This window comes from Pezoporus wallicus, unplaced genomic scaffold (genome assembly GCF_028554395.1).
Source record: "Pezoporus wallicus isolate ANWC-B61680 ecotype Strahan unplaced genomic scaffold, APGP_CSIRO_Pwel_v1 contig_8797, whole genome shotgun sequence".
Classification (NCBI taxonomy): domain Eukaryota; kingdom Metazoa; phylum Chordata; class Aves; order Psittaciformes; family Psittacidae; genus Pezoporus; species Pezoporus wallicus.
Genome location: NW_026641918.1, coordinates 984602 through 1198894, shown reverse-complemented (window position 1 = coordinate 1198894; position 214293 = coordinate 984602). Strand labels below are relative to the sequence as shown.

The following is a 214293-nucleotide window of genomic DNA, read 5'->3' as shown; positions in this document are numbered from 1 at the left end:
ACTGGGGCACTGGGAAGCACTGGGGCACTGGGTCCTTTAGCTAGATTTTCTCACATCTTATCTCAAAAGCCACAGGGATGGATATCTCCAGTTCATCCCAGCCACAGTTCAATTTCTCCTGATTTTCCATCCCCTTCCCTGATGAAAACTGCCATCAGCAGTGGGATTTGTAAGAAAAGCAGAATTTCTGGCCATTTCCTAAGGAATATCATATGGGAGAAGGAATCACTCAAAATATCCCTGGAATTCTTTTGGGATGGTAAAAATCAGCTCCAAAGAGTTACAGCAGGATGTATGAATGATACCTAAGGGATGGCTGTAAGGTCAGGGATGTGATGGGAGAGGTGGAAAAACAAGCTTAAATTTAAGGCCAGGAACTCAAACCAACTTAATTTTCCCCCTTGAGGTTCCCACATTTCTAAATCCCTCCTTCCAGCTCATCCTGCTCAAAACAAATCCCATCCAGAAAACATTTCCAGGTAACAGCAACATTTGTGCCTCTTACTTGAAAGCAACCTCTGAAAGACGTTGACCTCCTCTGGGTTGGTCATTGGAATCGTGTTGCTGGGACAACCAGAGGAACTCTGAGCATTCCCCTGATCCTTTGGAGATGCCGGAGCAATGATTTATGGGAATTTCTTACCTTGTAAATCAGTTGACGGGATGGATCTCCTCGCTCTCTTCCTCATTCCTATTCCACGGAAGCGAGCAAAGACAAGGAGCCATAAAGCTGTCGCTGCTTGTTTCAGCCAGCTGGGAACGCCAGGAAAAAATAGTTCAGGATTTATAGGAGCTGGAGAACTTGAATCTGAAAGCTAAGGGAAAGGATGGGAACCCATCATCTTGGTGTCAAAGGACCACGGGATCATCCCCACTCAGCATCTCACCTTGGAAAACAGAGATGGAAAGAGGGCAAGGCTGTTTTCTCCAGTGCCAGCAGTATCTAGCATCCCAAATTCACTCCTTGAGCATCCCACGTCCACTCCTTGAGCACCTTTCTGCTGTAACAAGTCACCCCTGGATGAGTCTGTTTTGGTCTGATCTCATCCTGCCATCCCTCAGTCCCCACATCTGCAGGGCCACGGATGCTCAGCAGCATCCCTGCTGGGATGCAGAGCCAGCTCCAACGAGGTGTCTGGTGGACAGCAACCCACTCTCCCTGCCCTTAGACCACCCTCCAGTGACCACAGCCCAGGGCTGCAGGTGGTACGCAGCTGGAAGAGATGCACAAACCCCCACAGCCACAGGATCTTTCGTCAAACACCTAACTCCACATCCCTATTCCAAACCAGAGTGTGGACTGCTGGAAAACCTTCCCTGAAATTTCACCCCCTTCACCTGTTGAGTCTCCCACATTTGGGGGTTGTGCCTTTTACCTGCCACAGAGCTGGGGTGAGGACATCTCAGAGGGATGGTTTCTTGGTGCACTCAAAGCCCATGTTGTGAATAGATCCTCACTGTGAACAAATCCATGATTATTCCTGAGTCCATGGACGCTCCTTCTCCAAAGTGACAAGTTCCTGGAGCAAGCTGGCTCAAATATTAAACATTTGGCAAGAGCAGGAACATCCAGAATAGGGAAAAGTCACATTTTTACATAACAGGCTTCGGGAGAAGACAAATGACATCAACTACAGTGGTTTAGTTGCTGTCACTGGGCTGCTCCTCCATAAATAATTCAGTTCCCTTTCCAAAACTGCCTTATTGCTCACATTGAATTCCTCTAAGAAAACTGTGATGGGATACTCTGGAAAAATACATGAGTGAAGCCAAATAAATTATTCAACAATAGATGTTGAAAACAAGAAGGTTTTAGGACACAGCCAAGGCTGAGCTTTGCGCTGAGCCTGACTTAAACAGAGCTCAAGGATGGAAGGGGAGGATATCCCGTCCAAAGCAAGTCGCTCAGTGGAAGGATGTCTGACCCCCTTGGGAGTTAAAGGATGCTAAAACGGGAAAAAATAGGACGTATTTTGGATCAGATGCTGCTCCAAATAGCTCAGAGGGTGGTGGTACCCACCAACCCTTCATCCCTCCAGCTCAGGTACCGAGCTGTGATCAGCGGAGGATGCATAATCCAATGAATCCAAAAATCATGCTGGATTTTTACAAGACATTGAGGATACAGATGTTTCCCCACACATTTCAAACCCCTCTCCAGTTACAAGTTTCAAGAAGGGAGGAATCAAATCAGCCTTAAAACCAGCCTCAAAACCAACATAATTAACCTGGTATTGGACACACCAACAGCTGTGTCCAAACCCAACAATGTTTGTACCAAACCCAGGCTGAAATTAAGGGATCTCCCAGTTTTTAACTATTCAGCTCCTGGAGGATTCCTATTCAGGCCGATTTCCCTCTGCTTGTGGTTACTTTCCATACACACAGGCCAATTCCTCTTCTTCAATATGTTTGGTTTTACCTCTGCACATGATTTTCCTGGGAATAATAAGAGAGTAAATCCAAGATTTATGTCACTGAAGAGACGGCATCATGCATATTAAATAGTCATAGGCACACCGTGATGCTACACTGACTTTACAACTACTAACAGATAAATAAACAGGAGAATATCATGAAAAGCTCTATCGATAATCCATAGGGACAAGGAGGATGTATTAAGAACAAGTGGTCGATGCCAGGATAGCTCGATATTCCCAGAGGTTTTTCCATGTGAGATTAAATAAGATTAAATCTTATTTCTTCGGTGGGATTGATGGATCGATAATAAAGCTAAAGCCAAAAGAAAGGATTTTTCCCTGTTACCCCCACCAAGCAGCCAGGATTGACTGGGAAGAAATGGGATTTCTCTCACGCTGGCTGAGCAGGGGTTAATGATGGCTTGTTGAGCCGGGAAAGCACTTTGGGGTCCTTCCAGAAGGAAAAATGCTAGATAAATGGCAGGTTATATAGATTTTGATTAGAAAAGCCCTGCTGCCAACTTCCTCCTTTTAAACGTTTCATTTCAGGGCATAATAAGTCCACGGCTGGTTCCTGCTGCTCCTTTAGGCTCTGCCATGCAGTTACTTCGAGCATCCGGCTGACTGATCCTTTCCCAAGCATTTCCAGGGATAAAGGGGGGAAAAAAGGAGGATCTGGATGTTTAAAGTGACTTACCTCCAGCACTTGAGCAACCTTTGGAGTCTGCTTTCTGAAGGCAATATCAGCCACTTGAGATAGGGATGGGCTGGAGGGATACACACCAGGATGAATAAAACATCTAAATAATCATAAAACTACACCTTGTCCAAATACTGTAGGAAAAAAAATGGGATTAACTAACGGGATAAGCCAGGGAAAGCAATAACACTCCCCTCCCAACTTATTTCACTCGGATATCTGCAGTACTTGGGTACCAGGCAGCCAACAAAAGCGATGTGGTGATGCTGAATCCTGCCCTTTTAAATTTTGGCTCCACCTGAGATGTTTCTTCACCTGAGATGTTTCTCTACCTTGGCTGGGCTTCAGCATCCCTTCCCCATCCCCGTTCCAGATCAGCCCATGCTGGGAGCTCAACCTCCACCCTCAGCATCTCCTTACCAAGCAACACAAGCCAGCACCAGCGCAGCTTTGGAGGAGCCGACGAAGGGAGAAGCAGGGAGATGGTCACAACTCCTTAAAGATGCAAATTGAGAAGCAACCATCATAACAAGGAGCTCTGTTAATTCTCTTTCAAGATGCAGATTTTAATGCTGACTTTTCCTAGGCTTATTTGTTTTATTTAGCAATAAATTTAATACTGGCTCCCTGAAGCAAGGAGACAGATGGACTATAAACTTTGAATTTTGAGAAGCTTTACTTCCTTAGGTTAGTGTCATCTTTGATCTCTCCTGAAATTACATCTAGGGAAGTTTGCAGGGATTGAATTCTGCTTTTTTACAGCCCTCAAAGCCATTTGATTAGCTGCCTTTGAATGTATTTTTTGCACAGGTTACCCAAAAGGATCTTAAATCCTGTCTAAATGATTCATAGCCTTGGCTGTTGGAGGTATCTCAGAGACTTGCTAATGGACCTGAAAAAACCAAAGCACTACATAACATCTCCTCTGCAGGCAAGGGGAAGTAAAGTAAGTGCTATGCATCTTTTGGGATGCAAAGCTCTCTAGATCCAAAACCAAAACTCCACGGCTGAGCTAAAACGGTGCCCTTGTAGAACTCCAGGCAGCCGGTGAATGGTTTTGGAAGGACCATGAAATCACAACACAGCAGGAGGGACTCATCTGGATACACAAGAACATCCTTTTTACCACTGACTCTGAGGTGTGTGAAAAATCCAGACTTTAACTGTGGGGTATGTGCTCCAGAATCTGGGAGAGGAGATCTTAAGGGCACCACCATGACATTGGAGTGAAGCTCCCAGGAGCCATGCGGCGCTTTGTCCTTGCGTACCCAGGTTCAACCAGTTCCCAGCTAATTTCCCCGCTGCCACACACAAATAAGGAAGGAAATTAAATCTAAAAGAACAAAACCCAACAAGAGCAGAATCATTTCCAAGCTGCTGCCTGGGGAACAGGAGGGAAAAATCGATCCACGGTAAATGAAAAAGGGTGGGAGCAAAGAGCCAAGGAGAAAAGGATGATTCAAACACCAAACAGGCTTGGCTTCCAGAACGAAACCCTGCCTGAATGTTCTGGGGACCATTTCAGTAGATGCTGGTAGCTCACGGTCACCCAGCATCCCACCATGGATGGATGCTGCCAATGCCCAACCCCTTCCAATAAGGAGACGTTACTGACCGCTCGATTACGATTGAATTACTACGGATGAACTTATTACGGGCACATTAAAGTCTAATGAGTGGCTGGTGATTAATGTCATTATGAGGAATACCAGAAGAACTAATGATGATGAGCCACTTAAAGTGAAGTGTCAAGGGTTTATTATCGATGACTCTTTGGTTTCTTGCCTAAAAACTCTTTAGTTGGAAGGAGGAAGAATATGACAAAGGTAAAGCAAAAGGTCTCCAAAAGCAACAACACAAGAAGGTCCCATAATAAAACTCATTTAAGGGTAAGATTTATGGGAAATAGCATTTAATGGAGAAATATGTTGGTAACCAAGAGTTTCTTGTAAAAACATCTCACCATGTGCTTTAACACCTTTGGGAATGCCATTCTGAAAGCAAATTCTAATTCTCAGCATCTCCCCAGACCTGTTCTTGCCTTTATTTCTCCCCTCAACCTTCTCATATTCGTTTTCCATCAGTTCTTTGCCTTCTCCTTTTAGCTTTGCCTCTGCTCCATCACTTGCAGAGAGGGCTTTACAACCCAGTTTAAGCCTCTCTGGTGGTTTCTCACCTCCTTTCCCTCCTTGGTTGGATCAGATTTTGCTGCAATATCACTCAGGGGTGTTGACCCCCTGGGAAAATGTCACCCCATGTGGGCATGATGACATTTAAGCATCACCAGAAAATGACTATATGACTTTCATTTGGAAGGAAATCCCTGTGCTTTAATTTTGGAGAGCCAAGTATCAAAAAGCCTTTACTTGGACCGAGGTACAAATGTACAGGACTGAATTAAAATTGCTTTTAATGTAAAAAGCCACCAAAACCCTCAAAAAACAACCAACTTCCTCCCAGTTGGCAGCATTTTGAACGTAACAGGTGATGACAGAGACACGCCGTCCTCCTCTATCCACCTTTTCCAAGTGCTTCTTGGTTGGGGTCAGACTCATGCCACCATGGGAAACGCTTTTGCTCCTGCACATCCCACCAACCAAAACCTTTCAGGGCTTTTAGAGGCATCTCCTCTTGGTGGGATGGGTTTTTCCCCTTTTAAAAGTGACTTCATATCCCATTTTATTACTTTCTGAACGTTGCAGGGTTTGTTCTCTTTGAAGTCTTACATCCTCATTTCCCGTCAGGACGATTAAAATTGATTTCCGCCATCAGCAAGAGAAAGATAATCTGAAGTAGGCTCCTGAGGGAGAGAGCTGAATCCCCACGGAGCCATTACAAACCCTCTCCTATTATTTTAACTTTCTTTTCTTCAGGATTTCTCTTTGGAAAAGGGCAACTTAGCACTTCTCTGCCATATGTGTACTCCAAGAAGAAGGGGGAAACTCTTTTAACCTCCTCTATTTCCACTGCAGAAAGCGGACATGGGGATTTAAATAGCTCTTGTTTACCACCACCACTCACCCAGAGGTATTTTTAGAGGGGTAATCGAATCCTCCTGACGCCTTTGCTTGGCTTTCTTCAGCTCCGCATCCTCCGGCCCCAGCCCTGCACCTGTCCCGGTTTGTATCCAAGGAAGACAAAACGGGATGGGGTGTTCTTTCCCAAGTGCATTAAGCCGGGTGATTCCTGGTGCTTCCTTGCAGGAGGAAGAGGGTGGGATTCAGGCTAGAAAATCATCTCCAAGGTGTAAAACCTCCAGCTGAAAAGAAAGACATGGAAAGAATGGGCATGGAGGGCGAGCAGTGCTTAGGGATCCAGCTGTGAATGCCTTCATCTACTTCCTAAATCAACTAAATCTGTAATATCCTAAATTAAAAAAAAAAATCAATTAAAACCAATTAAATCATTTTTAATAATTTTTAAATCTATTAAACAAATATAAACATTAATTAAATCAACTAAACCCTGAGCAGACAAAATAATCTCCAAAAGACACCAAAACCACCTCTAAAATAGAAATATCATCTTTCCAGGCTGGAGGATCTCAGGGTCTTGCCCCTGTCCCACTCCTGCGCTGCTTTACAACAAATCCATAAGCAAATTTATGCAAATGAGGGGGGGTGTTGGTGGTTCCTATTGCAATTAAGGGGGAAATAATGAGCTTGTATCAATGCTTCAAGACCTCAGCTTATCCCAGCCACCATCCCAGCCCACAAGAAGCCACCCCAAGAAGGAGGTCCCCAGCCAGGTCCCCACCATCCGACCGAAGGCACCTCCATCATCAGGCTGAAATATCTTTACAAGGGAGTAATTTAACGCCATCCCCAGCTTAAGCTCCATATCTACCGGGCGTGAAATTAGTTCCAGCAAGCTGCAAATTTGCTGCTAATAAAAATATTTAGCAATTCGCTGGTCTTTAAATCAGGAGCAGAATATTTTCGTGCTTGCATCAACGCTTGTTTCTTTCTCATTCTAATATCCGAGTATCAGGGAGCTCCAGCCATAAACCTGCAAGTTTTACGACTGCGCAAAGAGTTCTAAATCAATTCCCTCACTGCTCCCAACCTTGCCACTGAGGGGCTGATCATTTCATATCACTTGATATTAGACATTACTGGCCATTGTGGTCACCAGGATGAGCTGGGCATGGGGGATTTGCAGGGTTTTAACTCAAAAAATGCCATCTCGAACCTAGGGCCTGCTCCTTGAGTGACATCTTACAAAGGAGCTTTGATCCATGTGATCCTGCCTTGCAGCCCTTGAAGGAAGGTGACTTCTCCATCCTCCTGGGCCAAGCATTTAATTAGCCTCAGCACTAATTGCATCTCTCTGCCAAGTTCATTTTGTCCACTTCCAACATCAGGATGTTTTTCCATGCCTTTGCCAAGAAACGCTGCAATTCCCTGATCTTATCCTTAGGAAAAACCACCCTGTGGTGATGAAGCATCCTTCAAATCATTCCTCATCTGATGCCAGGGGAGGCTGAGATAAAGAAGAGGGTGTTTAGGATGATGTGTTTGGTTGCAGCTGGGTTGAAGAAATTTCTCAGGAAGCTCATGCTTGGGAAATATCACATCGATGAGGTTGGTTTTCCTGGCTACCATCTCCAGTTCCTTAGCTGTGGATTTATGGCTTGAGCTCGGAGAAACCCATGGCCCTGCTGAAATACCATATGTGGCATATAAATAAATATTATAGGGATATGTTGGGCTGCTGGGAATCATTTCAACTCCAAAGCTTAGTGCTTGAGCTACCATCAGACCAACTGTGCTGGACACAATTGATAGGATTAAAACCAACAAGCAACATGGCTCAAATCTGATCACTGGATGTGATTGCTGGGGCATAGATCAGATTTATTCCTTGACTTCTGGTCAAATATCTGGGATGTGGTGTGGGTCAGCAGCAGGTTCAATAGCTGAATGATTCCAGCTCTGTGCTACAACCACTTGAACTTGCTTGACATTGTCATTGTGGCATCAAGAAACTACCAGGTAACACCAAGAGGAGATGAAGGAGATAATAAAAAGTGAAAAGAGCCAACTGATATGGGAACAGGTTAAAGACGCCCTTGTAAATTCTGTGGATAAAAGGTAGAAGGGAAAATTCAGTAAAGGAAAAGCCTCGCTGGCTGATGCACAAAGATTATCACTTTTAGATGGAAAGCTAAAGGATGGAGGAGTCCCTTTGAAAACAGGGCTATGTAAAAGAAATTTGGGGGTTTACAAACTACTGGGGTCCAAAAATGCAAAATAAAGGGGAAAACGGGGAAAAGCAAAGGGAGATTCTCAAACAACAGAAGCAAATCTGATGAGGGCCTTAGTGATGTGGGTTAGTGGTGGCCTTGGAAGTGCTGGTGTAAAAGTTGGACTTGATTGTCTTAAAGGTCTTTTCCAACCTGGTTGATTTTAGGATTCATTTGATTTCTGATTGCCAACAGGAGCAGGGAGCATGGGAATAACAGAGAAGGGTTAAGAAGGTGAAGATGGACATTGCCAACATGGGTTTTTGCAGAGAAAAAGACTCCCCTGTGGTGGGATTAATGACACAAGACAGCGCAGGAGAGCTTGCTATCAAACATAACACTTTTAATGTGTTGGCATCAGGTTCCTACTCGATGCCAAGTGAAGGCAGGTGTTGGAGACAGTCTGTGCTCTGCTTGCTCAACTGGGGGGATGTCACGCTGGTGATTTTGATTTCATCGCAGGAAAAGGCAGGTCGATGCCACGCAGCATAATTAACCACCAGTTTATTCCTCCCATTGAAAGGAATGGCAGAAAGAAAACAGCAGGTTTTTACCTCATTTTATGCAGTCAAGGTGTCATCAGGCTTCAAGGAGTTGAGAGGAAAAACTGAATATATCATTTTATGCTGTTTTTTTTTCAGGTTAACAGGTAGATGAGTCCTGAGAACTAGCATAAAGTCACCATCAAACCACACTGGCCAGAAAGCAATGGTCAAGATGCAATAAGGGAGAAAAAGGGTTTAAAAACAGGCAGAAAAAATGGGTTTTAAATGGAAATCCGTCACGTCTGGGTGTTAGAGGCTACTCAGTGCGTTGACAAACCTCCTTCACTTGGCTTAGTGGCCCTTGACCCCCGGTATGGCTGCCCCACAGCCACACAAACCCTGCTGTCATCAGTTTGTATTAACCAAACCTGCCTGCTTTTAGCCCTAAATAACCTGAGGGTGCAGGCAGCTGAATCTGTAGGACTTGGGGAACTGAAACCTTGTTCAGACAGTGGTGCTCCCTGCAGCACGGTGGGCAGGAGCCTGTGCAATGAGCAACGCTGGGTTAATTAAGCACCGATCCATATACAACAGGATAAGGCGTGGGGGAATCACGGAATCAACCAGGTTGGAAAAGACCTTTAAGATCACCAACTCTATACCTTTGCCTACCAAGGCCACCACTAACCCACGGCACTGAGGGCCTCGTCTACACGGGGTGTGAACTCTTCCATGGACGCTGACTCCTAGGCAGGCTGTTCCAACGCCCGGGCATCCTTTCAGTGAAGAGTCTTTTGTAGTCAGGGCAGCCGGAACGGGAATGCCACCGAGAACGGGAATGCCAACGGGAACGGCGACAGCGAGAACGGACCCCAGTGGCGCGCCCCCGCGTGTGGCAGCGTGGGAAAAATCACGTCCCCGCGCTCCCCCAGCCAATAGGAAGCGGCGGGCGAGCGGCGGGCGGCGCTGAGTGGCTCTCGCGGGCGCTGAGCGCCGCGGTTGCTAGGGGGAAGCGGCGGGGCAGCATGGCGGGCGCGGCGCTGGGGCTGGGGCTGGGCCCCGGCGTGCTGGCGCTGCAGCTGCTGTGGGCGCTGGCGCTGGTGCTGTGCCTGGTGCTGTCCCGAGCCGCCGGGCGAGCACGGTGAGCACGGGCGGGGCGGGGAGAGGCCGGGCCGGGGGCTGAGGCTGAGGCTGCTTCCCGCTCCCCTCCAGGTTCACCGTGGTGCTGGTGGCGCTGGGAGCCGCCGTCCTCAGCGCCGCGCTGCTGCTGTTCCCGCGGGAGGAGGAGCGGCCGAGCACCGCCGCCGTCTATGAGGTGGGACCGCGGCCCAGAGGGGCGGGTGTGCGGGGCGGCACCTCGGGGCGGGGGCCGCAAGGGGGGACCCGAGGCCCCGGGGATGGGCTTTCACCTCGGGATGGCCCGTGGGAGTGAGCCTTTACCTTGGGATGGTCCCTGGGGATGAGCCTTTACATCAGGATGGTTCCTCTGCGCAGGAATTGCCCCCATGCTCTTGTCCTTCCCGGCTCAGCCCTGAGCTCCAGCAGCTCCTGCTCCCCCTCTGCCATCCCTTTTCCAGCTTGGGCCATGTGTTTTCCAGGCTCCCTCCTGCCTCCATCACCCAGTGCACTCTGGATATTTCCCCCTCTAATTCTGCGGCCGTTCACTGTCCCCAGCTCTGGGTTTGCATTCTAAAGCCTGATAACCGCTCTTCAGCTCTCTTATAGGTTATTCCCGCGCTCAAGCATGGAGCCATCTGTGTGTGTGCAGAGCCCCTGGTCTGTGCTGTCAGGCACAGGGATCTCCCCTCAGCTGTGGGTCACATCAGCCTGCCTGAGCTTCCCCAGGGCTCCTCGGGCTGCGAATACACAAAGTTTAGTGGTGTTTTAGGTGCCATTTCCTCTGTTCGGTTATTAATGCACATTAATTACCGCTCTTCTAGATGCTGGGTCTGTGTCAATCCCAACTAAAGACACTGGGAAGTATTTTGTCTTTTCTCTACCTTGCTCTTGTAAAGGTTGGAAGCGAGATGAAAGGCATCTGAGTGTGTGTGTGTGCCCGGGAGAGCAACAGAATTGGAAAGCTTATACCTTCAATTGGACTGGCCCTGCCCTGCCTATCAATAATGCATGACCTGGGCTTTCTGCACCGAAACCCTGCTAACTGCCTCATTAAAAAGAGAAACGTGCAGGAAGAGCCAACGCTTTCACTCACAGGAGACTCTTCCCGCAGCAGCACCAGGGCTGAGCGTGTGCTGGTGGGATTTGTAAGGCTGAGCTGGGCCGAGCGAAGCTCTGCTGTGGGCTCAGGAGCTGGGAGGATGATTCTGTAACCTGGCTCCTCGTTGTGTCTTGCATTGCTGCTGGGCCCTCGTTTTCAGTCTTCTCTTTTCCCCACTGCTCCCCTTCTAAAAGGATGCTTTTGGCCAGGGGGAGCTGCTGCGGGTTTTGTCTTGTGTTTCTTCCCTGTGCTGCTCCTTTCCTCCACATTTCCTTTGTTCAGAGGAAAGGGATTCTTCTTCCAGTCATTCCCGCTTCCCGCAGAGAGCACCGGTGTCAGGAATGAAAAGTGAGGGGAGAAATCTGGGGGAACCCCACTGGTTTTCCTCCTGGAGCGATCTTCTCTGACAGCACTCTTCTGCAGGACGTGGCGTGCTCCCTCCAGGCTCCTGTAATGGGTGTTGTGGTCTTTCCTTTTCCTCCCTTCCCACTGCAGATCGTGGACACCTTCTTAATCGGCCGCTTTGTCCTTCTGGCTGTCATGTCCCTGGTCTTACTTGGGTGCCTGTTCCTGTTCCTGATCTACCACCTCATGGAGCCAGTCTACGCCAAACCGCTCCCCCGCAGCTAGCAGCAGCTGGAGGCAGCAATCCCTGCCAAAAGGAGATCCCAGGATCGTGGCAGTAAACCAGGAAAGGGAGACCAGGAAGCTGTTCTGGAGGTGAACCCATCGTTTTACCAGGCTCAGAAGGAGCCAACGAAGCAACTGAAGTGTTTTGCTGCACGCAGAACTGTGTCTTTCATCTCTAAAAGCAAAGTTTGGCCAGGCTGGATGTGATTCTGGGCAACCTGGTCTAGCTGAAGATGTCCCTGCTCATTGCAGGGGGTTGTTATTGGATGAGCTTTGAAGTCTTTTCCAACCTAAACCATTCCATGATTCTATGATTGGGCATGAGCACCTTCCTCTCCAGATGGGTTTAAGCCTCTTACAGGTCCCAGAGGTGCTTTAACTTCTCTCTTCTCTTTTCCAGGAGAGTTGAAATCCGTGCACTTTGTGCCACACTTGATCCAGTGCACTGAACCGAGATGGTTTGTTAGTGTGGTCCACAAGAGCTGGTTTGTTACTGTTCCTTTTTCACCCGTAATAAAGCTCTCTGAGAAATCCCTGACTCGGTGTTTCTCCTCCAGGAACATCACCTTTTGCCACCCTATGTCTCTGAAACCACCTTTTCCCATCCAGATGTGGGGATTTTGGAAGGTCTGCGTGTGGCTCTGGATTGCTGGGGACCGTCCCTTTGACCAGAAACCTGAGGCTTTGGCGGGGGGGGGGAACAAGACCTCAAATGATGCTAAAAAAAACAAACTAAAGTTTCCCCTGGTCAAGGATGCGCAGGAGAGACAGATCTGGCTTGAATAACCCTGCCTGCCCAGGAAGGGACCCTCTTGCTGCAGCCCTGTGCTGTGCTCAGGGGTGATGTAGCCCCTCATGTAGCAAGACTCAGCTCTCACACTGCTTTTTAGTTATTTCCCCATTTATAGAGAGCTTTTTTTGGTCTTTATGTCCCTTTGAACTGAAGATGGTGAGCAGTGAATTGAAGCTTCTCCCAGCCCTGTCCTGACTGCTCTCAGTCACAAACTCCCACTGTCAGGGCATGAAAGAGGAATCGGGCAGAGCCAATGAGCTTGAGGGTGATGTTTCCCCTGCAGATAATATATACTTATATATATAATATATATATACTTACATATATATATACTTATATATATAAGTGCCCCAGCACTCACACAGCCAGCAAAAAACATGGAATTACCTGTCAGAAAAAGGCAGAGGAGAGTCATCTCTGGTTCCTGAGCAGAGTAAATGCTCAATCCCAGTCTATCCCAAAGCCTGTATCCAAGGGAGTGGAACTATCATGTTAAGGAACATGCTGAGCATTTATGCAATGCAGCGTGTCAGGTCTCTTGGTGATTTGGATATTATGCCTGAAACCAAATTCATATTTAATTCATCATCTTAATAACATCTATGAACATGAAGCCTGGCTCTGGCTCCAAGCCTGCCGTGTCCTTACTCCCTGTGCTTGTGAGGATGATTTGGAGAGGCTTTGGGTCGGATGAACGGCAAAACTGTGGCAAAAGGAGCTGGGTCACGAAAAATCCCAGCCCTAGAAGCAGCAATGGGAAGCTACTCGTGGTTTGGTGCCACAAACAAAGCCAAGATTTGCTTTTCCCCCTCCCCTAAATCCATTTGTAACTGAAGTCAAAAGGGTCATGCTGCGGGGGGGATTTTGGGAAGAGCGAATGCTGCACTGCAGGAGGAACGTGGTGGCTCCTGCATGAGGAGACCATCCCAGAAATCCCATTCATTAGGGAAAGAGCCCCATGCGCTCTCCCCTTTACCTCCCCAAAGACATTCCCAGCTCTGTCCTCATCCCTTGCTACCCCTGGCAGTGGGAACCAGCTGGATGCACTCAGCCTGGGCTCTCTCCCTGTATTTATTTATTCTGGGCACTTCTGCTTCTCTCGGTGCAGGGGCTTTCCAGACAGTTCCTGTTTATTTTTGGGAAAGGAAAGACCGCGTCAAGGAATTGGTATGAGCTGTTTTCCAGGCAGCCCCAAATGGTGATGTTTTGCTGCCATCCCCTCACCCCAACCCTCAGCTCCCGGGGGATAACCTCCTGCCTCTGTCTAGCATCCTGATCCTTACTTTTTCCAGTTAATGTGCAGCAGGAGGGTGGGTTTGGCTTGCATCCCAACCTCCTCCTCATTGGGAGCTCAGGAGGTGTTATAGCCAAGGAGCCCTGCTTTCGCCCCACACACCCCACACCCCCCCCCAGCTTTATACCAAAACTATGAGCAAATGAACCCAGCTTTCCTTTTGCTCCAAATATCCCATTGTGCCAGCCCCATACAAGTGAAAAACCATGCTAAATCCCAGTGGGAAAAAAGGATACCAAAAGACACTGCACTGGGATGAGGGTGGCCGAGCCAGCTCAGGTGGGAAAAACAGCCCTTTTCCCCCCTAAATTCCCTGCCTGGCTCCTTAGATACAAGCGGGGATGCTCCCACACCAGGATGCTGGTACCTGGGGACCCAAGGGCAGCTCCTGGCTGGTGCCAGGGTGGGATGGAGGGAGCACAAGCGTCTGCAGGGGAAACTCCTTGATTTAAGGAGCTGAATCCTTGAATGACGGCAATTCCTCACGCTGCGCTCTGCCGGCACTTAATTACCCTCTCTGGTAAAAGCTGGCCTCTTATTTCCACCTTGACTTTGCTGACTTCAGCTTCCCGCTGCTGAATCCCGCTTTGCCTTTGGCTGCTAATTAAAAAGCCCTTCAGCGTTAGCCGGCTGCTCCTTGCGTAGGTCATTATGTGCTCCAGCCACCTCCTCACCTTCACAGCATCCCGGCGGATCAACGGCATTCCTTCAGGATGTGTGCAGCCCCCTTGCCAGGGCTGGGGGGCCGTGGTGTCGCCCAGGCTCTGTTTTTACCAGACAGGCTCATAATGAGCCCATTTTAGGTGTGATTCTTGTTGCCATCCATGGGGCAGCAGCGTGATGGTGCTCTCCCGGTTCACACACAGGATGCTGTGTCAAGAGGCTTCGGTGGGGGGGAAGCAGCGGCCCCTTCTCCAGCAAAGGAAGGAGACGAGGTGAGCCTTGCAGACACCTCCCAAAGGAGCTTGGCAGGGTTTAAACAGCCCTTTGGCTGGAGCAAACCCGGGGGATCCCCCCTCTGCCTTCCTGCCCACCCCTCGGTCTCTCGAATCTCAGCGAGAGCTGGGGTTTTCTTTGGCATTTGGTCCAGGTTGGAAGCTGAAAGCCGCTGTGGGCTGTCTGCCCTCTCTCCTCGCTCCCAGCCAAGCGCTGCTCACACTTTCCAAGCACGAGCGGGATGCGGCCCAGGCCTAAATTTATCCCAAAAAAATGAACAGAGAGGAGGTGGGGGGGGGGGAAGGAATAAAGGGAAAACAACCCCCAAGCAAGTTGTGTTTTGCTGTGTATGTCAGGGCTGGTGGGATTTGTTGCTTCAAAATAGATTCCAAGCCCCCCCAACATCCTCCTCCATGAGGTGAAGGTAACTGAGAGCTCAGCCCAGCATCCCTCCTGGTCCTTGGTCCTTGTGCCATCAGAGGCCACGTGGCCTCAGGATGCTGTGTGGCTCCACGGGATCATCTGCTGAGGACAGACCCTGTCGTGACACCTCTCCCTATGGCTCCACTAGGGTTTGCCTTGGGAGGGGTGTTATTTTCCTGGGAAAAAAGGGTCATTGGGGATTTTGGTTTTCTCTGGCTGCCCTGACCATTTTTCCTGCTTTCACCATAGGGACCTGCAGGCAACCAGCCTCATTGAGCATCTTTGGTCAGCATGGCGGGGACCAAAGGCCTGGTATCACCATCCAGCCACCTCGAACGTGTGGCTGCCACTCTCCAAGCTGCCTGTCCCCTTTGCCGATGAAATCAGCACTTAATAAAAATCACATCAGGCCCAGATGTTTTAAGATCCAAGGAGGTGAAGTCAATTAGAGCTCAGATTTATACCAGGCAGCTCCCCTCTTGGTGGGGAGCTGGAGCCTGGCACATTCCCTTAATGGTGACCAGGCTGAGAAACTCACCTCATGGCTTGTGAATACCCCAACTCCTCACACACCAAAGCTGCCCCCAACCCATGAGCACACATCTGGCTCTGTCCCTTATTGAGTGATGATGGGGTCTCTTGCCCCCATCTTGCCCTCTTGGTCCAAGTGGTGGGTTGAGACAAGGAGTAAAAGCAGCTGAATTTGGGCTCAATGAAAACCTTGGGGATGTTCTCCATGTAGAATAAGCAGCACTTTGAGTCAAGACAGTGCCTTAAGTGCTTTGGAGCCATCCTCCTGGTCCAATAACCTGAAATACCAAGCACAGGGATGAGGCAGGCTTCCAAAGGAGAGGAGAAAAGCATGAAGAGGGGCACAACCACCACTCCCAAGTTGACACAGACCTGGCCGAGCCCTGCCGAGACACGGCAACACAGGCTTTGCACATTTTTATTAATAAAATGGCCAAAAGTGAAGATTCAGCCCAAAAAGCTGCTGTGCCGAGGCCCAGGGACTGCTCCTCTCTCCGAAGCCAGCCCAGGGCGGCAGCAGGAGCCCATGGGGCAATGCCTCGGCTCTGCCGAGAGAAACACGCTCCTGGCGTGCTCCAGCCTCTCTGCTCCCTCCAGGCGGCTCACAGGGATTCATCAGAACTCCTTAAACCTGCATGGAGAGAATCGAGGGGCTGAGCATGGTGGGAGCCCCCCCGGCAGGCGCTGGGACCGTGCTGCTGGAGGGATGCAAAGTGAACCCCGGCCCGTCTGCAAGCCCGGAGGAGAAACAGGATCCAGGAGAAGATGCAGCCACCGCTCCACCTCTGACCAAAGCTCCGCACAAAACACCCCCAGCACCTGCGCCTCCTCTCCACAAGCTGCTCCCAAAGCCCTAGAGCGTGCTGAAGTATTCCACAACCAAGCCAGCTGCTTCCCACAGCTCACAACAACACCCCGGTTTTGGCACAGCCAGGACAGTCCTCACCCCAGCCAGCCCTGGCACAAGGAAATGGAGCCAACAGCCCTGAGAAGGAGATTTGGGCTGCACTTACCACAGCGCAAGACCCACACTAATGGTCTTTTCACCTGCAAACACAAGATATAAGGGCCAAAGGTTCATGGGGAGTACGGGGTCTGGGGCCCCACTGCCAGGACTGGAAGTGCTTGATGCTCCAGTGGCAATCAGAGGCAGGGCAGTGCTGATTTGGAGGTATTTATACCCTTGCTGCAGTGATTTGGCCATGGCTTTGATTAGCGAGCCCAGGCTGTGTGTAATCAAGCTCATTAGCTTGGGTGGGCAGGGCAGCCTATAGATTTGGCTGTTTCAAGTGTGTTTAATCAATGCCAATCAATCAGGCACCATGGCTAACATCTTATCAGCCGGAGACAAGGACACGCTGCCCACCCACCCATCCACACTCTCTTCCCTGGCCATCACCATTTGATTCCCAAATCCTGATCTCAACCCTTTGATTATCAGCAGAGCCGCTGTTGGAGGCTGAGCCTGCCAAGCAGAACTCGAAAGCGGGGCGAATCAGGCTTGAGTTTGCATTTAATCCTCAGGGCTTGAGCAGAAATACTCACACCGAGCTACTTCCCATCCAGCACTGACTCTGTCAGCTGCACACTAGAGCTACAAAGACACAAGGACCGCGTGTTTAGCACCAGGAGAGGGCTGAAACCCCCCCGGGGGCTGCCCTGGATCAAGGTGAAAATGTCTCTCTGTGCCTAACGTGGGCAGGCAACCTGGCAATGCCCACGTGAAGGTGCAGCAGGGACAGCAAGGGATGGCAAATGTCTTTTCGGAGCGGTACCGGTGCCCTGCTTTGGGATTGCAGGAGCAGAGGCTGCCCCGGGGTGGCACGTACGTACCCTCTCTTCCTCGCCATGTAGCCACACCACCCGCGGACCTCTTTGACCACCACGCGAGTGAGGAGCTGCAGGAGGAAAGGCGCAGGGTCAGGTCACCATGGGGGGGTGAGGGTTCCCAACCAGGAGAGAAATTTTAAGGCTCTTCCTAGGGAAGATCCCATGAACTGACACCCTGTGCGGAGCAGGTTGTTGGGGAAAGCCAAGCAAACAGAGGCAAAGGTTTGGAGTCATAGAATCCCAGACTGGTTTGTGTTGGAAGGGACCTTAAAGCTCATCCAGTTCCAACCCCCTGCATAGGCAGGGACACCTTCCACTAGAACAGCTTGCTCCAAGCCCCTGTGTCCAACCTGGCCTTGAACACTGCCAGGGATGGGGCAGCCACAGCTTCTCTGGGCACCCTGCGCCAGCGCCTCAGCACCCTCACAGGGAAGAGCTTCTGCCTAAGAGCTCATCTCAGTCTCCCCTCTGGCAGGTTAAAGCCATTCCCCTTGGCCTGTCCCTACAGGCCCTTGTCCAAGGCCCCTCTCCAGGTTTCCTGCAGCCCCTTCAGGCACTGGAGCTGCTCTAAGGTCTCCCCTTCAGGAGCCTTCTCTTCTCCAGGCTGCCCCAGCCCAGCTCTCTCAGCCTGGCTCCAGAGCAGAGGTGCTCCAGCCCTCGCAGCATCTCCATGGCCTCCTCTGGCCTCGCTCCAACAGCTCCACGTCCCTCTTGTGCTGCTGCCCCAGAGCTGGATCAGGACTGCAGGGGGGGTCTCCCCGGAGCACAGCAGAGGGGCAGGATCCCCTCCCTGACCTGTTGCTCACGCTCTAGGGGTGCAGCCCAGCAGATGGGGGGGTTCTGGGCTCAAGCACACACTGAAGCTGGGTCATGGGGAGCTGCTCCTCACCCAACACCCCCAGGTCCTTCTCCCCAGGACTGCTCCAAATCACTCTCTGATGCAGGTTGCCCTGTGCCTGGCGGTCTCAAGGACCATCCCTGCCCTCCACCAGCAAGCATGGTGGCTAAAACGGAGGCCTCAAACACCCAGGGTAGCAAAGTAGCTCCTGCTGAGGAGGGACCTACCAGGCAAGCCAAGACATCCGCTGCTATCAACATGTAGAACACGTTATTCCAGCCCGTGGGGGAGATGAGCCCTGCAAGCAGTGGCCCTAGTGCAGCACCTGTGAGGGCACACAAGCATGTTAGATGTCCTGTGCATGGGAGAGGGGACCACAGCGCTCACCAGCCATACACACCTATGGATCCTGTGCCATCAATGATGGCTGTGACAGTAGAAAGGGCTTTGGCATTGCCTTTGAGAGACTCATGGGTTCCCTGTTGGGATGGAGAAGTAAAACATCAGGAGAAAAAGCAGCTTCAGGGTCTGCAGCCAGCGTCCTAGTGTGAGGCTGTTCACATCCCAGGCAGCAATCTCCATGTGGCAGACCCAGCCATGGATGGGAGACCGAACTCAGGCGCTGCCTGCAGCCAAACCATGGCAAAACCTGGATTCTCAGCAGCAGGCAGCAATCCCAGGTGGTTTCACAGTGCATTTGCCCACTGACAGTGGGAGATGCAGAGGAAGATGCCGCAGGGCTGAAGCAGAGTCACACAGCCAAGGTGAAAGAGCATAGGAAAACAGCCGTGTTTCAGGGAAGGTAGGGACCAGAGTGCAAGGTGTGCCAGCCCTGCCTTCCTCCACTGCGCTTAGGTTTGCACAGCAAAGCTGGAACGCAGAAATCCCAGCCACCATCCCTCTGGGAAAGAGGGAGCAGCTTTTGGGGGGTCTGAGATGTGCCTCTCACCAAGTCTGCTGACACGGCCGTGGTGATGAGCGCGTAGGGCCCGTTAACCAGAGCGCCGCAGACAATCAGCATCGCTGCGCGGAACAGGAAGAGATCAGACCTGGCAGTGCAGGGAGCAGCAGGACGCTGGGCCCCATGCATCCATCCTGCATTTCTCTGTGCTCCCACCCAGCACCATCCTCCACAGATCCCAGACCAGGAGCCCAGGTCAAGAAGAGAAATGAAGGGAGGTGATTCCACAGCATCTCCCATCCCTTTGTGGGATGTGCCAAGGAGCTCCTTACCTATGGATGTGCCAATGCCGTTCTGGCCAACATGGTTATACAGGAACAGCTGGAAAAGAGCCATAAGATGAACAAGTTATAGCTATTCCAGCTGTCTTCTATGCAGCAGCAGCACCCAGGGACAGGACAGAGAAGGTAGGGACCTGAATTATCACTGGTGATAAGCCTTACAGACCCCAGCCAGGATTAGGGAGCTGAGTGCGCCCTTGGCTCCATATCCCACTGTCTGCCTGCCAGACGGAATTCCTGGCCGCTGGCAAACAGAGCTGCTGCCACGGTTTATGGCCCAAGGAGGCTCGTGCACGTCCGTGCTGGCTGAAGCCAGGCAGTGAGTTAGTGGGGATGCGGATGGGATGCAGCCTCTCGGCTTTTCAGCAGGGAGAGGGTCAGAACCCAGAGTCAGACAGGCTTGGATTACAGCTCATTAGCCTCGCGTTTGTGGCAGCAAAGCCAAATGAACTCCATGCAGGTGCTTGGGAAGGACATCCAAGCATGAGGCTGGCAGCATGGGGGCTTTTGGGATGCAAAGCAAAGAGGCAAAAGCTGGACAGACTGAGTGGGAGCCCCTAAAGTCTTTAAACCAGAGCAGGGTTACGGCGGGGTGGAGGAAAAGAAGAACCCCAGAGGGGTTGTTTAAGCTGGTGGGCTCTGCAATCCCCTCCCAGCCCTCAGTTGTGGAACATCTGGGCATGTGGATCTATCCCAGCTCTTAACTCAGCCGAGCGCGTGACCAGCTTATCCCGGGCTTGGGAAGAGGATCACAAGAGGAACAGGCTGTGACTCAAAGGAGCCGGAGCAGAGGAGACCCTCGTGACTGGGTTTTAACCCCGCGTGACAACGCACCACGGGAGCGGCGAGGATCAGCATCACGCAGCACGTGGTGGCTCTGCCCCCCGTGTAGTCGGAGATGAGGCCGGCAAAGATACCCCCTGCAAGGAGGAGTCATGGGTCAGTCACAGCACCCCAGCAGCAAATCCATCGGGATGCTGCAACAGGATGCTCCTTCATCCCCCAGCTTCTTCATGTCCCCAAGGTTACAGTGAATAATATCAGAGTGAAGAGCTTTGATTCATCCCTGTGGCTTTCTCCCTGCAGATGGTTTCCCTACACCCACACCCAGCTCTGGTTTCCTCCACACTTGCTAAACGTGTTATCTAAGAAGAATTTGAGTCTGAGCAAGCAAGACCCAAGGAAAGATGTTGTGATGGGCATCTGGATGGCAAAATAAAAGCACCGGGTGTTTGGTGCCTGCTGGGTGCTATGAATGCTGAATAAACCTTACTGCAGTGCTCCAGGGATGGTGTTACCTCTGGAGGGGGCTTCCAGTCAAGACCATGGTTGTCCCCAAATCATCCCTGATCCACCCCCTCCACCCAGGTACGTGACAAACCTAAAATGCCCCCGACATCAAAGAGGGTTGACAGGTCCCCGGCTTCCTTGGCACCGAAATGAGCTGCAAGGAATAGGAGAGGGATGAGGAGATGCTCCATTTGCCAGGCTCAGTCCCAAGTCACCACCCCCAAAACTCACCGACGTTCACAATATAGAGGGGCAGCCAGTAGAGGAAGGTGTAGCTCACCAGCTTGGCAAAGAGCAGGCAAAGGGAGAACTCCACCACACCCTGGGAGGAGAGCAGAAGACATCAGAAGAGCCTCCTTCTCCCAGCATCCTCCAGATGGAACCAGGTTTCCCCCTGATTTCCTGCGCTGGCTTTGCCTCCATCCCCATCAGGATCTAAGGGGTATCCCACAACTCACAGGTATCCGGAGTGCCCCAAGGAAGCTGATGGCTTCGGGCTCCTCAGCTGCCTCCTTGGGGCTGTCAGGGCGATCTGTGCTGCTCTGGCCTGAGGTGCTCAGTGACCCCTCATTGGAGGTGGCCGCTTCAGGATCCTTCCCATTGGTGGTCACTCCTCCAGCATCCTCCTCATCAGAGGTCATCTAGAAGCAGGCCATTAGTAGGAAATGTGGCTCTCATTGCTGGAAGGGGCTGAAACATCAGATTTGTTGCCAGGATGTGACCCAGAGGATGCTCACACTGGAATAGCAACGAGCATCCTCTGTGATAACCAAACACTTCTCTAATTTCTGGAGTTATGACCTGATTCCTGGCTAGGATTCACCATAAACTGAGCAACCACCCAGCCCAGAACAAGCCCCTTGGGAATCAGTTCAACTCACGTGATGCAGAGGTGGACTGCAGCCGACGTCTTCGGGATCTGCAGGGAGAAAGGAGATCCCATGTGAGCCTGGACCAGCCCCCAAGCTGCAGGGAGAAACACGGAGCTCCAGGGCTGAGCTGCATCTCCCAGCAGCAAATCCCTGGTGAAATCCAAAGTGCTTCCCAAATGTTTTATAGAAAGGCTGAGAGGAGTGACCAGCACAGGGGCTGAGCCTGTCTGGATTATCCCAAAGGATGCTGAGCATCCCCATGGTGGTCAGGTCCCTATCCCTGCTTGCCACAGGCCGGAAATAAGGATTTGGGGTTGCCAAGAAACACTTGGAGATGGGCAAGGTGGTGGTGAGGTAGTGGTTAAGGGTGATGAGGCACTGGAACACGTTACCCAAAGAAGTGATAAATGCCCCATCCCTGGCAGTGTTCAAGGCCAGGTTGGATGGGGCTTGGAGCAAGCTGCTCTAGTGGAAGGTGTCCCTGCCTATGGCAGGGGTTGGAACCGGATGAGCTTTAAGGTCCCTTCCAACACAGACCATGCTACAATATGATTCTATGTAGGTGAACCACTGTGGTCCTGCTGGTTTTGGTGTTACACTGGTCCTCTGCTGCGCCCTGAATCAGGCCACTCACACTCCACAAGGAAGAAGAAGCAGATGATGCCCACAGCAGCGATGATGATGCCGGGCACAATGAAGGATAAGCCCCAGGCGGAGGAAACCCAGACACCAGCGATGAGCGACCCCAAGATGTTCCCGACGGAGGTGTGCGAGTTCCAGATGCCCATGATCAAACCTCTCCTGTGGGGACAGAGCTGGGTTGGGATCACCGGGACGGCTGCTGTGGCCAACAGGGACCAGGACTGGGGTGGGACACACTGGATAAACACTTACTTTCCCTTCCCAAACCAATTCCCAACACATGCCACAACAGAAGGCCAGCCTGTCGTCTGCACCAGCCCATTGCAGACCTGGGAAAAGAAGAGGCAGCATCACACAGCACCGTCGGACACCCGACTTGATCCATGGATCCCAATTTGGGCTCAAAAATAGCCACCCCCAACCCAAAACTGTCGAGGAAAAGCTTGGTTTAGGGGTTCTCTTCCCACTGGAGTAATCCCGGAGCCATGTGCATTGCTCCTGTGGCTCCGTTGGGAGCGGCTGGTGTTGCCAAATTGGGTGCCCGCCCTGCTCAGCGGGACTTGCACACCCGGTGGTTTCGGCTCCCACGCCATGTGTGACCAGGTTTGATGGGAGTGGAAATGCCCGGCATTCCCTATTGGAAATTGGGGCACCCTGATGCCCAAAAGCCACAGAAAAGGCGGGATGAGGCCGTGGTGGTAAAATCCAGGTCCTCCAGTGCGGATGTACCTGCATGACAATGAAGTACCAGAGGACGTGGATGTCCCAGAAGTACCCGAGGCCGAAGAGTGCAGTGAAGAGCCCGCTCAGCACCATCCCCCCTGACAGGTAGTAGCGCAGGGGGAGGCGCTCCCCGAAAATCCCACTGTGGAGACAGGGAAGAGCATGGACAGGAGCTGTCACAGGTGATGTGTTATCACACCGAGCCAGTGCCTGAATCCCAAGCCAACCCCAGCAGCCTGCTGGGTGCTGCTTTCCCCATCCCGATGGAAACCAGTTTCCTGGCAGACTGGTATGTGGAAGGAAAAGGGTGCAAAGGACCTGGGTACCTGATAAACATCCCGATGGCATAGGCCACCAGGAAGGCATTGTCCAGTGCTCCAAAAAGCTCCTTGTAGTTGTCCCCATCTGGAATAGAAACATTAGGGACACATCAATGTGGTCCCAGAGGTTTTCCCTTCCCATGGCTACTGGCTCATCCGCATCCCCATTCCCAAGACCCTCCTCCCAGGGGTTTCTTGGAGCATGACCAGGTCCCTTCCCAGCCCTGATTTTGCCACTGGCTGCTTCATTCCCTCGTGGTGCCTAAGGAGGAGCCTGAGCCTCCAGCCACCACCCAGCTTAGGGCATGGGGGACCCCATTCTGGCTGCCACGGGGTAGATTTGGGGGTGACTGGTGAGGGCTCAGCCTTACCAAAGGGTGCCCAACTGCACCACGTGCTGCTGTTGGAGTTGTTGTGGGGGTTTGGGTCCAAAGCAGAGCAATTGGGGTGCAGCTGGCTCTGTGGGGAGAGAAAAAGTGGGACTTGGGATGCCTGGGGACATCCACACCCCTTCTCCCTACATCTGGGGTGAGGTTGGAGCCAACCTTGACGATGCTGATGGGCTTTCGGGAGAGGTGATAGCTGGTGTAGCAGAGGAAGGTCAGCACCAGCGTCAGGCCACGGTACCTACAGGATAGAGCGAGCAGAGGTCAGGGATGGGGACACAAGGATGGGGACAGGGATGTTTGAATTAAGTGCAGGAAAATGAGGGAAATTAGAGGGAAAGTGGGGCTTGAGGATTGGGCTGCTGCTCCCAGCAAAGCTGGTGGATAAAGCCCGGAAAATCCCAAATAGGATCCAACACACTTTGGAGTGTGGTGAGCATTGCCAAGGGCTTCATCCTGCACTCAGGGTAGAGCAGAGGAGGCAGGAGGTCAGGGGCAGCTGCGGCACCCAGAAGTCACGGGATTGCTCCAAGTTGAGAACAAAATCAACCAAAAGCCTTTTCTTTGTGGTTTTAACCCATCCTGCTCCTCTGTGCAGTTTCACTTCACAAATGAGCCTAGGGCCGGTCCCTGTCCTGGTTCCAATCCCTATCCCAGGGCCAGTTTCCCGATCCAGGATCAGTCCTGGTCCCCAAGAGAGTGGTCCAGAGACCAGGGCTGGTTCCACTTCTGCTTAGTCACTATCCCGGTGCCGGTCCCCGGTCCAGGGTCGCTCCCTGTCCTGGTGTCTGTGCCCACCCTGGAGCCGGTCCCCGGAAGAGTGACCTGGGGTCCAGGGCTGGCTCCCGTCCCGGTTCCGGTCCCAGTCCCGGTGCCTCTCCGCAGGAGAGTGATCCCCTGTGCAGGACCGGTCCCTGTCCCCAAGAAACTAACTGGGGATCCAGGGCTCGTTGCTATCCCAGTGCCGGTCCCTCTCCCAGTGACCCCAGGTCCTGGTCTTGGTGCCTGTCCCCGGAAGAGTGACACTGGGTCCAAGGCTGGTGCCCATCCCGGTACCAATGCCCCGGTTTCAGGGCCGGTCCCTATCCCGGTTCCAGTCCTCATTCCGGTGCCGGTCCAGAGCCGGTGTCAGTCTCCAGGAGCGTGATCCCCTGTCCGGGGCTGGTCCCCACCCCGGTCCCTGTCCCCAGGGCAGTAACCGGGATGCGGGGCTGGTCCCCATCCCGCTCCCGTCCCGCTCCCGTCCCCGCGCGGCTCTCACCGGCTGTCCCGGGGCAGGGCGCGCAGCAGACGGATGCCGGGGGCCAGCGCTGCCCTCATGGCGGCAGCGGAGCGCCCGGTGCCCCCGCGGCTGCTTTTCACCGCCCGGTGGGGCCGGCGCTCCCCGCCCCGGCCCCGGGCCCGCCCCGGCCTCGCCTCCAGCCCCGGCCTCCCCGCAGCTTCCCTCTTCGGCCGCCGGCTCCGGCAGAGGCGAAAACCCGGCTCCAAGATGATAACAGCGAAACCCGGGAGTGGGGCAGGAGGATGCCGGTCCCCACCCCAGGGCACCGGGATTCCCTCTGGATGCTGTTTCTGCCAGTGGAAAAGGCCGGGTTTAACCTTTCCTCTCACTGCCCCATCACCTTCCGTGCCCCGGTTTCAGCTAAGCCTGCCCAGCCTTGCTTTGGGATTTAACTGCAGGGATTTAGGGGTCCTGCTCTCCCTTCCCTTGGGTTTCACACCAGGAGAAATCCCCCCCTCCACCAAGGGATCCACGAGAATGGAGCCGAGCAATGGGCTGATTGTGAGGCTGAGGAGCAGCAAGGGCTTTACACAGCCATCAGTCCTCTGAGCTAAGCACTAACCCTAAACCAGCCAAAAGCCCTTTGAGAGCCCCTCTGGAGTGGTGGGAACAGGGGTGACCAGGGTGTGAGCAAACGCCTGGGGCCCTGCCAAGGCAACACTTGTCCTTGGCTGCCCGGGAACAAGGCCCTGCCCTGAAATCAGTTAAAACCCACGGCTGCAACTTCAGCCTTTCACTTCCCTGATCCTAGCACACATGGAAACCTCCCGGGCCAGATCCTGCCCAGGTCCCTCAGCACCCTCCATTAGCTCCATAGGGTCTTCTCCTGACGCAAAAGGCAGTTAATAAACAGCATCAGCCACTGTGGAAGAGTCGTGAATGATTGTCCAGGGGGGAAGAGGAGCATCCGCTGGCCTGGTGCCTCCTGATCCCTCAGGAGTGGGATCCCAGAGGGATGAATGGGGAGAAGGAAGCCTGCGACACGCTCGGCTGCCTGCCCTTCCTGCCGTGGTTAATATTGGAGAGGTGGCAGCAAGCAGAAGGTATTAATGATGGGTTATGGTGCAACCAAGAACATGTTACCCAACATGGTGACATCTCTGGTCCAAAAGAATCTTGGTCCTGGCAAAGAGTGCTCACCTGGAAGTTACAGACTGTTCCTAGGAAAAAGGTACTTTCTAGAGTAAAATAGAAGCTAGTGGATGAGGTCCTCATGTGGAAAAAAGGAAAGGAACAGTAAATAGCTAGCTCTGGAGCATGAGGCCACAGGGGGATGGAACAGGAATGAACAACCCCAACAGATACTGATCCCAGGTGTCTACTTTCTCCTTATTTCACACTCCAAAGGAGACAAACCCTTAAAACCAGTTTATTCCCAAGCTACAAATCCAGTGCCAGCCCCGAAACTGGGCTCCTTCACTCCAGCCACTGTCCCCACATGCATGGAGCCAAAAACCTCACCCCAAGTGAGAAGGCACAGGCCAGAAGGACAGGCAGGAGCAGGCAGGAGAGGGCACAGCCCTCCCTGCTCCGTGCTTCTAACAGTCACTGAGATACATGGATGAGGACACACACAGGGCTGTATCCATGGAGGGGACACACACATGGAGCTCTCCCATCACAGACGCCTCCCTGAGCGAGTGCAGAGCGTGGCCAGGCCTCGGAGCGGGAGTGTGGTCGAGGAGCTCCCATCCAGGGGGTCACAAGATGAGATGAGGGACCGCAGAGCACGGCTGTAGGCTGAGAGGGAAGAGGCACAGAACCAGCGTTAGGAGATAGAAGCACCTCTTGTGGCCCAAAACTGGGCTCAGCTTCAGCCCTTTACTGCAAACTTCAGGGAGAAGAACTGGTGTTAAGGTAATTCCATGTGCCTGCAGTTTTACACAGGCTTGCTTGGATGTTCTGAAGTGGGAAGCACTATGAAAGTGTGAGCAGCAGGTCAAGGGAGGGAACTCTGCCCCTCTACTCTGCTCTGATGAAATCCCACTTGGAGCAACCTGCTCTAGTGGAAGGTGTCCCTACCCACGGCAGGGGGTTGGAACTGGATGAGCTTTAAGGTCCCATCCAACCCAAACCATTCCATGATTCTATGAAAGCCAAAGAATTTATACAAAGTCCCAGTTTCTCCATTACCCCCACTATAAAACAACTCCCAGTTGCTCTGCAGGTGTTTCTCCAAGCTGTGCTCCAGATCCAAGCACTATTGCTGAACAAAGTATAATAAGGGATCCAGATCTAAGCACCTTCCCTCCAGAGGCAAGAGCTCCTACCTTGGTGGTTTCTGTAGAAGACACAGTTGTTGGCACAGGTATCCGGGTGGGAATCCCAGAAATCAGACCCACAGGAGCACAGTGGGGGCAAATCAATGTTGGAGAGTTTGATCTTCTCCCTCATCTGGGCTCTGAGAGCTTCCATGTACCTGCAAGGGGTGAAACATTCACATTTGGAAGTAACACCCAGCTCACTGCAGGGATAGGGGACCTGGCCATACCTCATGGACTCCTTATCTCGCTGCTGTTTCTCCTTCACCTTCCTCACTCTCCTCTCCTCCAGCTCAAGCTGGGCCAGGCTCTCAGAGGCTGCTGCACCTGAGGAGGGTTCCTGCTGCTCAGGCACCTCCTGCATCATCTGCTCTGCTGCCCGCCGCTGGTTCTCCTTCTTGCTCTTAATCCTGCAGGATTAAGCACACACATGCTTAGAGAAGGAGCTTCCCCATCCAGCTTCCATTTTCTGCCAGTTGTTCTCTGGGCAGCTCCACATCCCTCTTGTGTTGTTGCCCCAGAGCTGGACACAGGGCTGCAGGGGGGCCTCCTTTCGTCCCCACCATAGAAACACCAGCCTGGGAATGCCCTCCTGCCCTTGACCTCCTCCTGCCTGCTGGTTTTCTCCCCACCACAGACTTCTCCTTCCAGCTCCCTCCTGCATCCTGTTCCCATGTGCTCCTGTTGGAAGTGCCACCTGCAGTTCCCCAAAAGAGCTGCTCTTCTGTCCTCTTGAAACCAAGAGCAGTGCCTGGGCTCTAACAGCCACCAGAAAGGACCAACAGCTCCACTTCCCCACTTTCGACTTTGATCATGGACAGCTTAGGTCTTATCACAACCTGTCCTTGCACCTTCCAGGGCTGCAGAAGAGCACTGGGTACATCAGAGACACTTCAAGGATCCCACATCTATTCCAAAACAGGCATTTTTAACCAAATCTCCCTCTGTTTCTGTCTCCTTGCACCTACACAGCCCTTCCAGTGGAGTTTGGGTTGTGGAAGTCACACACCAAGCACAAAGCACGTTCCCTTGATAAAGCGCCAATTATGAAGCACAAAGACTTTAAACTGAAGCATCTGCCATTTCATTCCTGCAAATGCAATAACATGTCACGGGCTGATCCCTGCCAAAAGGACTTAAAAATAAAAGATCCAGGCTGGGTAGGAGCCAAAAATGTGATCAAATGAGACACTTTGGATGTTGCTGCAATGGGGAGGTCAAATCCTTCCATCCAGAAGGAAAACACCAAAGCCAAACTGCTCCAGACAAGTTCTAAACTCAAAAATGTATTTTATATTAAGAGCCTGAGCCACAGCACCGTAAATCTGCTCCTACAGAAATACAGGCCAAGGCCAACTTAAGGCTTTACACTAAGTACAAAGCCACCTCTGCAGCCTGCAGCTCCCCTGCAACTGGGGAAGAGATAGAATATAAAAGGCTATCATCATGACTAGGAAGTCCCTGGTGTCTCACCAGCACTCCCAGGGCAGGAAAAGGCCTCTGAATCTCCAAGTTACATGTCAGGAATGTGGCTGGAGGAGCTGTATCCTTCAGCCTGGCAATTCCTCTGTGCAAAGTGACCATGGGAATCCTGCCCTCAGTGCTCCCACAAAACCTGCCCACTGCAGAGCTGGGGATAGACACAGTCAGACCTACATCAGTTTGTTTTAGAGCAAACAGAGGGAAAACATTCCAAGTCTCATTCCTGTTTTGAGTTTGCAGAGCTCCTCCTTAACAAACCCCTGGTAAGGGAGAAGATGATTAAACTACCAAACCAAGTGCCGAGACTTTCACACCAACGTTTCAACTCTGGAACAAGTGCTAGTAAATCCTTTTATTACACTATACACATTTATAGCTGTGAGGGTGAAGGGTCTGATATTAAAACTCACATAGATAAGATCAGTTTAACAACGTGACCTCACCCCAAAGTACTAAATCTGGACTGCAGCACAGGCTTTTGGAATCTGTTCCAAGGAGCCACGGTTTGCTGAGATGCAACACTCCCAGCCTGATGTTTCGGCTCCCTACTCCAGCACTGGGACTCAGCGGGTGGAGAAGTGCTGAAGATCTCTGAAGGACTGACACACAGCACAAGAGAGGCCCACAAGCTCACAGCACAAACTCAGCACAAGACAAGCCCAAAGGTATCTTTTGGAGGGGTTGGTCAAGTGAATCCTACCCCAGGGTTAACAGACTGGGCACAATACACCCAGGGATAAGCCAGACAAGTACAGGAGACCTTTCCAGCCTTAGGAAGGGCCCTGGGATGAAGTAAGGAATACCAAAGGGCTGGAGCTCATCTGCATGTACTCACCTGGTAATTCTCTTCTGCCTCTCTTTCTGCCTCTGCTGTTCCTTCACTTGCTCACGCTCAATGCTCATGAAGAGGCGCCTGTACCGCAGGTACTCGTCCTGCCGCTGCAGGGAAGAACAGGCACCTTTGAGGAGGACATCTGGGGTTGATACTGAGTGATACCAGCTCTCAGTTTGGTCCTGGAGCAGACAGAAACCTTGCTCCTTCCCCAAGAAAGCCTCAAACACTTCCTGGTGGACAGGCCCCAGGACTTAGAAGCTGGAAAGATGGTGGGAGAGGAGGACCAAGACATCTTGGAGCATCAGAGAGCTTTGTACCAGCTGAAAATGCCTTCGGATGGAAGCTCTGCCACCTGACAACATCCTGAACTCTCATATTCCTGCAGGTAAAACACCTGGTTCCCATTTCAACCCACTTCACCAGAGCACTACAAGCTATAGTCCAAGAGTTTTGGTTCACTGGGGACCACTGGTTCTCTGTGGTTCACTGGAAGCTTTATCTCCAAATAAACAGGGACACACAGCACCAAGCTGGACCCATTGCCTGCAGGAGAATCACAGAGGTGGCAAAGTCACTGCTGAGACAAATCCAATGCCCTGCAGGAAACAACTCCCATACTGAGCACAAGAAGAGGTTCAATGTCTGGGCTTTGGCTTAACTCCTGCCTAAAGCTCACACCAAAGCCTCCCACCTTCAGTCAGTATACAGCTAGTCTGAGCTCCATGACGCCACAAAGTCTAAGATTGCCTCATCAACACCAAAAGTTTGGGGCTGGGTTTGTCCATCTCAGCAGTGAGAGCCCCATACAGCTAGAGATAAAGGAGCAGGAGAGATCACCAGGCTGCAAGTGAAGAAAGCTGGATGGGAATAAAACACACAAGAGGGAGTCCTGCAAAACCAGTTATCTCTGGGTGGATCAGAGCCAGAGAGATAAAAAGCAAAGGGCAGAGGGAACTGCCAGGGGGGAAGGAGCAGCTTGAGGAGCCCCAGCTGCCACCACCATCTAGAAGGCAGATCTGGGGGCAGCTTGTGGGAGAATGCACATAAAGAACAAAAACAAAACGCAATTTGTCCAAAGTCCTTTTGAGTTTTGTGCTGTAAAGCTGCAAGAAAGCCCACAGAAGAAGAGGGCAGTGTTCCTCCTCATGTCAAGAGGGAAGCAGGAAAAGACAATCATTTCCTTTAGGCATCCAAGATACACATCGTCTCTCTGCATCGCCTGGATAAGCATGAGCTCATGGCCACATGCACGCACCCAGCATCAGGCCTGTTAGGTGCTGAGATGGGAGAAAGCTTCATACTCCCAGCAGTATTCCCAACCAAGATAAAGTGGGGTTTGCTCCTTTCTCTTTTTCTGGGCATTTTTGGCAGCTTCTCTCCACTCCTGCAGCCACAGAAAAGAACACCTTTGTTTTGCTAGGCAAAAAGTTTCTCCTCCAGCCCTTCAGTGTCATTCAGACCCCAGATCTTGCAGGAGGAGGATGTAATAGTTGCACTTGTGGTCATGATGGACCTTAAAAAAGAACCTGGTAGGTTTGCCCAAGACCTGAGGCACCATCAGCACAGACAAACTTAAACCCAGGAAATGCTCCAGACATTGAGGCTGCTCTTGAGCTGACAACATCCCCTGGGGCTCAACACCTCTGAGTCCTGAAATGAAATAATGAGGACTTGGCTCCAGTGGACAAACCTGCTTCTTGGTTTCCTCTTGGTCTACCCCAGGCCAGAGGACGAGGGGAACACGGTGATCAGTGTGCAACCCCTGGGACGGCTCAGGCAAGCTCGACTCCTTCACTGGTCCATCACAGAACTGGAAGATGATGTAAGAGAGCAGCGTCAGCATTTTTACAGTCAAGTTTCTTCACTCAGCAGTACACTTCTCACTGGAAGTGAGTCATCTACACATGGTTCCTACAGTTCTCAGTGGAGTAACCCACCCGGGAGCTGTGCCTTTTTTGGGTGGCTACAGACAGAATGCACGTGACATCTTCATGCAGGAGCCTGAGCACCAAAGTTTTGTCTAAACACTTCTGAAGATATCCCTGGAGGACGTTTCTGGTGCAGCTCAAACATGGATTCACACCTCCTCATCCCAAGCTTCATTATGAACTATGTGAAGTGCACGAAAAACAATAACATAAAGAGTGATAATATAAATACCAAAAGTGCCAGGGGAATTCAACAGCCAAAACCTCAGCATGAACCTCCACCTCTACTCAAGATTTGTCAAGCCAGTATTTCTGCTCCTAGTTGAACTAATCACCACCTAGTGTTTGTTAACTACTCCAGGTAATCAGAGTCAAACACTCCCACGCTCAGATACTTAAGGGAAGTTGGCCTGAAAACAAAAGATCATCTAGAGAAGGACAACAGAGCTGGTGCAGGGCCTGGAGCACAAGTGTGATGGGGAATGGCCAAGGGACCTGACAGGGGCTTAGTCTGAAAAACAGAAAGCTCAGGGGGACCTTATTGCTCTCTGTAACCGCCTGACAGGAGGATGGAGCCAGGAGGGGGTTGGGTTCTGCTGCCAAGGAACAAGGGATGGGACAAGAGGAAACAGACTCAAGCTGCACCAGGGGAGGTTTAGACTGGAGATGAGGAACAATTCCTTCCCCAGAGGGTGCTCAGGCATTGGAACAGGCTGCCCAGGGCAGTGCTGGAGTCACCATCCCTGGAAGTGTTCACATACGGTGTAGATGCAGCACTCAGGGACATGGCTTAGTGATGGCCTTGGCAGTGCTGGGGAATGGTTGGACTCGATGATCTTAAAGGTCTTTTTCCACCCTGGTTGACTCTATGATTACCTCAGTCCTCCCAAGCAGACAGATTCACACCACCTCTAAGGGAGGTGTCCCACCAGCTCCAGGCACAGGAATTGTCCCTGCCAGCTCCTTCCCTTCCAGTCCTTCAGACCAACTGGCCCAGCCTCGTGTGAGTCTCACCTTGTTGAACTCAATTTTGATGTAGAAGTTGTCATCTTGCTCAGCCTGAGGAGGGACTGTCTCCTGGCCTTGCAGTTCAGCTGGAAGATCGTGTTGTCCTGCCAGCAGCAGCTCCTCACTCTCATCTTCTCCAGGCACCTTGCAAGAGTCTGGTTTCTGGAGAAGAAGGGTGTAAACATGGAATTAAAATGTGGCTGCTGTGGTGCTGAGGGCTAATTCAACACCCTTGGATAAGAAGCAGCTCTAACCTGAGGGTGCTTGTTCTGTAGAGTCAGTTCAGATCTGGCTCAACATGCTCCAGCATCCCCACAGGGCACGAGAGGCAGAAGATCTGAATTTGGCAAGTGCCAACATTCCTACCAACTGCGGAACCAGAGGAACAGACGTGTGGGGTGAAGGAGAGACAAGGAAAAGACCTCTCCAGGCACTGTTCCGCAACCACAAGGCACTGGTGGATGGTGGGATCTCTGGAGTGACACTCAGCACACTCCTTCAGATGGTAAGTGGGCTGGCTCCCTGGCGACAATTAGCAATATTTTGAGAGGCAGCAGATTGTTTCCTACAAACTAAGAAATCCAAATGCCAGAAGCAAGCCTGGAGCCAGGAATGCGGTTTTTCTTCCCCTGCTGTGCTGTCCCTTCAGCAGCTGTGACAGAAACATAACACAGAAGAGCTGCTTTGGTGAGGACAAGGGAATGGAGAGGAATATTATCGTTTTCTAAGGATGCTCTGAAGCCCCAAAGGTAGAAGGAAAGGAAACTGTGGCAAAACCACCAACTTTAGGGAATGATAAGTGGTGAAAAAGAATTTGGGTGCTATCACACTGGGGACCTTCAACCATCTACCAAAACCTGAAAGCAAAGGCTTGGTGAACAGGATCATCTGAAACCCTTCCTGGACAGGTCATTTCCCTGTGATTACCATCTAGGTATCTGCTTGGGAAAGCAGGGAAGAAACCCTTTGGATGTTTTTGACCTAAGAAAAACACCTCTGGGAGACAGGAAGAGTAATGATTTTGTGAATGTGGATCACTCATCATGGGGAATGCAATTCTTCAGAGGGAAGGGAAAAAGAAGGAAAATGCAGAAAACAGGAGTGAAGGAGAAGTAACATTCCCTTTAAAGTGAGCAAATGCAACGTACCTGGGAACGCAAACAACACAGTGTGGACAACCCTGGCAAAGCCTCAAGTTCTTTCTGTGCCCATGATCCATGTGAGCAGGGAGGAAGCGGAGCACGGGTCAGAGAAGGGATCACACAGGAGACAACACAAGCACGTGGGGACAGAAAATCAAAAGAAGTGCCAGAAAGGCCAGAGCTCCAAGTGAAACAGGAGGGATGAAGGTAACAAGTCAGGCTTCAGGAAGAGAGACTAAAGGACAGGCTGCTCGAGAAGGGCAGTTATCAGAGGACACCACCAACAACAGTAGTTTATGCTTCTGGGCACCAGTGCTCAGCCCAGGGCTTGCTCTGGGATACAGGCAGCAGTAACAAAAAGCTTGGACTATTACTGTGAAGAAAGTCAGATTCTTCCTTGCCGAGGTTTGAAGCAGGCAGAAGCTGCCCTAGGCTACTGCCAGGAAAGGCAGACAAGCTGCCAACAGCTTCCACCACCCCAAAATCTGTGGAGGTCCAGGTTATCAGAAAAGGGTGCAGTAAGAGTCTACCTTTAAATAAAGGAGGGGGAAAGGAGGCGTTAAAGAGAAGATTTTAGCCTGTCTAATGGAAAAAGAAGAGGAAATCACTTTGCAAACAGCCTGTAAGTTGCTAGAAAACAAGATAGGCAGCAACCAGCATAAATCTGTCAAGAGCAAGTCATGTCTAGCTGGTTTGACTTTCTCCTGCAACAGAAGAGAGAGGCCCCAGGCAAGGTGCAGCAGGAGGCAGCCTAGTTTTAACCCAGCTTTTGGCATGGCCTAATTTAAACTTCTGTGAGGAGATACCCATTAGATAACACTCTTCTATGGAAGAAGCAATACTGATTAAAAACACTCCCCTGATTCAGGCTCAGGAGTTCACTGCACAAAAACAGAGTAAGAACAAGGTGGGCTCCACTGGCCTGGCATCTTGACTCCATTTACTGACCCCACCAAGCCATGCTAAACATGCTTGGGCTCAAATGAAGGAAATCAGCTGGAACATATAGCACCAGGAAATCCAAGGAGGACAAAAGCAAAGGGCAAGGCAGTGCACTCCAGCAGCAGTTACAGGGTGGTTAAGTTCAGGGCAGCTTTTTGCACGTGAAGAGAAGGGAACAAGCTGCTGTCCCTCCTCGAGAACCTTCAAAGGACTCAGGTTAGTAGCAGAGCTTTTTATTCTCTACTCTCTTGCTTCTGTAACCCTCTGGCCTGCATGGGCAGCTGCATTATTTATGTGAGGCTTTAGTGCTCCTAACAGTGTAGTAATGAATCACTCCACCTTGCTGAATGCACTCAGGACTCAAAGAGAAGGTACCTGTAGTGTCAGAAAGAGCTAACAAAGGTGTCGAGCCCATAACTAGGCTGTTTCTGTAACTCCTGATGGCAAAGCTAACTTCCTTAAACACAAATCCAACAGTACACAGAGGAGGAAAAGCCAGACCAGCCCTTATATAAAAGGTATTTTCAAGATAACAGCCAGCCAAGATGTACTTCACCTTTGATGAACCCGAGAAAGAGATGGGAATGAAGAATTGCAAGACAGGCAGGAAACTGGCTCGGGAGGAGGCAGCGAGACAAAATACCAGGTTGGGTCACTGCTGGTGTTCTGCAGGATGGACAAAGTACATCAGTTTAAGAAAGGTCTTGACACAGAAAGCAGGACAATAGCTGCCACATAAAGCTGCTCCTGAGAGCTGAAGTGACAAAAGCAGGATGAAATTCAATGGAATAAAAGGTGAGGCCCTCGGGACTGACCTTATGTGGCTTCTCTGCACTGCTTCGAGGAAAGGAGATGCTTGCCAACAATCCTCTACCAGAAGCCAGTCCTGGGTGAGGAAAACCTCCCGATCTTTGCCACCCACATGAAACAAGGGACTGATGCAAGGGAAAGAGTTGTTGAGGTTTGCTGAAGGAATAAATGCACCTCAGGGGAGGGCTGATCAGCACATTCCTCCCAGACACCCAGATCACAATCTCAGCCTTTAAAAAGTCTTCTTTGAATTCTTTTTTTTAGCTTCTCTTCTTAAATCTCTGCAAACAGAGACGTTCTCACCCACATCATCCTGCTGCCTTCTCTGCAAGAATAGTGGGGACACAGCCCTCGGGCCACCAAAATCCACGGGCTAAACATCAGGTGGGTCACAAAAGCTCAGTTTGTTTCATTTCTGCTGAAGAAACTCACTGAACTATGCTTTGGATTTGATAATTAAAGCCAAGGCTTCGCAAGCTCCTTCCTCTTACCCACCCCAGGCAGCCCTCACTCACCTCCTGCCTCCAGACACCACCAGGGAGTTCAGGGGGACCTGCTCCTTGAGGCACAGTCCTGCAGGACGCCAGCCTGTGCCGAACGTGCTTCATGGTTTTGCTCAGCTGTGTTAGGAGGGAAGGTGAAGAAAAGAGACATGAAGTTATCGCCAACTGCTTTCTGTGCGGGCAGCACCAAGAAGTTCAGCTGCAATGAAGAGATCTCCCAGTGTGCCCTGCCCTGACCAAAGTGCTTTACAAAGGGATAAAAGCTTAACACACAATGAGCTTTATAAACAGGCATCAGGGAACCTACAACCCAAAGGGATTTCCAGAGCTGTCCCAGTGCACTGAAATCCCAGTCCAGGCAAGGTAAAGGGCTTGGTTACAGATCACCTGCTCCCAGACCACTTTGCTGTGATGCCAGAAGCCCCAGATTCCCAATTGTCCCACCCAGTATCCAGCCAGAAGTGATTCTCCACCCCAGGTGGTGCTTCAACTGGAACCCCAGCTCCTCGGTGAACAAACTTTATGAAATGCCAGATGCAGCATAAGCATGACTATTAGGAAGCTTTAAACAGTCCCAAAAGCAGGTTTTCCAAGATCCCACATTCCTGGTGCGCAGGAGATCAGATACAATGAGGTGGCACCACCTAGTGCCACCTATGCGACACAACACAGCAACAAGTCTGCACGGGGAGGGAAAATTCACTGTATTCATAGAATTATGGAAAGGTTTGGGATGGAAAGGTTTGGGTTGGAAAGGACTTTCAAAGGTCATCTAGTCCAACCCCCTGCAATGAGAAGGGAAATCTTCAACTAGGCCAGGCTGCCCAGAAACACATCCACAGCCTCGGATGTCTCCAGGGATGGTGCTTCCACCACCTCTCTGGGCAACCTGCAGCAACAGAGTGAATTAGGAATGTGCTGGAAAAGGAAACATTGCCTGTCCTCCTTTCAAACCACTAGCATCCAGCCTGAGGAAGCACGTCTGGAAAACCCAGGAGAGGAACTACTCACCTCAGCAGCATGCTGCTGGAATGGCTCATCCTGCTCCCCTTGCCATGGCACCGAGATGGCATGAGGAGCACTAGGAATGCCGATGGTGGATGTGGGATGGCTCCGAAACAGGCACGTGTTCATCCTGGTCCGGCGCAGCGCGGAGCCTGAGTACTGCACAGCCACACAGCTCTCCCGCTCTGCCTGCAGGACACAGCTATGGATAATGGGACATAACCTCCACCATGAGGGTGGTGAGGTCCTGGCTCCAGGGAGACCTTGGAGCAGCTTCCTGAACAGCTACAAGAAAGCTAAAAAGGGGCTTTGGACAAGGGCCTGTGGAGCAACCTGCTCTAATGGAAGGTGTCCCTGCCTGTGGCAGTGGTTGGAACTGGGTGAGCTTTAAGGTTCCTTCCAACCCAAATGATTCCATGATTAACACATGCTGCATGGGAGCTGCTGGCTCCGTTTGATGGCATTTCTTGGGATGAGCACAGAGTCATCATGCTGTGGAGGGTTTTAGTTTGGAGGAGTGCAAGAAGAGTGACGTGAGCACATCCTCTCTCAACCACGCTCCCAAGACATGGAAAAAGCCCAAACACCCCAGGGACGGCCCAAACCACTAATATTCCAGGGCATTCCCTTCTTGCTCCACAGTCAGTTTCTGGCAAGTCTCCCTGGCAGTTAAGAATAGAAAGGATTAAATATATTCACAAGCATCATCTAAAACAAGCCCATGGGGGTAAATTGGAATGTGGAGACAGCATGGAAGTGCTGCTTGTGAACTATGTCTGCCTTGAAAAAGGGAATAGCAGGAATAAACTGCTTTAAGTGCAACAAGGAGACATCCACATCCTTCACAGTTCTGGCTATACTTTAACTCCATGCCCAGGACACCAGGACTCTGCTGCTTCCAGGAGAAGCAGTGACCTTTCTGCAGGGAGGCAAAGGGCTTAAAGCTCCCCGAGTACCAGAGCCTGACAGTGTCAGACTGACCTTGCTCAAGGGGACACTACTTGTGGCCACGGGGTCTGCTATGACCACCAGTTTCTCATTTCTCCTTACAAACACACTGACCTGAGGTCTGATTGGGTTTTTTTCCCCCCGATTTCAGTTTTTCCTGAAGGCCTCTGGCAAGGCAGGGATGGAGATCTACTTACTGCTTCATAGGACCTCTGAAGCTGCAGCTTCCTTCTCATCCTGACCTGCTGGTTCACCCTCTGCTTCACCTCGCCCTGGAATCGCCTCAGCCTGGCCGCCTTCTGCTGCTGCTGCTTCTTCAGCTCCTCCTCCACCTGAAAGGCTGAAGCCTGCAAGAGGTGAAAGCAGATTTCCCATGATTTTTGCTCCTATTCCATCTTCCCTTCCTGCACCTGCAGCCACAAGCAGCACTCGGAGAAAACTCCAATGTTTTGCTTCAAAATCTGTGCAACAGCTTGGAGAACATCTATTGGATTATGATGAGCTTGGACTGAACCTAGCTGGGCAGAGTGTGCACACCTCCTGCTTCAGCTGTAACACACAGAGAAAGAAAGCGACGGCCTCATCCATCAACTCACAGCTCCAGTGAAAAGATGCTCAGATACCCAAAGCCCAGATCCAAAAGGAGCAGGCCAGCCTCGGATCTCATTAATGCTGGAACCATGTCAAAGAAGGAGCTTGCAGAGCAAAGGCTCTGAAGTAAAAGATTAAAAGCAATGACCTAAATGAAATAAATCAATCAGTTGTGTTATTTTCCCAGGTTCTTACTTGAAGCCATGCCAAGGAATTCTGCTGATACCACCATGGCTTAAGGAAAATTGGCATCACTCTTCTGGTTGTCACTGCAGGAAAACCAGAGTCTGAAGGGATGGAGAAAAAAGGGGGATCTGAAATCAGCTTGGGGTTGGATGGTCCCCACATCCCACTGCCTGCCAGGAACGTGACCAGCACCACAGCAAGGTCAGAACAATTAAAGAGAGCACCGAGACAGGAGAAACCTGTGCTGTTTTTGAGGAAACCACTATATAAACCCCATCCCCATCTCGCTCTGCTTCCTTTTGACAACCTCAGCAGCAATTCTGATGCAGGAGGCATGAACAGGTATGCTTTTAATACGATCTGCTGGCTTATAGAAGTATCTTCAATAAGCTCCACTGAGCCTGTGCACCTCACAGAAAGCCCAACACCAAGGGAGGACCTGGAGTTCCAAAGGCCCCCAAGCAGGCAGGAAGAGTTGGGCTCCCGTGTGAGATAGAAGTTGTGTGGAATATGGAGATGATTCATCTCCATTTATTATCTCAACCTTTCAGGATTTAAATGACAATGTAGAAATAAATCATCTCCGAAGGGCAGTAGCTTGTGGAACATTTAGACATTAATTACAGGGGACTGAACTCATCAGCCTGGATTTAATGCGCTTTAAGTCCTCTTATGATAACCCTCAAAGCAGGAATCCCTGAGATCAGCATCACTAAAGACATTCTGGAGTGTTTCTAACAGTGCACAGCAGAGGCTGGCTCCAGTCTCAACTTAGTTTTACTTTTAAACCAGCAACATGGGATAAAATCTCATTCACCAACATCCTTTATGGATGAACAGGAAAGCAAAGAGAATTGATACAGGGAGGGGTCAGGAGTGGCACAGGCACCTCAAATGCAAAGCTATAAGCATGGAATTCCAAACCTGGCGCTGATGAAATCATTGAGCAGCCAGGAATAGTGAGGAAAATTCATGGAAGAGGTGGAAGGGGGGCACAAACCTGCTGAGTTTTAGCTGTGCTGCCAGTGCTGAAGGCAGCTTCTAGTAACAGGCTGCAAACCCACAGGCCCAGCTAAAATGAACAGTGCAGAAAGCATAGTATGGATAATCAGGGCATCAACAGCAGCTGATGAGAGCACTGCCCAGATCTCAACCTCACTGATGGCTAAACCCAAAGTGTTACTAAAGAAAAACCCAGTTCATTCGAGGGGAATCAGCTCAGGGAGATGCTGAGGGCTTGTGTGAACGGGATGCCGGGCCACATGGACACCGTGGTGGCTTCTGACCCTCCTAGAAGTCGTTAAAACCTATTAATTCTTCCTAGGAGCAGCGCTCTGGCTGCCTTCAGAGGGAAGAAAAGCTCACTGGCAGCTCCAATGCCCCCCCCCCCCCGGGTTTAGTGGCACAAGCAGGGGGGTGAGCACCCACAGGACCCCCAGCAGCACTCACAAAGGCCAAGCTCTGCTCCGGGCCCACCGGGGCACTTTCCACCCAGGCACCCACAGGGGCAACGCGGGGATTCCTCTGGGCCAGAACCCGGCAGCTCCGATCCTTCCAGGGGGATGGTGGCATCCTGCGATCCTGTCTGGAGACTGGGAAAGGGGCTATGGGGTCAGTGTGTGTCCCCCACAGCCTCCCATTCCCTGCACCCCCATTCCTACCACTCAACCCATAGCACCCCATAGCCCAAGCCGTGCACCCCCATTCGCCACCCCTACCACCCCCCCCACAGCACCCCATAACCCCCCTCCATACCGCTCCCCTCACCCCAAATTCCCCCCACACCTCCCCGTTACCAACCGCCACTTCCGCCCCAGCCACTACTTCGAATGCCGGTGCCACTTCCGCCCCCAGGCCCCGCCCACAGCTCGCTCCCCAACAAGATTCTGGGGTCCCGGGTTCGCGTCCCGCCGCGGACAAACAAGGGGTGGGGGGGGGACACGGGACCGGTGTCCCCATCACAGCACCCCGAAAACAACCCCGTGAGCATTCCTGACCCTCCCTAGAATTCCCCTCACCCTCCCAAAATATCCCTATAGTTTTCCCCGAGCATCCCTGAACCTCTCGCAGAGCATCCCTGAACCCCACCAGAGCATCCCTGAACCCCACCAGAGCATCCCCAGGACCCCCTCCAAAATATCCCTTTATCCTCCTCGGGGGGATGGAGGCTGATCCCTCGTCACTGGGGTGATGAGCTTGGCAGGTCTCGGAGGGGGGGTGGGAAGCAGCTCTGGGCATCTTGCCCTGTATCCCGGCTGCCTTATTCAGTGATGCCCGGGGAACGGCACTAATTGGCACCGGAGCTGGAATGAAGCCTGGATGCAACCACAGCTTCACTTTAAAGCCTGAGAAGAGGAAAATAGGGAAAGGGAAACCCCACTGGGAGAGGGGTGCTCATCCAGCTTTGTGGAATGACCCCCCAAATATAATCCCCAATGCTCAGAGACTTAAAACCCACTGGATTATCCACAGCAGAGACGGCAAAACTTAACCATGCTCAACGGGGTGATGCCCCCGACATTGAGAATCTTCCTGGGAGTGGGAAAACATGGAATTGGGGGGGGGGGGGGGAACTGCGAATCTGAGTGTTTTTCCCCCAAATAAATGTCAGCTCGAGGCCGCCGGGGAGGCGAAATCCACCAGGACACAGGGCTCTATTGAGAAGGGCAAGAACAACAACAAAAAAAGAAGGGAAAAAAAAAGAATTTATCCGGGCGGAACGCCAAGCCGGGAGCTCCGCGGGACGTGCCCGGAGTTGGGAAGCGGAGGGATTCGGGGGGCGAAATGTGGGGAGCGCCGGCCGCCCCGAGGGGCCACCCCGGTCCCCCCTGCTTGCTGCTCCTGGCTCTGCACACAGGTAGGGGCTTTTCGTGTTTTCCCATGGGTTTTCCCCATGGTTTTTTACCCGTTTTAACACGGTTTTCCCCATTTTTCCTTGGGTTTGGGGTGTATCTGGACAGAGGATGCTACCGGGGGGGGGGTGTGTGATGAGGGTGGTGGTACCCGATGAAGGGAGGGTTGGGAAGGACTGATGAGCTGTTGGGCACCCCCTCTGCTTGGGAAAAAGGGAAAAGAAGGGGGAAATTTTGAGGAATAAAAACTGGGAAAAACACTTTTCCAGGGCCAAACAGGTCCTGCTGGGGGCTGGATCCACCACCCCCACCCTCCCCAAGCTTCTTCCCAGTTTTTCGTCTCCCCCAAGCCCCCTTTTGCTCTTCTTTTTTTCAGCATTCCCAATTCTATTTTCTTACCTATCCCTCAGATTTCCCAAAAAGCCCATTTCTCATCCCATTTCCAGCTCTGCTCCCCATCCTGCTGAAACCTCCATCTTTTATTCCCTAAAACCCCACCTTTGGGGTTTAAGGAGTCCCAAACTGCCCCATCTCGCATCTGGAAATGCAGAATATCACGCACAACAATTCTGCACCATTTTACTGCAGTTTGGACCCAAAATCAGCCGTGGGGAAGCCCCATTTCCCTGCGGATGAGCCAAGGGAGTTTTCCAAAGCCACTTTTGCATTTTGCCAGCTTGGATTGACACCCAAAAAAAAACATCAGGACCCTCCACAATTGGCTTTTTCTGCAACAAATGGGGATTAATTTGGGAAAATAGTGGAAAAATTAGGAGTTTTAGTGGGTTTTTCAGCCAGAAAAGGTGAGAGATCTCCATCCCTAAGCCAGGAATGCTATAGGAAATGGGAATATTGCCTGATTTATTAATTAGCTCCCAAATTCATTACCAGGAGCAGGGCAAAAATAGCAATTCGCTTTAAAAAGGGGGAGAAATGGTTAAAAAGCAGCAATTTGGGGGTGCAAGGATTCATTAAAAGCTACATCCCATCCCAGGCCTGGGTTTGCCTTATAGATGCTCCCTATTTTTTCGGGTTGGGGCATGTTTTCGGGGCCGAGCTGGGAATAATGGACGGACGAACGTTGCATACCAATAGATCCCATGACTTTCCAGGCTTGTTTAAAGCCTTTCTTGCTCCGGCTTCACTCTTCCCAGCTGGTTTCCCCATTCTTTTTCCTCCTTCTCTCTTCAATATGAAGTTTGTTCACCCTCGCATAACAGCATGTGGATGACAGTCACAGATGGCACCCCTGGGCTGGGAACTGGGGAGATGGATTTTTAGGGAAAAAGCTGTTTTGGGGACTTATCCTCCAAATTATCAGCTTTCCCCACTTTTTCCCTACCTTTTTGCCCTTAAAATCAACTCCATGATGCAGTTTGGCATCTTTGGGTTGATTTGGCTGCATCAGAGCATCCAGTGGAGCAGGGATGGGATAAAAATTACACACACACACACACACACACACACACACCCCTTCAGTTTTTGGCATGATTTCCAAATCATTCAATTAACCTGAGCACAGGAGGTCTCCTACCACCCACCCCGCATCTTCTCAAGGTGTTGGTTGAACATCCCACCCGTGCTGATGCACCTTGAGGGCACTCAGCACATCTTTGGGATGGGATTCCCTATTTCCCTATGGGCTCGGAGGACCCAGACTGGGGACCCCATTGTCTCTCCCCCCCCCCCACCCAAGGTCTGCTGGCAGGGGTGAACATCACCAGCCCCGCGGCACTGGTGCGCGGCACAGCAGGCAAAGCGGCGCTGCTGTCGGTGCGCTACGCCAGCGCCAGCGCCGACAAGCCCGTGGTCAAGTGGCAGCTGAAGCGAGACAAACCCGTCACCGTCGTCCAGTCCATTGGCACCGAGATCATCGGCAACCTACGGCCCGACTACCGGGATCGCATCCGGGTGCTGGAGAACGGCTCCCTCCTCATCAGCCCCTTGCAGCTGTCCGATGAAGGGGCTTACGAGGTGGAGGTGTCCATCACCGACGACACCTTCACCGGCGAGAAGACCATCAACCTCACTGTGGACAGTAAGAGCAAGAAGGATGTTCAGTGGAGGTTGGGTTCTCTATGGGATGTCTTCCCTGACCACCTCTGGGGAGGGCTTTCTCCAACTGGGAGGCTCAATCACCCCATCTGAAACTGGGAGGTGGTTTTTGGGGTTCAACCACACTGTGTAGCCAAGCTACATCCACGGTGGTGTTTTGATGCCCTCCTCCCCATCCCATGGGCCCATGTGTCTCCTGAGGCATGGTGTCACCATGGCTTCCCTGCTCACCCGCACCCCAAGCACTTTTGAGGAGGGCTTTACCCAACTAGGAGGTTCAATCACCCCATCTCCAACTGGGGGGTGGTTTTTGGGGTTCAACCACACTGTGTAGCCAAGCTATATCCTCGGTGGCATTTTGATGTCCCCCTTCCCATCCCCTGTGCCCATACATCACCTGAGACATGATGAGATTGGACCCATCACCATGGTTCCCCTGCTCACCCGCAGTCCCCATCTCGAAGCCTCAAGTGCTGGTGGCCTCCTCAACGGTGTTGGAGCTCAGTGAGTTCTTCACCCTCAACTGTTCCCACGAGAATGGCACGAAGCCCACCTACACCTGGCTGAAAGATGGGCGGCCGCTGAGCAACGACTCCCGCCTGCTCCTCTCCCCTGACCAGAAGATCCTCACCATCACCCGTGTCCTCATGGCCGATGATGACGTCTACAGCTGCCTGGTGGAGAACCCCATCAGCCATGGCCGCAGCATCCCCGTGAAGATCACTGTCTACCGTAAGCCACCTGCACCCCCTGGGGACAGACATCTCTTGGAGATGCTCCCAGCTAAAATCCAGGGGGGTTGTCCCCCCATTGCTCTCCCCAGGCCGGAGCTCTCTCTACATCATCCTCTCCACGGGTGGCATCTTCCTCCTCGTCACCCTGGTGACTGTTTGTGCCTGCTGGAAACCCTCCAAGAAGTATGGCTGGGGGAACATGGGAGCCAAAGGGGGTCCCCTTCTCCTGCCCCATCCTGTCTTATTCCATCCCACCCTGTCTCATCTCTTCCCATCCCATCTTGTCCTATCCCACCATATGACCTCATATCTCATCCCATCACATCCCATCCCATCCTGTCCCATCCTGACTTGACCTACCTCATCTCATTTTGTCCCATCTTGCTACATCCTATTTAGTCTCATCTCATCCCATCCCAACCTGCACTGACCCATTTGTCCTGTTCTGTCCCATTCCATCCCATCTCATTATGCCAGGTCTTGTCTCATCCCATTAGTCCCGTCCCATTCAATCCTACTTCATCCCATCTCATCCCATCCCCATCCAATTCCAACTTGTCCCATCCCACCACTGGGGACCACTGGCCCCTTCCCCAGCAGCCCCACCTCTGCCCCATCATGGTGCCGGCGCTGCCCGTTCCTTCCCCTTCCCTAGGGAGAAGCGACAAGCAGAGACACAACCAGCTTCTGAATACACAGAGCAGGACGAGGAGCGCCTGAAGCATGAGGGTGAGTGCTGGTGGTGCCTAACACTGGGTAACCAACACAACACCGTGATAACCGACACCGTGCCTCCAACAGCTGAGACCATCCCACGGAGCGCTGAGCACGAGCGCAAGAATCCGGTGGCCTTGTACATCCTCAAGGACAAGGTGAGCGGCTGGTGGCGTGCCGGTAGCACCATGTGCCTGGCGCGCTTCACACGCTTGCCTACCGCTGTCTCTTGTCAGGACTCTCCAGAGGCAGAGGAGGACGCGGCGCCGGAGCCCCGTGGCACGGTGGAAGCGAGTTACCCCAGCTCTCCGGTGCCAGCAGCCGGCCGCTCGCCGGGCCCGGTGGGTCGCTCGACACGGCGCTACCATCGCTCCCCGGCACGCTCGCCCGCCTCGACGCGCCCGCACCGCTCCCCGCCGGGGTCACCCGCACGGTCCCGCGGCGCCCCGCGGCTCCTGCGCACCGCCGGCGTCCACGTCATCCGTGAGCAGGAGGAGGCCAACGCCGTGGAGATCAGTGCCTGAGCAGGGGGGACACGTGTGTGCCTGCGGTGGCACCGGGCGAGCGGGGACAGCGGGCACCGGCCGGCTCGGCGTAAAGTCACTAATTTGCTATTGATCCCACCCGGAGCTCCCCTCTTCCGTCCCCTCTCTTCCTGGGGCGCCGCTTTCGTGGCTTTCCCGCCGGGATGAGCGCGTGGGGAGCGTGCGGGAGGGAGCGTGTGTGCTGTGCACGGAGAGAACACGCGAGAGGGCATGTGTGGAGCACGCACGGAGCACAGTGTGCACACACTGCACTGAAAGGGGGAGCGTGGGGCATGCAGAGAGAACATGCATGGAGCATGACCAAGGGCATACACAGAGTGTGCAGAGAGAACATGTACGGAGCATGTACAAGGGCACGTATGGAGCGTGCCCAAGAGTGTGTGGAGAGAGCATGCATGGAACATGCAGGAGGGCACATATGGAGCGTGCACAAGAGCATACATGGAGCATGCAGAGATGCCATGCACACAGGGCACGAGAGCATTTGCACAACAGGATGAGTGTGCACAGTGTGTGCAGCGATGCCGTGCACCAAGCGTGCAAGAGGTGTGTGGAGTGTGCAGACAAAACATGCAATAAGCATGTAAGAACATGCACAGGGCATGGGAACGTACCTTGCCCAGAGTATGCAGAGAGAGCACAAAGGGTGCCAGAGGTGTGCAGAGAGAGCATGTATTCAATAAGCGTGCACAAAGCATGTAAGAGAGAGGATGAGCTCACAGAGAGAACATGCACAGAGCTTGCAGCCAAGACTGCATGGACCGTGTGGAGAGCATGCGCATAGGGAACATGCAGAAAGCGTGCACGTAGCATGCACAGAGCATGAGTGCGCACAGAGCACATGGAGAGCACGTGGGGACAGCATGCATGCCATGCTCACAGAGAGCACACACAGTGTGCAGGGAGCGTGACAAGACAACATACATGAAGGGGACACACATGGAGTACATGAGGAGAGCACGCATGCAGCACCGCATGGGGGGCACATAGAGCATGCAGCAAACGTGCAGAAGGCATGCACAGAGCGTGTGACAGAGCTTGCACAAAGCATGTACTGAACACACACACACACACACACAAGGAGCATGCACACAGCGCGCCGCATGAGCACACGTGTACCCGGCGTGTGCAGGAGCACACGTGCACACCCAAAGCACACAGCCCGTGCACGCAGCAGGGGCACAGTGACCCAAAGCTCGCCCGAGCACGCATACGCAGGCGGCCTAAATGGGGGGGGTTCCTCCTCTCCCATCACATCTCCCCCTCCCAGGCGCTCCCGGGATATAGGTTTAGGATGGAAATCACACAGCAGCCGGCCCCGGGGCGCCCGGGTGGGTGCTGGAGCACCCTGGGGTGTTTGCGGTGCTACTAACCAATAAACTAAACGTAGTACCCGGCCCATGGTGGCACCCTGGGGTGTCTTTGTGGGACAGGGTGCACCCTGGGGTGAGCATCAGAGTTGGGTGACAGCTGAGAGCGAAAGAGCTCGATGCACCCAAAGCTAAGCTTGGGACAGTTCATTCTGGTCCCTACTGAGAGCTCCTTTCTTCTTCATTCTTCTTCCTCCCACCACCATGGATTAGCAGAGATGTTTGTGTCCAACCTCCCCCCGGCACTTCCCGGCCTCTGCGTCCGGCTATTGTCCCCCCCCATCCGGAGCCGGATCCTGCCCCGGTGCTGGCGGGGGAGAGGGGGGGACCGGGAATTCAGGAATGCAGCCCGGGGCCAGCATGGCGGGCAGCTGGGTGCTGGCCCTGGGCTTGGGGCTCTGCCTCAGCGCGCTGCAGCGGGGAGGTGAGTGTGGGGGTGCCCCCCACCCCTCAATACCAGGGCTGAGATCCACTTCTATCACCACCACTTCCTTGTCCCCCCACAGGCTGCCACACCCCTGGCACGGCCATGGCACCCCAAACTGCAGCTGGTAAGGACACCCTATGAGCGGGGGGGCACCCCAAAACCTCCTGTTGTCCCCCCCCTCACCCATGGTGTCCCCTTTGTCCCAGTGCTGCGGGACAATTTCCGCCTGCAGCCAAGCGATTTGGTGGCCACGGTGGGACAAGTGCTGGAGCTGGATTGTGTCCCCCCCTCGGGGCACCCCGAGCCCCACGTCACCTGGAAGAAGGACGGGGTGGCCTTGGACTCAGCAGGTGACAGGTACGTGGTCACCAACGGGAAGCTGCGGGTGGCACCGGCGCACCGGAGCGACTCTGGGCTCTACGTCTGCGTGGCGGCCAACGCGGCGGGCAGGAGGGAGAGCCGCGGCGCCCGTGTCTCTGTCCTGGGTAAGACAAGGGTGTCCCATGGGGGTGGTGGCCGCACCACGGCCAGCTCTGGGCCATGTCCTCCGTGTCCCCATCGCAGAGAAGCCGACCATTGTGCGGCACCCGAGTGACACCGTGGCGGTGGCGGGCAGCACCGTGGAGCTGAACTGCAGCGCACAAGGTGACCCAATGCCACGGGTGCAGTGGCACAAGGAACGTGGGGACCTGCCCTGGGGCAGGTAGGTGGTGGCAGGGTGGAGGTGTCACATCCTTGGGGTGAGGATGGGGCTGATGGAAGGCTGGTGACCCACAGGCATGAGGTGGACCAGGAGCACACCTTGCGCCTCTACGCCGTGACGCTCGCCGACGCCGGCACCTACGTGTGTACAGCGCAGAGCCAGCTGGGCACCGCTGCAGCCACCGCACTGCTCCGTGTGGAGGGTCAGTGGTGGCACCTCCATGGCTTCCTCTGTCTTGGGGAACCAGGGTCACCTGGGGGTCCATGCAAGGGTATCCATTCAAGAAAGCTCATCTAAAGGGAATCCATCCAAGCAGGTTTCTCCAAGAGGATCCATTTAAAGGGGTCTGTCCAAAGTGGCAGGTTGAAGGGAATTTAAAGGGGGATTGAAGAAGACATATCCATCCAAAGGGTCCATCTAAGAGGGACATATCAATAAGCATATATCATGGGGTCCATCAAGGGGGTCCATGCAAGTGGTGTCCATCCAAGAGGTGTCCTTCCATGGTGTCCATTTGAGGAGGTCCATTCAGGGAGCCACCAGGCTCTCCAGGGATGGGTATCTGAGATGGGTTCCAGGGGGACCTTGCTCCTGCCTGGCGCTGCTGTGAGCTCCCTCTGCCCGCAGAGCGGCTGCCGACGGGCCGGCGCGATGCTGCTCCTCGGGACCTGCTGGCCATGAGGCTGCACTTGGACAATGGCACCGTGCTGCCCACCGCGGCCGTGCGGCTCCGCTGGCAGGTGAGTGTCCCCTTGGGATGGCTGGGATGGGATGCAGGGATGATGTCCCACCACGGCTCATAACCCATCCAACCCCCCCAGATGCTAATGAGGACACCAGTGCTGGTGGGCTACATGGTGCTGTACCGCTGCCTGGTCCCTGCCACCACTTCCTGGGTCCAACATGATGCAGGCAAGGAGCTCAGCACCATCATCCCTGCGCTCCGCAGGGGCTACAAGTACGAGTTCAAGGTCCGACCCTACACTGGACGGACCCAGGGCTTGGACAGCAATAGCAGATACCTCTGGATACCTGAGGAAGGTGGGCTGGGTGTCCCCAGGGATGCTGGGTGGAGGATGGTGGGATTGGTTGGTCTCAGCACCCCTGTCTTGCAGTGCCAAGCGCAGCACCCCAGCATGTCACCATGGGCCAGGCTGAGATGGGCAACGGCACCGTGGTTGTGAGCTGGGAACCGCCTCCTCCTGAGGCCCACAATGGCATCATCCGTGGCTACAAGGTTTGGGATGATGGGGCTGGGGGGCTTCTGGCCAAGGAGAATCTATCCAAGGGGATTGTCTAAGGGGGATCCATCCAAGAAGGGAGCCTATCAAAGGTCTTTCCAAGCATGGTCATCCAAGGAGTGGCTGTCCAAGGGGGAATCCAGGCAAGAGATTCATCCAAGAGGAATCTTGACAAGGGGCATCCAAAGGGGCAGACCAAGATGAAGGTTGTGCATCAAGGGGATTCATCTAAGGGGACCCATCCAAGGGGGTCCATCCTGGGAATATTAGTTCAATGGGGTCCATCAAGGAACTTCACCTAAGGGGGCTCATCCTCTTGGTGCCTGCAGGTGTGGTCGATGGCCGAGGGCTGGCAGCGCCCCACCAACAGGACCGTGGATGGAGGCACCCACCGCCTGGAAACCCTCATCCCGAGCCCTGGGGCCCAGCTCTGCGTCCGGGTGGCAGCTTTCAATGGTGCAGGGCTGGGGGTCCCCAGCAACGTTACCTGCAGTGCCATGGGTAGGAGACGGGACTACAGTGGGGTGCAGATGGGGACCACAATGAGGTGAAGGCAGGGGTTAAGGTGGCAGCACAGTGGTGACACTGTTGGCATGTTGCAGGGGTGGCAGCAGGGAGCACAGGGCTGGCCCGGGTGCTGCGGCAGCCCATTGTCATCGCTGCCACCGGCTCACTGCTCTGGTTGGCTTTGCTCGTCCTCCTCCTGCTCCTGTGCCAGCGCCGCGCCAGCCGGGACGCTGCCATGCGCCGCAGGTGACCCACTGTGGGGTGAGGGACATGGGGGGCTCCATGTGGGGGAGATGACATCCTGTGACACCCCTTTGCTCTACAGGCTGGTGGCTGCAGACACACCGTGGCTTGGTGGCCCCTGGAAACCTCCCTGTGCCCCACAGAACCGCAGCAGCAGCAGCAGCCTCCTGGGCAGCGATGGCAGGGACCCCTCCAGTGAGCCCCATGGATGCAGGGACCCCTCCAGTGACCCCCATGGGTGCAGGAACCCCAACCTGGTGCCATGGGACCCCCACCCATTCCAGTGTGGCTTCTGTATGATGCTATGGGACCCCCACCCAATTCCATGGGATCCCCACCTAGAGCAATGGAACCCCAATCTAGTGCCATGGGACCCTCCTCCATCCCATGCCTGGCCCTCACAGAGTGCCCAACACCCCCCTGGGTGCTCACAGTTGCCCCTCTGCATGCAGCAAGGCCCTGGGGACAAACAGAGCCAAAGAGGAAGGGGCCAGGGAACACCTGACTCAGCACCCATGGGTGCCCTGACCTCTTTTATCCTCCAGCCCTGTCCTTGGAGCCATCAAGCCTCGGCCCCCCCACACCCTCCAACCACAGCAGTGCCTGCGGGGGGCACCCTCCACCCCTTGGGGACACGGGGTGCTGCAGGGTGGGACACCCAGGGGTGCGCACATCCCCCAGCACCCCGAACCCAGCTCCCTCGGAGCGGCTCCGCAAGAGAGGTGGGTGCTGGGGGGTGCTGGGGGGCACGGGGGGGCATGAGGAACAGTGGGAGGTGGCTCATGGCTCTGTGTGTTCCCATGTCCCCCATGAAGAGCTGCAGCAGGTGCACAGCACCCCACTGCTCACCGATGGCCCCGGGCATGGCCCCATCCATGGAAGCAGAGGCGAGTGGGGGCCGGATCTGGGGCTGGAGTGGCCTCAGCGAAGAGGACACGATGGTGACACAGGTGCGGTGGTGGCTGGAGGGGACCGGCGGCAGCTCCCGGTCTTCAGCACCCCAAAACCACGTCGGGGCAGCGCCTCCCTGGCCTCCAGTGGCACAAGGTCCCCAGTGCCACCACCCCACGGCTGGCACTCGCCAGTGACACGGTGAGTGCCGCTGTCCCCACCATGGGCAACTACATCCACCCCAGCCCCCTGCTGCAAAAGCCACCACATCCTTTGTACCTGCAGGTCCCCAGCAACCCCGTACCCCAGGGATACATCCCCAGTCACCCGGTGCCCCAGGGACATGCCCCCGGTCACTGGGAGCCCCAGGGATGTGTCACCAGCCACCAGGCACCACAAGGACCTATCATCAGCCTCCGGACAGCCTGAAGACATGTCACCAGGCACTGGGCACTCAAGGGGCTCATCCCCAGCCACAAGGCTCCCAAAGGAGAAGTCTGCGGCCACTGGGCACCGCGGGGACAAGCTCCTGGCCACCAGGTACCCCAGGGACATGTCTCTGGTCACCAGACATCCATCACTGGTGAGCAGGCACCCAAGACACATGTTCCTGATACCCAGGTACCCTGAGGACACACCACCAGTGGTGAGGCATCCCAAGGACACAACTCCAGCCTCCGGGAGCACAAGGGACACATCCCCTGTCACCAGGCACCCAAAGGACATGTCCCCAGCCACCAGGCACCCCAGGGACCCATCACTGGTGAGCAGGCATCCAAGTGACACATTTCTGGACAGCAGATACCCAAAGAACATGTCACCAGCCATGAAGCATCCCAAGGACACATCTCCAGCCACGAGGAACACAAAGGACACACCGCCAGCCACCAGGCACCCTGAGGAGATGTCTCCACTCCCTGGTCACCAGAGGGACATGTTCTTGGGCACCAGGTACCCCAAGAACATGTCCCCACCCACCCCAGGGACCCCTCACTGGTGACCAGGCACCCAAGAGATGTGTTCCTGGCTGCCAGGTACCCCAAGGACACATCCCCAGCTACCAAGCACCCAAGGGACATGTCCCCAGTCACCAGTCACCTCTCACCAGCACTCAGCAATGGGCTCTTCACACAGCAGCGGGTGGCCAAGGACCTGGAGATGGACCAGGACACCAACTGCCCCAGGTACCTCCCATCCCCTGGGATGCCCCTGTCCCCTCGGATCCTCTGTATGTCCCCATGTCCCCTGTAAAGAGCTGCAGCAAGTGCACAGCACCCCACTTCTCACCAGTGGTCCTGGACATGTCCCCATCCATGGAAATGACCCTTGGACACCATCATGGTGGCAGCACCCATGGTCCTCACTGTGTCCCCTGCAGCCCTGCAGCAGCCACCGCGCCGCGGTCCATCTCTCCATTGCACACCTATGGCTACATCTACGGGCCATCGGCCTCCGAGCTGGGCGAGGAGGAGGACGAGGAGGAGGATGAAGAGCAACCAGCGGCGAGGGGCTCCCCGGTGGGGTCACTGCTGAACGGGTGGGGGTCTGTCTCAGAGGACAACTTCACCAGCGCCCGCTGCAGCTTGGTGAGCTCCTGCGATGGCTCCTTCCTCCTGGATGCCAGCTTCGCCCGGGCACTGGCCGTGGCTGTCGATGGCCTCTGCTTTGGCCTTGAGGACACCGATGGGACCTACAGAGGTGAGGAAGGGTCCCCAGACCCCCTCTCTGTCCCCCAGCATCGTCACCCCTTCAGGAAGGTGGCCCCATCATGACACCACAGTGATGCCACCATCTCTGTAGCAGGTCCCTCACCACCGCCATCACCCTTGGAGAGGATCTTCACACCCGGGGTCCCCATCCCACCCTGGGATTGGGGGACAGTGCTGGGAATCCCACGGAGAATAGGGATGGAGGCAGCTGCAGGCACCCTGCAGTATGGTCAGTGCTGCCCCAGCTCCTGGTGATGGGCACCAGGGGTGGTGCTGGTGTCACCCATTGCAGGGTGCTGGACGATGCCTCCTTTTGCTTTGCAGGTGGCCATGGGTCGGGCAGCGGCAACCCCTGGTCCAGGGCGGACGGTGAGATGGGGACAGGAGGGACAGGAGCGTGGAGGTCTCCAGGGTGCAGGAGTCGTCTCAGCTCAGCCAAAATCCAGCTTTATTAAGTGGTGCCCCAGAAAGGGGATCTTTGCAGCAAAAGCCACCCACAGAGGGGGGATGGCACTAAGGTGGGGGTTGACCCTCCTTCTCCAGCATCCTTGTCCTTCCCCAGTGTCCCCATCCCTCCCCAAATTCTCCATTCCTCTCCTGCATTCTCATCCCTCCCCACCATCCTCACCCTCCCTAAATGTCCTCACCCCTCCTCAGTGTCCTCCTCCATCCTCAGCATCCTTGTTCCCCCAACTATCCTTGTCCATCCCAAGTGTCCTTGTCCTTCCCCAGGATCACTGTCCCCTCAACTGTCCTTATGCACACTGACTGCTCTCATTCCTCCTGACTCTCCTCATCCTTCCTCATCATCCTTGTCCCTCCTCAACCATCCTTGCCCCTCCCAAGTGTCCTCATCTCTCCCAGGCCCCCTTGTCCTTCTGGAACAACCTTGTGCCCCTTTCAAGTGTCCTCATTGTCAGGCTTCTTATCCCTCCAGAGCATCCTCGTCCTTCCCCAGCCATCTTCACCCTCCCCACAAGTCTCCTCATTCCTCCCACCATCCTTGTCCCGCTGTGACCATCCTCCTCCTCTCTCCCTCATGTCCTTGTCCCTCCCAAGCAACCTTGTCTGTCCCAAGTGTCCTCTTTTCTTCAGAGATCCTCAAGCCCTGGGCACCTTTGTCTTCCCCCAGTGTCCTTATCCCCACAAGCATCCTTGTCCCCAGCCTTCTTAGTCACTCCCAAGCACCCTCATCCCTCTGCGCTGGCCTTGTACTGTCAAGTATGCTCATCCCTCCAGCTGTCCTCTTCCCATCCCACCATCTTTATCCCTTCAACTATCCTTGTCTCTCCTCAGGGTCCTCATCCCTCCATGAGCACCTTCCCCACTCCTCCCCAGCATCCTCATCCCTTCCATGGGTCCTCATCCCTAGCGATATCCTTGGCCTCTCTCAGGCATCCTCTTCCTTCCTCAAGCAGCCTCATCCCCCCCATGCATCCTCATACCTCCCAGTTGTCTTTGTTCCCAAGGTCTTCATCCATCCCTGAAGAACCTCATCATCCCTCCCTAGCATCTTTGTCCATCCTGACTGTCCTTGTCCCACCCAAGTGTCCTTGTCCCCACCTTACGCTGCCACCCACCCGCCGCTGGCTCTGTGCAACCCTATTTACATGGTGCCACCCAAATTAAAGACCATCCCCCCCACCCCCCGATGTCCCCATCCCTGTGTCCCCAACCCTAGCCCTCCACTTCATCTCTTCTCCTGTGCTGGGCAGGGAAAGGGGGGACCTGGCCGGCGGCGGTGGCCGGTCCCTTCCCCACGGTCCCCTGGTGTCCTGCTGCGCCCCGAGCCATGGCCACGGGAGCTGGTGGAGCCACGGGATGAGACACTGCCCGTGGTGGAGCAGGAGGGTTTGCTGTAGGGGACAACCTCATCTGCAAGGGAGGGGACAAGGTTGGGGCTGGGTGGTGGCACCCCATAACCTCTTGGGGACATGGTTGGTGGCTCCGGCTTACCACGATGGGTGACCTTGTGCTCAGCCCCGCTCAGCTCCCTCTCTGCTGAAGGCCTGGGGGTCTCACCTGGTGGTGGCACCGGTGGTGGCGGCAGGTCTGTGGTGGAGAGCAAGGAGAGGGCTGATCCTCCCCTTTTCCCCTTGGAACATCCCAGTTTTCCCCTTCCTCTCACCTCCCTGCGGCTTTTCCCGGCGGTAGCGGCTGCATTTGGGCTTCAGGTGACGTTTTGGGGTGTCCCTGAGGGTTCTCCCTGGGAGTGACACAGGTTCAGCCCCACCACAGCTGATGGAGTCCAAACCCACCCATCATATCCCCTCAAGGGCTCACCAGTGCTGGGGGGGCAGCGGGCACGGGGTAGGGGGACGTCACCCATGTCTGGACTCGGCAGGGGACTGAGTGCTGGTGGTGGGGTACCGGTGCCATGGGGGGGTCTCCTGGCAAAGAAGGTGTGGGGTGAAGCCAACGCAAGGAGCTTGGTGGCCACCATGGTGCTGGTGCAACCAACCCAGTGCAGTGCTGTGCTGGAGCCAAGGAACCCATGTGGTGGTGGGAAAGCTGGATGGCAATGGCATGGATGGGCCTGAAGCGTCACAGCTGGATGGCAGGGCCACAGCTGTATCGCAGCTTCACACCAAGGGTTGCAATGGTAGGGCTGGCTCACAATGGCACATCTGAAGCACAGCTGGATTGCAACCACACAGATGGGTTGCAACCACACAGCTGGGCAGCAGTTGCACAGCTGGGTCACAGCACAGCTGGATTGCAACCACACAGCTGGGTTGGAATGGCACCACTGGACCATGGCAGAGCTAGGCCATGACAGCACAGCTGGATGGCAATGTCCCAGGTCGCTCGTGATGGTGCCCATCACAGCTGCACATCTGAATTGTTAGGCTACGGCCATCCCACAGCATCATGAGTGGATGATGGCAGCACGGTCAGAGCACAAATGGACAGCAGGGATGTATGGTGACAACATGGATGGATGAAGAAGGAACATCTGGATTGTGGTGGGACATCCAGACCCCAATGGAACACCTGGACCCCAGGGGCATGCAGGGCCAGATAGTGACAATATGGCTGGAATATGACAAGACATCTCGGCCATGATAGGATATCTGGACCCTAGTGGGACATCTGTGCCCCTGTGAGACATCTGGACCTCAATCACATGGTCAGACCATGGTGGCACAGCAGGGCCGGATGGTGAAAACATGTCTGGATTGTGATGGGACACCCAGAGCATAGTGGGACATCCAGACCCTGATGGAAGACCTGGACTAAGTGAGGCCCATCTCCTACCGGGGGCTGTCGATGTCTCGGAGGCGGGGGATGTCCTCAGTGGCCCGAGGCGATGGTGTCAGGGTGGCAGTGGACCGGCAGCCAGAGGACGCGGTGGGTGAGGACGCGGCGGTGGCACAGGCGACATCCTCAGCCCCGTACCACCCCTCCATCCCCAACCTGTGGAGTGGGGACACACGGTGGGTGCAGGGGCCGGCATGTCCTGTCCCCATCTAGGTCCCCACACTGACCTTCCAGATGCTTCTTCATCCTCATCCTCCTCCTCCTCCTGCTCCTCCTGGGTGCAGTGGCTGAGCTCGCTGGCCGAGGGGGGTGGTGGCAGCAGCTCTGTCCAGCTTATGGCTGGTGGCTTCACCGCTTGCCCCAGCTTCTTCCCTTTGGTCCCTGTGGTGAGGAAGGATGCTGGGGGGGGCTGTGGGGAGGGGACAGTGCCACCAGCACCCATGTGTCCCCCCACCCATCCCACCACCCTACTGCGGGGTGCCTGCGGGGCTGGGACATCCATCAACTGGGGGTAGGAGGTCCCATGGTGGGAGAAAGGACGAGGAAAGGTGTGGAGATCCTCGCCGCCAGCCTCAATGGTGCTGTAGACCGGCCCCTCGGCGGGCCCAACCCCAAATTGCTCTGTCTGGGTGATGTAACGGGTGATACCAGCATCTGTGGAGGACAGCCAGCACCATCAGCATCCCTGCCCTTGGCAGGGGGTAAGAGCTAGGTGATCTTTCCAACTTTGGTCCTTTCTGGATGAGCTTTCCAACTAGATGGTCCTTTCCAACCCAAACCACTCCACGATTCTATGATCATGGTTAACCATGACCTTCCCAACCCAAGCCACCCATCCCCATGGTGACCTCTCACCGTTGTAGTATCTCTCATTGGTCCTCAAGCAACTGTTGCCACCACCACTCCATGTGTCTGCCAGCCATGGATAACCACCACCTGTGGCTGCCCTGCAAGGAGATGGGATGAAAGGATGCACTGGGAATCCTGGGAACAGGGTGGGAATACCAGGGGGGTTACCTGTGTGCCGGAGCCGGGAAGGCGACTGCGGGAAGAGGTTGGGATGAGGGTGGCTGGGGACCACGCCGGGTCCCCATGGGCTTCCCATTGGGTGCGTAGGCAAAGGATGCTGCAAGGAGAGAGGTGGATGATGCTGTTGGGGTGGTAAATGGTGAGGGGGGGGCCCCAAGGATGACACCCCATTGTACCTGTGAAGTGGCTGAGCTCCTTCTTCCTCCGGCGGCGGCTATAGAGCCACGCAGCAACGGCAGCCAGGATGAGCCAACACGTGCCACCAACACCAGCGATGAACACCGGCTGCCGGGCCACTGCGGCCAAGCGCCCGGCCATGCTGCTCCCGCCTGCCATTCCCTTGTCCCGCTGCACCGGGAGCGCTGCAGAAACATGGGACACAGTGGTGGGAGCGCTGAGAAGGGACCACGGCCACCCAGAACCCATGGGTGCAACGAGGAACTCACCAACGCGAATGGGGATGGGGACACTGCGGACGCCCACCCCGGCACTCGTGGCGGCAGCGACCTCAGCGTGGTACAGGACACCGGGAACCAGGCCCTGCAGCATGGCCACCAGCACCGAACCCTCCACGCTCTGGTTGATGTGGAAGCGGCTCTCATTGGCCAGGCACCAGATCTGAGGGGAGAAGGTCACGAGGAGCCATGCGGATGTGGTGCGGTGGTGCCAGGAGGGGATAGAGGGGACCCGATGCACCCCATCACCCTTCACATCTCACCCCACAATCACATCCCACGTCCCCATCACACCCCACCACCACCCCTTACCCTGTAGTCCCGGATGACCCCGTTCTGCTCTGCCAGTGGGGGCGGCTGCCACGAGATGCGGACGCTGGTGCCATTACCAGTCACAGTGACACCTTGCGGAGGGGCACTGGGTGCTGCGGGGTGTCACATGTGGGGTGTCACCCCCAGGGTGTCCCTATGGGTCCCACCACCCCATCCATCCACTCTCACCTGCCTCAGGGGTGCTCAGGGCTCGCACTGCGCTGTCTGGCCCATGGAGGTGGTGGAAGAAGGGCTGGACCTTGACCTCGTAGTGCTGCCCATGGCGCAGGTCAGTGAGCAGCACCCCGCGGTCCCCTGGTGCCAGCAGCACCCGCGCATCCTCCCAGCGCCCACCGCGGCGCCGCAGCAGCACCCGGTACCCCTGCAGGAAGGGTGCCTGGTGCTGCACCTGCAGAGCAATGGGAGCGGATGGGTGCTGGGTGCTGGCACTGGGAGCTCTGCGCTGGTGGTGTGGGGCAGCACTCACGGTCCAGGAGAGGCGGACGGCACCCGGGGGAAGCACCTCGGGCTCCTGGAGGTGCACGGCCACTCGCGCCAGGTCCTGCTGCACCTTCTCGGGGTCCAGCCCCGGCTGCAGGGTGCTGGGGTCTGCCCAAAACATGACAGCAAGAGGGGACATGAGCATCTTGGTGGTACCATGGAGTGTGGGTGCTGTGGTGACACCGTATTCCCATGGTGGATCAGGAAACTCATTGGGTGAGGATGCACACAAATGTTTTGGTTGTGTGGGTACCTCCATTAGTACCACTAACAAAGGGTGCTGGGTGCATGGGCACCTCTGTCAACATCAGCAAGCAGAGATGAACCCAAGGGTGATGGGTTCATGGGCACCTCCGTTGTCATCACCAAGTGGAGATGCACTGAACAGTGGTGGGTCCATGCCACCTCCATCAGTATCAGCAACTGAGAACGCACCCAAAGACAGTTGTCACCTCCATCAGTATCACCAAGTGGACACGCACCCAAGGGTGCTGGGGCCATGAGCATCACCAGCCTCACCACCAGGTCTCACCTTGGGTGCACACGGGCTCCGAGGCACCGCTGGGGTCGCTGATCCCATGGGCATTGACCGCTCGCACCAGGAAGATGTAGATGGTGTTGGGGACGAGGCCAGTCACGGTGTGGGTCTCACCCGCCACCTCAGCTGCCACCGTGCGCCACGGGCCACCCTCCTCCTGGCTGCCATGGACAGAAGGGACCATGGTGGGGTGGCTCTGGGCCACCACATCCCCATGCACCTGGAGGGGACGCTCGTGTGGTACCTGAAAGCCTCCACTATGTAGGAGGTGACACCGGTGGCAGCGCTGTCCTCGTTCCCTCTCCAGCTAAGGGTGACGCTGCTCTTGGTGACGTTGGTGACCACAGGGGTGGAGGGTGGCCCAGGGAGGACCCCGGGCACGGAGAAAGGTGGGGACAGGTCGGGCCTGGCACCTGTGGAGAGGTGCATGGAGCTGTGGGGTGGCTTCATCCCCAGGGCCACAGTGTCCCCGGTGATGTCCCCATGACCCACCGTGCACCTCCAGCGTGATGCCCCAGCGTGTGTCACCCTCCGGGCTGGTGGCCACACACTCATAGTGCCCTGAGTCCATCACCTGCGAGGGGAGAGCTCCTGCCCCACCACCCTGAGCACCCATCGCCTGGCACCCAGCACCCTGAGCACCCATTGCCCACTGCAGCCACAGCCCTTTGCACCTACCACCCCTTGCAACCAGCACCCTGAGCACTCATTTCCCTTTGCACCCGCCAGTCCTGAGCATCCACCACACATTGCATCCACCAACTTGAGCACCCATCTGCTTTTGTACCCATCACCCTTTGCCCCCACCACCCCGAGCACCCACCAACCCCTGGAACACACCCATCTGAGCCCCACCAGCCCTGAGCACCCATTTCTATTTGCACCCAGCACCCCGAGCACCCATTGCCCTTGGCACTCGCCACCCTGAGCACCCATTGTCCCTTGCGGCCACAACCCTTTGCATCTACCACCCCTGAGCACCCACCACCCTGCACACCCACTGCCCCCTGTACCATCTCCCTGAGCACCCTTGGCCCCATCCCACCCTGTGGCTACTGCACTGGCTCACCCGGAGGCCGGTGATCCGCAGGGAGCCGTTCTCCTGGAGGCTGGCGCGGGGCTCAGCACCCACCAGGATATTCCCATCCTTCAGCCACCCCACACTGGCTGCGGGGTCACCACCACCACCCCACACTGGACATGGCAACCGTGCCGTGGCCCCTGCTGGCAGCACTGTGTGGTTTGTGGGACCCCATTGGATCACTGGTGCTGCAGGGGAAAGGCCGGGAATACCGGGAATGGCGCGGTGCTGGGTGGTGTGGTGGTGGATGCTGGATGTCCCCATTGTCTGCTGCGGTGGGACTCACCTTCTTCCACTTCCAAGTGCGCCTTGGCCAGGATGCTGCCGGCCACGCTGATGGCCTGGCACAGGTAATTCCCAGAGTCGGAACGCTGCACGTCCGAGATGGTCATGGAACCACCGGGACTCACCGCAAAGCGGCCGCTGGGATGCGGGGACTGTCCAGGGAACAGCAGGGTCTGGGGATGGAGGGTGCTGAGCTGGGATCTCCGTCTCACCACACATCCCCATTGCACCCTGGGGACAGGAATGGGGACAGGGACAGACCTGGCTGCCCTCCTTCTGCCAGAACACAGCGGGTGGTGGGTTGCCCCGGCTCTGGCACTGAAAGGTGACGCTGTGGCCGAGGGGGATAATCTGGTCACGGGGCCCGGTGACAAGCTGGGGGGGCACTGTGGGTGTAAGGACACACAAGGGCTTGGGCACTGCTCAGCCAGCACCCATGGGTGCTCCCTGAGGGGACCCCCCTTACCATGCACCATGAGGGTGCCCGAGGCCTCGGAGCGCCCCACGCTGTTGTCAGCCACGCAGGTGTAGGTGCCCTCATCCTCCGGGCGCAGCCGCACAATCCGCAGGGTGTTGTCGGGAAGCACTTCCCACCTGGAAGCGTTGTGAGGGTGTGGAGTGCTGCGGGGATGTGGGGTGCGATGGGGATGTGGGATGCAATAGGGATGCAGGGTGCTTTGAAGACGGAGGACACCACAGGGACATGTGATGCTATGGGGATACTTGATGCCATTGCGATGCCATTGGGATGGTGACACTCACCTCCCTGGTGGCATCTCGCCCTCCTCCTTGCGCCACCGTGCCGAGGGCTGCGGGTCCCCCACTGCCTCGCACGCGAACTCCACCGTCCCCTCCACCAGCACCGCCTGGTTCAGGGGTCTCCGGCCGAACCCCGGGCGCTCTGTGGGGCCATCGTCAGCTCCATGGGATGCCACCCCCCCCCCGCAGACACCCCAGAGCCGCCACCCCCTGTCCCCACGCACCGAGGACCACCAGCTCTGCCGGCTCGCTGTCCTTCTCCCCCACCACATTGGTGGCCACGCAGACGTAGACGCCAGCGTCGCTCTTGCGGGTGTTGGCCAACATCAGCTTCCCACCGCGGAGCTACGGGCAGCCCAACCCAACCGGGGTGGGTTGGGATGGGGTGGGGATGGGGTGGGTTGGGTTGGGATGGGGTTGGATGGGATCAACCTCCCTTGTCCCTCACCGTCAGGCGCTCATCCGTGGCGCTCAGCCGGGCTCCGTTCTTCTTCCAGGAGACGCTGGGCTCCGGGTGCCCGCGGGGTGGGACACACTCCAGCACGGCCGGTTCTCCCGCTGCCACCACCACGTCCCCGGGGGGCTGCCGGAACTCATCCCTCAACACTGCGGGATCAGCCCTGCCTCAGTTTCCCCATTGCATGGAGCATTGCATGGGGCAGGACCCCCACACCGAGCCCCGGCCCCCCAGGTCCTGGGGACTGAGCCACACTGAGGTGCCACCAGGGACCCTGGTCAGTGGGTGTCAGAGGTTTTCACTCCTCTGCAATCAGTTCTTGGCTATTTTCAGTTGTTTTCACCTTTTTCTTGTAATTTCTTTCCCGTTATTTTCCTTTCCCTTCACTCATTGCCATTTTCCTCCCCTTTTCCCAACTTCAAGTCCAACCCATGGTTTTCCACTTGTTTTCAGTGCTTTTTCATGTATTTTCACCTATTTAAGTTGATTTTTTCACTTAGTTTCATATATTTTTCACTTATTTTCTTTCATTTCCATATACTTTTCACTTCTTTCCAATTATTTCCATTGATTTTACTTATCTTCATTTATTGTTTTCACTTCTTTCCAATTATTTTTCTTCATTTTATTTCCCATTGTTTTCACTTCTTTTCCTTTCCTTTAACTACTTTGCTTTCATTTCTTTTCACTCATTTTCATTTATTTTCACCTATTTCCAATTATTTCCAGTTATTTTTTCTTCTTTACATTTATTTCCAACTATTGTCACTTTTTTTCACTTCTTTGCACTCATTGTCACTTATTTCAAATTGGTTTTACTTATTTTCCCTAATTTTCCATTATTTTCTCTTCATTTGTTTCCCCCTTATTTTTCCCAGTTTTCACTCCTTTTCACTTCTTTACCCTCAGCAAAGTCTGGGCTTCTGCAGCCCCTCAGCCCCACAACCTGGGCTCAGTGGTGACCCCAAATCTCCCCAGAGCCCTAAATCCACCCCATTCCTGTCCCACTCAGTCCTAGCCCATCCCTCTGCCCCAATCCCATCCCATCCCATGGCTGTCTCTGATCTGACCCCATCCCACCTCTGTCTCCAATCCCATCCCATCCGTGGCTGTATCAGATCTGACCCCATCCCATCGCTGTCTCCAATCCCATCCCATCTCATGGCTGTATCTGACCTGATCCCATCCCATCTCTGTCTCCCGTCCGTGGCTGTATCTGATCCCACCGCATCCTATCCCATCTCTGTCTCCGATCCCATCCCATCTCAGGGCTGTACCTGATCTGATCCCACCCCATCCTATCCCATCTCTGTCTCCGATCCCATCCCATCTCTGTCTCCCGTCCGTGGCTGTATCTGATCCCACCCCATCCTATCCCATCTCTGTCTCCGATCCCACCCCATCCCATGGCTGCCCCCGCCGCACGGAGCAGCGCTGCGGGCACTGACCGGCCACATGCAGCGAGGCGTTCCTGCTGGTCGCCTGCCCCAGGTGGTTCCTGGCCACGCACACGTAGACGCCCTCATCGTGCCTCCCGCGCCGGCCGTGCAGGACCCGCAGGAAGAACAGGGACCCCCCCGGCAGCAGCGAGCGGTGGGAGCGCGGCTCCTCCCGGTCCGTCTCCACTCGCTCCCCGTCCTTGTACCACTCCACGGCGGGGGGCGGGCGGCCCTCGGCCTTGCAGCTCAGCGTGGCCGGGTCCCCCCGCGACACCAGCACGTCCGTGGGGTGCTCCACGATGCGGGGAGCCGCGTCCTCCAGCTGCGGGTGCGACCCTGCTGGGAGCACGGGGACCAGGAGGTGAGATAAAGAGTGGCCAGGTCCCAGCCTGTTGTATTGCCCCCCCAGCCCCAGCCCAGCCCACGGTGAGTGCTGGTGGGGTGGCAGCAGGATCGGGCTGGTGTCAGACCTCTGACGTATGAGGAGGGATGAGGACAGGGGGACAAAGCAGCTCCGCTCACAGTAACCCCCCTTTTCCACCCAGATTCCAACAGGGCATCCCACGGAAAATAGATCTGAAGCTAAATTCCCCCAAAACGTTTTTTTTTTTTCCATCAACTGCAAGTGCTGATTCCCCAGAGGGGAGCTAGGAACTCCTGGATGCTTCGGTTTAAGCCTCAAAATGCCCATATTGGGTCTGTGGGGCTCTGCCAGGCCAATTCCTACTGTTAGAACATGGGAATGATGGTGCACTCATTAATGCTGGGATAATTAATGCTGGGATAATTAATGCTGATTAATTAATGCCCCACTGGTGCTGCACTTCAAGCTGTGCTCGCTCAGTGTCCTGCTGCCCACAATACATGCGTATACACACGCATGGAGCTTGCACGCACATATGTGCATGCACATGCCAGGACATGCATGCAGTCATGCACAGGCCCACAGTCATGCATCAGCACATGCCAGCATACGTGTGTGTACTTACAGACACACTTGCACATGTGTGCATTCATACATACACTTACAGAGATTCATCCTACGTGTGCATGCAAGCAGGGGTGTGCATGCACTCACACACACACAGCCACACATGTATTTATGCACACATGCACTTACACACGTGTATTCACACAGGGCTGTGTATGCACAGACAAGTGATGCTCATGTGTGTGTGCATGTGTGCAAATGAGGGTACGTGTTTGCACTGTGTTTGCACATGTGTACACATGGGCACACTAAAGCACATCCACAAACGCATGCACACACACGTGTCCTCCCTGTTTGCACATGTGTGCACACACGTGAGCATCATGGCATCATGGGGTGTGTGGGGGGTGTGATTTGGGGCGCCTGGGGGGTGTGTTGCCATGAGGCTGGGATGCGTTGCCATGGGGACACAGGATGCTGCAGGTACCAGTACCCTGGGGGGCAGCAGCGGGGGTCGGGGGGGCGCAGCTGGGCCCTGTGGCTAATTGGGGCAAGTGGGGGGTTAGGGAAGAGCCCTCCTGTGCTCAGGGAGGGCTCCGGGTGGTTTGGGGACACCCGGAGCCAACCGCAGGGGAAGATCAGGCTGAAAAGGGGGGGAAGCTCAAAAGTGGCTTGAAATTCAGATGGACAGCCCATTCCCACACATCCTCCCACACTTTATCCTTGGACTCAGGGACACGGGGCTGGTCTGGGACACAGGAATAGGTTGGAGACACAGGGTCTCTCCTGATTTGGGGACATGGAGATTGTTTGGAGACACAGGGCTCGTTTTGGGGACACTGGGGCTGGTTTAGGAACAAGGGGACTCTCCCAGCTCAGGATCCAGGTATTGGACTGGGGACACAGGGACTCCCGGTTCGGAGTCTGAGGCTTGATGTGGGGACAAGGGGGCAGTCTGGGGGACATTGGGTCGCTCCTGGTTCGGGAGCATGGTGTTGCTCCGGGGACACCAGGACAATTTGGGATCACCAGCTCAGTCCCAGTTCACGATCGGGGGGTCGGTGTAGGGACACGGGGCAGGTTTGAGGACACCGCGCTGGTACCAGTTCGGGGTCTCGGGGACTGTCTCGGGACACGGCATCGCTCCCGGTTGGTCGGGGGACACGGAGCCGGTCCCGGCGTGGGGACACGGGCACAGTTTGGACACTCCGGGTCAGTCCCGGCCTGGGGACGTTGGGCAAGTCCCAGTAAGGGACCTGGCTGGGGCTGGGGGGTGCGAATCCGGACTGGGGACAGCCGGACACGGGGGCAGCGGACTCAGGGCCACGTACCGTTACCGGAGTCGAGCCCGGGGAGGTGCAGCGCGGCAATGGTGCGGTTGATGTCGAGCAGGAGCTCTGAGGAGTTGGAGCCCTCGACTCCCAGCGAGTCCGCGAACAGGTTCATCTGCAGCAGCGTCTTCAGCAGGTACCGCAGCATCCTCGGCTCGGCAAGGTCCGACCCGGCTCAGCTTGGTTCAGCTCTGCTGAGCTCGGCTCTGCACGACTCAGTGCGGTTCGGCACGGCTGAGCTCGGCTCGGCTCGGCTCAGCACGGTCTGACCCGGCGCGGCGGAGCTTGGCTTAGCTCAGCCGGGCTCAACTCAGCCTGGCACAGCCCGGCTGGGATGAGCCCAGCTCGGGTCCGCGCAGCTCAGCTCAGTTTTCAGCTCAGCCTGGCTCGGCTCACTTCAGTCCAACTCAGCTCAGCCCAGCCCTCTTCAGCCCAGCCCAGCCCGGTTCAGCCCAGCAAAGCCCGGTTCGGTTCAGCTCAGCCCAGCCCAGCCCAACTCAGCTCATCCCAGTTCAGCTCATCCCAACTCAGCTCAATTCAACTCAGTTCAGTTCAGCCCAGCCCAGCTCGGCTCATCCCGCAGCACCGCCTCCCGTGTCCGGGTCCGGCGTGGATGGGGGCGCGGCCAGAGGGTGAGGGGGATGCTGAGACCACCGAGAGCCTTGAACTTGGGAGGGGGGGAAGACCCACAAGCGTGTGCGAACGGTGCTGTTGAATTGGTAATTAGCAATTAGCCCCTTAATTAATGTGATGTGTGAAGCAATGCGGCTCCTCCAGCGAGCCCCCGAACATGGGAGGTCGTTATAGGGGGGTCGTTACGGTGGCATTAACGATCTCCTTGGAATAGGGAAAAGAGGTGAGGGGATGATGAGATGGGGGAAAAAAAGGTGTTGGGAGTGTGGGGAGCATGGAGGAGGTTGGGGAGGAATGGGGGAATGGGGAACATATCTGTGTGCATATCTGATAGGGAGAGTAGGAGAAGGGACCTCACATCTGGATGCAGAGCGGCAGGCGAACCCGGGCAGCACATATGGGGAGGAGGTGTGAATATGCCCCAAGGGAGTTTCACATCTGGAAAGCTCTTGGGACACATTTGGGCACCGAGGGGCTCTGAGATGTTCCGATCTGGGAGGGTTGGGTGCTTTGGGCAAACATCTGGGCACACAGCTGAAGAAAGCCACGGGGATGCCTGTGCACATCTGGAGAACGGGGTGGTTTGCAGCCGTGCACATCTGGAGGTGCAAGTAGGAGGAAGGTGAGTGCACATCTGGAGAGCTCGCACCAGCACACTTCCTCTTCAACCTAGAGCTGTGCTGGGGCCACATCTGAACCCCTATGCACATCTGGGACCTCTCAGCCTCACCAACACCCTCCGGGCTCTCTGTATCCCATCAAACCCGCCGTATCCCGGCACTGTGAGACTCCCATTCTGGAGTCTCAGGGGCGATGCATTATTCATCCTTCCCTCCTGCAGCCCAGGCATGGAGAAAGTAAATATTAATTTCATAGGACCACAAAGCTTTTCCCGTTTCTCCTGCTGGGAATGTGGCAGCCCAAGGATTTCCCGGTAGGATCAAAAGATGAGAAATAAATTATCCATAGGATAACAGGTTTAACCAACTATTATCCAAATAATTCTTCAGTATGGAAGTTGAAGGTGATGCTGGAATATTAAATGCCGTGGTATTCCCCATCCCCATCTCTTTTTGGGTGTTCCCAAAAAGCTGAGCCATGGGGTTGGGATATCTCTGGCTGGAAATAGGGGCTAGAAAGGGGGTGTTAACCCTGCTTTGAGATTTTGGGCCTCTTTTCAAGGAGTTCTTTGAAGAAAGAGGGAAATTTTAATGGGAATCCTGGAGTTTTTGGGGGAAGCCCAAGGGATTAAAGTGTATTAATCCCGCTATGAGGCCCGAGGCTGCAGCGATGGGCTCCCCGGGGTGACACTCACACATCCATCACCTCCGAGATGGGTTTGGGATGGGGAATGGAGACAAAGGAGCCGCCTCATCCCGATGGATTATCCTCTCTCCTGGCTTCATCCCTGTTAATCAGCTGGGCAAACAGCGGCCGCCGGGGCAGCGCCTCCTCGTTAGCAGATTTATGAGCGCGTTTAATTGTGCTTTTATTCCACGATTAGCGGCTGTTTGCGCAGGCTTTGCCCAAACCAGTCCCAAATCACCCCAAAGTTGATTTGGAATTGGGAAAACATGGGGTTGATTCCCTGTTATCCTCGTTATTCCTCCTCATTTTCATTGCATCCTTCCTCATCCTCCTTTTTCCCACAGCTCCACAGGGCATTATCGGGATAGGGAAACTGAGGCACAGTAATGACGAGTGACAAGGGATTTGTCCGGGCAAATGAGGTGCTGGGGAGGAGGGTGTGTGTGTGTTTAAATCCTTCACATCCCCTTTATTAACATCCCCCCCGGGGCCCCCCAGCCCGGTTTGCTGGAAAATGAGACTTTGGGAATATTTATGGAGGCTGGGGGGGGGACACACACATACACGGCGGGGGATAGGGGGGAAAGGGGTGGACAGGGAGGGAGAGGAGCAGCTGGGGGGTGGTAGGGAGAGGAGTGGGGCTGGGTGAAGGTGGGGGTTTAATGATGTAGGGGATGGCACTAGGAGGAAATACGGGAATGTACTGGGATAATATAGGGGATTACACTGGGATGTTGGAGGGGATGTTACTGGGATGATATAGGGGAGCATACAGCGATGATGTAAGGGAACATCCTGAGATGCTGCTGGGGATTATACTGGGATGATGGAGGTGATGACACTGGGATGCTGTAGGGGAGTGTACTGCGATGGTACAGGGGAACATATTGGGATGCTATAGGGACACATACTGGGATGCTGGAGGGAATGATGGTGGGAGGCTTTAGGGGGTGACACTGGGATCCTTTAGGGATAACGCTGGGATGTTTTAAAGAATGATGCTAGAAGGCTGCAGGGAATGATACTGGGATGTTGTAGGTAGTGATGCTGAGATGCTGTAGGGGATGACACTGATATGCTATATGGGATGACATTGAAATGTTTAAGGAGAAGATAGCTGGGATCCTTTATGGGGTGATGCCAGGATGCACTAAGGGAAAATGCTGGGATGTTTTAGGGGAGCCCATTGGGATACTTTAGTGGATGACACTGGGATGCTTTAAGGAATGATGGAGGAATGCTTTAAGGGATGATGCTGGCATGCCCTAAGGAATGATGCTGGATATTTTCATGGAGCATCCAGGGGTGCTTTAGGGGATGCCGTTGGGGTGCTTTAAGGAAAGATTCTGGGGTATTTTAGGGGAGCTTATGGGGACGCTTTAGGAGATGGTGCTGGGATGCTGTAGAGAAGCAAACTGGAATGCTATAGTGGATGTCATTGGGATGCCTTAGGATAGTTATGCCAGAACACTTTAGGGGATGATGCTGGGATGCATGGAAGGGTGCCGGGATGTATTAGGAATAGTGAGAGACTTCAGGGGAGGACACTGGGATGTTTTAGATGAGCCAGGATATTCAGATGGTAACAGTGGGATCTTTTAGGGCATGGCACTGGGTGGCTTTAGGGGATGGTGCTTGAATGTATTAGGCAATGACACTGGAAAGCTTTAGGGGAGCATACTGGGAGGCTATAGGGGATGATGCTGAGATGATTCAGGGGACAATGCTGAGATGCTTTAGGGGAAAATGCTGGAATGCTTCCTAAAGCATCCCCTAGGATGATGCTGGGATCCTTTGGGTGATGGCATTGGGATGCTTTAGGGGCTGGTGCTGGGATACTGTAGAGAACAATGCCAGGACTCCAAGGGCCGATGCTGGGATGTTTCAGGGCACGCACTGGCATGCTTTCAGGAATGACGCCGGGATGCTTTAGGTGAGCATCTGGAACTGCTGCAGGGGATGACCTGGGGCAGCTCGGTGTGGGCTGCCTCAGAGGACGGGTGTCAGTCTGTCCTTCCCGCACGCCTGGCAGGCGCAGGAGGCCGGTGGGCTGTGGTCTCAGCCCGCCTCATTACTTCGGGAAAGCCGGAGCCCATGTGTTCTGGAGACGAGCGACTGGGGGTATATTAACATCCCATTCCCACCTCTTTAATATAGAGTTTGCGGAGATCATTTATCAGCCGGGGCTCCCTCCAGGGCAGGGGGAATCCGGGCAGAGCTCGGCAGCTGGGGCACAGCGAGAGGCGAGGGATGCTCGTTCCCGAAGGAAGCCGATTCCCGGTTTAACAGGTAGTGGCTCATGTGCGAATCGCTAGTTTGGGACCGGCACATCATTGGGAAGAGCTCTATCAAAGCTGGGCTTAATTGGGTGGAAGGCTTGTTTGCATGGCCGCTAATGGGGGATCAGAGGGCCGGGGACCCAGCGCTGACGGCCCTACAAAGGCAAGCAATTACTTGCTTGTCTGCATTATGTATTAACCCATCTGGGGCCGGAATATTGCCTTTGAAAGGGAGACAAAGGCAGGGGCGTGATGCTCCAATTCACCCGCCTGAGTCCCTTTTGTGCGCTCCAGGGGCAGCTGGATACGGGATGCAGCCCCCGAAGATGCTGATGGGGACCAGCCCTCAGCATCCGCTCAATATCCCCCCAGACATCGCATCCAGCACCTTCCAGCCCTCACCGTGGTTTCCTGCCCGCAGCCGCATCGCGGGATAATCAGAGCTTTGGCTTTAATGAGCCACCGTCGCAGTTAATAAGTTTATACTGCTTTTTGGCAGTGGTTTTTGGCGAAGGGAAGTTAATTATGGCCAGGTCAGGAAGTTGCAGAAAACTCTCTGTATCCAACGACATTCCCGCTTGGCTTTTGGGCTAATTGTTAGTTATCTTCATTGAGTCGGAAGGTTGGCTTGAAGGAGGAGGTGGGGGGGCGGTGGAGAGCAGTGGGGAGCAGGATAAGAGGTTCACATAGCTGGACTAAGCTACTTGTCCCGGCATTTCCATGTCCCTGGGGAGCTGAAGGATGACCACAACTCATTGCAGGGATGAGCCCCTCTGAGAACAGCCAAAACTCATCGCAGGGAGGCTGAGAACGGGCACAGCTCTCTACAGGAACCACTCTTGGAGGTGTTCGGTGGGTTGGGGACAGGGGGGCACCCACAGACCCCCCCCTACTCCCCTCCCCGCTGTGTCATTAGCCAGCGGTCAAATGGCCCTAATGGGGACGCGGGGCTGCATCGCAATCAGCTGCTCTGGAGGAATAATGAATCTTTCAATCCCTAATTAACCGTTAACCTCATTTGCATCCCGCCCCGTTATGGTGATTGGCGCCTGATTAGCTCCGGCCCGGGGGTCTCCACACAGCGCAGCCCGGGGGGCCCCGCCGTGGCTTGGGGACGCTGTATCCAGCCGTGGTGACGGGGCTGGCAACGGGGACATGTGCTTTTGGGGGTGCTCCAGCGGTGGGGATATCAACTGGGGACCCTGTTTTGGGGACACATTGTAAGGCTGGTGGGGGGTGCAGCCCTCTGGGGACACGGCGTGGGCCTGACATCCTTTGGGGAGGCAACAGGGACATCCATTTGGGGGCAGACACAACGCAGGGCTGGCAGCACGGACACCCCTTAGGGGACACACCAGCAGTGGGTACATCTCCCTGAGGACACACCACAGGGCTGGCAATAGGGACATCCCTTTGGGGATGTGATGGCAGCAAGAACACCCCTTTGGGGACAGACTAGCATTGGGCCCTTTGGGGACATGCCACAGGGGTGGCAGTGGGTACATCCCTTTGGGGACACTAGGGCGGGCATTGGGGACATCCCTTTGGGCATGTGATGGCAGCAGGGACACCCCTGTGAGGACAGATCAGCTCTGGGCCCTTTGGGGACATGCCACAAGGGTGGCAGTGGGTGCACCCCTGGTGCACCCCTTTGGGGACATCCTTTTAGGGACGGTGCGGCACCTCCAAGATGGCGGCGCCCTGCGGCTCCTCACAGCTCCCGGCCGAGCCGCCGCTGAAGGTGCCCAAGATGGAGGTGCTGTCGCCGGGCTCTCCCAGCGCGCTGAGCGACGGCAACCCCAGTCTCTCCGACCCCTCCACTCCCAGCGGCGCCTCCCCGCTCGGCACCGGGCCGCCGGCTGGCGGGGCCGGCCGCGGCGGGGCCTCGCCCTCCGTCTCCTTCTCGCCGGGCGCTGCCGCTGCCGCCGCCGCCGCTTGCCGAGGGATGTCCTGGACGCCGGCGGAGACCAACGCGCTGATCGCCGTCTGGGGTAACGAGCGGCTGGTGGAGGCGCGGTACCAGCAGCTGGAGGGCGCCGGGACCGTGTTCGGCAGCAAGGCCCCCGGGCCCGCCATGTACGAGCGCGTCTCCCGCGCCCTGGCCGAGCTCGGATACGAGCGCACCCCGTCCCAGTGCCGGGAGCGCATCAAGGTACCGCGGCCGGGGAAGGGAGCACGGAGGGAGGGAAGGGAGGTGATGTCCCCATGTCCCGCGGCGGCTTTTAGCTCTGGGGTGGCCCCTCGTGGTCCCCGTGTGAGCCGGTTTGGGCTTCCTTTGGGAAGCTGTGGCCCCAAGGCTCAGTCCCTTCGGAATCGATGCTGAAGCATCCTGTGGTCCTGGCTGGGGCTTCGGGCCACCCTCTGGACCAGGAATGGGGACATGGTGTCTCCTGGGATCAGCCTTTTGTGCTCTCTGTGCTGGCAGCTTTCCTGAGCATCCCTGGGTGGGGAGTGCCCCATCCCTTGGGATCACCCCATCAGGGTCTCCTCACTCAGGCAGTTTTCCAGAGCATCCTGTGAGCCTGGCTGTTGGCATCCCATGGGTTTAGTCCAGCCTCTGGGCCAGGGATGGGGGCACTGTGTCCCCTGGAATCAGCTCACTGGCTCTCTGTAGTACCCAGTTGGCATCTCCTGGCCTGGAGCCATGTCCTGAGGGTTCAGCCCTTGCACTCAGCAGCATCTTTTGGACCTGGGTGCTGCATCCTTTGGGTTTCTTCCCACATGGATTGTTTGTGGCAGCATCCTTTCATCCAGAGTTGGGAAGAGGATGGTGTCCCAGCTGTTTCCATCCCCCTGGACAGCCCCTAGCAGCATCCTTTCCCCTGGGATTTTGGGGCACCACATCACCATGGTTGTCCTGAGTGTCTTGGGTTCATGAGAGGGTGGCAGCTGCCTCCAATGGGTAAAGGGGACTCCCACTTACCCCAGTAATGAGGGCTGGTTTGGACTCTGATTGCCCTCTTGTTCTTGTAGCTCCTTCCTTAGCTTTGGAATTCCATTACAGAATACAGCATCTTGCACTGGCCCACACCAGGATGTGCTATGGGCTCTGAAACCTCTTTAATAATGAAACCTGTCCTCCAGCAGCCCCAGGGATGCGTGTCCTGTGGAGACAGGTTTTAAAGAGGGGTCATTCCAGTTGCATCATTCCCCGGGGAAGAGGGAAAGGCTGGGTTTGGTGTCCGGCTTGGGAGCATCCCATTCCTACAAAGAGGAGCTGTTTGGCAGAACCCTTGTGGGAATCGCTGTGGGGTCTCATTGAGTAGATTGGGCTGGAATGAAGCTTGGAAGGGTGGATTCAACATTCCCAGCTCCCTCCAGCTTTACAAGTTCTGGTCTCTCAGTGTGTTTTTCTCTTGTCATCCTGTTGATTCCAAGTATTTGCTGCTCAGGGATTTATTTCCCTTGAGCACATCCAAAGAGTTTTTGGGCTGCAGCCTGAAGCCTCTTTGAGTCCCTTGTTTTCTCAGCAGCTTTCAAGGTGCTCGTTGCTTAAACTGGTTCTTCTGCAGAGCTTTGGGCTTTGCCAGAGGCTGATGCCTGATGGAAACGTTACTTGAGGTGGTTTGGTTTTGTCAACAGGACCCTGATGGGTTTGGGTTGTGGTAGGAGCTTATGCAGCAACTGTAGAGGACCCCTACCCCAATTCTGGCCACAGGCTCTGCAGCTATTGATGCTTCAGGTGATGCTGAGCAGGCTGGGAGAAGTCTCACATTAAATGAGCCCAGAATTGGCTGTTTGGCTTTGGATGATGCTTTTGGATGAAGCTGGTTGCAAGTTGTAGCTGCTTTGGGTCCAGAGCAAGAGTTTCGTTGACTGCTGGAAGATGCTATGCTCTCGGTGGTTTGTGAGCTTCTCACAGAGGAGGATTCTCCCCCTTTCCCTTAAGGAGTGATGCTTGACCACATCTTTGCCCATAAAAAGGTTACACTTGGAAGAAACCACACATCAGGCACCAACCAACCAGCCTGGAGGCAATAACAGAGCACAGGGCTTGTCTTTATCACCTCCAAGAGCAGCTCTTGACAGACCGGGTAGGTGTTTCTATATCAACACACTATATGTTGGCATGGATCTTCAGTGCTATAGTGTCCTGCTGGAAGAGAGTTGTCCTCTTGCCACCCATGCACTGTCCTGTGCCTGTAGTCATTCACAGGTTGACTTTGCTGGGTGAAGAACAGCTGCTGGATGTCAGTTGTGTCCAGCACCCTGTGCCCATTGTGCTGTTACATGTCCCAGATCCCCAGCATGAGGATGTCCATCAGTGCAATCATTCGGAGGCACAAAAGAGAAAAGGCTTTTCCAAAGGCTTGGGGTTTGCAGTAGGTTTGAAATAAGCACTCGTGGAGAGCTGGGGGTTCTCACAAGAACCAAGAGTTGACCTTGTTATAGGGATTATTGAGATAGTTGTGGTAGCTGCTGCCATCCCTAAAATCCCAGGTTTTATGGGATTCCAGGCAGAATCAGCTGTTTGACTCTTGATGCTCAACCAAGAATGAAAATCACTTCTAGATGTGGAGGGCTCAATGCCTGGATCATCTTGGAGACAGAGGAGGGTGACTTGAACGTGCTGTTGGCACTTCATAGTCCTTCACTGTCGGCTCTCTGAGCTGAAAACGGAGCTGGGGAGGTGGTGAGGAAGGAGCACATGACTGCATCATTCCATGTGTTGTCCATCATATCCCATATTTCCCTCAATGGCCTGTAGTGTGAGGATTTGCTGATGTATTAGAGAAGTAAATCATGCTTAAAACCATATCGGATTCCACTTATTTTGTCTTCAGGGCCCCTGCCTTCCCTGGAATCTGCCAAGTCTTGAGGAGCGAGTTTAAAATGACCTGGAAGGGGAAAAGTCAGCTCTGAAGGAGAAAGTTTTCCACTTGCATGGCATAGCTGCATTCCCTCCTAATTCGAACAGGATGCAAAGGAAGGTCCCAGATTTTCCTCTTGTCTCTCAACATCTGCATGTGCTTTGCTGCAGTGCTGGCCTGCAAGCTGGGAATAAGACCCTGCTTGGGTTTGAGCCACTCTGGAAGTGTCTGTTTTAAATTTAGGGATTCACACATAACCATTCCAGCAGCTTTTCCTGGTTTCTTCCCTCAGAAAGGAGCCTTAAATCTGGTTCTGTGGCTCCGAGGACAGTGATTGGTGAGTTCAGTAGCTGGGAGCTGAGGATTGGAACATCTCACTTCTTGCCTGGTGGCTTCCCAGAAAAGCTGTCCTGTGCTCTGTGGCTTCCTTATCTGGGTGCATCAAGTTGTATCCTTAATTCTTGCTTGTTTAGTAATATATCCCAAGTCATTTACTAGAGCACACATGCTTCTCATCCAGCCCTCCTCCTCTTTCCTAAGTGTCTTCATGGCAAAGCCTGGTTGATGCATCCAGAAACTCATTCCCTCTCTGCAGCAGTGCATAGGAAGCCTTTTAAGTTTTAATTTTCCTGGTGTTTCAAGGCAGGGAATGGAATATTTGGCCAAACCCTTTCCAGACTCATGTGCTGGTTCCATGCCCTTCACAGCTGGGCAGCAGGAGGTGAACTCTTGTGCTGCTCTTATCTACAGGAAAACAAGTTGTGGCCTCATGCTGTGATGTTGCCATCCTGAAATCCCAAAGCCAATGTATCCAGTGTGTATTCCTTGATCTTTTACACTGGGACATCATCACTTCTTCCCTTTTCATTCGTGGCTGTGGTGGATGCTCAGGGGCAGTGTGGGTGAGCTTTTACTGTTGCCACTGACTGTCCAGAGCTGTGTGAATCAGGAGGAATTTTCGGGCAGAAGAGTCTTGGTTTAGTTTAAAGGAGTGATGGAATTATTCCTTTAGTATAAAGGAATAATGTGCTGCAGTTGTTTGGGGGTTTTGGGTCTCGCTGCCCACCACAGACCCACTCCCTTGGAGCTGGATTCCTCCTCCTCACCCTTCATGGGAACTTGGGGGTTCTGCTGGGTTGGGGTTGCCTGCTGAGTGTGTAATTCCTGTTTTAGAAGAAAAAGAAATCCCTTGAGGATGCTGGTTAAGCACTCTTGAAGTGCAAAGGGGAGAAGGGAATGCCAGGAACCCACATGAAAGGGGAAGGAATGTCAGCCCTTGGTGTGTTGCTGCATCCAATGATGGGTTTCTTTGTGATGGGGCTGTAGTTTTAGCAGCTTTGTGATGTAAATAATCTCTTCTTAAACTTGATGTTGCTGTCATCTGGTTTGACCTTCTCTGTGATGAGGCAGGTTGGATTTCACCCTGAATTTCATCATTGGGTCCAATAACGTGGAGCAGAGCATAGAATCATAGAATCCCAGGCTGGTTTGGGTTAGAAAGGACCTGAAAGCTCATCCAGCTCCAAACCCCTGCCATGGGCAGGGACACCTTCCACTAGAGCAAGTTGCTCCAAGCCTCTGTGTCCAACCTGGCCTTGAACACTGCCAGGGATGGGGCACCACAGCTTCTCTGGGCACCCTGTGCCAGTGCCTCAGCACCCTCACAGGGAAGAACTTCTGCCTAAGATCCAACCTAATTCTCCCCTGTTTCAGTTTGAACCCATCAGCCCTTGTCCTATCAGTGCCTTCCTTGATGAAGAGTCCATCTCCATCATCCTTGTAGCCCCCTTCAGACACTGGCAGCTGCTATGAGGTCTCCATGCAGCTTCTCCAGGCTGAGCAGCCCCAGTGTTCTCAGCCTGTCTCCATACAGGAGGTGCTGCAGCCCCTGATCATCCTCATGGCCTCCTCTGGACTTGCTTCAGCAGCTCCATATTCTTCTTTCATTGGGAAGCAGCTGCCTTTCAATTTGAAGAGGTCAAATGCTGGGCCACTGGTACATTCCATAGCAACCAGCCAACTGCCCACTTTAGATCAGCTTTGCTTTCTATTCCTTTTAAATGAGTTATATTTTTGTCTTGCATTTACTATATGAGGCTCACAGCCTTCCTCAAGGTCCTTTCCTCAGGCTTTTCTGACCACTGTTTCTGGTTGGTCCTGCTGCAGTTCCTGCAGAGTGATCAGTTCTCCCGTGGCTTCACTTGGAGAGGAGACGAGGGCTCCTAAGTGAGAAAACCCACACTGAGCTTTTTGACTGTCCTCTCCTTTGGGTTTCATAATAGAAATTAAGTGGGGCTAATCTGTCTTCGTATTGCAGGCAGTGTGGCAGAGCAATAAGCAAAAGCCTCGGTCTCTTCCAGTCTGAACAGTCACTGGGCAGTTATCAGGTCTGTTTTCCATTACTTCTCCTAAATTTACTGGTTTCTTGTCTATCTGTACCAATATATGATTGTGCACTTCAGGAACCACAGAGCAGGAGGTGAGCTGGACACCAGGAGGAATAGAGGAGGTGTGTAACTGAAACCTGGATCTTAAATCTTGGTGATCAGAATAAGCTGTTGGGAGAAAGATGTCTGACTCATTGAGTGCTAGAAAGTGTCCCAAGGGTAGTTTCCTGAGGTACAGGCAGTTATTTAGGTCTTATCAGGGTCTCTGAAGAAAATACTGGGAAGTGGAGGTAGCTGCAGAGGGATCTGGTCCACCTCACCCCTGTGGTGCATCGATGAAACAGGCTGACCCATGTGATTTTAGGTGAACATCACTTAGATGTTCATCAGCAGGGTAAAACTGACTTGCTGCTTCAGCAGTTTTGCTTCTGCTCCCAGGGCTCTGAATATCACCAGGAAGTTGGTTAGGAATGTCTTTCTTTGCTGCTGATGCTGTTAAACCAGTGTATGAGGAGCATTAGGTAGGTTTGAGCTTTCTGGAGATGTAAAGATTCCTTTGTGGGGGGAAAACCGAAGTGGTTTTTGCAGTGACATGTGCTTGATAGTCCATTACAGTGTTCTTCCACAACACAAGCAGACAGGAGTAGCTCTTCCCAAGTTAATGTCTCTCTTCAACTCCAGAGGTGGTTTGCCGTTCAAGCTAGAACCTGAGCAATCTGCTGTCATGGAATCATAGACTGGTTTGGGTGGGAAGGGACCTTAAAGCTCATCCAGTTCCAACTGCCTGCCACAGGCAGGGACACCTTCCACTGAGCGGGTTGCTCCAAGCCCCAAATTCTGTGTTAAAAAATAGGTTTTCTAGCACTCCACCAATCCAAAGACCATCACGATCCAGCAGACCTGGCACACATCATGACCTTTCAAACGTACAGCGGTGGCAGAATCAAAACCGCAATCAATGCCCATTAAGATGATTTTATCTTCTTTTAATCTCCAAATAGTTGTGTGTTGCTCTGGATTAAGGGGTAAATGTGGTAGAGTTCTACAGCTTTGCCTTGCTGGCACTCAAACACCAGTCCAGCCATTGTAATGCTGAAGGGAACACCAAAAGTAGATGATTTTGCATCAGTCCATGTGGGAGGTTTTGGCCTCAGTGCTGGTTTTAAAGTCTTCTTAGAGCCACGTTAGCATTGTTTCATGCTTAATGCTTGCTATCAAAGTCTGGCCATGTGAAGCATTATTGATTTGACCTCTTTTAAATTTCAGCAGCTTCACAAGAGGCAGAGTGAGTTAGTAAGGAATGCAGAATATGTAAGTAATAAACATTTTCCTAGCTGAATAGCTTAGGCATATACATTTCGTACCTTGTGTCTTCTTACCAGAGTGAGGAAGGTTGGACCATCTTTGCTTTGGGGGACTCTTCTTTCTCTTGCCCTTCCTCTCTTCTCCCTGCTGCACCTTCTCCATGCTGGGGGCACGACACCAGCTCTGCTTTCTCCTCCTCATAGTAGGTGTGTGTTTTCCTGGCTGGTTGGTGTCTCTGACTGGGGGTCTCTTGGTATTTGTAGTGTTTTCCCTACGTTTCATGGCAGATCTGGGAATTCTTTTCTTTGTTTTTGAAGCGGGGAAGAAGTTAAATCACTTGAGTTAAATCTGATGAGCCTGTAGCTGCTATGCAACTTTGTCCTGTGTCATAGATATTAATGCTAAATCGCTGCAGTGGGAATGTCGAATACATGCGATGGGTGTAGATTAATTTGGGAGCATTGCATTTAGGGCAAATACTGATCAGCAGCAGTAATAGAAATCCCCCAAACCAACCCAAATCTCTGCCTATAGCAGCTGTTTAGCTGTCTGTAAGTGTGCTTTCCCAGCCCACTGCTGTGTGATTAACCTGCCCTCTTCCGTCTTAGACCCTGCGTAGGTGCTACAGCCGCGTGAAGGAGCACGGCGTCGGGAAGAGGAAAAGCAGCTACACGTTTGAACAGCTGGAGCAGGTCTTTGGGCAAGGAGGATGGGATTCCCAGCCCTGCCAGCCTGTCCTCATCAACAGCAGCGGCTTGTACCAGGAGCTGGAGTCAGACAGCAGCACGATGGAGGAGTTTTCACAGGAGGATTGGGGAAACCACAGTCAGGATCTTCATTGTTACCAGACTGGTGAACAGGAATTGGGTAAGAAATCCCATCCTGGTGCATCTCCGTCCTCTAGGTTTTACTTGTGCTCTGTGCTCATGCTGATCTCTCACTTACCTGTCTCAATACCAGCTTCCATGTTTTGGGCATCACCCACTGAACATGCAAAACACACGATGTCCTTGGGGAGAAAAGGGAAAGAAATTGCCCAGTTAAAAGCAAACCGTGGTTCCTGAAGTATTTTATGACTGGGATTTGAGTTTAAAGAGTCTAGCAGAGGGAAAGGAGGGCTGTGTGGCCAGAAATGGTGCAGGAGGAGACACATTCCCTCTCTCCTTCCCCTGCTTGGTTTTGCTCCCCCTCGTGGGATATAGGGAGATATTTTCCCTTTCATTGATACCCAGCTGAAACTGTTACCTTCAAACACTCTTCACTTACATTAAGAACAGGACTTCAACTGCTTATAAAAACATGTTGCTCCTTCTTCTTACATACCCTAACTAAGGTGTATGTGATGTTTTAAACATGTAAATTGCCTATATCCACATGTAAGGCCATTTTTTTTTTTTTTACATTAAAAAGGAAGCAGGCAAACTCAAACTGCAGGATTTGAACCCCTCCACATGCTTTCCTTGCCTGAATTCTTGCTGTTTCTGCATAAGAATCAATATATTGATGAATCTGGGGATTTGCTCGTTGCTTGTTGTTTACTGAACATGGTTAAACGGAGTGAGGTGCCACGTTGTTGATACAAACCATACTGATCCGAGCAGTTTGAAGAAGTGGCTTTCTTTAAGTCTGTTTCTATCCCTTGACCCACTGATCTTATGGGACTGTTTTAACAGGAGTTATTTTCATGGCAGAAACTTTAACTCAGTAAATTCAGTGGGGATCCAAGCGAAGCAGCAGTTAGAAGATGAGTTGGATAAAAACTGATGGTGCCATGAATTGCTTGGCTTCTTCTCCTGGTGATTTGTAGGATGAAAGAGGGAGAGGAGATGCAGTCGCATATCCGGACCCATCCATGGTCAGGGTAGTGATGGATTGGGAAGCTTTGAAGGAATGTTCAGAGCAGTTGTGAGAAAAGCACATAGCACACAACATCTAAATGGAATACAGATGCATTTGGGAAGCAGAACAGCCTTTTTCTTTTTTCCCCCTCCTTTTTAACAATGGAGTTTGCAATTCTGTTGATTTAATAGTAGGAATTGTAATCTTGTCCTTGAGAGGTTTTGCACTTGTGGAGATAGATTCAGATCTTAATTGGCCACATCCATTCCAAAGGAAATAAAAGATCCCATTCATTTGGAGGATTTAGGAGCTGGAGTTCTCTCATGCAGAGCTCTAGTGGACTGCCGGGCTCGGGAAGCAACTCTGGATTTATTTAGTACTTATTATTTCATTTCAACCTCCTTTCTTTAGAAAAGCTTTAGGAATACGATCTAAAATGTAATTATCTGTTGGAATTTTACCTTTCAGATGAAATCCCTACCACCAAAAGAACATTAAAGATAAAGCAGGAATCTTCTGAAGACGCACAGTAAGTAACTTCTGAATGTTTTACCCTGGAATGTGTTTCCGTGGGGATGTTATGCAGGAGGGGAGGAGAATGGAACCTTCTGATTATAATTATAAATCCATTGTGCAAGACTGTTCATACAGTCAAAGCTGCTTGCTGCATGATGCCAGTTACCTCAGAACATCTGAAAAGCTTCACAGCTCTTCTTTCTTCTTGGCTTGGTCACTCAGAGGCTGAATCAAGACTTACTACATGAATGCAGAGGGCTTCAAATGGGCATTAAATCCATGTCAGGTTCATTAGAGATGTGTGTAGGCAGGCTTATTGCATGATACAAGGCTTCATTCTCAGATCAATTTGTAATCTTGGTGTTTGGGGTTTGTTCTTTTTCCCATTTTCCTTAAGTTTGCCCCTTTGGACATAGCACAAAATAAAGGAAGAGAGAGAACAGGGACACAGCACCCCTGCAGTTGTGTGCTGATGGCTTGGTGTGAGTAATGCTTGCGAGAAGAGTTTCTGCTTTCCCTCAGTTGGAAGGCATGCCAAAACTTGGGGTTTATATATATACTTTTAATTTATTTTTATAACTTTCCAGAGCTGACTTTTAACCTTGTTGGATCAGTTTAATCTGGAGCATTTGGAATGCTTGGAGCATGCGAATCTCCCTCGCCTCGCCAACAATAACGCAGAGCCTCTCAAAAATGAAAGGAATTGGGCTGTATTTACTCAGACTGTACTTTCTTCTGACCTTCAGGATTGTAAAACCCCCGAGGTGGTGGTAGATATATCTGCAACCATCACAGATTGCCTTGCAGACCCTCCTGGGTGGGCTCTGAGGTCCCCATGAGTAGTTTGTAGTGTCATCTGAAATCAGTGTGGTGTTTCCTGTGCTGGAAGATGAGCTTCTGTAGGATGGGACGTCATCAGCACTGGGTGCGTTAACACCATGTCCCTGAGTGGTAAGAGAACAGAGGCTTTTTGTTGTAATTAAATGAAAAAAATCCTCTAAAACCTAAAAAAGTTAAAATAATAACAGAAAAGAAGCTTTCACTGCAGTGGCCTCCAACCTCCTCACGTCAGATGGGTTTTCACAGTACTCAAAGGTGACTTCTTTAGCTCAACATGGAGCAAATTCAGTTGAGCAACTCGGAGACCTGGAGAAAAGTAACTTTTTCCATCCTAAACGTTATTATTGCCTCTTTCAGCCATTCCTTGGGATTACTCTGGGGTAATTTTGCCTTTCAAGGTGTGCTTTAGGGAGCTGCAGAGGCAATAATCCTGAATTTTCGGAGGTGGAAGCTCAGGTGTGTGAACCTTCTCCTTCAGGGACTGATGTGGAGGTGCTGGCTGGATCAGGTTTGGTAGATGAGGCCTTTCAGAGTTCTCTGATCATTTCCCACTCCAAGTTCCCTCTAAAATGCACAGGAATGTCTGAACTCCTGGGCATCTCATGCAGCTGGCAGGTGATAAGCCCATCGCTTGTGCTCACTGGAAGCACAGAGCATCTTCCAACACAGATTTACTCAAAACTTGTTTTCCCCCTTCTGTGAGGCCAAGGAACTTTTCAACCCTGATTCAGTAGATTGAAGGCAGTCAGGGGCACCAGGGCTGATAGGAAGATAAGCAGGATATTTATTTGTTATCTTGAGCATCAGCTCTTAAAAGCCACAAGAGATAAACAGATCTCAGAGTTCTTCACCTCTTTGGTTGGTGGTTTAAAATACATGAAACTGATTTCAAAGGAAGTGGAATTTCATCTGCACTCTTGGTCAAGGGCAGGTTTTCAGTGGAGGGAATGGAGGTGAGTTCAGGTTCCCTGCTGAGCCTTTCTGACATGGTGGTGCTGAACCTCAAGCATGTATTTTACCAGAATCAGGGATTCATAGAGTTAACCAGGTTGGAAAAGACTTTTAAGCTCATCGAGTCCGACCATTGCCGCAGAACTGCCAAGGCCGCCACTGACCCATGGCACTGAAGACCTTGTCTACACTGTATGTGAACACTTACAGGGACGGTCCCTCCAGCCCTGCCCTGGGCAGCCTGTTCCAATGCCTGAGCACCCTCTGGGGAAGGAGTTGTTCCTCAGCTCCATCTAAACCTGCCCTGGTGAAGCTTGAGGCCATTTCCTCTTGTCCCATCCCTTGTTCCTTGGGAGAAGAGCCCAGCCCCTCCTGGCTCCATCCACCTGTCAGGCAGTTGTAGATCTTGGCTTTGCTTCCTTCTTTCCCTTCCGCTGGGCGTTTGGAAGGGGTTTGGAAGCTTTTGGAGCTAAGCAGCCTGCAGGAATCCACAGCTGCTCATGTGCACCAGGTTCTTTTCCTAGCAGAGAGGATGGGAGAGCATCACCAAGGTATTTGCTGTGGGAAACACATCACTGAGCACTGTGGATGCTGGAATTTATCCTGGTTCTTCTTTTCCCGATCAAACACACACGTGTGATGCTGCTGTTGCTGTCAACTGACCCCAGACCTGCAGAAGCAGAGGGAGCTCCCTTTCCCCCTGGGGTTCAGCTGCTCCCCCCCAGCTTGGCGAGCACCAGGACCTGATCCTGCACCTACAAACCTAACGCAGTCGATCTCCAAGGACAGCACTGCTTCTCTTAGCTTCAGGTAGTAAATAACTGGCCTCCAGACTTATAAAACTTCCCATATTTCCTGGGTTCCCTGATTTTCAGCAGTGTAGGAAGCAAATAGCAATAGGAAAGCTGTGTCCAGGTCCCGTGCTCCATCAGCTGGGTGTTCATTCCCCACAGCAGCTCTGTTGTTGCCTCTTCTTGGCATGCTGCTGCCTCCAAATAAGCTGCAAAGTGAAATGCTGCTTCCAGCTCTGTTCTGCTATTTCAGATTGATTTGAAGAGGTTTTTTATTCACTGTGGGCTTTGTGAAGATGAACTAGAAGCATGGGGAGCTGGATCCTTCACTGAAACCAGCTGTTCCAGCTGCTTTGATGTCTGCTTTTGTTTGGAAACAGCCTTTAGAACAAATTTACACCATGTCTTGTCTCTGGTGTCTTCCTTTCCGCATTTGAATTCCAAATGCTTCTGAGGAGAAAGCCATGCAGATGGCCAGTAGCCAGCAAGGGAGGTCGACGGTTGATGATGGAAATCCAGCTCCAGGGCAGTTTCCTACTGAAAAATGAGTAATGGCAAGGATTTGACTGTTAATGCTTCCAGTACCTCTGCTTGGCCACAGCGTGGAGGTAGATCTTCTGCTCAGCAGGGCAGCCACCAAGTGGAGTCCTGATGTGAGTGGGAAGAGGAGACTCCAAACCCAAAAAGCAGAGTGTTTTCAAATGTCTTTACCCTATTCCTCTGTACTCCAAGTGATGATTCCCTCTGTGGAAAGCCCTTTCCTCCTGCACCGTGCTGCTGGAGATCACCTCTAGTGAAATCCTTCCTCTTCTCAGCACTTGGATGAGTGACTAATCGTTTTTATTCCCCCAGCAGCTCTATTTTGTGCTGAGCTAAACTTAGCCAGGGTATTTCTGGTGTCATTAATAAAGGTGGGAGCTTTTCTTTTGGGTTTTTAGCTCCGTTCCTCCGCTGTTGACTGAAAATCTACCCACGCTGCTTTCTCCTGTCACTGGCTTTGGATGGGACTGCTTGCTTTCAATTCAGTTCAGCTGTCTGTCTTGAGTCAGATGAGTGTAGAATGGCAGCAAAACACACACCATGTGCTACCTGTTCCCTTCTCTGCCTTGTCCCCTTGTCTGTCTTCTCCTCAGAAGGTGAACTTGTGCTTGCAAAGGCAGAAATCTACAGCTGCTGATGTGCACCAGGTTCTTTTCCTAGCAGAGAGGATGGGAGAGCATCACCAAGGTATTTGCTGTAGGAAACACATCACTGAGTGCTCTGGGTGCTGGAATTTATCTTGGCTCTTCTTTTACTGATCACACACACGTGTGATGCTGCTGTTGCTGTCAACTGACCCCAAACCTGCAGAACCAGAGAAGCTGTGGCTGCTCCATCCCTGGCAGTGTTCAAGGCCTGGTTGGATGGGACTTAGAGCACCCTGCTCTAGTGGAAGGTGTCCCTGCCCATGGCAGGGGGTTGGAGCTGGATGAGTTTTAAGGTCCCTTCCAACCCAAACCAGGCTGGGATTTTAGGAAGGATCCTGAAGTCTTCATTCCGAAGTTGAATTGTCTCTTCCAAGCCAACTTAGACCAGGTTGTCCCAATCCCAATCCATCATGGCTGTGAAAAAAGTGATTAACATTCCCAAAGGTTGGTGCATTGGCCGGGATGGTTTTGCTGCTCCGGTTTACTGATGCCTTTCTCCTTCTCTCCATGTTTTGTAATTCCCAGGAAGCGCGACGTCATGCAGAACATTATGCAAATCTTGGAGTCGGTCCAGTTGAAGTGGGAGCTGTTTCAGAGCTGGACGGACTTCTCCAGGCTCCACCTTTCCAACAAACTGGCCATTTTTGGCATCGGGTACAACACCCGCTGGAAGGAGGACATCCGCTACCACTATGCGGAGATCAGCTCCCAGGTGCCCCTTGGGAAGCGGCTCCGGGAATACTTCAACTCGGAAAAACCGGAGGGTCGAGTGATCATGACCAGAGTGCAGAAAATGAACTGGAAAAACGTCTATTACAAGTTCCTGGAGATCACCATCAGCGAAGCCAGGTGCCTGGAGCTCCACATGGAGATCGACTGGATCCCCATCGCTCACTCCAAACCCACCGGAGGGAACGTCGTCCAGTATTTATTACCGGGAGGAATTCCCAAAAGCCCTGGATTGTATGCTATTGGATATGAAGAGTGCCATGAGAAACCTCCCTCCTCTCCCACCGAGCACAGGGCACCTGATCCCGGCACTGAGACTCAAGGTGAGCTGGAGGTTCCTTCTCCACAAGCCTCGCTCCGGGTGGACATGGAATCCGCCCGGATTATCTACTGTTATCTCGGCATCGCCGAGGTCCGGACTCTCCAGCAGTGCCTGTTTTTACACTTCCAGGCAAACACCAAAACCTTCAGCAAAGATTGGGTCGGGATCAACGCCTTTTTATCTCAGAACTGCCTCGTTGAGCCCGGCGTCTCCCCCAAATCCATCTACATCAAATTTGTGGAAGTGGAGAGGGATTTTCTTTCCGCCGGCTCGTTGGTAGAGTGCCTGGAAAAAGCCATCGGATATCCCTTAAAATTTAACAACTGACTCTCATCCTTCATAAGGATTCGGGCTTTCTGCCCCTGTTTTCCATCCCACTACCAGACGCTTCCAGCTCCCGGGCAAATCGGGACTTTTCCGCCTGGAAACGAGTTTTGGGATGACCAGAGGCTTGCAGGAGGGAGGGTGCTTCCCATCAGCTCCCCCCCAGCAAGCAAGCGTATCCCAGCTCTCCGGATGCTTTTCCTCCCGGAGGAGAAGCCCCCGGCCTGTGAAATGACTGTAGGTACATTCCACATGGGACAAGCACGTAGACGTGGCGTTTTCATATGGAAAACTGAGTTTTGGGGGGGTTCTTTATTCCACGTGTCCCATTTTTACGCATCCGTCTCCTTATTAAGTGTTATTATGGATCTGGATAACGAAGCAATAGACAAGGGCAAGTTGAGCCTTGACTCACCTCCATGGAGACTGTTCCTCAAATCCACCCTTAGATCCTGTTGTATATAATTTAGAACTTCACTTTTGTCACCATCAAGTGTTCTCCTCTCTCCAAACAGTGTTGCCTGCAAAAAGACTTTGGTTTCCGTGATGTATCCCACTTTTCCTCGTAGCGTTGCCATATCCACTCTTATTTTATACCATTAAAAGAATTCCTGGCCTTTTTTATTTTCCTTTTGGAGCACTGGGTTTGTTTTTGGGGTTGGGTTTTTGAGTTCTCAACTTCTCGGGGGAGAAGAAACCTGGCAGCTGGGAAAACCACCTTGTTGTTCTGTCAAACCATGTTTTATGGATACAATCAAAGCTGTGAGAATCGGGGATTGGGATAGGGAGGGATAAGGAGGGAAGGACACATGTTCCTATCAAAGCCCCATCACCGCCGGCTGGCGCTGGCGCTTCCTGTTCTAAAGCTCATCAATCAGTGACGTTGTGACATGATGAATGTGGCAATCCTAATAAAATCAAGCAAATATGGATGGGCTTCAGAAAATCTCTTTCTCCTCCTTAAAGCGAGGGAATTCTGGAGGGATAGGGAGGTTCTTCTGGGATTTTTCCACTGTGGCTTCATTCCAGAGGTTGCTGTTGCGGGAGATGTTCAATTGATTTCTTTTATGAGGCTCGTTTCCTTTCCTATGGAGATGCCAGAGTCTTGGACCGCTGAAGGTTGGATGCTGTTGAGGCCCAGGATGGTGGAGGGAGGAAGAGGAGGACAAGTCACCCTTCCTGCTCCCAGTGCTCAAAATAGGACAAATCCCCCCAAAACAGGGTGAGTTTTCCCAAAGAACCTGTGCGTGGAGCCGAGGGATGCATCGGATGGACCAGGAGGTGAGATTGCCCCTGCGCACGGGTGGGATGCTGGTGGAATCTGTCCAGTTGATCCCTCACTGTCACTCCCTGAGGCTGGATCCTGTGATCCTGGCAGCCAGACTGGATTTACAGGGGGAGATGAGGGCGAGGAGGGATTAATTCCTCCCCCCTCCCTCCAGTATCTAATCCCGCTCATCTTCGAGGTCTGACCCTGCTTGGATCAAGGACCGGGATAACCTCAGCTGAGCCGGATTCATCCTGAAGCTCCCTAAAATGTGGGAGCTCGATCCAGAGAGTCAAAAAACCTCGGTTTGGGGGTATTTCTTCATTTGTTTTTAAGGATTAACATGTTTAGCCAAAGGCTCCTGTCTGCATTGGGATGCTCCATTGGGAATGGGATGGGATGTGGCTGGGGATGCTTTAGGGGTCCCTGTGCTCCACCGCCGCTGTGTGTGACACATGATAGACTTAATCCATCACTAATAATAAGCCAAATAGTGAATTAATCATCGCAGATTGGGGGGGGGCACTGCCTGAGGGTGGGGCTAGAAGAGGCCCCGCCCCTTTGTTATGCCCCGCCCCCTCAGAGGTTCCCCCCCCCATCCCGGTTCCTCCCCCCCCCCCCGCCCCAGGCGCGGCCCCGGCACCTGCTGCTGCTGCGGCGGCTCCGGCCATGGGCGCGCTCCCGCGGTCCGCGCTGGCGCTGGCGGCGCTGCTCGGTGAGACCCGGGGGGGGGGGCACCGGGCGGGACACGGGGGGGGGGACCGGAGCGCACCGGGCGGGACACGGGAGAGATGCAGCGGCACCGGGCGGGATGCGCGGATACAGGGGAGCCCCCGGACAGGTCCCGGGGGCACCGGCAGGACGCGGGGATACCGGGGGGGGGGGGGGTGTCTCAGCACCCACGGGCCCCTCTCCGTGTCCCCACCCCAGCAGGCAGGTGGGTACTTGGGGTCCCATCCAGCCCGTCCCTGCCTAGGGGTGCCCTGAGAGGGGAAATCTGGGTCCCCTGGGAAAAGGTGCTTTGTTCCTTGAAGCTGCCGAGCAGTGCCTTCCAGCACCCCCAAACCAAAACCCACCGTAGGGGCACCCCGATGTGCCGGAGGTGATAATTCACCCTCTGCACAGCATCGGGCAGGGGAAAAAGATCCGTGGTTTTCCTTTCTCCTATGATAAAATCCCACTGCTTCCCTTGTTTATTGGCGCTCAAATCTGCCCCACTTGGTTTTGGGGTGACTTGGTTTTGGACCGCTTTCCATCCACCGGGTTTTCCCATCTTCCCCCCCCTTAATTCCCAGCCTTTTCAGAGGTTTTTTGGAACTCCAAAGGGAAACATCCCTTGGCATTCCCAGTGAAGGAGAGGCCTTTGGGGAAAGGAAACGGCCCCAAAAACAATGGCAGTGGCGTTTCCTCCTGGCGGGACACAGGGTGGGGGTCCTTGCTTCTGGAGCCATTTTCCCTCCTTGAAGGTTGTTTTCCACGATAGAAGTTAATGGAAGGAAGAGGCACAGGGGTCGCTTGGTCCTTAAATCCCACCAGGATGCTCCTTTGCTGCATCCTGATGGTGTTGATTTGCACTGGGTTGTGGTGGATCTCTGTTCCCATCCCCAGACCTGTCTCCATCCCATCTCTGTCCCCAGTCCCATACCCACCCATCCCTGTCTCTCCTCAATCTTATCCACAATCTGTTCCCCAGTCCCAACCCCATCCCGTCTCTGTCTCCGTCCCCAGTCCCCTACGCATCCCATCCTTGTCCCCGTCCCCATCCCCAGTCTCATCGCAATCCCATCTCTCCCCATCACCAATCTGTTCCACATCCCTGTCCCTATCCTCAGTCCTGTCCTGAATCCCATCCCTATCTCTGTCCCCGATCCATTCCCCAATCCCATCCCATCTCTTCCCATCCCACCCCCGGCAGAGGTTAAAGCCCATGTCTATCTATGGCAAAGTCACGTATTAGTGTTGGTATTATTTTAGTTAATTATTTATTTTCCCCAAATTTGGCCTCTCCGGAGGATACGGCCATTCCTGCCCCCAACTCCGGCCCCCCCAACATTCCGCCCCCGGGGTCGTGAGAAAAGCCACCATGGATTTTCCCAACGGACGTTGCTCTGCAGCCCGGCATCTCCTATCTCCCAGTTATAAATAGTCGGAGTTAAGGGAAGATGAATAAATCCCCCCCCAAAAGAATGGAACAGGAGGAGCTGGGTGCCGAGCTGCTCCCTGACCTTTTTTTCTGGGAGTCATTTTCCCGGCCCGATTCCCGCTGTGGATTTTAAATCCCAAAGCTTGGGCTCTTGGGATTTAATTTGGGTCCCGGTTTCACATGACTCCAGCGCCTTAATCCTATCGAACGGGGTCATCAAACCCCAAGCGCCTCCAGGCTTTAATTCCTAATAGCTTATAGGGTGGGGTGGGGGGGAATTTTTTGGGGAATGCTGGAGTTTGGGGTAGGAAGGAGCTTTTGGGGGGTGATTCCATGATTTTAGATGAGGATTGGGGTGTTTAATAGAGGTATATTGAGGATGCTGTAGGTGAGCAGGGATTTAAAGGTGGATATTTCCTTAGGGAAAGAAATTCAAAGGTAAATGTAAAAGGTTTTTTTTTCCATATGGAAAAAAATTAAAGGTGTTTTGAGAGGTGAATTTCAAGATATTTATTCCATAGGGAAAATAATGGGATTTTGAAAGGTAAATTTAACGGTGGGTTTTTTTTCCATGTGGAAAACAAACTCCCAGCAGATGGGCTGGAGCAGAGGGAAACCGCTGGGACAGGTGCTTAGCTCAGGGCTGCTGGATGCAAATCCTGGTTTTTCAGCCCAAAGAGCAGGCAGGAGGTCCTGAGATTCCCCCCTTTCCCCCCCTGCTCCATGACTGAGCGCCGGGAGCGGCTTAATTTTTCTATCTGGTTAAAGCATTAGAGGATTTGGAACGTCGAGGTGGCCAAAGCTGGAGCTGATGCCAAAGGGATCCACTCCCACAGCTCCAGCACAGGCTCTCCTGGCCTGTTTTAGGATGACGTTTGTCCTGGAAGAGGAATTTAGGTAGAATTCTGACAGAAAAAGGGGATTTGAGGGGTGAAGTGTGGAGCCATCTTCCTCTTCCCGATGTGCAGGAGTGGGAATAATGGAGCTGCGATCTCTGATCGCTGGGATTTAAGGATGCGGTCTCAGAGCACTAGTAACAGTCATCATTAGGTTTCAGAGTTAACACATCCTGGTGAGAGCACGGGGAACCCGGCCAGCACCGATGCTGGGGGCTTTGGGATACATGGAACTTGGGATACAACCAGGAACATCCCACCAGTGCCGGAGCTGCTTTTCCTGCTCTGGAGCCTGGATTTTCCAAGGGACCTGCAGTACCTTTTGGCCTCTGGCCCTTTTTTGGTGCCCCAAAAGTGGTGGTGATGGAGGAGACAGGATGAAAAAAAACATGGATTTTCCCAGCTTTTGGGGATGCGTGGCTGTTTAGGAGATGTGGCATCATTTAGTGATGGCATTTGCATCATTAATGAACCATTATTATTAATAGTAGTAGTATTACTCTATTATTAGATTATCCATACTATTAAATTATCCATATTATTATATTATCCTTATAACTAGTATTATAATTCCTAGAAAACATAATTATATCCACAGGCATTATACAATATCTATTACAAATGATCTCTTTTATTCTAGAAATCGCAAGATAATCATTAATTATCACATATTTTCCTCTTGATTACCTACGTTTAATCCAATATATTTGTAAGGATGAAGGCTTAAAAACCGGGATTTTCCCAGCTGCTGGGAATGTTTAGGAGTTGCAGCATCATTAAGTGATGCCTTTGCATTATTAATTAACATTATTATCCTAATTATGATCATATTTGGTATTGATACGATAATTATTAGCATTATTATCAATATTATTAGCATTGTTATCACTGTTATTATCACTATCCTTATTGTGACCACTATTAGCACTCTCCCATCCTCACTATTATCACTATTCTTGGAATATGCTTTTATATATATATAAAAAAATATATATATATTCTTTAATATTCTTATCAAAACATATCTCTATCATTATTAGAGAATTCCTATTATCAATTGTCCATTATTAAAACACAAGAGAGTTATTAGAAATCCCATCTTTTCTTACCCACTAACCCTCATTTAATACAAGTATCTTCCCCAGGGTAACTAATTCCAATGGAATTGCTGTTGTTTTCCCATATCAAATATTTCCTTCTATCCCATAGTTTCATAAAACGAATATTAAGATTAATAGCCATGATTTCTGCTCCCTGATGCTGTCTCCATCACCCGGCAGCGTTTCCCTCACCAGGATTTAAGGGTTTATGTTCTTGGTTCTATTTTTAAGCATCTTCCTCCTCCCGCTTTTCCTCCGGAGAAGGGAAATTTGATTTAATTAATTCATTTTTTCTCAATTCCTGGGAAGACTTTATCGGCCGGAGCAGAGTTTCCTGCCTGGAGCTGGAAGGCTCTATCCGGAAACCGCTCCGATGCCTTGTCAGGAGGGGGACGAACGGATGCAGGGAGGAGGCTAAAAATACCACCCCCCCCACCCAGCGCCTTGTTTTGCTCTGGAAAAATCCCATTAAGCCCTTGGAGTCCATAGGGAAGCTCCCTAAGTCCTCCAGAACCAGGGATTTTCCCCCAAATCCCAGGTGGCAGCAAGGATTTGGGATCATGGGTTAGCATCATCCTTTCCCCTACCTCCCCTGCATCCTGATCCAGAGCATCCCTGGGGCTCTGGCAGGAGCGGGGCCAACCAGGGACACAGATCAATGGGATGCAGGGATGGAGCCACCAGGATGCAGGTCGTCGGTGGCATTCCCCTGGGAATATAAACCCAACTAAACCACAGCACAAACCTGCTTGAGCCGATTAATTTTCCAGCTGAGCTTTACAGGCAAAGCCAGGGAATAATCTTCCTGCGAGAGCCAAGCATCCTTCTCCAGCCTGTGGTACCCTCTTGTATCCCATTGCTTCTTCCCAGTGGGTTTTGGGGATGCTGGGATGCAGGGGATGCAGAGGATGCAGGGATGGGGTATTTGGGATGAGAGGGGCTTGGGGGATCAAGGGAAACCACCCATGAATAATCCCAGTTTAGCGCTGGCAGCCAAAAGAGGGGATGCTGGAGAGCTTGAGGGGTGCACATGGATGTGTCCCACCAGATAAATCCCACGGGATGGGGAATCTGATGCAGCATCATGGGGGAGGTTGAGAGTACCTCAATACTGATCTAAAGGGGATGTCTGGCCACTGTAGCCCCTTCGGAGCAGCAGCATTCCCATGGAAAGGGAGATCTTCAGCCAGAGGTTTTCCCATCCCAGGTGGGTGGGAAATGGGGGTGGGAGGGAATGGCATTGTTCTGCATCCTTCAGAGCAGCAGGAAAGCCCTTCCTGTGGCAGGGAAGGAATTAAAATGTCCTCCTTGCCCAGCTTCCTGGCAATGCCAGGGATTGTTTGTTTTTCCCTTTGGAGTGGGGAGGTCTCTATGGGAAAAGAGCAGCTGGGATGAGTCACATCCCATGTTCTTCCCCTTTCAGGTGTCTCCTCGGCTGTGCTGGAGGTGCACGTGGGAATGGGCTCGGTGTTCTCCGTGGAAGGGCAGCAGGTAGTGCTGCCTGCCTGGTACACCAGCCATTCCCAGAGGAAGCCCTATGTCACCTGGCTGCTGGATAAGGAACATGCCGACCCCTTCCAGGTGAGACAGGAGGGGAGGTGGGGGGGGGAGGTGGGGAGGCTCATGGTGTCCATGAAGGGGAGGTGACCATGGCTGGGGGGAAGCCTATAGTGTCTATGATGAGGTAGTTCCCATGTTTTGGAAGGCTCATGGTGCCCGAGACAGGGTGTACTTGTGGTGCCCATGGTGGGGAGATGCCCACATTTCTCAGGCTGTGGATGCTCAGGGCAGGTTGAGGGTGGAGGGGGCTGATGCTACTCACAAAAGTTGGGATTTGGGGGGGGTTCCTCTCCTACAACCCCATCCGGAGGAGACCAAGCGTGTGTTATCCCCCGCGCAGATCCTGACCTACCTGGACGGGGTGGTGAAGGTGGAGGAGACGGAGCTGAAGCCCCGTGTGGGGTTCCTGTACCCCGTCCTCAGCCACAACATCTCGGTGTTCATCAACGCCACCCGGGAGCACGATTCGGGCCAGTACATGTGCACGGTCAACGTGGTGGATGAGGCCTCCAGCATGGGCAAGAACATCGGCGTCATCAACCTCACCGTGCTCGGTAAGGCCCTGCTGGTCCATCCCCAACTCCCTCTGTCCCCTGCCATGCTGTCCCTTGGGATTCATGTCCATGTCCGCAGTGCCGCCGGCCACCCCGTCCTGCCAACTGCACGGGGAGCCCACGGTGGGAGCCAACGTGACGCTGAGCTGCAGCTCCAGGAAGGGGAAGCCCTCGCCCGTGTACCAGTGGCAGCGCACGGCACCCACCCTGCAGGTCTTCTTCCCCCCGGCACAGGGTAAGGGGCAACTGGGGGGGGGGAACTGGGGGCTGGAAAATCCCAGGAAGCTTCAGCATTGTCCATGTAATGCCTGGTCTTGCTGTGGGAGCAGGGAGTGGAGCATCCCCTTAACCCTGCCCATTCCCTACGCTAGGGGAATATTCCCTCCCCTCTGCCCGTTCCCTGCAGGTAGTTAACAGTGGGGAGGAGGTTTCAACCTCAGGCCAGTCCTCATTAGGTTTCAGAGTTAACAGCATGGGGGCCAGGGGCATGGCCAAGGGCAGCACCCGTATTTCTTCACCCTCAGACTGGCACAGGGGCACCCTCAAGCTGACCAACCTCTCCCTGGACATGTCGGGGCTCTACGTCTGCGCGGCCGAAAACCAAGCGGGTTCGGCTGAGTGCCGCATCGTCCTGGAGGTGCACTCAAGTGAGTACGTGTCCGCAGGGCCGGGGGGGATATTGTCCCTATGGAGTCCCCATGGGAATAAGGAGGGAAGCAACTCCCCCCTCCATGCCGCTCTGTCTCCCAGCTAGCACCAAGGCCGTCATCGCCGGCGCCGTGCTGGGCTCCCTGGGTGCGCTCGCCACCGTCGTCTTCTTCGCCCGGCGGGTCGTGGGATACCGCAGGAAGAAACGGGATGGGCAGGAGGAGGCAGCCAATGAGATCAAGTGAGGCGGCCCTCCCATGGAGGAGGTTCAGATGTCAGCGTGAGGTTCCAGAGTTAACGGGCAGGGGCAGGTTTCCATCTCTACACAGTCATCATTAGGTTTCAGAGTGAACAGGATGTGGGAGGAGGTTTCTGTCTCTAGCTATCCCTAATGGGGGTGTGGAGTGGAAGGTTTCCATCTCTGCCCAGTCATCATTAGGTTTCAGAGTTAACAGGAGGCTGAGAGGAGGTTTCAATTTCTCCACAGCCCCCAGCAGGTTTCAGAGTTAACCGGGGCATTTCCCACCTCACTTCCCCCCCCCTTTCCCTCTAGTTCCCCTGTTTTGGGGTCCAGGAGCTCCCACAACCCCACTGCTTTAGTGGGGGGTGCCAGGGATGGGAATATCAGCATTTCCTGCCTCTGCTCCCACAAACCCTGTCCTCTCTTGCCAGGGAAGACGCGGTGGCCCCCAAGACCCCATCATGGGCGCGGAGGCCAGCCCCAGACACCCTCTCCAAAGCCAGCACCTTGTCCTCCATCGCTGGGCGCCGGGACAGACCCTATGGAGCCAACCCCCCTTCGGACACCGCCTCCATCCTCACAGCCACTGGCAGCTACCGGGGCCCCCCGGCACGGGCAGGGGGGCGCCCCCCGGGCCTTTCACCCCATGCCCTGAACGGGGCTCCCCAGCACCGCCAGGATCCCACCCCCATTCCCTCGGGATCGCTGCCCACTTCCAGCTTGACACGGGCGGGCGCTGTGCCCGTCATGGTGCCAGCGCAGAGCCGAGCTGGCTCCTTGGTCTGACCCCCCCCCCACCCCATAAAATGGGGTGTCCAGCCAGCACCCCCACCCCCATTTTTTGGGGTGTTTTCTCCCTTTCTGGAGTCTTTTTTCTCTTTTTAAGACACCTCGAGCCGCTGGACTGGCCGTGGGGGGGGGTGGGGTGGTGGTGTTAATGGGTGCGGGAGGCTCCCGGGGTTTTAGGGGGCTGAGGCCTCCCATACCTAGAACACCCCAAAATACCCTCTTGGGGGGAGGCCTCATTTTTTATATATATATCCTTAGATTGGTTAAAATTGGGGATTTTGCATAAGAGGATTAAAGGGGGGGAGGGAATTGGGGGGGGCGAAGAGGGGGGACGTGCCTTTTGTAGGAGTTTTGTGATTAAACGCTGCCAGGCGCCTGCTGTGGGGTGACTCTGTGGGGCCTCGGGGACCTGAGTGACGTCACAGGGGCTGTGTGACGTCACAAGGGTGGCCTGTCTGTCACCGTGATGTCACACCGCGCATCAGACAGGGTGATGTGGCCTTTATGATGTCACAGCTTTGGTGGTACCATGCGCGACCATGTGATGTCACGGTGACGTGGCACGGGCCTGTGTGACGCCACACCATGTGCCACACTTGACTGTGTGACGTCACAGCCGCATGTGACACACCTGTATGGCGTCACAGGCACATACGGCAACACGCCTCTATGACATCACAGCCACCTGTAACGTCACAGCCTTTCTGACATCACACATCATACGACGTCACAGCTGCAACATCACCCTACCCTGTCACGCGAGCCATGTGCGCCTGTGTGACATCACAGCGGCACGTATGACATCACTGCCGGGCATCCCCCCACCCCCAGCTCCGCGCTGTGACCTCACCGCTGGGCCGGTGACGTCATAAGGCGCAGGGACAGGGCGCTCCGCAGGAACCTTTATTGGGGTCTGGGGCTCCGGGGGGGCGGGGCCGGGCTGCGGGGGGGCCCCGGCGGGCGCATGCGGGGGACGGGGCGAGAAGCGGCTCCGGGACCTCGGCGGGCGACGGCGGCGGAGGAGGGGGGGGGTCCGGGGGCGGCGGGAGGAGCCTGGAAGAGAGACACGGGTCAGAGAACGGCCGGAGCCCAGCGCCCTGAGCCCTGCATCCCGTGCCCGGCTCCTGCCTGCGCCCTGTGCCTGGCTCCTGCAGCCTCTGCCTTCCTTGCACCCTGCTGCTGCAGCCCGCACCCTCTCCATGCCCCTGCCCCTGCTCTCTTTGCACCCTACCCACGCTCTGCTCCTGCTGCTCGCACCCTTCCCCTGCCCTACTTGCAGCTCACCCACCCCTGCCCTGCCTGCGCCTAGCGAGGCAGCCTAATGAGCTCTGTGGGCCTGAGCTGCTTCCCCATGGCAGCCCCACAGCACGCTTGCTGCATCCCCATTGCATCCCACTTGCATCCTCAATGCATCTCCATGCATCCTCAATGCATTCCCATTGCATCCCTGTTGCATCCTCACTGAATCTCCATTGTATCTCCACTGCATCCTCAGTTCATTCCCACTGCATTCGCCCTGAATCCCCACTACATCTTCAGTTCATTGACACTGCATTCCCTCTGAATCCCCAGTGTCCCCACTGCAAGCTCAGTTCGTTCCCATTGCATCCCCAGTGATTTCCCAGTTCATTCCCATTGCCTCCTCACTGCACCCCCGCTGCATCCTCTTTGATATCCCAATGCTTCCACACTGCATCTGCAGCTCATTCCCACTGCATCCCTACTGTACCTTCAGTTCATACCTGCTGAATCCCCACTGCGTCTCTATTTCATTCCCACCGAATTCCTTCTGCATCTCCGCTACATCCGCAGTTCATTCCCACTGCATTCGCACTGAATTCCCACTTTGGTCCCATTGCATACCCGCTGAATCCCCACTGCATCTCCACTGCATCCTTGTTGAATCCCCGTTGCTTCCTCAGCTCATTCCCACTGCATCTTCAATTCCTTCCCACTTACTCCCCCCCCACATCCCCATTGCATCCTCAGTTAATTCCCACTGAATCCCCTTTACATCCCCACTACATCCTCAGCACATTCCCATTGGATTCTTGCTGAAACCCCACTGCACCCCTATTGCATCCCCACTGCATCCTCAATTCCTCCCCACTCCATTCCCACCACATCCCAGTTACATCCCGCTTGCCTCCACGCCAGCCCCGCCACACACACATGGCCGAGCCAGCACTGAGACCTCCTTGACGCTCACCCCAAACCATCACTCCCAGGACTCGGGGGCCATTCCCTGCTCCCCACATGGGCTCCAGCATTCCCGGGCTCCGATGCCACGCGGCCTCAGCACTGTGGGCGCTCTTTAAATTTACCTTTTCCTGCCAGGAGACTGTGACACAGGCTTTTAAAAATAGCATGTGCTGAGGCGAGGCGGCCGGGGCGGTGTTGCTAAGGGAGAAATCCAATTCCAATCCAGGCCTTCGCATTCCCATCCTAACTACTACGGCACGCTCCCAAAATTAGGGCAGGCAGGGGCTGCCTGCGGCGTGCCGGCACCTCCTGGGACGCAAACCCCGTTTTCCATCCCGGATCAGCACCGGGAAGGATGCTCGGAGCGGCACCTGCGTGAAACCAGCCCTATCGGAGGGACCAGGGAAGTTTGGGATGTACCTAGTCGCCGTTGCGGAGGTCGCCGCCGCGGGTGCTGTTGGCGCACTCGGCGTCCTTGGTTTTCCGATCGATCTCGCCCCCTTTGATCTTCTTACGGGTCATATGGCCACGGAAACTGGCCTGGATCTTGGCGGCCGCCGCGTTGGCGTCGGGATCGTCCAAGGGGATATCCAGGATGTCCTCGTCCAGCTTCGTGCAGGCTCCCTCCTGATGGCGGCAACAGGAGGGTTAGGGGTGGTGGGGTACCAAAACCAGCATCATTCCTCCCCACCCCAATTGAATCCATTTAAATAAGGTCCTTAATTAGCCTTGGTGCTAAAATTTTCGGATAAAAGTCAGGTTTTTTTACTCAAAATAAGGGTCTTCTGCTAAAAATTAGGGATCTTTGTTAAAAAACAGGGTCACGGACATCCCAGTTATATCCCAGATGTACATCCTGAGGTGTCTCGGGGAGGTTGTGACCAAAGATGCAGCAGGGGAAGATGCTTCACCCCCTACTCATCCCTAAATCCACCTTGGACCACCTGCTGGGGCTGGATCCAGCTTCCTGAGGGTTGTGATCCAGATTAAGGAGAATCCATGGGAGCAGAGGGTGGATTTGGGAAGGTTTGGCACAGGGGGGCTCATGCTGCATAAGCTGAGCTGGTCGTGCCTCAGTTTCCCCTTCCCCATGCAGCCTGTTGCATCCTCCTGCTTCCCTCCTCAGGGCTTTGCCTGAAAGCACTGGGAAAATTGGGAAGGGAGCGATGCCAGAGGGTAGGAAAAACAGATGAGATGGGAGCGAGCCAATGCTGGATGCTCCGGTGTCCACACACATCCTTTGCATCACCCTGGAAGCGCTTTAAAGGAGTTAAGGGAATATTTGGGGGGGTTATTTGGAAGCTGTGGGTTGTTTTTTCTGGGGGGATGCTATTCCCTTCAGAGCATTCCATGGCTCTGGAAAGTTGCTCAGGTTGGTTTACTGTTGTGAAAGGTGAGGGGAACAAAAGAGCGGTAGTGGCTTAAGTGACAGGTCCAAGGTGGAAATGATATGTCCAGGTGGAAATGTTATAGCCAGGGGCCTGAAATCCTATAGCCAGGGGAGAAATCCTATATAAGAGGGACACACACCTATATCCAGGGGAGAAATCCAATATCCAGGGGCAGGAAATCCTATATCTAGGGGAGAAATCCTATATCCAGGGGCAGGAAATCCTATATCCAGGGGAGAAATCCTATATACAGGTGGGGGGAACCTATATCCAGGGGCAAAATCCTATATTCCAGGGAGAAAGACTATATATGGAGGGGTATAATCCTATATCCAGGGCAGAAATCCTACATCCTGGGGGAGAAATCTTATGTACAGGTGGTGGAAACCTATGTCCAGGGGCAAAATCCTATATTTCAGGAAGAAAAACTATATCCAGGGGAGAAATCCTATATCCAGAGGGGTATAATCCTATATCCAGGGGCAAAATCCTACATCCAAGGGAGAAATCCTATATCCAGGGGAGAAATCCTGTATACAGAGGGGTATAATCCTATATCCGGGGGAGGAATCTTACATCTGAAGGAGAAATCATCTGTGCTGGGGGATAAATCCTATATTCAGGAGAAGAAATCCTATATACAGAGAGGAAAAATCTGTAACCAGGGAAAAATCCTATATTGAGAGAGAGAAATCCTATATGGGGGGGAGGGAATCTTATATGCAGGGGAGAAATCCTGTATCCAGGGGGGATAGATCTTATATCCAGGGTGGGCTTTGCCTCTCTGAATCCAGGAGGGGAGATGGGGCTTTCTCTCTGTGCTGCTGGTTGAGCAGGAGGGGAAAAGGGGGGAAAAGGGGAAAAAAAGAGGGAGGAAAGGGGAAAAGCAGGGGGAGAAGGGGAGAAAGAGGGAAAAATTATGTGGATTTTTGGTGGATCAACTCTCTGAGCTGGCTGGTGATCGGGCAGCGAGCGGATGCTCACCCCAGGTGAGGATGGAGGGGTGCAATCTCCTGCTCTCCCCAGTTTATCCCTTTATCCATAAAGAACCCCTGATCCCACCTGGAGAGTCATTTGTGGGGGAATAAAAAGCTGGATAAAAGCAGAACCCCTGGTTTGGCTGTGGGATTTGGGGATGGGGGGCACTTCCTTGAGCAGGATGCGGGATGCTGCATGGATCCTGAACTGGTATGAAAGGAGGGTATGGAATTTTGGGGAGGGGGGTGGCATATGGGCCTGGGTGGGGGGTCCACGCCAAGTTGGTTGCAGCACCCCATAACACCCCCAAAATCCCCCCCCCAAAAAATCCCCCCATCCCTCCCAAATTCCCCCCCTCCATAACACCTCCAGCAGCCCCCCAGATCCCCTCCGCCGCCCCCAGCACAGGAGCAACAATAACCCTAATCCTAAAGGAAATGTAAAAAGGCGAGATGTTAGGATGGGGAGATGGGGATGGGGAAAGGGAAGGCTCGGGATGAACCTACATTGCAGCAGTCCATGGTGAAGCAGGGGTGGGCGGCCAGCGATGGGCGAGGGGCTCCGGCAAGGTCTCGCTTCCCGGCAGCAATCCCGGTGGCAAGTTGAGCGGAGCCGCTTGCCTACGTAATGCGCTTCCCTCCGGGCGAGCCTATCAGCCCGACACCCTTCCAGGTTTTAGGAGCGAGGGGGGGTGTGTGTGTTTCTTCCTATTTTTTTTTTCCCCCTTTCTCCTCTTTTTTTTAGAGCCTCCTCCAATTTGATTCCGCAGCCTCCGACTGCCTTAAAGGAGCCGGCAGCTCGGCCCGGAGCTTCGTGTCATGGAAAGATGACACGCGGAGGATGCGTGGCAGGGTTAACAGGGATGGGATCCGGAGGGATCTGGGGAGGTGTTTGCCACGGCAAATGGAGGTGATGGCTTAGTTTGGGGTGGGAAAGGGGATGCTTGGCCTGCAGGGATGCTGGAGTTGGGGGGTTGCCCCCCCGGGTGTGTTTCCATGGGGAGCAAAACGTTCCCAACCTACTTAGGGCTTGGCTCTGAAGGAGGGTGAGGATGGTGAGGGTGAGGGTGAGGATGGTGAGGGTGAGGATGGCAAGGAAGTGTGGGAATGGCAGGACACCACATCCCACCAAGTGTCCACTGAAGCCCAAGGGGTGCTGTGCCCAAACGCAGACATTTTGGGAATTGGGGGTCCCTTTCCTGCTCGCAGGAGCATCCTACCCCCCAAATTTGGGGTGTTTTCCAGCAACACCTGCAATTCCAACCATTTTTCCACCCTTGGTGCTACCCACAGACCCCACTTTTGCCCTGGACCATACCAAGGTGCTGGGACACAACAGGGGGACCACAGGAAGGCAGAGGGACCCCTGGAGGGTGAGGGGGGCTGTATCCCGCATCCCCCCGCATCTCCCACCCTGCGTCGCTAATCCGGGTTTGGGAGTTGCTAAGCAACCACAGAAGTTGCCGATGCCGGCTCTGGCCAGCTCCCAGATCCTGGGGATGCAGCGTGGACCCCAGGATGGCACCAGCACCCCCAGCACAGCCAGGCCACAACTCTCCCCAGCCCAGCTCCGGGCATGGTGGCACCGACCTTCCTCTCTGCCATCACCAGCACCACTGTCACCATCAGCATCCCTGCCTCACTGACATCACCATCTCATCCCTGGCACTGTCCCCATCCCTGTCCTCATACCAATCACTTCCGCCACAATCCCTGTCCTGACCCCACCATGGGCCTGTACCTATCAATACCCCCTTTCCCATTGTTACCCCCATCCCTATCCCTAACCCTTTCCCTGTCTTTATCCCCAACTTCATCATTCTCTTTGTCCCACCCGTCACCATCCCCATTATCACTCTTGTCCCTGTCCCATCATCCCTGTCACTATCACCATCCCTGTCACCATTCCAGTCATCACCCTCATCCCTGTCTCTATCACCATCCCTGTTCCCATCCCCATCTCCATTTCTGTCCCTACCCCCCCAGCAGCACCCTGGCACCCAAACCCCACTCCCAGGGTGATGGATGCTCCCGGAGCATCCCTCAATCCCCATGCCAGCCATCGGCTCCTGGCAATTCCCACTGGAGACACTTTTCCACCACCATCTCTTCCCACCAGCGCAGCAGGGGGTGGGAATAGCTCTGCTCCAGCTTCCAGGAGAAGCGTTGGCTGCTCCACCGGGATTTGTAGATGGAAAAATGACCCCCTTCCCTTTTTATAGACCCTCCAGATCCATCTTATCCTGTTCTGGTGAGGGAGTGTAAGGTGGTTTGAGGGGAGCAGAGTGGAAAAGTGTTTGGGATGATTCGCTCATCAAAAAGCTGGGAAAACCATTGCTAAAACTAGGATTCCAAATGCTGGAGGATCAGCCTGGTACCAGTAAACCCCCAAAAGCACAAACCCAGAGGGCTCAGGAGCACTTGCAATGTGACAGTGGAAGTCACCCCAGGTTTTCCTGTGGGATGCAGCCCCCCCTCCCATCTCCCAAGCGTGCTCTGGCCGGTCCTGGCAAAGGCGCCGGCGTCTCCCGGCTGCGGCTGCGGAGGAGGGATGCAAAATGCCAGAACATTTCTAATCATTAACGGTGGATTTTGAGCCCGTTCCAGACTCCTGCATTTTCCCTTCATCCAAGAAAACAACCCACCCCAGGGCGCAACGTGGAGCGGGGCGGCGGGGGGTGTGGAATATTGGGATGATGCTTTTCCAAGTGCTCCAGCACTGATTAAATCTGGATCCAGATAAAATAACCTGTGCTTTGGAAAGGGGCACATCCTGCTGGAAGCATCCCACCGTCATGGTTTGAGGTGGTGGCACTGAAGTGTTCAAATATCCCTTAAGGAATCAATAAATTGGGAATTTGATGCTGGAAAGGTGCCCTGGGTGGGCAGCTGGAGCAGTAGCCGATTGGCATCTCCAGCTCTTTTTATTCCACATCCCTCCTTCCTGTTTTTCCCAGGGATGCTGTGCCCCGTGCCATGCCCACACCGCATATGGCTGGGAAAAACAGGAAAAAGGGGGGAAAAATGAGGGGAGAATGAGCAGAGAGTTCATCCCTCTTAAAACCAGGACCCAGCTTTGACACAACCCCATCACCTTTTGTGGGATGAGGTTTTAGAGTTTCGCTCCCCAAAATGCCGTGAGGGCATCTCAGCTCTTGGAATGGGGGTTGGAAGAGGAGCAATGTCACCTCCCTTCTCCATGTGGGGCTGCTATTAGATGTCTGACAACCTCCAGAGATGCAGGGGCCTAAATATAGAGTCTTAAAATATCATCCTGAGCTCAGCCCAGATCCTAGAACTGGGAAAAATCCCGGGTGGGAGCCACTAATTATGGTGGGACCTCATTAGGAGAAACCCTCATTAAGGAAGCACCAGGGGGGTGGGATGGGAGCAATTCCCAGTGGGAAAAAAAGAGGGTTTTGGGGACAGTTTTAAGTGGTGGCCCCAGGGAGGTGTCCCTTCTAAAGAGGGGACACGCTCCCCTCCAGCCGAGGGTTGCATCCCAGTGAGGGGTTTTGGGATGGATCCCAGTGTGTGGGTGCTGCTGAGTACTCCTCATTGCTGCTTCGGGTTTGAATAGTGCTAGTTTGGGTGCGGCGCTGTGTCACTTACCGTGGGTGCAGCACCGCCAGCCTCCTCCTTGCCCTTCTCCTTGTCCTTGTCCTTCTCTGGCTCCTGGAGGAAAAGCAGGAAAACCTAAAGCTCAGGAGCAGGGGAGACCCCAAATTCTCAAGCGATTGAGGGACAAGGGAGGGCAGCCTACCTGGAAAGAGGGCTGGGATTGAAGCTCCTCCAGCTGGGCTCCCCACACCACCGGGTCAGCCGAGGTGGCTGCGGATGGAGAAAGCCTGATGCCACGTGGATGGGCACATGGACAGGCCTGACGCCCTGGGTGATGGGCGCTAAGGGGAAGGTTCAAGGCCACGGGTAGTGGGCACACAGGGCAGGCACGATGCCATGGGTGATGGGCACATGAGCAGCCCCAACACCCGAGGCAATAGGCACAAGGGGAGGGCTGATGCCACACAGGGTGGGCAGGCAGCAGGGGCTGGAGGTGAGAGCAGGGGTGCTGTTGGGCTGTGCCACTCACCCTCTCTCTGCTCCAGCAGCGTTTGGAAGTGCTGAGCAGCAAAACCCACTATGTCGGGGGGCTGCACCCGCAGCACCTCCGTTACCAGCCCCTCCAGCAGGTTCCGGAAGCCGGGGGGCAGCCTCAGGGTGGTGCTGGAGAACGGGATCGACATCTTCATCACTCCCAGTTCCCTGCAGCGGCACAAGCGAGGTCAGAAACCACCCGCATCCCCGCTATCCCGACCTGGCGGCACCGGGACTCGAACCCTTGCACAAGCAACACGGGAGGGTGGAGGAGCGGTGACGCCGTTAGAGGGCACCAGCCGCGCCTGTGCATTGCTGCCTCTAACCGCGCCTGCGCGGCCTGCGGTAACGGAGGGTCCCGGACTCCGGTTCCTTTGGTTCCCCCTCTGTTCTCCCCGGTTCCCCCCCACTCCCCTCCTGCACCCCCAGCCCGGCCCCGTCCCTTTCCCCCGGGGCCTCCCCTCGGACACGGCCAGGCCGCACCAGCGCCTCAGGCAGCCGTGAGGACGCCGTTACTTGGCAACCGCCGTGGCCACGCCCCCAAATATTGACCGCGCCCCCAAAGGGGCGGGGTCAGGGCGGGCCCCGGGTCCTAGTGCCCACCCGCGCCGTGCTCCTCAATCCCCCTCCTCCCCCGGGATGGCGGCGTGGGCGTTGCTGGCGCTGGCTCCGGTGGCGGCAGGTAAAGGGCTGGGGGGACCGGTCCGGACACCCGGACACCCTCCGCAGCCCGACCGGGCCCCGCTTCGGGCCCTTGGCACCCGAAAGCGCCGTTTGGGAGCCCTTGGCATGGCCTAAACCTCACTTCGATGCCCTTGGTACGGCCCAGACCCGCTTCAATGCCTTTAGCACCACCCTTAGCCCCGCTTTGAGGTCCTTGGCCTCCCCTCAGCCCCATTTTGGAGCCCTTTGCATTCCCCTCAACCCTGCTTAAACACCCTTTGCACCCCAAGCCCCATGTCGGTGCCCTTGGCACCCCCAGAGGCCCCCTCTGAGGCTCTTTGCATCCCCTAAATCCTGCTTCAGTGCCCTTTGTAGCTGCCCTGACTGCTTCACTGCCTTTGGCACCACCCTTAGCCCTGCTTTAATGCCCTTGGCACAACCAGAGCCCCACTTTAGGGCTCTTGGCATCCCCTAAACCCTGCTTCAACACCCATGGTATCCCCCTTGACCCACTTAAATGCCTTTGGCACCACATTGAGCCCCACTTTGATGTCCTCGGCGTCCCTTCAGCCCCATTTCAGGGCCCTTTGCACACCCAAAGCCCTGTTTGACACCCTTTGCATACCCAGAACCCCACTTCACGTCTCTTGCCCTCCTCAGAACCTCACTTCGATACCTTTGGTACCACCCTCAACCCCACTTCGATGCCCTTGGAACCCCCCAGCCCCTCTTTGAGCCCATTTTGGGGCTCTTGGCATGCCCTAAACCCTGCTCTGCCGCCCTTGGCACGCCGCTGCCCCGTGGGACGATGCTTTACGTAAGGCGGGAGCTGCATGCGGCTCCTCGGCGCGTCCCGTGGGCTCTGCTCCCTTCCCTCCTCCCAGCCGCTTTTTATAGCTCCAGCCTCTTCCCCGGCGCCTCACTTTGTACTTCTCTCCCTCCTCCAACTCATGTCTTTATGTAACTCGTCCTTCCCGGAGCCTCGGGAAGGGGCTTTGGGACCGGCTGCTTCCACAGAGGCTGAGGACATCGCGTCCAAGCCCTGCATGCGCTGCCCTGACCCAGTTCGAGTGTGGGTTTCTGTTCACACCCTCAGAACGGGGCTTTTGGGGGTGCCAGGGCTGAGACTGCTGTTCCCTCCTTGCTTTTGCCAGTGCCGCATTCCTGGTGCTTCCCACCCCACCATGTGCCAAGCCTTCTTAAGCAAGGGAAAAGTATGTCAGAACATAGTTATTAGCAAGGCTGGGCTGGCAGAAATGCTGTTATTAGAAGAGTTCTTACCGCAATCTGTATCCAAACTATGTATAACACAAGCTCCTGGGCTTTGGGACGTGACTTGGGCTCTCCTGGAGATTCAAACTCAGCCACTTCCTCATCTCCTTGGGGATTTCAACCACCTGAAGGTTGACCAGAACCAAAGGAAATTCTAAATTAAGCTGGATCTCAAATAATCTGTATTTCAGAAGGACTTGGAGGCCTTGCAGAGGATTTTTACCTTTGCTTTTCCCTCCTGGAGCTGATGGTTGGTGCTGTCTGCTGGTTCCAGGGGCAATCCTCAGCTTTGCATCCTACTATGGCGACCACATGGTGCTGCAGAAGGAGCCGGCGGGGGCCGTGGTGTGGGGCTACGGGGAGCCGGGGGCTGTGGTGACCGTGGCTCTCTCTGGCGATGGTGGCCTTGTCCTCATGAAGAAGATGGCACAAGTTAAAGGTCAGTGCTGGACCCTCACGGGCAGCTGGGGTTGTTGAGTTTGGAGCCAAGAAGCACATTCGAAGCCCACATTGGAGCTGCTGGTGGGGCTCCATCACCTTTGGGTGAGCTTTCCTCAAGGCTGTGAGGGCTCAGAAGCATCTTAGATCTCAGTTGATAGTTTTCTTCCCTGCACAGGGAGTTGGGGGGCTGCTCCTCACCTTTTTGGGGGGCAGGGGGTGAAATCACTGCCTAAATGGCTGCTCCACAAGCTGAGGAGCCTGGAGGTGTCTTGTGATAGAGCAGCGATCGGCTGCTACCGGAGATCTGCAGGATCCAGCCTGAATCAGGCCAGAAAATCCACGCTAAGCTCCAGCAGAATATCTTTACGCCTCAATTCGGCGCCTCTAAAATTAGCTGGAGACATCTCAGTGTCACACACACCAAGCTGCTCCTGTAATCCTGGTTCCTCCCAGCAGCTTCTGCTCTGACACACATTTGTCTTGGAGATTTTTCTGGTTAACCCCTCCATTCCTGCAGGAGGAAGGACCCTCTGATGGTGGAGAACATCCAAACCCCACTTCCCCACCCAGCCCTGCAATGGGGCAGCTTTCCCTTGTTGCCTGTCCAACCCCATGGGTTGTTGGCCGCCCATCCAACCTCTTTGTGAAGGTCTTGGTGTCTTCATAAGGAACAGGAAAGATAAGCACCATCTTCTTCTTCCAGAACCTTCTGGGACATGGATGACCATCCTGGACCCTATGGATCAGGGTGGTCCCTACATACTGACAGCCAGGCAGGGCTCGGAGAACGTGACGCTGAGGGACATCTACTTTGGGGATGTGTGGCTTTGCAGCGGGCAGAGCAACATGGTCATGACAGTCCTGCAGGTAAGACCCATGGCATGGCATGATGCTGCCAGCACAGGCAGGGAGCAGGCAGGGAAGCACCCCACCTGCTCCCAACCCTTCCCTAGATCACCAATGCCAGCCAGGAACTCACCACCGCCGCTCGCTATCCCTACGTCCGTGTCTTCACTGCGGCTCCGTCCCGCTCTGATGTGGAGCTGGAGGACCTGGAGCACATTGACTTGCCCTGGTCCATCCCAACAGCTGGTGAGGACACTGTTCCTTCCCCAGAAAGCCTGGAAGTGGGCTTTTCCCCCCTTTTTCCCATTGCAGCCTGATGTTTCCTGGACAGAGAACCTCGGCCATGGGAATTTCACCTATTTCTCGGCTGTCTGCTGGCTGCTTGGACGTTACCTCTATGATGCTCTGAGGTACCCTGTGGGGCTGGTGGAAGCGGCCTGGGGGGGGACCCCCATAGAGGCCTGGTCCTCCCCAAGGGCTCTGCAGGCATGTGGGCTCCTGGAGGACATGAGAAGGTGAGAGAAGATGCAGTAAAACAGCTCCTGCCCCACACCATGATACTTTCGGGGAGATCCTCCATCAATTCCCATCCCACCTCCTCTCCTAAAGCATCCCCAGAGTGCTCCTGTCACACAGAATCACACCGACTGGTTTGGGTGGGAAGGGACCTTAAAGCTCATCCAGTTCCACGGCCACAGGCAGGGACACCTTCCCCTAGAGCAGGCTGCTCCAAGCCCCGTCCAACCTGGCCTTGAACACTAAGATGTGAAGCTGAAGGACACCTCCTGCCACTAAGGAGGGGGATGTCCAAGTAGAATCGTAGAATCTGGGAATGGTCTTCCCTCTCCATGCATCGTTTTTCTCCCTCTGGGTAAAGCCTCTACTGTGCTGAGAGTGTAAGGCACATCTCAGTGGGAAAAGAGGGAAGAGGGGGACCCCAGGGCTCCCCTTTTGCACGGTGTTTGCTTTAACCGTGCAGGGTTAAAGGGATTCAGGTCTGGCCTTGTGTTTTCTACCCCTTTAGCCCAGCTTTGTCTCCCAGCATCTCCCCACACCAGCACTTCTCCGGCCCTCAAACACCTTCCGTGCTCTGGAATGCTATGATCCACCCACTGCTCAACATGACACTGCGGGGGATCGCTTGGTACCAGGGTGAGGCCCTGTTATCCTCACCATGGGGCAGAGCAGCCACCACTATCCCACTGGGATCACTCCAGCCCCTCTCTGTCGGATACAGGTGAGGCCAACGCCTTCCTGCACACAGACCAGTACAACTGCACCTTCCCCGCGCTCATTGCCGACTGGCGGCAGGCATTCCATGTGGGATCAGCTGGGCAGACAGAGCCGCTCCTCCCCTTTGGCTTCGTGCAGGTGAAGTGGGGGTGAGGAGGGGGCTTACCCATCCTTTAGCATCCTGGAGCCACTTCCAAGGTGCAGGAGGATGCTGTGAACACATGAAGAGGTCCTGCCGGCGGTGCTGCATCCCAGTGGATGGCGTTGGGAGCGATGGAAGAGACACTTCCCGAGCTCCACACCCTCTCTGCCTTACAGTTGTCCACCTACCGCCGGCAGAGCCCCCAGGACAGCTTTGCCCGGCTCCGCTGGCACCAGACAGCTGATGTGGGGGTCGTTCCCAACGCCAGGATGCCCAGAACCTTCATGGCCGTGGCAATGGATCTCTGCGATGAGCACTCACCCTATGGCAGGTGAGTCCTGGGGGGATGAGGGTGAACAGATAGAGCCATGGAATGGTTTGGAAGGGAACTTAAGCTCACCCAGTTCCAACCCCTGCCACAGGCAGGGACACCTTCCACTAGAGCAGGTTGCTCCAAGCCCCTGTGTCCAACCTGGCCTTGAACACTGCCAGGGATGGGGCAGCCACAGCTTCTCTGGGCACCCTGTGCCAGTGCCTCAGCACCCTCACAGGGGAGAGCTTCTGCCTAAGAGCTCATCTCAATCTCCCCTCTGGCAGGTTAAAGCCATTCCCCTTGGTCTGTCCCTACATCCCTTGTCCCAAGCCCCTCTCCAGCTTTCCTGCAGCCCCTTTAGGCACTGGAGCTGCTCTAAGGTCCCCCATTCAGGAGCCTTCTCTTCTTCAGGCTGAACCAGCCCAGCTCTCAGCCTGTGAGGCTCAGATGAAGCTGTAGGACAGCAACTGTAGCATGCAGCTGAAGCTGTAGGACACCAACCCCACCTCCCTCCTTTTCCTTGGCAGCATCCACCCCCGGGACAAGCATAATGTGGCGCATCGCCTGCAGCTGGGCGCTAGGGCTGTGGCATACGGGGAGAAAAACCTGGTTTTCCAGGGGCCATTCCCAACCCGGGCTGTCCTGGAGGTCACCAGGGCTCTGCTGAACGTCACTTACAGCCAGCGGCTGGTCTGGCGCCGGAGGGACATGCCAGCATTCGAGGTGAGGAGGGGAGAGAAGCTTCTCCCCATGGCTGCAAGGTGAAGCCCATGCTCAGGGAGGTTTCCCCCCTCTCTAGGTATGCTGCTCCAGCCCCGTGTCCCTGTGCAGGTGGCTGCCAGCTCCCATGGTGGCAGTGGGGTCCCACATGGTGACACTGGCCCTGGGTGGCTGCGGGACACTGGTGCTGGCCCTTCGCTATGCCTGGGCTGAGTGGCCCTGTGAGTACCAGTCCTGTGCCCTCTACAACACCCAGGGCCTGCCTGCACCCCCATTCCTCCTGGAGACCCTGAGGAGCTCCAGCAGAGCTGGAGAGATGGAGCTGCTGCTCCTCCACCCAAGCTCCTTGCTGTCCTGGGGGATTTAGGGGCTCTCCCAAAGGATTTAGGGGCTGGTGGAGGGAGCTCAGGCCTCTCTTAGTGGCTCCAGGCTGCTGGCACAGTGCCTTCCCGATTCAGTGAGGCAGCTGGCTTGATTACAGCCTCCCTAATTAAACATCTCCAGCTCCTCTTTGGCCTGAAGTCAAGGCTGCAGGGGGGAAATACAGGCAATTTAAAAGGAAATTAATGAAGAATTATGTTAAGACAAGCAGCAGGATGGGAGCTGAACCCCTCCCTGCCATGGAGCTGGTCCTGGTCCCCCTGCCAGGGACATGGGGTGCTGACCCCCATAGGAGGGTGCTCACAGGCTCTTGGACGAGCCTGTGGTGGGACCACAACCAAAGGGTCAGACTGGGGCTGGGACATGGAGCTGCAGAGGTGCCTTCTACCTCCTGCTGTTAATAAAGAGTTAATAAACCAGCTCGAGTTATTCCTGGATCCTTCTTTTCCTTCAGAGGAGCATCCTTTAAGTGCTCCATTCCCACCCTCCTGCTGCATTACCAGAAAAATGTGGCACTCAGCACTTGGATTAAGACATCTGAGAGTGGCTCTTTACCCTCACAGGGAAGAACTTCCTCCCAATAGCTCAATCTAAATCTTCCCTTAACCCTTTTTTGCTGGAAAACCGTAAGGGGGATCCCAAACACAGGAATAACGCGGGGGAGCTCAGCCCCGCCGCTGCTGTCACGTTACAGACATCACCTCACCAGGCTGTCTCCAAACCAGAGTTTAATGTGCTCGAGGAATGCTGGCAATAAGGAACTGAATCCAACTGGATCCCAGCTGCTCTGCCTGCAGCCTGCTCTTGGGGTCAGGCAGAGCCGAGTGAGTCCCGGGAGGCTTTTCCCATTGCTTCCACTCCAGGCTTCATTTCTAGACAAAGAGGAGGAAGTTAGTTATTGGGGTGATCACAAACTGGGGTCTTGGGCTTCCACCACCAGTGTGCCAGTAGCCCAAGAGCCAGTTGTGCTAGCCGCATGGTTGCCACGCCAACGAGGATGCTAAATACAGCAATCTGGGGGGTTTTGGTGGTTTTCTCTTTGGAAACCAAAACGCCCAGGGCCAGGAAAGGAGCCCAGGCCTCCTGGCTCCCATCCTGCTGGGATGAGACAGGATGATCTGTCTCCCAGAGCCTAGAAACCACTGCTGGGGGGGGGTCAGGTTTTGCCCGGAGCTTGGATTGAAGTGCCAAACTCTCCGCTTTCTGTTCCTATAGCAACTCCTGCCCACGCGTGGGCTTGCAGTAGCATCACATCCCGGCTGCCAGAGCCCATTCCTGGCTGGAAACGGAGTTCTCAGCCCCACAAATCCCTCCCAAAACCTGAAGGGCTTGGCCAAAGGGTTTAGGGCCTTAGGGGTGAATGGATCCAGCCTCACCCCCAGGGCAGGATCTTGCATGTGGGAGCCAAGAGGAAAGTGAAGAAGTCATCTACCACCAAATCCTACCTGGGGCCCTCCCGTTGGACTGGGGTGTGCTGCCATCAGGGACACAAGCGTGGTGTTTGGGCTTGGTGGTCTCCAGCCCTGCCAGCAGCGTCATGAAGTCGATGACAGTGTCAATGTCCTCCTTGTTGGTGGTGGCTTCCCTCAGGGCGCTGACAGCATTGAGGCGGCTGAAGGACGTCAGCTTGGAGATGTTGGCACGGAGGAAGAGGAGGATGACATTGAGGTCGTTGACGGGGCAGGTGAGCATCTTGCGGCTGAGCAGGTCGAAGGCTGGCAGCATCTCATAGACAGAGAGCAGCCCCTTGTCCCACTGGCAGAGCTGCAGGGCGTTGTAGATGACCACAGGTATGAGGAGGACATAGACACCACCAACTGAGAGGCTGATGAGCTGGAAGATGGAGAAGAAGACCAGCTTGCAGGGGATGAGTGGCGGGATGTGGGGCTCCACCTGGAGCAGCCCTGTTTTGATGGAGCAGTTGAACTCATCCTGAAAGAAGATGTTGAGGTGGAGGAAGACCAGGTAGAGGCAGGTGGCAGCCAAGAACACGAGCAGCAGCAGGTTCCTCAGGATGTAGATGAACACCAGGGAGTGAGCGCGCTGCTTGCAGGTCAGGTAGCGCTCCAGCAACGGGAACTCAAAATACCTCTCCTGGCGGGCCCTGGGGACATAGAGGGGAGTTAGAGCCGTTCCCCAACCAAATCCCTTCACCAAAGCCCATCCTGAATGTGGCCACAGCCACAACACCATGTGGACAAACATCAGTGGGATGTGCAGGCTTCCCGAGGGCCTCACCTCTCGTACTCCTCCCAGAAGCGCTCGGGCTCGGCGCTGTCCTGCTGCACCTTCCTCATGTGCTGCACCAGGCGCACAGAGCGGTTGTAGGACTTGTCCAGCTCATCAATGATGAAGAGGAGGTCGGAGTGGAGGGCAGGGGCGGCTGTGTAACGCCACAGCAGATACGGCAGGTACATGAGCACCGCCACCACCAGCAGCGAGTAGGGGAAGACCTGGGGGAAAGGAGATAAGCAGAGGAGTTGCTTCAGCTCTGCTGCACACCCAGGTGGGACCTGAGGGCACCCAGATGTGAGCTGGACATGTACCTTGAGAGCCCACAGGGACTTGGTGACAGCGTGTCCCTCGGTGTCCAAGCCATGGTGGACAAGGGAGTCCCAGCAAGCCGTGTCGACATAGGCTGACTGCTTCCCAGTGAAGTTGGTGGGGGAGAAGCAGCTGATCTGTGAGCCTGGGGTGAGCAGAAGAGTGAACCTCAGCCATGGGGGTCCAGGGAGGGTGATTACATCTGAGGCATTACTTGGAATTACAAAACCCCCTTTTTCCGAGTCATTTTGTAGCTGTCCTTCCCCACTGCTGCATTTTCCATCACTTCCCAAACACAGACTCTTTGAGCACTGTGGGGCAGTTAGAAAGCAGCCAGAAACCAAAGTCAAACCAAACCCTCACAGGCAGCAGCAGGACATTGGCCAAGGCCAGATTTAGCCTGAGGTCACAACGCTCCATCAATGAAACCCTTTGTGCTGTCCTTCAGTGTTCAAAGCCAGGTTGGACAGGGCTTGGAGCAACCTGGTCTAGTGGAAGGTGTCCCTGCCTGTGGATGAGCTTTAAGGTCCCTTCCAACCCAAACCAGTCTGTGATTCATCCTATGATTCCTGTGGGATGTATTCTCTGCGCTGCCCTGCCACCACCCTCCTCCTCCTCACCAGCAACACCCAAAGGTGCTGGGGGCAAGCAGCTGAGGTGGGGCATTGATCTACCACTGGTGCTGGGGTTTAGCACGGCTGTTCCCAGCTTCCCCAGCAACCAATAATGCATTAAAACCAATCAATAAACATCCCTGAGGCAGAACGATTCCTGAACCAGCATTTCCAGGCTGCCCCACCTCGGACCACAGCCGCATCGCTGAGACCACAAGTGTTTCCCAGCGACAACCAAACCGTATCCTAAAGATTCCCATTCAAAAACCAGGACTCACCAGCAGAGAACTCCCGGGCGAAAGCGAGGGAGACGAGGAAGAGGGGCAGCCCCACAGTGATGAACTTCAGGAGGCGATCGCTGGGCAGCTCCAGCCGCAGGCCCTTGGATCGGGATCCACCGGGATCTGGGAGGAGAGCATCGGAGAGCATGTACTCAGCGGCTGTGTGCGAGAGGGACATCTTTGTATGGAGGAAGAGGAGACGATGGTGCTGCTGCTGCTGCTGCTGCCTGGGGGCTCTGGTGTCGTCCGAGGTGTGCCCAGCTCAAGGAGTGGCTTTGTAGGGCTGGAGGCATCTCTTGCCAAGCCATCCCTACCAGGCAGCTGGGATAAGAGCTCAGACACCGCCTTGAATCCACTGGTAATTACAGGGGGAAGCCTTTTCCCAAACAGCACATCCTGAAATAGAAAACAAAACCCCCAGGCAGCCGTGGCAGCAGGCTGGGAAGGCGGAATTCCAGCCCAGCTTTTTGTGGTTTTGCATCCCTCTCTCATAAGCAGATGTATTTCTGGGTGCTTTTGAGGAGGGTGGGGGGTCCTCAGCTATTTTTTCCCACTTGAAGCACAGGGTTGCAGGGCACAAGGTGTTACCCTACTGAGACACCCCAACAAGGTATGCGGTAGCCCCACAGGCGACAAAGAGCCTTTTCCAGCACCTAAACCAACTTGTGCTTTGGGGACAGGCCAAGAGACACCAAATGCTGGTGCTGCCATTCCTCAGCTTTTCAATCTTGGGGCACAGGGGAAGGAATCTGCCTTTGAGGCAGCTCCCGAGGGAGAAGGATGCTGATAACGGGATCTAGAATCAACAGGGGAATTGGAAGGCGCAGAGGGACAGGAAAGTCTCTCCCAGCAGCATATTCTGTGCCCAAAAACCAGCACTGACACTGCAAAGGGAGTCCAGGAGCTGTGCAGCCAAGCCAAGCAGAGGAATTCCCAGCCCAGCCGCTGCCAAATTGCGCTTTCCATGGATTTTCCAAGGAAGGGACTCTCCAAATAGGAGCACAGAGTGCCAGGATAGGAAGGAGAAACTCTAAATGGCTCTGGAAGGCTGAGTGACAGTCCTCAAATGGGACTGCACCAATCAAACCTGCCCGGGACCAAGCACAGAGACACAAAGCCCTTCACCTTGGCACCAACAGGACCATTTATTGCTCAGAGACAAGTTCCAACCACGACAGGGCAAAGCCCAGTTTCTACACAGCCTCATTTGACCAAACTAGTGTCTCTTCAGTGTGCCCAGCTGCTTTCCTGCACCAAATCAGGGCAAGAAGCACCCACAGGTACCTGGTAAGCAGCAGGGACTGTGGACTTCATCTCACCGCTGTCTCCAAGGTGGACTCCGCTGCCGCACTATACATGCCAGGGATGTGGAGATCCATGCCACCTCTCCCTTCCTGCCCTGTTAATCTTTGGCAAAGTCCAGCTCCAGGTTCCTCAGAGTCTTGTGGAAGAAGGGGGGTGGTTTGCAGACGAGGTCCAGCCGCTCGCCCAGGGGCAGGGAGAGCCGGTGGGCATGCAGGTGGAGCGGGAGGTGGCGAGCCTTGCTCTGCTCCAGCTTCAGCCTCTTCAAGGTGATTTTAGGAAGCTTCTGTGGTGAGGATAGAAAAGGTCCTTTCTATAACCCCAGCTCTTCGAAACCCCAGCCCACAGGGAGCTGGGAAACACACAGGGGCTGCTGCAAGTGGATCTGGCTCTGGCTGCCCACCCAGCACTGGACCTGCCTTACCTGAGGTGCCAACTTGCTCCAGTGGGAGTATTTGTGATCCCCCAGGATAGGGCAGCCCAAGCCATAGGCCAGGTGAACCCGGATCTGGTGCTTCACCCCTGAGGAGGAAAGCGAGAGAGGAGAAACATGACAACCAGCTGTGCCAGGCCTCAGCTCCCATCCACCACCCAGAGTGACCCAGCAGCAAACCAATGCCCAGGGATGGCTTATTAAAGTTGTGTAATGGTTTCTGTTGAAGGGACCTTAAAACTCATCCAGCTCCAACCCCTGCCACAGGCAGGGACACCTTCCACTACAGCAGGCTGCTCCAAGCCCCATCCAACCTGACCTTGAACACTGTTGCCCCAGAGCTGGATAAGGGCTGCAGGGGGAGGGGGGCCTCCCCAGAGTGCAGCAGAGGGGGAGAATCCCCTCCTTTGACTGCTGCTCATGTGATTATTCCCAGATCCTTCCCAAACAGGATTCTCATTATGTAACAACGAGTTCCCACTTCCAGCACTGCTCTTGGCTGCACAGCCACACAGAAAGCAGCTCACACGATGCGGGGCCACCCGTCCAGGCCTCACCAGTGATGGGCTGGAGCTCCAGCAGCGAGCAGGCAGCAGAGCTGGCCAGGAGCCGGTACCGTGTCACGGCGCTCTCGGCGCTCCGGTTCCTCCGGGTTCTCACCACCTTCCCATCCTCTGGAGAAATGCGGTAGCTGGGGGCCAGCGTCCTCTGAGCAGTGACAACAGGGTGAGCCCATGGGGAGGCAAAGGAAAGAGCTGGGGACGGGGAGTGTGAGGCTGAGGGGATGTATGGCTCACCTTGTAGTGCGACTGGTGGCTCTGCACCTCCTTCTCCAAGATGGGGATGTCCACGATGCCCTCAGTGGGGTCTGGCTCCCCCAGGCTGATTGCCCTGGGGAGGGAAAGCAGAGGTCTGTGGGTGTTGCTCTAGCATGAAGGGATCCCTCCCCTCATCCCTTCTCCCTAAAGAGGTGGGTAAAGAAGACAAGCCACCACTTCGACAACACACCCTGGGGACGATCCCTTCACCTCTTCTTCAAACCCTACGGCCCCTTCAGAGCCACTTGTCCACCCAAACGTTTCCTACCAGTAAATCTTCTCCACCTGACGAGTCTTGAAGAGAAGCCGGATCCTGTCTGCTGCCTCTTTGCTCCGTGCCAGCACCATCACACCCGTGGTCTCCTTGTCCAGCCGGTGGCAGAGGTGGAGGGGTTCAGCCTTCATGTTCTCCAGCATCTTGGCCAAAATTGGCAGCACATCAGTGATACAATTCTTGATCCCAGGGCCACCTGCACAACCCATGGGCAAAGCAGTCAGGGGGAATGTTCACCTCCCATGTACTCTAAGTTACTCCCAGAGCGTGAGATGGAGGCTGGGATCTAAAGGTGACATCCCTCCCAGTGCAGGGAGGCCATGGGGATGATAAGGGGGCTGGAACAGCTCTGCTCTGGAGCCAGGCTGAGAAAGTTGGGGCTGTTCAGCTTGGAGAAAAGAAGCTGCTTGGAGACCTCAGATCAGCTTCCAGTGTCTGAAGGGGGCTATAAGGATGCTGGGACTGTAGCAATAGGACAAGGGGTGATGGGTTCAAACTGAAACAAGGGAGACTGAGATGAACTCTTAGGCAGAAGCTCTTCCCTGTGAGGGTGCTGAGGCGCTGGCACAGGGTGCCCAGAGAAGCTGTGGCTGCCCCATCCCTGGCAGTGCTCAAAGCCAGGCTGGACACAGGGGTTGGAGCAAGCTGCTCTAGTGGAAGGGGTCCCTGCCTGTGGCAGGGGGTTGGAACTGGGTGAGCTTCAAGGTCCCTTCAACCCAAACCAATCTGTGATTCTATGATTGAGACAGGGGCTCCCCTGCCAGTGTCATACAGGCCACTGCCACCCCACGGCACCGCTGCAGACATGGCCAGCTGCCCCTCACCGTGCACAGGCAGCCCGTAGGGTTTGTTGATCACCACGATCTCCTCGTTTTGGTACACTGTTGCCTGCTTCAGCATTTTGGCCAGGACGTTGGGGTGAACGTGCTGCAGCCCCGCGCTCAGCATGGCCAGCTCCCGCACTCGCCTCTGCGCGGGGTCTCTAGGGACCTGAGGAGACAAGGAACCGAGAGCGCTGAGGGACAAACGGGCTCCGGGCTCCCACAGCGCCGGCCTGCACCGCACGTGTGACCGCGGTGCACGCTAGGAGCTAGAGTCCCGCTCCTCAGGGCCCCGCCCCGCTCACCTCTCGCTGCTTTTCCTCCCTCTTCCGCTCTCGCAGCCGCTCCGCCAGATGCTCAGCTCGCACCGGCCCCTTCTTCTTCTCCTCCTCCGCCGCCGCTGCTGCCCGCCTGCTGCCGCTACCGCAAAAGGTGCGCACCTCCCGGGCCAGGCCCGCCACGCTCCGCCGCAGCGCAGAGCCGCTGGCCGCCGCCATCTTTCTTCCTCCTTCTTCCTTCCCTTCGCCTTTTTACCGGCCAATGGCAGTAGCGCGGGGGCGGTCCTTCAGCCCGCTTGCCCAATCGGAAGGGGCCATCGAGCTGAGCGAGAGCTGTGCCGCCCAATGGTGTCGCCGCGTAGGGCGGCCTCAGCGGACGGGTCCGCCTCAGCTCCGGCGGTTTGAAGCGCGGCGGCTGTTGCTGCCGGTAACGGTCGCGAAGGGAGCACGGGAGCGGCCGGGCCCTCACAGGTACCGCGGGGAGGGGGGGGGCGGGCTGGGGTCGCCTCGGTGTTGTGAGGGGGCTGAGGCACCACCATTGCCCCCGGGGGGCACAGCCGCGTTCCTTGGCGTTCCACAGAACCATTAGGCTTGAAGAACCCCGTGGAGATCACCCAGCCCAAGGCCAGGCAGAGCAGGTCACACAAGAACGGGTCCTTGGTGGGATTTGGATGTCTCTATAGAGACTTCACACCCGGCCTGGGCAGCCTGTTCAGTGCTCTCACACCCTCAACGGGAAGAAGTGCTTCCTCACGTTGAGGTGAAACTTGGTTTTAGTTTATGGCCGTTGCTCCTTGTCCTGTCACTGGGCACCACTGGAAACAGTCTGGCACCATCCTGCTGGCACCCACCTTGGAGCTCTTGATCTGCATTCATGAGATCCCCTCTCAGGCTGCTCTTCTCCAGGAGCTCCTGCAATCTCTCCTCATCAGAGAGATGCTCCAGACCCCTGAGCATCCCTGTGGCCTCCACTGGAGCCTCTCCAGCAGCTCCTTGTCTTTCTTGCACTGAGGAGCCCAGAACCAGACACACACAAATGTGGCTTTACTTGATATTTATAAAAATAGCACTAGAAAATGGCATATTTTTACCAATTGTATGAAAAGGCAAAGGGTTGAGATGCTCTCTTGCTGAGGTGACCCGTCACCATCACTCCATATCCACGCAGACCCGCTTGGGAGGCTGCTCTTGGACATCCCTGCTGTGGCTCCTCTTGCTCTCAGGGGGCTGCTGGTCCCTGTCACACTCCAGCTCCAGCCCGAGGGGGGACTGGATGCGGCCCCTCTGCACAAAGTGCTGGATACGGGCCTCCAGCCCCTCGCACTTGGGACGGGACAGCAAAGGCCTGTACGTGCGGGCTCGGACACCTTCCACAAAGCCACTGGCCTGGCGGCAGAGAGGGGGCTGCCGGGCTGCCCAGAGGATGGTGCTGCTGCTCTCCTCACCTGTGATGCAATGAAAACAACACCCGTGGTTTGAACAATCTACTTAATTCACTCCTCTCTCCTTCTTCAAAACCCATCCCTCTGTAATTCCATGATATTCATAGAATCATGGAATGGTTTGTGTTGGAAGGGACCTTAAAGATCATCCAGCTCCAACCCCCTGCCACAGGCAGGGACACCTTCCACTAGAACAGCTTGCTCCAAGCCCCTGTGTCCAACCTGGCCTTGAGCACTGCCAGGGATGGGGCAGCCACAGCTTCTCTGGGCACCCTGTGCCAGCACCTCAGCACCCTCACAGGGAAGAGCTTCTGCCTAAGAGCTCATCTCAGTCTCCCCTCTGGCAGGTTAAAGCCATTCCCCTTGGCCTGTCCCTACAGGCCCTTATCCAAGGCCTCTCTCCAGGTTTCCTGCAGCCCCTTTAGGCACTGGAGCTGCTCTAAGGTTTCCCCTTAAGAAGCTCTCTCAGCCTGGCTCCAGAGCAGAGCTGCTCCAGCCCTCACAGCATCTCCATGGCCTCCTCTGGCCTTGCTCCAACAGTTCCACGTCCCTCTTGTGCTGCTGCCCCAGAGCTGGATCAGGACTGCAGGAGGGGTCTCCCCAGAGCGCAGCAGAGGGGCAGCATCCCCTCCCTGAGCTGCTCATGTGCTGGGGATGCAGCCCAGCAGGTGGGGCATTCTGGACTCAAACTACCACTGAAGCTGCGTCATGGGGAGCTTCTCATCCACCAACACCCAAAAGTGCTTCTCAGGGCTGCTCTGAACCACTTCTCCATCAAAACTGTGCCTGGGATTGCCCTGACCCAGATATTGCCACGAACCCACCCCTTACCTTTGCCTGTAGCCACGGGAGCAGCATCTAACCCCTGCAACATGCTGCGCAGCACTTGGGTTTTGACGGCATGGCTGGCCCAGAGCTGCTGCAGGTGTGTGACATTGAACTCCTGTACCTCCTGGTCGTAGAGCCACTGAATGTTCTCAAACTCACAGTCATACAGGACGAGAGGGAACTCTACTGCCATGCTGGGGAAGAGGAGGGAAGTGTTAGCTGTCACTGTCTGGAGGGATCTGTGACAGAAAAGGCTCACACAACACCCTGCCCTCTGCCAAAAGCAGCCATGTCTTTTACAGAACTCCCTTTGCCTTTAGAAACTGAATTAGCTTTTAGCAAATACTGTGGACTAAAGCCATAAAGTTTGTCTGAGAGCAACAAAACTGAGATCCTTATGGATACCTCCCGGAGAGGCCGCTGGCAGCTTGCTTCCATATTGTGAGAGACTGCTTTGCAGGCTGGCAGAGAATTGCCTTGCCAGCAGCACTTCACACACAGCCATCGCCTCAAGAAGCAGCCCAGCAAGTTTTCCCAAGCTTCCCATACCTGTACTGTGGCTTTTGAGGGTTCTTCTCCACATCCAGCAGCTCGTCAATGACCTCTGGGCTCTCCATCCCCTGGCCGATGAGGAAGAGGACGGCCATCATGCAGCGCACTTGGTGATAGAGGAATGCTTGGCCTGTCACCTCAAACTGACACAGATGGAAGGGATCCTGCGGGCCTGTTCCTCCTCCTCCTTCAACCCATGTCACTCCAGCACTCAGGATCGTCCTCTGGAAGTTCACCACCCCGTTGGCAACATCCATTTTGCAGAGATTACGGAAGTCATGCGTCCCCACATACCTCTGGGCCGCGGCGTGCATGAGCCCCACGTCCAGGTTGGCGCAGGGGAAGAAGTACCGGTAGGTCCTCTTGAGGCAGCTGAACCTGGCACTGAATTCAGGCTCCACGGGGGCCCAGGCCAGCACCCTGATGTCAGGTGGGAGCACCCTGTTCAGAATATGGGTGTAGCGGAGCTCCTCCTCACTTTTCCCTTCCGAGGCACCCCTGTGGCCATTGAGCTTCTGCCCCTCCAGCAGGTTGGAGCGGAGATCGAGGGAGATCACCTGCAAAACGAGGAATGCCAGGATGAAATGGCAGATGGGTGTATTCTGGGGAGCCAAGTCTTCCTACACCACTGTGAAATAAATTCAGGATCTCCTCCAGAGGAAGGTGTCTCAAATGGGGCCATCTCCCCACTCCTTCCTGCGGGAAGAGCTGCCTCTGCTCAGGTTCTCAGCAGATGCTACAGATTCCTTTAATAACACAGAAACTTGCAGGCTGCCTACGTAGCTCAAATCTGCTTCAACTTTAGGCCCTGGTTTTTGGATATAATGTGCTTTTTTATTATTTCACTTATTTTTTTTTTTTTGTCTGGAGGTGATGGTTTAAGGCAGTAACAGCCTGGCTGCCTGGGAAACCTGCTGTGGGAGCAAGTTAATGAACACTGCAGGTGCTTGCATGCTTCAAACAGCACAAGGAAAGCCGGCCCCTGCCCTATTCCATGTGGCTCATCCCATGAAGGAGAGCAGACAGCCCATCTGAAGCAAAAGCTGAGCTGGCTCCAATTCCCAAGCCAGGAGGGAAGGAGAGACTGGCCTGGCGGCGAAGCCATCGCTTCACTCCCTCCCTCTCCCACGCTCCCTTCCGCTCCAGCTACCCCCAGACCCTTCTGCGCAGGAATTGGGCTGCCTGGCTCCACAGGAAGAGATCCAATTCTTGGATTCAATTTCATTTTTTGTTAGGGTGAGCCAGTTAAATCAGCTGCCAGGGCTCTGCAAGGAAGGGGCATCTTCTCTTTCTTGGCTGTTGGGAAGCTGCAGCCTGAAAACCATGTTTCATCCTCTTAAAACAGCCCCCTGGAAAAAATAATGCTAATAAACATTCTGAGGGTCAAAAATCACCATCCTGTATGCAGGAAGCCAGCACCAGGCTCACTTTTAAAGCTTCTGGCTTTAAAGAAAAATAAATCCAACCCATGTCTTGGCTCAGAAGACATTAATCCCACAGGAGCCCAGAAACCCAGGAAGAGCTCCAGCAGGGGGGGATACTGACCTGTCCAAACGCACTGACTCCTTTGTCCGTCCGCCCGCAGCGGTGGTAGTTGGATGTCTGCCTGTCATCTACCAGCCGTGTCTTCTTCAAGGCTTCAAAGAGCTTCTCCTCGATGGTGTTGGTGGTGTTCTCCTGGCTGGCAAAGCCCTGGTAGCCCCAGCCCAGGTAGGAGATCTTCAGTGCCACGTGTCTGCGGCCATAGGCTCCGAAATCAAACGGCCGTTGTTGGCGTTTCTTGCTCTTCCCTGGGGCTGATGGAGCCTCTTGTTTCCCAGCGCCCTCCTCATCCTCTCGCAGCTTCTCCCGCAGCCTCCTCACCTCCTCTTCCAGCTCCTGCACCCTTCTCAAGAGTTGATCCTGATCAGCAGCCGTGCTGCCCTCAGCCATAGTCCTGGAGCCTTCGGTAGCTGCTGAGGACTCCTCGGGTTCTGCAAAGAAGGAAATCACATTTTTATGTGGCTTTATCACATCTGTAACTTTGCTCTATGAAATAATCATTGCCCACGGAATTTATTGTTTTAACCTCTGTTCTGTGGGATCCAGCATTCCCAGCTGGCTTTGTGCTATCCACACCATGGTGGAGCCTTTTCCATTCCCCAGCACGCTGAGCCAGCACCACCACACCAGACAGCTCGCTAACACCTGCCACTCATCTCACCACACCATCTGCTCCAGCATTTCATAACAGCACGCTTCAAACTGGAGTTTTCCTTCTCTCTTTTCCAAACCAGTCATCCTAAACCTGTGTCACGACTGGAATCTGTCTCCAGATCCCTTTTCAGCACAGCTCCTGAGGAATACCATAATCACACTCAGCCTTTGGGCTGCAATGAGCCTTTTCTTCTGTGGGAGTAAAATCCTCTTGGCCGTCCCTGGATTAAATCATGACTCAATTCCATGTTTTTAAGAGCAGGTACAAGGGGAAAATCTATTAGACAGCAAACTGAATCCACCCTGTGCTTGTCCATCATCCTGTTAGTACCTTATATATCACTGAATTAATTTCAGTGCTATTTCCAAGCTGGAATTTGGGGGTTTCCTTGTGGATGTGAGGGGTTTATATCTGCACTGCTGTAGGTGAAGAGCCTTCTGCTCGCAGCAGGATATTCAGCAGCTGAGTGTCAGAGCCCACTTTATGTCTTCAGCTCCAAGTGCTGCAAGGAATTAACTCTGGTTTACTGTTTCTTTGCAGAATCCACCCAATCTGGTGAAAATCATGGATAAAATGGGAGCAGACAGGTATGAATGGACCACTCTGGATGCTGAGGAGCCGCCAGCTGCAGTGCGGTACCCCCAGCGTGGAGGCAGCAAGCTGTGGGCACACCCCCACCACGATCCCTATGTCGATGCCTCCCTCACTTTGGGAACACAGCCAGGCTCTCCTCGATGTTCACAGGAGCAGAGAGGAGGCAGGAGGCTGGTCATGAAAAGGAAGGTGCTGAGGCGCAGACCTGATGGCGGAGTGGAGGTGTCTGATGAGTCAGTGCCCGGCGAGCCCGAGAGCGATCCCGGGGTTTGGAGCCCCAGGCAGGAATTGTCTGAGCCAGACGACAGCATCTCTGAGGGGGAGATTGAGACCAGCAGCAGCTCCCATGATGAATCTCTGTGCCAGTGGCTCCCTCTGGACAGCTCCCCCTCTCTCCTTGGGGATTTCGGGAGCAGGAGCTCTCCTGTTTCTCAGTACTCAGCAGGACAACCCAAATCCTTCATCCCACCACGGCTAGAGCTGCTGGGACGGAATAGGGGGAAAACCGACCGAGTGGCCAAATACTTTGAGTATAAACGAGAATGGGAGAAGTTCCGGATCCCGGGAGAGGATCAGCGGCAGGAACTGCGCTGGAGCATCCGGGAGCAGATGCTCTGCAAGGCCGAGCTTCCCGGGAAGCCACGACACCTCTATGTCCCCAACACCTACACGGTGCCCACTGAGAAGAAGAGAGCTGCCCTGCGCTGGGAAGTGCGCTGGGACCTGGCCAACGGCCTCATTCCCAGGAAAGCCACCTCCACCTAGGCCCGCTCCATATAGATACCTCTGAACCACAACACATTGAATGCATTTTTCCCCTCAAAATCCTTGATAATTTGGTAAATCTCCCTTTTTTTACGCATTTCTAGAGGGTTAAATCCTGGTATTAAAACTTCACCTGGCGCAGAGGGAAAAGCTTCCTCCTGAGTTCAGGTTCGGGGCATTAGGAATCAGGATGTAAGGATCTTTGGGATTTGAGTGCTCCTGGGTTCTTATGTGAGGTTTTATTTATGGCAATATCTCTAATAAAGTGTGTGGAAAGATTCCTTATTGTCCTGTGGGTTAATTAGAGATGCTTCCTCACCCCCTCAGCCTGTACCTGTTACTCCAGGCTCATCTTTGTGTCTCACTTAGCCCCACTTTACCTTGTTTCTAAAACACATTTTAGGGGGAATTAAACCCAACATGATCCTCATGATTTTCCTGGTTTCCCCCCCATATTTCCAGAAGTTTGGTGATTTGTGCAGTAGAGGTCCCCAAAACCTCAGGGGAACGGCTGGAGGAGGGCATGGGATTTGAAGCAGGTGACAATGGGAGCCCCATGTCGGGTCCCTAAAACCTGCTCTGGGGTGGGGGATGAAGAACACCCTGCTGTCACCCCACACTGAGGAGTTCTGGCACCCCATGCTCCAGTGCCCTGTGGAACCCCCTGATGGAGGGATGTCTATGCCCAGCACCCAGGGACCCCTTAAAGCCCTATGGGGGACACTGCGACCACCCTACAGGGTCCCTGCTCCTTTGGTACCCCAGGCACCCACCCAAAACCTCATGAGGAACAGCAACACCACTCCACAAGGCCCCTGCTCCTCCAGCACCCTAAGAACATCCCAAAACCCTGTGGGGCGCAGTGCTGGCACCCCATGTGGTCCCTGTCCCCCACCCTATGGGGTTCCTGCTCCTCCAGCCCCCCAGGGAATCCCCCCCAAAATCCCGTGGACAGTGCTACCACCCTACATTGTCCCTGCTCCTCCAGCACCCCAGGGATCCCCAGAAAACCCCTGTGGGAGCAGTGCTGGCACCCTATAGGGTCCTTGTCCCCAGCACCCCAGGGACCCCTGCAACACCTTGCGGGGAACAGTGCCACCACCTTACGGGGTCCCTGTCCCCAGTGCCCCATTTCCACCCCCTCCATGGGTCAGTCTGTGCCCCCCCATCACCCCAGGGACCTCCTGATGCCCTGCTAGGTCCCTGCTCCTCTCGCCCCGAACCCCATCCGCTCGGGGCCCACGTCCCCGGTCCTACCTGCGGTGCCGGTGCCCCGGAAGCGCCTGCCCCGTCCGGTTCCTCCCGCGCTCCTCCCGCCCGCCAGGGGGCGCGTCTCCCCGCGTCGGTGCCTCAGGAGCGGTGCCGGGCGGGCGCCATGGCGGAGGCTGGGGACAGCGGCGGCTGCGAGGCCGGGCTGGGCCGCGCCGGTCCCGCGGGGCTGCTGCCGCTTCCCTGCGTCTTCCCGCCGGGATCCACCGCCACTTCCCGGCGCCTCCCCGCGCCCTGCACCCCGCAGCGCTGCCGGGACCCCTTCCTGCGGCGCCGCGGTGAGCGCTGGCCCCGGACCCGGCCCCGCCTCGGGGAGGGCCCGGCCGGCACGCCCGCCTCAACCCCGCTTCTCCTCCCACAGCTGGACGAGGCGACGAGGAGGAGGATGAAGAGAAGGATGAAGAGGAGGAGAGAGGTAAATGTCTGCAGCGGGGGGCAGAGACCGCCACCTCAGCGGTGTCGGGGTCCCCTTTTGCTGAGGGGGACAGCCCGAGCCCTGTGTGGCAGGGAACGGGACAAGCTCGGTGTTAACAGTCGTGATTTGGGATCCTGGAGCCTTGCATGGGGTGGTTGTGGCCCAAATGCAGGACCCGGCGCTTTGCCTTGTTGAACCTCATCCCATCGGTAACAGCCAATCCATCCAGCCTGTCCGGCTCCCTCTGCAGAGGCTCCTGCCCTCCAGCACATCAATGCTCCCAGCCAACTTGGTGTCATCTGCAGACGTATTGAGGGTGCTCTCCATCCCCTCATCAGTCAGTGATAACTCTAAACAACACTGGCCCTTTTAATGAACTCCTGCCTTTTCCAGTGTTGCCAGCCGAAACCTCGCTGCTGAACAAGCTGATCCGCACATCCCTGGTGGAGTCCTGCCACAACGTAGAGATCCTGCAGCGGGACCCCAGCTCCCCACTCTACTCCATCAAAAGCTTCGAGGAGCTGCCCCTGTGAGTGTGTGTGTGTGTCCCAGCAGAGTCACCAGCACTCCCCAAACTGACCGTTTCTGATGGGTTTTCTGATGTTTTCACAGGAAAAAGGAGCTTTTGCAGGGTATTTACATGATGGGCTTCAACAGACCATCCAAAATCCAGGAGACAGCTCTGCCGATGATGCTGGCGTACCCGTGAGTAGCAATGCCCTGTGGTGAACCCCATCTCCCTCGAGGCACCCCAACCCTCGCGCTCCTCTAAGCCATCTTTGCCTTGCAGGCCCCAAAATCTGATTGCCCAGAGCCAGTCAGGGACAGGGAAAACAGCAGCTTTTGTCTTGGCCATGCTGAGCAGAGTTAATGCCACCGAGAAATACCCGCAGGTAACGTAGGGAAAGGGAAAGCTGATGCAGGAGGGTTTGCCCAAGCCCTGAAATGCTGCCTGGGGGTAGATCCCAGGGGTTTGTCCCTGCTTCCATGTGATTTTATCCGCTGGAAGGGGATGATGAACCCACAGGTACCATTGCAGCAGCAGGTAGGACAGAAGGTGTGGTGCCTGCTGAAAGGAGGCACTTCTTGCCAGGCATTAGATAGCCTGGAATTTAAATTTGGAAAAGCAAATGGAGAAGCTTCTGGGTTTCTGGTGGTTTAAACACTCCCGTGATCCCTGATCACTCCCCTGCGTGCAGAACCTGCTGTGCCAGCAGGTTGCTGCCATTTGGGACCACTCATCTCCAGTGTACGGGGTGATTTAAGCTGTTGCTTTAAAGCTGGGCATGGAAATGAGCTGCACCACCTTTCAGGAGACCAGAATATCCCCCTGAACGAGTTACAGTGATTCCTTTCTGTCTGTGTCCCTGTGGCAGGGCCATGTTCCCAGCTCCCTGACCTCAGATCTGATCAACTCCCAATCCCCCTGCACTTTCAAGGGTTGCAGTGTGGGATTTTCCTGTTTGCCCCTCGTGTCTGCCCGTTGTATCCCATCCTGGGAGTATCCTTGGCTTTTAAGCAAAGTATTTCTAGTCTGAGAGCTCTTTGTTTCCCCCCAAGTGCCTCTGCTTGGCTCCCACCTACGAGCTGGCGCTGCAGATCGGGTGCGTGATCGAGGGCATCGGGCGGTTTTGTGCTGACATCAGGGTGGCGTACGCGGTCCGGGGGAACCGAGGTGAGTCCTGCCTGGAGCCACCGGCACCATAGGAGCGTTGGGACCCCCTCCTGGAGCTCCGAGATAGCTGAAAGAGAGACATGGTGTCATTTCCTCTCTGGCAGTCCTGCAGGGCACTGTGCTAAAGGAGCAGATCATCATCGGGACACCGGGAACGATGCTGGATTGGTGTTTCAAACAGAAGGTTGTGGACCTGAAGAAGATCACCCTCTTCGTGCTGGATGAAGCTGACATTATGATCGACACGCAGGGCCTGTCCAGTCAGAGCATCCGCATCCAGAGGTGGGTGTTCCTGATGGATTTAACCCTCTTTAAGGGAAGTGAGGGAGAATTCATCTCCCAGGGTGAGCTGAAGCAGCAACAGAAGAGTGTCCCTGTGATGCGGAGGGGGTTTGCTGCTATGAGATTGGTGTTTGTGTGTGTGCTTTGCTTAGTCCAGGGATGTGGCTCTGTAAATCCATGTCCATTGGACAGCCAGCAAGACTTTTGTCACAATTCCCTTTGCTTTGAGCCTTTACAGCAGCACAAAATCACCTTAAATTGCCTTTTCCCCTCCTTCTAATGAGTCCATCCAGGTGTCAGGATGACAAGTCCTTCTCCTTCTCCCCAGGGTTCTCCCCAAGAGCTGCCAGATGCTGCTGTTCTCGGCCACCTTCAAGTCAACCGTGCGGGAGTTTGCTGAGAAAATCGTCTCCAACCCCATCATGATAACGCTGCGGGAGGACGAGCTCACCCTCAGCAACATCCGGCAGTACTTCTTTGTGTGCAGGAGCAGGGAGGAGAAGTACGAAGCTCTCTGCAACATCTATGGCAGCATCACCATCGGACAGGCCATGATCTTCTGCCAGGTAAAGCCCCTTGGAGCACGGGGAGGTCCATGTGTGACATGGAAACGCACTACATGTCCCTGCCCTCAAAGTGTGTCCTGACAGAGGCTTTGAGCTTGTCCACATGTTTTTTTTGAGGTGTTGGGAAGCACAAGGCGCTCCCTGGAAGGAGCAGGGGACTTGGGATAGGGGAATATCGGTGGAATGTCTTCTGGGAGTGATGGGATGCTGGCAAAGCCACAGCAGCACCTCATCCTGCGTCATCGTGCCTCTCCCAGACACGGAGGAGTGCCGACTGGCTGGCAGTGGCCATGACCCACGATGGACACCAGGTTGCCATCCTGACAGCAGAGCTGACGGTTGCCCATCGTGCCAACGTCATCCAGCGCTTCCGCAGCGGGAAGGAGAAGGTCCTCATTGCCACTAATGTCTGTGCCAGAGGTACACCAAATCCCAGCGCCCTTCACCTCACCTCTGGTTCTTCATTCCACAGGGTGAGGTGATCCCTCCCTCTGTCTCCCTCTTCCAGGCATCGATGTGCAGCAGGTCACCATTGTGGTGAACTTCAGCCTCCCCACCAACCTGCAGGGAGAGCCTGACTTCGAGACCTACCTCCACCGCATCGGGCGCACGGGGCGCTTCGGGAAGAGCGGCATCGCCTTCAGCATGGTGGAGAGCCAGGACGTGGCACTCGTGGAGATGATAGAGAAGCATTTCCGTGAGTATCCGTCCATATCCACCTCTCCTGGGGTGGTTTGGGGATTGGGATCCCCCCTCCAGCCTGTTTCCCAGCTCACATGGACCTTGCTGGGCTGCCCCTTTAGCCCATCACTCTTCTAGGGTTGGGATTTTTCCTCCCTTGCAGCAACATTTCCAGACAACCAGCCAAGGAAGTTGTGTGTGTGACTTGAGAGGGATATTTCACATACCCAGGATGCCTCACATCGCTTCTTTTTCCTCCTTCAGGCATTTTATCTGCCCTTACCTGGCAAAACCGCATCCCAGGGATGTGGTGTCCATGCTGCAGTATTGAAGCTGGCAGCTGAAATGGTGCCTGAGTGTTTCCTGAGTGGAAGTAGATTCCACTTGGGAATATCAAGGGGGTTTATCATGGCATGTGCAAAATCCTGTGGCTGCACTGGTGGCTTTTCAAGTCCTGGTGTGTTTTCCCTGTGATTTTTAGGGAAAAGCAGGTTATCAAAACCTTTCGGTGTGTGGAAAACCACGTCCCTTCCTCAGTGCTGCCCAGCTGTCCCGGTAGCTTGTCCTTTAAATCCAAACCCCGAAGGAGCCCGTGGCAGAGCCTGGCAGGGCACACGTGAGCCAGATACTCCGGCAAAGGCTTTTCCAAGCAGCAGAAGCTCTGGATAACTGCAGCTGGAATACTGAGGAGGCCTAGTCCAACCATGGAATTGGCCAGAGGAGCCCAGCAGGGGATGAAAATCCAAGTGGATGAGCTCCTGCCTGCATTTTTGACGTCGTGACTTGAGGCTGGGGCTGCCAAACAAGGACAACGACCCTCTTCCCATCCAGCATCGCCTCGGAGGTGGGAGCAGAGCCTCAAACCTCACCTGAGCTGCTGCCTTTTGCTTGGGCTGCCTCTTGCTTCTGCAGCAGCCACCCTTGATCTGCACCATGGAATTCCCAGCGGCGGGAGCTTCCCAGCCCGCGGTGCATGCAGGCAGTGTGAACGCCAGCTCCTGCCCTCGCTGGGCCCCGTTTTCCCAAGCTCTGACACATTTTGTTTCTGTTTTCCCTTCCTATAGAGACCAAGATCAAGCAGCTGGACCCGGGCGACATGGATGAGATCGAGAAGCTGGAAAACTGAGTGAGGAAAACTCGCCAGATCCTAGTTTTGGTTCCGAACAAGGCTAAGTTGCTGGGAAAACAGTTCCCCAGTTCTCTTGGAACTCCCTGAAGCTGTTTGATTTTGTTGTGATGCTTGAGAAGACAGTGCAGTTACAGCCAGTGTTGTCCTTGGTTTTGTTCCTTGGTGTAGCTCTGAGGTTCTCACAGCTGGCACTTGGTGGATATGATCCCCTGAGGATCTCAGCACTGGATGATGCTCCTCAAAACTGGGTCTAGAGGGCAGGGAAGCGGCAAACTCCAGTTTTCCACTGGAAGCTGCGTTCTGCATCGGAGCAAGGGGGTTCCACCAAGGTGGGTGGTGTGGTTGACACAGTGGAGGGAAGGGATGGGATCCAGAAGGACCTGGGCAGGCTAGAGGGGTGGGAATGTGTGAACCTGATGATGCTCAACAAGGCAAAGTGCAAGGTCCTGTCCCTGTGCAGGATAATTCCCAGCACACCCACAGGCTGAGGGAGACTGGATTGAGCAGCCTGAGGAGAAGGACGTGGGGTGTTGGGTGAGGAGAAGCTCCCCATGACCCAGCTTCAGTGTGTGCTTGAGCCCAGAGCCCCCCATATGCTGGGTTGCACCCCCAGAGTGTGAGCAGCAGCTCAGAGAGGGGGTCCTGACCCTCTGCTGCTCTCTGGGGAGAATACCCCTTCAGTCCTGATCCAGCTCTGGGGCAACAGCACGAGAGGGCCGTTGAGCTGCTGGAGTGAGGCCAGAGGAGGCCATGGAGATGCTGCGAGGGCTGGAGCAGCTCTGCTCTGGAGCCAGGCTGAGAGAGCTGGGCTGGGTGAGCCTGGAGAAGAGAAGGCTCCTGAAGGGGAGACCTTAGAGCAGCTCCAGTGCCTAAAGGGGCTGCAGGAAACCTGGAGAGGGGCCTTGGACAAGGGCCTGTAGGGACAGGCCAAGGGGAATGGCTTTAACCTGCCAGAGGGGAGACTGAGATGAGCTCTTAGGCAGAAGCTCTTCCCTGTGAGGGTGCTGAGGTGCTGGCACAGGGTGCCCAGAGAAGCTGTGGCTGCCCCATCCCTGGCAGTGTTCAAGGCCAGGTTGGACACAGGGGCTTGGAAATGGACAAGCTTTAAGGTCCCTTCCAACACAAACCATCCATGATTCTCTTTGCTGGATGGCCGGGCCCAAAGCGTGGTGGTGAACGGAGTTAATTTCGGTTGGTGGCCAGTCACTCGTGGTGTTCTCCAGGGCTCAGCTGGGGTCGGTTCCAACCTGAACGATTTAATGGTTCTGTGAACCAGCCCAGAAGAAATTCCTTCAAGCCCAACACTTGCCCCTAGATGGCAGCAGGAATCTGCCGCCACCATCCCCGTTAAATCTAATTCCCAGGCCTCATCCCACACCAGCACCAGAATGTATATATGAATACCAACGTTAGGGATGGGGCGTAGCGGGTTCCTGTGTCTCCCAAAATCCTCCCGTGGGATGCTCCAGCCCTCCAGCATTGCATTACAGTGATGAATGTTTGATGGGCTGGGGCGCGCTGGACAGCAGGAGATGTAATATCAAACCCTGCTCACTGCCTGGCGCCGGCTTCCCCGGCTCCAAACCCCGTGGTTTTGATCAAGAAGGAGCGAAAAGCAGGTTTCCTTCTCCTTTATCCAATAACACATTAGGGAGATGGGGTAGGGATAAGTTTTCCCTGCAGGGGAAAGGGGCTTTGCTGCCATTCCTGCAGCGAGCGCTCCCGTCCTCAGCCTGAGATTGCAGCGGTAAGTCCCCCCCTGCCCGTGCCCAGGCTGGGTATCAATAATTAACAGTTAATCAGGGCTGGGCCTAATTACCCCTGAGTAACAGGAGAGGAGGTCGGGGTGGAGAGCGCAGCCCTGCTTCGGCATCGGACATGGCGCCATGGAGCGCCACCATGCACCATGGACGGGTCCCTGGATCCTGTGCTTGCTGCCGGCGTTGGTGGGGGGTGAGTAGCCAACCCCCCCCCCCCTCCCCAATCCCCCCCCAAATCCCTGTGGGGCAGAGCCAGGCTGACTCTGATGAGTGCATCCCAGGGCAGCCGCTGTCTGCGGGTGAGGCGGCCTACGAGGAGCAGATGGTGACGGGGGTGCGGGGCCGGGCGGTGGAGCTGAGCTGTGGGCCCCCAGCACGGGCACCGCCGGCCGTGGTCTTCTGGAGCTTCGTGGCGGGGGGCACGGGGCCACCGCGGGCCGTGGCCGTGGGCTCAGGCCGGGACGTGGTGCTGGCCCCTGGCACGGGCGCGCTGGGCCGGGTTTCGCTGCGCAATGGGACCCTGGAGCTGCGGGAGCTGCGAGCGGGCGCCCGTGGCCGCTTCCTGTGCCAGGGGCTGTTCCCGGAGCACGGCCGGCTCCGTGTGGGGTACGGCGCCGTCCTGCTGCGTGTCCTGGGTAAGGCACGGGGCTGCGGGTGCCGCGGGGCATGGCTGGGGTGATGGAGCACAAGCACGGTGCTTGGGGTGATGGAGCACACGGGCTAGTGGGGTCTGCCACTGCCAGCATAGAGCCCCACGTGCCAATATAGAGTCCCACTAGCCAGCACAGCACCCCACTGGCCAAGTACCCAACTAGCCAATGTAGCCCCCCACTAGCCATCCCCACCTCCTTGCCCTGGCCAACCCATCATTGGTCCAACCCGTAACTGCCCTCATTAGAACACAAATGGACACCCGGCCATGCCTATTCCCAGCACATCTCAATAGCCCATGGATGCTATCACCAGCCTCCCCAGTAGCCACTACTGCACCTCACCAGCCAATTCACCACCCGCAAGGCTCACCTCTGGGTGGGACAGGGGAGATGTGGGAGTGCAGGGGGGCCACTCACTGCTCCGTGTCCACAGTGCCCGTGTCCAAGCCCTTTGTACGGCCGACGGCGGCGGCGGCAGCAGAGGGGACTCCGGTGACCCTGATGTGTGCTGTGCGGGAGGGGACGGAGCCGCTCAGCTTCTCCTGGCAGCACCGGCAGCCACGGGGGGGGCCTCCTGTGTCCCCTGTGGGGCTGGGGGGCTCCGGGGCAGAGCTGAGCCTGGCACCCACCAACCGCAGCCATGCCGGGTGGTACATCTGCACCGCGCGCAACGAGGTCAACAACCGCACCAGCGAGCCTGTCTACCTGGACATCGTCTGTGAGTGGTGTGGCATGGCATGGGCATGACCATGGTGCACCCGTGGCATGTCCACGGCCATAAGCACCCTGCCACTGTGATGCCTCCGTGGCCACTGCGATATGGCCATGGCCAACAAGCATGCTGCCACCATGATGCATCCATGGCCACCCCGCCACCGAGATGTGCCCATGGCCACCATGCACCTTGCTACCATGGTACCTCCATGGCCACCACGCCAGCACAGTGTCCTATGCCCGCATAGTGCCCCATGGCCACCACACACCCCAGTGTGCTCACCTTCTCTCAGGATGTCCCATTGGTGTCTTGGGGTGGGCTGTGACCCTGCTCAAGCACCCGTGTCCCCACAGACGGCCCCGACGAGCCGGCCATCAGCGTGGAGCCCTTCAGCCCGGAGCAGGGCGGCTTCTCCGCAGGCGAGCGCGAGGACGTGGTGCTGAGCTGCCTGGCTCCATCCAACCCGCCCAGCCGCTACGTCTGGCTCCACAACGGCTCCCAGGTCCACGTTGGCCAGACCTACGTCCTTGCTGCCATCACCCGCACCCAGGCCGGCACCTACACCTGCCTGGCTGAGAACACCCATCTCCAAACCCGCACCCAGGCCACCATCGTTCTCACTGTTTACTGTAAGTAACTCCCAGAGGGGCGAGACGGACCAACGCGGCTTCCCTGGTGAGGATGTGGGTGCAAGGGGTGATGTGGGGCTGGAGGGACATGATGTGGCTCCCCCCAGCACCGGTGGTCTCCCGCAGATCCACCAGCCGGGAGCCCAAGCTGCTCTGCACTGGCCACCGGGGACGTGCAGGACGTGGCATTGCGGTGCCGTTGGCTGGGGGGGTTCCCCCCAGCACGGCTGCGCTGGGTGGGCCCCGAGGAGGAGGAAGAGCAGGGGGTGATGGGGAGCAGTTTTTCCATGGCCACCAGCATCCAGCCGGGGTCGGCCACCAGGAATGGCAGCTCCTTCTCCTGCCTGGCCTCGCACCCTGCCCTGCCGCAGGGGGCTGCCTGCGGGACCACCCTGTGTGAGTGCCCCCACAGATCCTTCCTGTCCCCCCCCCTCCCCGGCATCACAACGCCATGGTGAGCCCTGCGATAGTGGGACATGGCACACCAAGGCCATGCTGGGACCTCCTGCTCCACAATAGAGGTCCCACAGCCCAGAGCCCCCCAAGCTTTGGAGGGGGTCTCTTTTGGGGGGCACAGATCACAGTCCCCATCCCAACACCTCTTCCTCTTGCAGGGATCCCGGCTGGCGGCCCCTCCTGCACGGCAGCAGCCACCAAGGGGGATGAGTTCGTGATGCTGCGGTGCCAGTGGGAGGGGGGGACACCCCCCGTCACCCTGTGCTGGTGGGATGGCGCGGGACAGGCACTAGGTGACCCCACACCCGCCACCACCGTTGTGGTGCTGAGCACCAGCAGCAGGCTGGGGGGGCAGGATTACATCTGCGTGGCCACACACCCGCTACAGGCCACTGGCACCGAGTGCCGCCTGCGCCTTGGTAAGCCAAGATCCATCCCTGGGTGCCCCTGTCAGCAGCTGGGTGCCACATCCCTGCTGGTGCCATCCCATCTTACCACCGAGCAGAGGTCCCCGAGCTGGAGGTGGCAAGGAGCGAGGTGGTGGTGCTGGAGGGCGGTGCGGCACAGTTGGCATGCCGGCAACGCAGCACTGGCACCAACCTGGGTGCCAGTATGGCTTGGTATGACCCGAAGGAGCAGGAGGTGACAGCGGGGTTGGCCAAGTACCACTTGGAGCGCGGAGAAGCGTGGCTCAACCTCACCATCCACGATGTGGAGTGGCCGGGGGACAGCGGGATCTACCGCTGCACCGCAGCCAACGCCGTGGGCACCGCCAGCCTCCCCGTGCACCTCCGTGTGGAACGTGAGCCCTGGGACACAGTGGGTGGGTTTTGGGGGGGGGTTAACCCCGTTCTAAGGAGTGCTGTGTCCCCACAGGGTACCCGGCCCCCCCCAACGTCACCATCAGCAGGCTGCGGTACACGCGGGCGCGCACCGAGGTGCGGCTGGAGTGGCGGACACAGGGCTCCGGGAACCTCACCGGCTTCGTGGTGCAGCGGCGTCAAACCAAGAGACCCCCCCGGCGGGCGGCCGGGCCCTGGGAAACGGCCGCCGGTGACATCGAGCCCCACTCGCGCGACCGGCGCCTCGGGGGGCTGGACCCAGCTGTGGTCTATGCCTTCCGCATCCTGGCCGTCAACCACCGCACGGCCGGGCACCCCTCCGAGGTGCAGACGCCAGGTGAAGGGGGCTGGGGCGCTGCTCCGTGGGGCAGAGCAGGGTTGGAGATGGGCGATGGTTGCAGCCTGGTGGAGCTGAGGAGCAAAGTGCAAGCGGCCGTCAGTAGGTTTCAGAGTGAACAGGCTCAGGTGACCGCATCCATCGGCCTTCCCGGGCTGCTCCTGCCACACTCCCCCCTCTCCCTCTGCTCTCTTCCAGCTGAGCCTCCCTTTGAGGCCTACCCGGCAGTGACAGGGGCGGCGGTGGTGGGGATGCTGGTGGCCACTGCAGCATCGCTCCTGGCCGTGCACTGCATTGCCCGCCACCGGGACACGCTCCCATGTGAGTGCTGGGGGGGATCACGGGGACCGTGGCGCACACACCTCATGTCTGTCTGTCTGTCCCCAGGGCTGCACAACCTGCTCTTCCGCATGTGAGTGCCCAAACCCCATGGGGCTGCCCCATTGCTCCTGCACCCAGCGCCGTGAGACCCTTGCTTGTCCCCCACTCCAGGGCCGGGCCCGGTGACCAGGAGCCCGCAGGCACACCGGAGGATGCTGAAACAGCCACGGAGGATGGAGCAGCACCAGCAGACCCATCAGCCCTGGGTGCAGCAGCAGGTAACAGCACCTATGGGGTGAGCCAAAGGCTGAGCCACCTACTCTGGTGACCCAGCACCCACCTGGTGGCACTGGGGGCTCTCCCAGCACCTCCAGAGCCAGTCTCAACACCAGTGGATGGCAGTGATGATCCCCCGGTTAATGTCACCGTCACAGCAAGTCCATGAGCATTCCCTGCCCTGTTCCATCCCGGGAAGGGTGGATATGTTTCCCAAGCCTCAGCTCCTGTGACACTGCTGAAGTCAAACCCCAGCACAGCTGGAAAAATACCCCTGCACAGAACATTTGGGGGTCTTGGCAAAGGGGCTTTGCTGCTTTAGAGCATTTAAAAGGTGCTCGGGGACATGGATGATGGTTCCCTGGATGCAGTGGGATTGGAAGCGGGAGAACTGGGCACAAGCCCCTCCACTCAGCCTCCATCTTTCTAGAGCTAAAATAAATCCTTTCTTACCCACTTGAGGGGAAACACCCCAAGGGCTTGTGTTGGTAAGTGCTGCTTTGAGATCAGGCTGAATTCATGGGGTGCAAAGACACCCACAAAGCTTTGGTGGGGTGGGGAAGGGTCCTCGTTTCATCCCAAATTCCCCCTTTTCAGGCCAAACCACAGAGTGATGGCAAGTGATGACGGTTGTGCCTCATGTTGGTGCAAGGTCCAAGGAAAGGGTTGAGCGGTCCCCAGCTTTCCTTGCCCCTCATCCTGTGGTGTGTGTGAGGAACCAGAGCATCTCCAGCCATTTCTCCTGTATTTGGTTAATAACCCACTGGGAAGTATCAAGTGATGGGAACCAACCTCACTTCAGTGCCTGTGGGGTATCAATCCCCACTCTGGCCATAAAGCAGCACCACTTCCTTTATCAAACCACCCCAAACTCCTGCAAAACCGACCTCATTCCAAAACACATCCCATTTCCAGTTCAAATTACAGCTGCTTGGGAAAATACAGTGTCTTTATGCGATGTAACCGTGATAAAGGGGAGCACGTGCAGGGTCTGACTGAAGAGAGGTCGTTTAAATGTGGTTAAATCTCACTGTTTGGGGACAACAAAGTGGCCCAAGTTAAATCCCAACCATTCGCCCGCCAGTCTCTGTCGGGAGCCAGGGAAAAGCCTCGCAGTGGGATCTTGTGAAGGGAGAAATCCAGCGAGGAGCACATGGAGAAGGGTGGGATGAGGAGAGGAGATGATGAACGAGGTGGGAGAAGCAGGGATTTGCGGTGGCTCCGGCGTAGGTGGCAGTCAAAGGCTGTGTGTTTGTGGTGTGAGGTTGAGGATGCTGGCACAGGACCACATCCCTGCAGGAATCAGGATGGATGCACAACCCTAAAGGCAAGAAGATTAATACACTTATAAATAGAATCATGGAACTGTTTAGGTTGGGAACGATGTTCAAGTTCAAGTCCAACATTAACCCAGCTCTGCCAAGGCCACCACTAAAGCATGTCCCCGAGTGCTATATCTACACATCCTCTAAACACCTCCAGGAACGGTGGCTGCAGCCCTGCCCTGGGCAGCCTGTTCCGATGCCTGAGCACCCTTTGGGGCAGGAATTGTTCCTCGGCTCCATCTAAACCTGCCCTGGTGCAGCTTGAGGCCTTTTCCTCTTATCCCATCCCTTGTTCCTTGGGAGCAGAGCCCAGCCCCTCCTGGCCCATCCTCCTCTCAGGCAGTTGTAGGGAGCAATCAGGTCCCCCCTGAGTCCAGACTGAGTCCCCCCTCCAGACTGAACCCCCCAGGTCCCTCAGCCGTTCCCCATCACACTTGTGCTCCAGGCCCTGCACCAGCTCCGGTGCCATCACATTCCATATTATCCCATTAATTAGAACAATACTACAACAACAGGAAAAGAACCCCCAGCTCAACACTCCCAACATCCCCCAGAGAGACTGGAGAAGTGTCCTCCTGGAGCAGGAATTGCTCCTCAAACCCCACTCTCTGCACCTGTACCTCGGCTCCCCGAGGGCTCTGCAGCTCCAGCCAGCCCAGCATCACTTCCTCCCTTCCCAGCCTGGGCTGGGAATACTGGTGGGGAACAGGCGGCTGCACGTGTTGCCTCGGGGCGGCTGTAACCATGATTTATGCCCCTCATCCCAGGGCTCTGTGCTTTGCTTTATTTACCCTCATTCAATTTGGGAAGGGAAAGAGAACCCAGCCCAAGTCCTGCAGTTAACGTGTCAACACCTACCTCATGCTGGATCCGAGGGGCGGGCAGGGCTCTCGCAGCGCGGTGGGAGCTGCTCCGACACGACTCCGTTCACGGCAGAGCCTGTTCAAGCCGTCGCTGTTCCCTCAATCCAAGGAGTTAAAGGTGCAGCCGAGCTGGATTTTGTCTTCTGCAAGCGGGAAGGTGAGACGGGCTGGGTTTCATCCGCACTCCTGCACACAGCAGGGTTACCAAGCTCCAAAAGGCACAAGCGGTCACCAGAGATGAGCTCTGCCTCCACGGACGCAGCCAAGGGTCACTTTTCCTATTTATCTTCTTCCTGATCCACTGGATTCTTCCCAAAGGAGCACATGAGGAGTTCATGGAAAGGAGGGTTTGAGCACAGGGAGGAAGCCTTAGACCCACTTGGCTAAATCCCCGTGTCAGCCTCCTTAGGATCACTTCTCATGCTGGGAACACTCCCTGGAAGCCACGATCTGGATTTCCCATCGTTGTTCTTTATATTATTACAACTCCTTTGTTTATACACAGACCCAGGCTAGTGTCAAAAATCCCCCCGAAAACAGGGATTTCAAGGCATAAATAAGGTAAAAAGGCACCCATTTTGTAAAACCAAGATACATTCATATGGCACTACTACAAAAAATAAATAGTGACTCTCTCTGTTATCATTAACATCCCCCATCACTCCCTTTCAGCGACGCTGCTCTGCAGTTCCTGGCCTTAATGGGGACAGCGGTGGTCACTTCCTCAGGTTTCCTGCAGCTGGAGCTGCCGGAGGTCCCCAGAACTGTTTAAGGTGACTCCAGATGAACTCCATCCTGGTTTCTCCTTACAGTCCTTGGAAAGAGGCTGCAGGATAAGGGGACTCCAGCTCAGAACGTGGTTCGATGTTTCAGAGTGCACGCAGTTGTCACCTGCGAAGCAAGAGGAGGGTGGGTTGGGGTGGCTCTGGGCTGTCACAGATGTCTGCTCACTGGGGAAAACTCCATTATAAAATCATGGAACAGTTTAGGTTGGAAGGGACATTAAAGCTCATCCAGCTCCAACCCCTGCCACAGGCAGGGACACCTCCCACTGGAGCAGGTTGCTCCAAGCCCCTGTGTCCAACCTGGCCTTGAACACTGCCAGGGATGGGGCAGCCACAGCTTCTCTGGGCACCCTGTGCCAGCGCCTCAGCACCCTCACAGGGAAGAGCTTCTGCCCAAGAGCTCATCTCAATCCTCCCATCAATCAGTCGCAGCCTCATTATCCAGAGCATGTCAGTTCCATTTAGATGCATCAACCCCAGCCACAGGCACCTGAGCATCACTGCTCCCATTTTCCATGATGGGAAAGGTGGAACACTTAATCTTTCTCCAAAAGAGCTTAATTACCAGCTTCTCTGCACTAAATTAGGCTCCCTATAGCTCTCCTACAGCATATTCCCACTTCAAAGCCTGGCGAATGCCTTACCATCCGTGCAATCCACGGAGAGGTGGCTGCTGCTGTCTCTGCAGCAGGGATGCTGAGGGGAGGGCTGCTCTGCTCTCTCCTTGCTGTCCTCCTCCAGCCGGGCACTGCACTCGGGGAGGGTGGAGGCCAAGCACATGGCCACCATGACATGGTGATTGAGAGGTTTCATCTCCAAACCATCCTGCTGGTAAGGTGCTACGATGGGCACGACGGGGAGCGCGCTGCTGCTGAAAGTGCCGTTGGCTTTGGTGAAGCACCTGCAGGTGGGGCAGAAGAAAACCAGGGTTATCGGTGCTGCTGCTTGAACAGAATCAAAATGGTTTGGGTTCGAAGGGACCTTAAAGCTCATCAGCTCCAACCCCTGCCACGGGCAGGGACACCTTCCACTAGAGCAGGTCGCTCCAATCCCCTGTGTCCAACCTGGCCTTGAACACTGCCAGGGATGGGGCAGCCACAGCTTCTCTGGGCACCCTGTGCCAGCGCCTCAGCACCCTCACAGGGAAGAGATTCTGCCTAAGAGCTCATCTCAGTCTCCCCTTGGGCAGGTTAAAGCCATTCCCCTTGATCTGTCCCTACAGGTCCTTGTCCAAAGCCCCTCTCCAGGTTTCCTGGAGCCCCTTTAGGCAGCCCCATAAAACAGGGTTTCACCACTGCCAAGAGAAAAAGCTCAGGTTGAAACCCAACCAGCAAACTGAAGTACCTTGGAAAATAAATACCAAGTGTTATCAGAGTGAATGCACATTAGAAAAATAGGTGTGGTATTATAAATATAGCCCCCCCCCCCGGCGTGTAACTGAGATTTTGGCCCTGTAATAGGTGCATAAAGCTGTGAAAATGGAGTTGAACTGTTAAATCAATTGTTAGAGCCAAACTATTTAACCTTTAAACAAAAAGGAGGTGGACCTCGAGATACACACATTCCACTGCACCAAGCAGGGTTTTCCTCTGCCTCCAGTGTTCGGCCCCTTGTGAGCAATGTGGCCTCAGCAAACATTTGTATCAGCAATTCCCCCATGAGAGAGACCCCCAGAATCACACATCAGTGTGGTTTTATACTAACCCATCATCATCACAGAAGCAAAAGGTTCATTTGACCATGAGCTATGGGAATCCACCCCCAGAATGCTCTGCAGAACAGAGATGGATTCATGGATAAACACAGAGGGAGAGTGCTCAAACTCACTGCTCCTCCAACATGCTCCTGCAAAGGCCGAATGGGATTCAAGTGTTTGATATGCTGCTATGGATACAACTCAGTGCCAAGCACTGAGCCCAGATGGATTTAAAACCAGGAGATATCAAACTTGGCAATCACAGTAAGGTCCTGCCCCAGCTCCAGAAACCACTTTTATCCCATTAGAGCCACGTCAATCCATAAAACCATCATGCTCGAGGGACTGTCCTACAAGCCTCAGTTTATCCTTTCACCTGAAAACCATGACCAGTACCGCCAGAGCTGAAAGAGCAACAAAACATCCACAAACCAACTTCCCTCTGGTAGAGGCAAAGCCAAAACACGGGACAAGGGGGAGAGCCACCGGGAGCTGCTTCCCTCCCAAATGCTGCAGCACCAAAGCTTCATTTTCAACCTTCACTCTCCTATTTTGTCCTTCCACTCCCATATCCCCCTCCAAAATCATTATTCCAAGTACCAAAATACCACAGAAGCCACTGCAGAATCCACATGAAACACATCTGGTCTTCAAACAAATCCATTTATTAGTTTGCATTTCTTTCCGCAGAGGTTTCGACTGCGCTCACTTATTATTTAAAGGAAAAAAAAAACATTTGAAGTGTTTGGGTTTGTGTGTTTATGGGGGTTTCTTTTTAAAGACACAGAGGTTGGGGCAGCTCTTTGTATGACTGCCCAGGCTGGAATGATGTTTTGAGACAGCAGTTTGGCTTTTTAAGCTGCAAGAACCACATCTGGATGGAAAGCAGCCATCGCTATATGCAGAGCAGAGCACACATGAGAAGTGATAAAAACCCCTGCTGCAGAAAACACGCTTTCTATCAATTCTCAGCGCTGAAACCTCACCAATGTAGAGCTCAAACCCCCCACCCCAGCGTACTTTGGGTTTAAACCAGGCTGATTCTGCTGTATTTCCAATGTGCATTTCAGCTCTCTGCTCAAATACAGCAAATGTGCATGGAGGCACCTGCAAAAGCACAAACTCCGCTACAGCCATCAGGTATCCAGGAAGCGTGAGCACAAAAGCACCAGAGAAATGAAAGAATCAGCTCTCAATCTGAATGCAACAAGTGTAAACCACACTCCCACCCCTTCTCACCGGCTCTGTCCATAACATCAAAGCAGGTACCCACGTTTCAGCAACTTCTACCCCTGGCAAACCTCCACTAAGCAGTTACAAGAGCATAAAGTGCTAATTCAAAGCAAAGACCGAGGGATTTCACCACTGCAATAATAAAACCTGCTGCTGGGAGATGGCTGCTGCTGGAAACAGGCAGGTATCAAATACTCCAAGCCTTCAGGATTCATTTGCACGTGGTCACAATTCAAACGCCTGCTAAATTCAACCCAAACCAGGCACGACCCCAGTGGAAACAGGCTCATTGAGGAAGGAGCAGCACCAAGGTGGAATGCCTAACCCAAAATGCTCACAAACTGGTGACTTTCACCCTCCCAGGGCTGTTCTCACTCGGACCTGCCTTCCTCTGGTACCACACTGGTGTTCTGCAGAGGGAATTGCTTGGATTTAGGGAAAAAGGGGCAATAATTCCCATGTGGGACAGGGCACAAGTCCTCTGCACAGGAGCTGGATAGAGGGGACAGCCCTTACCTGAACAAAGACGGGGAAAGATTCCAGCCCCAAATTCCCACTGACTGACTTGACTGCACTAACCCACTAGGCCTTTCTCCTCCTCCTCCTCCTGGCCATGCATCCCGCTCCCTGGTGTAATGCTGAGGCACGTTTCTGGTCCTCCCTATTCCCCTCTCCCATGTCCTCCTTCCATTCCCCCAGCACAAAGGGAACGGAGCGGTCCCGGCTGCCGAAGGGAGGTTAATGGTCCCCTCTGGGGCAAGACAGCTGTAAAGGACAACTTGTTTCCCTCTCAGCAGTCAAATATAGAACAGGGATGTGAAAATTCAAAGTGCAGCTCCTGCTGATGACCCGCCTGGGAGGAGCAGTGCGGTTTGCAGGGGATGGAAAGCACAATCCCGGCTTTCTGAAGGGAAAGAAAGGGCAATTAAAGGTTTAAATAGGTTTCAGAACGGAAAGTAAGCTCTTAACACACATAGCATGTTCCAAATGATGGCCATGATGTATCTTGCTGACTTCTGGTCCACAGCCTGCCTTGAAAACAGTTGGCTTGTAAAGGAATAGCAGCTTGCTTTGCCCAGCTCTACCTGCAAGTAGCAGCCTGTCTCCATCTCACCATCACCCCTATACTTATGGAAGGAGGAAGAATTTAAAGCCTATTGTAAGTTCCATTTAAAAGAGACCCATAAAAATAAAGCAACTGTGGTTTCTGCCTTCAGCAACAGCTTCAAGTCAGCTTCTCCCAGTGGACACCTAGAGGCAGCTGATGACTTGAGTGAGACAGAAAATTCCAAGTAGGATTGAAAAACAAGCCATGCTTTACCAGCCGGAGCAGCCCAGCACATCTGATCTCAGGCCTATTTTTAGCCATTAAAAGAACCAGAGGTTTAGTCAGAAGCCTGGAAGGATATTCTGTAAAACTTTCAAGAGTGAAAAACCCAATAAAAAACCAGGCTCCAGCCTCAACGTACAATGGGATTTTCCTTTATTCTCTACAAGAATTTGTTTTTCCTCACGCAAGAAGCGTATCCCACCCGGGCAAACTGCTCCTCGAGGCAGGAAGGACCTCAGATCCCATGTTTTACCAAGATGAGCCTTGTGAAAGCGAAGCTGCAACTCTGTTTTGTTGGTTGGCATTGAAGAGAACAGCAGGAAACGTAAAATACCAAAGCCCAATTAAATCCTGTCTGACAAACTCCATATGGAATGATTTTGTTATCTCAAAACTGAAGAAAACACAGGAAACAGGGTCTAAGCCCAACCTGCCTTGCATCCCAGCCAGCAAAATGAGCTCTGCGGGTTTAATAACTTGCTTTAGTCCATCCCACAGTCACCAGCTGCTCTCCAAGTGACACGGTGACACTGAGCTCCTCCATGCCCTTAGCCAGGCCCGGAGCTCTCTGCCCTGGCTTCAACACAAGGACTTCTGTCTGCGCAGATCCTGCTTTTGGGGCAGTTTTACATTACCTGTTATTGTTCCGACAGTTCCTGCAGCTGATGCACTCGGAGGGGTCGGCCTGCGGCACTGCTGTGTACATCCCACCGCCCTGCAGGGAGGGAGCGAGGGAGAAGAACCAGAAATCAATCTCTGTGTGCACACACAGTTCAGCTCCAGCGAGCTTGGGGTTCCAAACCCTAATCACCTTTATCAATCTTCTGATGTGGGGCTGGTAAGGTGGCACAGCAACACTGAGCTATTGTACCAAGCCAAGTGGAGGGGTTTTGCCAGCGTGTGTGTCAGGGAAAAGTAAATAACTGCAGCTTGGACAAGTATGTGGTAATTTCCCTGGTCTGTTTTCAGCTTAATACGCTCAGGTTTGATTGAATCAACCCACTGTAAATACGTTCATTTTTACCACTGACGACAGACATGAAAGCAACTTGCTGTTCATTATCAAGCCGGGCTCATTTGGGGAGACAGGGGATGAAATGTGCAGGGCTGATGTCACACCCCAAACCCATCCCACTTGCCTGCAATTACTCCGATTAGATCAGTTGCCTCCGCGACACGGAGTTTCTTGAAACATGGAATATTTGCACAGATGGGGTAATGCCTTCGCCAGCAATGACTCGGGGTGAGAGGGATTTTGTGGTGTTGGTTTTGGCTGAAGGGGCCATTACAAGCGAGACGAAATGCCCAAATTAACACATACCTCATTGTTAAGGACGTTGCGGAGCCGGGATACTGGCTGTGTTTTGGGAGAGGAGCTGGGTTGGGAGAGCTCACCTGGCTTTGGAGGCTTCAAGTGGAAGGTAACTCCTAACAATCCCTATTCCTGCAAAACCAGGGCTATTCCTTCAGGTTTGGGGCCGCTGAGGGCAATAGGGAGCACTGAGGAAATGCCTAATCAGCCTTGATTGCCATCCTGGCCTGTTTCTCTCTTCCTCATTTAGCCCAATCAATGGAACAATAACGAGAGTCCTAATGAGGATGAGAACATCCTGTTCCTGCGCTGCCTCACCCCGTGTGCCAGGCCGGGTCCTTCTACGTGGGAAGAGATTGCGTGACTCCGACTCTGTACAACGGGGAGGAGGGGAAAGAAAAACTCAGCCCGGTCGTCAACGAGACGTTGCGTGTCCCATCTCGTGGCACCGAGACCTGTGTTACCACATGCCTGTTTCCTTCCTTCCCCTCCACAAAACACCAGGAGAATAGGAGGGACAAAACACCAGCACAAGCCCCGGAGCGCTCTCACGGAGGAGCTTTCCTCCCTTCCTGAGGGCTCGGGGCGTTGGGGACTCCTGGAGTCCTTTTGGACAGGTCCGAAAACCTCCAGTTTGGTGTTGAAAGCAACCCAAAAGCAGCACTTTTTGCTGCACCAGCAGAGCAAAGCCAGGATCAGGTGAAGAACCAACTGGTCTGGACTGGAAGCTGGAGTTAACTGAAGTGGCAACTACTGTGCAAGTGCTAATTTGTTGTTCAATAAAATGAAGTGCTTGTGTTCAATTACTAACACAAACAATAGCCCCTTTTTTTTTCCCCTCCAGAAACAGCATGGGTTATTCAGACTTTTGAACTTTTTCTTTCAGTTTTCCTGGGCAATGTTCACAGTTTTGAGTCAGTTTAGTAAGCCTGAATGCAAGCCATCTGTTTCCATAGACAATAATGAAATCATTATTCTCTCTTGGAAATGGGACGCATTTCAGCAAATGAAGTATTTTTCCACAGCATACAAAGGGCTGGATCAGAGGCTTAAATTAGGTTTGAATTTTAGTTTGAATTTCAAACTCCAAAACTGAGCCTGTCCCAGGCACAAATAAGGGTCTGAAAGGGGGGGGGGGAATTAAAGGCATTTCAAGATGGATGGGGCATTTGATTTGCTGAAGCCTCCTGCTCCATTCGTGCTTTGCCATAATTAATAGCATGGCTGAGAGTTACAGATCTGAAACAGGTGGGGGAAAAGCACGGGTGAGCCATAAAGCTGCAGAATGAGCAGCTCTAATTAAATCTATTTAACTTGAAGCTTGAGAAATACCATATGTACAAGCAAAGTATCTCAGCCCAGCCCAGGACTGAGGCATTCTCAGAGCTTACATGCTGTTAGGAGGAGGGCAGAGGCAGATTTCCCAGAGTAAGTGGAATTCTTGCTGTTATCTGATATTCTCAAATGAAAACCATGATGTTTGTATCAGGAATATCAGCCCAGTTGCTTCCTCTGGGATAAGTCATTTAGTGGAACTGGCTGTTATCAATGGATGAGTACTTCCCCAACTCAAATTAAGCCTGCTCCTACAAGCTCTGAGTAAATGCCAAGCTTTAAGCCTGGTATAACAGCTTACGTTCACGAGATGGTGGGGATGCTCATAGTCCATGTGCGTCCTGGACAGGGAGTTGCTGTGCCCTGGGTACAGTCCAGCTCCTCCATTCATGATCCCATTAACTCCATTAGCAACTTTATGGTGGACATGAGGGCAGCCATTGCTGAGGCCACCATTGCTGATGAAGTTTCCATGGATGCTGCCGTTGACTCTGCTTGTCCCAGGTAAAGTTGTGTACTCAATCATCTGCCCGTTGATATCTGCCCCTTGATAGAGGTAGCCAGGAGGGTCATACTCTGCAGGAGACATCATCACCAAAAGCATGTTGATTGCCAAATGAGAGCTTAGACGAATGCTTCTAAAACAAAAGAAACTGATTTTCTCTTTCTACAGCTTTTGCAGATTAGCTCTAATATCCAAGTGCTTAGCATCCAAATGTGGAAATGGAAAACAGCCACATCCTGGAGAACAGACCAGGAATGCTGGTCTGAAAGGACTCGGCTGATGTCAGTCACTATGAGGAGCATCCTAAGACCGATCTGTGTAACTGAGTCTCTGGTACCTTTTGACGTGCAGAAAATACCCATGGCCCACTGAAGACACTGTCTCATCGTGCAAGCAAGCTTTGTTTCACTTCTCTTGGTCAGAGAGTAAAAATAACCACAGGCTGTGGACAGAGTGGGGCTGAGTTATGTGCTACAGAGAAGACTGGTGAAGAGGTTGTGCTAGCACAGGATGGCTCGGAGGGTACTGAGCACCTCACAAAGCTCCAGCACATCTGCTCCAGGCTTCCACTTGCCAACAGACAGGTTTTCCTTATTAACACCTCTCCAAAAGACCTGGACATTGAGCTCCATTTTACTGCCAAGGGACTAAGAGGTAACAAGGGACTCATCCTCCAAGCACTGCAAGTTCTTTTTCTTTCCAGATATACAGAAGAGAAGGAGAGATCTGGAGTTTTAGACTCCATGTTTTATGATTAAACACAAGTTCTGCCACTGCAATCAGCAGGGACCCATGCAGGCTCTTGAAGGACTGGAGCACCTCTGCTATGGGGACAAGCTGATTGAAGAGAAGGCTCTGGGGAGGCCTTAGAGCAGCTCCAGTGCCTAAAGGGGCTGCAGGAAAGCTGGAGAGGGCCTTTGGACAAGGGCCTGTAGGGACAGGACAAGGGGGAATGATTTTAACCTGCCAGAGGGGAGACTGAGATGAGCTCTTAGGCAGAAGCTCTTCCCTGTGAGGGTGCTGAGGTGCTGGCACAGGGTGCCCAGAGAAGCTGTGGCTGCCCCATCCCTGGCAGTGTTCAAGGCCAGGTTGGACACAGGGGCTTGGAGCAACCTGCTCTAGTGGAAGGTGTCCCTGCCTGTGGCAGGGGTTGGAACTGGATGAGATTTAAGGTCCCTTCAACACAAACAGTCTGGGATTCTATGACAAGCTGAAGAAACTTTGCCCAGGCATTTCACACACCACTCTCTGGGTGAAGCTGCAGCGCAACTGTACAGCGATGCTGCAGGGCAAAGAAAGAGACACTGCTGCTCTTAAACCCCACATCTTCACCTAAGGCACACCTAGAGAGTACAAGTCCCTAAAGAAATGCCAGTTGGCTTCCAAGAGTAAAACACTTCCCATTCATAAAACATGGAAGTTACCCATTTAACACTGATATGTTCCTTATGAAAGGAAAGCAAGAAGCACTCACTCTGCATGGCGTTCTGCTGGCGGTTCTTCCACAGGCACATGGCAATGAAAACAATGAGGATAAGCACCATCACCCCCAGGACACAGCCCACGATCAAGTAGAGCATGTCACTGCTTCGAACAGGGCCGTTGGAAGGTCCTGCTCCACTTCCAACCCTGTCAGGGGGATTTGGTGGCGTGCTCAGGTCTTTCATGGGATATTCGGATGCTCCTGGGGTGCGTTTCACTGGGTGAAGTAAGAGACATGGGTATGTTCACTGAATCAGGTTTTTAATCATGAAATTCATTACTGCAGAGTTTGAATCCTAATGCTGCTAAAGCAAGCTTCCAAGTCAATATTAAAACCTGTGAGGAGAAGGCCAACTACTATTGGGTAACAACTGTTTGCTTTGGAATACAGTTGTTATCCAGCTCGCATTGAGGTCACTCGGAACCTTAATGAGCACCTCGACCTACGCAGGGCTAGAGCTGCTTCCAGCTCGAAGGAGAGCAAATCTTTCCACTTCTGAGGTCAGGAAAAACCACAACACACATTTCTATCACCTAACTGCTGCCAGGCGACCTGCTTTTATCTGAGCTGAACCCTGCCAGCCCCTTTCTCAACCCCATCCTATGGAAGGTACCACGAGCTGAGCAGAAAAGCACCAAACCCAAGACCTGACTTTAACCCAGGAATTAAATGCAGGTTCATTCTCGGCACACCACAGCTCTGATTCATTGCAACTGACACTGAACTCCTAAAACGAGATGCCTGGCTTGCAGACAAGCTGGATCACCCCCACAAGCCTGCGGGAGATGCATTTTAAGGAAGACTCAGTAAACCCAACACATTTCACCTTCCTGGTTTTAAAATGAAGAGAGAAAGTGCTGCTCCTTGCAGAAGGAAGACTGACTGTGCACACAACCTCAGCCCTGCAGCTCCAGCCCTCCTTTCAAGGGCTTCACTGCAAACCTCACTCTGTGTTGATGCTTCCGCTCCTGGAGGGCTTTTTGGTGCCTTTTTCAAACACTTTTTCATAGCCCTGCATTTGAAGTTTACTGTCTGCATTTTCCCTTTACAGCCTTACTTGGGGTTAGAGATTAAAGGAGACAGGAATTCTTTGCAAAATAAATGTGACTGCCATATCTGACACTTCCAGAGAACAGTACACACTCTGTGCCAGAGGCACGCAGGATTAGCAATGGAGGCAGCCAACAGAGCCATCAACTGCTGCGGTCTGCACTTATACAACGTGTCACAGAGCCCCCAAGACATAAAGCAGACATACAAATCAATTCTGTCATCTTCAAGAGCATGGTTGTCTCCTAAGAAGAGGCTATCAGCACAGCAGAAGGGAAAAACCCACGGCCCAGAACAACAAGACTATCTCTGAGGCCAGGGAAAGCTGCAGAGCTCTGCTAAGAGCCTCTCCTGGGAGCACAGCGTATCAGTTTCCATATGCTCCAAGCAATCCCAGCCTCGGAAGACAAAACAATCCTCCAAAGCATTCCAGTCTCCCTCGCAGCTGACTTCTGCACTGCAATAACCCCCCCTCGAGCACAGCAGCTATCTCATGCCACAAGCAGCCACTGCTGCTACCTGGGTGCTCACCTTTGGTTTCGCAGATCATCACGTTGCTGTACTCGCTCTCGCCGCCCTCGTTGTAGCACTGCATCTTGATGTCGTAGGATGTTTCTGGCTGCAGGTGATTTATCAAGTGCCATTGCTTTGTACCTAGAGGGGGAGAGAAAAATAAAGCAACTGCATTTGTTCACATGCAGGAGCCAGAACAAGGTAGCGTCCTTCTCTGGAAAATGGGGCACTGCAGCTTTTCCTGCTGGCATAAAAGTCTTTGTTAGCAGTTTATGGGCTTATCTGTAAGAACCATGGAATGATTTGTGCTGGAAGGGACATTAAAGCTCCTCAGCTCCAACCCCTTCCACTGGACCAGGTTGCTCCAAGCCCCTGTGTCCAACCTGGCCTTGAACACTGCCAGGGATGGGGCAGCCACAGCTTCTCTGGGCACCCTGTGCCAGCGCCTCAGCACCCTCACAGGGGAGAGCTTCTGCCTAAGAGCTCATCTCAATCTCCCCTCTGGCAGGTTAAAGCCATTCCCCCTTGTCCTGTCCCTACAGGCCCTTGTCCAAAGCCCCTCTCCAGCTTTCCTGGAGCCCCTTTAGGCACTGGAGCTGCTCCAAGGTCTCCCTGGATCCTTCTCCTCTGCAGGCTGAGCCCCACCAGCCTGACAAGCCCAACTCTGAACCTGGCTTTAGAGCTTTAACATTAAAAACTATCAGTAGCTTGGACGATCCTTCCAGCCCAAACCATTCCATGATTCTAGGACCCGAGCCACAGACAAAAAGGGTGCCCGGGAGGACCCCAACTCAGTCTGGGGGTTTGAGAAAGGTCCAAGCTCCATGCCAGGCGCCCCAAGTGCAGATGGACAAGCCCTGGCTGAAGCTGGAACCGGCCTTTCCCTAAATCCCCCGTTTTCCCAAGGTTCCTCTTGGTTTTCCCGTTGCCCCCACCCCCAAGCATTCCTTTCGGTAATTACTGCACCAGGTTTTAGGTTTCCGCTTGAAGCCATTAGCGGAGCTGGAATCAGGACAGGCACTTTAACTGTCCTCTCCGTGCACCATTAGCAAGGAAAAACATTTAAACAACTGACATCAGACTGCATTTCCATTCAAAATTCAATATCCAGGACCCTCCAAATTCAGGCCATCGGTGCAGGACGAGGCTGATTCTGCTTAAAGAGGCATCTGAGTCGAGCTTTTTGCTTGGGTTTTTCTTTAAGTGCAAGATGCTTTTGCCTGTAGCAGCATTTATAAGGGGGGAGAAAGAAAGGGTTTGTGCGGAGTCTTGAATGTCTCGAAAGACAAGACTTAACAGGAAACAGTGAGGAAAGCCTGAGGCAAGCACTTAGCTCATACAGGCATCACAACACTTCTTCCACAACTCACACAGCCATTTCAAGATAAAATTCCCTGTCAAAAAACAGACAGATTAATTCAAAGGTAACAGGGGAAGAAGGGGGGGAATATTAAGAACAAGTGATTTATGGCAAAAATACCTGAAGTCATGTGTTTCTCCACATATTTCAACATCAAATGCTTCCCAACGCACTTTAATTGGAAATAGCTCTTTTTTTCTCCCCTCCTGAACACTTAATTTAGGGGAGCAGAGTAACGAAATGAGTTGAGATATTTCCACGGCTGAGTTTCTGTTGCAGGCTCTGGCAGCTGCTAATGGTTTCAGACTGCCACAAAGAGTTCAATACAGGCACATGCTCTTGGAGAAAGAAAAAAAGCCAGCAGAAACAAGCTCATTTCACAGCACAGTGGAGCCCACTTAAACAACTCACTGCTCAGTGCAGCACATTTATAAACACACAAGCTCTGTGGAGCACAGGCTCAAATACATTTGCAGATGAAGGTGCAAACTGCAGGAGCTGCTTTAAAGCTGAGACCCCGGCTCTTGAATGGCTTTATAGTGTGCAAAAAGTTATGTCATGCATCAAAGGACTATGTGGGGTATTGTCTAGCAGGGGAAAATGGTCAAAATCGAGACTCATTCCTCTTGTAACTGAAATAAATGAGGGGGGAAAATAATGAACGTCACAGGGATGGAATGAGATCACCGAGTTTACTCAGCCCAGGCAGTAAGGACGTGAAGTAAAGTATTTTTAACAGGGTTTTCCATTTCTGGGCTAACAGAGACATTAATAAGTTCTTCCAGGAAAATGATGATCTCATGTGCACAAGGGGAAAAAATAACCCAATTAAAAGGCAATACGAAGCACAAACATACCTGTGCTTGCAGCTACTGGAGGTGAAAAGCACCTTGGTTGCAGGTTGGTAGCAGGGTAAGCAGTTAAGCAAGGTAAGGGGGGGGCAATTACACACAATGCTACTACCCAGTGTAGGAAATCTGTGCTGGAGTAAATCATTTTAAGAGCCAGGTAGTTATTGGGACAGTCTTACCCTGGGTTAAATCTCATGTACGCTCCTTTCCCTCTACTCAACTACTTGAAGCTAAACCAGTTTAAATAGATCTGCAGTGAGGATTTGCAGCAGCATAACAAGATAAACCAAAACTCAGTATTTAGTGCTCAAGTTTCCCTGCAGAAGAGGCTTCAGAAGGAAGAAACAAGCTCATGTGTGGGCAGAACTTGATGTGATGGAGTCGAAACAGCTACTTGGGTGAAATATACTGTAATTCATTTGGGACTGGACTTCATTTGGGAAAAGCAGTTTAGATTTCATATAAACACAGCCAACATGGCTACAGGATGTTCTTCCCCATGGAGTGCTCTGCAGCATGTGTACATTGAACAGTACCTTCCACAACATCCCTCTTGTAGTCACTGTCGTTGTCGCTGTCTGTAGGGCGATAGTAGATATAAAACCCTTGGATGGGTGTGTTGTTGTTGCTCGACGTTATGTACTGAAAGAGAGTTTATGGAGACTGGGTTAGAGAAGAGAAACAGAAGCACACAATAGTTTGGAAGGGACCTTAAAGCTCACCCAGTTCCACCCCCCTGCCACAGGCAGGAACCCCTTCCACTAGAGCAGGTTGCTCCAAGCCCCTGTGTCCAACCTGGCCTTGAACACTGCCAGGGATGGGGCAGCCACAGCTTCTCTGGGCACCCTGTGCCAGCGCCTCAGCACCCTCACAGGGAAGAGCTTCTGCCTAAGAGCTCATCTCAGTCTCCCCTCTGGCAGGTTAAAGCCATTCCCCTTGGCCTGTCCCTGCAGGCCCTTGTCCAAAACCCCTCTCCAGCTTTCCTGGTCTCCCCTTCAGGAGTCTTCTCTTCTCCAGGCTGAACCAGCCCACTACAGCAGAGGGCCAGGATCCCCTCCCAAGCTGCTGCTCACGCTCTGGGAGTGCAGCCCAGCACACAGGGCTTTCTGGGCTCAGGTGCACACTGAAGCTGGGTCATGGGGAGCTGCTTTTCACCCAACACCCCCAGGTCCCTCTCCTCAGGGTTGCTCTCAATGAACTGGATAACTCAATGGGCAATATCCCTCTGCAGCTCCTTGCCCCCACTTATGACCCTTTAGAGCCAGCCTGTTGGTTGATCACTGCCCGTTGTGCCGTCTCCCAGCTTCCCCCCTCGCCTTCCTCTTCCAGCTCCCCAGGGATGCTGCAGGCACCTCCGGTTACACCAGATGTGAGCCCAAGTGCAGCTCCAGTGAGAGCCTCCAGCCGCCTCAGTCCACCTGCTTTGGCACAGACATACCAAGAGGCACCAGTGGGCTTAACTCTGTCCAAAGCCCTGCTGATGCCAGAGTTGTGCACAAGTTGGCTTCGTTTCCCGCTGTTCCTGCTGCTTTTGTCAATCCAGGCTGTGGTGGAAACTGGAGTTGAGCTGAAAGCCTGCACCCTATAGAGGTTTCATGTGAGAGAAGCGTTTGCCTTTCCCTTCTTACCTCGTCTTCTGTAAACAAGTACTTTAAAGTCCTTATTGAAACCCACAGAAATCCTTTGCTCTTGTTTTGAAATCTAACCCCCAGTATACTTTGGAGGATTTAATGTGTCGAGTTCCCAGTGTTAGTTTGCTCTGCTCGCTCAGCCTGAAGAGATGTTAAGGATAATAAACTTCAAATAACCTCTCGTTCCTCAGGAGGCTGCAGAGCTCGAAGTGAAATATTCTCAAGCTGAATTGGAGAGTGACCTTCACTCTTGCTGAAGTAAAAACAGTCTTAACTTTTCCATTCCCATTAATCACGCAGATTTGCAGGCCCTTCATGGTCAAACCCTAATGGAGGGTTTGGACAGGGGTGTGGGAGGAAAGTGTCAGCCCCAGTTCAGCCTCTTGTCCCCTCCGTTTTCAGCTGATCCAAGGAGCTGGGTGGCAGAGCACCCTCCGGCAGCCGCCTGCCATTGGGCTCAGCTTATCTGTGCTGTGGATATTCCTCTTTCCTGTTGTAGCATCTGCACAAACCTCCCCCTGCACAACCCTACTCAAAACCCCACATATTTCAAGGTGATAAGATACTCGGAGATGACAGCTCAACAGGACTTGATTATTTCCTATGATGCCAGGCTGAGAGAGCTGGGCTGGGTTAGCCTGGAAAAGAGAAGGCTCCTGAAGGGGAGACCTTAGAGCAGCTCCAGTGCCTAAAGGGGCTCCAGGAAAGCCGGAGAGGGACTTGGGACAAGGGCCTGTAGGAACAGGCCAAGGGGAATGGCTTGAACCTGCCAGAGGGGAGACTGAGATGAGCTCTTAGGCAGAAGCTCTTCCCTGTGAGGGTGCTGAGGTGCTGGCACAGGGTGCCCAGAGAAGCTGTGGCTGCCCCATCCCTGGCAGTGTTCAAGGCCAGGTTGGACACAGGGGCTTGGAGCAAGCTGCTCTAGTGGAAGGTGTCCCTGCCTGTGGCAGGGGCTGGAGCTGCATGAGCTTTAATGTCCCTTCCAACACAAACCAAATCTTAAGATCCACAGCAGTAAAAACTGGCCTACAACTGTGAGAACAGGAGGCAGTGATACCTACCGTCCACTTCAACATGATCTGAGTGTCACTGATGGCTTCAGTGTAAGCAATGTGAGGTCCTGTGATGGGCCGGTTGGAAAAGCGGCTGGTAAACCCGGCTACTTGGTAGGGGCGGGATGCTGCGCTGCGTGGGCTCTCCCCATAGTTGTTCACTGCAATCACACGGAACCTGTACATCTCTCCTTTTAAGGGAAAAAGTGGAAGAAAGATGATGTAGTAGCAAAACAAGCACTAGAAAGAGGCTTCAAGGAGAGACTAAACAGATTAGGAAGTCTTTCTGTACAACGGCCAGTTAGAAAAGAACATTGGACTTGTTGCCACAGACTAATGTGGTCATCAGAAAGATAAACAGCCTCTAAAAGCAATCAGGGAAAGGCACTCAAGAAAAATCCAAAGGCTTTTTAGATGATGATGTATCCATAAGTCTTAAACTGAAAACTGGTGGGCATCAAGCAGAGGCTTCAAAGGATACCCATCATCATCATCTATTCCCTCTATTCCTGCATCCTCTCCCTGGGCTTTCAGGGCTGGACACCAGAAGTCAGGACAGATGTTTTTCCATTAGTGCATTTCTCTCTGCGTTCTGAGTATTTACTAGACTGACAATTAAGTTAAAAATAGCAAAAATACACAACCCTCTTCCCCACATGAACAAGTATTAAATTATATTGGTGGGGTTTTTCCACTTGAAAAGCCAGAAATCAACTTGAATTCCTGCAATGAGCTCCTAATTCCACATTAAAAACCCCAGCTAACTACCAGAAACAGGATAATCAGAGCAGAAGTTAAAAGGAAACAACCAAACAGTTGCAGCCACCCGAACAAACACAACAACAACATCAGCTGAGGTGAAGGAAGGATCATTTGCAAGACCTGGCTCCAAGTTCCGAACTTCCACAGAGAGCTTGGAAGGAGAAATGTTGTCAGCTGCCACGAGCCAGTCGCTGCTCCGGCCCAGGCGCTTGTACTCCACCTTGAAGGCAGTGATGGGGGAGCCCCCGTTTGCTCGTGGGATCCACGTCACATAGACGGATGACTCTGATGCTGTGGAGATCGTGGGTCTGTCAGGAGCTTCGGGAACTGAAATGAGAAACTCAGTTACCAGAGGATTGGAGTCACCTCTACCTTCATTTTCTGCAGCCGCCATTTAAGCTCATTGCTAATGGTTAAGGTATAACAAATAATAATATATAATACATATAAATCCTCCTGTAGCAACTACTTCCCTTACTCTTTCTGGAAGGGACGGTTGAAGAGCAGGAAACATGCACCAGCTTATCCACATAATCATCAAAAATGAGATGGTTAGAACTAGACATCTTTAAGGTCCCTCCCAACCCAAACCAGTCTATGGTGTTGCACTTGCATAACCCATCTCTACATGAAGTGGAAACATAAGGCTAAGTGAAGAGGAAAACCATGGTTATCTCTATCAGAACTCCCCCAGGCCCCAATATGGCTTCAACCCACCCGCACTAGGGCGAGCTGTATGGAGGGGAAATGAGAAGGGAAAGCAAAGAAAGCATGCTACGAGCCATATACTTACTGAACTCACTTGAAGTTACAGACAGCAGTGAAACAGAAGGGAGAGAGAGGTGGTGTTAGTACATCTGTTTACAGCCACTCTGATGACCAATGAGAGCCATAAGGCTTTACTAAAACAGCTTGTATTCATCACTAGGGAGCTGGTCACTGATGAGAGGAGGAAGGGAGCAAGGAACAGCAAGCAGAGCTTTGGGAACAGGCTGAGCATTGGCAGCCAGGCACATGAAAGGTGCCCTCTTCTGTGGCTCCACTGCTATTCAGCACTGTCCCAAGCATGTGATGCTCAGCTCCTTGAACCTCTCCATTCACCTTTGGGTTTACCCTTAATTTTAGATACCAAGTCACCTTGGAGATCTCAGCTCCCGAGTAAATCTGCCTCAATCAGCTCAGTGAGTTCAAAGGCTGCGGTGTCAGAAAAAGGACTATAAACATGCTGTTTTTACTGGAAACCAGGCTAAAGATCACAAGCAGTTCTATCTTCCTGCCATCAGAAACAAGCCCATCCCTGGGAAGCTCCAGAAAAACATTCAGAGCAGATGTAATCCACTTTGAGAACTTAAAAGCCTGACACAGCCATTCTCTTTCCCCTTCTCCTCTTTCTTTCACAGTGGAAGAGGAAACCAGGGTATTTAGCAAAAAGCAGTGTCAGTGAGCAGCAAGAACATGGGTTATCCATGAAACTCTTGGTTTTTGAGAGCCACACAGATGGGTAACAGCATCCTTGGAAATATTGTATGCTTTCTAGATAAGGGCATGCATTTGCTGAACTCACAGCTTCAAATACCCCACCACAGACACTTCTTGGTGACTTCATGGTGCTGTGGAAACCTGAGGTATCAAGTACTTAGAATGCTGCCTGGAATCAGGCAACTTTTACTTAGTCCCATTTTACTCTGGAGACACACAGACCACCACAAAACCTAGCAGGTATGTGACCTCTCTCCTAGAGGACCAGACAGGAAACATACCACTAATAAAGGAGGCTCATGGAATAAACAGGAGCTAGAAGAGGACATGCAAGCACCTAGAGCTGTAATAAACACAACTTCTAGCACACAGATTACAAACCATCCATTCACTTACCCCCACTGTGTCGAGAGAGGTCTGGCAGGATGACACCAAAAGTATTTGTGCCCTCATGAACAACGGGGTGTTTGGGAATGCCCACGGGAGGGGATGGAGCCTGCGTGTTTTTTGAGGACGATGTTCTTTCTAAGAAAGATTTGATACAGAGTGTGTCAGCTCAGGCACTGGATCAAAAAACGCTGCTCACTGCCTCTCACAATATGCTCATTCCATGAGACCACTCACAGGACTAAAGCCCTGGATTCAAATCACAAGCTAAACAGTCAAGGGAGCAAAAGGAGACTTCCCCTGTTAGCCCAGGGCTTCTTGTGCTCTGGGTAAGTGACTGCTCATCTGCACTCATCTGACAGCACATCACCACTTTGTAGTGATGCCAGCAGCTCCTGCCCAGGCTTCAAAGCCCACTCTCATCACCACCAGCAGGTGGTGAAACCAGGCAGGCTGAGAGTTGGGATTATTCAGTTTGGGGAATAGAAGGATGGGTTTAGAGCAACCTGCTCTAGTGGAAGGTGTCTCTGCCCATGGCAGGGGATTGGAACTGCAGGAGCTTTAAGGTCCCTTCCAACACAAACCATTCCATGATTCCAACACTGCAAACTGAAATCCACATCTAGAGAAAGAGGCTCAATAAAATATAATGGAAGCTGCGTTTGGCCACAGCTTTGCTGAGGACACTGGGCAGATGGACTTTTGTCCTGCAGCAGTATCATGAATTCCCTAAGACATAACATTCTTAATAAAAATGTGAAGTTATCCTGTTCTTGTAAACTGGTATCCAATAATATAGTTTGCATGCTTCAGAGCACAGCCACCAGCATCCACGCTAGAAAGGAAAAAGGCTGCTTTGATTAGAAAGGCTCTTCAGCTTGTTGCTGTCTTCACTCAACTATCAAACCAGCTGGGTCCTGCTCTGCAGAGAGATTTCACTGAAGTGCCTGCAGAGCAAACCAGAAGAGGTTTGCTGCTCAGTGAAAACTGGATGCTGCCCAGTGTGTCTTTTGTGATACTCTGATTAAAGCAGAACGACGGCTGGCTGCTCCCTGACTGAGCTCCTTGAAGCAAGAGGTGGAGAAATCTGAATAAGCATCCCCAAAATAATATTATCAAGCTTTTAGCAGCTTCTACTTACCAACAGCACTGGTCATGTTGTAAGTTTGCCATACAGCTATATTAGCTGTCTTTTAGCAATTAAATCATAGAACACTGCCCATGGCTTAGCAGACAACACACAGTTGATGTGATTGGAATGAATGGCTCCTGGGAGGCCCAGGACCCAGGGACGCGGTGCTGCACCCACCTTTGCTGGTGCGGAAGGTCAGCATGGCAGGCTGGCCCTCACCCGCCGCGCTCCTCGCCACCATCAGCACCTCGTAGAGGCTGGAGGGCTCCAGCTCCGTGAGCCGCAGCTCGTTCTCGCTGCCCGGGACCCGCACCGTGTGCCAGCTCCCCACCACGCCAGCGCTGTCATCCAGCTGCATGGGGCAGGGAGAGAAAGCTCAGCATCAGCCGGGAGGGGCGCGGATCCCAATGGAACGCTCAGATCCCTCAAAGCTTTCACACACCCAGAGCCCCTTGGCAAAACCGCTCAGGTTTTCCTCTACTGAGTTTGCCTCCAAGTGTTTCTTGCCACGAATCTGCACTTTCGCAACCACTTCCCTCATGCGCCTTCACTGAACTCCATTGATTTTCCCTCTCCACACATACTCACGCACTTGTTTTGAGGGAAAAAATGATCATTTTCACTCATGGCTAAAAACCAGCAAGAGACCAAGTGATGTTTAAAGACTCCAAGAGCCTTCAGCTGTGTGTGTGACATCCAAGGGCTGGACCCAGCACTCTAATGAGAAGGAGATGTTCCCTGAACTATCCCAGCTTTTCCTGCTCCGAGGCATTTATTGGCTAAAATGGGCAATGAAAAGTGTGTCTCTGTTAGTTTTGGAGGCTGGAAAAGAGGAAGCCACCAGGGAGACCAAGAATTGGGTTCTATTAACGCACGTTTCCCTTTTCTTTTCAGTAAAACCCCACTTTTTCATTTACCAGCAAAATCACCAGCTCCACTGAAGAAAGACGAGAGATTCAGGGTAGTATCTTAATGCTTGACCTTTGCAAGAGAACATTACCCCAAATCCCAATGGAAAAGGCAAAGATTCTACCAAAAATAAACTCCTAAACAATGTAAGACCTTAATAAAACATCGAAGGCAGATCTGAACGCTGGGGATTATCAAAGGTTATGGCAGAGGGCTTTGTTCAAGCATTTTCTTCTGAAGCAACAACTCTTAAGGCTTTTATTCCCTTATTTTTGATATGTAAAAGAGGGAAATCCATAAAATAATTTGATGGCACAAAGAAAACACCACCCTAAAAAGCCCACAGCAAACTCCCTACTGAGCAACGCATGAGTGAGCACATTTAGTGTGGAAAGGATCGGTATGAGTGAAGGGTAAGCATCAAAAAGGTCAAAGAAGCATTCTAAGCTTTCAATGCTCACGCACACCAAGCACCTCTGAATGAGAAATTGTAGCAACACCCTTTGGCACTGGGGTTTCAGGAACTAACAGGTCAAAAACCTAAGCGTTCCCTCCAGGCTAAGACAAGATCAGGATGTGGAGGATTAAACAGCTTATGAAAAATAAACCAAGCAGCTTTGCCATGCAGGGAGCTGTTTGCCTGGGAGAAGGGGCACAGGCATTGCTTGCTACTGATGTTACTGTCAATACAAGGACATGGGGGGTACCTGCTTCTGAAGTTTTAGCTCACTTTCAGGTATGGTAAGTTCTAACAGAGTTCAGGAGGTAGAACTGCAAACTGTGACATGTCAGACTAACAGCTTCCCTTCCCACCTCAGCCTTCCTTGAAAGATTCAAGCTTGCTCCCTCACACAAATGCATTTTGAATCTCGCCCCACAGCCCCATTCCCCATAGACCATAATTACACATAAAGGGACAGAAACCCAGGGCTCTGCTGTACAAACCTCACTTACAACTGTTAGAACAGTGTCCCTGTGACTTCAGTCACGCCAACAGGAGCTGCCTGTGTGGCCACCTATGTGCTTCAACCATACCCCGCGTCTCTGACACTGTTAACCCCAACACTGCAGCAACAACCGGCTCTCGAGCACCCTACACCCAGGAGGACAGCACAGCAGGGAGGTGTTACCTTGCGGTACTTGACAAAGTAGGCATTGATGGGCAGGCCCCCGTCGCGTCCCGCACGCCACACCAAGGTGTAGGTGTCCGGCTTCGGTGTCTGCGGGGGGCTGAGGATGATGGGGGCCTCGGGGGCAGCGGCCCCACTCCAGCCTTTATCGGTGGCAGCTGCATCCAAAGGGAGTTTGGTTGGAGGCGAGCTCGGGAATGCTGCTGCTGCACCAAGGTCACCATCGCGCTGGGCAATGTCCACAGGAGATGGTCCTTCTGCTTCCGTGGCAGTTTCTGAAGGGGCTGCAAAGGGAGGAGCCCAGTTACATCTTCATGATGCTGTATGTTCACCCCACAGCGAGGGGACACTAAATCATTTCACACTTAAACAGGGGGGATTTAGGTTGGATCTTAGGCAGAAGCTCTTCCCTGTGAGGGTGCTGAGGCGCTGGCACAGGGTGCCCAGAGAAGCTGTGGCTGCCCCATCCCTGGCAGTGTTCAAGGCCAGGTTGGACACAGGGACTTGGAGCAAGCTGCTCTAGTGGAAGGTGTCCCTGCCCATGGCAGGGGTTGGAACTGGATGAGCTTTAAGGTCCCTTCCACCCAAACCAGTGTTGATTCTATGATTCCACATGTGTCATTTCCAAACAAGCACTGCTGCAAAGAGCCACTCCAGGAGGTGCCTGCGCAGCCCTGACCCCGCCAGGCTGTGTTTTCAGGGCAGAACAGTGGTTTTTAAGTTTACTTTTTGGTTTGGGTTTGGTTTTCAGAGGAGCAGAGAGACAAATCCTGAAACACAACGTCTGCAGGCCCGGCTTGACTCCCATCTCTGAGCAATGAGGGGCAATGCATGTTAAGAGCCAAGAAATAATAAATATACACCTAAACTCGTGACACAAACAGAGCAATTTTAATGCCTGCAGTTGTACAAGGAACTCTTCATGGCCCGAGCTGGCGTGCACACAAGAGGACATTCTCCTGCCTCCGTTTCTGAGGTTTCAGCTGTAATTTCCATCAGCTTTGAAAGCTGCACGACTCGCCTGCTTCGTTTGGGACTAAACTCAGTTTACAGGCAGATCTAACCTGGAATTTAATACCATGGCATTCCTAGAAATCCTGCTCCTGCTTCCTCCATCCTATTTACTTTCCCTGGTATGAAAAACTAATTACATATATAATATGATGAGTTTGTGAGTCCAAAAGCACTGTTGCGCCGACACACGGGTTGTCAGCATTCCAGGCAGGAAAGGGGTGGCAGGTTGGACATCTGAGATTATCCAGGACGAGTAAATGTCAGTGTTTAAAGCAGAAGGGGCTGGGAAGCGGTGCAGCTCTGGGCCTGCCAGATGTTCTTCTCCCTTCCCGGCCTTTCAGATTTGTGTAGGTTTATGTTACGTGCCGGGGTCTGGATGGGGAAGGGAATGAAGGGAACTTGGTTTACAAAACAAACAGATTCCTTGGTAATGTAAAGCCTCAGCGGCAGCGTTTGCCTGCCTGACTCGGATTCCTCCCAGCCTCCATTAAAATACCAGCAGCAAGTGTGGCTGCTATTTTTGGCCACTTTTGAAGAAAGCTGGGGAGGAAAGTTCTCTTTTCAAATTGAAGCCATGCTCACAGGGAGCATTCCTTGTTTGCTCCTTCCCATTTATCCAGCAACGCCACCAAAGGCAGAGCCAGGAAAGAGGGAACAACGGCAAGGAGGACATCCCTAAAGCCAGACGGAGTTTGCTTAAGACATCAGACACCCTCAGAACCAGCTCCCAGGGAAAGGGTATCCACGACTGTCAGTGAAGCAGTGGGAAAGGGTGTTAATATTGGAACCAAATGCCGGAGCCGGTCGCGGAGGCAGAAGGGCTGTGGTGGACCCGGAGGGTTTGAGGGTGGGCGCAGTGTGGTTTGACACCCGCCAGCGTGGGGGAAACGGGCTCTTGAGCGTGGAGAATGAGTTGTGGTTTCAGCTGGTGACAGGAGACCTGCAGTCAGGGCTGTGTTTATTGCAGCCAGGGGGGAGTCGTCAGCAACCGGGAAGGAGGCTGTCGCTTTGCTTTGGAAAACAAGCCCTGGGTAACAATTGCCATGGAGCAACACGGATGCTGAGTTCTGGCATAATTGCTACCCACAGAAGCCAGCACATGAGGCTCCTCTTGATGCTTTGTCATTACACAACTTTTTTTGGCCTTTAGTGGCTTTTTGTGCCGTCCCTTTCCCCCTTGCCACTGGGACTCTTCCTTCTCGGCCCCGCTGTGGAACATGAGCGGCACCATGCTGGCTCAGGCCAAAGGCACCCGAAGTACTGCCTCCAGCAGGAACCAGAGGACTGAATGTCCCAAATTTAGGTGTTAAAAAAATGTATTCATGGCTTTCCACAATGCCCCAGACTGGTTTGGGTTGAAGGGACCTTAAAGCTCTTCCAGTTCCAACCCATAGGCAGGGACCCCTTCCACTAGAGCAGGTTGCTCCAAGCCCCTGTGTCCAACCTGGCCTTGAGCACTGCCAGGGATGGGGCAGCCACAGCTTCTCTGGGCACCCTGTGCCAGCGCCTCAGCACCCTCACAGGGAAGAGCTTCTGCCTAAGAGCTCATCTCAATCTCCCCTCTGGCAGGTTAAAACCCTCACGTCACTCTTGTCTTCTCTGTAACATGCAGTATTTCATAGCTCACTATCATGTCCTTCCCTCATTTTGAGCCCTCACCCTTCCAGGCTCTCCTCCCACAGAAACTACTCCCAGCCCTATAACCCCATCTGCCACATTCTACAGCCCCTCTGCCTGTTCTTCTACACACTTCTCGACACTGGGTGCAAACACACCAGCAGCTTTTAACCCACTGTCATGTCCCAGGTTCACATTGTCTTTCATCTACATTGCGCAAACAGATCACATTCCCAGGAGCTGCTTCCTGGCTTCTCCGGACGCAGCTATGGCCATGGATGCAGCCACTCCAGCTGTCTAAAAAAGACTTAAAATAAGGGCTGTGGGTAGAGGATCCTTAGGCTATCATTTTGCATTTTGGTGGTTTCTCACTATGATGGCAGCTGAAGTTGCCCTGCCCGCTTTGAGGAGTGTGCAGTGAATCATGTTGTGGAATAGATCCAGCAGGAAAGGGGGGAAAAAAAGACATCTTTTCAGCCAAAGAAACTCTCTGACTCTGTGCTTGCAGCAGGGAATGGGCTGTGAGGCTGAGCTGCTCCAGTTGATCCTACCACTAAAAACTGCACTGCTTAAGTCACTCAGGTGCTTCGGAAGTGTTTCCTGGCACCAGTTCTTCATTAAACCTCTCAATGTCTGAGAAGCTGTGGCTACCCCATCCCTGGCAGTGTTCAAGGCTAGGTTGGACACAGGGGCTTGGAGCAAGCTGCTCTAGTGGAAGGTGTCCCTGCCCATGGCAGGGGGTTGGAGCTGCATGAGCTTTACCCCAGAAATACCCACATCTCTTAAAACCCAACTGAAAGCATTTTCTGTGTAAGATCTGCTGTTAACAGTGGTCAGGAACAATTCAATACAGGATCGGGCAGGGGAAGGGGAATAAAGGAGAATAAATCTTGAAGCACAAATGCTTAGTGCGAGTTCTCAAAGGCTGCAAGTGCTCCTACCTGGCTGGACATGGAGCCTGCCGGTGGACTGTGCAAATCCAACCCCATTGTCTGCTACACACTGGTACAAGCCAGAGTCCTCCTGGGTGACACCACGGATCCGCAGGCTGCTTCCCATGGGCAGATGTCGTGGAGAGGGATGGATGGGAGCTGCATTGTGGAACCAGGTGAGGGTTGGAGCAGGGCTTCCATCAACATCACACCAGAAGTGCACAGTGGCTCCAGCAGCCACCGTTTCCTCTTGCAGTCCCTTGGAGATGAAGGCAGGTTCTAGAAAGGGAAATAAACCACCACATAAACCATCACATGTTGATCTTAGCCTAAGTCCTGACAAAAGAGTCCTGCCTTTGTACAAAGCACATAAAAAGGCCAAGCAAGCCCCATGTGCTTCTAGCCGTACCCAGCCTAAAGCTGGTTTTCCCCACATACTTGCTTCCTTTAATGGTCTCTCCCTTCTGTCCCAACCAGTCCCATGTTTGGCTTAATACTGCAAATAAACCACCTGTATTTTCAAAGCAATTCTTTCATGACATCCCCCTAACAAAAGGTTTTTTGCGTGTCACCAACCTGCTTGCTGAGTTTATACACTTCAAAATGAGTATTTACAGTCATGGATGCAAAACCCTCAAACAACAGGAAAACTTGCTACAAAGGAGAAGGGAGATCACAAATGACTTGCAGCCAAATGGATTTCTTTCCTTTTCGGTTTTGTCCTCATCCAAACCTACCACCTTGCCAGCTTCTTGCTTACACACCAGGTCAAAAGAGAAACAGCTGATCTCTGGCACGTTATGGACACTGAATCCCATCTACACTTGGCACTCTGCAGGAAAATAAATCAAGCAGCAGAGTTTGTTATCCCTCACTGTTAAGTATTTCAGACTGTGAATGATTCCAAGAGATAAACAGTTATGGATCTTAGCTTGGGAGACATGGTGAGATCTGGTCATTGTGAACCTATCTTTACTCTTTATTTTGATGTGCTTAGGTTGACAAAGAACTTTGGGCTGTTTGCAACCAGGTGCCAAAGTCAGCAAAGAGACAAAGAAAACGTCCACTGCCTGGACACAGATTGTACTTTAGTTCTTACCAAGTATAGTAAGCGAGTAGTTCATGTATTTCACTGCTCCAAATTCATTTCCCACCACGCAGGAGTAATTTCCAGAGTCAGATGCCTCCAGCCTGTCTGTCACCAGATGTGAGTGCAGCAGCTTCCACCTGCCTTTACCCAGCACATCCTGGCCCTCTTTAACCCAGCGGATGGAGGCTGGAGGGAATCCACTGACGACACATTCCAGAGTCAGAGCGCTGTGCTGGGGCACTGCCAGGCTCTGGGGTGCCAGGGGGTGAAGTACATGGAAGCCACCTGAGGAAGAGCCTGGAACAAAGGAGATGAGGCTTAGCACCCACTCTCCATCCCGTTCTCCAGTATGCCACATTTTTCCCATGTGGCTGCTTATCCTTGTGGCTCAGCATGATGCCGTAATGCTCTCTTCCAAAGTCTTGCTCCAAAATCAATTTGGTAACTGAAGCAGTAGCAACATCCCCTTTACAAGGGCTAAGTGCTCCTTGGGATTGGAAAAGCAGTCATGCTGCTACCTCACAGTAGGGGGAAGTAAGAATTGAACATGGGAATAGCACAGCACAGGTTTTACATGAAATGGTGGCTGAGACCAGTGGGTATTTAGGCTGATAGGTCCCCATAAAAAACCTCAGGGATGGGATTTACCCAGTTGGAGATGTATCAATCCTGAAAGCTGAACTGAATACTCACGGGTGACTACGAGTTTACGTCCAGTGAGTTCTGTTCTGAGCTCATGAGTCACTGGGTTGTACACTGCACATTTATAGGATCCTTTGTCTTCTAAAGATACGTTCAGAATCTGCAGGTTTCCAGATGGAAGGATAAGGTAGTTGTCTAAACAAGTGGGGAGGGGGAAAAGAAGATCACATTTAAATTAGTGCCTAAAAACCCTTTTATTTATTTTTTAAATGACTTGTCAGACACATCAATCTATTCTAAATGCAGGATCACACAGAAATCAAGGCATGATTCTCTTCCCACAAAGCATCTCACCTCTGGATTTCTCCAGCCATTTCCCTCGCACTTGAAAGCGAACCTGGGCTTTAGGGTGGCTTTCTGGGAGCTTGCACCCGATGAAAGCTGTGCCTCCTTCCTCTGCCACCACAACGGGCTTCACCGACCCATCAAAATCACCTAAACCTAGGAGGGAATTGGTAGAAGGTTGTGAGCAGCCACGGCTTGGGAAGGGGAAGGGCAGCGAGCTGGGGTTCGTGTGTAAAATACAGCTGGTTTCAAGCTGGTCATCAATGGTGGAGCCAATGATCCCACACTGAGAGGGGCAGTGGACACTTTGGAAGGGAGAGCCACCCTGACAGAAGACCTGGATAAGCTGGAAGAGAAGGCTGAGAAGGACATGATGGAATTCAACAAGGACAAGTGGAAGGTCGTCCTCCTGGGTAAACCCAATCCAGGAGTGCAGCAGGGGCTGGAAACAGGCTTCCTTACTACAGACAGGGCCAGCTCTTGCATGGGAATAGTGAGAGGAAAAGATAGTTCCTGAGGTCCCTCAACTGCTCCAGGGAAAGCAAGCAGGGATATTGGAAAGCTTGCAGTGCTACTCCTGGGCTCCAAAAGCACAGTTTAAGAGGAGGAAGCATGTAAGAAGCATGGAAGTGTCTTTCTGTGATTATAATTAACACAACCCTGAGCCCAGCAAGAAGCCTCAGCACTTAACAGCACCTTCTCATTTGCTGCTCACATCTCTAAAGGAGGAGAACAGCATGAAAGCTGCTCTTCCATTCCCTTCAGGTTCAAAGCATCTTCCAGGTTGTGAAGTTATTCTATGTTAGCCACCCTTACAGCTCTCTCGAGAGGGTCTTGCTATGGGTCAGCACTTTACCAAAACACTCACTTCTCTCACTTATGAGAAATCTTCCTCCCCAGGGGATTCTGGACATGCTCCATAGATGAGGTACCCCCACAGAGGAATCACTCAAATCCTGCTCGACAAAGGCCTGATTCAGCAGCCCCGTGATCCCAAGCAGACAGATCATGCTCAGGGAGGAGCATTACATTCCCATTCTCAGCACCACATCCTCTTTTCCACATGGAGAACTGTGCCCTTCCTCTTCTGAAGTCCTTTAAGATCAACTAATTTACAGATCAAGCACCAAAGACTGGTTAGAAGAAGGGGTGGAACTGAGGGAAGTTGTCCCTAGCAGGACACAAGGCTGTCCCCACCTAGGGACGTCCAGAGAATTTTGACCAAATAAAATGCTACAAGGGAACAGGAAAACTTGCAGCTCCCACTTGTTTCCCAAGCAACAATTCCCACTCATCTCTCCCAACCTCTCACACACTGCATGGGAGCTCAGCTGCTCTTTCAAGGTGCTTTTGGGAGCCTTGTACTTCATTTGGAAGCTTCCATTGGAAACTCAAACCATACAAACCAGCTGAGGTCTGTATAATCAGCAAGGAGTGAGGAATGCAAAGGAAAATGAACTTACTGGCCATGGATACCGTGGCAGGCCGGCTCACAACAGCACCCACGCTGCTGTTGGCAATGCACTGATAAAGACCAGACGTTGCCAGGCTGAGGGAGATGATTGTCAAAGATCCTGACTGGATTTCCACTTCTCCCCCCTCCCTGTCCAGAGGCTCCCCATTGAAGAGCCAAGAAAGGAGAGCCGAGGAGGGCTCGGCAGAGCAGTGGAGTTGGACGTGGGCACCGGACTTCTGGACAGTGGATGAGGGCTCGGAAATGAAACGTGGAGTTAAATCTACATGGGAACAAAATATACATAGAAAAATCCAGTTAGCGAAGAGCATTTTGCATGGACATAACATTAGTGATGTGTTGACTGGTAGGAAAGACCATGATGTGTATTACAGCAATGCTAGGGAACAGTCTACAATCCCATGGGATTTATATGGAGTGACACAGCACCTATCACCTGAAGCGATGCGCAGGGACATGCAGCTGGAGCTGATCGGTCCCATGTGGAGCAGGCCTGGATGTGACTCATCTGATCCCAGGAATGGCAGCAGCCTGCCAGGTATTTCTGCAGCCCCGTCTCCCAGTCTGCAGAACCAATTAAAAATAGCAGGATGCAAAAAAAAAAAAGCTGGATGAACAGCAAAGACTCTTGTTAATTCCAGATACATGGACTTCATCAGGAGGACAATGATGAATTGGGCAGCATTATCTTTACAGAGTAAAGACGAAGAGAAACAGGAAAAAGCTGCTAATAAATAAAAGGTTCGGCCCCACAAAACTTGGTCCTAAGAATCCATTCATTTGCCAGAAGAAAATTCCTGCTTGTTGGAGGAAATTTTTTCCCTCTCCTGGCCAATGAAACACTGGGAATCATTTCCATTTGTTTTCTATGGAATTCTCAGCTACAGATTTTGTACAAAGGGAGCAAAGGGGATTAACACCAGTAACTCCTATTTGGGTAGAAATACAGGAGGAAAAGGATTCCTGGTTTGTAAAGGAGCTGTGGAATTTCAGATAGTGCAGGTCAAGAGGATATTAACTGACATCCAAGGAAGAAACAGTCCTCTCCTAGGTGGGGCCCTCAGCTCATGCTTTTCTTCTCAAGTCAGTCCACCCCAGCTCTGGTTATGAGTTTCAGATGAGAAACAGCATTTTTAACGGAGCCATAAACTATCTGCAAAGCCATGAAGTAAAACTGGAAATGGAAGTGTGGCTTCACTTAACAGAAAAGATGAAATCCACGCAAATGGCATCCAAGCCATTCACGGGGCTCCAGATGTCCATTTTTAGCTTGTAATTAGAAAACTGGTTTTCCTCTCAGTTCAATTTGAATTTCCAGGGATGAGGAAGGCAGTGACCTTTGCAGTGTGCAACTGCTATGAAACTGCAGCGTTACCTTCACCTCCGGCCTTGTCCTTGCTTGTGACAGCAAGGCTTTGTGGTCGGTGTCAAAGCTGGTAGCAGTGACCCTGCAGCTGGAATTTATCTGCCCCGACTGCTCGAAAACTCAAATTTATCCCATTTGCTCCTAACGATTGGCTATGAAGTGCTAAAAGTAGTAAAAGCTTCTTTTTTGTGTGGTTAGGTTAAGACAAGCTGACTACACAGAGCAGATGTGTCAATTAAAACCATTCCTCTTCTTTTTTTAACCCACGAGCTGTTCCAACTGCAGCCACGCATCAGCGTTCCTGTTTCAAAGATCTCATTCCCCCTTTCCCCCTGCACGTTTCCAGCCTCTCCCAGCCCCATGGGACCACGAGATGTGCTGTACGCAGCAGAATCGGTGTTCAGCTAAGTCCATAGAGATCCCAAAGAACAAACCTACGTAACTGGGAGTCTCCCACACTTGTTTGGAGCCAAGTTTTCAAAAGCAAGCTCATACATTGAGCCTAAGACTGTGTTTAAGTGCTTAAACTTCTTTGGTTGCCCAAAGACACTGTGACTGCCCCATCCTTGGTAGTGCTCAAGGCCAGGCTGGATGGGGCTTGGAGCAACCTGCTCTAGTGGAAGGTGTCCCTGCATGAGCTTTAAGGTCCCTTCCAACCCATTCTATGCTTCTTAAAAGCAGATTATCAATAACACACATTGAAGCTGGCCACGTTGAATCACACTCCAAGTTGTTGCTCATTCAAAAGTATAGGCTCAACCTCCAAAACCCCCAAGCTGGGGTGAGGAGACCTTACCTGAGCTCGCTGCAGGGATGATGCCCATGGCAGTGATGAAGAGCAGTGCCAGGAAGAGCCCAGGATCCGGATGCATAGCGCCAGATTACAGGAGTTGAAAGCAGGAAGCTCCAGATTAAGACGAGGCACCGAAACAGCTACAAAACAAACAGATGTCTACTGTAAGTTGCAGGAGTTGAGTCTTTTAACTTTCTTACAACAAAGTGTTTGGGGTTTCAAAAAAAAGCCCAACCAGGAAACAGCCAATATTCTTTGCAATATAGAAACCATCTGTAAAAATGAGCCAGGAGTTGAACTTCATGAGGTTTCCAAGTGCTATTCTTAATATAAAGGGGTTTCTCTACAGCTGGGTATGAGGCATCCACTCCAAGCATAGTGCCTTGATAAATTAACACTACTTTCCATGCAGAGGAGCTGAAGCCCAAAGTAAACAGCTTATCTATTGCAGATAATATTGTTTGCAAACAATACCCATGGGGTCATCTATCACCAGTCTGGTTAGCAAGGGCTTATGAATTGACTCCTAATGGCTCTAAACCTGCTTTCTGAGACAGGTCACCTGCCTGCTGCTTCCAGGGTGCCTGACAGTCACACTGTGGCCAACAAGAGCCACAAAGATCACCAGTTGTAGAATCACAGAATGATTAGGGTTGGAAAGGCCCGGATCATCCAGTTCCGACCCCTGCCACCCACAGTTACACCCCCAAGCAGTAATGCTGGGCATCTCCATGGCTGCCCGGACAAGAGGACAGTCTTTCCCTTGGTCATATCACACCCTGAACATAAGATCTCACTTTCATCATTAAAAAGGACAAACTAGATCATGAAACCCAAGAAGCTGTGGCTGCCCCATTCCTGGCCAGGTTGAACAGGGCTTGGAGCAACCTGCTCTAGTGGAAGGTGTCCCTGACTATGGGCAGGGGGTTGGGACTGGATGAGCTTTATGGTCCCTTCCAACCCAAACCATTCAATGAGTTTGATTCAATGATTCTATGAGTCCTGAAAATACAAAGTAAATCCTGAAACCAGCCCCCTAACTTGCGCAGGGTGAGTCTCAAAGCGTGTCTCTGACACTCAGAGTCTCCATCAAACGCTCTCTCCTCCAAGAAAAACAATTAATCTGGGGCTGTTGTTCGCTGAGATTTTCTATTTCCTTGCGCAATGCAGTGATGGATAAGATTTGGGTCCATTTAGCACAGTTACTTCATTTATCATTCCAACCACGCAATTCCACTGCTGATAACACTCAACATGTATTTTAAACATCTCATCTATCAGACACGCACATAAACACGGATCCAACACACACACAAGACCTATGGAGCTCACTGGCAGCGTGCAGAAACAAGTGCAACAACACACATGCTTGAGAGAAACAATTCCTGGTTTATGAGAATGGCAGAGCCATTTGTTTCCCAAGAAGCTGGATCCAGAGGATACCAACTGCAAAGTTATTCCTAAGGTTTATTTAAAAATCACAGTATTCTATCATCAGGACATCACTGTAAAATATGCAATATAAACATTGGGAAAAGACTCCAGTAAGAATCAAGGAATGAAGGAATGGTTTGGGTTGGAAGGGACTTTAAAGCTCATCCAGTTCCAACCCCTGCCACAGGTAGGGACACCTTCCACTAGAGCAGCTTGCTGCAAGCCCCTGTGTCCAACCTGGCCTTGAACAGGGATGGGGCAGCCACAGCTTCTCTTGGCACCCTGTGCCAGCGCCTCAGCACCCTCACAGGGAAGAGCTTCTGCCTAAGAGCTCATCCCCATCACTCCAGCTTTCAGAGAGCTATTTGCTCACTGCTGCTCCTCCCTGCTCACAATGACAGCTCAAGGAGGCTGCAAGAGCCACTGCCGAGCTGTCTTGTGGTCAGAGGCAGATGGCAGAAGGGCTCAGCTGTGCAGAACAGGCTTTGGTTTATTTGAGTTCTCGCTCGGTTCAAGGCCAGCGGAGCCGCTCCACCGGCGAGCGCGGGGGACAGAGTAAACACCAGGAGAAGTTGTTAACATCAAACACTTTGCTCAAGAGGGGTGGGGGCAATGTTGCTTTTTGCCAAATCTTCCCTCCACTATTTATTTATGAAAAGCAATGAAACGTATATTCGAGGTCAACTTTAACCCCGGCACATGGAGCTACCGGGTTCCTTTGCAGCTGTCTTTTAAACAAGGCCAGCTCATTATCTTTAACTAAACTTTATCTTTGGAGATCTCCTTTATCCAGTCTCTGATTTCCCTCTGTTTATCTTTCTCTTTACATGTTCCTGGCTGCCAGTGTCAACAGCTACTCCTCTTTTGACCTACCAGCTTGGCTTTTGCTGGCTTGTGGGGCGGGAAGATCAGCTGGAGAGCAGTGAGCACACAAAGCAAGCCACAGAGAGCAAAGTTCTTTGACTGGAGGGAAAGGAAGGGAAGATATTCCCCTGGATTGGAGTCACATTGTTCAGTGACACCACTCAGGCTGCCAAAGAAAGTTCCTCCAACCCCCTTCTGAAGGGACCACAGAATCACTGTATCATCACTGGTAGATACAGGAACACAGGGGGTAGATGAGACCCAACACGCGACACAAGCCAAAAGCATTTGATGCTCTCTTCTTCTTCTGCAGATGGTGTCATTATAAACCCCTTGGTAGGTACAAGAGCTCATGGTTTTGGGGTCCTCAGAAACCCAGTGGAGAAACTTTGCTTCTTAAATAGTATGTTAACACACTTCCAAGGGTTAAAAGGCCTCAAGGATGGAAAATCAGGACTTTCCCCTTGGCCATCATTTCAATAACCCCATGGGAGGGGATTAGAACTATATGAGCTTTAAGGTCCCTTCCAACCCAAGCAAGTCTGAGATTCTATGAAATTCCCATCTTGATACCAAGCCCTAGTCACTGGGGACCTACTAGGAATGGAAAGAGGAGCATTTTGATTCGTTGTGGCTCTATGAAGTCTCAACCTCCAAGATGAGCTCACCCAGGAAGAACTCTGCCCACTCTTCCTCTCTTGAGAGGGTTGATCTCTATCACTGGTGGGTCAAACAGGCAAAGCTGTTTTGAAGCATCACTGAGGAGAGGGGCTATTTCTGAGCCTTTTAAAATAAACCAGTAGTACCAGGAGTTACTCATATACATATGAATAATATTCAAGGTTGAACAGAGATTGACACAGGCTTTGGGGATTGAGGAAAGAGTCTCCAGACCACAGTGACACAGGCAAGGCAGAGGCCGTATTTCTCCTACTTCCACCAGGACATCTTCATCTAAAGTCACCTTCCATTAATTTCACCCAGCATTTGGCCTCACTGTCAGCTCTAAAGCCACTTGTTGCTCATGGATCAAGGGAAATGAGGAAGATAACTGACTTGTGCCCAGAGAAGGAGTCATCCCAACCGTTCCAATGGATGTCCACCCCTTGGAAGCACTCCAGAAACATGTACCTGGTACTTCTGGAGATCATTGGGAAGATGGCGTACTTCTGAAGATCACACAATTCTTGTTTTGCACCTCATTTGTCACAGGCCCTTTTTAAAAGGGACCCAAATAGCCATGAGGACATGGCCATCAGGTCACAATTTCAGCCCTGCAACCTTTGGGATGCCATCCCAAATAAACCACAGCACTAACTCCACATGGAGGGGAAGGGTATGGTTTAGTTAGTCCCTGCCCTGCTTATTTACCAGACCATGAACTTCTCATCTCCACCCTTGAGGGTAGAGTCACTACTAAAAAGAACATTATCTCATACCCTGGGTTTTGGTTGGTTTTCCTCCTTTTCCTGGTACTTTCCATTCCCTCTGCTTTAGCTCCATGAATCATCCTCCTGCCATCTCAGACCAGCAGCAGGACAACGTGAGAGCAACCACCAGAGCTATTCAACCACTCCCCACCACAACCTAACCCCTGCTCCATCGCTCCCCTCCAGACCCCATCTGCCCTCCAGCAAGCTGCAGCTAAAGGAGGGAAAGGTTTCAAATGCACCAGGTCCTATAAATGCTGGAGCAAGTGGAGGAGGAAGAGGAAGGAAATGGCCTGCTTGGGAACAGAGGGAGTTATTCAGGTTCCCCACTCCACCTCCAGGAGCTGACAGCCTTCTCCAAGAAGCCCTAGGAAAGAGGGGGAGTGCTGTGGCTTCATGGGTAGCACTGCTCACCGGCTGCAGCTCTCACTTGGAGTAAAACCACCCTGGACACTGAAGGTATCAGTTTCCCTCAAGGGCAGCAACTCGGAATCAACGAATCCAACCTCACTTTATAACCCTGTATGTGATTTAACACCAAAGCACAACAAGTTGGGTTGTTTACTACAGAATCCCCAAGAAAATCTCATTTTAACTTGCTCTCCAAGAGCGTTTCTGTCAGGACAACAAAAATCCCTGATTTTCAAACCCAGAGCAAACCCCCCCCCCCCCCCCCCCCCCCCCCCAAATTAACTAACCCCCTCAGTGGGAGCAAGCAGAGTTAGATCATTAAATCTCACACCGAGACACCTTCAGAAAAAAAAAGGTATTGAAGCCTGTGGCATTCCAAGAGAAAGCAATCAGACATTCCTGCAGCTCGGCTCCTCAGTGATCTCCGAAGCCTTTGATCACTGACTGTCTTCATGCTGTCCTCCTGGGGTCTGGCAAAATGAGTGTAACAGCTGGCATATAGACTTCATTAGCTTGCTGTGCTGACAGCCTCCCAGGGTTATTCCTGGCTTTTCTGGGAGCTGGGAAAGCCCTGAAGCCATCCTAAGCAATGAAAACCAAACAGAACCACACCGAACTTGTACCTACGGCTCCTCAAGATGTGCTGAAATACACCAAGGATGGAGTTTGAGTGCCAGCAGCAGGTCTGAGATGGCAAAAGGCAACGGGGCTGCCGAAGCCTCATTTTTATGAATGCCTAATGACCACTCAATCATTAACATCAAGCTTTAAGAAGCAAATGCAGCACCTACAGTGTTCATTACCCTCCCCCTCCCCTCTTTTCAGGGGCTCAATCGAGCCAGTCAAGCGTGCAAACCGATCCTGTCGCCAGCAAAAGCATTTCCTTTCACTGTGGTCAGCCAAAAGCAGGGGAAGAAAATGGAAGTGACTTGGAGTTATGGCACCAAAAAGGCCAGACAAGCAAGGAAATAATCAACTCCACATGAGCCACTTCTAGCCCATCACAATGAAAAGGGCCTACGACTAACCCCAGGAAAGGTCAGCGGGACTATGGGGGTCAGAAGCTGGAAAAGGCAATAGCGAGCAGCTGCCAGCTGCAATAAGAATCAATGTGTTCCTAATTACGCTGCCAAGAGAGGGCTGGAGCACGAGAAAAGCCCGGCTGCAACCACAGCTTGGGCAAAGGAAAGGGGAAAAGCATTCAAGTGCTCCTGGTTTACTCTTCTTGAGCTCTGGGACTGCAGTCGCTGTGTTACTAAATGACAGGAAGCCAGCGATGGAGATAAGGAGTTTTGGGCTTGTTGCCTTTTCTTTCTATTAAACACCATCATGAGGCACTTGGATTGGAGTTATGGCATCACAAAAGGCAGGGTTGTGTGAGTGCAAGTAATAAAGTTATGTACTTCAAAGGGATTTTGTGGATGCTTTTAGAGAACAGGCCTAGCAGTCCTGCAAGACGTATTTTCTCCATCCTAAAATAATCCAAAAGGGAAAAACCCCACAAAACCCAGTGTGCTGACAGTGACCCTATAAACCAAGTGTGAAAGACATAAACAGGTCAGGGTGCAGTGAAACCTTCTCAAAGGCATCCACAGAAACACCCCAAATGTAGTTGTTAAATGCCTTTCCAAGAAAAGGCACCTTTGATGTTATGTTCCTATTTATTTATTGCATTTCAAATGAAAGGACACTCTCTAGATCCTTATCCTAACAAGTGGAAGGACAGAAATCAGCTGCTCAACTGGGATTTCATTAACACCTCCAAGCCCCTGCCAGTCCCTCGCCTGTCCCCCAAATCCCTCAGTGCCAAGTCAGCATCCAAGGGTTTCCTATGGATATTCCCACTTGATTCAATGGGTATTTTTACCCTTTTTAGGTAACATGCATTTTTAGAAGCAGCCTTGCACGAGCATCCATGAAGCTTCATGCTTCCTCCATCCCATGAATAAGTGATGAATCCCAAGAGTGATTTTGGGAGGCTAAACCACCTTATTGACAGCACAGTGGTTTGGAATGGCACGGTATTGCTGCCAAAATACAGACTATTCAGTTGGGATGGCAGATGGCAGGAAAACCAAAGGAGACAGTGACCAAGCTCCTCCAAGGATGGGGGACCTTAAGTCCTGATGCCTTTTGTGAAAATATCACACATCTTTTTCCAAACCTATGAAGCATCCTAAATAACATCAGTATTTACTCCAACTCCCTCACAGGTAAGGGCCAGCCTCACAGGAGTAAGGTGACACAAGACAACGTTAAGGAACCAAGGGGAAAAAGAGAATACTGGCCTAAAGACATGAGCAGAAGTTGGCCTGCCTCAGGATGGAGCAGCAGATCTGGTGCTGAGCCGGTCCCTGGATCTTTCTCTCTTGCTGTCAGGCCTGGAAAACCTCATGGCTGGTATCAGCTGTTGGCCTCTGATCAAAGTTTAGCTTTCCATTAATCCTTTGAGTTATAAGTGAAGCTGACAGGGAACTCTTTTTTCAGGAGACAGTTAAGATTACTCAGATACTTCATTTGCACTCCAATATTTCACAAATACCTTGACTTTAAAACCTCGGTCCTGGCGTACATATGGTCTTGATAGAGGAGCGTATGCTTTGGCAAAGAAAACTGGATTTGTGAGCTGAGGGAAGGGAATTTAACAGTTTGTGCACTGTGCCGCTGCAGCACACAGCTGAAAACATTCCCAAGTCCCAGAGACCTGGGCTTTCCATCCTGCTCTACCAGAGACAGGCATCAGGGAGAAAATAAATCATCCCAGAAGCCACTTTCTCACCCACAAACAGGCAGCACAATTAGGTTAATTTTATTATTAACTTGGGGAAAAAAAAGCTGAGACAGTCCCCCTGCTGCCAGGCTAATGAAGAGGGTTTGCTTTCTGACTCCTCTAGCCTCGGGGGAAGAACAAGAACAGAGCATTAGCCTAAGACACACTTCTGCTGGGCTGCAATTATGCTTAAATACCAAAATGAGGGCTTTTAGACCCCAAGGGAGCTGAAGGTATCATTAGTCCATCAGTTCCATCACAGCAACTACAGACCAAATACAGCAGAAATCACCAGCCTGGGCTCTTCCAGCCCCCTCCAGCCCTCACCCCCTCCTGCAAGGCACTACTTTACCTTAATATTCCCATTCTTGTCCTCATCTTGAGCTCAACACGCACACCAGTGACAGCTCTGCTCACCTTCAACCGCGTCTCCAAGGGTCCAAACACCCCCTTTCAGCTCCTTCCTGCAGGGCTGGCTGATCCTCAGCGCGAGGCCGTTGGGTTCTGCTTTCCAACCGAGTGATTCCTACCAAGAACTGAGGTTTCACAACCAGTTTAAGGCAATTTAAAGACAGGCTGCTGCCGACGAGGGCAGCAACACCTTCCTTCAGGACCTGGCTTGCATCCTCCTATCTGCACCAAGGATCCTGCAGCCACCGAGTGAGTCAGATCTGCTGGCAGATCCCACTGGAAGCACAGCCAAGGAAAAATGAGGTTGAGTTTTCACCTGGATGAGGGAGCAGCGCAGCCTCAGAGAAGGGTGAGGAATGGACACCCATGCAAAGGAACATTGCACCCTAACAGCACGAGGCATCAGGTCAACCTATGGAGCATCACCCCAGTGCTGTGAATAAACCCTGGACTGCAAGAGCAAGGGCAGAAATGAGTTAAAACCAGGCAAAGCCCAGCCCCAGGTGAGACGTGCTCCAGTCTCCAGTGAGAGGGGGACACGCTGTGCTCACTAACCACGCTGCAGGTGCACAGGCCATGGCAAGCTTCAGTAATGCCTCAGGGGTGTCTTTTCCCCTCCAAAAAGTTTGCATTCTGCACGTCAAGGATGATCTCCCGTGATTATAACCTGTGACTGCAACCCTCCTATGGGTCCTACAGCCTGAATCGAGCACGAGTATAGGAAGGACCATTAGGAAGGATGTGGAGGTGTGGGACTGGGTCCAGAGGAGGCCACGGAGATGCTGCAAGGGCTGGAGCAGCCCTGCTCTGGAGTCAGTCTAACATGCCTGCTAGGTTTTGAGGTGAGAGACAGTTGCTGACAAGAACAGAAAGCATGGCTGGGCTCTGCGAGAGGACAGCAAGCTCATTCCCAAGGTGATTCCAGATGAACACTAACACCTTGTCCCTTGGGAGCCTGCAGCAAGCAACATCCCTAAAAAATGTAGGGAAATGGGTTCTTTGAGCTGCCTCCCCCCCTGAGTCCAACTCAGTCTGTTGCAACTTGCAGGATCCATGCTGACTGCAATCCCTTAAAGGGAAGCACAACTATTAAACCCACACCTGCAGCCAGAATTTATAGCAACCTCATCTACTGCTGTCTTACATCATGGGCAATTAGGAGCCTGTGAACTCATGGCTGCAGGATATGGGAGGCGCGCTGGAACCAGAGAGCAGAGCCTGTGTGTTACAGCACAGTTGTTAGTCACCCTTTGGAATTCTCCATGCCTGTGGAAGGCTGAAACCCGCACAAAACCGAGCAACAGCTCCATTTTGACTCTGGTTCCTAAATAGAAGTGCTGTCCTCCACTTGGGATTGCTGCTTCCCATTCCCTTTACAGCAGCCCGTGAGCTGCGACACACAATGCCAACACACGCTGCTGCTGAACCCGGTCTCCAGGGCAGACCTCAAGGAAAGGAATCCTGACACAGAGGGGAATATTCCTCCAGGAAAACCTCCTCCTTAGCCTCAGGCCCAGATAAAGCTGCCTCAACACAGCTTTTATCAACAAATAACGTGTTGGTCGGGCCAGGTTTGCTCCAGCAAACCAACCGGGCTCCCATGCGAGGGGAGGGGAGCTTGGGCTGGGTTTGCTCAGTGGTGGTGCACAGCCAAGCCCCATCCCACCTCCTTCCTCATGAGAGCAGAGCACGGATCCAGGGGAAGGAGGCAGCAGTGATGATGGAGCTGTCACCTCAAGGTCTGGGATCTCCAGCTCTGCCTGCTGCACGGACCCCAGCCCAGAGTGGATGGGCTGTACCAGGACCGGCGATGTCAAACAGCAGGAGTTTGTGAGTCAGAGCCCTAAATCTCCTGCTGGGAATGGGGGGAATGGCAGCTGCTACCAGCAGAACCAGTTCAAACACGAGTGACTGATAGGAAAGCAGTCAAGTTTCATTACGGGCACCGGAGAGACTTTTCCACCAGGATAACCTGCCCGCAACCTGCTCTCACTCGCACAGACACATCCCGCTCTGCTGAACAGGATCGCTGTTCCAATGGCCAACAGCAGACTGGTGATCCCAGGAAACCCCTTCCCAAAGGGAACAGGGACACCACTGCTGTGGCTTCAGGCTGCAGAGAGAAGCTTCGAGACTCCTTACAGCACAACAGCTCCCCTGCAAGACGTTAATGCCGAGCTCAGCAACACGCAGGGGCCCTGCAGAGATAACCGGGATTGATTCCATCCCACGTTAGCATCCATCAGATAGGAAGAAAAACAAGATGAAGCAGCACCACAGCATTAGTCTTCATTTAAACTTGGCAAAGAAAGCACATGTTTCTTTTCTTTGCTGGCTTCTCTTTGTGTTTTTTAAAGCAATCCCAGACTTAGCCAGAGAAAGGTGCCTGGACTTTTTAATATCAGGGGATCAGAAGGGACAACACTTGTCTGCTTGCCAGGCCCCAGATAAGTCGGGAATGCTGGGGCTGAGCAGGCCAGCATCTGCCTCCCACAACATACACACTTCCAAGGGGAAAATAAACAGCTTCACACCTTTGGCTCGGAGAAGGACCTCAGCTTCTCTGAAGTCCTCAACCTGCAGCCTCTCCACTTGAGGAAGAGGGGTCAGGAGGGTGAAGGTTACTTGCAGTTCCCTTATTCCAGCCTAAAGGACAAAGCTGGAAACTTTCAGGCTCCCATCACACTGGGTAGGGGGATTAGGATCTTCACTAGAGCCCATTGGATCTGGTGTTGCCAGTGTGTTTTACCATAACCGGTAAGAGCTGGCTTGGATATATGTGTCCATAACACGTCTGGATACATATCAGCAATGGCAAATGCACTGACTTGAAAACCAGACCCATTTTTAAGCCCTCGATTTAATGCTACACCCCATCTGGGATCTGCTCTGACAATGATTCACAGGGCTTAAGAGACTCAAGCCACACAAACTGCACTAACTTGAGGCTCCACGACCCGGCTCAGACTCCTCCCTGGTTGATCCCGACTCACACAGCAACCTGCACCCGTGAAAACACCTCAGTCTGGGCAGCTGGATTAAAATGCTCTCATTAAACTTGATATTTCAACATATTTCAGGGAGTTTTGATAACAACTTTTTTGATTACATCCGTTGCCAGCTTCCTTCTACACCCTGACAAAGATTTAAAGTGTACATTCCTATTTCATTCTGCAACCAAGATTAGTGGCAGGAACAGAAAACATCTCCTGTTCCAAACCCCCTCAGGGTTTTCCTCCTTAGCTTGTGTTTTATTAGAGAAGACTCAGCTCCCCATCAAGCTCTGATACACTGTCACTGCAGAGTATTTAGGCAACACCAAAAGGCACCTTCTGAAAGGGCTCTTGAGAAACAAAGATACTTCCTGAAGCTATTGTGGACGTGAAACAGCTCCTCAGAAGTCACAGCCCTCAGCAAGCTTTATGAAAATCCAAACCTACGCTGGAGTGTAGCCGTAATCCGGGAACGGCTGTGAACTCTTACCGTGGGGAATGGGGGAACAAAGGAAAACCACATGCTATTGTTGAGTTTGACTCCACAGTACACTTCATCTACATGGAGCTGGAACATTACGCAGCAAAACTCTTCAGCTACTAGAAGTCACACACAGGCAGTACCAGTAAAACCCATTCCTAAAGAGGGAAACGCCATTAGGAATGCCCTATCATTGCCCCACACTGCATGGGAATTCTCCAGCACAGCTGAAAGCTGTCCCTCACACTTCCAAATCCCATCCCAAGAGCATCGGATCAGTGTGAGGACACCAGTTCTCACAAAACCAGGAAATCCAAAGCTGATTGGCTTCAGCAACTTGACCTTGAGCTATCAGCTTTTCCCAGTGAGGCTGCAACAGGATCAGGGTCCTAAGCAGAGGGAAGAGCCACCCAGGCAGCCAACGCCATCGCAGCTCACAGCCTCCTTGAGCCTGTCAACAGGACCTACCCTCAATGGGTTCCAAGATGCTAAAGCTACGCAAAATGCTTAAGAGCTGCCAAAGAGTTATTCCAGCATATCCATAGGGATGATAACAGATTTAGCTCCGTGAATTCCATTGCTAAAGTTGTGCAACTCCCTCCCCAGCCTCGCATCCTGTTGGATGTGCACTGTCGAGGACTACGCATGTGTTGGTGGGGAAGATCTTTGCTGTGTGGCTCCAGAACAGCTCCAACCAGCTCAAAAGGTTGTGGATCCATCCATAGAACAGTTTGGGTTGGAAGGGACCCTAAAGCTCAGCCAGCTCCAAACCCTGCCACAGGCAGGGACACCTTCCACTAGAGCAGCTTACTCCAAGCCCCTGTGTCCAACCTGGCCTTGAGCACTGCCAGGGATGGGTACTGGATAGGCAAATGGGCAGATCTGCTCCAACACAAGTGAAACATCTCCCTAAACATCCTGTTTCTACTCCTGAGCTGCCCACTGCCATCTCCTTGTCCCAAACAACTTCACTCCCACATCTTCCATTTCCAAGCTTCCACAGACATTTTCCCTGGACACAGAGCATGCTGCCTTGTGTTTGGGGACAGTCATCACCACTAAAGACCAGAGCAGTGCAATCTCACCCCCTCGGCAGTGCCAACACTTCTATAGCTAGGGTAAGGAGTACGTGCAGACAGTGATGTCATGGCCATGTGGCCGATGTCATGTCCAGAGCCCATAAGCACGTTCTCTCCAAGCCAAACCTCCCCCTGTTTTTGGGGGGGCTGCGGTTCATCTGCTCATCCTGGGAGCAGAGCCGCTGGCACAGCCCCATCCCCATCCCTGATGTGGTGCGGGGAGCTGGCGCGGATGCGGGCTGAATGAAATGGTGAAGACAGACGCTTTCAGGAGAGGCATCCACGTATTAAACAAATCATTCGCTTGGAGCCCCGGCTCCTACTTGCTCTTGGTTATATTATTCACTCAAGAGTGGATTAATCCATCACTGCAAAGGAATCTCCTGATCTCAGAGATAAAGGCAGCAAGTCGTGCACTGACTCTATGGATCCTCCTGGAAATTGCCGGCCTCTCTCATACCCTTATTTGGGCCGATCTATCAGCAATCCACAAACAAGGGGCAAAAAAAAAGGAAATTAAAAACTGGAAAAATACCCCGAGTGCAGTGATTTGGCTTGGGAACACTGAGACTGGATCAACCTGGAAACAAGCGGGGGATGTCAGCCGGGAAGAAGCATCCTTGGTTTGCTTCAGAGGGGGCCACGTTACCCATCCTCTGCTCTTCCAGGCAGGAGAGGAAAAGACACTGGGGGTTCCGCCATGTAAAAACAACAGAATTTCTCTTAAGCTTCTTTAGAGTGAGGCCTTATAGCGAGATAAATGGTTTGTTTTACTCGGGGAGGACCAGGAAAGGAGCCCGCAGTACATTCCCTTGCTAGAGCAGACACAAGGTCTCTACACAGCCCACAGCAAACACCCCCGAAACACACACCAGTGGTGCCCAGCCCCTTTCCCAACAAGGGGCTGCTCGTGGCACAACCCTTTCCCCACTTGCTTGTGTCCTTTGGTGTTCTACAGTTCACTACAAGGAATACCGTGCAGTTAATACAGGCTCTGCATGACTGCGAGGTAGGAAATAGTAAACCCGGCTCTGAATTAAACAAATAAGGCTCAACCACTCGGTTCATTATCAGATACAATGGTTGAAAGTCTGCGGGGAGAACTGAACAGCAAAAGGCAGGGTATAAATCAAAGGCAGGATCAGGCAGACAGGTGAGGCCGAGGGCGCGGTTTCACCTTACAGCAAAGCCACGCCACAGAGTGATGGGCTCCTTCCCCCAGCTCCAAAAGTATTCCAAACCCAGCCGGCCCATCCGTCAGGGGATTATTTCTACACACACCCCCCCTGCAGTGCTTGAGTGAGCTGCACTGGTTGCATCGGGCATTTTGGGGATGAAGGGGGCCCAGCCAGCCCCCCAACTCCCCAAGGCAAGTGGCTCTTGGCTCAGCAGCAGCATCCAGAGCACTGGTTTAGGAGACAGCAAAGCCAATTTAAGAGCTGGCTGCTGCCCAAAGGGGCCGGCCCCACATCCCCCCCGCACCCCTCCAGCCCCCCGAGGCCTCCCCACTCATCAGGGTGGAAGATTTAGCAGCTCTGGGACTGCAGGGCAAGATCCAGCCCAGAGTGTGGGGCTCGCTGGATTCCCACAGCGGGGAAGAGGCAGGAATGTACCTGCCACCTCCTGCAGCAGCGAGTCCTGCAGCGGAGATGTAACGTGAAACTGTGCCCAAGGAGCTGTGGAGGGGGGAAAGAAGGGGAAACTTCGAGTCCCACCTGGCTGGAAGAGCTCCGAGACATCTCCTAGGCATGGGAAATGGGAGAACAACCCACCTTGTGTGATTATTTTCCCTCCTGTTGAAAGACAGACAGCATTTCTCGCATTGAGCAGGGCCTTAATGGGAAAGGCAGGTGGTCTGGATGCACAGGGCTCAGTCCTGAGTAGGGCTGAACAAGCAGTTTAGCCTACAGTGATAACTGTCACTGGAGAATCCTCATCCACACCGGAGAGGGAGAAGCAAGAAGTGGAAAACTACAACGCACTCAGCCCTGGAAGCTGTACTGAGCCATCTACCAAGGCGCTGACTGGGTGAATACTCAACTGCAAAGAAGGTATATACATACACATAGACGAAATGATCCAGTCTCAGAGTTCCTGAGATGGAGTAGCTAAAGGAACACAGCAAAGAGGTTTATGCTGTATTTGCCAAGGACAAACATTGTCCCGGAGCTAATGACGTGGGGAAAAGGGACACACAACACCAGGGCTCACCACCAGGACAGTGGTGAAGCTGGTAGGAAGGGGAATATGCTTGGGGAACAGGCCTAGCAGCAGCTCATCTGCTAACAAACTGCGTAAAGCCAGCAAAAAACATGGACAGAGAACACAGTCCCAGCTTTAGGAATCCAGATTGCGAGACAAGCTGGAAATCCTCGTTTGCAGGGGAAGTTTGACCAATTCCATTTGATACAACATTTAAAGCCTTTAACAAGACTTTAAGCTACATAAGCCAGTGTTTTGGATCAGTCTCACCCCCATTCCAGGCAGGAATCAGCTCAGAAGCTTCCCAGCCCACTGAAACACTGAGGAAAACCAGAAAACAGAAGGAAAAGCCACTGCAGACGTGGAAAGCAACGTGACTCAGCTGAGGGAGCCACAGAGCGTAAGCAAGGCAGCACAGAAACCCTGACTCTACACACAGAGGTCAAGTTTACAGTATCAGTTAATTCATACAAATGAGGCACTGCCTAACAGAAGGTGTTCAGCAGGTTTCCCAGCAGCCCGGTAGAGCGATTCCATATAAGACATTACCTGGAATACCACATCTCAACAGGTCTGTGGGTCTCAGGGCTTCTGGTACCAAACCAAAGGTTTCCGAGCCTCACTGGTGCCACGTTCACTACCAGATTCACTACCTTTGCATGGGGTTTTACATTCACTAATAGTTTTAACCCGTTTCCTCTTATCCCATCCCTTGTTCCTTGGGAGCAGAGCCCAGCCCCTCCTGGCTCCATCCTCCTCTCAGGCAGTTGTAGGGAGTGATCAGGTCCCCCCTGAGCCCTCTCTTCTCCAGACTGAACCCCCCAGGTCCCTCAACCGTTCCCCATCACACTTGTGCTCCAGGGCCTGCACCAGCTCCATTGCCTTCTCTGGCCCCACTTCCAGCACCTCAATGTCTGTCCTGTAGTTAGGGGCCCAGAACTGAGCTCAGGATTCGAGGTGCAGCCTCACCAGAGCCCAGTGCAGGAGGGAAGATGTGGAGTAGAAGGTTTTTCCACGTGAGAAGGAGCAGCAGAAAGTGATGCTCAGCTACACCCTGCAATCCACATTTGCATCAAGCACCACTTTAGAAAACAGCTTCATCCCCCAAATCATTTCACCAGCCCATGCTTCCCTGTCCATCTTTTTGGCACTAGGTCTTATCTGAAGCAACCACCACATTAACTGTGTGTTCTTGGTCTGACCACGGCAAAACTGAACTGCTGGGGGATGGCTGAGGAGGATTTACGAGATGCTGAGCTCCAGCACGGCCGCACAAGCGAGTCGATGGTGCTGCTTCACAATTTCCACATCTGCAGAAGCAGCCTTTAAACCGAGCCAGTGTATTTTTAAGCCCTGACAGTTAAAATCCTCCAGTGACATCACCTGAAGTCAGAGCACAGCTGCCTTATTCCTCTGGCACGCCAGCCAGCCAAAGTAAGCACAAGCGTCGGTTTATGGGCTTGCGGCACACCTTGAGATAATGAAATTGATGGTGGGATCTGCCCCCCCACCCGGCCTCTCCTTATGTGTGGTTTTTCTTCCTCCTCGCTTTTGGGGTAAGAAACCCAAAGTTTAGCACCAGCGGAGCCCAGCCAGGCTGCCCAGCAGAGGGAGTGCACAGGGGACCTGGCCCAAACACCAAAAAGGACCGGCAGGCAGAGAACCAAGAGCACCAGGCAGAGCTGGTGTCCCACCAAGTGCTTGCAAAAGGAGGGAAAAATCACCAAAATTCCTTAAGGGATGGCAAAAATATCCCCTCGAGCTGTTTTCCACGGGGTACCGGGGCTCCTGTGCACTTCACCTTGCTGGGACACGGCTGTTTACAAGTGCTTGGGGCAGCTTAAGGGTGTAAATCGCATTAATCCAAGTGACAAAGCTGCTGAGCTCCTCCTTGGGTGAATTACTAATCCCTCGCCACTCGAGCTGCTCCCATCTTAACTCAGAGGAAGTAAAAACCCTACCTTTTAGCACAGAGCTGGCAGGTAACCCAGTGGATCCCATCTTGGTATTTCTATCTGCGAGCCCAGCGTTCAATAACCAAACAGTTTTGAGCAACAGAGATGGGTTTCTAAGGCTGCTTCACAAATCTATGGAATTTTCTGGGATGCAGAGCCAGTCGGAAGCTTGCCTCTTGGTTTGGAGAGGGGATTACAGGGGGAAAACATGTTTATTCCCTTTTACCAGAGCAGCACTCCATTACCAAGCCCTCCCCATAGGATGGGCTTGTAACTGCTTTACAAGTAGGGCTTGGTTTTGAGGCGTTTGAATCGTGCTCACCGCCTGGTTCAGTTTGAGGGAACAAAAGCACACTGGTTGTAACATCAAGTTTAACAGCACAGCGCTGAGAAATCATGTTCCCTGCTCCCCGAGCCGGGAATTTTTGGGATAGAGCGACGCAAAGGAGCAGCCGTTGCCCTCGGCAACCGCTCGTACAAAAGCACTTTTTCCTCTTCAAGAAGTACGGGCGGGCAGTACATCCCATAAATCGCAACTGTCAAAACACCAGGGTGGTGGGAGATGAGCAGAAAAGCCAAGGGGCTCCATGCAGCTTGGATTTAAGCACTGGCACAAGCGGATTTACCTGCTTTGGTCAAAGAAAACCGGGCTAGGAGCGGCAAACCCCCCCCCAGAGAATAAGAGTTTATGTGCAGCCGGTAACCCCAGTGCCCAGCGGCTGTGGAGTGACAACCCGGGTGTTTGGGTTAGTAAATTGTATTTCTGGGGCATGTGTGAAAGATACAACTCACTGAGTAAACACCCCTTCAGAGCTGACAGCTTTACAGCCGCAGGCTTGGCGCGGCTACTCCTGCCCCGAAACCTCGCTGTGCAGAGAGGCAGCAAATCATGTGGGGAAAAGCAGTAAAACATACTAAATAATTAAACATAAGCAGCTACATAAAGCCATCCCATTTACCAGTCCTTTAAAAAGTTACGAGGCAGGGGCAAAATAAACATCACCCCTTGAGCTGTGTGGCACCTTTCGGCTTAAAAACACCAACACTGAAAACAGGCAACAGGCGACTGGAAAGTTCTTTCATTATAAAGTCGGTGACTGTGTAATTATTGCTGGTTTTCTGGCAGAGAGACAACGCAAGCAAAAGCCATTTCAAGTCTGGGAATCGGATGGCTTTAAGGATGGAGGTGATTAATAGGAATAAAGTGGTAATAATAGAGATAAGGTGTCACCGCGCTGTGCGGCCGCAGTCCTCGGGCATCACACAACCTCAGCTTTAGGGGCTGACTTTCAACTGCTCAAATCACTGCAAAAGTGACTTTACGGATTAAAAACAAGCGCTGGGATTATGGATTTTAAAACGGGCAAGAAGCGAGACCAGCCCCGCGTCCATCCCCTGCTGCGACCACTTCAGAACAGCGTTTTAATGGCAAATACAGCCCTCAGCAACTTTCACTGCGAAATAAGACCGTAAATCAGCAACAGGCTGAGGCAGAGCGGCGAAATTGCGCTCTGAGGGTGATTTTAACCCAGCTCACCAAAGCGCTCTCTACACATCAGCTCGCTTTGAGCCTTTCCTCCGCTCAACCCCACAGAGCGAGCACACACACAATAAAATAAGAATAATAACCTCAGATGGTTTGAATAAACCCCGCGCCTAAGCCCCGGCTTCAAACGCAGCCAAATAAACCCCTTCGGCTCCCCGGGCAAGGGACACACGGGGTAGAGACCCCCTCAGGTGCCGGTTCTACCGCTCCATCCCGCCCGGGGCAGCCGGCTCCGGGGCTGAAAGGAGCCGCCGGTCCCCCCGCAGCGTTCCCACCGAGCCCCCTTACGGCGCCCGCCGGGCGGGAAGCAGTCGCGTTACCTCCGTGCGGCCGCCGCGCCCCCTCCCCGATGCGGGTCTCGGTGCCGGTCCCGCTCGGCGGCGGCTCCCCAGGACATTCCAGGCTGAAGCAGGCGACCCGGCGGACGGAAACCTCCATCCAGCGCCGCCCGGCCGCGCCGCTTATCTCTATCCCACCCACCCCCCCCCGCCCCGCTCCCGCCGGCACCCCGCGCCGCAGCGGGCGGTGGTAGCGGCCGCGCCTCGTCCACGCCTCTCCCTTCGCAGCTCCGCCTCCGCGGAACGTACCAAGGGCTGGCGGAGGGGAGCACCGGGGACGGCACCGTGGAAGCGGCGGCGGAGGCAGGGGAAAGGGAGCGCGGCCAGGCTCGGCATCACCGCGGGGCTGGAGGGGAACGGGCGGGCTCCGCACCGCAAGGGACGGCGCTTGCACCCACCCGGCAACGTACCCCTGTAATGAGTACCCGTGTAATGAGTACCCGTGTACCCATGTAAACGTGTACCTGTGCGTCCGTGCAACACGTGCCCGTGTAATGTGTACCCGTGCACTCATGCACATGTGTAACTGTGCACTCTTTCACCCGTGCACACATGCAGGCGTGCAACCCTGTACTCATGTAGCCATGCATACCGTGAAACCATGTACCCGTGCAGCCGTGCAACTGCGTACCCGTGTGCACGTGTAACTGACAGCGATGTACCCATGCATCCATGCACACTCGCAGACATGCATCCATGCACCCGTGTACCCCTTGTGACTGTGTACCCATGCATCCACGTACCTGTGCACTCTTTCACACATGCACGTGTGCAGCTGTGCACCCTTGCAACCGTGTTGCATGCAACCGTGTACCCATGTATCTGTGCATGCAGTGGGGCACACGCTCCCGAGCACCACGCATCATGCTCCGTGCGCTCCTCACACACCCGTGCAAAGGTGCAAAGGTCGCCTGTTGTAAACCCTGTTCGCTCCCACCGAGGGGCTCCCGGCCCTCCTGCAGCTGGTTGTGCAGTTGGGAGTGACTGGAAACGTTCCCCTCTGTCACCTCAACGCCAGCAAAACCAGGCTGGGAACCACCAAACCCTGGGTTCGTGGAGGCTTGGCTTGAATCCAGCCACAACCGCAGTGAGATCCTGGTAAGCGCCCGGGAAGCTCCTGTCATTTGCAGCGTAATTTAATATTAACAGCTTGCATTAGACCTGATCCTCGGGATTACACCCAGAGAACCGGGCCTCCTCCTGCGCCCAATCCCATGGCCTTTTCCAAAACACACCCAAAATGCCTCTTCTTTTGGTGGGAATACTCTAAACTTTGGTATCATTGCACTCAGTGGATGGGGGCTGAGCTGCAAAGGGGTTTATCCTGAGGAAGGTTTTGCATGGAAAGGCTTTAGACAGCAAGAAGCATGTCCTCTGTGTTTAAAATTAAAGGGAAATCAGCTTTTTGATATAAAAAGATAACTTGGAACAAAGTTTCTTGGTTTTGGGGCAAACCTGCGAGACCAACCCTGTGTTTGCCAGCCCTAATTTTATCCCTCAGGAGTTTCCTGCAGGATGTCATCATTTCCACAAGTAAAAAGGGGGAAAAAACACAAATAGGAAAGGAAGAGTAGAAAAATCCTCAGAAGATTAAAAATCCCATAATCCAAAGAAAACACCCCAAAACTAAACAGATGACTTCAATCATGGGACTGGTGGGAGCTACCAGAAGAGCTGAGGACCTGAGGATTGCCCTCAATGAGATGCCAGGCCTCGAATTTTGGGATCAAAACAATCCAAACCAGGGTTCAAACACAATCCTTCCCTGTGTGATGCTGCCTACAACATTCCGGGTGTTTTTTTCCCTTCCTCAGGCCCTATTTGCATGAGAATCCCCTCTTGGGGAGGGGAATTGCTGCTTAATTAGAGAACAGCAATCCCTTTAATTAGCATGTCTGCTATTTTGCATAGATTCAAATGAGATGCTCATTAGGGAGCAGGCGCCCGGACAAGGGATGCTCTTTACCCGTGCACTAACCCCATTAACCTCCGCCAAGCAAAACCACCACGTGGGATTTTTGGGATAGCGCCGGGCTTCCTGCCGGGAGGAATCCTGTCTGCTCCCAAAGGGCAGGCATGGAACATGCTCATTTCAAGCTGCTCGCTTCAGTGTGCTCAATGACAGGCCTTGTCGCATCCATCTCCTACATTTTGGCACAGTGATGGAGGGATTTCCTCCTTGTGAGGTTTTCTTCCTTCCAAGGTTTTTCCTCCTTCCAGGATTTGCCTCTTTCCAGGTTTTTCCTCCTTCAAGGAATTTTTTTCTTTCCAGGTTTTCTTCCTTCACAGTTTTCCTCCTTCAAGCTTTTTCCTCCATCAACATTTCCCTCCTGGATTTGGAAGGAGAAATAGGAGGGCAAACATCATTTCTATTTCCTCCTTCCTTCCTTCCTTCCTTCCTTCCCAAACACCTCCCCAGACACCTCCAGGCCGGTGCATCTCCGCAGCAAACAAAGCCATCATTCTCCGTGTGGGAACACCAGAATTCCAGCATCCCTTTTGTTTTCCCACCCGGCCGCAGTGAGGGTGATTTTTATATATATATATATATTTATTTTTTTTAATTATTATTATATTTATTACTATTATTATTATTATATTTATTACTATTATTATTTTATTTTATTTTATTTATTTCTTTATTATTATTGTATTATATTTATTATTATTTATTATTATATTTATATATATTTTATTCATTTCTCCTTCCCTGTAATCCCATCGTTCTGTCACGGTTCCCCTGGAAGCGGGGCTGCTCCAAACAAAGCCCCCGGAGCATCCCGGGCTCCCAGAGGGGGTTTTGCAGCTGCGCCTCGGAGCGTGACCGATCGGGAATGAGCCTTCGCAGCGCGTCTAATGCTGCTTGGACAGGGAGCCTTTCATCCACTCGTGGGAGCGAGGCCCCAGCCGCTCCTGGCTCTCCGGCCCTCGGCATTCCCAACACCGCAGGAGCCGTCCGGCACTGTCCTTGGGGATGAGCGAGGTGGGGACCCCGGCCCTGTCCTCCTCCACTGTGGGGTGGCTGAGGATGGGAGATGTTCTCCATCACTATGTCACCCCATGCTGGGCTCTGGTGGGATCCCTGTTCTCATCCCATTGCTCTGTACCAAGAAGGTACCTTTCCCCAGTTTCCACCTCCCCATGTCCAGCAATTATGTTGCCCTGGATCCTCTCATCCCACCTCCAGGTGATTTTTCATCACAATCCCCATCACTCTATCCCCAGCAGGTATATTGTCCTTGTCTCCATCATCCCAACCCAATACCCATCACAGAGCAGGAACAGATGGGGAGAAGGTGACAAATGGTGTGGGTGCAGAGGCTGGAGGGGTGAGAGGCTGGAGACTTGGACATCACCTGAGAAGATGAAGGTGAAGAGAACGTGAAGAGATGGAAGGAGACAAGATAAGAAGATGATGAAAAGAGAGAAGATGAAGAGAGAAAAGATGAGACAATGGAGGAGAGGAAGAGAAGGAGGGGGAAGACAAGGAGAAGGAGAAAGAGGACAAGAAAAAGAACAAGGAGTAGAGGAGGAGGAGAAGAAGGAGAGGGAGAAGCAGAGGGGGAGGAGAGGAGTGGGAGGAGAGGAGGAGGAGAAGGAGAGCTGGCTCCAGAGAAGACACATCTCTGGTGAGCTTTGCCAAGCCACCACTTCAGTCCTTGGATGGGTTTTTGTCACTTTATTTCCCCCTGGTGAAAAGTGGCTTTTTGACCCAAACACTCGTTTTCAGAGCAAAGGGTTCATTTGGCCAAGAGCCTTTTTCTTCCCATTCAGAAGCCAAATCCCAGGGCTGGGGGAAGGGGCATTTCTGCAGACCTCTGTTTTCCTTTACAAATAAGCTGTTTTGGCTTTTTGACATCTGGAATACCTCTGAGGGCAGCTCTGGGAGTGAATCATTCCCAAAATCCCCTGTCCTGCTCCGTGCCTGGTCCTGCCCGGCTTTATCACCCCTCCCTGCAGCAAAAACCCAGCGACGACCACAACAAAACCAGAACCAGTAGAAAACACTCCTTATTCCTTCAGTTTTTTACATTTTTGCCGGATTTTCCTCTGTTTTTGGTCATTTATACCCCTGGACCCTCATCTGAGCCTCGCTGTAGGTTGTCTCCAACCCTGTCTCCTTAGATGGACCTCGGGCTGATGTTGCAGGTAGCTTGTCTTCAGTCATGTCTCCTGGATGGATGGACTGCAGGGTGATGCTGTACATAGCTTGTCCCTGTGGGTCATGTCTCCAGTCTCTTAATCTGAATGAATCTCTGATGGGTGTTGCACATGCTTGTATCTATTCCTATTCCAAGCCTTATCTCCAGGGTGGACATGAGATTGACCACCGTAGGTAGCTTCAGCCTGCTGTTTCCAGCCCCATCTCCTTGTGTGGACCTCAGATCAACGCTACACGCTGCTTGTCTCCAGTCCTGTCTATAGCCCTGTCTTCTGGATTGACCCTCAACCTGTATTTCAGGTTGTCTCCAACCCTGCTTCCAGCCTTGTCTCCTGGTTGCACCTCAGACCTGTTCCCAGCCCCATCTCCTGCCCAGTGTCTTGGCTAGACCTCAAGCCCACGTTGTAGGTTCCATGTCGCCATCTTTATCTCCCTGAAGGACCTCAGGCCAATGCTGAAGGCACCTTGTCTCCATCCCTAGCTCCCTAATGGACCTCAGGCTGATGCTGCAGGTACCTTCTCTACATCCTTACATCCCCAATAGACTTCAGACCAATGTTGTAGGTACCTTTTCTTCAACTCTACCTCTCTGAAGGATCTCAGACTGATGTTGCAGATACCTTCTCTCCATCCCCATCCTTCTGGAGGACTTCAGTCCACTGCTACAGCCCATCATCACCTTCTCTGAGCTCCCCAACCCCAACCCACCACATCACCTTGCCAACAGTGCCCATCCCAACCCTGGCTGTACCTGGAGCACAGTGGACGCTCTTCAAGAGGCCAAGACCTCAAGGTGGAGGGAGAACCGGAGCCAGGCAGAGTGGATGGAACGCCTTCAAAATTGACACCATATGGTTGCTCCTTATCCCTGGGCCCAGTAAATGGGTCTTTCATGCTGGGCCGGTTGCCATAGGAGCAAACACGCAGGAAATATTCCAGATAACTGGAATAGTGGTGAAAACATGTGTTTTGGATAAAACCTGGCAGAAAATCGCCCCGTTTAACCCCTCCAGGGCAGTTCAACCCCTTTCCCTGCCTCGGTGTGTGCAAAGGGTGGGGAAACTGAGGCACGGCAGCTCCACGTCCCCTCTATGGGAATTGCTGCAGTGAAGCACAATCACTGGCAGGTCCTGGGCATCGTCTCTCCTCCTCCCTGGATCCCTTATCAAGATGGATGGCTCCAAGGCCAAGCACATTTCACTTTGGTTTGCCAAGGAATTTGCTTTGCTTTGCCTTTTCTTCCCCCTCCCTTGTCTTTTCCCTTTCTTTCTCCAGCCTCAGCCGAACCTTTTCCTTATCACATCTGGCGAGCAGCGGCCCCAGCCTCCCCTGGCTGCCCTCCAAGCACTGAACGCAGACACCGGCCAAGCTGCTGCGGCGCAGCCAGGTTCCCCCAGCAAATGATGGGATCTCGTGCTCTGCAGGGATGTGGAGCTGCTGGAGTGAGTCCAGAGGAGGATACGGAGATGCTGTGAGGGCTGGAGCAGCTCTGCCCTGGAGCCAGCCTGAGAGAGCGCTCGGGGGGATCCTGAGCAGAACTTGTTCATGGGAAGGATTCATAGAATCATCACAGATTGGTTTGTGTTTAAGGGACCTTAAAGCTCATCCAGCTCCAACCCCTGCCACGGGCAGGGACCCCTTCCACTAGAACAGCTTGCTCCAAGCCCCTGTGTCCAACCTGGCCTTGAACACTGCCAGGGATGGGGCAGCCACAGCTTCTCTGGGCACCCTGTGCCAGCGCCTCAGCACCCTCACAGGGAAGAGCTTCTGCCTAAGAGCTCATCTCAATCTCCCCTCTGGCAGGTTAAAGCCATTTCCCTTGGCCTGTCCCTACATCCCTTCTCCCAAGCCCCTCTCCAGGTTTCCTGCAGCCCCTTTAGGCACTGGAGCTGCTCTCAGGTCTCCCCTTCAGGAGCCTTCTCTTCTCCAGGCTGCCCCAGCCCAGCTCTCTCAGCCTGGCTCCAGAGCAGAGCTGCTCCAGCCCTCGCAGCATCTCCGTGGCCTCCTCTGGACTTGCCCAACTGTGGGGTGTGGATAGGACCCAAATGAGGGGATCAGGGAAGAAAAACAAGGATGAAGCCCATGGTACCAGAGTAATAACTGGTGAGAAGTAGCCCAGGTCACCTGGGATTTCTGGTAATTCTTCTGATACTGTCAACGTAAATATGCTGATTGGAGGAATATGCAAGTGCAGAGGAGAAACCCCCTACCCCAGGCAGACCATCTTCTCACTGCCTCCCTCACAGTGGCTATCAGAACCCATCCAGAGGCTTCCTTATAACCTCCAATTTTCCTGTGCTATCTTGTTCCACCTTTATTTCAGTGGGGTGCACATCCACAACAAGGTGCAGCATCCCTGCTTCCCACAGCATCCCTACTACACATAGCATCCCTGGGCCCTGCTACCTTCTGCATCTCTGCTACCCACAGCAGCCCTGGTACCTGCTGCATCCCTGCTTCCCACTGCAGCCCTGGTACTCACTGCATCCCTGGTACCCATCCCACCCCTGCCCACAGCTGCAGCCCCCACTTCAGTCCCAAACTCATTTTCCCTTTTCAGCTGCTGTGTTGTTATTCCTTTTCCCTGCTTTTCCATTTCTAATAACCTCTCAGTGCATCTCTCCTCCCCCTAAGCTCTATTATGGGTTTGTGAGGTTTAAGCAAAATAAACATGGCCAAACCAGAACCCTCCGCGTGCACTAAAAGGCTGGAAAAGCTGGAACAGCTTCACTGGGAAGCTGAGGGCTTGCACCCAGGCACCAAAACCCCCCTGAGCTGCTCATCCCTCCAAGCAGAGCACGACAGACAAAATCCATTTAGCTTTCCCCTCCTTTTAGATCTATTTTCCATGGTCCTTGCACCCCAGTCCCTTTGCCCAAGGGGGAGTGTTGTGTTGGTGGATGCTGAGCCTGGTGAGACGATGCTAAATCAGGAGGGAATGATAAAACCTTCCAGGACGATGCGAATAATCACATTTTCCTGCCGTAACCCCTCATTTTCCTCCTTTCTGCATCCCCCAAATCCCATCAGTGGCCAAAAGCTGCTCAAAACCAACTTAAAGGTTCCATTCCCTGCTCCCAGGGGGTGCTTTTTCCCCTTCATGGGTTCATTTCACTCCTCTCCCGCTCTGATTCTTAGTTTGCTCCATCCCTGGGGGTTGCAAAGCAGAAGGTATTCATTTTCTGGGGGGTGCTGTGGGGCTTTTCTTAGGGCATTTGGAGGGTTTTGGGGGTCTGCTCTCACTGTCGGGAGCCACGTTTTCTCCCCACCCTGCCCAAGAATGTTTCTGCTGATATTAAACCCGACCCGGAGGCATTTGGAAGGAGCTGACTTCCTCGCCAAAAAAATGACCTCAGCCTCCCTGCTTTGGAGCCTTTTCTGTACCTTTTTAAAGCATTTTTCTCCCTCTCGTGCCTGCCAGGCGAGAGGCACCGATGGGGCCCCTCAGCCCAGCCCCAGCATCACTCCCAGCCTGCATCCACCCCCATTTTGGGGGCTATTTGGAGGCTTTAAGCTGGAAATCCCAGTCTTAACTTGCAGTTCCCCCTGCAAGCCCCATCCCTGCTGTAAACAGGAGGATCCAGGGGTTAAACTTGCTGCTAAACCCCATCTTGCACCATCCTCTAGGCACTCAGTGACCTGCAAAACGCATGTCCCCTGTGAAAGAAGAGGGAAAATACAGGCAAAACTAAAAGCTGTGATGTTCTCTTAAGGGTGTTTTGCAGGAGTTCCCTTACAGACTCCTCTGCATTTTTGCTGTTATTAATGTGGCTGCATTCCCGAGGCTGCTGCGATGGATTTTGCAAGAGCTAAAACATCTCCCGAGTTAAAAACCCAGCCCCTCCCACACCTCCACAATGAGAAACACTGAGGAGAAAGGAGGGAGATGCTGATTTAGAAAGGGAAATGCTGGATTTGGGTGTTTTCAGATGGAATAGCTCTGGCTTCTGGGTTTCTTTCCTTAATATTCACTCTCCTGGAGATGCTGAGCTGATGGAGGCGGTTCAGAGGATAGAAATATTCCTGCAAGAAGCCAACCTGTTGGGTTGCCAGTTCCCAAAGGACTGATGGTAGTGGGAAAATTCCAAATTTGCCCCTAAAAAACAGATGGGGAAGTGTTTCTGCCATTTTTCTCTGCTTAAGGTAATTTATCACCATCCCAGAGCCCCACCCTGCATCCCACATCTGCACCCTGCATCTCCACCTTGCTCCAGCACCCCACTTCTTGCCTCCCGGAGCTGCATCCTGCTTTCGCATCCCACATCTGCATCCTGAACCTGCATCCCATGATTGCCCCCGGACCTGCATCCCACAGCCCACATCTACAACTTGCATCCTGCATCCCAAATCCCCATCTGCACCCTGAGCCCTGCATTTTGAAACCTCCATCTTGTACCATGCATCCCACTTCTTGCATCCTGCATCCCAATTCTTGCATTCCAAATCCTGCATCCGTGTCCCATGTCCTGCACTCTTCATCCCACATCCTGAACTCCAAACTTCATCTGCATACTGCAGCCCTATTCCACCTCCTGCATCTGCATCCACAGCCCCATCCTGCTGCCAGGACCCTGTTGGTCCAACTCACCTCACTGGGGACCCTCCACAAGCTCAGCCCAGAGCCCTTGCTGGGCCAGGAACCCTCTAGATGCATCCTGCCTGTGCCTCATCCCCACCATGCCATCCAGGCATGTCTTTGGAGCAGGTGTGACATGGGAGAGCGGCATTCCCAAACTGACCTGTGCAGAGGGGAGCATGGAGGTTTCCCCATCTCCGTTCCCCTCACTGGATCACTGCCCCGACACATCTGGCAGGCAGATGTGGCCCTGCGGCTGGGCTCTGCCTCACAGATGGGGGATGAGTGGAGAAATCGTTGCATGGGATTGGAAAGCTGTAATTTTTCCTTGGAAATCTGCAATTTTTCCTTGGAAATCTGCATTTCCCAACTCATTGCATGCACTTCCCATCTCTGGGGGGAGCAGCAACATCGCTGCAGATGGCTGGGCCTGTGCCATAATGCCCTGGGGCTGAACATTCCTCATTCTCATCTGCACCCTAAATCCTGCTTCTGCATCCCTTGTCCTGCATTTCCCACCCCACGTCCTATATCCCACATGCATCTGTATCCTAAATCCTTCATCCTCATCCTAAATCCCAAATCCCACTTCTGCATCCTGTGTCCTATACCTGGCATCCATCTACATCTTAAAACCCATTTCCCACATCACCTGTCTTTTAGCCCACTGCTGCATCCTGAATTCTGCCTCTGTATCCCATGTCATGTATCTGTATCCCAAGTCATCCCTTTCATCCCGTGCCCCATGTCCTGAATCCCATACTTACACTCAAAATCCTGCTTCTGCAGCCCCTCTCCTGTGCCCTGCATCTACTCCTGAAATCCTTCATTTACATACTAAATCCTATGTCCCATATCTTCATCCTGAATCCTTCATCCTGTGGCCTGTACCTACATCCTAAATCCTCCATCCCCATCTGTACCTCAAATCCTCCATCCCACATCCTCAATCTACCTCTTAAATCCTCTATCCTGCATCTGCATCCCAAGTTCTCTGTCCCATATCCTGCATCTACATCCTGAACTCTGCATCCCACATCCTCCACCTATATTCTAAATCCTCCATCCCACATCTGCATCCTAAGATCTGTCCCACATCCTGCATCTATATCCTAAATCCTCTATTCCACCTCTGCATCCCAAATCCTGTGTCCCACACCTACATCCTTAGTTCTCCATCCTGCATCTACATTCTAAATCCTACAACCCCATCTAGATCCTGAATCCTGCATCTACATCCTAAATCCCACATCCCCATCTAGATCCTGAATCCTCCATCCCATGTCTTTCACCCACATTCTAAATCCTCCATCCCACCTCCACACCTTGAATCCTTCACCCTGCATCCCCCCATCTCCTCCCCAACTCCGCATCCCAAATCCCACTCCAGGATGCCATGAGGAGGCTGCGGGACAGGAAAATACCCGGCACCCTTTGGAACACTATGAATTTGTGGTGAGCCCAGGGGAGAAGCTGTTCCCGACTACACTGCTGTTGGTTTAGGGAATTTCGCACGCTCCAGTGCCTCCCTGAGGCACAAAGGCGCTTCCAGGCCCCATTTTACCCAGGTCCATTCCATTACCTTTTACCCCCTAAAATTCCCCCTTCAGCCCTGACAAGTGGAAAATAATCCCCCCTCCGGAGCTAACCCCCCCCCAAACCCATCACGCTCATCATTCCCAAGGGATCACCGAGCCTGGTTAATGCACGAGAGCAACGTGTGGCCTTTTCCAAAGCATCCCAAGGGAAAGCATACCCTGCGATCCCCCCAAAATAACCTATTTGCAGCAGGAAATAGGTGAAAATCAAGTGATCTGCTGTTAAAAGGGAGCTTTCCCCCTTGAAATGAGTCCCACTCCCGCAACGAGTTGTGTCCAGCCTCGCACCCCTTCAAAAGCTTCCATTCCCAAGGCATTCCCAAAGATTTTACATTACTTTTTCCCTCCTTAGAAATATAAATTCCTGGGGGAATGAACCAGAAAACCCTGTATTCAGCCTAATCATCCCCCCCGGCCGCAATCTGGGATCCCTGGGATAATTAAAAGGGCTTAATCCCAGTTGAAAAGCAAACAAGGTCGGAGGCGGCGTCTTCCTGCTTCCCCCTTGCCCGCTGCTGGGGTCCCGCTCCCCAGCTGCAATATAAATATGCAATTAAAAAATCACCACTAATTGCTTGGAAGCCCAAGGTGGGGGGGGAGACCACTGAGTAAAAAAAAAAAAAAGCTGGGAAAAGGATATTAAAACCACTAAAAAAAAAAAAAAAAACAAAAAGGGAAAAAACAAGTCAAAAAGAGTGTTTTCTACCCCAAAAATGAAACGCTGATGCAGCTTTGGGGTGGAATCGTGGGGATGTCTCAGGGTTTGCACCCTAGGGTGGGATTTGGGGGGGATGCTCTTTGTCCTGGGGGGGGGGAAGAAGTTAATCCCCATCATTCCTCTCGCTCCAGTGCTAACAGCCCCTGGCAGCTCCTAGCTCGTTAGTCCTTCCCAAAACCAATTAGAGAGGTTGGGAAATGAGGGCAGCTGCTGCCCTCAGACAGGGCAGGAAGGTGGGGGGGCAGCCCCTAAACCTTGTTGAGGGATGAAAGGGGCTGGTTTAGGGTCTGCCCAGCTCAACGGAGCTCACAGAGTGGGCTGAGCAATGCTGCTCCATCACTAGGTTCCAGAGTAAATGAGCCCCATGCTTATTGAGAATCAGCCCCCCCCAGTTTAAAGAATGCTGTATTACATCCAAAATACCTCTTAAAATATGGAATAAGATGAGTTAATATGGAATAATTAGTTAATATGGAATAACTGGGTTAATGAGGCTAAATGTTGCCCCTTTTGGGGGTTAAAATCAGGGGGGTAGTACTGTGGAATTAATCCCTAATTGCCTATTGCTTGATTCGATGCTTTTTCTAATTACTGGAGCACCCCAAGCTCCCCACTTTGCAGCACCCCCTCCTCAGTCCCTCACAGCACCCTCCAGTGGCCGTGTCAGGATGGGACCCACTGACCCATTGCAGCCTCCCCCCCTTGCAGCAAGTGGCATCGCTTCATGTCTCCCCAAGGGCTCCAGGGAACCTTTAAAGCCTGAAGTGCGCAGTCGGTCGGGTGCTCCCACAGGAGGAAGAGGAAGAAGATGCCTCGGGCTCTACGGGCCCCAAACCCATGGGCAAGGTCAGAAATCCCACCAGGCTGCAGTAATCCTGAGGATAAACCCTGGAAAGCTGCACCCCCTGATGGCAAAGGCTGCGAGATGCATCGCTCAGGATGCTAACCAGCGCCCCTAACGTTACGAACCCTGCGAAGCTGCATCCCAGCACCGTAAAGCTGCTTTCTAATGGCATAAACACTGCGCAGTTGCACCTGTATCGCATATACATAATGCAAAGTTGCATCCCAAATGTAATAAATACGGCAAAGTTGGGCTCCGAGGTTACAAACTGGATGAAAATTTGCATGCCCAATACTACATAATTACCCCTTGATATAGTAAATGCTACAAAGCAGCACCCTAAACACTGCAAAACTGCACCCTACTACTAAAAATACTCTAAGGGTAGGCCCAAACTATTGCAAAGCTGCATCCTCCTGCTGAAAATACTGCAAAGGTGCACCCTAAATGCTGCAAACTGGCATCATGAACATGGCAGAGCTCAGTATACTGCGAAGCTGCCCCCCCACCCCATGCCTTCAAGGGGTCGAGAATACCAAGGAGCTGGCTGTAGACCATGATGTGCTCAGGGCAGGTTCATTTGTGGAGGACCACATTTGCAGCACCGCTCTGGAACTCTCCATTAACAGATACATACACACAGAAATAAGCTGGATGTTACTCCTTTGAAGACAAGCTGCTTGCATGGCTTCCCCCTTCACCAGCCACAACCATCCCGCAGGCAAGAAAAGATGGAATGGGTGTCCTGCCTGATTTTATACCAGGTGATGGTTTTCCCCTCCCCTTTCCTTGGGTATTTTAGGAGGGTGGTGGGGGTTAGGCACAGTTAGTAATTAGAAAGCTCATTAAGTTCTTGGGTGCTGCTGGGGTTAAGTCTCTCCTGCTTCTTTTAGTGGCCTGGAGCTCTCTGAGCTTTTTGGTTTCAATTTTTGCATCTTCAGTAGCTGAGATTTCTCCAGAGGAGGTTTTTATGCAGCACCCACATCAGTAAGTATCTTTTGATGAAGCTTCTTTATTTCAAGTTTGCACTTTAACATTGTTTGGGTAAGGAGGGTGAGAGGGGCTGGAGGTGTGTGATTTAGGAGCTGATTGCTGGGAGGCCCCAGAGCACTGCCACAAAGGCACAAACAGATGGGTTTTTAGGTGGCAAAGTCAGGCTGGATGGCAATGGTGGTGCAGTGGTTCTGGAGCTCATCCTGTGTAGGTGATATCCAGAACAAGCATTCTGTCCTAGCAGCTTGGCTATGGGAGTAGGGGCTGGGCATTTATGAGCTGTGCTCCAGAACAACCAAGTATTTTGAGTAGAGGGGCAATATGAGACTGTGTTTTAGGTGACAAACAAGAGTGGATTGCTGTGTTGGTGGCATGTGTGGGTGATGCCCAGCACCACCTTTCTCTCCTGGTGCTTTGGATGTGGGAGTAGGGACTGGATGTTTGAACTCTATGCATCATGATCAGGGACACCTGAGAGCCCTCCATGGAAGGGTATTAAGCAGATGGAGTTTTAGGTGGCAAAGTGAGGGTGGATTGCCATGTTGGTGCTACCCATTATGGAAAACTCCATGCGTAGGTGCCACAAGGATTCAAAAGTAGTCCAATGATCTTCAGTAACCAGTTGGCAAAAGAGCTGGAATGGTGGAAAGCAAAGTGATACAGCACTTAAACCTGGGCATCTGCTTCTACAACACATGGATGACATCTCGACTGCAACTGGAGAGAGCCTGAGCTGTTTTGAGCTAACAATAGACCTTTTAAACTCTCTTGGACGAGCCGGGTACAAAGGTCTAGAACTAAGGCTCAGATAGCAAAGCAAACTGTGATCTGTCGGGGCTTTGAGATTTCGAAGGGACGACGACAACTGGGAGCAAACCGTGGAGAGGCAGTCTGCGGTATTCCCGATCCTAGGGAGGCTCGTGAATGGAGAGCGTTTCTGGGAATGGCCGCCTGGTGTCGTCACTGGATAACGAATTACGGTCTCATAGCAAAGCCGCTATAGGAAGCCCAAAAAGTACGGTTTGTGTGGGCCCTGGAACACCAAAAGGCCTCTCTGGACTTAAAACAAGGTTTAATGACTGCACCAGCATCGGGACTTCCTGACCTAACCTAAGACTTTCAGTTATTTTGTCATGAAAGAAAACATCTTGCACTCGGGTGCTGACTCAGAGCAATACCAGTGTATGTACCACACGTGGTAATGACTGCCTTGGAACAGATAGGGGGTCACTGGTTATCCCCCAGCACAGTGATGAAATACCAAGTGATTCTGACAGAACAAGATGATGCCATTTGGAAAACAAATAAGTAACACTGCAGTCATCTTGAACTCTGTGTGGAAAGAAGTGCAATTAGAACATGACTGTTTGGGGACCATTGAATAACCCTTAAACTGACTGTGGGAACTCATTTGTTCATATGGCTTAAATAACCCTTTGTTTGCTGGTTGGGGGATTCCCAGCACTGCAGCTGAGCTCACTGATAGTCCATCCAGCCAAAAGAGATGGACAAGATCTGAGCTGAGCCCACAGCTGTTTTTCACTCCTACGGTATGGACAGAGCTCCCAGCAAACCTCAGGTCTCTTGGATCTTCCCAAATCAGATGAGAGAGATCGCCAGGATGAGGGGAAATGTCTCATGTGGTCTCAGTGCCTCAGCTGTCTGGCACAGACTCACAGCCCAGACACCAAAGCAAGGGCAAAATATGGCAAGAAGGAAGAATGGGGAACAAAATCCATATGGGAAATTCGTTGTTTGAAAGATCACATCCTATAAAGGAAGAGCTCATGCAGTCAGGATTGGGCTGCTGCAAAATAGCACAGAGGGGGGAACAGGGCTTCCACATCCCTTCTTGCAACCTTATGCCTTCCTTCCAGACCAATGTGCCTAATTTCCGTCCCTGCTGACCAGAATGACCTCCCGATCCAGCCGGATCTGGGATAGCAAGGGATTTCCAAGATCTGGGGTTCCCAAGAGCAGGTTTGGCCTCAGTATAAATGCTGTTTTCCCAAGCTGCCACAAGGTGACAGCATTTCAAGTGCTGGAGCCGGGCTCGAAGGGGGCTCCGCTGAGGGAGGACCTGCAGCCTGGCTTGAGCCCCTGCCTCTGCTCCAGCAGCCCTGCGCAGGCTGCAATGGAGCCCCTCTACCTTCTCCATGGGTTACGTTTAGCAGGAAAAGATGGGAGAGGTGGATGAAAACATCTTGGGAATCATCCACCTCCTGCAGACAACAGCTGGTTCCTCAGCTTTGGGGCTGCACTGTGGTGATGAACCCACCGCTGCCCTGTTGCGAGTCACATCCTGGTGTTCATTGATGCAAGGAAGGGCACTATGTGTCCGTGGGGACCACAGTGCTTCTCTGGCTGGGCTGAGGGATGCCTCTTTCCATGCTCAAAGGAAACATCATCCTTTTCCGGGGCTGTGCAAATGTTGGTCCTCTTCACCAGCATCTGCAGGCACGCTGCAGGAGGAGATTCCCCTCTCACTTCCCCAGGCTGAGACAGAAACAGATGAGGCAGTTCTCCATTTCCTTGTACCCCTCATCGCTACTGCCAGGGCACGTTCCCCAGGCCAGCCCTGGGGAGCTCACAGCTCTCATTCGGTTCGGTTTGTGCCCCATTGAACTGACCACACTCCACCTTGTGCCTGCTGTCGGGTCCCAGTGCCAGTAGAACTACTCTGTGGATGCAGTCCTCCTTCAGGAGGCGCACGGAGCTACTTTAATGTCCCTTAAATCTTAGCTGATGGTGCCACTGAGAAGGAGCACTTGATGGGGCTTTTCCAGCTCAGTTGAGCTCTTGTGGAAAGACGTACAAGAAATATAGCTTCCCTATTGTGCTGATAACCTTCTGACCTGCTGTTAGCTTGCTAGCAGTCCCCTGCAAGCCTTTGGTAATTTCTCTAATCCTCAGTACATCCCCATCCCCAGATAGGCACTAACATCGTCCATCCCTTCTGCACAGAGATGAAGCACCTGAGAGATGGGACACAGCAACCTGCAATGACAGCTGCAGCCCTCTCCGGTTACTTCTGTATCGCCTTAAAAGCACCATCTAGAGCAGGCGATGAGCTGCAAGGCATCCCCTTAGCATCCCTCAAAAGCTGTCTCTAAAATAAGCCCTGATTCACAGCCCTCCTTCTCCAACCACTCCCCTGGAGATGGGGAGATGGGACAATTGACACATTAGTTCTCTAGACACTTATTTCTGTTCCTTCTCACTCGTTACATGGATCTCCTTTCCCAAGCAGAAAATAATTGAAGTTGATGGGTAATCTGGTACAAGCACAAATCCTCCTTTGGTTTGAGGTAAGACAGAGCAGGCAGCTGGTTTGGAGCTTGATTATTAAGACTGCAACGAGGACAATTTTGCTTGGGAAGATGAGCATCAAATGCCTCACCTCGCTGCAGCAGCTCTGTACGGATGTCAGCGGAGCAACCTCAACTTTCACAACCCTCAGCCCAGGCCAAGGACTTCTTGTACCTTGAAATAGCTTTTACGCTTTGCAGTCTCCCGGCACGCTGGTGTTGGATAAATTTCCTGTTTCACTTCTGGAGCAGGGAGCCGCGGCTTTATCAGGGAATGTTTAGGGAGGCAGACGCAGCTTCCAGACAGCGCTCTCTCCATGAGAGAGAGAGCTGTGAAAACGGTGCTGTAATTGCTTTCCTGCTCGCCACGGGCCGGCGGTTCAAAACCACAGCTGGAGAGCTGACAGTGGGAGCTCTCTTGCGACAGAGGATGCTCATAAATGGAGCTCGGCCAGAACGTGTGCACGGCTTGTTTCCCCACACACGTCTCAGATGGGCTTCCCTGCTCAAAAGTGGGAAAACAAATGGTTTACCTTATGCCCCCGAATTCAGTTCTGTTAAAGAAGAGATTATCTCTTTGCTTTGAATAACTTTAAAAAGCACAGATTTGTTGTTTCCTAATAACATTTCCATTCTACGGCTGAGGCGAGTCTGTGAAATCTTTTCACTTAGAAAGCACTTTATCATTACCTTTCCTCAGGGAGAACTTCCAGCCAGAGCTTTATGTGTGACTTACTACGTGGCACTTAAAGCATGCTGGAGAGGCGCTTTCCCCAGGTCACGAAGAGCCCTACCAAAGCCAAACCTCGGACCTAACCCCGGTGGATATTCATCTCCTTCTGTACTGTACCACGCCTCAAAACTAGGCTTCCTGGCACTGGGAAACACTGGAGGTTGCCCAGTGTAAATGGGGTCACGGCACACTCCAGCCACATGGTGTCACCGGGCGCTAGAAGACCAGCTGTAAAGATGCCAAAACATCTGTGTTGCCTGGCAAAAGATGTGATGGAGACATTCCTGCTCCTTTCTTTGCTGCTATGTCACTAACATAACACAGAAGAGCCTAAAAACTAAACATGCCATTGCCAGATGTTTAGAACATCTGTTCAGACCAATAAAGCAAAACCAACAACAAATAACTGGAGAAAAAAAGAGAGAGGAGGCATATTGGGAAAGTCTGCGGGTTGCAGCTTTCCTTTTGACATGGCCTGTTGGGACTTGCCATGAAAACCTCAGGGCATGTTGACCATGCAGGCGTGAGCAACATCCCTGCTCCGGAGGCAATGCACTTGCATCCTCAGGACACCAAGACATGAGATGGAAGGGACCTTAAAGCTCATCCAGTTCCAACCCCTGCCAGAGACTGGGACACCTTCCACTAGAGCAGCTTGCTCCAAGCCCTGGTGTCCAACCCGGACTTGAACACAGCCAGGGATGGGGCAGCCACAGCTTCTCTGGGTTTTCCAGTGTCTCACCACCCTCACAGAGAGACCTTGCTCAAGATCATCCATGTGGGAACAGAAACATGGGTCTCCCCATCAAGTCAAGCCTTGATTCCTTGCTCGGATGATCTTTGCTTGGTGGTCTGAGCATAAGCTGTGGGATATGCTTGCATCTCCAGAAGGCAGAAAATGCTGCTGCATGAACAACCTGAAAAGGATAAATGCCTATTTTTGGGCAGCAGGAGGACGTGTCTCTGCAGAAAGAGAAGCTCATTGGGTTACCCCAGTGCCCCTCTGAGCTGGTGCAATCCTGCATGGGGACATCCTGATCTGGTTTCCTCCTCTGGTTAACCTCAGCTGTACTGAAGTGGGGCCAGTTCTCAGCTTGCACCTGATGGCCCAGCCCACCTTCTGCACTGCTTTTGTGTCATTGATTTAAGCTCAAACACCAAATCCTCCAGGAGTAAACCCATGCAAACCCACCCATCTTCTTCTTTGTAAGAAAATGGCAAGCTCAAGGATATTAGACCTCAATGTCACCCATGCCTTCAAGTGTTCCCAGCAGCCCTCGCTACCCCATGGGCCTGATTCTGCTTACTGTTCTCAGGGCATGTGGTTGCTTCAAGAAAGAGTAGAAAGATTGTGGCTGGCTCTGGATCATCCTGTGTGATGCTTGTACCATGGCTGAGCTTTCACATCTGCTCATCCCTGCAGTGTACCATGATGCTGGAGGCAGACACTGGGACAGTTTGTCTTACTTGGCCTGAGCCTTGCTGCAGCTGGGAGTTGAACCCAATCATAGAATGGTTTGGGTTGGAAAGGACCTGAAGATCATCCAATTCCAACCCCCTGCCATGCAACCCTGCTCGAAGCACTGCACCTACTGTGTCTCACCAAGAGCATGACACCCATCCCACTCCTGGCTGGGGACAGGGGTCTCTGGGACCAAAGCCAGGGCACAGCATGCCATGAGAGGGCACTTTTACCTCCCAGGCACCGCTGCGGTAGGTTTTACATATGTAAATATATGCATGTGTGTATATATATAAAGTCTGTAGTCAGGAGAAATGAATCACTTGGCAGCGATGGAGCTCTGGTTTGGTGACAGGCGCTGGCTTGCAGGCAGCTCTCCCAGCAAGACCGGGAACCATGCAAAGGAAAACACCTCTTCTGTCAGAGATTGAAGCTGGTGGGTCTTGGGTAGTGTGTCCCAGCAGCCAGGAGCCAGCAAGCTGCAGCAGTGACCTCAGTAGGCAATAGAAAGGCAATAGCAGTGCTGCTTCCAAGTTAAATAAAGACACATATTCCACTTGGAGCCTTTCAACCACGCATTCTGCAGCCTGCCTACACTCGTTCTTCTGCAGTCATGTAAAAGAGGCCCAGGCAGAAATGCAGAGGTTTCTCTATACCAGCAGACCTGATTTACTTGCCACTCTGCCCAGGTTCGAGCTCTACCCTCTGCATCATTTAATTCCCCTGGAGCTAAGGGGTTAAGTGAAATCAATAAGGAAATAAAAGCTCTAAAGCTGAGGGACCAGAAACTGGCTACTTTGCACAGGTAACGTTTCATTCTCCAGGTGGTGCTGTCCTGTCTCTGCCCAGCATGGGAAGCTTCAGCATCCTTCTTGTCTGCCAATGTCGCTCGCAGCTGGATGAAGGGGACAAACCCAGGTTAGCTCCCAAACAAGGAGGAGGCAGGAAAGGCTCTGATGTTATGCTTTCTGCTCAGTGGCCAGCGCTAATCGGCACCAGCCCAGCCCTGGACTAATCTGTTGAAAAGGACACACAGGGAGGAATGTGATGAGCTAGGGGATGAGGAACACACGCCAGCAGGGAACCAGGCTTTATTAGCTTCACTGTCCACAGAACAGAGGAAGAGATAAAACTTTGCAGTCACCATGCAATGGTTGAAACATCCTTGTCCAGCATGATCCTTGCACCCTCTGCTGAAGCATGCTAAGAGCCAGACTGCTGCTGTGATGGGTGCTCTTTGATCCAGGGCTGGGATGGGAAATGGGAGACAGCCTGTATCCTCCCGGGTTGATGAGGAGCTCCCACCAGAGCTCTTCAGACAAGTGGAAATGCCCGATGGTTTTGCATCTCAAAAGATGTTGAGGTGATGAACAGGGATGGGGAAACTGAGGCACGGAGTCATTTGCTAAGCTAAATGTGCTGATTCCCAGGAAAGTCTGCACTGTGCAGGGGGGAACCAGCCAAGGAAAGCTGGCTCTGAGGACAAAGAGTCTTCTTCCAGGTAGTTTAGGTCTTGCTGCAGACAGTGGCAGCCATGCTGTTCCTCCTGGAGGGATCACACTTACCAGAATAGGCCAGTGAAAAATGGCTTCTGGCTTAAATGAAGCGATCTTATCTTTGGCCTCTTTTCCTCCCCCTAAGGGGAAAATGAATGACCGTAGCTGCCTGCCTTAGCTTCTATTTCCCTGGGTGGTTACGGGTGGATGGGCCCTATGAATCAAAGTGTCACAGCAGGAGCCAGGAAATGGGCAGGGATGGAGAACAGGAGCTGAAACCACTCTACCACGGAGGGTCCAGGAGAGGGAAAGCCCCAAAAGACCTTACCTGACATCAGCCAGGGACTGGTGTGTGTGTGTATTTAGCAGCTGAGATTTCCACCTCATGCTTTCTGAGGCTGTTTTTTGATGGCTTTGCCATAAAAGCTGGGGTTTCGCAGCTACCATCTGCTTTCATTGCCCTTCTACTTCAGTGGCAATGCACAAACACAAGCAAGATGAAGGACTTTGCTGAGGGAGGTCAGGGGCAGTGGTGTGGGGAGGTGAGACGATGTGATGGAGCAGAGAATCCGCCCAGATTGAGACTGCTTTTCCTTCTGCAAAGAAACTCATCTGATAGTTCAGACAGTGGGACCTGCACAGATCCTGTGGGAAAGGACTGGTAAAGGGAGGTTGGAGCTGGTTTGCTCCATCTTTTCCCAGCAAAAGGCCATGCTTGACACAAGCCAGCTTTCTGCCCCTCATATCCCTTGCTATCTTCAGTATTACACAGCCCTTGTTGCCATAGCATCTGAGCATAGTTATCTCTGCAATGACTTTGTGTAATGGAGCCATGCTATTATCTCTACTTTGCAGATGGGGAACCCAAATACAGGACCAAATGAAGGGCAGATATGCAAAGAAGACTCTTCAAACTGCATGTGACAAAGCACATTAATACTTCATTCTCATCGCCACTGGAGAGTTTGGTAAGTCCCACTAAGACCCATCTATCCGTACAGCACTTGACTTGCTGCAAGCTCCAGAGCCTCTCTGATCCCTGGAAGTGAGTCAAGTTTCCCAAATGAGGTATGCCTGGTCCATGGATAAAGAAGGCAACAATGGCCACTCTGGTTTTTGTTACACCTCACAGTTTCTCCCTGTTTCTGGTTGTTTCCAAAATGCTTGCTCCCAAAGACAGTTCTTGAGAGATGCCCGTTGTGAAAATGTGGGAGCCTCCTGCCCATGCACATCAAAGCTGCCTGAATCTTAAGTGTGCACAGAGAGGAGGATTAACCCTTCAGATGTCCCTGCTGCATCCCAGCTTCTCAAGGAGCGCATCCCAAGGATTCCAAACTTACCACAAATGGGGGGCTCAGAATCTTGCACCCGGTGGAATCGGCAGGGGGTTTTATTGACTTCAGCACCATCAGGGCATCAATTCATACATTTACATAGCACTTTCCATGCAGGGATCACTAACTCTCTTTATCATTCCCTTCAGACCTGGGCTGCCTCAGGCTCTGAGTCACTATCTGATCCATTATCTGGTAGTCGGGATATCTTGGTACCTCCAAGATCAAAAGGCACTTTCGTGCATGGTTCAGAGAGGATTGTTCTGGGGCTGCTCGATGTGCTTGCTTGGAATGATTTCCATGTATGCAGGAGAGGGGAGAGAGAGATTTCCTACCGTTCCACTGTTCCCGTTTGAGCACTGGGTATAAGCATGTTTGCACTGGGATTCTTTGCAAGTTTAGTGATTAAGTCACATGAGGAAGCTCAGTAGAACTTCTCACATATGGACACATCCATGGCTTGAGCAACTTCCCACTGGGTGTCACTCGGGCAAAACTTGGCCTCGGAGTGCCTGGAGGGAGATGGTCATCCAAGGGCTCGGCTGCGGAAACGCCACCTCCCCACTGGGAATGGTCTGATGTTTAGGAACAGGGCAGGATAACAGGAGCACAGGGTTTACAAGTGCCTGTTGCACAGGGACCTTCCCTGAACTTCCTTCATCAATCTCCATCAATCCTCCCTTTGGTATGACCTGATTTGGTCTCTAAAACAGCTCCCTTCCTCTTTTTCCTCCCCTCTCTCACTGCCCCCATAATGCACACATGCACATTTCCTTTTCCTAAAGCAAACAACTTTCAGATTTAAAAGTGAATTCTCACTGCAGGCTGGAAAAAGACAATGTGGCCTCGCTCCTTATCTCCTGCTATCTGCTGCTGCTTGTACTCACAACAAGCTGTGAGCCTAGATTGGGTTTACAGTAGATTTCAAGTGTTTATGAGCCACAGGAGGCAGAGAGAGGAGGGGAAATCTGGTCGGGGAGATAAGTCCAGGAAATAGGCCCGGTAACTGGAGCAGAGTCAACAAGTTGAGCCGGACACCTCTGGAGACCCAAGGATGTGTGACTCAGTGTCACGACTTCAGTTCCCGCAGCAAACAGGAATGCTGTGAGGGGATTCGCTTCTAATTGTTCATCCACGCCTGGGATGGCAAAGGGGGAAACATCTTGATCTCTTTATAGACTTGGAATGTTTTCCAATGACGAGCCCAAATTTTAGCTCCTCAATTTATAGGCGGGCTCCTAAAATAACCCGCTTGGTTTTCAAGGGTTGCAGAGCATATGCTGGCTTCAGCAGCAGCTCGCGGGTCAGTCTATCGCACGACAAGGGTTTATAATGTGTTGTGTAAATCTAGAAGCTCTCTGGGGCCCAGAGCATCATCTGGTCTTTGTTCATATGCCACCTAGAGCAATGTGGCTTAGTACCAACAGGACGAGGTAGTAGCTGTTCACATGGTCACTAGGATATTTTTATAATCACCTTTTATCCCCATGTGGACAAGGTTTTTGATAGTAACTGGAACAATGTGTAGGCCTCATCTGTAATGTATTTCAAAGACAAAAATATCTGGGCCAGTTCTATCAGGGAACAGTAATTCACATTGTTCTAGACAGCTCGACAACCTGTCTCTGAGAATGGCTATGGGTGAAAAAGTAGGGTTGTACACTCTTCCTCTGAAAGCCCAACTGGGTGAAGTCTCCATGCTCTGAGAGCTGTTTCTAAACAGGAGAATTTTTGCAAACCATGTCCTTTTACCTTAAAACCTGTAACTTATGACGTGCCTTTCGTATCTTAGTTACTGAGCAGAAAGAGAGCCTTGGGGAGACCGCAATGACATTGATTTCCAGCAGCCATCACCTGAAGAAGCCTGGACTACCACCTATTTTGTATGGATTCAGCTAACTGAGTTAACAGTGTTCTCAGTTGGTTGGTTGTTGTTCTATTTTCTCATCCATTGGTACAGCCTTTCGTTTAGATGCAGCTATTCTGCAGTTTACTTGCTCCATCATCCTTCTTTCCTTGCATAGGGAACATTTCTGTCTTCTTGTCCCAGGCAATTTCTTTGGCCCATAAACCACTGGTCAAAGCTTATTGAACTCAGTACTTTGTGTTGCCTCTGTTCTGGAAGGGATGTCCTGGAGGCCCTGACAGCAAACAGAGATATGACCTGACATGGAGCCATTTCATGATACAGCAAATGCTCCCAGCAAGCACTTGATAATATTAACCAGAGAGAGATTTCCCAAATCATCGCTCCTTTCCATATGGGAATAGTTATTCTCGCATAAAGCACCTTTAGACCGAAAAGGCTGCAGCCTTGCTTGGGAGGAGCGGGCACTTTAATTTGACTGGTATACTCCAAGCTGTCTGATGATAGTGCGTAGACAAGGCCCGAAGTATAGGAGCTCTTCAAGGGAAAGCCTTTAGTGCAAAGGGCTGTAAAACACCATTTTACAGTGTTGTTCTAAATTTCCTTTTGATTTTATGGTTCATCTAATTCGAAGAGAAACCTTCTCTGCAGAGAAGTGGAATGGGAAACACGCTTCCATGTCAAAACACTTGGAATCGCATCAAGCTCCTGTTTAAGCCATTTATTTTTCTTTAATTCACCTCGGGGTTGGGGTTTTTTCCTATCCTTTCCATGCATTCAGCTGTTTATGTTGCCTTTTGGTGCAGCCAACTTCCTTCTCGCTCTGTTCCCTCCTGCTCACCTCCTTCACCATCCCCAGTGGCTGAAACGAAGATCTTTTCAAGAAACCAACCTTTGGAACACAAAAAAATCCCCGTTAAAAAAAGGCATCACCGAGGCCACATCTACAGTAAGTCCCAGGAGAGTGGAGGCTCCCTGCAAAGGCTGCCGGGGAGCTCTCGGGAGGGTAGGAGCTTGCTTGCATGGCATAAAGGATTTGCAGTGATTTCTGTCCCATTTCTGCCCCTAAAGATGCTCTTGTGTGGCCTAAAGTCTTGCAACCCTAGCCCTAAACTTTCCTTCCTGCCCTTCTGCCTGTTCAGACTGTATTTGGGTCAGGAAATGTCTTTCATTATAACATTTAGATTCTGCCTAAGCTAACTCACAGGAGGATACCTCCAAAGCCTCGTAAGAAAACTAACACATGAACTGAGGGTCAAACGAGCCCAGCTCCAAACCAGAGCTGGCTTAAGGGGAAAGTTACACGGCATCCTATGGGCTGTAAACAGTTTCCTCAGATGTTTACAGACAACGGGGAGTGGAAATGCCAGTGTTTTGTAAATGATCAGGTCTTTAAAACCAACGGCAACCCCCCCCCCACTTTCTCCAACTTCACAATAAACACCAGTCAAAACAAACAGTCCCGACAGCAACGCATCCTCACATCCCGACGCTTCAGCGCAACAGAAAGATGCTTGTTCCCATTAAGGAGAATTTATAATTCCTGGGGCATCCATGACCCTTCCTTCTTCAAGAATAATATTGAAACTAACTATTGATGTCAATTCCTTTCCTCCTATGCCCTCATTTTATCCCTGCAACAAAAGCTCTTCGTGTGTTGTGATAATGATTTTATCAATAATTTATGATTATTTTAATAAATTAATCACATTCGTCATTAACATTGGAGTAGGGTGAAACAGATTCGATTTCAAAGGTGGTTTTCACGGTAGAGAGTGATTTAGCAAAGCTGAAATGGGTTTTTCTCCCAAAAATATTTATAGTGTTTTGCTGATTTTCCATGGAATTTATCAAGGTGTTTTTAGTTACATTGACTGGTGAAAATGAAACAGCCTGTATGCACTGAACTGGGTCTTTCTGGTTTCTCTGACTAAGATGATCAATTTACCTGGAAGAAAACATGATGGCAATTTCTTTTCCTGCTAAAATCCCAAATTTGCCCTTTTTATCGCTTGGAAATGGAAATAAATTCTAAAAATAGGAATTTCCTATAGAATTCATGTTTTCATTGCAGCGAGATGGTACTGTTATAACTAATGGTAATCCATCTGACTGCCCCTCAGAGTTCCAGCCATGCACAAGTACCTCTTGTATTAGAGGTTGCTTGAAGACAGCGCAGGGAAAAACAAGAACTGCAGCCACCGAGGGGCTCTTAATCTCATCCCCAGGCTCCCCAGCAGTACACCAGATGCAAAGTCAGATGAACAACTCTCCGTGGTCTTTGTTCCACCCTTTCTTTCTTGAGGGGGGGTATTTATGAAGCTATCTTCCCTTCCATCTCTTGGACCTATCTGCAAGGTACGTTTATACCATCGAAAGCAAGTTCAAAGGCACAGCCCCTGCTTTGGGAACAGAAAGAGGGAAGGTGTGTTGTGCTCCTTCATGTCCATGAGACGTGCCTCTAGGTCACAAACGGACCTTCAAGGTTTCTCCTCCTTAAACACACACATTCTCCTGTTGCGGTGGCTGATGCAGGGGCAGAATCATCACCCCAGGCTTCGGCTTCTCTTCTGACCATGGCCCCAGGCTACAAAGTGCCTTTGGGTTTTGAACCAAGAGCATGAGAGGAGCAGAAGGAGGAGAAGCTGTTGTCACTATTTTCCCATAGCACCTGGAAATTATGATGGCCACTTCAAAATCACCACATTTTCCTGCTAGGAAAGAGGAACTGAAGTGTGTGCGTGGTTACATGTGAAGCACTGGAACTCCTTTGGACTTCCCAGTGCTTTCCCCTTATTTCTAATTAACATGTTGAGGAATTTTAAAACGTAATAAACATTAGTTCTAAACAAGCAGAAAGTAAAGCTCGGTTATTTCGGGTTTGATGTAAACATTTATAGCGCAGCTCCATCCTTAAACAGTTAATCTTATAGCGACCTATTAAAATAAAATGAATTGTGTTATAATTCATCCTAAAGCAACCTCAGGGTTAGTGTATCAGGTAACTCCTGCTTTTGCAGTCCTCATGACGTTTTTAATCAAATTCAGCTGTAATTGCTGGAGCATACACATGCCTCTTTTAATACTCTGCCTACATTTGGGACTCATATGAGTCTGTTTTCTCTTAACGTATCTAATAAATAGAAAACATGAAAAGAGCATATTTTGCAGGACTCGGAGCTTTTCCACCATTGCCTTTGTTCTAGGAATTGTCTGACAGGCTTATGAGAATCGAGCACTTGTCAGGTTCCCCCCCCCTCCCGCCCCTTGGATAAAGTTCTTTGTGGGTTTTCAGTCACTGTTTGTGTTGCTAGCACCCTGTTAAAGGGGGGCATAGGCACAAGGCAGGAGCAGCTGCCCCAGGAGCCAGGTGGAGCGTGTGAGAGGGAGAGATTTCATAGGCAGCTTTAAAAAATCACTGCCAGTGATGGATGTTGAGACGTTGCTTACATCTAAGTCACCTACGGGTTGTTGATGGAGACGTGAAATGTCATGTCTGCATCGGAGGTATTTGTGTAAACACAACTTCTGTAACTCAGTGTGTGTGTTGGGGGGGGTGGTGGTGGTTGACTTTAATTTTTCTTGGTGTCTCCAACGCTGCATCTGTTTCCAATTTGCCAGCAATTTTCTTCTGGCTAGTAAAGCTCCCAAGATGACTGCAACTGGCCACATGGGTTTCTCTGCCCCACCGTGGGGGTTGATTACAAGGGGTAGTAGTAAATCCAGCTCGGGATTCAGGGCGAGCTTTTCCCGTGAACTTATAAGTGCTTTTACATCCCGACTCTTTTGTTAACGCCGACCTTTAAAGTTTATTTCATCGCAGCTTATTACGTGCGTGTGCTCAGTGGTCCCCGGCTGAGACTGTGGGTACGTTTGCATCTCTCCCACGGGGGAGAGATGCAAACGCCTGTGAGATGCCCCTCAACGAAACTAGGAGAAGAAGGGGTTTGTTAACACAATAGCGAGCCCTCGGGGTTCCTCTTCAGCTACGTGGTTCGTGCAATTCACACGTGGAAACGTGAGAAAAGAATGAAAAATGACTTTGAAACGTGATCTGATTCGGTCAGTGGCCAGCCGGGCTCTGAGTGCGCACAGAGGGTTGCTCGCTTCCCCACAGGATAACGAGATTAAGGCTTGAAAACGGCGTTTTTAACCCCGGTGCACGCGAGTTCTTAAAAGCACGCTTAAAAGTGACAACGCCGATGAGTACTTCTCCCGATTCCCTTTCTCTCCTGGGCACCTCCTGCCGCTTTGACTTTTCCTCCCGTCGGAAGTGAGCTTCTCCCTAAAATCCTCTTTACCTTGCCTCGGAAACTGTTTCTCTTACCACAAACAACAATTATAATAATAATGAAGAATCCCAAGAATGTCTATATTAAAAAAGCGGCTCTGGCGAGGTCCCTGGTCATTGGGTACAGGTCTGTTTTCCTTGGAAATTGGGAGGAATGCTAAACGCCTCGTCTACCAGAGAGTAAATTGTGTGCGGAGCTCTAGGCACGGCTCCCAAGTTGCCCTTTCACCCCTTCACTTTATATGTTCCTCTTATTAAGGAGAAAAATGTTTCAATATGTTGGAATCTGGGGCAAAGCCGGGAAGGAGGGAAAGAGAATAGAGAGTGGAAGGACATTTTCCAAATAGTTTTGGTAACCCTTGTGAGGGTTACGTTTAGAATTGATGTTGTACTGAAATCCCTGGAAGTTTCTTCCCCAGGTTAGTGCAAAATAGCATCTGCGAACCCTTCCGAGGTGACAAGATGTACCAGAAACGTGACCCGGGGGGGGATCCCTCTGTACTGAAGATGCTCTTCTTCTCCTTCCCTAAACGCGTTACTATTTAAGAGGGTATTATTAAATGGCTAAAAGGGGTCTGGAGAGAGAAATGCTGGATTCTGGATCCAGCAGAGGGAATAGTTTCGGGGGGATTTCATCTCACTTTC

At 52.9% G+C, this 214293-nt stretch overlaps 17 protein-coding genes across 33 annotated transcripts; 9 read left to right on the top strand and 8 right to left on the bottom strand.

Moving 5' to 3' along the window:
* Positions 1–9833: 9833 nt before the first annotated feature.
* On the top strand, positions 9834–12236 carry TMEM218 (transmembrane protein 218). Its single transcript, XM_057425931.1, has 3 exons — positions 9834–9991; positions 10063–10165; positions 11564–12236. The coding sequence occupies exons 1-3, from the start codon at positions 9876–9878 to the stop codon at positions 11696–11698; spliced, it is 354 nt and encodes a 117-aa protein (XP_057281914.1). The 5' UTR covers positions 9834–9875; the 3' UTR covers positions 11699–12236.
* A 3800-nt stretch (positions 12237–16036) lies between these two features.
* On the bottom strand, positions 16037–25203 carry SLC37A2 (solute carrier family 37 member 2). Of its 2 annotated transcripts, XM_057425936.1 has the most exons (19): positions 25080–25203; positions 23978–24059; positions 23804–23891; positions 23439–23517; positions 23119–23254; positions 22642–22718; positions 22382–22548; positions 21757–21794; positions 21334–21516; positions 21107–21197; positions 20967–21029; positions 20420–20505; positions 19577–19625; positions 19293–19366; positions 18744–18822; positions 18571–18668; positions 17509–17573; positions 17221–17269; positions 16037–16306 (listed from the first exon to the last, which is right to left on the bottom strand). In XM_057425936.1, exons 1-18 carry the CDS (start codon positions 25136–25138, stop codon positions 17227–17229), a joined length of 1557 nt encoding a protein of 518 aa, XP_057281919.1. In that variant the 5' UTR covers positions 25139–25203; the 3' UTR covers positions 16037–16306; positions 17221–17226. The 2 variants fall into 2 exon arrangements, with proteins under 2 accessions (XP_057281919.1, XP_057281920.1); XM_057425937.1 differs by lacking the exon at positions 17221–17269.
* Positions 25204–26453: 1250 nt separating this feature from the next.
* On the bottom strand, positions 26454–40587 carry CCDC15 (coiled-coil domain containing 15). Its single transcript, XM_057425977.1, has 11 exons — positions 40542–40587; positions 40191–40333; positions 38162–38311; positions 37023–37205; positions 36024–36128; positions 32621–32776; positions 31369–31488; positions 29679–29782; positions 27592–27771; positions 27371–27519; positions 26454–26840 (listed from the first exon to the last, which is right to left on the bottom strand). Exons 2-11 carry the CDS (start codon positions 40311–40313, stop codon positions 26719–26721), a joined length of 1392 nt encoding a protein of 463 aa, XP_057281960.1. The 5' UTR covers positions 40314–40333; positions 40542–40587; the 3' UTR covers positions 26454–26718.
* A 402-nt stretch (positions 40588–40989) lies between these two features.
* HEPACAM (hepatic and glial cell adhesion molecule) lies at positions 40990–45719 on the top strand. 2 transcript variants are annotated; one of them, XM_057425983.1, is made up of 7 exons: positions 40992–41598; positions 43290–43631; positions 44099–44380; positions 44472–44565; positions 45038–45111; positions 45184–45254; positions 45333–45719. In XM_057425983.1, the coding sequence occupies exons 1-7, from the start codon at positions 41526–41528 to the stop codon at positions 45618–45620; spliced, it is 1224 nt and encodes a 407-aa protein (XP_057281966.1). In that variant the 5' UTR covers positions 40992–41525; the 3' UTR covers positions 45621–45719. The 2 variants fall into 2 exon arrangements, with proteins under 2 accessions (XP_057281965.1, XP_057281966.1); XM_057425982.1 differs by having other exon boundaries at positions 40990–41598; positions 45038–45254.
* A 1147-nt stretch (positions 45720–46866) lies between these two features.
* Positions 46867–54029, top strand: ROBO4 (roundabout guidance receptor 4). The gene is given in 17 exon segments (XM_057425955.1): positions 46867–47435; positions 47518–47562; positions 47645–47923; positions 48003–48141; positions 48216–48343; positions 48769–48881; positions 48963–49182; positions 49257–49378; positions 49712–49883; positions 49985–50135; positions 50215–50327; positions 50678–50854; positions 50948–51994; positions 51997–52207; positions 52402–52721; positions 52827–52961; positions 53057–54029. Coding segments are annotated over 17 exon segments (3585 nt in total). The 5' UTR covers positions 46867–47353; the 3' UTR covers positions 53188–54029.
* Positions 54030–54368: 339 nt separating this feature from the next.
* Positions 54369–65322, bottom strand: ROBO3 (roundabout guidance receptor 3). The gene is made up of 23 exons (XM_057425999.1): positions 65112–65322; positions 62859–63185; positions 61402–61559; positions 61178–61298; positions 60957–61095; positions 60661–60788; positions 60456–60580; positions 60196–60367; positions 59898–60097; positions 59321–59402; positions 59073–59241; positions 58823–58989; positions 58277–58398; positions 57979–58198; positions 57790–57902; positions 57199–57640; positions 57011–57119; positions 56849–56940; positions 56221–56647; positions 55991–56149; positions 55016–55122; positions 54861–54938; positions 54369–54784 (listed from the first exon to the last, which is right to left on the bottom strand). Exons 1-23 carry the CDS (start codon positions 65257–65259, stop codon positions 54423–54425), a joined length of 4167 nt encoding a protein of 1388 aa, XP_057281982.1. The 5' UTR covers positions 65260–65322; the 3' UTR covers positions 54369–54422.
* A 5687-nt stretch (positions 65323–71009) lies between these two features.
* MSANTD2 (Myb/SANT DNA binding domain containing 2) lies at positions 71010–85962 on the top strand. 8 transcript variants are annotated; one of them, XR_008974474.1, is made up of 6 exons: positions 71010–71483; positions 77796–77840; positions 78443–78701; positions 79508–79582; positions 80146–80202; positions 84484–84561. XR_008974474.1 is itself a non-coding variant. In XM_057425963.1 (5 exons), exons 1-5 carry the CDS (start codon positions 71022–71024, stop codon positions 85334–85336), a joined length of 1680 nt encoding a protein of 559 aa, XP_057281946.1. In that variant the 5' UTR covers positions 71010–71021; the 3' UTR covers positions 85337–85962. The 8 variants fall into 8 exon arrangements, 4 of the variants coding, with proteins under 4 accessions (XP_057281946.1, XP_057281948.1, XP_057281947.1 ...); XR_008974475.1 differs by lacking the exons at positions 79508–79582; positions 80146–80202; positions 84484–84561 and adding exons at positions 76460–76529; positions 76605–76651 and having other exon boundaries at positions 78443–78486; XM_057425963.1 differs by lacking the exon at positions 79508–79582 and having other exon boundaries at positions 80142–80202; positions 84484–85962.
* A 1252-nt stretch (positions 85963–87214) lies between these two features.
* On the top strand, positions 87215–94602 carry ESAM (endothelial cell adhesion molecule). Its single transcript, XM_057425992.1, has 7 exons — positions 87215–87315; positions 92163–92320; positions 92640–92853; positions 92933–93088; positions 93378–93500; positions 93604–93742; positions 94174–94602. The coding sequence occupies exons 1-7, from the start codon at positions 87270–87272 to the stop codon at positions 94526–94528; spliced, it is 1191 nt and encodes a 396-aa protein (XP_057281975.1). The 5' UTR covers positions 87215–87269; the 3' UTR covers positions 94529–94602.
* An 819-nt stretch (positions 94603–95421) lies between these two features.
* Positions 95422–103345, bottom strand: LOC130608213 (neurogranin). Of its 2 annotated transcripts, XM_057425997.1 has the most exons (5): positions 103192–103345; positions 102865–102932; positions 102714–102776; positions 97154–97360; positions 95422–95584 (listed from the first exon to the last, which is right to left on the bottom strand). In XM_057425997.1, exons 1-4 carry the CDS (start codon positions 103343–103345, stop codon positions 97154–97156), a joined length of 492 nt encoding a protein of 163 aa, XP_057281980.1. In that variant the 3' UTR covers positions 95422–95584. The 2 variants fall into 2 exon arrangements, with proteins under 2 accessions (XP_057281980.1, XP_057281981.1); XM_057425998.1 differs by lacking the exons at positions 102714–102776; positions 102865–102932; positions 103192–103345 and adding an exon at positions 99609–99845.
* Positions 103346–103772: 427 nt separating this feature from the next.
* Positions 103773–109636, top strand: SIAE (sialic acid acetylesterase). Of its 3 annotated transcripts, none has more exons than XM_057425970.1 (10): positions 103773–103878; positions 105406–105570; positions 106276–106439; positions 106526–106664; positions 106750–106828; positions 107443–107570; positions 107656–107789; positions 107970–108124; positions 108634–108829; positions 108906–109636. In XM_057425970.1, the coding sequence occupies exons 1-10, from the start codon at positions 103836–103838 to the stop codon at positions 109191–109193; spliced, it is 1491 nt and encodes a 496-aa protein (XP_057281953.1). In that variant the 5' UTR covers positions 103773–103835; the 3' UTR covers positions 109194–109636. The 3 variants fall into 3 exon arrangements, with proteins under 3 accessions (XP_057281953.1, XP_057281952.1, XP_057281951.1); XM_057425969.1 differs by having other exon boundaries at positions 106750–106933; positions 107461–107570; XM_057425968.1 differs by having other exon boundaries at positions 106750–106933.
* Positions 109637–109918: 282 nt separating this feature from the next.
* Positions 109919–113936, bottom strand: PANX3 (pannexin 3). The gene is made up of 5 exons (XM_057425985.1): positions 112644–113936; positions 111754–111896; positions 111446–111660; positions 110653–111311; positions 109919–110079 (listed from the first exon to the last, which is right to left on the bottom strand). The coding sequence occupies exons 1-5, from the start codon at positions 112822–112824 to the stop codon at positions 110018–110020; spliced, it is 1260 nt and encodes a 419-aa protein (XP_057281968.1). The 5' UTR covers positions 112825–113936; the 3' UTR covers positions 109919–110017.
* A 70-nt stretch (positions 113937–114006) lies between these two features.
* RPUSD4 (RNA pseudouridine synthase D4) lies at positions 114007–116791 on the bottom strand. Its single transcript, XM_057425994.1, has 7 exons — positions 116600–116791; positions 116298–116463; positions 115468–115669; positions 115179–115272; positions 114939–115089; positions 114373–114470; positions 114007–114234 (listed from the first exon to the last, which is right to left on the bottom strand). Exons 1-7 carry the CDS (start codon positions 116789–116791, stop codon positions 114049–114051), a joined length of 1089 nt encoding a protein of 362 aa, XP_057281977.1. The 3' UTR covers positions 114007–114048.
* A 165-nt stretch (positions 116792–116956) lies between these two features.
* On the top strand, positions 116957–123029 carry HYLS1 (HYLS1 centriolar and ciliogenesis associated). 2 transcript variants are annotated; one of them, XM_057425995.1, is made up of 2 exons: positions 116957–117043; positions 122132–123029. In XM_057425995.1, the coding sequence occupies exon 2, from the start codon at positions 122156–122158 to the stop codon at positions 122948–122950; it is 795 nt and encodes a 264-aa protein (XP_057281978.1). In that variant the 5' UTR covers positions 116957–117043; positions 122132–122155; the 3' UTR covers positions 122951–123029. The 2 variants fall into 2 exon arrangements, with proteins under 2 accessions (XP_057281978.1, XP_057281979.1); XM_057425996.1 differs by lacking the exon at positions 116957–117043 and adding an exon at positions 121834–121852.
* Positions 117615–124265, bottom strand: PUS3 (pseudouridine synthase 3). Its single transcript, XM_057425993.1, has 5 exons — positions 124208–124265; positions 120940–121367; positions 119392–119951; positions 118846–119036; positions 117615–118017 (listed from the first exon to the last, which is right to left on the bottom strand). Exons 2-5 carry the CDS (start codon positions 121324–121326, stop codon positions 117722–117724), a joined length of 1434 nt encoding a protein of 477 aa, XP_057281976.1. The 5' UTR covers positions 121327–121367; positions 124208–124265; the 3' UTR covers positions 117615–117721.
* A 60-nt stretch (positions 124266–124325) lies between these two features.
* Positions 124326–129104, top strand: DDX25 (DEAD-box helicase 25). 2 transcript variants are annotated; one of them, XM_057425972.1, is made up of 11 exons: positions 124326–124497; positions 124581–124634; positions 125028–125163; positions 125247–125339; positions 125425–125527; positions 126195–126309; positions 126414–126591; positions 126920–127157; positions 127415–127577; positions 127666–127854; positions 128903–129104. In XM_057425972.1, the coding sequence occupies exons 1-11, from the start codon at positions 124326–124328 to the stop codon at positions 128962–128964; spliced, it is 1503 nt and encodes a 500-aa protein (XP_057281955.1). In that variant the 3' UTR covers positions 128965–129104. The 2 variants fall into 2 exon arrangements, with proteins under 2 accessions (XP_057281955.1, XP_057281954.1); XM_057425971.1 differs by lacking the exon at positions 128903–129104 and having other exon boundaries at positions 127666–128461.
* A 1338-nt stretch (positions 129105–130442) lies between these two features.
* VSIG10L2 (V-set and immunoglobulin domain containing 10 like 2) lies at positions 130443–135354 on the top strand. 2 transcript variants are annotated; one of them, XR_008974473.1, is made up of 11 exons: positions 130443–130920; positions 131009–131362; positions 131814–132098; positions 132449–132724; positions 132851–133120; positions 133339–133599; positions 133686–133982; positions 134091–134359; positions 134558–134680; positions 134747–134771; positions 134852–134935. XR_008974473.1 is itself a non-coding variant. In XM_057425959.1 (11 exons), the coding sequence occupies exons 1-11, from the start codon at positions 130854–130856 to the stop codon at positions 135006–135008; spliced, it is 2418 nt and encodes an 805-aa protein (XP_057281942.1). In that variant the 5' UTR covers positions 130443–130853; the 3' UTR covers positions 135009–135354. The 2 variants fall into 2 exon arrangements, 1 of the variants encoding a protein (XP_057281942.1); XM_057425959.1 differs by having other exon boundaries at positions 134057–134359; positions 134852–135354.
* A 330-nt stretch (positions 135355–135684) lies between these two features.
* On the bottom strand, positions 135685–186418 carry CDON (cell adhesion associated, oncogene regulated). 2 transcript variants are annotated; one of them, XM_057425956.1, is made up of 20 exons: positions 186249–186418; positions 168356–168492; positions 166183–166455; positions 164729–164875; positions 164426–164569; positions 163742–164029; positions 162652–162921; positions 159080–159363; positions 157218–157392; positions 155918–156046; positions 154163–154369; positions 153290–153471; positions 151134–151239; positions 148405–148527; positions 146815–147039; positions 145137–145411; positions 142824–142903; positions 138574–138830; positions 137140–138035; positions 135685–136277 (listed from the first exon to the last, which is right to left on the bottom strand). In XM_057425956.1, exons 2-19 carry the CDS (start codon positions 168429–168431, stop codon positions 137869–137871), a joined length of 3408 nt encoding a protein of 1135 aa, XP_057281939.1. In that variant the 5' UTR covers positions 168432–168492; positions 186249–186418; the 3' UTR covers positions 135685–136277; positions 137140–137868. The 2 variants fall into 2 exon arrangements, with proteins under 2 accessions (XP_057281939.1, XP_057281940.1); XM_057425957.1 differs by lacking the exon at positions 186249–186418 and adding an exon at positions 170660–170809.
* Between the last annotated feature and the right edge of the window lie 27875 nt (positions 186419–214293).

Coding starts and splice junctions, on each gene's coding strand:
- DDX25 (XM_057425971.1), top strand. CDS start 124,326: ATGGCGGAGGCTGGGGACAGCGGCGGCTGCGAGGCCGGGCTGGGCCGC. Junction 125,340..125,424: donor CCGATGATGCTGGCGTACCC/GTGAGTAGCAAT, acceptor TTTGCCTTGCAG/GCCCCAAAATCTGATTGCCC. Junction 126,310..126,413: donor CGCGGTCCGGGGGAACCGAG/GTGAGTCCTGCC, acceptor CCTCTCTGGCAG/TCCTGCAGGGCACTGTGCTA.
- TMEM218 (XM_057425931.1), top strand. CDS start 9,876: ATGGCGGGCGCGGCGCTGGGGCTGGGGCTGGGCCCCGGCGTGCTGGCG. Junction 9,992..10,062: donor CGAGCCGCCGGGCGAGCACG/GTGAGCACGGGC, acceptor GCTCCCCTCCAG/GTTCACCGTGGTGCTGGTGG. Junction 10,166..11,563: donor GCACCGCCGCCGTCTATGAG/GTGGGACCGCGG, acceptor TTCCCACTGCAG/ATCGTGGACACCTTCTTAAT.
- ROBO3 (XM_057425999.1), bottom strand. CDS start 65,259: ATGCTGCGGTACCTGCTGAAGACGCTGCTGCAGATGAACCTGTTCGCG. Junction 60,368..60,455: donor GGCAGAAGGAGGGCAGCCAG/GTCTGTCCCTGT, acceptor CTCCATCCCCAG/ACCCTGCTGTTCCCTGGACA. Junction 56,941..57,010: donor TTCCCGGCTCCGGCACACAG/GTAACCCCCCTG, acceptor ATCTCCTTGCAG/GGCAGCCACAGGTGGTGGTT.
- PANX3 (XM_057425985.1), bottom strand. CDS start 112,824: ATGTCCCTCTCGCACACAGCCGCTGAGTACATGCTCTCCGATGCTCTC. Junction 111,312..111,445: donor TTCTGGGAGGAGTACGAGAG/GTGAGGCCCTCG, acceptor CTATGTCCCCAG/GGCCCGCCAGGAGAGGTATT. Junction 110,080..110,652: donor GTCCAACGGGAGGGCCCCAG/GTAGGATTTGGT, acceptor CTCTTTGTCTAG/AAATGAAGCCTGGAGTGGAA.
- LOC130608213 (XM_057425997.1), bottom strand. CDS start 103,345: ATGTCGATCCCGTTCTCCAGCACCACCCTGAGGCTGCCCCCCGGCTTC. Junction 102,933..103,191: donor GCTGCTGGAGCAGAGAGAGG/GTGAGTGGCACA, acceptor CTCCATCCGCAG/CCACCTCGGCTGACCCGGTG. Junction 97,361..102,713: donor CTGGCGGTGCTGCACCCACG/GTAAGTGACACA, acceptor TGCCGCCATCAG/GAGGGAGCCTGCACGAAGCT.
- HYLS1 (XM_057425995.1), top strand. CDS start 122,156: ATGGATAAAATGGGAGCAGACAGGTATGAATGGACCACTCTGGATGCT.
- SIAE (XM_057425968.1), top strand. CDS start 103,836: ATGGCGGCGTGGGCGTTGCTGGCGCTGGCTCCGGTGGCGGCAG. Junction 106,440..106,525: donor TGGTCATGACAGTCCTGCAG/GTAAGACCCATG, acceptor ACCCTTCCCTAG/ATCACCAATGCCAGCCAGGA. Junction 106,934..107,442: donor CTCCTGGAGGACATGAGAAG/GTGAGAGAAGAT, acceptor CTACCCCTTTAG/CCCAGCTTTGTCTCCCAGCA.
- HEPACAM (XM_057425982.1), top strand. CDS start 41,526: ATGTGGGGAGCGCCGGCCGCCCCGAGGGGCCACCCCGGTCCCCCCTGC. Junction 43,632..44,098: donor CATCAACCTCACTGTGGACA/GTAAGAGCAAGA, acceptor GCTCACCCGCAG/TCCCCATCTCGAAGCCTCAA. Junction 44,566..45,037: donor TGCTGGAAACCCTCCAAGAA/GTATGGCTGGGG, acceptor CCCCTTCCCTAG/GGAGAAGCGACAAGCAGAGA.
- VSIG10L2 (XM_057425959.1), top strand. CDS start 130,854: ATGGAGCGCCACCATGCACCATGGACGGGTCCCTGGATCCTGTGCTTG. Junction 132,099..132,448: donor TGTCTACCTGGACATCGTCT/GTGAGTGGTGTG, acceptor GTGTCCCCACAG/ACGGCCCCGACGAGCCGGCC. Junction 133,600..133,685: donor CGAGTGCCGCCTGCGCCTTG/GTAAGCCAAGAT, acceptor ACCACCGAGCAG/AGGTCCCCGAGCTGGAGGTG.
- CDON (XM_057425956.1), bottom strand. CDS start 168,431: ATGCATCCGGATCCTGGGCTCTTCCTGGCACTGCTCTTCATCACTGCC. Junction 166,456..168,355: donor CATCCCTGCAGCGAGCTCAG/GTAAGGTCTCCT, acceptor GTTCCCATGTAG/ATTTAACTCCACGTTTCATT. Junction 153,472..154,162: donor AGTTCGGAACTTGGAGCCAG/GTCTTGCAAATG, acceptor TTCCCTTAAAAG/GAGAGATGTACAGGTTCCGT.
- ESAM (XM_057425992.1), top strand. CDS start 87,270: ATGGGCGCGCTCCCGCGGTCCGCGCTGGCGCTGGCGGCGCTGCTCG. Junction 87,316..92,162: donor GGCGCTGGCGGCGCTGCTCG/GTGAGACCCGGG, acceptor TTCCCCTTTCAG/GTGTCTCCTCGGCTGTGCTG. Junction 93,743..94,173: donor GAGGCAGCCAATGAGATCAA/GTGAGGCGGCCC, acceptor CTCTCTTGCCAG/GGAAGACGCGGTGGCCCCCA.
- RPUSD4 (XM_057425994.1), bottom strand. CDS start 116,791: ATGGCGGCGGCCAGCGGCTCTGCGCTGCGGCGGAGCGTGGCGGGCCTG. Junction 115,670..116,297: donor CTACGGGCTGCCTGTGCACG/GTGAGGGGCAGC, acceptor TGGGTTGTGCAG/GTGGCCCTGGGATCAAGAAT. Junction 115,090..115,178: donor GCCACCAGTCGCACTACAAG/GTGAGCCATACA, acceptor GTCACTGCTCAG/AGGACGCTGGCCCCCAGCTA.
- SLC37A2 (XM_057425936.1), bottom strand. CDS start 25,138: ATGAGGGCAGCGCTGGCCCCCGGCATCCGTCTGCTGCGCGCCCTGCCC. Junction 19,626..20,419: donor TGATCCTCGCCGCTCCCGTG/GTGCGTTGTCAC, acceptor GCTCTTTTCCAG/CTGTTCCTGTATAACCATGT. Junction 17,270..17,508: donor TACATGGCGAGGAAGAGAGG/GTACGTACGTGC, acceptor GTGTCTTTGTAG/CTCTAGTGTGCAGCTGACAG.
- MSANTD2 (XM_057425963.1), top strand. CDS start 71,022: ATGGCGGCGCCCTGCGGCTCCTCACAGCTCCCGGCCGAGCCGCCGCTG. Junction 77,841..78,442: donor TAGTAAGGAATGCAGAATAT/GTAAGTAATAAA, acceptor CTTCCGTCTTAG/ACCCTGCGTAGGTGCTACAG. Junction 80,203..84,483: donor GAATCTTCTGAAGACGCACA/GTAAGTAACTTC, acceptor TGTAATTCCCAG/GAAGCGCGACGTCATGCAGA.
- CCDC15 (XM_057425977.1), bottom strand. CDS start 40,313: ATGCCACCATCCCCCTGGAAGGATCGGAGCTGCCGGGTTCTGGCCCAG. Junction 29,783..31,368: donor AAGAGGAAACCAAGAAGCAG/GTTTGTCCACTG, acceptor TCTTCCCTGCAG/CGGCAGGACGAGTACCTGCG. Junction 26,841..27,370: donor CTTCTACAGAAACCACCAAG/GTAGGAGCTCTT, acceptor CTTCCCTCTCAG/CCTACAGCCGTGCTCTGCGG.
- PUS3 (XM_057425993.1), bottom strand. CDS start 121,326: ATGGCTGAGGGCAGCACGGCTGCTGATCAGGATCAACTCTTGAGAAGG. Junction 119,952..120,939: donor GAGTCAGTGCGTTTGGACAG/GTCAGTATCCCC, acceptor CTCGTTTTGCAG/GTGATCTCCCTCGATCTCCG. Junction 119,037..119,391: donor CCTCAAAAGCCACAGTACAG/GTATGGGAAGCT, acceptor CCTCTTCCCCAG/CATGGCAGTAGAGTTCCCTC.